At 36.4% G+C, this 260,190-nt stretch overlaps 4 protein-coding genes and 1 long non-coding RNA gene across 8 annotated transcripts; 2 read left to right on the forward strand and 3 right to left on the reverse strand.

Moving 5' to 3' along the window:
* Window positions 1–913: 913 nt before the first annotated feature.
* Window positions 914–64,045, reverse strand: hppy (MAP4K3-like protein hppy). Its single transcript, XM_073077911.1, has 22 exons — window positions 63,753–64,045; window positions 29,450–29,653; window positions 28,652–28,758; window positions 27,698–27,836; window positions 26,923–26,995; window positions 26,237–26,427; window positions 25,606–25,713; window positions 24,731–24,865; window positions 23,972–24,146; window positions 22,473–22,584; window positions 19,133–19,171; window positions 16,772–17,646; window positions 15,767–15,891; window positions 15,108–15,189; window positions 14,358–14,480; window positions 13,283–13,426; window positions 12,303–12,427; window positions 11,269–11,401; window positions 10,647–10,765; window positions 9,219–9,351; window positions 8,266–8,392; window positions 914–6,262 (listed from the first exon to the last, which is right to left on the reverse strand). The coding sequence occupies exons 1-22, from the start codon at window positions 63,861–63,863 to the stop codon at window positions 6,163–6,165; spliced, it is 3,480 nt and encodes a 1,159-aa protein (XP_072934012.1). The 5' UTR covers window positions 63,864–64,045; the 3' UTR covers window positions 914–6,162.
* A 4,435-nt stretch (window positions 64,046–68,480) lies between these two features.
* On the reverse strand, window positions 68,481–202,265 carry LOC140745939 (ribosomal protein S6 kinase alpha-5). 2 transcript variants are annotated; one of them, XM_073077912.1, is made up of 18 exons: window positions 201,001–202,265; window positions 180,497–180,565; window positions 151,931–152,064; window positions 151,281–151,365; window positions 134,953–135,068; window positions 133,073–133,261; window positions 80,455–80,627; window positions 79,907–79,988; window positions 79,178–79,340; window positions 76,920–77,032; window positions 76,149–76,268; window positions 75,639–75,743; window positions 75,058–75,219; window positions 73,179–73,294; window positions 72,492–72,597; window positions 71,271–71,373; window positions 70,192–70,337; window positions 68,481–69,816 (listed from the first exon to the last, which is right to left on the reverse strand). In XM_073077912.1, exons 1-18 carry the CDS (start codon window positions 201,668–201,670, stop codon window positions 68,716–68,718), a joined length of 3,753 nt encoding a protein of 1,250 aa, XP_072934013.1. In that variant the 5' UTR covers window positions 201,671–202,265; the 3' UTR covers window positions 68,481–68,715. The 2 variants fall into 2 exon arrangements, with proteins under 2 accessions (XP_072934013.1, XP_072934014.1); XM_073077913.1 differs by lacking the exon at window positions 201,001–202,265 and adding an exon at window positions 194,460–195,543.
* On the forward strand, window positions 94,077–95,084 carry LOC140745940 (uncharacterized). The gene is made up of 2 exons (XR_012102720.1): window positions 94,077–94,474; window positions 94,552–95,084. It is a non-coding gene; the product is annotated as an uncharacterized LOC140745940 (long non-coding RNA).
* Window positions 202,266–203,089: 824 nt separating the features above from the next.
* Window positions 203,090–219,066, reverse strand: Noc1 (Nucleolar complex protein 1). 2 transcript variants are annotated; one of them, XM_073077916.1, is made up of 20 exons: window positions 218,814–219,066; window positions 218,280–218,391; window positions 217,706–217,806; window positions 217,137–217,224; window positions 216,259–216,432; window positions 215,725–215,834; window positions 214,756–214,901; window positions 213,797–213,932; window positions 212,956–213,161; window positions 211,887–212,157; window positions 211,257–211,428; window positions 210,441–210,628; window positions 209,641–209,776; window positions 208,778–208,954; window positions 208,011–208,095; window positions 206,722–206,843; window positions 205,659–205,805; window positions 204,217–204,285; window positions 203,873–203,965; window positions 203,090–203,474 (listed from the first exon to the last, which is right to left on the reverse strand). In XM_073077916.1, the coding sequence occupies exons 1-20, from the start codon at window positions 218,970–218,972 to the stop codon at window positions 203,125–203,127; spliced, it is 3,042 nt and encodes a 1,013-aa protein (XP_072934017.1). In that variant the 5' UTR covers window positions 218,973–219,066; the 3' UTR covers window positions 203,090–203,124. The 2 variants fall into 2 exon arrangements, with proteins under 2 accessions (XP_072934017.1, XP_072934016.1); XM_073077915.1 differs by having other exon boundaries at window positions 204,217–204,288.
* A 371-nt stretch (window positions 219,067–219,437) lies between these two features.
* On the forward strand, window positions 219,438–232,563 carry Arp2 (Actin-related protein 2). 2 transcript variants are annotated; one of them, XM_073077917.1, is made up of 12 exons: window positions 219,438–219,614; window positions 219,691–219,801; window positions 221,202–221,225; window positions 225,454–225,525; window positions 226,093–226,236; window positions 226,603–226,705; window positions 227,153–227,259; window positions 227,902–228,051; window positions 228,639–228,764; window positions 229,548–229,700; window positions 230,916–231,044; window positions 232,106–232,563. In XM_073077917.1, the coding sequence occupies exons 1-12, from the start codon at window positions 219,567–219,569 to the stop codon at window positions 232,145–232,147; spliced, it is 1,209 nt and encodes a 402-aa protein (XP_072934018.1). In that variant the 5' UTR covers window positions 219,438–219,566; the 3' UTR covers window positions 232,148–232,563. The 2 variants fall into 2 exon arrangements, with proteins under 2 accessions (XP_072934018.1, XP_072934019.1); XM_073077918.1 differs by lacking the exon at window positions 221,202–221,225.
* The last annotated feature ends 27,627 nt before the right edge of the window (window positions 232,564–260,190 follow it).

Genomic DNA, 260,190 nt, shown 5'->3' on the forward strand with positions numbered 1-260,190 from the left:
CCAAAATACATAATTAATCCTACTGGTGTTCAATTCACGAACGACTTACTTCCAAAGTCCAAACCTACTCTATACGTCACTAACTTTGTTTAAAACTAAGTTATATTCTAGGTCGGGTACATTTTACAGCCTTTTTCAGTCGTCTTGCCGTTAAATTAATATTTGGCAAAGATTCGGAAGTGACTGAAGAAATAGTCAAAGATATAATACTAATAATTGTAGTTGTTAAGTGGTCTAAAATTAAGTTGAGTTTGTAAAAGAAACTAAATATGAATTAGGAAAACGAAATAAGCATGCTCGTTACATGATAAACAATAAAAATTTAATGCAGGGGTTGACTATATGGTTGAATATTTTTTTTTAAGTTAATTAAATTTAAACCTAGTTTCATTTTGTAAAGACTACGGAAACTATTTCATAGGATGCTATAAATTTTACTTGTAGTATATAAAACATTTTAAGAGATGCAGCGACTTCCCGCCGACAATAGATGGCGCCACGTGAATCCTAAATCACAATATAGAAATTTTCTGAGCACATCCGCGCTTCAAGCATTGTGAAAATATCTCAGAAAAGCAATTTTTCTAGGATTAAGTCCGTTTAAAGCAAACTCGAAATATAATACAATGGGGATCAGGTTGACTTTAAATTTAATTTTTTGGTAAAAATTTTACCTTCATCTATGATAAAACATCCATAAAAGTTAAACCTAATTTTACCTCATTTTTATGGGCAATTAGATTTCAGTATGTAAATGATTAACCAATGAAGTAAAATATTATAATAACTATTCAATAATAATGTAGAAATAAACAGTTATGTTAAAAATTAAGTTGAATAAAAATAAGTCTTTTTAATTTTGATACAACATGAACAAAGAAAAAAAAATGAGGTGAAAAATAAAAATCAAAAATGGAAAATAATGTTTATTACGGGGTTTAAATAAATGGGATTACTCAAAGCATATAGTTCATTTTTAAACTTCACATAAGGATATGAATCATTAATAAAATATACTCAATTTTTAAATTACAATCATATAAAAGTAATTTTGCAATTTTTATTGATGTTATTTCACAAAAATGTAGTTATTTTGTATATAACCTTGTAATACTATTATTAATACAATGGGAACATTTAATTAACCACAAGACCGGTTCGTCGTCGTAAAAGTCAAGTGGAATTCTGAATCTGAACTAAATTAAAAACTCGAGTATAAATTATAAATTTTGAAGTTACACTTAGTTATAGTTCAGTAGGTGAATTTACGCTTACAAATTTGTTTGACAATAAGCTAAAATAATTTCATGAACCTAAGTCGATTACAGGATCACTGCATTCGTTTTATGGCATATTTATTAAAAAAGAAGATCTAAAACTATTATTGTCTAAATTTAAAATTGTCAGCATAAATAATCTCATAGAATTGCTTTTAAGTTTGTAAACAGAAAAATTGACGTGAAAAAAGGAACTTTTTTAAATGTAGAGAGAACAAGAAAACAATGCCACTTCACATAAAATTTAAGTTAAAACAGATTAAAAATAAATAAATCGAGAATACACTTCATCCGGTTACATCTATGCTAGTTCACGGAGATGAGGTTGCCATTAAAAAAAATTAAATACATTTTAAAATTACAATAACTAAATCTAGTGATATCATACAATTGACTAAGACTAATTGGAATATTTGTAATATTTATTTATTTACAAAAAAAATACATAAGCGAGCGTTAATATTTTTTCAATTCGAATACTCAATGTTGAACGATACACACAATTATGTATACAACACTGAGAAAAAAATGTCTTTTTTAGCGTATATTTTATATTATTACCCAAAACCGTTCGGCGACTAACCAAACGTTCTATCGTATTAAATAATCACAATTATTTGGTTGTTTACAGGGTCTATATAAAAACGTTAATAAATAGTATCTAACTACTTAAACTCTGTAAGACAGTAATCACTCAATATGACACTAACAACCTATAAGGAGCACTCCTTATTTCCAAGCAATTAATATCTTACATAGTCGTATTATATTATATATCGGCGAAATAAATGGTGTTGCTTCTATCGCACTTTCATAAATAGAATGACGTAAGAGCAAAAAAAATCCTTAACATTATTTCTAAAATACTTTAAAGTGTTCAATAACCCAATGAAATACTGACTCGCTTGTATTTACCGTTTTTCTGCTATATGGAAAAATGACGTTTTCTACACTCACAGCATCACACTAAGAGTTATACACGAGTTAAGACGAATACACAAACACCCAGACCCACAAACAGATATGCAAATTCATCATTCAGATGTCTGCCTGGCCGGGGATCGAACCTGGAACACAGCGCATCAGACCGGTATGTTGAGCGTCCCGCCACGCGAGTTGCAGGCAAGACGCCTGATTCAAATATATATTTTCGAGTGCATGATATTTGGCACTTACGTCATCATAATTCTAAAAGTGCGACAATCAATCGATTCAATACGCAATCTGAGTTATCTTTAAAATATTACCCAATTGATTATAACATAAGTGTTTTTATTTGAATAATAAATAAAAAATCTCGATTATTTACCGAAACGATATAGCAACAACCGCAGACTAAAACCTATTACAGTCCGCGTAAAACTGCTAGTCTGCTCTGAATATAGAAATGAATCGCGTGGCCATAGCAAATTGTATGACTACACCAGCTCGCAACAACTTCAGAGCGGACTAGCAGTTTGGCGCGGACTATACAATGTATTAAAATCAAGATCTACGAATCGCTAACAAACTCTTATAGATCAAGATCACAGTAACGTTGTATGTTATATGCGAAATTAAACTATTTTTTACCAGTTTAATATTAATTAGTATTATTCATAACATTTATATTTATTTAAATTCATCTCCAAGTTATTTTTTGAAGAAGGGGATAGCTGTAATAATACTATAAAATGTAATATTATATTGCAATATAAATTGTCAATAATTTTGAATTTGCAATATGATATTGATATTGCAAAGTTAATAATGACTTCAGCAATATGATCACCAATATGTAGCAATATGATTACGGATATCTACATAGCAGAAACTAGCAGCTAAAATAGCTACAATATTGTTTTAAAATCCAAAAACCTAATAATTTTCCGTAAATCTACATCCCCTTCTACAATAAGTCCAATCCATTGAATCAAAATAATTCTACAAACAGAAAATACAAAAAAGTTTTTGTGGAAATTTAGAAATTTTACTTTAAAATAATAAAATACTGTTATACTGTAAAATTTAAATGACAATGATTTAAATGATTATTCTATCGTCTGTTTTTAGTTTTATTTTAATATTTAAATTCAATTCCTATGATACACTTTAATCAAAACTTGGCTAAAACTCTGTCATTGCATTTTCAAAACACAACTTATTTTTATCACGGTGCTTCTAAACAGGTTAGATTTTGATAGATTTTTTCTGACAAGTGATATCACATTTGATACTTGTATTTTTCATAATACTGCAGTAACAAACAAGCATGCAGTTCACCCTAGATCATCAAGGTAAATCAAAGTAATCGACCCTAGAAAATATAATGTCGGCCACAGATGGCCACAGAAGAAAAGAATGTTCCCTTCAAACCTGAACACAGCAGAATTTAGGTTTGCTTGAAAAAATGACCTTCCCAGTTGCGAGGGACTTATGTCCAACATAATAAGTTGGAATGCTATATGTGCCATAAGTTACCAGGCTAGTAGATCGTAGAGCAAGCAGACATTTTCAAATATAACCTGTTTAGTCGCACCTACAAAAAATATTTTTCTATTCCTACATGTGCGAGTGAAACAGCGACATTCACCTTTCGCGATGAAAAGAGACAGAAATCAATTGGGTCTGACTATGAAATTCGTATTAAAATGTATGAAAATCATTATGGATATTTTAATGCACAACGCATCAAAAATACTGTCATTTTTAATACTGACTTTATTGGGTTAATCTTTCAAATAGACCTTCAGGGCCAAATCCGAAACTACAAGAATTAGCGAAAAACATTAAGAAGTTACGAAGGCGATTTTGATAAAAACTGAATAATTAGTTTTTTAAAAAATCCTTTTCCGTTGCCGGGAATTGAATTAGTTCGAAATTCACATATTTTCCTCAAATTTTCAATGATAATGAATTTTAAGAAATGCGCGAATACTACTAACAAAAAAAATCGTTAAAAATTTCGTTCGATTAATTACAATAACATATTAAGCATACATTTTAATTATAACATAATTTAATGTAATATTATAGCTTCTCCAAATTCGTTCCACGGAATGAATGTTACAATAATGGCAGTGACATTTTATTTATTATTTTTTTGTTTTAATTAAATATTTTAACTTACCACAAGATTCCTTCTATAATAGTTTTATCATTCTAAATCTATGACATATGAGCAGTTAGTTTAGTGGAATTTAGGTGTTACATTTAGAAGTATTGGGTTCGAATCCTAGGCGAGCTTATTTGAGTTGTTCAAAATAGTTTCTTGTTTTAACGATGAAGGAAAACATCGTGAGGAAACCTGATTCTTTATATTTTTACCCGACTGCAAAAGTTAATATTTTTCGAGTATATCTTATATATAAAATTCTCGTGTCACAATGTTAGTTACCGTACTCCTCGGAAACGGCTTTACCGATTATCACCAAATTTTATATTCATATTCAGTAGGTCTGAGGATCGGCTACTATCTATTTTTCATACCCCAAGTGATAAGGGTTGTTCACTCTTAACAGTTTTTTATTTATATGGCAACACAACCTTTGCCGGATCAGCTAGTGTATGTCTAATTCTTTAGCACACTTTTCAGCCCAAACGGCTTGACGGATTAACATATGAGGTGTCGTTGGATTCGTCTAAATTGTGGGAGTGACATAGGCTACATTGTTAAGCAGTCGGGTATTTCGTTTTTTATAGTAATTCTCAAGTTTCTCAATCTTCTAATCCGCATTTGTCAAACAAGATAGATTATATCCTAGACTTTTCGTTTTACGAGAAAATTTTTCTTCGTATTACAATTTATCCTTGAATTACCTCTTATATTATTAAATCCTGACAAATTCTACAAATTACTATATTTTATCTTATCAAAATTTGTTTTCATCCACTTTTATTTAACTTTTAATCAATTTAATTGCATATAACAATCTCCATATCTCATGTTGATGTCTCACCAGGGATCGAATGCGGAACCCCACAGGGTCTCATACACATATCAGACCAGCATGGTGGCCAAGATTTATTCGAAAAATTACTATAAACAGTTTTATTATCTCGCTATATTGAGCAATCATGTCTCATAACGCCAAAACGGTAAATGGTCATCATCATATTGCTTCGAAATTTAAGTAAATTTGTTTAGTGCCCGGGACATAAATGTATAGATTAATGTTGCACTGTAATCCCATCTCATTTTAGTTACGTTCTGTCTATTACTTTCGGCTAGATTTCTAGAAGATACTCAAACTTTAATATTGCCATAAATCATAATACTTTTATTATTATTTCTATTGACGTTTTAATACAGTGTACTTCATTTAAAGTACTCTTATGATGCAATATTTAAGGTACATTTCAATATGAGGTCGATGAATTTTGACATAAGTTGCAAGATACGCTTTACTATGACGGTATATTGATATTGTCGTAAATCCCAAGGTGCACAATATAAGCTCGTTGAATATATTGCCACAATATATTAGGTACATTTGAGTGTAAGACCCCGTTAACGTTGAGTATAAGGTACGCTCTATTATAAGTCCCAATGAATATTGGATATATTGACGTGAGTTGTAAGATACATTTCAATATGACGCTATTTTGATATTGCCGTAAATCACACGGTACAGTGCAATATAAGCCCGCTTAATATATTGCCACGAAATATTAGGTACACTTCAATATGAGGTTATAACGATATTACCGTTGATCAAAAGGTACAATATATACCCGTTGAATATATTGCCACGTTAGTTATACTTCAATATGACGCTATTTTGATATTGCCGTAAATCACAAGGTACAATGCAATATAAGCCCGCTGGATATATTGCCACGATATATTAGGTACAATCCAATATCAGTCCCAATGCACATATTGCCGCGAGTTGTAAGGTACACTTCAATATGAGGCCTCGTGTCCCGCCAATATGTACAAATCGTTGCCGTCTTCGCTCGATAACGTGTTGTTGTGTAACGTGTGTGACTCCAGTACCACCACTCTGAAAGATAAAATATATTTTAAAATTCTGAAATATGGCGATAGAGTCTTTAAATTCTTTTAATGAATTTTAGTGTTATTTTGCACATCATAGCTGATTTACATGGTAAAGAAACGGGAAACACTAAAAAGATACAATCAACTTCAGATAACATTAGATTCCTACCTAAGGTCTCACAGATGCGCCGCTGCCCCAAGGATTAAGCTGGAATACCAGCTATTAAGAGACCTTGGAAAAGTGACTGTAGTGTGTGTTGGTGCTACCATACTCGAACCATAAAGGGTGGACCGCCAGCACAGTCCGCCCGGCACACTGGGCCCGGAGCGGCAATATACGTACTTGTCGTGCCCCAGCAGGCGGTAGGTCCGCGAGTGGTCGGTGATCTCCTGCGTGACGTCGGCGTTGTGCCGGTGGACCGCCAGCACAGTCCGCCCGGCACACTGGGCCCGGAGCGGCAATATACGTACTTGTCGTGCCCCAGCAGGCGGTAGGTCCGCGAGTGGTCGGTGATCTCCTGCGTGACGTCGGCGTTGTGCCGGTGGACCGCCAGCACAGTCCGCCCGGCACACTGGGCCCGGAGCGGCAATATACGTACTTGTCGTGCCCCAGCAGGCGGTAGGTCCGCGAGTGGTCGGTGATCTCCTGCGTGACGTCGGCGTTGTGCCGGTGGACCGCCAGCACAGTCCGCCCGGCACACTGGGCCCGGAGCGGCAATATACGTACTTGTCGTGCCCCAGCAGGCGGTAGGTCCGCGAGTGGTCGGTGATCTCCTGCGTGACGTCGGCGTTGTGCCGGTGGACCGCCAGCACAGTCCGCCCGGCACACTGGGCCCGGAGCGGCAATATACGTACTTGTCGTGCCCCAGCAGGCGGTAGGTCCGCGAGTGGTCGGTGATCTCCTGCGTGACGTCGGCGTTGTGCCGGTGGACCGCCAGCACAGTCCGCCCGGCACACTGGGCCCGGAGCGGCAATATACGTACTTGTCGTGCCCCAGCAGGCGGTAGGTCCGCGAGTGGTCGGTGATCTCCTGCGTGACGTCGGCGTTGTGCCGGTGGACCGCCAGCACAGTCCGCCCGGCACACTGGGCCCGGAGCGGCAATATACGTACTTGTCGTGCCCCAGCAGGCGGTAGGTCCGCGAGTGGTCGGTGATCTCCTGCGTGACGTCGGCGTTGTGCCGGTGGACCGCCAGCACAGTCCGCCCGGCACACTGGGCCCGGAGCGGCAATATACGTACTTGTCGTGCCCCAGCAGGCGGTAGGTCCGCGAGTGGTCGGTGATCTCCTGCGTGACGTCGGCGTTGTGCCGGTGGACCGCCAGCACAGTCCGCCCGGCACACTGGGCCCGGAGCGGCAATATACGTACTTGTCGTGCCCCAGCAGGCGGTAGGTCCGCGAGTGGTCGGTGATCTCCTGCGTGACGTCGGCGTTGTGCCGGTGGACCGCCAGCACAGTCCGCCCGGCACACTGGGCCCGGAGCGGCAATATACGTACTTGTCGTGCCCCAGCAGGCGGTAGGTCCGCGAGTGGTCGGTGATCTCCTGCGTGACGTCGGCGTTGTGCCGGTGGACCGCCAGCACAGTCCGCCCGGCACACTGGGCCCGGAGCGGCAATATACGTACTTGTCGTGCCCCAGCAGGCGGTAGGTCCGCGAGTGGTCGGTGATCTCCTGCGTGACGTCGGCGTTGTGCCGGTGGACCGCCAGCACAGTCCGCCCGGCACACTGGGCCCGGAGCGGCAATATACGTACTTGTCGTGCCCCAGCAGGCGGTAGGTCCGCGAGTGGTCGGTGATCTCCTGCGTGACGTCGGCGTTGTGCCGGTGGACCGCCAGCACAGTCCGCCCGGCACACTGGGCCCGGAGCGGCAATATACGTACTTGTCGTGCCCCAGCAGGCGGTAGGTCCGCGAGTGGTCGGTGATCTCCTGCGTGACGTCGGCGTTGTGCCGGTGGACCGCCAGCACAGTCCGCCCGGCACACTGGGCCCGGAGCGGCAATATACGTACTTGTCGTGCCCCAGCAGGCGGTAGGTCCGCGAGTGGTCGGTGATCTCCTGCGTGACGTCGGCGTTGCGCAGCGAGCGGCCCTGCACGCCGTGACGGTGGAACGCGAGCACAGAGTCCGCTAGGCACACTGCAATTATAGTCATATTGTTATAAATAATATGGGAAAGTAGCATGCAATCCACTTGGTAAGGTTACTGTTACTCACTAGCAAGCTAAGGGGGAAGGTGACCGAATGGAACCATTACTGAAATACTACCATTTAAATTTCTGTCTCAGACACGTTGGCAACTAAATTCCCGCCGTTAATTAATTTAAACATTTCGAACATTAACATTTTTTTTACATAAAGTTTTAATTAAAATTTAGATAAATCCATGAGCTACACATAAATTGCTATCATGTTGAACTCGAACTGTACCCTAGCTGTAGTCTGATTCATAATTAGGTGTCCAAGATGTAAACAAAGAAATTTCATTGTCAAAATACGATTACAGGTATTGTCAACCTTATCAAATTAACAAGAAACAAAGACTTTAACAAACTTAACAAATAACGAAAACTTTAACAACTACACACAATTTAATAAACGCGCTATGAAATCGAGAATACATTCGGGTCCAACCACGATCATGAAAACGAATAACTACCGCTAAGAAACTTAAAAATGGCGGCACAAAAAATGTTTTGTATCTCGATTGTGTTATTTTGTAACATAAAACTTGATTTTTTATTATTACTTTATAGAACGAAATTCAGTTAATATAAATATTTGAAAATGTGAATTTATCTTAATTTATTTAGTTTATTATTTTATTATCGTTGCATTACTTTAAAATCGTCAAAAATAGGAAACTACCATTTGAAACGTATTTTCTTGATAGATCAACACCTTTGTTTACATTTTGGACACCTAATTATGAATCGGATTATAGATAATTCTACATAATACGTACATATGCTGTCGATGTGGAAGTCGAACTGTATCCGTGCGGGCGTGCGGTTGCGGCGGCGCTCCTCGTGGCGGCGCGACTCGAAGCCGCCCAGCACCGGGATTATGTCCACCACGTTCTCGTGGCACACCAACACCTGGGTGGAGAGTAATCCATATAAATAATAATAGGTTCATAATTTATATTATACAGAATGCCTTAGTAATAAAAAAAAATTAAATGTTAATAAATATATATATATATATATATATATATATATATGTATGGAGATACTCTATATGTAGATATATATAATATAAACAATATTATTTAGATAGTATTTTTTTTATAATATAGGAGTAGCAGACGAGCATGCAGTCCACCTGATGGTAAGTGGCTCCTGCCGCCCATGGACATCTGTAATCAACCTCAAATAGGATCAGATATTCGGCCTCAGATGCGCCGCTACCGCTGAGGACTAAGCTGGAACGCCTCGGAATAGTATTTTTCCCTTATCACACCCTTCAAACCGGAACACAGCAGCGCCTAACACTGCTGTTGTTAGGTAGAAATAGGTGTGGCGCTGGTGCCGCCGGAGTCGAACCACAAAGGGTTCTACCACCTTATACCACCACCTTATTTTTATAAGTAATAGTTTTATAATTTATATTGATATAAATAATAATAGTTTCAGAATTTATATCGTACAGGAAGTCTCAGTATGTTTAGATTATTTTGAATAATAAAAAAGAAAAATTAATAATCTTTTATTTCAAATCAAATTAAATCAATACTCTTTATTGTACCCAATATAAAGAAATACATATAAAGATTAATAAGTAATTTAAAAAACAATACAAAAGGCGGTCTTATCGCTGACCAGCGATATTTACATGTTATTGTACATTTACGGTGGTACTAATCACTATTGTAATATTTTATTTTACATATAAATTAACAGTAAGTGGCCACTGTCAGTCTATTGTCAGATATTATGAACAATTTTTAACGAAATGCAGTATATTTTGCAATAAGGACGACTAGGTATAACGGATTATGTGAAACTTCTTTGACTTCCTCATTAATAACGGGATAGTTCACAAATTACTTTTCTAAAAAAACACTACAAAAAATTAAATTAAAAAAAATGACAGGATTCAAAATCAAAGATGACATAAATATAAGAACTTAGTTGTAGAAAGGTCCCCCCCATCATTTAAATTGTCGACGTCTCATAGGAATCTAATCCTATCTGGGGTTGATTACAGATATCCATGAGCAGCAGTAGCCATCAGGTGGAACGCATGCTCGTCTACTACTCCTACATTACATATAAAAAAAATCTCATCAAATGATAAGTGGGGATCGGAAAACATCCAAAACCTCATACAATCAATATCACACCCTCACCACCCACTTTGAGCACCACAGTCCAACATCAACAATACTCACAGTATCCTTGTTCAACTGATGCACCGCTCGCAGTGTATGCAGCCTCTCCGGCCTCGGGATCACTGTATTGGAGCCGCCCGGACACAACTCTAACTCGTCCGAGTGGAACCACGTCGCACCTGGGGATAAAACGAGTGTTATGTGAAGCCGGTGTTATATTCATGCGGAGGGGTCCGGGTACAATACCCCGGTCAGACAGACATAAACACTCCAATTTGGATTGTTATGTTCAACCGGTAGATACGCAGAGGGCTCCGGATTCGATCCCCGGGTCTCTTCGCAAAATGCAAAATAAAGGTCAAAATCTAACGTGCTGGTTAAGTGCAAGTTAGTAGACTTCATATACCATTGATTTTTTTTTATTTTCGTACGCACAGGTTTACTCATATGATTTTGTTCGCCAATAAATCTAGTGATATTCAATTTCTACTACGCATATAATTTTGAAAATTCAGAGCTGCGATTTGGGAATCGCACCTCGGACCCAAAATTTAGGCCCATTCGAACCTCTATCCCTACTAAAAGCCTCTAAGGGACAAAATCTCTCCAGCTCCGGGGGATGATCAGCTCCACGAGGGTGGAACATGTTCCACGTCCCCCCAGCACCCCTGGGGACCCTCACCCGAGTTGATGTTGATGAGGTTGAGCCGCATGGGCTTCCTGGTGACGCCCACGCACAGCAGCGGGTACTCCAGCTCTGGCGTGATGATCAGCTCGAAGGAGAGCAGCGGTGACGGTAGAACGCATTCTATGTTCTGTAAAAGAAAATATTTTTAAAGAATAAAGTAAAGAATTATTATAAAAACAAAAATTCGACCGTTTAAAAATATAGTCTACGTCACTCCCACAATTTAGTTAAGACAAATTCAACGACATCTCATACGTTAAATTTCGCCAAGCCGTTTGGGCTTAAGGGCGCAACGAAAAATGAGATGTACACACATACATTCGTTGGTATTGTTGATCGAAGCGGTCGAAAACATTACCTTTTTAGCAGTTGGTTAAAAAAATAAAGAATTTTCTTTATTCACAACTATTACAGCACAAGTACAATTGTTAAACATAGAGCAGTTATACATCTCCTGTTTCATGTGCGACGTTTGCACGTGTGTGCATGTGTGTGCGTTCGCGTATTTGTATGAGCGTGTATATGTGTAAGAGTATGCCTGTGTTTCGCTTTCCATATTCGCGACCTTTTCTCAGTAGAGGTCGCTTTCCGATCCGGTAGTAGTTTAAGAAAATATTGTAACTGACAATATGTAAGTGCCGCCGTTGGCCTATACAAAATAAACATTTCATTTCATTTCTATCTATTCCTCCGAATGCTTCTTTTTATGTGTGTTTCTCCGTGTATATGGGCGTGTGTGTGTGTGTGTGCGTGTATGTGTGTTGGTTTGTCTGCGCGTGTGTGTCTGTCCGTGCGTGTCTGTCGCCATATCTGTTGTCTGTGTGTATTTGTGTGCGCGTGCATGTCTGTAATCATGTTTCTTGTCTGTGCGTATGTATTATCTGTCTCAATGTGTGTGTCTGTGTATATGTGTTCATGCGTGCGTGTCTATCGCCATGTCCGTGTGCACGCACAGACAATACGTGTGTGTGCGTGCGTGTCTGTTGCCATGCCTGTGTGTGAGTGTGTGTGTGCGTGTGTGTGGTTACCTTGAGCAGCATGAACTTGCGCAGCGGGTCGTACCACTGCATGAGGAAGAGGCCGGCGGGCGCGGCGCCGCACAGATACTTGTACCCGTTGTACGGGTTCCGGGCCACCGCGCAACGGAAACAACCTACGACGTGTAACACATAGGATAAACAACCTGAACAACCTAAACACAAGACACGTAACACATGCCAAGTGAAAAAAAATTGCCATGTGTTACACATTAAGAACACTACGCACCGGAAACAACTCGTCGCAATGTAACACATAACTAATTGAAAAAACATTTCACCACTATTCGCCTCTCTCTGGTGGCTAGTTGCTATTTATTTACTTATTTATTTACTCTTTATTGACCATGTTAAAAACTGTGTGGTGCAAAAGGACTTAATGTTAAATAGCATTTTAGATAGTTAATTGTATCAGGCGTTACTTTGCGGAAATCCATGCTATTAAGTTAAGATTAAAACTACATGCATACTGCATGGTTTAAAATATATACCATCATACATATTTGTAGCGGATTGTTGCGAAGTAGTTTTAATCTTAACTTAAATAGCATTTTCTCCCAGTCAACTTCAGGGATGTGCCGAAAAATTAAAGCTATCTCTTCTTAGCTATTCGCTTCTCTCCGGTGGCTAATTCTGTTATATCAAATTCTGAGGAACGCACTTGATGTGCCTGGTATATTTTAACTAAACTGAATAGTCCTCATCACATACCAAAATTGTAACTTAACACTGCAACTTCAATCAGTCTATCAAAACTACTTTGATGCACTAAAGGTACAGTAATCATACGACAAAAAATTATAAAATATTTATTTTAAAATTACTTTTATTTGCAAAACTTGCTACATTTACTAACCAACTTCATGGTCGATTTTATGTATCTTTGTCATAAAAAAACATTCATAACTTTTCTCAAATGCACCAAAACAAAATTTCAAAAACACCCAGACCCCAACCCCTAATCCACCTACCTCTAGTATCCGGTACCCTTGTGGTAAGCGCGAACCGCCTGGGCAGCAACCGGGGCGGTAACACCCTTAGGGACTTCCCGCCGCCGCTGCGAGCGCTGCCCGTCAACGCTAGCAACTCGTGCCGGTATAGCGATGGGGTTTTACCTTGAAAGAAAAGTAACACTCCTTTTATTAACCGACTTCAAAAAAGGAGATTCTGTATTGGAGCGATAGGTATGTACGTATATAAACGTATATGTCTGAGGTTTTCTCAGAAACAACAGATCTGTAGTGTGTGTAGGACTCATAGTTATATAAGTTAGGTTAAGTTTAGTTTTAAGACAGTCACAATAAAGACTTCATCAAATCAAGACGCCTCTCAATATACAAGAGCCTGCTAATTCACTACAGATCCCATTTAGATGAAGTTTTGGTAATTTCAAAGCATATCTTACAAGGAAGGTTGTAGTATACATAGTCCATCAGTAAGATTTCCTTCGTTGTGAGTGTCACTATGGACACACATAGACTACTACATAAACTCCCAGAACACATATTTAAATTGATTATTTAGACTTCTGGCTAACCGAGGATTGAACCCAGAACATCATGAGAAGATTACTTTTATATTATAGTTTAACATTAAAAAGAAATCTATAGCAATATTATAAAGAGGAAAACTTAGTTTGTTTGTTTGGTTGTAATGAATAGGCTCAAAAACTACTGGACCGGTTTTAAAAATTCTTTCACCATTCGAAAGCTATATACGAGTAACATAGGCTATATTTTATGAATATATTTGATAAATAGATTTTGAGGCGGTACAAAGTTTGCCGGGTCAGCTAGTGTATAATATAAGATACAAAGAAATATTGGTGAGGTATAATAAAGGAAGCAAAAGAATGGAGAAGAATAAATTTATTTGCGTCACTTCTTCTACATCAAGAAATTGAAGGATGGTTACAGTTGACATTGCAAAGCTATTATTTAACTATCAATTTTAAATAAATAAGATAATATTTTATTTTTAAATTTGAAAGTTAACCTAAAATAAATAAAATACATTGTTTACATATCGTATATAATTAATACATACCGGACAGCGACATGAGCACATCCTTGATGACGTGCATCCATATGGTCCTGCGCGGACACAGCTGGTCCATTGCGGTCTCGTGGAGTTCGTTCAGGTTCAACGTATAGATACCCTCCTCCGCGCCTGGAGACAAAAATTTAACCATATGTATAACTCGCAGTTAAGCCTACCGCCACCAGTTCTTTGTTCTATAATATAAGCGTAGCAGACGAGCATACAGTCCACCTGATGGTAAGTGGTTATTGCGTCCCTTGGACATCTGTAATCAACCCCAGACAGGATTAGATATTCCTACCTGAGGTCGGTCACAGATGTGAAAAGTGAGATAAGTGAGAAGTCCAGAAGTGGCTAGAAAGGTGATAGAGCCACACCTATTTCTTACATGTATCAACTATCTTGTCCTCGGGGGAGTGGTAACCCTTCTATTATAGAGTTCGAGTAGAATACTTATTCTTTATCACTACTTGTTGTCTTCCACAACAATTCATGGATTTCATACTTCTACTAAGTTAGAAATATGTGTATTTTATGAAAAAACAAATTTTCATAACATACACTGCTATTGTAACAGCGGTGTAGAGCTGCTGTATACTGATCAAACCAAAAGAATTAGAGAGATATACGTATAGAAGGCCTTCCAACTTAATCTCCAACGATAGCAACACATATATTACTTTCAATAGGCAATTAATTATACAAATTAATTTGATAAATAGTTTGATCATAAGGATGGGCATATTGAGAGCTTACCAATCAATATATGTTGATCTCTCGTGTCTGGGTGTATCCACGAAGCGGTGCAGTTTATCCTCAGAGGACATCCATTGAATACCTGTGAAGAAAACAAATAATATATTTAATTGTATCGAATAGACGAATCGTTGAGTGTTTTAAAAAAAGTGGCTTCGACAAAGTTCAACAATTTGGATTTAGTCAAAACAAAAGGGACCAGTAGTTTCGTATATTCTGTAAAGTATTGTTGATACATACTCTCGCGAGTTCGCTCATACTCTCCCCCCACACAAACACACACGCACGCACACATTCTCGGACGCACGCGCACGTACACACACACACACAGTGACTTTAGAGAACCATGGTTCTATATATACATAAATCTAGGATAGATCTGCGAATTAAGTTTTACCTATTTCTGCCTCATAACAACGCTAAACGCTGCCTTGTTCTGGTTTGCCGGGTGTGGTAAGGGAGACATACTTTTCCGAGGCGTTCCACCTTAGTCCTCAGGAGTAGCGGTGCATCTGTGGCCGACCTCAGATAGGAATATCTAATCCTATCTGGGGTTGATTTCAAATGTCCATGGGCGGCAGTAGCCACTTACCATCAGGTGGACTGCATGCTCGTCTGCTACTCCTATATTATAAAAAATACAAATGAAGATAGTATACCTTAGAGAAGCAAGCCCCCATGTGCACTTTGGGCGTGGGTGGCAACCCATTGGGTGCGGGCCGCGGGGGTGTCCGCGACCTTCTTCCCCGAGCGCGCCGCGGCGGCACCGGGGGCGTTCCCACACCTGTACAGATAACCACTTTAATAATCTGGTTTTACCATAGATCAGTAAAGATACTTCGCCGCCTTGAAATTGAATGAAGCCACAAACGGCTTATTAGTAAGTTCTTTTTTTTAATTCTTGACAAATAAAAATTTTTTTAGAGAAAATTTACGAATAAATAAGTAATACTGCGTAATTTACATAATAATTACATCATTATTTCAAATATTTTAGGGTAATTTAACCACGGAGACGTGGCAAAACTTTTTTACGCAACTATTACAATTCTCAAAACTGGGTACATTTTCTTGTTAGGAGTGAGTAATCTTTACTAATCTATGGGTTTTACATAAAACTGATGAATGTATATTTCCTAACCATTAATAATCCCAAAAGGTCCTAGAGATGAAGTCAACCTTGAATAGGATTAGGATGCTATACGTCTTTAACGGTATCAGTTAGTTAAACCTACTTTTAATCATTTAGCAAAACTGTTTTTCAGGGTTAGTTTTAATTACTCAAATTCAACATATTTAATTAAAAGTCACGACCACAGACCTGTATGTTTTGTTTTTAGATACAGGTGTGTAATCACGACATAGGAGTGAATTCCATTATGGAAAAAGCAGCGAAAGAAACTCTAATACTTTCAAAAGCATCATATCGAAGAATTCTTAGTTTATTTTGCTAATTAAAAATATTTTTGGTTAAGAGTTTTGTCTGTAAAATATAGTCTACCTACCTACGCAACACTTATGTTAAATTAAATACATAAAGGATAGTTAAAAACCAATTTTCTCTTAATGTTAAATTCATAAGTAGTTTAAAAATGTAGTAATAATCAAAGTGAGATTTCTGACACTTTAAGAGCAAAATAAATAATTTTTAAAATATATTTTACCTTCAGTCTCAACCTTGGCCTTATCCCGTTGGCTGTCCGATAAACTCCGTTGCCGTTGACTGATCTTACTCTCCTCGTCCGTAATCTCCTTACTACCTTCTCTATTCTCATCCACCATTTTGAATATCTCATCGACCGACGACGTTTTCCTTTTACCGCTCTCCAACTCACACTGACAGAACTGACTTAGATCTATTCCCGCTGTCACTGAATCAGAATTGTGTCGATTGTGTCGCTTTCTGTGTTCGTACGTCTTCTCTTCCATATTCAAACTCATATCTATCTTCCTACACAGATCGTCGTCTGACGTCGCCCCGTTTTCCAACTTGTCCGTGTCGGATATTCGGAGTCTGTTCGTTATTTGTAGCGCTCTGAAGTTGGACACTGAGATCTTTTGTTTTTTACACGATTCGCAGTACACTATGCCGGAGTCTATGTTCTGGTTGGGACAGTTTCTGTAGTAGCTAAGTATGTCGCCGTTCGAGTTACACGCTTCGCAGGAACATTTGGATGCGACTGATCTTTGTAGATCGCTTAGGGTGTTATCATCCCTCGCTTCTGGTTTCGGACATAGACCGCATTCGCAATTAGCGTTCCGTATTGGAGAATCTAGTATTTCAGCCTCCGGTTGATCTACGTACATTATGTCCGTTTCACCCATTTTGGTACACAGCGGGTCATCTATCGACACTCTGGAAGAACTGATAGGGCTTTGGAAGTTGGACGCCAAACTTTGGTAGATGTTGGCCGTCGAATTGTTTAAAAAGTTCTGCTTTAATTGTATACATTGGGACAAATGTTGGTCATGGACCGATAGCCCAGAGTTCGTCGCCTGAGACATCGCCGCCGTATCAGCGGTTAGCGGTAGGGTCGCCCTGTAACCACCCGGAAGAAATGACAGATTTTCGAAAAAAAATCAAAACGAGTAAGCTCAATCAGTGCTGTTATATTTCCAAGCGGGGGTTTAGTGCTGTTAGACACAAATTGTAATATCGGTGTTATTTTTGAAGCTTTTATTATATTATAGTATTATTTAATTGATAAATAATTAAATAACAAGTGGTGCTGGCAGGGTCACAACATTGAAGAAAAACGTGAGAGATTTTCAAAATATACAAGAATTATAGATTTATACAAAAAATACTTTATGGAATCATTTATTTATTATTTTATTTTTTTATAGAAGATAAAAGTGAACAGTGTAGAGTTTCATAATAAATTTCAATTTTTCGAAAATATAGGAAGAATAAACTTAAATACATGCTAATTTAAATATGAATTCATGCTTAGAAAAATACTAAAATATAGATATACCCTCAATTGTACAACTTTCAAAATACGAAAAAGAAAACTAATATATCTTCGCGATAATTCGTAATATAATTTTTCAAAAATTATATTTAGTAATAAAATAATATATTTCAAATATATAAGGCAATTTTCATACTGATATCTTTATTTTTAATAATTCATAATATTATTAAATAATCATACAATACTATAAGGTCTATAAGTAATAAAAAAGCGATAATATTTATTTATTATATTATTTATATAATATCGTCTACAGGGTGTTCAATTTTTATCTATTGAAGGTACTATATTCGAAGAGAAGAATCAAATTAAACAAAAATCAGCCAAAATATACAATACACTACAGACTATCTACACACATACAGACCATACAAAACGTACGTAATATACAACATCTGTGCTCGGTGTGTGGTAATTATGTTCTAGTATTTTTATAAAATTATTTTTATTTGTAGGTACGGTAATGACTCATAAAATCACATAATTATTTAGGCACCTAAGGAGTTACACTTCTTTTAATTAATAAAAGAATGCATGTATCTACTATTTCACGCGCGAAGAGTGAAAATATTACAGAACAGAAAACATTACAATGTGTTTCGTACAAAATAAAACGACACGATACGTAAGTTAATGAAACGTATCGTTATCATCAAAATTGTATGCAAAACTCGCCAAATATAGCCAACTTTATGGTGTCTTATTTTATCTGTTGATTTTTGTTAATGGAAACACTCATTATTATTTTTCTCAAACGCCCTAATAGAAGCGTTACTTCTAAGTTTTTTTCAAAAACAAGTGCTTTACTTTAGTTTACTATTTATCATTACCTTCCAGAATTTGATCCTTGGGCCGGCGATAGAAGATTATTTTATCTTTCAAAATGAAGTTATTCGCACGCAGATTTAGTTTTTAATCGACCTCGTAACTCCTAGCATTTTTTGCTAATCCATATAATTAATTTTTTTGTATCTAAATCACCACAAATCGAGCACAGCCAAAACCGTGGAGCATGCAAGCGTAATACCTATGAAAACCTACTTTTACCTGAGCATTAACTCTTCGTCAATATATTGCAAGAGGCTCCTAAAACAATAGAGACGACACGTACAGACCTGTGCCACACACACATCGGTCCCACGATGTGTACATGTGTGGGTATGGTTCGGAATTGAATGACGACTGAATGAATGAAAAAAGAGTGAACTGTTTGCGAGGATCAAAATTATAAATAATAATAAGTTTTTAATAAGTATCTAACACCACAATAATAATTTGATATAAAACAGTAGTGATATAAACGCTCTTAAAATGGATGTAGTAAATACTGTTATATTAACTGTGTCTTAAATTGTAATTTAAAAAAAAAATAAAAAATAGAATAATTAAAATAGATCTGCGATTATTCATTTTGTTTTATATTATTTAGTGAACGAGAAAAAACTATGACAAAAATTACTACACAAAGGTATAGATATTCATAAAATCGATTATAACTATTACTTATAATTAGGCTCACTATTAAAAAAAATATGTACAGATAAATAACGAACTTATTTCGCAAATTTATTTGAATAATAAGGAATTATCATAATACCAAAAAATATATAAAAATTAACTCATATTACATAAATAAAAAAATATAACAACATATTACCTCGCAAATAATTCACAACATAAATCAAAATATTTAAACGAGAACATCGTTTAAAAAATCAATTCCAAACCATACCCATATTTAATGTGTGCACTTAAACACTACTCGGCTACGATAATCAAAAAAAGACATTTCAATATGTCCTTGAATGAATGAGTGAGTGAACGACAACTAAACGTCAACATCGTAACCGAGTCACACCGTATAAGCTCATTCAATAACACTGCGCCATTCAAATGGTGGTGTATATAGTAAGTTTTAATGTATATTTCTATTATTTTAATTTATAAGACTCATCCATTATTCATAAATACCGTGTAGAATGTACAATACATATTGAATGTTTTGTCTATTGATTCTGCTATGTGACAAAACATACCCTTAATGATAATATGTGTATGAACTGCTCAATTTTTTGCAGTCCATGTGATAGAAAGCGACCAGCACTTTCAAACATTTGTAATAAGCCCTGAATAGCTTAAGTGTTTCTACCTTACCTCACCCTTCAAAGCAGGTTTATGAGGTGTTTGAGCGATATATTTTAAAAACTATAGGCATTGCTCTTTTTACAAGGTTCTTCTCATGTGCATTGAAACTAAACATATTTGTATTAAATTTATACAATAACTATATATTATAAAATTTTACCGGGCCCGTTACTACATTTCAGACAATTTGAAAAGTCGTATCTTGAGCAGTATTTTTTTATGTATTTTCATTTATACCTTACCTAAAATGTTTATTTCTAAAATAATATTAAATATGTCTGTACAAAATTTATTAGAGAATCCTTTAAAGCTTGAAATGTATAATTAAATCTTAGACTAATGTATAATATAACTTAAGTTAGTTTTTATATAGTGTATGTATAATATATACAACTGATTTAGACGTGTAGTGTATAAAAATAAATAAAAATAAATATAGATGTATAAATAAAAGCCATACACACATAAAAACGGCACAAAATGTATACATGCAAGATACATACGTATGTAATATGTATATATAAAAGAATCGAACGTGTCATCTATGTATCCACTCGTGCATTCGCTGAACACTCAAAAACATCTCCAAACACGCTATGTCTGTTTGAAATATTTGCAATATTATACATTATTCACACATTTGTATAATTACATAATCGCTTAATATCAGGATTACAAATATAATACATTTTTTTTTATTTTTTTACTCGACCCCGTAGGGTAGTGTTTTTTGAGCGTATGTATGTCTCACTCTTTGGCAAGCCCTGCAACTCAAATTTTAATTTTATTAATACGGTAAGGAACACTCAATAATTAATTATCTCTATTTGAGTTAAATTAAAGGGGATGAAAAAAGAAAAATATTATAATATAATTGCCCAAAACTGACCCTTTCTTGTATATATAATCGTAATAAATATTTAACCATGTATATTATCGAAACTATTTAAAGATTACAAAAGCATATTACGATTTTTTTAACACCGAAGACAACTGTGTTTTTATAAAACTGTAAATCCCTTACTTAAATCAATCTTAGTCTTGCAAATATTTCTAAACAGCTTTTCAAAATAAATAAAATATAATATAAAAAAAAACAATCAAATAAATACAAAATTATATAAAACCACCACCCAGTGACATCATCACAAATTATACACAAATATACAACAACGAAACGAGTGTATTATTTAAGGCCGATTTTGCAAAATTATTACCAAATCATTCGAAAATTCAAATCGATTATTATTATTCGTAAATAAATAATAATAAAAAAATGTTAACAAAAAACCGTGACACCCAAAAGAAAAACGTGTTAAGTATAAAAATTTTGAATTTCCAAACAAATAAAATTATTAGAAAATATTTTTTCTAAATAATACCTCAGACTCATTCTCATTATATCATCACCAGTGATCACCCGACACCACTTGCTATAACATAATAATATACAAACAAATAAAGTATAATAAATATTATGTATATTAAAAATGTACTGACATTGGTTTTGACACCTCGGATCATACGAAATTACATCAAATATTTGGACAAACATTTGATAACTTGTAAACGAATGATAACATAAATTCTCACCTGATCTATTTCTTACGAATATTATTTAATGACATGAAAATTTAGAGAGATGAGAGTTTAATATTAGGTGTGTCATTAATAAATGCAATAGGGAAAATGCATCTATCCAAACTAAATTTAATAAGATATTCTGATATGTAAATTTAAAATAACAATTTTGTGTAATCTATATCTGTCACACCATCTTATCTTTAACATTATGTGCAAATAAGATTGAAAAGTAACCATATAGGTTTACGCCCATTATGAACAATTAATGTAAACATTTTTTTTTTAACAAAAATCTAAATTAAACAATTTTCGCCAACTGACAAGTTTTTGTCACATTTCGATCTTTGTTTGGCAAAAATAGTATGAATTGATTATTTATAAATTGTATTACAAGTCTTAAAAGAGTTTTAAATCAAAAACGTCGTAAAACGAACTAAGAAAAGACCAATCGAATCAAAGGACTAACAGAACTACACAAAAAACAATTTTCAAAAAAAATCGGTCACTCAAAACCAAAATCAGCACACGTCATCTACAACATCAATAAACATGATATGACAACCGTGACAACAACAAAAAAATAAGAAAAAAAAAAACATTGAGAAGCGTCATTAAAATTAAATAATAAATAAAACTACAAAAATGTAACTTGACTTACTTTTCGCTCGTCGGCATCGTGTCCGTGGACATTTCTTGAGATAGAGGGTTGTGCTTCGGGCAACTCATTAGGGATGCCACGCTCCAGTCCTCGCTCGACTGTCTGTGGTACACTGGGGGAATAAGAACAACATAAGATTATTAATTTAGTTCTAATATAATACATTACTGTCCCGCTGGCCACGATTCTCCTCTCAGAATGAGAAGAAATAGACCGTAGTCCATCGCGCTGGCCAAGGGCGTATTGGTAGACTCTACATATTTTTGAGAACATTTTTTTAAAGATCTTATGTTATGCAGGTTTTTTCACGATATCAATCAAGTGATAATAATCAATTTATAATATGCATAATAACTTAGTTTAATTGAATAGTTATTATTACATTACATTTATTTTCAAGACTTTTTACAATAATAACTACAACAAAAACATTATAATAATTAAAATAATACAAAAAAAAACGAGAATCAAATAATTAAATTTGCTGGAACGGCTTAAAGTCTAACACACAAAGGGTTTACTTTGTGTGTTAGACTTTTGGCCTTTTCCGTGAACACACCATGTCGTATCGTACCGTATCATACATTTAAAAAAAAATTCGCCAGAGATCATTAAAACGTGCTTCGTCGTTTAGCCTACTCTGCACCAAGGAAGCAGCTGCCCTCTCCTCACCTAGAAAAATGCAAAAACCACTGCTACATACTTCACCTGACCCCCCTCCACCCTCTTTCTCTAGGTCATCAGCTGACGACGCCCTTCACCCTCGCTCCATAGGGTCTACAATACCTCACCGCTCCTTCAAACAGTGTCTCTCACACGATCGGCGAGCCCCTGTGAGCAGGCGGCCCCGGGGGGGCGGCGCCGCAACACCCACCGTTCCGCTTGACGGTGTCCCCGGCGCTCCGCGTGACGTCAGCGCCGAAGGGCCCCGGCGGGGCGGCGGCGCGGGGCCCAGCTCCCCGTACAGCCCCGGGCCCCTGTCAGTGCCGCAACACCCACCGTTCCGCTTGACGGTGTCCCCGGCGCTCCGCATGACGTCAGCGCCGAAGGGCCCCGGCGGGGCGGCGGCGCGGGGCCCAGCTCCCCGTACAGCCCCGGGCCCCTGTCAGTGCCGCAACACCCACCGTTCCGCTTGACGGTGTCCCCGGCGCTCCGCGTGACGTCAGCGCCGAAGGGCCCCGGCGGGGCGGCGGCGCGGGGCCCAGCTCCCCGTACAGCCCCGGGCCCCTGTCAGTGCCGCAACACCCACCGTTCCGCTTGACGGTGTCCCCGGCGCTCCGCGTGACGTCAGCGCCGAAGGGCCCCGGCGGGGCGGCGGCGCGGGGCCCAGCTCCCCGTACAGCCCCGGGCCCCTGTCAGTGCCGCAACACCCACCGTTCCGCTTGACGGTGTCCCCGGCGCTCCGCGTGACGTCAGCGCCGAAGGGCCCCGGCGGGGCGGCGGCGCGGGGCCCAGCTCCCCGTACAGCCCCGGGCCCCTGTCAGTGCCGCAACACCCACCGTTCCGCTTGACGGTGTCCCCGGCGCTCCGCGTGACGTCAGCGCCGAAGGGCCCCGGCGGGGCGGCGGCGCGGGGCCCCAGCTCGTCGTCCGCGTCGAGGTCCACTATCGGCGAGTCGTCGTACACGCCCGAGCGACGGCTGCAGTCCCGAGCCTCCTCCGTCATCAGCCGAACCTGGAGGATTAACATTGTTTTTTATGAACATAGTAAAATGGAGAAAGTAAGGCAAATTTATATATATATATAACGCCATGTATATAGACAGACGAACAGTTTACTGCGTGCCATAAAACCGATGTTGTAATGGGGAAAATGATGCTCCCCTTCCCCCCCTAAACCCTCCGCCTTTCACTTTGTTGACGGGCGTAATTGATGTTACGGCCGTTAACAATGCTGACGCGTACGCGGCGTTATATCGCCTCACCACACACTCGATAATCCCCCAATATAATAACCCCTCCCACCACGCGGTCGGTGCACGTGATATCAACAAGCATGGTAACATGCTTACTTAAACGAACCTTATATTACACTAGCTGACCCGGAAAACGTTGTGTTGCCATATAAATAAAAAAATGTTAAGGGTGAAGAATCCTTATTATTTACGGGTATGAAAAATAGATAGTAGCCGATTCTCAGACCTACTGAATATGCATATAAAATTTGGTGAAAATGAGTAAAGCCGTTTCGGAGGAGTACGGTAACTAACATTGTGACACTAGAATTTTATATTTAAGATTATATTATGTGTAACTCACCCGGTCGGCGGGCGTGACGTCAGAGTGCAAGGGCGCAGAGAGCAAACTTCGAGGACGGGCCGCCGATCCCGCTACTCTCCTACCCCCACGACCGGTGTGACGGGACGCGATCCGCTGCGGGACGTTTGACAGTGCCTGGAATAGAACCCGGGAGCTTTAGTCATAGGGAACATAAGTCATATGTTATGTATAATCCTTAAGGATTAGTATGCCAAGGTATGAAAAAATATGTAATTTCTTAAATTTTTTTTCTTTTCCTTTAATTAGTCACATAACATTACTTCCCAGAATTAGATCCTTATAAGCAACACTGAGATGGTGGAATAATATAGAGGGTGTATTTTTTTTTTCAAAATGAACTCATTCGATTCCCGGCTAGGGAAAAAGATACTCCTGATTTTAAAAACTAATGATGCAGTTTTAGTTTTTATCAACATCAGCCTCGTAGCTCCTTTCAGCATTTTTCGCTAATCCTCATAGTTTAGGATTTGGCCCTGAAGGCCCGTTTGAAAAATTCATCCTGTATACATTATATGACATCATGTCATATTGACACTTGTATGAAAGTAATAAAAAATATAGCTTCTGTAGTACTTTGTACACTGTGAATTAGCTAGCGCGGTGAACAATGGCCTTACCCTTTCGCACCCTGAGAGGAGATCCGTGCCCAGCAGTGGGACAGTCAAATGTGAAGACGAATATTAATAGTATTTTCAATGTGGTAGAACTCTATGCTAAGCAAAATATGATATGAACGACAATATGATATGTTTCTTTTTATTTATTTATTTATTTATGGGAAATACACAAATTAAATTAAAAACCGCTGATCGAGAGTCATCTTCATAAAAATACATAATATAAGCACAACATACCCCATCATCATCCAATTCTTGGCTGTTACAATGACTCGGTGGATTAGAGTACTTCTGCAACAATTCTATGGCCAATCGCTTGTTCATGTCTTGTTGGAAGAACGCGTGCTGCGGACAAATAGACAATATGATACAGTCAATGTATACAAATATTCATTTTTGAAATAATTGTTACTAACCAAATTTTTATTTTAAGGTACATTTTTAAACGTAATGTACATTTTTTGAAACAAGCTTATAATTTCAATAAAAAATATCGATAGTTGCAGATCGAGCGGTTGCAGCTCAAACACCAGCATTTGTATATCAAACATCCGAGTTTGCAGCTCAACCATTGTAGGTTGCAGCTCGACTGTTATCGGTTGCAGCTCGGCAATTATCGGTTGCAGCTCTATCATTGTCTATTGTAGCTCGACTATTATCAGTTGTAGCTAGACCATTTTGTGTTACAGCTTGCGTATGGTCGGTGACAGCTCGACCATTGTCTATTGTAGCTCGACTATTGTCCGTTGCAGCTCAACCATCCGCGGTTGCAGCTCGTACAATGTTGGTTGCAGCTCGACTATTAGCGATTGCAGCTCTAATATCGAAGTTTGCAGCTAAACTAATCTAAACTAAGCTTAGCCAGTACCTGCAGCAGTTTATCAGCGGTGGGTCGCTTCTTGGGGTTCTTGGTGAGCGCCAGCTTGAGGAAGGCGTGGAACAGCTGCGACCAGCGCTCGCGCTCCTTCAGCTGCGGCGGCTTGAAGCCAGACTTCGACATCAGGAACAACACGCGCATCGGGTGCAGCTCGAACATCGGTGGTTGTAGCTCGGCTAGCTCTGAAATTTAGATGAATAATATACTATTAAATATTATATTTGAATGGGGTAGACCCCACATGATTTACCTCGGGAGGCAATACCGTTACACCTATTTCTATCTATTACAGCAGTTTTCTGCCCGGATGTATTCCGATTGGAAGGGTGTGGTCAGGGAGACATACTTATCCGGGGTGTTCTTACTTAGTCCTCGGGGATAGCTAGCTATATTTTTATTAATTGTGATACCTCAAAAAAGTGCATTTATTTCATATTATATGAAACGCAGGAAAATTACCTTAAAGATTTAAAAAAACTCACAACATAAACAATGCCACAGAGAAACTATGAAATTAAAATGTGTATTAAAATAGTTTCTTGCATGAAAACTTATATTATCTCATATACAAGGGACAAATAACCAGGCGGTATGGTACTTATATTTTTGTGTACTATTTTGAGGCTAGCTATATTCGAAAGAGTATAATGAAAGAATTTTTGAATGACGTCACATACCTATAGCTGTAATCCCACACGCCCAGATGTCACAGAGTTGGTTGTAACCACCTTTTCTCTCCACTGCTGCCACCTGGAAAATTTAATGATGTATATTGTATTATTATACTTTGTAAAGATACATGACTTTTTGTATGAACACAATCTAAGGAGCAAATTATATATTGAAAGACAAATCAAACATTGTAAGAGTCGAATGTAGGAGACTTATAAAATATAAAAGAAAAGTAATCGAAACAATAAGTAATACTTTAAAAGACATTTCAACCATACATATATATTTTTTACACTCGTAGTCTCACACAAGCAATTTTCTATGTCGTGGATGCCATACAAATTCACACACAAATTCGAAACGCAAGACACAAAAAAATCTAATTTTTGTGTAGGCGGGGATCGAACCCGAATCCCACTACAATCTTTGAAGGTGGTACTTGAACCCTTTGTAGTTCGACTCCGGCGGCACCACCGCCACACCTATTTCTGCCTCATAACAACAGTTTTAAGCGCTACTGTGTTATAGCTTGAAGATTGTGGTAAGGGAGATGCACTATTCCGAGGCGTTCCAGCTTAGTCCTCAGGAGTAGGAGCGCATCTGTGGCCGACCTCAGGTAGGAATATCTAATCCTATCTGGGGTTGATTACAGATGTCCATGGCCGGCACTGGCCACATACCATCAGGTGGACGGCATGCCCGTCTGCTACTCCTATATTATAAAAAACAGATGGAATAACAGAAAGTAGTGGAGTAGTCGAGTAAGATCTACATGTGTACCTCAGGTGCCATCCAATACGGCGTCCCGATGAAGGACTTCCGTTTGTTGATGGTGGCGGTGATCTGGGCGGACACGCCGAAGTCGGCCAACTTCACGTCCCCACAATCCGTTAGCAAGATGTTGGCTCCCTTGATATCCCTGCAAGATGTGAAAGAGATATGAAACATAGAGAGATAGAGAGAAAGAAAGAGAGAGAGAGAGAGAGAGAGAGAGAGGATATAAGATGGAATTTTTTTAACAGGCTTCAAAAGGGGGTTAGGAGGTTACGTGCTTGCCCTGTTTTATTGATAAAGTGACATAAACGGACACAGCCAGTTGTGATTGTAGTTGGAACTCCGCCTCTCAATGGGGGGATTTGAGGTTCGAATCCCAAGCACGTACTTCTGATTTGTCAAAGTTATGTACCTATTGCTAATTAATTAAAGCTAGATATAACCGTGAATAAGCGAAGCAGTGATAACCTAGTGGTTAAGAAAGTTAGTCGGCTTCTGGATTGAAGGGTCCGAGGTTCAAATCCCAGACACGCACCTTTGATTCTAGTAAGTACGTTATATAAATTAATTAATTACTTCTGACTCGGCTAACGTTTGCAAGCAAAAAATATCCGCCTACCCACTCTTTTGCTCACAAAATTAAATACGACAATTATTGTTAAACCTCATTTCTCAGTAAGTGATTGTAAATCTTTTTGAGAAATAAAGAATCTTAAACCATAAATTAATTATCACTTGCCATAACGGAAAAAGGAAAACATCGCAAAGAAACCTACACGCCTAAGTTCCAAAAAACAAATTCTCAAGGGTGTGTGAAGTCTACCAATTCGCACTTGGCCAGCGCGGTAGACTATGGCCTAAGCCCCTAACTCAGAGGAGACCCGTGCCCAGCAATGGGACAGACTGTGATACTGTCAATTTGTGACACTATTGGTTAACGGTGATAAGATCCATGCTAACCTATGCATCTTCCCCATGCTGTGCAAGTACGACAGCCCCGTGAGGGTCTCCCGGCACATGTACGCTATTTGGATCTCGGTCAACGGTCCGGTCACGTGGTAGATGTCCTGTAATAGAAAAACATGTGATGCTTTAATACATGTACATTTTGCAAGGCAGAAGGGTGAAAGGAAGGTAGTAGAACCCTTCATAGTTCCCTTGACGTCACCAACGTCACACATGTTTTAGTATTATATTAGCAGTGTTAAGTGCAGCTGTATTCTGATTGTGCACAACATTTTTCTGGTGGCGAAGTGGTTTATATGCTAGATGAAAGCAAAGTAAAGTAAAGGGGAAAACGTAAAAGGTTTTGCAAAGGGAGATCTTCCGACAGGCTAGGTGATTATGCCAGGGGAGCGGCTATGCTCTACCGTCTCTCAGTTTGGAGATGCTATATACGCAAGATGAGAAGAAAACTAACGTTTTCCCATCTGATGGCGTCCACCTGATAGTAAATGGTTACATCCGCCGTTGGACATTTGTAATTAACCTCAAATAAGATGAGATTCTAACCAGACGCGGTGAGCTGAAATACCTCGGAAAAGTATGTCTCCCTTACTACAAACTAAAACATAGAAGCGCTTAGCACTATTGTTATTAGGCAGACATAGGTGTGGCGGTGATGCCGCCGGAGTCGAACCACAGAAGGTTCTTCCACCCTCAAATTTATTGATAGCGTGATTAACACACACAAGTATATGTGGCGTCATCATACAGTTGTAGTATCATAATAAGAATGTTTATCCATTACACACGAACCTGCAAGCTCCCCCCGCCGCAATACTCCATCGAGATCCACAGCTTATCGCGTCGCAGATACGAGCCGTAGTACGCGACGATGTTCGGATGCCTGCAATCCTTCATCATCAGGATCTCCTGCTGGATGATCGCGAAGTCGTCGCCCGGCTCCAGCTTTATCACCTTGATGGCCGCCAGCTCGCCGTTCCCGTTGAGTCTCTTAGCCTGCGGGGATTAAATAAATAATTAAGTAACTGTGAGTTATGTCTTCACTGTTGGACACAAGTAGGGTTGAAAGTCGATGAAATTATCGATGCGAGTGTCTAAAAAGCCTAAAATAACGATAACAGATGGCTCCAATATGTATTGGTGAAGAAAAAGACACGGCAGTGGCCGACTTGTATCAGCTGTATTTAAAATTTTAAACCACACACAAAACCGCATCTTTCCAAAATGACCGAAAGCGATGACTTAATGGACCCTATGAAGGTCTTCAGCACTAAAGTGCGATTGACGGTGTCTATCTTCACAATAAGTTTCTTAGCTTAGCTAGTGTAAATCAAACAAAGTTATGAATCAATGCGTTTTAGGTGGTAAAGGTCAAATAACCCATTGGAAGATTAGACAAATCTTATAACAATGTTTAGGCAGATTATTACCTACAATCGCGAAGAAATGGGGTAATAAAAAAAAACAATACATTTTGAACAAAAAAATACAAATCGAATATTAAACAATTATAGTCCGCGCCAAACTGCTAGTCCACTCTGAAGATGTTGCGAGCAGGTGTAGTCATACAATTCGCTATACCATTGTAATGTAGTACAGTGTTTACAAAAGGCTTCTAAATGTATGAGGTATTAATATGAGTTTTATCCAAAAGGAAAACATGTCACTGTTTCAGAATAATAAGAAACACTGCGTCCATATAAAAAGTTAATAGATTATAGTGATTATGGATAGATTATATCGTCCGCTACTTTCTCGATAATGGATTTCTTCTTCGAGTTTTTGTGGTAATGAGGAAACTCACAATAATGAAGAGAATAAATACTTAATTGACATCTTAAATCTATAGGCTTCATAAACGTTGAAAAGTACAATTTATTATTCCGTTCTTAGAAAACCACGCAAGCCACAGGTCATACCTAAAAGTGGATGTGGGCTAACTTATATAAGAGGTGACAATCATACTCCTTAGAAGTGGCAAAGCATCTGTTATCGGCTTCAGTTATAACCCATATTCAATATGGAGCTAGCAATCAATTTCAATTATTTTTATAATATTGAATCAGATAAGGAGACGGCAGTCCACCTTATAGTAAGTAGCTACTGCTGACGAGGATATCAATACAATTTCTATGTTACAAAAAGAAAGTTTTATCGGAATCGGATGAATTAAATTTGTACCATATTACAAAAGAAACATACATTTTTATACATATCCATTATACATTATTTTATAGAGCCATTCCCATGGAAACCTATGCACCACGTAGAGGTCAACGCATTATTAATGATGGCCGATCATCAACATATAACTGTAAACCCGCTGTTTATATTATGTTATCTATACTAATATTATAAAGAGGAAAACTTTGTTTGTTTGTTTGATTGTAATGAATAGGCTAATTAACTACTGGACCGATTTTAAAAATTCTTTCACCATTCGAAAGCTACATTATCCACGAGTAACATAGGCTACATTTTATATGAAATATATTTGATAAATAGATTTTGAGGCGGTACAAAGTTTTCCGGGTCAGATAGTATTGTATATATTTAAATATCATAATTTATCTGTGACATTGCGTTGAAATTATTAATAACATTATAATTAATAAAGTTAGGCATATTTAACTGAATACGTCAATTATATTGAAATAATAATTTATTATTTAGCGTAAGATTTTTTGGTTCACACATGTCTTATATATGTACCTACATAAAGTATAGTTATTTTGAAATTTTGAAAGCGTATATAGGCGATCCATTGTGTGGAGTGGTTACCATACTAGTCTAACATGCTCCCGTTACTGGTTCTATTCCCGACCAGAGAGATATGTAAATGGTGAATAAGATTTCTGTTTCGGGTCTGGGTGTTCTTATATTCGTCTGTGTGTGTCCATGGCACCAACTACAATCTTAGCGTGGAGCCTAGATTGTAGAAAGCGGTATAAATATATTAATAAATACAAAAAAGTCCACAACAGACACATAATAACTTAATAATCACAAAACCAGTTTTCAAAATCAACTCAGACGTGTATTCAATCATGTTAATTTTCGACTTTCTATCAAGTTTCTTTCTTGTAATCAAACTATCGAAATAATTTTAAATGGATAATTTGGAGGCACGCTCCGAACCTCTTATGGGCACTTCGGTAAATTTTACGAGCATCCATACACGCCATAATAATTTTATGATGTACTATCACGAATTTACTTCACGAATAAACGGTGTAGTATGGCTCTATTAAGGAAGAAATGTAAGCCGTTGGTGGCTTTACAACATGTAATTTTTATAAAAACAAAAAACCCGACTGCTTAAAAATATGGCATATGTTATTCCCAAAATTTTAGACGAATCCGACGACACTTAATATGTTAAAATATGACCGTCAAGCTGTTTAGGCTGTAGGTCGTGCCAAAGATAAGAATCCCACATAACCCCGTGCCGCTCCCACGACATAGGGTACCTTTTGAAGGTTTCCCCCTCGTCAACAAAAAAAAATAAAATAAAATAAAAGGTCGTGCCAAAGAATGAGACATACTTATGTACAGGTACACTCGAAAAACATTACCTTCCGCAGTAAATACATTCGCCATACGACATTGAAAAAGCGATAATTCAAGTTTGATGCAGGTCGAAATCTAGCCGAAATCACATTAAAATCGTAGCACGAAATTAATTGATTTAAGCCATAACCTGCTGCCAAGTACGGATTAGACTCGTTTTTTTTTTGTTGACGAGGGGGAAATCTTCAAAAGGTACACGACGTCATGGGAGTAACGCCGGCTTATGTGGTAATTTTACCGCACTAAAACCCCCCCGGTGGCCGTCCTCAGCGTTTGGTGGAGAACTCCGGGATCTCCAACGGAACACAACCGGAATCCCCGGGCTCTGCCCCGGGGAGAACAGTTACGGATTAGATAGGGTCTAATCCGTTACCCATTACCATTAACTCATGTGACAATAAATTACATTTTCACAACCATTTTTTTTTTTCAATTAAATGTAACTTCTTATTAATTCATCATTTCATGTACCTAATTTCGAAAAAAATCTCGAGAATAAAAGCCCGAACCCCCAGTGTCAGATGTCGACACACCACTAGTCCATCACAACACAACGCCACATAGCCTACGTGTTGATCTCTCGCGAAATCTAATTACACCGTGCCGGGTCAGTGACCCGCTGACCAGAGACGCCGCGACGGTCACCACTACCGAAACGTCATAACCTCGCACTGGTCAAGTGTGATCATGAATTATTTATCAATGGAACCGGTCACACCGTTGTTGCATAGTGGTATTTTTCATTTGTTTTTTATGTCAGGTCGTCAGACGTGAGGTGTGTTCGATGGTTTTAAAGTTCGGAAAACAAACACCACGGTGGAGGTACCTAGTGCGGTTTGATCAAAGGGGAACCACCGCCCCACCTATTTCTAGCATGAAAAAGTTCTTGCGTATTGACGGAAAGGTGTGGACACCTAACATATGACTATCTTAGTTTCCAAGGGCGATGCTATCAGGGGCTTACTATCACGTGATGTCATAAAAAACTGCTAAAATGGGAAATTTATTTATGCATTTATTATCTTTCACCATATGTGCAAGCAGAAGAACATCTAGTTACTTAAACAGATTTTTTTAATTTAATCATTAATATAACTTTCGTTTCATACATGTAGTTCGCGTAAAACTGCTAGTCCGCTCTGAATATAGAAATGAATCGCGTCGCCATAGCCCATTGTGTGACTACACCTGCTCGCAACTACTTCAGAGCGGACTAGCCGTTTGGCGCGGACTATACATGTAATTGATACTCTCTACGTCACTTTATATTATTAAATATACTGTTCATGTTATTTCGCCGTTAAGAATGAAGATCTCTAGAGATGTTTATTATATCAGATTGTGATCTCACAGTCTCAAACATGCAAATTCCCCTGACACTCACGTCGACACCTTTACAAGCATCATAGACTTAGGTTTTCGTGACATTCTACATCACATCTATACATATGTTAGTGTTTTAAGTGGGAAAGCTAACGTTAAGCCTGTCTCATACATAATTATGTATATTTTGTAGGTATATTATCACCTATATTTAAATGGCATGTTTTCAACCAGAGCAGAGAACTAGATACAAAAATTTCCAGTTAGAACCACATATCTGGCATTGAAATGGCGTCAACCTATTACCGCAGCACTGCTGTTCACGGGTTTCCTCTCAGATTGAGAATGATTAGGCCATAATCCACCGCGCTGGCCAAGTCAATTCACGATAGATCTCACAAACCCTTTAGAACATTCTTTAAGATATCATACCCATATAGAAGGACTTAGATGACACCGTTTAAGCTAGTGATAAATATTTTCTAATATGCACATATCTTCAAAAATAAAGCCTAGTTTCGAACCTCGGACCGATCGCCAGGACACTTTTAAATGTAGGCGCTATTCTGTCGCCTGATATAATACTAGTATCCGTTCAAACAAAAGCTATCCTCAACATTCAAATTCGCCTCGCCGGCTGGCAATCAAGGTTACACAGCCTTTATTATTATAATTAGATCATTATACTATCATTCATTACACTGTTGTTACATAACTAATTACATATAACATGTACAATGTTCGTGTGGTACAGAAAAAAACATATGTGATAGTTTCTGCAAACCTTCAGAAGTCCCGAAACATCATTTAAAAGGTGGTAGAACTGACTGACTTACAGGCGGCCCTCCAGGGGCGTTGGCAACGCATCTGTGATCGGCTTCAAGTATAACCTATGTTCTATATTGAGTTGTTCACAAATGTTCATGGGTATCACTGACCACTTACCATCATGTGTAGGTACTGTATAAACGTTTGCTATTTCAATATTATAAAAAAATACATCCATACATACCATCTTACAAATGTGAAATTATACAGAAATCTTACTTAAAACATTTTTAAGTCTTGTATCTCAGCGGAGTCCCATCAGAATCGGTTGAGCCATAAATCACCTGACAAATATAAAACCAAACGAAAACCCCAAATATAATGAGTACTCTTACATAAATTATTTTTCGAAAATCGAATGATCACTTACAGAAAAGACAAAATAATTTCCCCACCAAAAAAAACCATCTCCAATCCGCTGAAGGGCACACATGGTCGCGTCCGCTCACACCACTGAAGTTCAAAGGGCTATACCTACAGCCCGGCAATGACCTACATACGTTTTTACCGAAATTTGTAGGAAACAGCGGTGTATTTCGCTACTGATATTTATATTTCTTTGTTTCTAGTAGTAGCATAGATAAGTAAAGATTACTCGCTCCTAACAAGAAAATGTACCCAGTTTTGAGAATTGAAATAGTTGCGTAAAAAAGTTTTGCCACGTCTCCGTATTAAAATGTCCCTAAAATATTTGAAATAATTATTTATTTATTATGTAAATTACGCAGTATTAGTTATTTATTCGTAAATTTTCTCAAAAAAATGTTATTATTTGTCAAGAATTCAAAAAAAGAACTTTCTAATAAGCCGTTTGTGGCTTCATTCAATTTCAAGGCGGCGAAGTATCTTTACTAATCTATGAGTAGTAGTAAAAATGTTTTCGTAGCGCTTTTTTGTATACTAGAAGCGTTTTTCGTAGATTTCTTTTGTTCGAGTATATCAGATGCGCAACCCCAGAGCTCGTCTAGATTATAACTGATCTAAATGTTAAGCAACGTAGGGCGCGGTCGATTGTTGGATGGGTGACCGTTAGTGGCTACCATTTTTGCACGTTTCCGTTCTTTTAAGGGCGCATTTAAATCGACGATCCTAGTTAAGATAGACGTCGTTAAACCTTGTAGGCCGCCGAATGAATGAATGAAACTAATTTGAAAAGATTCAACACGTATTATCTTCTAAGGACACATTTATATCTACAGTCAATGAACGTGTCGTGTCAGACAAAATCATACAAAATATCGTGTTACGGAAAATTTTATACACATTGTAAAATTATATTATTTTTGTACACAGACAGTATTTGTTGTTGACAGAACCGGTGTCACACCTTATATTTCTGAATATAAATGCAGCTTACATTGCTTACATTAATATAAATGCAGTTTTATCTGCACTGAAGCAGTTTGTGGACAATAAACACAAGGAAAGAGGACAAGTTGCGTGGCGCGTGATAAGGGAGACATACTTTTCCGAGGCGATCCAGCTTAATCCTCGGGGATAGCGGCGCATCTGTGGCCGACCTCAGGTAGGAATATCTAATTCTATCTGGGGTTGATTACAGACGTCCATGAGCGGCAGTAGCCACTTACCATCAGGTGGACTGAATGCTCGTCTACTACTCCTATATTATAAAAATAAAATCTTTATGTATCATCATGAACATCTCCAAACAAGTGGAACCCGAATTAATAGCTTTAGGGCTTGATGCCCTTATATTTATCTCGAGCTATTTATACAATAGTATATCAAGTGGACTGCACTGAGTACACATTCCAAACTATGAAACTCGAGCGTATCATAGTTCAAACATTTACCGATGTATGTCTACATGCTTCCTTAATGATAATAGGTTATATACGTTCTATCTCTTCTATTATTTGTTTTTACCCGAATGCGGGGGGGGGGAGATAATATTTTGAGCGTATGTATGTATGTATTGTGTGTATGTGTGTATGTATGTATTGTATGTATGTATGTATGTATGTATGTATGTATGTATTGTATGCATGTATGTCTCGTTCTTTGGCTAGTCCTACAGCATAAACGGCTTAATAGTATTTATCATATATGGTATTGTTGGATTCGCCTAAATTGTGGTAGTGATACAGGCTATATTTTGTAAGCAGTCGTGTTTTTGTTTTTAAAGTAACTCTTCAATCATAATGCTTCAATATTTTCATATAAAATCAATTGTATAATAAATAGCTTAACTAAGCTTAAGTGATCTTATCTCTGTTATGACTTAGGAACAATTTGGACCGTACGAGTACTTTACGCTAACCAAATGCGAATTGCGAATTGTCGAATTTCCAGTACTTTGAGAAGTCAGGCGAGTAGGTTTGCACTTTGCTTACAATGTATTCCTTCACCATTAAATCTTGTATAGTCCGCGTTAATCTGCTAGTCCGCTCTGAATATAGAAATGAATCGCGTCGCCATAGCCCATTATATGACTTACACCTGCTCGCAACAACTTCAGGGCGGACTAGCAGTTTGGCGCGAACTATTCCTAACAAAGAAACCGATATTGCCTACCGAAGGTGCCTAAAACTTACCTATGCTACAACTAACATTTACCTCAGTAAATAACCAAACACGAACCCATTTAATTACACTAATGTAACGTTAACAAAACCCTTTTAACCGGATAAGTATCTCAGCGATAAATTAAAGTCGACAGGCCGCCTACAAATTTATTATATCGTGTATGCTGTATCGGATTACAGTGCTTTGAAGCAGCCAACGACCTCGCGATTACAGTACGCTCGCCTGCTTAAGTGATAAGAATTTTTTAGCCGACTGCGGAGGGTAATGTCACGGTAATAGTATTTGTATTATTATCGTGGTAATGTGTTTAGAGCGTTTATGTATACCTAAATTTTAATTGGATTACTTTCCTTGTCTTTTTACCCCCGACTGTAGTGGGTAAATCTTTTTTAATCTATGTTTATGTGTGTTTATGTTTTTTGAATCTATTTTCTATCTTTAAGCCGTTTGGGCTTCAGGGTGTGTCAAAGACACACAGTCTTAGACACACGGATTTTAAAATTTGAGGTGTCGTTGGATTCGTCTAATTTGTGAGAGTGTCATAAGCTCAATTTTTATGCAGTAATTTTTTTGCAATAAGTTTTTAACAATTGCTCTCTCGTGGTTACAAAGTAGTCCCACGGCTGGGCATGGGTCTAAGTGAAAAAGTTTTTAATGGCTATTGGTACTCTACCCCGCTGGCCAAGTGCGAATTGGTAGACTTTATACACGTTTGAGAAACTTTCATTATAAAAACTGAGACGTGGCGTTTCCTCGCGTTGTTTTCTTTCACCTTTCAAGTGATTATTAATATTTAATACACACAATACTTTGAAAAATTCGAGCTGCGCTATATTTGCGTACCTATTTTGCTGATAACATATTTCGATGATAAAATTTGCTTGTTTATAAAAATAATATGTCTAATAATAATCTTTTAACAGCTTGTGTATCTGCCTGTACTATCAGATGATTCACTCACTTGTCTCACTCCCGTCTTCCGGCAGTCTGGAGCTGGGGGGAGTCAGGGGTGGGGTGGGGAGGGGGGGTTAAACAAAGGGTAACCCGCGACATCACGGACCCCGCGCTTCGCTAAACAAGTGAGATGACACAAATGCGTAGAGAATGCAAGGAAATGTACAAACGAAACATTAGGGGTAGGTACAGACGTTGGAAGGGTTGAGGAACTTTTGACAATGCTTTTAGACAGATGGAGTTATTAAAATAATCAATTTGATTGATACAAAATTCTTACTATTAAATTCAATAATAGTAATAGTGGATTAAACTCGACCTCTCAATAGAGGGATCCGTGGTTCAACTTTCGGGACGCACTACGTATTTTTTCTGTAATGTACGTATTAGACCTTCATTATTATAACTTGCGTGAACGGTGAACGAATACATCGTGATGCAAGGTATGTGAAGTCTACCAATTTTCGCATGGCCAGCGCGGTGGACTATGCCGTAAGCCCCTCGGGACAGTAATGGGTTGACAACGACGTCAGAATTCAATGTTAGATGTAGCTATAATATATACCGCACTAAAACCCCCCGGTGGCCGTCCTCGGCGCTGCGTAGAGGGCTCCGGGATCTCAAAAGGAACGCAACCGGAGTCCTCTTAACGCGTTGCCCCGTCGGGCTCTGCCTAGGTGAGCTTGACGCTCGCCACACCATCTGGTGCGTACGACGGTATGCGACCACACATACCGCCGCCCTTCCCGGGGTCGCTTACCGGGCGGTTCGAGCTCCCACTCTTACCGCCCGCAACCCCGGAAGCCCCCTTTTAGTCGCCTCTTACGACAGGCAGGGGATATCGTAGCCCTATTCTGGTCCCGAAAAGCTATAATATATATCAGTGTTTACATTGCAAGCCGTACAGCCTTCTGCCTTCGCACCTGCACTCAACTCCACTCATGTGCCGAACACACAAAAGCTCCACCACATTTACAACTCAAAAGCATACACAACAGTTCAAAAGTTAAAAGGTAGGCAACAATACGCATCGATCAGAGAGCAATGTACGATAGATTTAAATCGCTCAACTGTGCCCCCTAGTCGATCAGACGCAATTTCAACACACAAAATTAGTCTATAAGGGACACTGATAGGTACTTAATATATTAGTTTAGGAAATTCCAGTATAATTATGTTATTGAATAAAATAGCCATTATATTATTCCGAATTCAGACTGTTCGAAAAGTGAAAAAATGAGTTAGTAGAATTTACATATGGATTTATGTGTGACCAGCTTCATAGCTTATGAATTATGTATTATTATGTGTTATATGTTCTAATTGTATTTTATATATCAAGAGATCTCATTCTAAGCTACGAGTATGCATGTGTAACGATTAAATAATGAGAAAACTTTTTGTCGATCTGACATTTTTCACATCAAAAATTACAAAAACCGGACTACGTTAACACGTAAAAATAAAAACCTTTCTTATCTTATCAGAAGTCCGATTTTTGTTTTTATTTCTTTTACCTATATCTTTAAAAAATATAGTTTGCTACCATATTATACATAGTATGTTATTACGGTATAGGTACTTCTCATCATGATTATTTGCCAGACACAAAAAACATCAAATAGATTTAAAACATTATACATCAACATACAAGTGAAATCACAATTCAATCTAGCTAGCCTAGCCTATAAGTCTAGTCGTATCTATTGACTACGTGTACCTACAGCGCAAAGCGTACAGTGCACACCCCGTCACTTTCACCCTCGCCCGCGACCTTGCCCGGGCATCGAACCGGCGGCGTGCCATTGACAATGCCACGAACCGGACTCGGTGGGCCCAACGGTCTCGGATGTCATGTGTGGTGTACATACTAGAATACTACTTGTACGACTACAAGAAGAACGGGTTTTGTGACGTCATCACACTGTACTGTCCCATTGCTGGGCATAGGTAATGTACCATTTCTATATTTGATTCCTCATACTAGAATTCCCCTTGACGTTGTTACCATTAGCACATAAAAAGATTAATCATCAAAATTATTTAGATCCGCTCAACCGTGAATCGAACCCAAAACATTCTGTATCCACAGTTGCACGCGAAACATTTAAATGTTAAACGATAATCCACCACACTGATCTCCAGCGGTTTGGCAGACTTCGCATACCTGTAAGAACCTTCAACCAGGTTTACTCAGATGGTTAAAACAAGTGATAATACTGCCATATTGGGTGACAATTCCTTAAGTCAATTGGCGGTTTTGACCACTTTAATTCAGGTGGATATTAGATGAACTGACTTATTTTATACTAGAGAAGTAGCAAATGAGCATACAGTCCACCTGATAGCAAATGGCTACAGATAAGAGTGGTATCCTACCACAGGTCGGCCACAGGCACCTCTCCCCCTGGAGACTAAGTTGAAACGCCTCGTATAACTCTCTCCTTTACTACACGCTTCACACCAGAACACAGCAGCGCTATAAGGGATCGCCTACCAAACCTTCAAACCAGAACACAGCACTTACCACTGCTGTTATGACTGCTGTATATATTACACTGCTGAGTGCTGACAGCAATATGTATTGCGGTGGCACCTCCATCTTCTACATTTCAAACTCCATCACCAAAAGTCAAAAACCAAAACCTAGACAGACCCAAACACCGAGTCAATACCAAGCGTAGGCGGTATAGGCATTTAGGGCTTTGATTTACAATACAACATCGTCGCAAGTAGGCGAACCTGTTCTATTGTTTGCGGTATAGGTTAACTAGCTTTACACATAAAGACAGACGGCTATACTACACTTGTATGTATGTATGTATGTTTGTACATGAGCCCTAGTCCTTCACACGCGTCGGGATGTGTTGTTTGCATTAAATTAAAAATCCACCGCTATAAAAATATATGTACACATTACACATTTCCCCTTAGACCAAAGAATAGATAGGAGACGGTAAGGTTGTCTCCAACGAAATATTTAAGCCTACTAAATTTTGACGATCATCAGGATCGAGGATCAGGACGATCATCATTTGGATAAAGCATTTCATGGTCATAAGTTTAGTCATCGCTTTTAAGCTCATTTTGGTGATGCGAAAACATAAAAAAATGTTTATAAATTTATTTTACCTTATAGTATATATAGTATTTTACCTTAAAAGCCCAACCTCGAATTAATGTCGACCATAAGCACAACATAAAAATCTTAAGTAGAGTATAAAAATCTTTCACATTTTCGTTGTGCTCGAGATGAAACATATTAGGAATAAGACAAACTTTCTATCTTACTGTTATACTTCAATTCATACTTATAAAATTACTTATCCAGACTGACTGAATGATTCATGAATCATCATCGCACAGAATGAACTACTGAAAAAAGGAACGTGAAAATTGGTCAGGTACCTTTTCTGACGAAGACTCAATAAGGGAGGACCTTTTATAAAGGGCTTAGAGTGTTTTAAAAAATTGGCTTATAGGTAAAAAATATTGAAACACCTTTTTATCGAAGGAGGAAAACAGGGGTTTATAATTTGTATCATAATATTGTATAACGAAGTCGCTAACAAGCTTGAATGACATATTCTTCGTCAACTCTCACGCCACTATAACAATAAATAATTATTATAAATTCCATTTAAACGGCAAAGTAAATAAAACAATAATTTCTCAACTTGATACACACACACGGAATGTGAAACCACACTGCGTGGTGACGTCACGAGAATAACAATAACTCAACAACACACGGTACGTGTGGTGAGCACATGTTACCGGTCATGTGTAAGTTGGGAATTAAATAGAAGTAAACGATATACGAGATACTTTTATATTTATTTCACGACGAGAAACGCAGTGTTCCGAATCAACATTTAAAGGTAGTAGAATCCTTTGCGGTTCGACTTTGGACGTGCTACTGCCACACTTATTTCTGCCAAATATTAGCAGTTTTAAGCTCTAATTAATTCACGAATTCAAGCCTTAGACATCATTTGAAGGTGAACCCTTTGCGGTTCGGATTTGGAAGAACTTCTTTTCTGTCGAATAAAAGCAGTCTTAAGCTCTGCTATTCTGTTTTGAAGGTTGTTGTAAACTTGTAAGCGAGACATATTTATCCGAGGCGTTAACCGCCTTAGAAGTAGCGACGCATCTGTAGCCGACCTCAGATACAGTTCTAATCTTCTTTGAGATTGATCATAGATGGCTATGGGCGGCAGTGGTCAACCGAATCCGAATCCAGTGAAGAACCGATCAAACGAAACGAACAGACGAACAAACAAACAAAACTTAAGTCACTCTCCTATCTGTACTTGGGCTTATTATTAACATCAAACAATGTATCGTAAATTTGACAATTTCTAGTGGGCAGAAATTGTCAAATCTCGAGATTTGGTAGGCACTACATTGGATAGATTTATTATATTAATAATAGGCGTAGGCAGATATTGTCAAATGTTGATTCATTCTTAATAATGTGCGCGTGTCTCGGTTTATGAGAGGATATTCATTCCATTCATTCTTACTTTTCAAGAAATAACTTAGGCAATATTTGACTTAAACAAAATTATCTAGGTAGATTATTGGAGTAAATATCTATATCATACGGAGGTACCTCCGATTTTCATAGGTATGTGCGTATTAGAAATTATTGAACACTTGTTCAAACGGCGAAGAAAAACATCTTGAAGAAACCTGCACATCTGAGAGTTCAAATAAAAACTCAATGGTGTGTAAAGTCTATCAATATGCACTTAGCACGCGGGGTGAACAGCCTTTGGCCTCAATCCCTCACTCTAAGAGGAAACCCATGCCCAGCAGTGGGACAGTGACTTGACGACAATTTATAACATAGCTACGCGCAGTTACAGCAGCTAGCAAAAACCCACAAAAAATAATTCGAAATCATTATATTTCAAGCCAATATTCCGTATAACACAGTTTGACACGATAGCAGGTGTAACAGCGCAAACTGTTTGTTTTTCTCACAACTGAATTCATAATATAAAACACGTGTATTTTCGCATTCTTTCACAAACCGCGATACATCATTATAGTAATCAGCAATACTATAAATATTAATGACATAAAGATTTATTACTGTCTAAGCGTTATTTTTTACATTTATAAACATACCATAGGTATAGCCGGTATAAGCAATGCTTGGCTCTGTAGTACTGAGACAAGAATTGACTAAGAGAGGGAAGGGGACTGTAGGTTGCGGGGGGGGGGTGTCGGTAAGAGCTGTTCTCCCGGGCTTCTGGTCCTGGGGGCCTCTACTCTCTCTTTCTCTCTCTGCTCTTAGGGCAATTTTTCAAGTTCCCTTGTCAACATATGTTAAAGGTTGTAAAATTAGATCAACTTGTTAGACTATGGGCCTCATTCAACTTTCCGCCCCGGACCTTCGACGAGCTGAGTCGACTATTGCTTTGTATCATCAGATAAGAGCTCCAGTGTCCCCTATTTGTTGTTAAGCGAGTAAAATAGAGGTATCAGCAAGAATGTGAGCTCAAATCCCCAGCTAGCAACCCCGAGAAGAACATCACTATATGTATGCAAGCTTTCTCTAAGAAGAACCCGGTACACATACCGAGGTCAGAGAACTATGGTCGCATTCCATCAGGAATTTTGAAGTCCTGTACATAGCCGAGGATACTGAGGCAGTTAGTTCTGGGTACCTTTTGAAAATGCCCCCCCCCCCCCCCCATTAGCTAAAGAACAAACATTCACAATAGAAGATTAGTAGCTCAATCAAACAGCAATACCATTATTATAAACCTCAATAACTTTAACAACAAAACATATTATGTATATTACTACTAGCTGACCCGGCAAACGTGTTGCCATATAAATAAAAAAATGTTAAGGGTGAACAATCATTATCACTTAGGGGTACGAAAAATAGATAGTAGCCGATTCTCAGACCTACTGAATATGCATATAAAATTTGGTGAAAATCGGTAAAACCGTTTCGGAGGAGTACGTTAATAACATTGTGACACGAGAATTTTATATACAGGGTGAATTTTTAAAACAGGCCTTCAGGGCCAAATCCGAAACTATAAGGATTAACGAAAAATGCTGAAAGGAGTTACGAGGCCGATTTTGATAAAAACTAAAACTGCATCATTACTTTTTTAAAATAACTTTTTACCTAGCCGAGAATCGAACGAGTTCATTTTGAAAAAAAATGCACCCTCTATATTATTCCACTATCTGATAGTGTTGCTTATAAGGATCAAAATCTGGAAAGTAATGATAACTGACAAACTAAAGGAAAAGCCTCAATTTTAAGAAAATACATATTTTTCCATATTAATTTGGCAGTTAAGTTCCCGCCATTCATGAATTTTAACATTTCGTGTATTGACATTTTTTTTGGCTCAATGTTTCTAATCAGTCGAAATGGACGTTTTGTTTCCAATAATTTATATTTTTATGTCCGACTTAGCTATGAGCGGAGTTTCGTTTAATACAGTTGTAAAATTGACAATTTGCGAGAATTACTTTTAGAGTCGAATCCGAGTGATTACTAAAAAAAGAGATATAGAAAATCATATTTAACGTTGAAACGAAGTTGTAAACAACAAACAATAAGAATTTACTATTTAATCAGTTATCTATTTTCATTAAAAATAAATCCTAAAAACGGCGGTAACTTATTAGCCAAACTATTACTTTCTCATACTAAGCCATATGCCATAGTTATAACATCGAATAATTAGTTCTTTAACCAACAAATTCTTCAATGCTATGACTTATGTATGTTTCTAAAGAATTATACATAAATCATTTGTTATGTATAATCCTTAAGGATTAGTATGCCAATGTATGGAAAAATACGTATTTTCTTCAAAATTTTCCTTTTCCTTTAATTTGTCACATAACATTACTTCCCAGAATTTTATCCTTATAAGCGACACTATCAGATAGCGAAATAATACAGAGGTGTATTTTTTTTCAAAATGAACTCGTTCGATTCCCGGCTAAGGAAAAAAAATATTTTAAAAAACTAATGATGCAGTTTTAGTTTTTATCAAAATCGGCCTCGTAACTCCTTTCAGCATTTTTCGCTAATCCTTATAGTTTCGGATTTGGCCCTGAAGGCCCGTTTTAAAAATTCACCCTGTATAAGATTAAACCACCACTTTCAGTTATTCATAATTCAACGTCCAGCTATTGTGAGCTACAATTAGCCGTTTCATATGAATGTTACATTACATTACATTACGTTACAGCGATTATTACGACAATGTTACGGTTGCACGGTTCTTCGTGACTCTAGTACGCAAGACAATATAGATATTTGGTAGTTTCAAGTAGGTATTTTAATAGGTTTGGCGATTGCATAGAAACTAGGGCAATACATTTTTTCGTTACTATTTATTGTAATTTTCCTTAGTATAGAAATCTTAGGTATATTATTTGTTTTAGAATTCCTATTTACAATATTACGCTTATCTTCTTCTATAAATATAAAAATGAATGTCCTTTATAGATTCGTAAACTAAGCATTTGATCATATGATGATCTTTAGCAAAGTTGTTGTGCATACGAAGGTTTTTGAGTTGGTACGACCAATTTTCGATAGATGTCACTCCACTGTCATTCCAATGCAGGTACCAAATTTTCAGTTATATGTATGTCATGTTATTTTTTTTAAAACACGGGCGAAGGAAGCCCCTGTCCCGAGTAGTATTTTATAAAACAAATGAATGTTGAGCAATCGTTTCAATCGTATAATTTCAATAATTCTGAATTTCTTCTCTCACGACTCATTAAGCTTATAAGTACGAAATTGCTAAAATTTAGACCTGTTAAACCAATATATTAAACCACTGAATTATATATATATAATTAATTATTATGTTAAGGACACTACTTTGAGGAAACCTTACCTTAAAGGAAATAACATGTTTCTCTTTCACCCGATAACATTTGGAGTCACTTTGTCAAAATCGAAAATCCAACCAAAATAATATCGGTAAGGATTATGGACTAAGGCTGCGTTCAGAGCGCATGATGGAAATTCTAAAAATAAGTACGTATTATATGATACAACAAAATACTTGGTCATCACACCATACAAGGCTGACCATGCATTTTGCAGAACACACTTACCTAATTTATACTCAGACAAAAAATAAAGACGACGCCCCAAAGAATATAGATTTGAACCAACTTGCATTATGAAAGTAATTAAAACCCGTGGTAGGTTTCTTACTTATTACATGTTTGAGATTTTTATGTGATATCAAATTATATACAAATTTGTAAATTACATACTAGATATTTTCGAATTCAGATCTTTGTTAGGTAAAAATAAAATAGAAGCATTTTTAATAAAACGTGATAATCTTGCCCTCGAAATAAATTTGTTTACGCACATTTTTATTAAACGCAAGTTTTCATCGTCGAACGCAAAATTTTCCTTTGAAATTACCGTAACATTCGGTATATGTTCGGTCAAATTTTAGCCGTGAATTTAGACAGTCTAGTCTTCATTTTTCGGTCTGAGACTAGAAAACGCAATGCGCCAACCACATGGGAGAAAAAATATTGATCAAAACCGCCAACCTACATACAATGTATTTTGGGCAAAGTTTAAAGTAAGTACCTACGAGTACTTTCGTGAACTATAATCACGCGAGAAATGTTAACGAAGGCTTTTTTCAGCTCTAAATTTAAAATGTGTTCGATTTAAAGGTGGTAAAAACGTTACAGTCCAACCTAAAATTATAGGTACAATCCGCGCCAAACTGCTAGTCCGCTCTTGAAGTTGTTGCGAGCAGGTGTAGTCATACAATTTGCTGTGGCAACGCGACTCATTTCTATATTCAGAGCGGACTAGCAGTTTGACGTGTAATATACCACCGTACCTATATCAAACGTGAAGCAATTCTTGCGTTATGGTGGAAGTGTGTGAATGCAGTCTAACTTACATATGAGACAGCAATCTTCGTATTACATATCAATATCATAGGTCAAATATATTGGATGACTAGTTTTTGCCCGCGGCTTCGCCCGCGTTTAAAAGAAAATAATATAACATACTAACATACATAAAACTGAAAATTCGTACCTTCAACTTTGCTAAAGATCATCACTTGATCAAATTCATAGTTTGCGATTCAATCCTTACTAATATCGATTTTAATAATCGATGTTTGGGTCCAAAAGATCAATTCTCCGATTAATCGATCTTAGATCGCCATTCCTAGTTCCCGTGGGATTTCCGGGATAAAAACTATCCTATGCCCTTTTTCGGGTCTCAGACTATCTTTGTACAAAATTTCATTAAAATCGGTTCAGTGGTTTGGGCGTGAAGAAGAGACAACCAGACAGACAGACAGACAGACAGACAGACAGACAGACAGACAGACAGACAGAGTTACTTTCCGATTTATAATATTAGTAAGGATAAGGATATTACAAAACCATCAATACGCGGAACCAAACTCGCACTTGTCCAACGCGTCCATATTCCAAAAGTCAGCACGATAAAAGATAACCGCTGCCAATTCGCTATCTTATCTGAACGTCCTTCACGATTAACTTTCACAGTCGGCTCAAAACACTATCTGTTTGTATAATCTTTGTATGATACGTGATACATTTCTCCCGCACATTTACGTAATACATATGATATATAATTGCAGTCCGCAGTAATAAAATTTGTCGACTTTAGTGCTTTATATCGACACAAAGTGATTTATTTATACTTTACTAGCTGACCCGGCAAACGTTGTGTTGCCATATAAATAAAAATATGTTAAGGGTGAATAACCTTTATCACTTAGGGGCATGAAAAATAGATAGTAGCCGATTCTCAGACGTACTGAATATGCATATAAAATTTGGTGAAAATCGGTAAAGCCGTTTCGGAGCAGTACGGTAACTAACATTGTGACACAAGAATTTTATATATAAGATTAACCAAAAAAAGCATGTAGTTCAATAATTCATAATTAGTTAATTCTAAGTAGCATTTTTGTTAACAAGCTTTCTGCTTTACATATACAAAGACGAATACATAATCAAACAGACTCAGAACTGAAATCTAAATTCACCATTAAGGTATGTCTAGCCGGGAATCGAACCCGAGACGCTCTATATGTCAGACCGGTATGGTATTCGTATCTTTAGTTTACATATTTTCGTTTTATTGTAGCGAAAATTTGTATGACTTATTCGATTAAAAAAAATAATAATCTGCATTTGCAATTCATTTCTGTGAAATATAAGCCAAATATAGATTTTCGGTTTATAACCACATCACATAATAGGTATGTCAGTGTTCAGTTATAATTCGAAACTACTGTTAAATGACTAACACCGTTTATTTTTCGTAAAGCCCGTCCGAAATGAACATAGTGACTAATCCGAAGTAGAAAACCCAACTGAAAGCTACCGTGGATTAGGGGAGGGCTACTACGAGGGTGCGTTTTTAAGTCCGCGGAATGGCAGGGTTGGAGGGGGGATTGTCCCTGTAGTTTCGGGACCAGAATAGGGCTACGGTATCCCCTGCCTGTCGTAAGAGGCGACTAAAAGGGGGCTTCCGGGGTTGCGGGCGGTAAGTGTGGGAGCTCGAACCGCTCGGTAAGCGACCCCGGGAAGGGCGGCGGTATGTGTGGTCGCATACCGTCGTACACACCAGATGGTGTGGCGAGCGTCAAGCTCACCTGGGCAGAGCCCGACGGGGCAACGCGCTAAGAGGACTCCGGTTGCGTTCCTTTGGAGATCCCGGAGCCCTCTACGCAGCGCTGAGGACGGCCACCGGGGGGGTTTTAGTGCGGCAAAAATCCCACATAACCCTGCGTCGCTCCCACGGCGCCGGGTACCTTTTGAAGGTTTCCCCCTCGTGAACAAAAAAAAAAAAAAAAAAAAAAAAAAAAAAAAAAAAAAAAAAAAGGGTTGGAGGGGGGATAGCGGGCTCGTTAAGGGCGGTACGTGTTAAGTGACTCATAAATAGTATAAATATAAAGTTTTATCACAATTGCATCATTAGTTTTAAAACTATCGACAATTAAACAACTCAATCCGGAAGAAAATTGGAAGTATGGAGAAAATCGAGCATCGCGCCGTTATAAAGTTCCTTACCAAGCAAGGAAAGTCTGTGCAAATCATAATGGAAGAGATGTCATCGGTTTACGGGGACTCTTGCCCTGGAAAAACGATGGTTTACAAGTGGAACAACCTTTTTAAGCAAGGCAGGGATTCACTTGAAGACGACCCACGACCAGGACGGTCTGTTGAGGTGACCATTCCGGAAACGATAGCGGAAGTCGAAAAATTAGTACTGGAAGATGCTCGGCTAAAGAAGAAACAGCTTGCAGAAATGGTTGGAGTATCGGATACAACCATTTTTAAAATTCTGCATGACCATCTTGGCATGACTAAGGTCAGCGCGCGGTGGGTGCCGAGAATGCTCACGCCGCCTCAGAAACAACAGCGCGTTGAACGTTCCCGTGCGTTTTTGAACCTCTGTGGAGAAGATAAGGATATTGTACTGAATCGAATTGTTACTGGAGATGAAACTTGGGTTCACCATTATGAACCTGAGTCTAAACAAGACTCCATGCAGTGGCACAAAAAGGGTACAGCACCTCCTAAAAAGTTTAAGGTGTCACAATCGGCCGGCAAACCCATGGCGACAGTCTTTTGGGATGCAGAAGGAATTTTGTTAATAGATTACAAAGATAAAGGTGTCTCTATAACCGGAGAATATTACGCAACAATCTTGGAGCGGTTAAAAGAAGCCATCAAAGAAAAAAGACGAGGAAAATTATCCAGAGGTGTCCTGCTGTTGCACGACAATGCGCCCGTACACAAGAGCCGTATTGCACTGGCTGCCCTGCATAAGGTGGGCTTTGATATTTTAAATCACCCACCCTATAGTCCAGACCTGGCTCCCAGCGATTATTATCTTTTTCCAAAAATGAAAAAAGAGCTTCGTGGAAAGAAATTTTCTACAGACGAAGAAGTAAAGGACGCAATTTCCTCGTATTTTTCCGACAAGGACAAAACATTTTTTTATGAGGGTTTAAATAAGTTAATACAAAGATCTGAAAAATGCATTCGTCTTGCAGGAGAATATGTAGAAAAAGAAAAATAATTTTGACATTTTATTTTCGCTCCTTGTCCCTCATTCCGCGAACTTAAAAACGTACCCTCGTATAATAGCAGAGACAATTCTGTTTTACAAGCTTTTATGCAACTTGCTTTGATTACAGAGACTCAAAATCTATACATATAAATAAAATTGGAGTGTCTGTTTTTAATATTGAAATAACCGCCTTTTAATACATTCATTTGAATATACATACGATACATACACCAATTTTTTTTTTTTTAATTCTTGTCTGTCTGTCTGTTTGTTCTGGCTAATCTCGGAAATGGCTGAACCGATTTTAACGGGACTTTTATTGGCAGGCGGCTGATATAATATAAAGTAACTTAGGCTACTTATATTTTAAAACTAGCTGTGCCCCGCGGTTTCACCCGCGTTAAAAAGAAACAACGCGGGTGAAACCGCAGGCACAGCTAGTTTCAAATACATTTTAAACGAGTCAACCCCAACCGATTGAGCTGAAATTTTGCATTGACGTTTGATTTAGAGGACAATACATGATTGCTAAGTGACGTCATTCTAATTCCAATATGGCGGACGGCCTAATTATTGTTTCATGCACCCCCATATCATGTGTCAAAAGGGTTTTCTAAGAAGAATACAAAAAATAAAATGCCGTTGAGTACTAATATATTGTTTTCAAAAACTTTTTGTGATACAGATTGGTAGCTAGGCTACTTTTTGGAAATAAAAAATCAGCTGTAAGAAGCTATTCACACGTAAGTACACCTTACCAATACTTTGGTGGTAGAACCTTCTGTGGTATTTCTGCCTAATAACACTTTCACTTTGACGAATGTGGTAAAAGTGGGCAACCTGAGGTAGGAGTCTATCAGTTTACAAATATGTGTGGTGTGATTAACTTACTGCACCGTAGTCTTATTGTACCTACTCGTATTACTGATACAATCATCATCATCATCAACCCATTACTGTCCTCCTGCCGGTCACGGGTCTCCTCTCAGAATGACAAGGATTAGGCCATAGTCCACCGCGCTGGCCAAGTGCGTATTGCTAGACTTCACGTACCTTTTGAGGTTTTTTTTTATTTATTATTTTAATAAATCTCTCTGGTATGCAAGTTTCCGCACGATGTTTTCCTTCACCGTTTTAGCAAGTGATAATTAATTTCTAATATGCACATAACTTTGAAAAATCAGAGGTACTTGGGATTTGAACCTCGAACCCCTCGATCGAGAGGCCGAGTTTCTTAACCATTTTGCCTTTCACTGACACAATATCATCATAGTGCATAGTAATCATTAACCAAATACTTTATTTACTTCACCCTGTATAAACATTCTTGTTTAATGACTTAAGCTTAGTCTAAGGGTGGATTTTGAAACACAATACATAAGGGTGGCCTGAGAAGCTAGACTTGAAGGGTTCAAATTACTAGCTAGGGGGTAAAAAGTAATCAAAATGCATTGGTTTTTGTGGAAAGTATTCTATACATATCAATAAAATGTATATGTCTGTCTGCGGCAAAATACCTGATCATTTTGAAAATTCATATGCTCATTTACGCAAAAAAAAAACAAGTTTTGTGTGCTTGTGTGTGTGCCAATAACTTGTATACGACTGCATTGATATTCGTGGGAGTTTTTAGTATAAATAGATAATTTTATAGCCAATAATATAGGCTATATTTTATTCCGAAAATATCTACTGATGATATTAATTAACTATTGTAAATAATTAACTTAACTGCATAACTTAAGAGACGTAACCTTGATTCTAGTATATTTATCTGTGATATTTATTTTATTATGAATTTCGCTTCATAACAATAGACAAAGTCTGTCTTTTTTTGTGTGTCTGACAGACATACAAAAAATTACAACTCTATTTTATCTTATTGTTCTCGTGTCTAACGTCAAAGAAATATAATAACATTAAAATTAAGAATAAATAATAAACTATAAATAAATATAAATAATAAACAAGAATTACGTAAATGTGACTGAAATTTGTCACAAAAATACATTGAAATAAAAATATTGCTGAGAATAATGGTTTTCGAGTGTATGTATGTATAGTCGCGAGCATAAATATATGACTATGGACACATTAACAAAAATATCTGTTCCAAGAGCGAGTTCAGTAATATCTACAGATCTACACTGATCCATAGTAATATATTTATGCTCGTAACTGTACTATGTTTGTCTCATTAGCCAACTAACGAGACATACATGATACAGCCCAACAACCTAAACGACTTGACGAATTTTAACATATGAGGCGTCGTTGGCTTCGTCTAAACTCTAAATTGTGACATACGAGTAAGGACTTCATTCTTTTTATAATAATTTCAAATTATTGCATAATATATCTACATACGTACCGTTGTGTAAAAAGAAATATACAAATAATAATTTTATATATCTTTCCTCTAACTCTTATAATAAACATCTACAAGAATTGGACATATTGAATAGCTCAATACTTGCATACAAGCGGGAACTGAAACAGACTCTTGAAAATTGCATTGTGTAACAATTTACTTTTTACTCCTAACAGTGTAAACAATTACATCTTTAAATCTTTATGTATCATATATTAGTGGAAACTTTGCTGATTTTTGTTATGTCAATGTGGAAGTTACTGTGTGCATTAAATTTTGTATGTTTCCCAAATAAAAATAAAATAAAAATACATTTCTTATATTGTCCAATAAATAACAGTAACATATGCGTAACATTAGGCGCTCTACAAATACAGCTATCATAAAAAACGATGATCATAAAAATCGGCAACACCACGTCAATTCCGGCACAGGGCGTAAACCACACCAATAGTAATTGACGGCAATAAAACTAATAAAGGCGGTCGGCGCTAAGCAGGCGTACGTAACGACCTAATTAGCTTTATTGCTGGCGATTTTCACGCGAACTGAACAACTAACAAAGGGTTTTGTTTGTGCGTGGTAGAACCCTTTGTGGTTCGACTCCGGCAGCACCACCGACACACCTATTTCTGCCTCATATCATTAGTGTCAAGCGCTGCTGTGTTCCGGTTTGAAGGGTGTAGTAAGGGTGACATACTTTTCCGAGGCGGTCCAGCTTAGTCCTCAGGAGTAGCGGCGCATCTGAATATCTAATAATATCTGGCGTTGATCACAGATGTCCATGAGCTGCAGTAGCCACTTACCATCAGGTGGACTGCATGTTCATCTGCTACTCCTATATTATAAAAAAACGTGCACTGCACGAGATTCCGTTTAATACCCAGGAATAGGATGAAAAGTAAGCTGGGAGGTAGATCTGGAGGCACCATCGCCACACCTATTTTTGCCTAACAACAGCAATGGCTCGACAGGGAGACATTTACACGAGACGTTTCAAATTAACCCTCGGGGCTCGTAGGTAACGCATTTATGGCCGACCTAAAGTAGAAATCTAATCTTATCATGGATTGACTACTGATGTCCATTGACGGCAATATGCTCATTTACTACTTCTATAATAAAGAAAGGTTAATTTAAAGTTTAAGGGCGGCTACAAACTAGTTGTTTTGCGGCGCGTGGTCGCAACGCGGCTTCAATACTGCGAGCAAAAACGCGTGTTTTTCTTCATCTATCGTGATACCCAATAGACTACTACAACTCGAATCGCGAAATCAATACGCATTGTAGCTCTATAAAATGTATTTAAATCAGAAAACTGCATGCGTCATAACAAATCCAATTGTACACTAATAGATATAAGATATATCCACGGTCAATCCCTTGCATTGATCGTGTGCTGTCTGCAGCTCTGGCGCGCCGTCTCGTCTGCCTTATGATGGAACACTGCAGCATAGCCTCGTTGGTATAGATCAGAGGTTCCCAAAGTTTTCTAGGTCAGGGACCACTTTTATATCACATGTATAATAAAAATAAACTGTAATAATCTAACTGTAACTTTAATTAAAAACTCTATAGGAGCATGCATAGATATACTTTTGTATTTTTTTATTAGTGTGATTGTGAGCTGGCATCTTTTTAACTAGTTCGAATATCCTAGGACAAATATTGTTACTCAAACCTAGTCGAAAATCATCACTTATTATTCACCTCCCGCTAAATTTACCCTTCGCGGACCATAATTCGGCTTCTGCGGACCACCGGTTGAGAACCTCTGGTATAGACACAACCATATATCCTCTTTTATAAGTGCATTGCCAATGAATCACGCCAAAAATGTGATTCATGTTATTTCCTAAACAGGTATTATACAATGACTAAGTGTAATTTTTGTTTAATCGATGAACTATTATTACTATTGACTAACTATTGGACGTGTGTTTGTCTTCGGTCACCCACGCATGGTTTAAGAGCATATGATATTTCAAAATACTCTCTGTTTTTTTATACCTATTAATAATTCTTATAATTATAAATATTTATTATTAATATTTTATTAATATCTGTCGCGTACTAATTTAATAACTAAACTAGTTAATTCCCCCTTGAGACCCTAATTTCTTGAAAACAAAAACATCCTATAACACTATCGATAAAATTGTTTTTTTTTTTTGATATAGTTGTACAGTGCAAATACTTACAATTGAACGTTATGTACAGAATGTACACTACCAGATTATTTTATCCCATAATATACAAACGATTTAATTATTCGTGGCGATCGCAAAAGTGATCTTCTATGGGCTAAATAGAGCAAGATAAATAAAAATATCGTACTAAATACTCAAATATTACTATTTTGTAACAAAATGACTAAGTTAAGTAGAACACTTCGATATTGTTTGCGCTAAGGAAATTCCAAGATTTCCACTTCCGGCTTTACCTAATTCTATTGTTGTTGTGACTTCAAGGCAGAACAGCAAATCGACAATAACGAAGGAAGTTACACTTACAATAAAAGCAAAACCAACATCAATAGTGTAATGTAGCTGTTTTCTACGGAACAATTATGTAAGGCTACGTTCGCACGTGCGTCTAAAAAACCGTCGAATGTGTAGGCTTTTTTGCAAGGACTACCTTTCTGACGTGACGTTTAGTGGTCTCGGGAGTATAGTCCGCGCCAAACTGCTAGTCCGCTCTGAAGTTGTTTCGAGCAGGTGTAGTCATACAATTTGTTATAGCGACGCGATTCATTTCTATATTCAGAGCGGACTAGCAGCTTTACGCGGACTATACAAACCAACAAATTCTAAACATAAACATTAAAATAACGTTTGAATTAACAACACATCTGTGGCTGACCGCACTTAGGACTCTGATCTTATCTGGGGCTGCTTACGGATATCCATGGGCGGCAGTAGCTACTTACCATCAGGAGGACTGCATGCTCGTTTGTTACATTTACTTACATTTTACATAAAAAATATATATACATAGACTTCGCAACTAGGTTCTCTAAAACCCTAAAAACAGAAAAACTCTAAAACAAAAATATCGAATGGGCTCATGACTCTGAAAATAATGTCTTATTACAAAATAAGCTATTGTAGCTAACTTTCTACGAGATACACACTAATTTAGACTACATCTGGATTTATATGCGAAACTAAACTCCGAAATTCTTTCCTTGAAGGCGTTCCTAAGGCCCTAATATACAATCGGATTTGTTAAGTAATCCTTTCATTTCAAGATTTTCTTTCAATGAGCCGAGTTAAGGAGCTATGCGGCTCAAGTAGGCTTTTTGTGTCATTTTATCGATATTAGGCTTTTTAATCAAGAAATATATGAAGGTATCTGAATACTGTTAAATCATGATAAAAGTAGAATAAACGAGGTTGGCACTTCATTTGACCATATGACGACTAAAGTCACTTTGTATTTTTTCAAACACCCATTTTCGTAAAAGTTTCATACTATACCTACCTACCTATATACCTACTAGCTGACCCGGCAAATGTTGTGTTGCCATATAAATAAAAAAATGTTATGGGTGAACAACCCTTATCACTTAGGGGTATGAAAAATAGATAGTTAGTAGCCGATTCTCAGACCTACTGAATATGCATATAAAATTTGGTGAAAATCGGTAAAGACGTTTCGGAGGAGTACGGTAACTAACAGAGTGACAAGAGAATTTTATGTATAAGATTTACAAAAAAAACACACACATCTTTACTAAACATACTAGATAATAGTAAGTAAACATACAGTCATACTATACTGCATATAACCATAATTACGCACTCAAATTAATAACAGCGAGGTAAAGATGAACGCTGCTGTTTCGTTCGCATGAATCACCGTGAATCATGGAGTTACGCTCCGTTGCCCATACGTTTTCAGTCACCGAATGACTGTTTTTTAGTTATTTTGAAAGGTTATATTGTCCTCGGTGTGGTATTATTTATTGTAGTTTATATTGTTGTGCTTTAATAAGAAGAGGAAAGCAAGACCAATCGGATCAACAAGCATACTTCAACCGGGTTGTTAGCACAGCTACACCGGTTTAAAGTGTGAAACAGTATTCCGTTTCGGTGTAAGGGTAGGTTAATTTGAACTTCCTACCTATTACGGTGCAATAGATAAGGCAAAAAAAACGCCGATAATTAGCGGTATCTTGTATGACGACCCCTACATACATATTATGGGGATTTTTTTTTATTTTTAGTCTGTTATACATGCATTGTAAAAATTTCCAGGATCTATCTATTATAGTTCAAGAGATAGGGCTCTGTGAAAGACGATCAGACAGCGGAGGTTTAGTAATAGAGTTCTGATTCTACCTTTTGGGTACGGAACCCTGAAAATGAATTCTTCTACTTGAAATTAATCACTGAGTGGATACTAATGTAGATGATCTTGTAAAGTCATTTAGCCTCAAGAAATCTACATTAAGCGCGCCACAATAGCAAATGAATAATAATTATATTAAATTAAAATTACGTTAATTATATCGCTAATTACCGTTGCCGACATCGATTCTATTAAATATAAAAACTATATAACAATACAACATCGAATACTTGACTGAATAAAAAAACAGTTTTTGCAAAAGTGGCATCTAGTGAAGACTCATCTCACTCACAATATCAAACGGAAGGCCCTTTTAACCTTGTTTCGCGAGTTAGAAGGGCGAGAACAAGGTTTAATTTATGTTCTGAATCAATTTGCACGAGACTTTCACACAAAGGTTTGTAGGGTACATTTACGACAAAAATACGTATACATACTACGAAGGTCCACATTCAAATCCTATGTAAAGAATATCATCATATCGACGACGAATTGGCAATAACTCGTAACTCAAAAAACGCTACTTTACATAAGAAGAAACGCTACTTTAAAAACACATAGAACGTATTGCCACACTTTAATATTTTGCTCAATTTTGACCCTACGGACCTGGTGTCTTAAGGACGACCTGTGATACGTCAATTTAAGTCCAAATATGCAAAAATTGCTTTCGCGTAAAAAATTGAGATACGAGTTATTGCTACTACATCGTCGATATATCAATTGAATATGAATTTGGATGAAAATCTGGAAGTGCGTATAAAATTTAGTCACATGCGGTCATTCATCCAATTGCTGACCGTGTCCGACACTACTGAAAATTTGGAACTATCAAAGTTTTCAGTACAAAGTCTTATAATTAATTGTATATAAACAAACACACACATGGACCCATACACACACATACTATTTGGAACAAATAAATATTCTCGAAATAACACAATTACCTATACTCATAATTATAGTTTTACACACATCATTTCCATCACAAAATGGTTAAAACAATAACGTATTTTAACATGAATAATCAGGAACACATCACTAAAGTCGAGGCCTTGTTACAAATTGTACGTAACAACTAACAAACAAGTGTTCTAAATGGGTACAACCAGGGCCGGATTTTAAGAAGACAAGCGGGACAACTGGCTCGGGCCTCCATACGAGAGAGCTAAGGGCCTCCATACGAAAGGGGGATTGAGAAAAATCTAAATTTCTATAGGTAAGCGAATTTTTGTTTATTTACCAAATTTTCACAATAATACTTGTAGTCAACTAATTACTACTGTTATAACGGCATACCAAAGATACAATATATTCTTCCATAATCATCAACATTTACTACCATACGTCTTTATCCACTTATTTATCTCACTATTATTACAAAAGATATCGCAAAAATCAGATGACATTCTATAACTTAAAGTTACAAGTATTACAGTAAGACTGAATATTCCAAAAATATAAAATAGAAAATTATTTCATAAGTGACGTAAATTATGTGGTACATAAATTGAGTCGTTGTGATGTGTGAAATGTGAACACTACATTTTTTGTTGAAATATGTAGTATATTGAATATTTGTCGGCAATATACTCCTTCAAAGCCGGCGATGCATTAGCGACTCCTCTGGTGTTGCAAATGTCCATAGGCGACGTTGACTACTTTCCATCAGGTAGCACGTCTGCTTTATCGTCAGGTTCAAATATATAAAAAAAAAAATGTTTTTGAAAGACTTGATAGAAAAAATTGTTGCATTTATTCGGAAAATAATAAGGGGCCTCCACACCGAATCCGGCCCTGGGCACGGCATTCTCGTACGTTTGGACAATTATTATTAGCCAATCAATATGATTAACAAGTCTATGCGTTTCCTCATGCAAGATATATTGCAGTGTTTTGTTTTGAAATTGTGTGTAGTGCCGGGCTAAGGTAGTCGGAGGCTCCGAGCGGAAAGTTGGCTATTTTTTTCGATGATCAATACACATTTCACAGATATTGCATACAGATATTTCTTCTATGTGAACATTTAAACCCAGAGCGTTATGACATGGGGCTCTTCAAAAGCCCATCCAAAGTCGGCGATGCATTGGCGACTCCTCTGGTATTGCAAATGTCCATAGCCGGCGTTGAATACTTCTTAACCGTTAGGTTAAACCATAAAAGCGAAAAAAAATCAACTAGTGCTTTTTTAGTTTGAAAGGGTTAGCACATGTTTGGGGGCCCTGCAGGCTCGGGCCGGACCGCCCCTTAGGGTTCGTACACAAAACTGCGATGCGACGTCGCATCGCAAAAATCTGCGAGCTCCCTCGACGCATCGCAAGAACTTGCGAATTGATTCGCATCGCACAGTGGTTGTTGTTGTTGGTCACCCTGAGAGACGCTACGCCGCACGATATCGCATCGCAGCAATTCGCATCGCAATTTTCTGCGTTGCGAATTCGCATCGCGTCGCATCGCAGTTTTGTGTTCGAGCCCTAAGTCCGCTAGAGATAATGTATGAATATATTTTTAACAGGATAATGTTTCTATTTGAATATTGTTTTTGTATTCATATCTATATATGTGTAGACTAGTTAGATGATCATGGCAGTTGCATGTGACTTAAATGTTTACTATACATGTAAATTTACACAATATTCATTTCATGTTCTTTTCAGAATGTTCATTTGACAATGTGTAATGGATATAATCTTCTAATAAATTTTCATTATTCAGAGAGAAAAAGATGTGACAAACTTATTGGGGGTAATTTAATTATATAGGCTATATTTTCATCTCAAAAATATCAAGGGTAGTAATTAAATGAAAGTGCATGAAAACCATGGATGGGTGCAAGTTTTTAGACCTTCTTGTGAAAGTTAAAATTTGTATTATATACAAATTATATTCTACAAGCAAATAATTATTAATATAATATTCCTTAATTATCATAAATAGTTTTGATTAGAACCAATTTAATTTACATTTTAATAAAAATATGAGTTATTTTATAAAACAAAAAGATTTTACACTAAAAGTAGCCATATTAAAAAATCTGCTTTGTTCCCATATTTTTAATAACTTTCAAATTATATTGAACATATATTACAAGCAATTTTTAATACCTATTAACAGAATTATGCTAACAAATTAATTCCAAGCACTATTTGTAGATTCAAGATCAATTCATCAACATTAATTAATTCAAGTTGAATGAAAGTAGAAGTGAGAAATACCGATACATACAGATTCCAACTTTCACTGTGTTGCAAACAGACCTGTTGTTTGTAGGTGGTGCCTGGTAATGTTTTAGATATTCACTCAATTGTGGAAGGTAATGTTTTTTGAGTCAACATGTATATGTCCCATTCTTTGGATCACCCTGCAGTAGAAACGTCTTGACAGATTTCAAGATATGAAGTGGAATTGGATTCGTCTAGAATCTAAATTATGGGTGTCACAAAGGCTACATTTATAAGTCAGGAGTTTTGTTTTATAAAAATTACTAGCTACAAAATAGGTAGAAAATCTTTAACATTCACATTTAACAGGTAGTAGAATCTATATGGTTCAAACAGAGAGGTACCACCTCCACATTATTTGTAGTGTGAAATAGATTTGTGTTTCGGTAGAAGGGTGTGAATGCTGACTGTCTTAAATGTTAGTTGTCAGGAGTAGCAATACACATGTCAAAGTCAAAGTCAAAGTGAAAATATATATTTTAAAGTATGGCCACATTAACCATTTTTTGAACGCGATTTATGTGGTTGATGGCTTGCATGTGCTCTGTGATTGGCTTTAGGAAGAACACCTCTTCCATATGGAGGCAGTTGCAAATGTCCATGAGTGTTCGTGACCGCTTACTTTCAGGAATTGCAGTCCTCTTATGTAAAAATTTCAAGACATGCCATCTGACTTGAGTTTAGCACGAGCATACATAAGCTGTATTTTTATATTTAAAAACTTTAATTCAGTAAAAAGAGTAAAGTATAAAGTAAAAATACAGTAAAAAGTAAATTAATACTTTAGATGAGTAGTAATAACTCTAAATTATTGCCACAATAAAGCTTTGCCACATAAACATTGCCACAAAAGTGCTTGCTACATTATTTTGTAATTTGCTACATTCTTTTGTTCTCTATTTGTGTTGATAACAGTGTTACATAAAGAAAGCCTTATCACAATGCACACATGTTATCATTTTTTATTGTTTGAATCGTAAGGCAATACAAAATTTAAACATGTGAGAACTATTAATAACAATTGTCTCACAAGTATCTTTATCTTGCAATAGAAGATCCAAAAAAATAAATTAATTAGGTAAATGTATAGCATACTCCAACTTTGATGAATCCTACAACAGGTTGTAATTCAGTCAAACCATTTTATGTGCAGAAAACATTACCCTCCGCAGTCAGGTCAAAAGAAAAGTATGTATGGTGTGAGGGTAATTTAATGTACACTTGTATCTCTATAATACATATACAATAATAATAAAGATAGGTGAATCTTTCAGTCTGATTCTCCAAGCACCTATGCCACACCTATTTCTACCCAGTAAAATAGTGTCAAATGCTATTGTTTCTGGTTTCAAGTTGACATCATATACATATCTGCTGACTTACATATGAGACCACCATTTCTATCCTCAGGATCTTCAGATCAGCTTTAGGTAGAACCACTGTTATGTAAAGAATTGCTTACAGATATTTATAGGAGGCAGTGTCTGCTTACCATCAGGTGAATTGTATGAAATGTATGAAAAATAAAGAAACACTAAACTATGTAAATTACATTTTTGTAATATTACAATAGAGCTGTAAACATTTCTAGATTTGGCCCCGACATTGACAGAAATAGTTGTTAGCTATTTGGAGGTTGTCTTTTATGAACAAAGTTATGTAAAAAACGTCTAGTTATCTTGGTAAAGATCAGCCAACTGTAGAAACTAGATTAATGATACTTTACAGTAGACATCTAAATTACGAATTCTGGATATCTACACTAATATTATAAAGAGAAAACTATGTTTGTTTGGTTGTAATGAATAGGCTCAAAAACGATTGGACCGATTTTAAAAATTCTTTTACCATTCGAAAGCTACATTATCCATGAGTAACATAGGCTATATTTTATTGCACGCCTCATAAGCGAAGCGTTGGGGTTGTGCTCTACTCTCGACATTTCAAAAAAAGCAGTTTTCTCGAAACTGAAATTGATTTTTTGTTATTTATATTGCACTTATAGGTTAATTTGAGTGCACTAATATCAAGTCAAATAATTTATTTACATGAAATATATTTGATAAATAGATTTTGAGGCGATACAAAGTTTGCCGGGTCAGCTAGTATTTTATATATCAAGTGGCAAATGATTATGCAATGCACCAGTTGCTAAGTGGTCACTGCCACCTGGACACCTGTAATGGATGCCTTGTAGAACAGGCTCTACCAGATGTGCTGCCACTCTTCAATATTAAGATGGTGACTTCATATATAAGTAATCTGTTGTGGGTCCGGGTCTATGCTTATGTCTTTTTGTATATACTATGCATTTGTAAAACAGAAGACAAGAGTATGATTATTTTATCTATTTAATATAAGCTTTCACCTACTACTCTACCCACTTTCTATATATTTATTCTTCTTATATCCACTTGTAACTGTAAATAATTTACCCATATCTCTATAGAGCTTCTATTATGTGTGTAGGTTTCATACATTAATGAATACTATTAAAAACTTAAGAAGTTATTTGTCAAACATCCTTAAGTAATTTAAAAATATACCAAGAAAACAAAGCTCTATCAAACAAAGGAATAATTCTTCTATAAACAGAGATCAAATGTTTCAAGTTAAATCATCTATAAATATGTCAGCATAAGATTAATATTTACAAAAATATATTTTCATTGTGTCATCAAAACTAAACTATGTTTAAAAGAGATGCATAAATTATACTGGCATCCATGTATAGATTTTATAGTAGTAAGTGGGTCTTAAAGATTGTTCGCCAGAATCTCCAATTGAGATCTATGTTTATAGACCTCACAATGACATCACATGGCATCTTAAACAATAAATTAATGGTGTTTGGTAGACTAATCTAGCAGTCACTTTGTTATGCACAATAGTTTCAATTTGCACTATGTAAAAGTCATTTTTAACTGACTTCAGAAGAAGGATTTACCTACGTTCAGCTGTAATTATAAATTCTTTTGTTTAAGTATTTTTTTATGTATTTTATTTTAATAATAGTATTTTATTAATTCGAAAAAACATTAATATTATTAGTAATATAATAGTATTATATTATTCTCTCTTATCGAAATATAGACATAATGAAAAGTTCTTCACTATGAATATTGGAACACTAGTAGTTTAATAGACGCACACAAAGACAAATTCATAAACACCCAGACCCAGAAGAAGTATGTAATTTTGACCACATACTCTTATTCTATTTCATAGACAAGACTATGTTAGGTTTTGGTATACAGTGTAGTTATTGTCTTTAATTGTGAAACTTCTTGATGGTATCCAGTGATTGAAAGCAACGATAGTAAATAGTTAACTGGAAGGAATCCCAATTCATTTATAAGAATTTTAGGAACCAAAGACAACCCTTACATCTCTAATATCATAAATAAATGTAATATTAATCACAATTTAAGCTATATTACGTCTATACTATAGTAAGTATAGTATATTCTACGTCCTAAGTGTAACTTCACGTCTTAACAAGTGCATACAACCGAGAGATGTGCCGCGACAGAACTTTAATATCGGAGACAAAGCAATTTATATAATTGTCACATGGGTGTGTTCCAACGTAATCATAAACAAATTTTCGCACCAAGGTCGCTGCCGACGTTATTAAAAATGCGCTCGCAGTACCCGCGAATACCAATCATATCCACTGCAACCACATACGGCACCCACATATATGGGACGTAGCGAATACCGTTACCATTCAGTTACACACACAATGAATCACCACCGAACTTATAACAGTTTAATTAGACGGCGCGATAAAGGAAAATAGAGTTTAGAAAGGTCCCCTACCTTGTACACATCGCCATAAGTGCCCGAACCAATCCTCTGGACCAACTCGTACTCATCTTGCGGATTCCTTCTCGATATATCCGAACTTAAAACACCACCACTATGCGCCATAATCACTAGCGAACACTATTCTAACATTTATTTACACTTTCATCTCATTATTCACATAATTATAACACAAAAAGTCGACAAATTAATTATTTTTTACAACACAAACTCGACATCTTCACCTGACGTCTGCCACCACAGAATAAATAACTAAATAATGTCACGCACGCACGTCACCTACTGCCTGCGATCCGCCACTAAAAATGTTGCCACAGTTGTAAAGCAGATTAGGAAGATAATAAAATAAACTTGTATTTTGCTTTAATTTTATTATTTCATAAGACACAATTTTATGGTATTTTGTCCACTAAAAAGGCTTTGTATTAAGTATATTAAAATTTTGTAAATTAATTAGTTCTTTGCTTTAACAAAAGCTATGTTGGGCATAAACTATCCATAGACAAATATGGTTGCAAGTTGAAAGAGCGCCACCTGTTCCCACGTATTTTTAAATAGCTTAGCTACTATAACCAGCTTCGAAGGGAGTGAAGTATTAGCACCATAAGAGGAATACTATACCTACTATGTATAGGTGTTCTGTGCTATATACGAGGCAATTAGAACTCGTCATTAATATTTATGACTGTTCTTCGGCTAGTCCAGGTCTTCTCTCGGAGTGAGGATTTAGGTCCATCGTGCTGGCCAAGTAAGATAGGAATTCACACACCATTGTAAACTTTTTTTAACGTGGAAGCGAGTGATATTAATTAACATTCGAATACGCACGCAATTTTGAAAAATCTATGGACTGAGACTCGAACTAACGACCCCCACAGACTGAAAAGCTCTTTATCATCACTAGGCATCGTTGATAAACCAGAATTATTTTCTTACATTGATGTCGGTTCCATCCTTGCACACACTTCACGATTTTATCAATATATATTTAGATAGTTATATGAGTTCGTACTCTTGTGTGTATGTACTTTTAACGAAAATTAGCACTAATAAGTTTTTTTAATATCCATAAAATAGGGGATAAAAGCATTGCAGGTATAGTGCGCGTTATACTGCTAGTCCGCTCTGAATATAGAAATGAATCGAATCACCATAGCAAATTGTATGACTACACCTGCGTCAATTTCAGAGCGGACTAGCAGTTTGGCGCGGACTATAAATAAAAAATGTACAAATAAAAGTCAAACAAATGTTAAATGGTATATTTATTACAATCCAATATCTCCGATCGGCATTGGCGTAACGAGTTACAAAATTTGTTTAACGCCGACCCAATATAACCCTAACACTTTATAAAATTATATAATCTTTTGGTTCAATCCATTAAGTGCACTTTTCAAACGTTTATGACGTAAATGCTACTCTCACACGCCTGCGGAAATTCTAAATTTCCAAATTTTACACTTTTCGTGAGCATTCGTACACTGTTTGCTAAATTCAATGAGATGTTCTTTAAAATGTGATAGTAGACAGAACTTCATCGTTCAAAACCAGAATCCAACACAGTGTTGATATAACATGCAGTCATTATGTTAAATCATTGATATTTTTATTAACATTGCGATAAATAAGTAGTTAAGCCATCAATCTGCCAATATCATATCACCCGCATGAATGCACTTTTACATTGATATCTATATAAAATGTTGAATGCCCTTTACATTATACAGTTTGGCATACACGTAGGTGGTCGAAACAACACTAGACATGCTGTGTTGCCAACTTTAAAAGGGTATTTAACCCCACTTTAAAAGTGTAAATACCACGGAGGGAAGCTGCTTTTACAAATTTTCATGTCCGTCATGTAAAAATGAGCTAATATCAGAAATTTATCGTAAGAAAAATATAGGAATAGCTATGCAGGCATTGGTTTATATTATTTGTTCGTCAGATAACAATGTAAAGGGCATTTTGATATACAGAAACACATGAGACATTAATGATAGAATTCGCTCGTTTGACCAAGTAATTAATATATTACATTAAAATGAAGTATAATCACATCGGACGACAGAAGAATGATTAAAAATATCTAATTCCATGCTACAATATGTAATATACAAGTCACATTACTGAGAAGTGAGTAGCAACAACGATTTTGTTTATATTTAACAATAATCAATGTATTAACATTAGTTAAAAAATCTTTACTCTTTCATAAATAAGCTCTTTGTAGTCAGCGTGTAGTGAATTTAACTTAAATACCCACGAGACCGTAGCAAATAAACGTAATCGATTTTTTATTTTATTTTTTTCGTATAGCAACACCAATGATATGATCACGTGTTATCAGTTCGACGTGACACCATATTATTATTATTATTATTATTATTATTTATATTTGTATTTTTTTTTCGATATTTATATTTTTAATTTTAATAATAATAATTACATAAATAATATTAATTCTTCCACCGTTTATTTTTTGTACTAAACTCTAAGTTTTTATTTACAGTGAAACAATCAACGCACGTTTTATTTGGTAAAAGCGCTTAAAACAATGATAGAGGTATGAAACAAAAACTTTAGGAAGTCGACAGCGAGAACAGTGTGGTGTGAGAAAGGAATACATTGTGACAATGGGAATAGATGAGACGATTGACAAATCAAATAGCTAACAAACATTTCAACGAACATACATGCTTTGGCACTAACACCATATCTACACGGAAAGAAAAAAAAACATTATTATTTTTCAATGCATTAACATTACATTTTTTTTTTAAAAGATGGAAGTGAAACCGTCGTTTAAACGCTTCGTTTAATTTTTTTAATTAATTCAAACACATTTACAAATTTAACCTATTAAATCTAAAGTTTCAAACAAATATACACACACGGACAACCTAACTCGTATTAAAAATGATAGAGATCTGTTCAAATATGGACTGTCGGTGCGGACACATCTTTCATAACGTCTTATTATTAATTTTCGACATCAATTCATTGCTGTCCCACAGCTGGGCATGGGTCACTCTCAATGGGTTAAATCCATAGTGCGTATAGGTACAATAATTTTAAAAAAAAATCTCAAACATGAGCGAACCTTGGAGAACTTTTTTTTTTAACTAAAAGTCTCAAGTGAGTACATGGATCACGACATTTTCCTGTTTACCACGTAAAACAAGCGATATTTAATTTCTTATACTAACGAACATAACATTGAAAACTTAGAAGCGCTTGCTTGGGATTCGAACCTGGGACTCCGACATTACGAAAGATGTGTTTCCGCTTAATATTATAGCTTTCTAATCGTAAATTAATCATGCGAATTGCTAAGAAAATTTAAGTCGAATTATTTTTTTTTGTTTTAGTTTCGACTACCACAAATAACAATTCATATATAATTCCCAAGATGTACTTTACAAACGCAATGCCCAGCAGTGGGACAGTCGGGTTGTTACTCCGCACACCTTTGAGAACGATCATTTGTGCGTAACGGGGATCGAACGCTGGACCTCTGGAGCATTTCGCCGAACACATAACACCGTTCAGGCTAACAATTTTCGATTAGAAAGCTTTACAAAAAAAAAGTACCCAAATTTTTTGGAGCTACCTGTTTGTTTATGCAAAATAAATTACTGACACTATTGATCATAGATTTAAATCACAAAAACGCTCTGAACACATAGATTGTACATATTTTTTCTATGTGACATGACATTGAAAGTTCATAGGAAGATTAGAGAAGAAATATGAAATGATTAACCGAAGTCGTGATAACATCATTCCTACTGTTGGGCACAAGTCTCCTCTCAGAGTGAGAGAGATTAGGCCATAGTCCACCGCGCTGACCAAGTGCAGATTGATAGATTTCATACCCCATTGAGTATTTTTTAAACTCTCAGGTTAGTTTAAGTAAAACTGATAATTAATTTCTAATACCCACATAACTTTGAAAAATTAGGTGTCTGGATTCGAACCTCGGACTTCATTGCGAGGGCGAGTTTCAAACCACTAAGCAAGCTATCACTGCTTTTCTATAAATATTATATTTTATATGAAACAAGTGACGTCACTAAATATGTATCGATATTTCAGAGTTGATATACAAAGCGTTTCTGTGATTCAAATCCACGCTTACAATTAACACCACTACGATGAAGTGAGAACCACACATCCATTTACCTATTCAATTAATTATTTAATTACCTAATCAAAAAATACATAATAACCAACGTCAAAGAATTAACTCTAATGGTAATAATAAGGGGAAAAAAGGTGTCTTAAAAATTAATAGTAACATTAAATAAAAGGATTAAAATTACAAAAAAAAAATAGAGGAAAAATAAAGGCTGAAAAGTCAATCGCGAAACTCATTTGGAGCATCTACCTACACAATACAGAAATATAAGTTACTCTCTGTGTCGAATAAATAGTTTCTTTTTTTTTACTTTAATTATTATTATTATTATTTAAATTTTAATCCATTTCACTAAACTACGCGTGAGCAAAGCGTCCATTGTATATACTTAACGCATCACTATTAATTTGGAATTTGTGGAGGCGAAACGGCCCTAGACACGCTATAGCATCGGCGATTCGCGTTTCGGCGATTGTATTGACGGTATATCACGTTTTGGCGATTGTATCGATAGTGTATCACGTTTTGACGATTCGCATCGTAGCCGTAACACATTTCAGCGATTGCATGGATGGTGATTCCATCGATATCACGTTTTCGCGATTCGCTGCGATCGATCGCTGTATCAAAAACGTACGATTTTACGACTGCATTAACACTACATCACATTTTCACGGTTAGTAGCTGCGACTGGCATTCAAAAGTAGCAAAATCGTCGATCGCCGATAACAGTCGCACGTCAGTCTAGACCCTTACACCTTACGTTGTCTGTCGTCGCTAGATGGCGCTATATCGGAGGTTGTAAGAGCAGTTTCACCTGCGATTCGCGCGCGTTCTCACAGTACGGACGGGCGGTTTCTTAGCTTTGCTCGCGTTCCGTTTGCCTTTGCCGCGCTTGCCTTTGGTTTTGGTTGGGGATTTCGTTTTAGTAGACTTCGCGGATCGATTGCTCTCGATCGAATCGACCCGGCGTTCCGATTCGAAGGACAGCGCCGGTAAAACACTTTTAACTTCGGATAGGGATAGGCTGATCTCTAAACGTCGTCGCCTCGAGCGTGTCATACGTATCTCTTGTTCTTGGGGTGGGGGTGGTTCAGGTTTTTTAGCCCCCCGTTTCGGTTTAGCGACCTTTCGTGTCACGGGTGATTTTTCAGCGCTATTCTTGAGGGATGTCCTGCCGTTCTGTCCCTTCTCCCTTAGCACCGGCTTCGCGATTTCCTCGTAACGGCGTTTCCTCGTACTCCTTGTGGCGATAGCCGGTTTGTCGTTCTCTATGGACTCTTTAGTCGCTCTGGTCTTGGTTGTTTTCTCTTTTTCCGGTTTTGGTGTTTTAACTTCGACAGGTTTCTTCAACCGTCCACTCGAACGGGTTTTAACGGAGTCTCTTTCAGCGGGTCTATTGCGTAGTGAGCGTGTATCCTTAGTGTTACCGTTGGGAGTGTTCTTAGATTGTCTCGTTTCGATTTTCCTACGTTTTCGCGGCACTGGGGACTTATCGGCTTCTTTCGATCGTTTCCCGCGTGTCGTTTTCGGGAAGGCGACCTCTGTGCCTTCTAAACCCTTACTGCTTTCGATGTATATATAATCGTCTAGTTTGGAACGGTTCTTGCCATACGTTTTCTCAACGGGTTTGACCGAGGGTATTTCATCGGAATCCTCCATAAAGCTCGGTTCTGGGGACTCATTGACTGGCGTGTCATGTGTATTCGCCTTTATGAGCTCCACGTCATTCTCTATGGAACTCTTGTTCATTCTGTTCTTGAGGTTGTTTATGGTGTCTATGAGCGAGGTCTCCTTTGCATCGTCGTCGTCCATTAGGTCATCGAGTTGCGATGACGTCCCAGGTTCGAATGTATTCGACTTTCTCTGCTTATTCTTTGAACGGCGTTTGTATAGATCTGCTTTTGTCATGTCCTGGAACAATATCAAACATTTTGTTAATGAAAAAAGTTTGTTCTAGACAATTAACACTGGGCAGCTGCTAAAACTCCACAGTTTTTAATTGTCGCATTATACGCATGTTTTTCCGGTGATATATAGCAAATCCTAGAGCTGAACCTACAGCTAATTGTTGCTATTCCTAGATTATCAGTTAATCGTGCAGCTAATTCTCGAACTAAGCGTAGCTAATCCTAGTTTTTATCCCATCTAAGCATTGAGCTGATACTATACGATAGTTAGCAGTTCGTTAATAATCAATATCTGCAATTGCCGGATATCCAGCTATATTTCTGGGAAAATTTCAGTTAATCCAACGACTAAAATATACAGATCCATCATAATACTCACAGCCAGTTTAAACTGGTTAGTATCATCGAGCGTAACACCGAGTTGCGTCAATAGTTCATTGACACTCAATCGCTGCGAAGGTTCCACAGCTAGCAACTGCCGCACTATGCGCTTGCTGTCTGAAGATATCTTGTCCCACGCAGCTCCTGAGAACAAACATTAAAGATGTTATTATATGTGTCCAGCTTCAGGATACTTAAGGGCATTGGTGTATAAAAGGTAAAGCATTTGTAATTATCAATTATCATTTTCGCTTTCGGATAGTTGTCAGTACTGGTATATAAAAGGAGAGTTTTAGGAAGTACAGACTTCCACTCTAGTAAAGGCGAGAAAATATTATTCTTCAACGAGCCCTCCTCGTTGAAGAATAATATTTTGTCTTTTCATAGAAAAAATCAGAAATTATTCATGCAGAAACTTTGGATCAGGTTTTTTTTCTAAACCACGCTAAACCACTGTTTTAGACACTTGCTTTCATAAAGTTACTAAACTATGCCCATGCTTGTAGGGGGTTATAATCAAGGCTGTTATTATTAGGAATGTAAACTAAATATTACAATGTAAACTTCCAGGGGGAGACACTTATAGATTAACACATAGGCAAATTAAGATGAATTCTTATAACCTAAAAGATTTTATTAATAAGTAGCATCAATTTTGGTGTACACAAAAATACAAGTTTTTCGGAGGCGAGCTTTCTTGTGCATTATGATAAAATATACAAGTATATTATGATAAAATATACAAGTAATCTGTACATATAAATAAAATTGGAGTGTCCGTTTTTAATATTGAAATAACCACTTTTTACTACATGCATATGAATATACATAGGGTACATACACCAAAATAACATTTTGTACAATTTTTGTCTGTCTATCTGTCTGTCTTTCTGTCTGTTTGTTTGTTGTGGCTAATCTTTGAAATGACTGGAACTATTTTAAAGGGACTTTTATTGGCAGGTAGCTGAGGTAATAAGGAGTAACTTAGGCTACTGATATTTTAGAAGTCGCAGTGCCCCTGTTTCTTTTTAACGCGGATGAAACTGCGGGGCACAGCTAGTACACAATATAACTAACCTTCCATAGTGAAGTAGCCAGTTCTGATGCGGTCCATGAAAGCGGTGACGGGTTCTTTCTTCGAGGTCGGTTGGAACGGCGCCTTACCGCACAGCATGCAGTACTGGAAACAGTAAGAACTAAGTTAGTAAACGATCGTGCCGTCTGTTGCAAAAATTAGCTAGTGGCAGTACTGCCTGGGCAGTGTCAGTTATCATTTTATTGTTATTAAATTTCTTACTATGTAACTGAAACATGTGTGTTCCTGATCTTTTTCATGGTTGAATCTCGGTTTTGATGTGAAACATCTATAGCCGCACGTAAAACCGATTTCTGGCGTGGCGACGCATGCCGTGGCGATATGGCGATGCCACGCTATACGATGGTATATATATACAGTCTATATGCAGTAGTGTGTACGGTGTGGCGACGCGTCGCCATGCGCAATAACTATTACCGAAGTCACTGATTAAACGAATTAAGTAGTCACGATTTGAAATAAATTCGTGAATTTTTGTATTTAATGAAAATAAATGTTTATTCAGTAAATAGTCATCGTTATCTGGAAAAAAATCGTAATATTTTATTTGATCATTATGACATATTTAGTTCCTATCTTTTCTGCATATTACTTTTACAAAATAATGTCGATGTTTCACATCTGCCAGGCGTCCCGTGACGGCTCACATTTTTTTCTTAATGACCAATTCCTTACTTTTTTTTTAATCTTTCACGTAACGCAGCCTATCTTATGATAAGTGGTCACCGCCCATGGACATCTGTGACTAACACTTTATATAGAACGGGAGTTCTACCAGAAGCTGATCACAGTTACGTCGCCAGTCCTGGAGAAGTAAGATGGTCATGTGTGTTAGCCGGCATCGACATACTTTCACGGTAACACAGATCTGTTTTACACTAGAAATTCATGTGGAAGTGGTACCTCACTGGTCGTACCTCACCTTTCAAAGATGTCCCTTAGTTATAGTTTATCCCCAGAATAGTGAAACAAAAGACAAAAAATAGTTAATCTATGTGTGTTCAGAGAGAGATAAATAATATTTTCTACATCCAACTTTTTTTTGTAACACCTGCGTTATCATGACCACACACAATAACGAATACACAGCCATCCAAACCAGAAAAGAAATCTTAATTTCATAATTTCTGTCTGTCCGACCGGGGATCGAACCCTGAACCCTCTGCGATTCAATCCGCGGTTATCGGTAGCAGTATACTTACGAAGATAACGCCGAGACTCCACAGATCACACGCGGGTCCGTATCCAGAAGCATTGGCGGCCGCCCCGCGAGCACACGACACAACCTCCGGCGCCGCGTATGGAAGACTACATAACATAATATAACATTATTCTATATAATATAGGAGTAGCAAACGAGCATGCAGAATGGTAAGTGGCTACTGCCGCCCATGGACATCTGTAATCAACCCCGGATAGGATTAGATATTACTAGCTTGAGGCTGCTGTTATGATAAAATAGCTGTATCGGTGGTACCGCTGGAGTCGAACCACAAAGGGTTCAACCACCTTCGAACTCGTTAATAATAATATAACGTTATATTTTAACATACTGCCTATATAGTTGTAGTATTTATAAAATATTCACTTTTTTGTGTAAGATACGACATCATTAGAATCAATAATAACTAATTGTCCGCCAACATATTTATAAAATTCTTTATTCATTTTACACCGTAAATAACTATTCTTCATACGCACACCACATACGCCACAACATCGATTTACGAGCATGTGATTTTTATTTTGAAAGAAAACATAAATTATTTCCGTAAACGAATATCTTTAAACGATTATTATACATATTTTATTGTACATAAATACAAATAGATATTATATTCATCCGGGCAATATACCTTATTACCTTCTCATTATAATCTAATTCTCACCTGAAACAAGGAGTCATCATACGCTGCCGTTCTTCAGATTCGAAGCGACGCGCAAACCCGAAGTCCACAACCTTCACCTTCGCTTCGTGAAGCCTGGTGCTCGTCAGCAGGATATTCTGTAAACAGTAACGATTGTACTATTATAAATTGTGTAATAAAATCTAGTTATAAACACTTATTTTAAAAATACGATACGAAGGACGACACCGTATTTTAAAAATAAATGTTTATTATTAGATATTAAAAAATCTACTTCCTTAGCACTTACTTGTGAATGAAAAAAATTTTAATAACAAAAACATACCTCGTACTTCGTACTGTGGTGAAACGGCGTGGCAGCTGGCTAACTTACATTATATATAATTTAAGGCAAAGTAAACCCCTTAAACCACCTAGAAAGACACCAAAAATCTAATTTGGTGAATAATCAACATTTCAAATAGAAATGTTGAATGTAAATCTCAGCGTTTTTTTTTATAATATTGGAGTAGCAGACGAGCATGCAGTCCACCTGATGGTAAGTGGCTACTGCCGTCCATGAACATCTGTAATCAACCACAGATAGGATTCTAGGATTCCTATCTGAGGTTGACTATAGATGCGCCGCTACTCCTGAGGACTAAGCTGGAATGCCTCGGAAAAGAATGTCTCCCTTACCACACCATTCAAAACGGAACACAGCAGCGCCTAACACTACTGTCATTAGGCAGAAATAGGTGTGGCGGTGGTGCCGCCGGAGTCGAACTACAAAGGGTTCTACCACCTTCAAAATTCAAATTCAAAGCGTGACGTGTAAGCGAATTTATTGGCTTTTCGGGGGTCTTCTCATGTCGGGGGCCCCGGTCGCGGCTCGCACCAGCTCACCAGGGGGTCTCACCTCCGGCGGCTGGGGGACAGCGGGCGGGGCTCACCTCCGGCTTGAGGTCGCGGTGCGCGGCGCGGCGGCTGTGCATGTGCCGCACGGCGAGCGCCAGCTGGGGGACAGCGGGCGGGGCTCACCTCCGACTTGAGGTCGCGGTGCGCGGCGCGGCGGCTGTGCATGTGCCGCACGGCGAGCGCCAGCTGGGGGACAGCGGGCGGGGCTCACCTCCGACTTGAGGTCGCGGTGCGCGGCGCGGCGGCTGTGCATGTGCCGCACGGCGAGCGCCAGCTGGGGGACAGCGGGCGGGGCTCACCTCCGACTTGAGGTCGCGGTGCGCGGCGCGGCGGCTGTGCATGTGCCGCACGGCGAGCGCCAGCTGGGGGACAGCGGGCGGGGCTCACCTCCGGCTTGAGGTCGCGGTGCGCGGCGCGGCGGCTGTGCATGTGCCGCACGGCGAGCGCCAGCTGGGGGACAGCGGGCGGGGCTCACCTCCGGCTTGAGGTCGCGGTGCGCGGCGCGGCGGCTGTGCATGTGCCGCACGGCGAGCGCCAGCTGGGGGACAGCGGGCGGGGCTCACCTCCGGCTTGAGGTCGCGGTGCGCGGCGCGGCGGCTGTGCATGTGCCGCACGGCGAGCGCCAGCTGGGGGACAGCGGGCGGGGCTCACCTCCGGCTTGAGGTCGCGGTGCGCGGCGCGGCGGCTGTGCATGTGCCGCACGGCGAGCGCCAGCTGGGGGACAGCGGGCGGGGCTCACCTCCGGCTTGAGGTCGCGGTGCGCGGCGCGGCGGCTGTGCATGTGCCGCACGGCGAGCGCCAGCTGGGGGACAGCGGGCGGGGCTCACCTCCGGCTTGAGGTCGCGGTGCGCGGCGCGGCGGCTGTGCATGTGCCGCACGGCGAGCGCCAGCTGGGGGACAGCGGGCGGGGCTCACCTCCGGCTTGAGGTCGCGGTGCGCGGCGCGGCGGCTGTGCATGTGCCGCACGGCGAGCGCCAGCTGGGGGACAGCGGGCGGGGCTCACCTCCGGCTTGAGGTCGCGGTGCGCGGCGCGGCGGCTGTGCATGTGCCGCACGGCGAGCGCCAGCTGGGCGAGCAGGCGTCTCGCCGCGCGCTCCTCGACGGCGCCGAGCGCGGCCGCTAACTCTCCTCCCGCCGCCAACTCCGTCACTATGTACGTGAACGCCTGGAACGCGAAAAATAAAAACATTATCACACACATCAGACACACTATGTTTCTTGCACTGTACCTCAAGCCGCAGCGATTATTGCTTGAGCAGCCACAAACTCGCGACAGGTGGGACTTGTGATCAAGGGACCCTATAAAAGGGGCCCCCAATTATGTTTAAAAACATCCTAATTTTGACGCATCATCAAGTTTTATTTTGGTTTTTCCAATCTTTTTTACATTTTACTGACAAACTACGACATTTTTCTAGCAATTATTTCATTTGTCGACAAAAGCTTTGAGAGAAAAAAAATCCTATGTTACCCTAAAAATCTCCAGAGCTCCCAAATCCCGCCCAGATGTCACAAGAATAAATAGAAAATTCCAGCACATTAAAATTGTAACAAATTAATAAACTAACATAGACATTCACATACCGAATCCGTGAACACCTCGTGCAGTGTGATGATGTACGGACAACCCTGACATGCCTTCAATAGTTCTATCTCCTGTTTTATGTCCTTCTTCTGTGTCGAAATTATCTATAAAAAACATAAATCACATGTTAAAAAAGTCATACATCTTATTGGAAGTTATTTCGTAAAAAATGTCATACAAAACACACACGAGCTGTGACAGAAGTTTAGACATGGTAGACATCTTGACAGACGTCATCAACCCATTAACGCCCCACTGTTGGGTAGAGATCTCCTCTCAGAATGAGAAGGATTAGGCCATAGACCACCGCGCTGGCCAAGTGCGTATTGGTAGACTTCACATACCTTTGAGATTTGTTTTTATATAAATCTCTCAGGTGTGCAGGTTTCCTCACGATGTTTTCCTTCACCGTTTTAAGCAAGTGATAAAAATATTATAGATCACACTGAGACACTTTACACTACTACACTGAGAATACGTGTGTATTGTATGAAGATTCAATATATTACCTTGACAGCATATTCCTTCCCGGTCTGTCTGTGTATACACTTCCTGCAGACAGAATACGATCCGTCTCCTAGTAGGGGGGTGCTCAAGTCCACAGCGTACTTTTGGAAGAACGGAGAGTCCTGGAAAAGAAACGATTATTCTTTTAATTAATTTTTTTTTTTAATTGTTGTACCGACGAAGTCAACACATTTTATTTGGGTGAGCTATACAATTAAATCTCGGCGAGTGTCACCACAATTATGGGCAGAAACCATAATTCACAACACTATAACGAATAACAATACAGTTTTAAATATATGGTAATAAATCCTACCCAAGTGGCAGTAAGCAGTCATAATTGTGTACATTATATTTAAGTAGTTGACATTAAAAGAAAGTTCTGTTTCTACCATTTCTAACGAGATCTCGGACTGACAAATGGAACTATTAAGATATCTAATCAAGGCAGTTATAAGGAAACCTGGGGCCCTAGGGCCCCAAGAATTCGTTGTGGGTTGAAATGATGCAAGGAAACACGTTTGACACAAATCTTGGCGAGTCGTATAAGCGAATATATCGGTACTGGAAAGACTTAAGTCTAATATGCACTTTTCAGATCTCTCATGTTGGGGGCCCTAGACAGGGGCCCTATGTGACCTTAAGGTAAAGACGGAATACGTATAGAATTAAGTATTAACTCTATTTTCCATGACAATGTAACGATGAAACCTACCAAGTATTTCTACTGACAGTCTACTAAATCAATATTCAGAAAGGAATTTTAATTCTACCTTGGCAACCCATCCCTTAAGCTTGTCGTGCCTCTGTCCGGTGGCCTGCATCCATATCTGGTCGGATATCACGTTCTCCGAGAAGAGTATGCTGGGTGCCACGTAGGAATAACCTGGAAGCAACAAAATTATATGATAAATCTATTATTTACATATAATGTACTTTGGAAACGACCTCTTCTGTGTGGATATCTGTTACAAGTCTGTCTGTCTTACCGTTTGTATGAATGTTCTGTATATAAAAGTGTCTGTCCATATTTTACTGTCTGTTTTGTGTCTCAATGTGTGTTTTACAGCGTGTGTTTGTAATTGACTGTCACTTTTTTACGTTTTGTTACGTGCTTGTCTATTTTTGTATCTTACTGTCTAAATTTCGTTTTTATTGTCTTATATTTCTTATCTTTTGTATGTTTCTTTCTGTTTTTGTCTGTTTGCTTGTTCTTTTACCTGTCTGTCTGCCTACCTACTTATCTATCTATCTTCGTTTGATTCTAACGGCCTTACAAATAAAAATATACTTATACCATGGTTATGCTATGAATAGTTATATTTAGCATAAATTATGCATAAGAAAATTTAATTTTCTAACAAATAAACTCGGCATAACATCGTCATAACTATACCCAATTTACGTATAACTGCACGAAACGGCAACGTCGCATTTCACAAAAAAAGTAGACAATTGTTTATGGATATTATGTCAATTGTATCACCAAAGATTACAGTTGACGTTTTTAATGTCATTTGAACATATTTATTATTTTCTCAAGTTCAAATATTCAAATTATTCACATCGTATATTTTCATAAATATTGAAAAGTTTATTGTAAAACATAATAATAGTTTTAAAAGTTGATTGTAAATAATGGCTAACAAGAGAGAGAGGTCAATCAACTGGGAAAAAGAAGAAAAGGTAAATTAATATTGATATCGGTTATTCATGGGATATTCGTTTACCTTTAATAACCAAATTATTTTGATTGCAGCAAATTTTGAGAGATACCCTAAAACCATATCTCAATATAATAGAAAATAAGGATTTGAGTACCTCAAAGCTATCAATATTTGTAAAATGGAAGATAAGCCACCTCCACGCCTATCCACTCCTAGAGAATCACCAAATAAGTGGTCCAAAAACATGACACCTTCCTTGGAAAATCGATATTTTATACGAAATTCTGCATCATTGAATAATTCAAAAGGATTTTCTCTTTTTTTATAAGTTTTTGTCCTTCTTACAATATGTAAATTGTTTATTACATAATTAACTTCCTCTACTTCTTCTACAGCTCTTACTCCCATCATAATGCTTTCAATTTAATTAAACAAACAATTTTTATAAAAAAATGGAGCGATGTTATATTATAGAATGTCAAAGATTTTATGTTATACGGAACTTAAACAAGGGTGAGGGATTGTATAACTCTTGTATGGACGGTTATATAGACGATATACTATGTATAAGCTATTACAAGTTTATTTGTAGGAATTTCGCTTATTCTCCATTTATGCTTAACATAACATTTTATGACACGTTTATTTGTAAGGCTGTAAGAGTTTACACGCCTTTTCTCAATCTATCTCACTCACCCAGGAACAGCTTGTCGTGGTGTTTTATTGTTTGTCTTTGTGTTTCACAGTATGTATGTGTCTTTTACTGTCATTTTACGTTTTGTTATGAGATTGTCTATTTTTGTGTCTTCCTGTGTAAAATTTGATTTTTGCATTCTGTTTATACTTCTTGTCTGTGGTATGTATCTTTGTAAGTCTTTTTGTATGTCTGCTTGCTTATTTGTTTCACTCCCTATCTATAGGTGTTTCTAGGGACCTATTCCCCATATCTAGCTCGACTTACCTTTTTTTTTCTTTTCGACGGGGAAGCCTTCAAAAGATACCCGACGACGTGGGAGCGACGCCGGGTTATGTGGGATTTTTACGGCACTAAAACCCCCCGGTGGCCTCCTCAGCACTTGTTGGAGAACTCCGGGATCTCCAACGGAATACAACCTGAGTCCTCCAAGCGCGATTCCCGGATCGGGCTCTGCCCCGGGGGAGCTTTTGCTCCTCCCACAACATCTGGTGATTACGACGGTATGCGACTACACATACCACCGTCCTTCCCGGGGCAGCATACTGGACGGTTCGAGCTCCCACTCTTGCCGCCCGCAACCTCGGAAGCCCCTTTTAGTCGCCACTTACGACAGGCAGATACCGTAGCCCTATTCTGGTCCCGGAACTACAGGGACAGCTCGACTTACCCATGAACAGCTTGTCGTGGTGTTTGGGCGCCTGCGCGGGCGAGTCGGTCGGCGGCATCCTGGTGAACTCGTCCGCGAAGTTGCACGTGTCGGCCGCGTGTGACAGTTGAGGCACGAACGGAGCTCTCACTTCACGCCGCGTCACCGCTTCCCAGTCTAGGGTCTGGGTGATAGGAAAAAAATACCATAAACAAAGGATTTTTGGCAATGGGAGATATCCCGCCGGGCTAGGTAATCATGCCCGGGGAATGTGCTCCAAACTCAGTTCGAAGCTTGTATATATACAAAATGTTGAGAAAACTTCGATAGCGTGATTCAGATTGCGTGTGCGCTACATCGGTTGATAAGAAGAGCGACGTCGCCACTGATTTATTCTAACTTCGAGTAAATTAAACGAAAAGTATAAAAAATATATTCTGCCGTATCAGCTTTGCAATAGTCTATTCGAACCATACTCCACCATACATATATAGTTTAAGAATTGATATCGAGACAATCTATTAACTACCTGCATCTTCAGTGGCCTCTTGGTAATAAATTGTATTATATTAAGTTAATACCAAAAACAAAATGCGATTTTATGATACTTATAGAACAAAACTAAATTGAGTGAAAAAATCAAGACGTAAAAAACGTTCAAACTGAATTGTAAAATAACTGCTTTTTTTAAACTTGTATAGGATGAAAAATAGAATTAAGATCCAACTGACCTCAAAACGCATATCTAACCTGGAAAAACGGATGCCTCTTGAGCTCTTCCGCGTCCCCCTCGCCGCCGCCGAGGCGTCGACGCGGGTCCTTTACTAGCAACCTGTTGGAAGAAATCAACTTGGAATACACATTCGTAGCTAAAATAACGAAGGGATGCAATCTATCTGGTTATAAGTGATTACTGTCGTTCATGAACGTCTATTTGTCACTCTGAAGTATTGGGACACTTACCTGATGTTCCCGATGCATTGCTAAAACTAGACTGGAATGCTTGCGTATGCTACCTCGACACACTTTTTATACCAGAAGAACACATCAGCACTGATACAATACATGTGGCGGTGATACCTCTAGAGGCGAACTACGCAGGTTTTTGTACTTAACGTCTTAGAAGCTATTAAGAAGTTATGAATGTATGACAGACTTTTCTTAAAGAGGGAAATATACATACTTACATGGAAAGCGTTGAGAAAACACCGATAGCGTGATTCAGAATCTGTTCTGCAGCTCCATCTTTTGTTAAGTTGCGAACAGTCCTCATAGACTTAACACGTAAACAAACTCACTTCTTGATAAAGTCCTGGACCTCAGGGCTGACGTCGTTCGGCACCGGGTAGCTACACCTCACTATGCGCTTAGTGATCTCCTGCTGAGTGTTCTTCTCCCCTTCGACTGTGAAGGGCGACGCGCCGGTCAACAGCTCGTAGGTCAGGACGCCCACTGACCACCAGTCGACCGCCTGGAGGACAAAATGTTACACGGTTAGTCATATTCTATTGTAGCTGTCTATATGCTCTTGCCCTACGAGGCGGTTAAATACGACCCTCTGAATATATAGACAAAAAATATTGTCTGCTTGAAATATTCACTTTTTCAACACAGTGGAAAGTAAGTATACAAAATAAAAAGATATTACATATTTTGTGGTAAGTACTTATCAGTTATCAGGTCATACTGATACTGATTTACCCTTGAAAAATATTTTTTCTGTGGAAATTTTGTGAAAATTAGTTTTGATAAAAAACTTTATTATAACAGGTCATAATAGTTTTTATAAACCCTGTCTTTACATTTTCGACATATTTATCAAAAACAATCATATTAACATATTGCATATCACAAAATTTGACACTTAAATATAAAAACCTAATTCTAGACAAGTTTTAAAAGATAATACAACTAATGAATATAATGATATATGAATCAACGAACTACCATCGTGCAATGCTACTACAAATGTTACTAAAATTAGAAATAGGTAGGTACCTACATGCGAATAAGGACTTGATAAAGTTAATTATAAATGTTAAAATTGCACAGTTTTTTTTTTCGTATAAATTACGTTAAATACATTAATTAATCACTTATTGTATATGTATGTATGTGTATAAAATATAAGGTCATTGTGTCATATGGCCAAAGGTTTAAGTAATAGTACATTACAATACGAGGACGAAAAATTTTTTTCTGACAAGTGTGAGTTTGCAGGCCGAGCCGCAGGCGAGGACTGCAATCACACGAGTCAGAAAAACATTTTTCGTCCGCGTGTTGTATAAAATTTTATATTACGGGGTCGGAAATGGGGGTTTTGCGCACGCGAAGCGTGCGTAAAACGTCCATTTACGCACGCCGTGATATAAAATGGTTTATTTTTAAACATATTTTCAACAAACAATCTATCCAAAATTTGCCTATCAAAGACGGTATTTCTAGTATGAAGTAATTGACAAGTTTCGATCGTTGGTAGGAAAAACATTGGATAGATTGATTATAAATTATTAATAATGGGCGATAGTCTCTTTGCTATCATACAAAGTAGTTATAAAAAAAAAACAACAACAAAACAATATGCATCGAATGAACTTTGTATTCAAACGAAAATATTATGATCCCGACTTAACATTTTCTCCGTGGAAACCGATAATAAACGACTATTGCCGACGATAGCCGAGTGCGACCGAACATTGCCGATCAATGCCGAACGTTGCCGAAGACGCGTATCGTGGTCTTCCGCCAGTGAAAACCTTGAGGATATTAATTCAGTAATGAGCACCGATAAATACGAATAATACAAATGTATGTTTTTATAATAGAGCCATTGTTTTTAGTTGGCTATGATAATAGGTTTCGTAATGCCTAGAGATCTGTGGTGTCATTCCGTTTTAAGTAAATTTATACTAACCATTGTAGTTTGAATAAATTTAAATAGAGATTCGATGGTTGACTTCTTTACAAAAAAAAAAGTCCCATAGCTCGGCACTGATTATCTATCTCAATGATTGGAGTATATACCATAGTCCAACTCGCTGGACATTCATTTCTGGTTTAAAAGATATAATTTTAGTATACTTATCTTAGTATTTAGTAACATAATACTATCACAGAAGACATTCCAACTTAGTCTGTATTGAAAACGCATATATTATCAAACAGGATGACATCTTTATCGCATTAGTGACTCCCGTTTATTGTATCAAAAATATAAAATTCTTAAATACAATTCAATTAAACTAAGTAGCAAGATGCGCTTAATTAAACTGATAAAATCAATTCAAAGTTAATGCTATGCTATACTAACGGAAACTATGGAAAAGTTGTAGGAACAACATCTATGCATTACTTCTACATACATACAATACTACATACACGCTAATAAGAACTAATTTCACCATTATCAATAACACGAACAATGCTACAACTTTATAATGCTGCGATAGAGTTCACTTTTGTACGTGATATTGTTGGATTCGAACCTTGGACGTGATAGGAGCGAGGTCGCGCTACTCTTGCGGAAGGTTACCTTGTGTGTAATCGTTGGTATTTTTAGGGTTCCGTACGCAAACGGTAAAAACATAACCCTATTACTAAACTTCCGCTATCTATTCATTTGTCACAGGGCTCTATCTGATGGACCCTAATAGATAGGCACTTGTTTCTTTTATAATGTAACACAAAAAAAAAACAAATATAAGATGGGGTCCCCATACAAGAAACTAATATTACCGTAACAGGAAGACAGTTTAAATTTTCCCAATGATTTCCTAAATGAGTGCCACAAAAATACACATACTAAAATTAATATTGGGTGGTACGGAACCCTCAGAGTGCGACTTCGGCTCGCACGTGCCCAATCATTTATTTATGATCAAGAGCTCAATTTATCAACCATTTAAGTTGCAAATCTCGTAGCAACCTACTAAAAACGTTTTCAATACTTCCATCAAAACGAAACAAATCAAAATCGCCCATTTTATTCATAACAGTAACCAAATTCTATAAAATATTCTCAACTTATGTGCTACGGCTATAAAGTTGATATTTTATCACGGCCTCAAGTAGGTCGCGTATAGTTTTTTTGGCAGCTCGCTTGCATGGTAACAGGCCGTGAATTCGTCTATCGAATCGCGAAGGTGTTGAGATGTAACGGTACAATTATGCAAATAGTGTGCCGTGTTGAGTGCTGACTTGATGTTCGTCGACTAATTGGACTAATATCTAGCTGTGTTAGTAAGAAGTTAGCTGTGTTAAGTGTTATGGGCACGAACGGTGATAAAACGACTTTTTATAATATAAGAGCAAACGAGCATGCATTCCACCTGATGGTAAGTGTTCTATGGACATACGAATTCAACCCCAGATAGGATTAGATTCCTATCTGAAGTCGGCCACAGATGCGCCGCTACCCCTGAGAACTAAGCTGGAATGCCTTGGATAAGTATATACTCTTACCATACCCTTCAAACCAGAACATAGCCACGCTTCACACTGCTGCTTTAAATAGAAATTGGTGTGGCGGTGGTAGCGCCGAAATCGAACCACAGAGGTTTCTACCACCTTTAACTTTTCGGTTGATGTGGATGCCGGTTGAGTTACTTATGAAGCGACAATCACAGGAGTCATATAATCAGGAATCACCTGTGATCGGCTCAAAGTAAAACCCCTGTTCTAAAGGTATTATCCGTAATGGCCTACAAAGACCCTTACAAATCGTACGTAACGAAACTTTATGATTTATTTATTTATTTATTAAATAAGATCACTTACATATTTTACATATAAAGTGTAACTTAAGATATAATAACATTGCTTAATATTTATATTTTGTTTAATATATTTTTATAATAATTCAAGTAATTATAAGAACAGTGAACCACCAGGTACAAAAACTAAGGTAATTAGAATTAAATAGGTAAGGTTATTACGGTAGATAACATCAAATAAATATATTTCAAAAAACTAAAAAACACTCTTTTATGATAAACTCTGCTTTTCGAAAACTAATAAGTGGAGCACCCCACGCTTTTTTCACAATTATACTATTTACTGTTCCTTAATTGATTCCTAGATTGAAAATTATACTTTTTAGTTAAGTTTATCATAAAAGCGTGTTTTTTAGATTTGTGAACTATATTTATTTTATTAATTTTTAGTATTTGTTGTTATAGCGACCACCATTATGCATCGTCTGTAAAAAAATCAAGTGTCTATCTATTACGGTTTAAGAGATAAAGCCCTGTGACTCACGAACAGACAGCGGAGGGTTTCGTTTTACCCTTTGAGTACGGAATCCTAAAAATCATTCTACAAGATGGCATTCTAGATATATTTCAGTACATTTGAGTTACAGGGAAATAACATTATTATTTTTCAAAACTAAAAATCAACCTAGTAACGTTGCCTGAACTTTCCTTAAGGCGCTTTCTCTCGCCTCGAAAATAGTTAATCCTGAGACTGTTGATAAGGACAATGGTACAAAATTATTAAAATCGTGTTTTGTCATTGGTTTTTGATAATTCTTCAAAATTTTGAATTAAACCGAACGTTCAAAGTGGATAGAAATCGGGTTCAAAGATTCCGTTTACGTACATACATACATACATACATATAACCCAAGCTAATAAAAGCGTGTTAAAAAATCTATAAGAACGTCTTAGCCAATCTATATTCTTATGTTACTACCGGATCGGAACACGACGTCCACTTTCTCAGTCGAGATCCGGCAAGAAACTCGACGGGCTTGTCTTTTTTCATTATCATTAATCAATCTTTTAATGTCATGTTATTTGTTACATAACAGTAATCTAGGTTCGGTATGTTATCTTACATTTGAAAGCTTGTTTGACAAGCAACTTTAGCAATTACTTTTTACAATGCTATTTCTTTAGCTATTATTAAATATTTTTTTGTGTTCCAAACTCATTTCTCTTCTATGTAAATAAAAAAGAACTTTTGCAATATACACACAGAAGGTCAGACAAGTATTTTCGTACAAGACGTAATGCCACAAAATTCACATTTTTAATAATAATGAAACGATACGAATGATTTCCGTGATAGTGGCTACTAACTATGAACATTTATAATTAATCCTAGATAGATTTAAGAGTTTTGGATGTGGCTGTCACAGATGCGTTGCTAGCCCTGAGAACTAAGTAGCAATGCCTCGTATAAATGTCTCCCTTACCACACCCTTCAAACCCAAACAGCAACGCTTAGCACTGCTATTATAAAGCAGAATTAAGTTCGGGTTGGTACACCCAGAGTCGAACCACAAAGACTTCTACCACCATTTAAAACAAAACCAATCTACACGTTTCAATCTAATAGGTCCACGTCCCAAATATTTAATCGAAACGTGCAATGACACATCATCACACCTCGTAACCTTTGTAACAATGCACCGAATGCACACGTGTTACATTTAATTACACGTAATGTAGATTGTGCGTATGTATACAAGATAATTAGGCCTGTGTGTCCGATCTTTATATGAGTGTGTTATTTGCTTGTTGAGTGCAGTGCTTTGACGCGCTGAGGGTTCCGGGTACGATCTTGTCCAGCCAGATATCTAGATGCTGAATTTAGATATATGTTCTGGGTCTGGGTAGTTGTGGTGTGTAGTAGTCTTTCTGGAATTTGGTCTTTATGGAAATTGTGACACTAAAAATCGTAGTGTGGGGTTGTGAGAGTATAAAGTGTATTTAAGGAATTCCGGGGGTCGTGGGAAGTAAAATTATAAAAAATTGAAATAAAAACGCCTACTACGTAATAGTTATTAACAAACTGTGTCAGTGAAATTAAAATACAATCTATCGTTACACTAAATTAGAATAAAAAGAAAATAAATACAAATAGGTGATTGGTGAACGATCAACATAATAATTTAGAAAGGGCATTCTAGCTATATGGGGGTTTAGGGCTCTTTAAAGTCGAGGGTCCTGGGCAAGAGCCCCATTTGTCCTTATAGTAAAACCAAACAGCAAGGAAATACCATAGTTGACTATACCTGGTGAAGCACGGCAGCGCGCATGTTCAGCCACTAGCGGTCTCACCAACCGACCGACCGATCGCGCGACGTTGCTTCACTTTGCACTATTCTTTCTTAATTATTTTTAAATAACTTCGGTAATATTTAAACGACCTCGGCGGGTAACGATTGCGATAGCTTAATTAATTAGTAATTACGCACCACCTCGTTGTTTTAACACAGTGACACACAAATGATGTACTGTACCGATTTTGTGGTACATTTTCGTACGTGTTCAATATTCATGCCAGTGAACCGATAAATTAGTCGATACGAATAAAAATAATCATTTAATTGTATTTCTACTATATATTTTTTTATTTATGATAATGAAGTTTTAATGAAGTATGTATGAAGACAGTAATCGCGTATTGTTCCGAGGATCGGACCCAGCTATGCATCACTGATTTTTGAAAGTTATGTGCGTATTAGAAATTAATGATACTTGCTATAACGTTTTAATAAAACATCGTGAGGAAGCCTGAGAGTTCTTTAAAAAGTTCTCAAAGAAGTGTAAAGTCTACTAATATGGTCTTGCCAGCGCGGTGGACTAAGGCCTAAACAGGTCCAATTCTCCTAATTTTCGGATGCGTGCCATAGATTAGTAAAGATTACTCACTCCTAACAAGAAAATGTACCCAGTTTTGAGAATTGAAACAGTTGCGTAAAAAATTTTTGCCACGTCTCCGTGCTAAAATGTCCCTAAAATATTTGAAATTATTATTATAAATTATTTAATTATCATGAAAAGCCTTTGTATTCCTTTTTTATAATTTTTGCTGTTAATAATTGTTTTTTTCCGTGTACGAAAACTTATAAAATAAATAAATAAAATTACGCAGTATTAGTTATTTATTCGTAAATTTTCTCTAAAAAAGTTTTTATTTATCAAGAATTCAAAAAAAGAACTTACTATAATAAGCCATTTGCGGCTTCATTCAATTTCAAGGCGGCGAAATATCTTTACTAATCTATGATGCGTGCTAAGGATTTATTGTAGCTATGTGCAAAGCAGAGTAAACAATGTACTAAAGTTGTTAACGCGTATTTGTTTTTCGACTGTAAACATGCTATCGTGGAAGCAGATATCTTCGTCACACAGCTCATCTTCATAACGCTTAGCTTAAATAGAAACGGTAAAATTTTATATCCTAGCTTAGCTTCAACCTCGCTTACAGCTTAGGTATTTCGCATGTGGTGAAAAAGCACCCTAACGATTCCTTAATAACACAAAAACAATTTTAATAAATCTTCAAAAAAAAAAATTGTAATGTCTCACAATATTATAAACCTTAAACATTTTACATTTTAAACAAGTGGTAAGTACCTTACTAAGGTTTGCAGTTTCGCACCGATCCGACCTTGTTTCGAGTTAATTTTGCGCAACGTGAGCCAATGCCACGCGAATTGTACCAAACTTCGCGCATCGGACGAAACTTTGACAGTTTTAAACTTGACAGTTAAACCTAATGGAATCTTTTGTCGCTTACGAAAGTAGTGGTCGTGAATCCTTGAAAATAAACCTTGAAAAGTAGCGACAATATCCATAGAATATAATTAATTGTGCATGAAATCCGTACTTTCGTCCGAAGTTTTGGATATTCTACATCAGATACTTACAAACGTTTATTTCGGGCGTGTTTAACAAGAAAGAAAGATGTTAATAATTTGACAGCTACACCCTACGCACAAAATTCAATTCGACCGTTATTGTTTCGGATACTTTGTATAAAATAATTTTCCAATGGATTCGGGGGGCTATCTAAGATTACAGATGTCCATCGGCCGCAGTGTTCACTTAAGTCAGTTGATTGCATTCTCCTTTACAATTACAAATAGACAAAAAAAAACACGTGTATTTCATATTAGTATTTTAATAAATTTCATTGTCATATAATTATATTGGCAATATACTATTTTGCACGCCTATTAAATGCCTACGTGTATTGTAGCAAATAAAAGATCTAGGCCGTATTGAAAACCTATTTGAAAGTCGTTCAAGAATTTAAATTTGATTGATGTATTAAAGTGTATACATATAAACACTTTAATACATATATTTCTACCTAATAACAGCAGTGTTAGGCGCTGCTGTGTTCCGGTTTGAAGGGTGTGGTAAGGGAGACAGACTTTTCAGAGGCGTTCCAGCTTAGTCCTCAGGGGTAGCGGCGCATCATTGGCTGACCTCAGGTAGGGATATCTAAAACCTGTCTGGGGTAGATTACAGATGTCCTTGGGCGGCAGTAGCCACTTACCATCAGGTGGACTGCATGCTCGTCTGCTACTCCTTTACAGCAGTATAAAAAAAAAATAGATAACCGACTTGGGCACCACCGCCACACAAGCATTTGGTTAACAACGGCAGTGTGTGTATGGGAAACATACTTATTCGAGGGGTTATAATCAACCATGGCCCTCTTAAGGAATGCCGTGGCTCCTGGGGCACACAAAAATTCGAGTAGAAATAATGTACGTAAAATATATTAGCTTTTGGGGCCCCTTTTTACGTCGAGGGTCCTAGACACGGCTGCTCGAGACCGAATAGTATTAAATTCTTTTCTTTATCTTTTTATGTAATACACGACACACGTACAAACTCGTTTGTGTCATCTATTTACTAGGTCATATGTAACCTGTACCTAATAAACAAATCTTCCAGGCCAGAACCCAATCCAATAACACCCAGTCAATATAGAGCACCGGGCAGGCAATTAAAACTGCTCGCGGGTTAAATTGCTAGCTGTTAGTCGTCCAAGCTGTTACTCGATGGACAATCGTTTAAATATAACCTTTCAAATGGAAATTGATACTTAATTAGAATAAGAATAATTGTGTTATGTATACTGTGTAACATTTTATATGTAGAATATTTTGTGTTTCAGAGGCAGTACTACCACGTCTTTATAATAATTGTGTTAAGCACTGTTATAAAAGATTAAACGTTAATTTTTAACCGACTTAAAAAAAAAAGGTTATGTATTCGGCCGCTATGTATGTATGTGATAATTATTCACCACAGGCCATAGACATATGTAACCTACGTATAGAAAATGGGTTTCATTCTACCTGAAGCGTATACAGCCTCCTGAGGACTAAGATTGTCGCCTCATATGTAATACTCATTTGTTATGTCAAATTCTTTAAAACAATTAAATAACGTACAGATTTCTATTTTTACTGAATACAAGACCTTCGCCTAGTAATGGCACAGAAAACGAGGATGATAAATGATTTAACTACACGACCATTAAAATTTTCTACATAAGACATTTTTTAATGTCATAAATCTATTCAAAGCTCCATACTTGCATAATATGTTTCGATACGAAATTTAGGTAACTATAGTGTGTAATACCATAGTACAAAAGCATATGGGTACATGGTGTAGCCAAAAATCTTGAGCAACATAGAGTTGCGCAAACTTAGTCTCATTGTGATCGACACCATAAGAGATCATGCGAGCAATATACTCATTCCAATTTCGGGACTATTGTCTACTTTTAAAGGTGGTAGAACCCTTTGCGGTTCGACTCCGGCGGCACCACCGCCACACCTATTTCTACCTAATAACAGCAGTGTTAGGCGCTGCTGTGTTCCGGTTTGAAGGGTGTGGTAAGGGAGACAGACTTTTCGGAGGCGTTTCAGCTTAGTCCTCAGGGGTAGCGGCGCATCTGTGGCCGACCTCAGGTAGGAATATCTAATCCTATCTGGGGTTGATTACAAATGTCCATGGGCGGCAGTAGCCACTTACCATCAGGTGGACTGCATGCTCGTCTGCTACTCCTATATTATAAAAAAAAAAAAAAATACTACTGTTGTATACTATTACCGGCTGTCCCTGTAGTTCCGGGACCAGAATAGGGCTACGGTATCCTCTGCCTGTTTTAAGAGGCGACTAAAAGGGGGCTTCCGGGGTTGCGGGCGGCAAGAGTGGGAGTTCGAACCGTCCAGTAAGCGACCCCGGAAAGGACGGCGGTATGTGTGATCGCATACTGTCGTGAACACCAGATGTTTTGGGAGGAGCGAAAACTGCTCTCCCAGGGCAGAGCCCGATCGGGGCATCGCGCTTGGAGGACTCCGGTTGTGTTCCGTCGGAGATCCCGGAGTTCTCCAACAAGCGATGAGGACGGCCACCGGGGGGGTTTTAGTGCGGTAAAAATCCCACATAACTCGACGTCGCTCCCACGTCGTCGGGAACCTTTTGAAGGTTTCCCCCTCGATAAAAAAAAGGGCGTACTATTACCGGGCGTACACCGTGACTTACAACTCACAAGCATGTTACACACAATGTCGGGTACCGACGTCTGAACGCCCATTGCGGACGGCTCGCATCGGTCGATTGCGACAGGGCGATTGTATCGATTGCACGACGCGTTGTGTAATGAGATTATTTGGTAAGAGGATGTATTTAGAGAATAATTTAAAATTAGAATTTTAAAATAATTAATTATAAAAAAATTGAACGAAAAAGTAACCCAATTTGATCTTTGTTCATTTGAGTGGTTTTGATAGTTTTTATCCCGAAATTGTCTAGATTAATTCGTCATAATTAAATTTAATTACACTACATTTCCTAGTTACGTATTATTATTTTACAAAAGAGACTTCTATTTCTGTATTACTACTATGTAAATATTCAAAACCCATGTTAATTACGTGTGTCGGCTTAACCTTGGTTTAATTTTGGTTAAATTATCTACGAGTAAATACAGCCTAAAATACATACAGTACTCGCACTTGTTCAGCGTGGTGGACTGCGACCTTACCCCCCTCACTCTAAGCGGAATCCCTTGCCTAGCAGTGAAACTTTTGAAGGTGGTAGAACCCTTTGTAGTTCGACTCCGGCGGCACCACCGCCACACCTATTTCTACCTAATAACAGCAGTCTTAGGCGCTGCTGTGTTCCGGTTTGAAGGGTGTGGTAAGGGAGACAGACTTTTCCGAGGCGTTCCAGGTTAGTCCTCAGGGGTAGCGGCGCATCTGTGGCCGATCTCAGGTAGTAATATCTAATCCTATCTGGGGTTGAACAGATGTCCATGGGCGGTAGTAGCCACTTACCATCAGGTGGACTGCATGCTCTTCTGCTACTCTTATATAATAAAAAAAAGAAACAGTAATGGGTCCATGACGACGACATACGACCATAAGCGGCAGGTACTTACAATCAGATGTATTTAAACGTTGTTTCAATAACAAAATAAAGCATCCCACAAAAGGTACTTAAAAGGAAAAACGTAACAAAATCTGTTTTAACACAAAAACCACAATAAAAAAAAAAAAAAAAAAACGCTTTCTACACTCACAGCCCCACACTAGGATTCCCTGTGTCGTGGGTGCCATGGACACACACATAGACAAATACACAAACACCCAGACCCAGAAACAGAAATCTAAATTCATCATTTAGATTTCTGTCTGGCCGGGGATCGAACCCGGGACCCTTTGCGCGTCAGACCGGTATGGTGGCCGCTCCGCCACACGGGTCGTCAAACACAAAAACAACAATGTATCAAACAAACAACTTGTTTAACCTCTCAATTGCGATAAATGTTTTTACGAGCGCTACGTGCGTCAATTTGTCGGTTAATATACAAATTATGATGATTTATTGACATCGTATCAAATACATACACATTATACATACCTATACATATACATACGTATACCGCTATACGTGCGGGCAACACCTATACCAATATGATTATATTTTAATAAGAATTGGTATTTGACTTGATTTTTAACCGCCTTCAAAAAGGAGGTGGTTATCAATTCGGCCGGTATCTTTATTTTTATTTTTTTTTATGTATGTACACGAATTACTCCGCCGTTAGTGAACCGATTTTAATAATTCTTTTTTTATTGTGTAGGGACGAGCTGGAAGTTGGTTCCATTTAAATATGGTTAAGATCCATCGATGGGTTCTGGAGAAAATGAGGGAAATTCCTCCACCCATGTAAATATAACAGCCATAACTTCGCCGTTTTTGAACCTATTCGGCGCTCATATTAGACACGCAGTTTACGTCGTTATCCAACGAAATATATAGCGCCGACTTCCGAAATATGTACTAAACCAGCTTTTATTTCAATTATTTTTTACTTTGTAGTGTCATAGAAGTCGGTTGTATTTTTTTGTTAAAAATTTTTCTCGTCTTCGCCTAATACACACGAGTACTTATCAGTGGTGGCCCCGACGTAAAAAATGAATCACTACTTCTGTTCTTTTAGATATATTTAGTTAGTTTAGTTATTTTTGGATGACATATTCTATTTTACAGCCAATTATATTGCAAGGTTGCGGTTTTAACATTTGAGAAATCAACGAGCAGCACCTGATTGATGTTACTCGAACAATCTGTCAAGATTGTATACACTTTTATTTAATAGTATGTACAATCCGGTAGTCTCCGGGCAACCTTTGAGAGATGCGTTAACCACTACTTAATTATTAACGCCCGTTATTAATAATAAATCTATCCAACATTTTGACTACTAAAGATTGGAATTTAATAATCTACGAGTAGTACGCTGTAATTGTCAAATGTTCTTCAATCAAATGATCCTGGTAGGGCAACCATAATAAATGATCGATTTAATAATTAAGGGCATTATTGCTACTAATTAATTACTAATCTCAAACGAAGTAACCAAGCATCCCATAATTTGACATTTTTCACATAAACAATATTATATTTTACCCGGAAACCTGCATGACAGACAGTATAACGACCACATGGCCACGAATCACTTAATAAAATATAAACTCGGTTATTCATACCGCACTGTACAACAAATAAACACACAAAAAATACATATTAGCATTGAAAACATCCAATGATCACTTCCGTTCGAACGGCTGTTATAAAAGGTATGGCACACAAACCGGTTCCTGATAAGTTACTACCTATAATGAAATGAATACTATCATCTCATGTGTACCTCCTTATATGCGAGGAAGGTTATGACTATGTTATTGTATTACATTGTATTTATAGGATGTATCTTTCAACCCTATAGGATTTCGAGTAGTAAGCACTGCATCGATTATTTTTGAGTTTTAAAATTTTTAGAAATAAAAATAAAGTGCGTTACTCTATTTAAAACTATTTTTATAATCCTATTTTTTGTATAAAAAGTCATCAAGATTTCTTCACATATTATGGCTGCCAGAATTTCAAATATTATCGCTTAAAAGATACCAAAAAAAAGGAACAAAAAATAATTTGTTTTCGTATCTGTACTTCTTTTGAACCATAGAGAATCGCTACAATTTGAATAGTAGCGATTGTCTATGATTCAAAACCACAACCAATACCTACTGTGTAATACCTAATAAGTAATAAATGACTAAACACTACTAGAACTATCTACAAAGTTGCCAATATTAAAATAATAAATAACGAGTAATTACGACTTGCCTAAGCCTATTACGTAAAATTAAAAAGATATTTTTCACACGTCAAAATTTCAACAAAAAATACATCACAATAACAATAATAATTAATCGCGCATTCAAATGTCAAAACGGTATTGCATAAATCATAGAGAATAGAAAAAGAAAATTACACGCAATTCTAATTTCGAAACGACCGTTCCAATTTCAATCCGCGCGCCTAAAATGTTTACTTCCGTCCATTCAAAACCGTTCGTTCACATCCGATATACGGTAACACTTCCAAATTTGAATCGGATTAATATCTGTCAAAGGATTTATAGATCAAAGATATGAACGGTTGAACAGTTCGTGGTGGGATTATGTATCATTGCTGATATATCATTTTGTAAGTGGTAGAATTATTTGTGGTGGCAACATCGTCATACCTCGTATTATTTTTCTCATAATAGTATTATAGTAGATGGTTTTAGTTTTGTAAGCTAACGGTCTTATTCATAAAAAATGCTTATAGAAGGTTTTAAGCACTCATTAGTTAAAGTGTTCGATAAGCTTATAAAACGTTCTATAAAATTTCTTATTCATAAACGTTCCATAAACCTCCTATAACTAATGTGTCGCTAAAGTCAACTATAAATGAAAATGTTGCCATTATAGTGAAGTTCGGCGAACAAATTGACAAATATCCATAGATAAACACCATTAAATGACATTATTTCGTACTAAAAAAATATTCTGTCTTGACATTCTTGTCAATGCGTTGTCAATAAAACCAAATAACATGTCAGTGTCATTGTATTTGTAAATACCGCGAATTTAAAAACATTTTATTTGTTAAAATAGGATATTTAAGCAAAAGTTGTTAACAGATAAAGGAGTGAAAATTGGTTGGATATAAATGTTTTGTTAAGTTTCGTTTTGTAAACATTCGCAATATCTTATGGCAGTAAACATTGTATTTCAGAAGGTGTACCAGGATCTCTGCGATCTAATTTACGATCATTACGTACGAGATCAATTATAAAATTTACTATCAATTTATTAAACCGATAACGCTTCCGAAAGTCTTCGTCGTTTAAAGAAAACGGATCACTCTTTGGTGCAATGTTCTTCGAAGTGGACGGTTTTCTAGATTATTAATAATATCTAAGCTTTGTAAAATTTGCATTGTAATTTGAAATAGTGATATAATAACGTTATTTATCGGATATTTAAATAAATTATTTCAAGTTTATATACAAAACAGACATTGGCATTTAAAATTTATTCAAAACATATTGTCAAATTAGGTTAGTAATCACTAATCAGCTGATGAGAGTCCGCCATCTTTGTCTTATAGCACTGTTATAGTAGGGTTCTGGCCTCTATAAGTTATAGAAGGCTTATAGAACGGTTTAGTGCCTAAAATACGTTTATGAATAACACTTTTTGACAATCGTACTATAGCAACGTTATAAGTGTGCTATAACTTTTTATGAATAAGACCGTAACAATTTATCCATCTATGTAAGGTAACATAATGTTAACTTAAAAAATAGCGTTGCCATGAATAAATATGTATATTATTTGTTTTCTATTTGGAATTCATTATATTATGAGAGCCCAGTGGGAACCTTTCTTTCTGGCCGGGTTCAAACTCGGATCCTTTTCCTTATCGGACCTATACGACGACCGATACCCCACGTGGCGTCAAAATAACTGCTTCGTCCTTCTTTCATATAATAATTTGGGCGAACCTTTCATCCATACATCCACACACATACACAAACTCAATCAAACCCCCCCACACACACACCCACACCACTCAACAAGCCCACAAGCCAACGCACACGGCGACATGACATAACACACGAATCCCAGATCAAGTTCAGGGCTGACCAACCGGTCGGATCCGCGAGGCCCGCTTAGACGCGACCCACTGACCCGGTTGCGCGGCCTCGCCGGCGCAGCGCCGCGAATACATACATTAGCGCCGCGGTACGCGCGGTGGCCGTTGTACGCATTTATCGCTCCCGGCTTACTTTTATTTTAATGATACATACGTATTCCGCTCAATTGTAGTGGTAATGAGGTTGAGCCTGTGTCGTCTTACGCCGGATATTATTAATAAACAAAATATTTTTTGTCTACCTAAACTGTCTAATTTCTAACTATGCCAAGCCCCACAATTGGTTTAGTTTGATTATTTAAATAATTAAGGAAATTTTGAAGGCAATGTCACCGATTGGTAACTTTATAAGTAGGTGAATTTTATTCATGACGTTATCCCAAAAATACGCAGTTATCACCAAGAAGACTAAATATATTTTAGAGCTTCGGTATCCGATATCGTAGGTCAGGTACAGCGCGCATGAAAAGAATAGAGGAAATGGTACATCACTATACAAGTAACTACATACTGTCTTACTGTCACGATAAAATTCAATTAATGAAAAAAAAAACTTCTTAACAAGGAAGTTAAGTACATTTTAGGGGTCACCACACCCACAACTTTATTACAACCAAAGTAATTAGTACATAAGTGTATTTTTGGCTAGCACACACTTCAATGTACAGCCGATTACAGATTAGATGAGCCAATAGGTTTGTAAATTGTAATAGTTCCTTTTCTTGTTAGAACAGACTAGCCACTTATAGCATTGGGGATTTACGTTTTAGCGACTGCATCGATACTGCATCACGTTTTAGCGCCCTTTTGCGTTCAATCAACTTTTATTACATGAAAATATGCGTTTTAACGACTGCATTAATGTTGCATCGAGCGTCCAAAAGTAGCTGCGAACGGCTTTCAAACATGTGCGGAGTGTAGCGTTTGATCGATGCGTTTAGCTTCCGAAAAGGCCCTAAATTGTCGCTCGCCGACAAAAGTAGCATGTGTGTTGCGTCCCTTACGCCCTTATTTAAAACATTATCACCTAATTAGGTTATCATTTTATTTATGGTATTGTTTAATTTTTAACCGTATCATTTTACAATACGGTATTACAATCTCCATAAATAAACTATGTATTTCACTACCCTTACATTGCATTTATTATATTAACTAATTGAAACAACTCTTGAGATATGGAAAAGGAAATGCTATTTAATGCAAATTGTAATACAGGTCATTTTGGTATAACTATTAGACAAAGCAGTTTGAAATTGAAATTCTTGCCCTTATTTACATGGGCATGCTGAGCACAGGTGCGATTAATAGATAATTTATTTAAATTTATTTGCTGTTGAGCATTTTTAAAATTCTATCATATAACTAACTTCCTCATTAAGATTTCCAATTACCATAAGGACTTAGTTTTTTTTACAAAATAGAAGTAGCATCAGAGCATGCAGACCACCAAGGTAAGTGGATACTGCCGCCTATAGAAGTTTGTAGTCAATCCCAGATAAGTTTAAATTCCTACTGGAGGATACAGGTGCGCCGCTACACCCGAGGACTAAGCTGGAATGCCTCGTGTAAGTGTATCGCTCACCACACCCTCCAAACCCCTCCATGAGTGTACTCATTGATTGCTGATGGATGTCGGACCTGCGCAATAACGTCCGAAGCGCTACAAAACTGAAAATTTACAGAATCACAGACTAGTCATTATTTATAAGGACAATGGACCAATAGTCTTTATAATAGTTGATATTCTACAGGATTCCTTTAGATCCAGAGACATTTTTCTGAAGCAGTTAGAAGAGAGATGGCTAATTTGAGATTGTCTAATTAATCAATTTCTGTCTTATTTAACCCGTATAGAAACAAATCTATAGAAAACTAAAATATACAGAAATTTTGACGGCGCTAAAAACTAACCAATCTTCAAAGACAACTGTAGCTTTAAAAGAACTAACTTTAACGAGCACCTCTCTTCACTTTTCCTCATTTAACCGTTAAAAAAAGCGACCAAAACCGCGCTAGAAAACCAAGTCGAAAAAGGTAAGAAAATCAGCGCAATACGCTATAACAACCATGACCTCCGCCCACAAGGATAGAGTTAACGCTCTGATAAACAATTTATAGGCTATAAAATAATCTCGTTAGCACATACCTAGCCATTATGTTCCCAGAGCGACAGTCATAAAGTTCATTTTCTAATGATATGCGATGTAAAGATGAGGCTTTCATTATTTGTTGAGATCGACTACCGCATCAAGTAATTTTGTACTCAATTGTAGTGTCGTAAAGTTCGTTTTTGAGTCGTTTGATGTATAGAAATGTTTAACAGCGCTTCAATATATTATTTGCACGGAACTACGTGGCATTTAACCTTATGAAATTGAAGTAGGAAATGAGATTGCAGTGCAGCTGCTATTAGCTGGCCACGGACATCTGTAATCAACCTTGAATAGGATCTAAGTGTTAACTTAAGTTAGCTACAATGTTTATAAGATTGTAGTAACAAACGAGCATGCAGTCCACTTGATGGTAAGTGGTCACTGACGTCTATGTACATCTGTAACCATCTCCATACACAATACGGGTTTTGTATTTAAACCGAATATAGGTGGATTGCCCCCTCTAAATCAATAGGCAATCGGCAACCACAATTCAACTGCAACGCAAGAACTACCTCACGCTAGAAGTAGGTGTGCCGGCGGTGCCTCCCCCGTCAAAATATACTAATACAACCTTTAAAATACGTTGTATTTGCACGAGATCTATCTTTCCTGTTCAATCCTTGAAAATCAATCGCAGCAGCGTTTAACACTACGTAACAGTATACCTACTTCTACGGCCCATCGACATCGACCCGTCAGTATGACACTTCATACCATTGTCTTACAGTGTACTTACCTATTTCCGAAATAAACTCTAAAAATAAACAACAATCATGGACAAGTAAGGCCAGTAGGTACGCAAATAGACACATTTTCCACCCCCCGAGGGGTTGGTGGGCCTCCCCGTGACGTCAAGCTCACGCTCCAAGCCTGACGATGGCAGACCGTAGCAAGTTCGTTTTGATTAAACATTTGCAATAGTGTAAGAAATTGTTGTTGAACTATGACCGGATTTTATTTTTGGACTATTAGAAGGTAACAGAAGAAAGGTAACTAGAGAATTTAAAAACGACTTGAATTCTTAAGAATATAATGTATGTCACTCCCTCAATTTGGACGAGTATAAGTACATCTCATATGTTAAAATCAGTCTCTAGTCGTTGGGAATGTAAGGCGTGCCAAAGAATTTATGCTCGATAAACATTACCTTCCGCAGTCTGATAAAAATTTAAAAGATTTATGTTTATACACACCAAGATTTTAAAATTATTTAACTCAAGAATATTTCTAAAAGCAAAACCGTTTCTTACTGTAGATAGATAGTTTTAATGTACTTAAAAATTTCACCTACGCAAAGTTCGAACCCATTAAAAAACGCGAAGAAGATTACGGTGTCTACTCAAAATTCCGTGTTACTTTGCCAAATACCACTAAAAAGACAATAGATAGAAACACATGCAATACGCAAATACCTCGCGGAGGGTACCCTCTGACGTCAGTAGCCATAGCTCGTGTCTCTGACAAGCTTCATTGACGACAGCTTCACTAGAAGTCTATAATCAGTGTTTCCTTGTTAAATACATCGCAATATGTACGACACAAATAACTTTCATTGCTTTAATCCGCAAATGAATATAGGAGACAGAGTCCTATTATGTCTTGGTATTGGAGGTTGCCCATTTCCGGTGTCAAGTTCATCAATTAATGAACCTACTAAGAAGTAAGAACCTACTACTTTATTTATCTTGATTACATTAATTTTATTTTTATCTAAACTTTGCAATATGTTCCTATGGCTTGAGTTTCGTTTACCTGCATATGCTTTGCACTTCTCGAGGCAAGATATTTTAATTAAATAAACAAATGAAAATACGACTATGGATTTACCCAGGCAGGCCCTTCTTTGTTAATCGACCCATCCCTGTAAGGATTTTTTAACTTATAATTATAACACTTTTGCCTAAAAGAAATTTCTAATTTAAAACTTATTGAATTTATGAAAAAATACTGATTTGCCCCATTTACACCAAAAATTCTCAATTTGCCCCAATGCAACCTAAACTCTCTGTAGGCACATGATATGAATTTAAATAATAGGGAAAAGTGATTCAATTTTATTTGTTCTGTATATTTTTGTAACGGTCATAACTAGAGATGGGCAAAGAACCCGGTTTAAACCCTGTGCAGGGTTTAAACCCAATAAATACCCGTTTATTTCCTCCCACTGGGTATTTATCTGGGTGTTTATAAAATGAGTTAATAAAATCTACACAAAGCTTTTAAAATAGTTCAAATGTTTATTTAATAGATATACTATAGGTTTTTACTGTATTTCTAATGTTTTTACATTTTTAAATATAACATTTTTAGGGGTTCATCTATTTTTATTACATTTTTAATTATTATTTGTTTGACGAAACAAATATCGCACAACTAAAACAAATAAATATACCTCTCGTATACTATTGCACAGGTGGTGTGGGAATATGGGCATATAATGTAAAATGTAATTCTTACGTAATATCTTAATAATTATAGCTTTAAGAAAAAAAATATAAACATTATTTTATAGAAAATTTTAAGTGCTACAACTTTGGTCCAAGGTACTTTTCGATAAAATTTACCGTTTTCGAGAAAAATCCAGAAAGCCGAAAATTTTGACGTTTGACCCCGAATAAGTGCCGACACACACATCGATGAGGACTTTTAGAACTCTACTTGTGATGGTAAACCCAAGGTCTCTACGGAAATTTAGCTTTATGTTATTTGATTACTATTTTTATGTCTAAATTGACCGGACTATAAAAACTCCTCTATCAAAATGTTTCAATGTCATTTTCTGTAAATTAAGTAGAAAAAAGTTAAAAAAAGTCTTCCCAAAGTTTAATCTATTATTGTTATTATCTTTGTTATTTTTGGTTTAACGACAAAAAGTTATAGAACTAAAATTATAGATAAATCAATTTGAAACCATAATTGTTCTTACTAAATTTCTGTGCGACGAATAGTTTGCCTGGTAGAGCGTAAAAACGCTTAGTGCCCCTTTTTTCAAGATGGCGGCCGAGGGACAACAGTTGGGACTCCACAAATTAGGATTTAACTGAACACTAAGCCCTTTACACTAATCATTGACATCTATAAAATAAAATTGGGTCTTCGAAAATTGCAACCCAAATGTAACACATCCGAAGGGACTATAACATGACTATAACAGCGTAGTTAAATGAAATATGTGCTTTTAGAGCGCATATTTAGTGAATTGTTTACAATATTATTTTAAAAATGATATTACACGAAGAAAATAATAAATAATAGTTTAAAAAAACTAAAAAAATACACTTTTTATAGAAAATCCAACTAAAAAATAGTAAATATTTTTTTTTAAATTTGAATTAAGAATAGTGTAAATAAGATAAAAATATTTTTTATTGTAAAAAATTACACTATTCTTAATTCAAATCTTATTTACACTATTCTTAATTCAAATTAAAAAAAAAATATTTTCTATTTTTTAGTTGGATTTTCTATTTATTTATTATTTATTTTTCATTTTTTGGTCGAATTTTTTATAAAAGCGTATTTTTTAGTTTTTTTTAACTATTATTTATTTTTCATTTTTTAGTGATTATTTTAGCGATTATTTTAACGATTATTACGTAGCGTATTATCAAGTTTATCTTTCGAATCAGCATCAGCACCTTTGCTTAGCAGTGCAAAAATGAATATTGGGTCATTGTTTAACACAGCTGTATGAAGTGGTGTTTTACATTGGTGTTTATTTTTATTGTTAACGTGAAAATCCCAGAGGAGTTGTTGAATAACATCCGAATTGCCAATGCTAACTGCTTTCTTTCATAATTTATACCATATCCCAGGTCCTCTATCTTGGATAAAAGTAATCACGGAAAAAGGATGATAGAGCATCTTTTAAAAACAGGCGCTGATGGCAATACTCAAGAGAAAAACGGTCAACTGCTTTACATCTAGCCATTTCAAAAGGACGTCGTCCAATCATCGATTTAATATTACAGCATGATGATGTTAATATCAAAAATAATTCTAGAATTTCTTCTCTTTGTGTTGCTGCTGCCTGCAGAGATTTTAAAACTGTTGGTAGTTTAATTAATTTTACAGCTCGAGTTAATAATATAAGTTGTGACTATGACGATGAGCTGAAATCATATATGCCTTTACATTTGGCAGCAAGAAATGGGAACAATGAAATAGTGGAAATCTTGTTAAAGGAAGGTGCAGATATTGAAGTGCTGAATGAATAAGGATGATGAGACACCGCTTCATGATGCTATTAACAACGGACGCGTCGAAGTTGAGGTCAGGTCAGGTCAGGTCAGGTCAGGTTAGGTTAGGTGATCGGCGCGCCTGGTAGATTCCTTTATTGGTCTTAACGCAGACCTTCCGGGTCTCAGGAAAACAAAAATCGCTGATCCTGATTATCCTAGTAAGGATAACGGGTCAGAATGTTTAAAATATTGAATTGTCATCGGTCCTTAATAAGTATGCCAAATTTCGAGTTAATCCGACGTTTTGAAGGGGGTTAAAATCATGTTCAAAGATTCCGTTACATACTAACATACCAACATACCAACATACATACGTCTGAAGTTAATAAAAGCGTATTAAAAATATGAATGACAATAGTTTACACCCGCTGTTTGGGTATTTATTTGGGTTTAAACCCTATTTCACCCAAAATACCCGGTTTAAACCCGTATCCACCCATTGGGTTTAAACCCTCTGCCCATCTCTAGTCATAACCAAATCATACGATTATTATATCGTTATTTCCATTCGTTTGACAAACAACAGTCTTTAATAAACCCATCGTACGTGTCCGAGTGCTATTTTTAGCGGTTTTATGAATAACACCGCTCAACGGCAGACAGACGTATCGTTAGCTATTTTACCTACAGAACTGGATATTTTTAACGCGATAACTATGTAACTATACTCTTGTATCGTTGTTAAAATGTTACTGTTTTACAATTGAACTATTTAAGTTGTGTATAGGCTACAATTTTAAAATTACGGGCTGAAATTTCATCACACATGTTCACATTCTCTACACGATAGTAACAAATAACGTCCAAAACATGATGGCCCGGATACGAATAGAATTTTGATCGTTGAAGTTTTTAAGTTCGTTTTAGAAAATATATAAAGCATGTTTTGTAATCGAACCTAGGTCTCCATCTATAAAGAGTACAAAGTAACATAATATGGCAATTACAGACAATAATTTAAACGTTTCATAGTAATAATAAAGAACAATGTCATGCAATAAAAAAAATGTACACTTATTAAATTTAAGTAGTTTGAGTAAATAGTCATAGTTTTGAACCTACGGAATCATAAACGAATATTTACCTTTCGTCCTTACCCTTAGCTCGTATTACACTCACTTTCACTTTAGAACACAGTGTAGTAGCTTGGAGTAGGTTTATTGTAAGGTTTATCCACACTATCGTGCTCTCGGATCATAAAACAAGGATGAAATATGAAGTTTAACGTCTCGATATAGGCAAGCATTTAAACTAAATTTGGAACCTTTGTAAAAGGAAAATAACGGGGACGTGTTCTTAATTAACGTGTATCGTTTTATGCATATGGTATATTCCAACCCGGATGAATTTTCTTTGATTGGGACGATCTCATCCAACTTCACAACAATAATATTAAATCTCCTTGGTTTTATGATCTGAGACCATGTCATTCCAAATTCGGTCCATTACAATGCAATACACTTTGAGGTATTTACCACCGTTTTACCGTATCGGGACCAGACCGGAAGCCAGGCATCAGCACCATAGTGGGGATAGACCCTTGAACTTAAGAAATCTATACACATACTGTATAAATAGTATTAAAATGTGCAACATGCCAATCCGCAGTGGAAGAGACGCCAAGAAGCCTTTGTCATGCACCAAAGTATGATATACATTGTTATAGTGTAACGGATACCCTCTACAGCTCTCCTTACCCCTTTAACCTATAGGGCACGAAACATACGCCCCGCTTGAGATTCTATTCCCTACAATTAGTAGTGACATTTTGTGGCCTTATAAAGCTGCATTTATATCTATAGACATGTACAGACAAAATAATAACATTCAATACAATGTGTATGAACGCACGTCTTCCTAACCCAATCAAAGGTGCGTAGCCATGAGGAGTGGTAACTCCTACCATGATCGCCTCATATGTAAGTCAGCCGGCATTCACACCCTTCCACCGAAACGTTAAACTGCTTCATATTTTCAGAATGGTTCGGTCGTCGACGTTGGCGGAGAGCTCGATTTTCATATGTTGTTATAATAAGGAGTTAGAACGCAAGAAGTCTCTTTTGAATTCACACTATTTCTAAGAAACTCATAAGGCTGATCCATAGACCCTTCTTCTTTCTCTAAACATACATACATCTTCCTACGTTTCCTAGCGAAAAGGACATGAGCTTGGTTGGGGCCTTTGATCAACAGCACGGTTTTTCAACATACATTAGGAGAGGATCAATCAAAATAACCATACCAACAAAATCATTGAATATAGCAACACCTTCAACTATAGACATAGGTGAGATATTTAACAACAGTTCTATACCAACTAAGACTAAGCTGAAGTAGACCTAATGTCTATACAGCCCATGGTTTGCAGAGATCACTTAAAACCGAACCGCATTCCGTATATTACCTCTATAGCAAAAAATACCTATAGGACAGGTCTATTTCTGTCCGCGATGGATCCCGGTCACAATGAGAATGCAGTCTGTACATAAATATTGCATCCTTGACGTCAACATTTATCTCGTATCACAATAAACGAGTTCGCCAGCCGCTCGTTGACAGATCTAATTAACCTCAAAATGCTGCATATATTTTGTTTATGATATAGCAGTAGTAGACGAGCGTGCGGCCCACCTGATGGTAAATGGCTACTGACGTCCATGGATTTATGTTATCAACTCTAGATAAGATTAGATTCGTACCTGAGGTCGCTACCCCTAAGGACTACGCAGGAATTCCTCAGATGTCTCCATTAACACAGCTTTCATACCAGAACACAGCGCTTAACACTGCTGTTATTAGGCACAAATATATGTGGCGGTGGTACCGCCGAAGTCAAATCACAAAGGGTTCTAACACCTTCTATATTTGGAGTACGAATACAATACCATATACTATTGAATACGACGATGCTCGAATGAATTTTTCGACAAACTCGAGATACTCTATAATATACGCTCCACTTACACAATTTATTAAGCATACTTCCCATAAAATTTACTTTAATAAAAAATATAACGTGTAAATAGCAAAAAAATATAACAACAATAATTGCTCATGCGCACAGGTCTACAGTACAGACTACTAAATACATATTCAACTCGACTAAGAGAAAAAATTATAAGATTAAACGATTCTTTTTTCCATTATCATGGTCACCCTATCGCACACTAAAACTGTCTCGCACAACAATCTTTCACGGCTATAACTATGTCCGCCCATTGATCGTCACCGCCCTAGACCGCCCTAATCCTATGACCATCCTCCCATCCCATATTGCCCCAAAGTCCTATGACCTTTCATATATATTGCCCCAAGTTACAACGACCATCCTCCCGTGTTGTCCCAAGCGCCCCTTGCCCAAACGAGAGGTTTAATCTTATAATTTTTTTACCCATTCAAACGTAAACAATGATAAATTGATATCAGCGACTCACTCTCTCAATTAGCCACGCTGAAGCCCGTCTCTGACCGACTGACCCAGTTACCCGTCGCACCTACAACAGTTAAAGGCTCTATACCTTAATAGTAAGTACGCAAAAATAATAATTGATTTGATTTCATTTTAAATATACAAAATATAATACACAACAAGACACATTGCCTCACAAATATACGAAAGAAAGTATTCATAAGTGCGCAACTATTATAATCTCCTCCATTTCGAAGGCCTCGACAGTGACCAACTGACCTAGTTACGTTTGCGACCTTTTGTCCGCTGAGGCACATTTTTCCCTAAAAGCAAACGATTTAAAATATTTTCAAATAAAATATGCTTTAACCATGGCCGTAGTCAAGGTAAGACAGGATAGAACCGGTAATAGGGATTTGTTTTAAAGATATAAATACACCATCGATAAAAAATAAAATTTGGCGAATACCAATAAACCCAATCGTTTTTCTTTCTAGTCCACTTCAAATCATTATCCACTTCTTATGAAATAAGTGCACATTTTCATATTTTACGTGTCATTCAAAAATATTTGACAATATTTCAGGGATATGTGTTTTATCCAGTTTTGCCCCAAATGTAATCCAGTGACAAACTTAATCCCCAAATAAATAAACCGTTTTAATTCATTAAAATAAAAAAAAATAAACCCAATATTTATTATTATTGTTTTTGAAAAAATAAATCAAATACATATTAACAATATGTATTTGATTTATATGAAATATATATAATAATTAGTAACAATGAAATGAAAGCAACCAGTATAATCTGGTGCTAAAATCCATGGATAATATGTATTTGCCCCGTCGGGCCCCGATCGCGGCCGACTGACCCAGATAGCCGACATGTCTACAACCGTAAACGCTCAGCTGATTCAGTCGCCGCCCGGTTCCTTAACGATAATATAACTCTAAGTTTTTAATACAGGCAAATCATATAGTGTATTCTACGTACATTTATAAGGGACAGGGACTTGGTTGTAGTTGTAAAAAACTGTCATCAAATTTAAATTGTTTTCCAATAATTTATGCCAAATTTGATATTGTTATGGTAAAAAGTGTACACATATTCTAAATTACGTCTCTTTTGTTAACGGGGAAGTTGTATGAAGTCAAGAGAAATGAAAAGAAAGCTGTTGGAAAGATAAAGAAGAAAGGAAGAGTTCAATATTACCTCTGATCTATCTTACTTTCTTTGTTAATTCTACAGGTTATCATATAAAATACATTAAATCATGAGGACAAGGGGTGGGTACTATAATTTATCATTTAAGAAGTTACAATACAAATGTTGCAATACGAATGTTAAGATCAGCATATCACTTTCTAGAAACGAAAACGTGACCAAATTGCAAATGAACATTAGCATCCAAAAGGTCAAAATGCTTAACGAACGTAGACACACGATATATCTTAACCAAATCTTACATGTACTTAAATTGACATTACTCACAAGTAGAAAAATACTAGCACGGAATGTAGAGATATACCTGCCACGGTCACACACCTACATTTTTACAGTGTACAAGTCCAAAAACTCTCACACAGACACACCTTGTGTGCAATTCGAGAAATTTATATAAGGTCGTACATATATCGTTGCCAATGTAAGGTCACCAGTTTATGCAAACAAGATAACGTTTAATGTAATATGCACCTTATTAAGTGCTCTTAAAGTGTACGATTAGACTCCACAGTTGAGAATTCTCTTTGACCTTCGCCTTGATGTAGGATCTATTTGATAAATGACAGGTAGGTTATTAAAAATGCTATTATTAGAAGAGGTAATAAGGAAAATTCGAAGTAATCGCTCGGTTAGTAGCAGACATTTACAAACAATGAACTAACTAAAACCAATCAACTTGTAGAAGGCAATCATATCATAATTGAAGACAGTCTGTAATCAAAATAACAGTTCCCGCCCTACCTACTGCTAATTGTTATAGAATACAGCATCGGGTAAATACACAAGCATCCACGCAAACTCTCTATGTTGCGTGTGCTACGGAAACTCCAGAAAGCTATTTAGATTCATTGTTTAATTGTTTATTCCCTAACTGAACCCTGAAGAAACATTGTGATTATTAAAAATCATAGAATCAAAAAATAATTACGAAATTTAAAACATAGATTAGAAATCCGAGAAAGAGTCAAGAAAGATTGAAAGAATCAACAAAGATTGAATCAAGAAAAGGTGATCAAGATAGATTAAATAAAATTACAAAACAATTCGGATTCGAAACGACGAAATGGACTAAACGAATCAATGATCACGGATGACGCTAACAAAAGTTAAAACACAAGAGACACCGAAATAAAATAGAACAACGAATTGGGCAAACTCTTGAAATCGCGCAGAAGCGCAACCACCGGCAAAAATGTGAAAACCTATAACCTCTCACATTTCGCCGGTGGCGATGGCGATTTTTTACGGCAATCTCGAGCAAGTTGCGCCACTCCAAATCACCCGTTTCACTTTTGTGCCGAACACTTTCACTGGTAACGGTACCGGTACATCATACAAATGAATACCAGCTCTAAGCGCCAAGGAATTGCCTTCAGAGTCTAACGACATAGACTTCCTATATACTACTGTACCATACAATAAAATCGTAATGTCCGTTCACTTAAATCTCAACGCAATGTTGCCAGTTGTTAAGTCTTGAATGGCTTGTGTTCGTTCAGATTGAATATCGACGGAAACGCCCGACGGCGAGCCGAACGCGGGCCGAACGCTCGTGCAATGGCTTTCGTGCGCGTGAGTTTGAAAGTCGAGCTCTCCCCACCTCGAATCGAGTACCGTAACCGCTTGTGTCATCCGTTACGGAGCGATGAAACTCTTATTACGTTGCCAGCACCGCTATGTTACGCGGGGACGAGATGACTGGTCCACGGAGGCGTCCGTGCAATATGACCATTATGAACGATGGGCTACGATGTCGTGATTAATGGAAATGGATGAGAATGCAATGAGCTGCGAAAGGAAACAATGATGGATGCAATGACAACAATGGATTATAAACGAAAAATATGCTTTATGACATTATTAAAATGTAAAAGGGCCAAAGAAAATTTATTTTAATTACTTATTCACCTATTTCCTAAAATAACACCAAAACATGATGATAAGATACAAGTACCGCTCGAGGTATCGATGAAATTGAAGGAAGCGATAATGATCTTGACGGCACAAATAGTTGGCCTTAAACTGAATACCAAGAAGGTTTATGGTAAACAAATAAATAATTGCAAATAGATATCCGTCAAGTACCACGAGAAATGAGAGATTTGTCTGATAACGTTGAAGATCGTGTGCAATATTAGAAAATGATTGTTGCGAAATAAGGAGAAAAGGGTGATATAGACGCTAGCCATTTTCAATCTTATAAACGTGCAAGACTTAAAGGTCACGATATTACAACGTTAACAGTTCTGCAATCGATATCACCGTACCATTGCAGATAACGTACATGCGGTACAAGTACAACACACTATCGATGCAAAGTGCTAATGAATTCAGTTATGAGGAAACCGCTTAAGTGTTAGCTAGTAACAAAGATAGTAAAATAGCTATGTAATAAAAAACACGTTTTATACGATTTTAATAAACAAAATGAAGTCTAGTCACGGTGTTACCTTAACAACTAAATAGAATAAGTAGTTTATTGTTACATTTTAATGGATGTTACAACAAAATGCACAATATTTTTAATCCATTTCCCAGTACGATGATATTACAACTTGTTCTAGTAATATATTAAATGTTTTATGTACACTGTTATTGACTGGGGCTTGAAATTTTTGCTCATTTTGACTTCGCGAGCGTTGGAGAAAGTTCTGCTCTGTTGAAAATCGCGAAATCTCATGCAATGAAAGGAAATATCGTTTTGCGGCGCAAATAACGGGAGGAGGCAAAGGTAATAGCATAAACGCTTCGCATTCATACCGCTAGGACTGCGTTATGGGTAACCAAGTATGCAAAATACCACCCAGAACATAATTTTCTTCGGAATTTCATTATATAAAGAAAATACAATGATTAAAATATAAATAATGAATTTAACTTCAATTTTCGGTAAATAAACCCAGTACGTGAGCATGGTACCCACAGTAAAGGCAATCCTTAAGCTACGAACGTTGAATGAGTTGCTTATTTCGTTTTACAAAAAACACAAATCATAATTACGAAAACGAAAACGAACCTCAGTACAGTATAGTAATCACGACATTGAAAATGAACACAGGACAAAAACAACAAACAAACATAGTATGAGAACAAAGTTAATGAGTTCGAAAATGTATGTACCTACAAATTAGAAGCGGTTTTTAACATCAAAGGGAAAATATTCTCCATTTTACATAAAATTTTCCTTGTAATTAAGGATTCTGGGTAAGGTAAGATGAAGTCTCGGCGAAACTCAAGAGTTCCGGTGTGCTAACAATGCTTCTTTGAGGAGTAAACATTTTTCAAAATGCACCACAGCGTGTAGATTTTAGAAAAAAGAAAGTAACAATATAATATTTCTTACACATTTCTAAAATGGTTGACCCATTTATATACCACCAGCATTCGTTTCTTTAGAATAAAACTCGTTATAAAAATGGGGATAATTTGATTTCTATTAAAAACTAGATGACCCGGTGAACTTCGTACCACCTAATTATGAGTGACTATCTGTACCTCGTGGTTTCACTCGTGTAATTTATGTATTATGTCCATAAACTACTGGTAAATATTAGGAAATGGCCACAGGAGAACAGGACAATAAAAAATACAATTAAATAAAATTCACTCTACCTCTCTGCACTCTGTTATTTTTTTACCGACTTCAAAAAGGAGGTGGTTATCAATTCGGCCGGTATCTTTTTTTATGTATGTACACGAATTACTCCGCCGTTAGTGAACCGATTTTAATAATTATTTTTTTATTGTGTTATTTTTTATTGTAGGTTCTAATGAATTTACAAAGTCAGTTCATCATTGACTATTTAAGGGTCTGATAATGTGGCTCGGAGACAAAATATGTAACTCCTCAACCGATGGGGATATTTGAGTTGTGTTTGAAGATATTTGGTGTAAGTTCTAACGAAATTGCAAAGTCAGTTCATCATTGACTATTTAAGGGTCTGATAATGTGGCTCGGAGACAAAATATGTAACTCCTCAACCGATGGGAATAATTGAGTCGTATTTGAAGATATTTGGTGTAGGAGGTTCTAATGAAATTGCAAATCATTGACTATTTAGTTAGGTTAGGTTGGAACACATAAGACAATATAAAACTAAGCGGGCAGGGCGCGGCAGCGCCCTGCGACCGGGCGGTTCCAATCAATGTAAATTCAGACCGTACCTTAATTCATGATCACGTTTATACAATTTTATATTGTATTAATATAAATGTTATTATGTCATCACTAAAAAGGGTAAAAAAATTTTTAACAAAAAATACAACCGACTTCTATGTCACTACATAGTAAAAAATAATTCAAATAAATGTTGGTTTAGTACATATTTCTGAAGTCGGCGCTCAATATATTTCGTTCGAATTATTTTTTACTTTGTAGTGACATAGAAGTCGGTTGTATTTTTTGTTATTTTTTTTAAAAACATGCGAAAAGAAGTACCTATAACTTCAATAACGGTTTTTTTTAAAGAAAGTTTATTTACTTATAGTACTCTAATCGGGTTGTTGAATAGCTAAAAATGCTGAAACAGGTGTGTAAATAGAAAGGCGATTTATAACAGTCTTAAGGGTTGATCTAAAAAAACAAACAGTGACTCAGATGCTTCATTATGTCTTATGATAATTTTCTTAGTGCTCCAAATTAACGGATATTAAATTAAAGTTCCATACCCGATTAAACGACCCTAAAGGTTGATTTTCCAAAAACGGTGAAAAATGTGTTCTATTATTTGAATCAAAAAGCTAAATTCCAATTTTCATAGACTTTGCTTCAAAATCTGCCGATTTCTAAACGAAGTGTCTTCTAAAGCCAAATGCAAATTTTTACAGGTTTTGCTTCCAAATTAACGGATTTTAATATAAAATTAACCCCTACCCCTACTTAACCAACTTAAGGGTTGATTTTGTAAATATCGTAAAATAGATATTTAATTACTTTCTATCGAAATCCTATCAAATACTAATTTTCATATAGATTTGCATCAAAACTGGGGGACTTTAATACAAACTTTCAACTCTTATTTATTCACTGAAACGCGGTCGAACAGGATAAAAAGTATCCTATGTCCGTCTCCTGGTTCTAAGCTACCTCTCCACCGATTTTCAGTCAAATTGGTTCAGCCGTTGTTGAGTTATAAAATGCTTCACGAAAACGCGGTCGAACGGGATAAAAAGTATCCTATGTCCTTTTCCTGCTTCTAAGCTACCTCTCGATTAATTTTCAATCAAATTGGTTCAGCCGTTCTTGAGTTATAAAATGACTTCACGGAAACGCGGTCGAACGGGATAAAAAGTATCCTATGTCCGTTTCCTGGTTCTAATCTACCTCTTTACTAATTTTCAGCTAAATCAGTTCAACCGTTCTTGAGTTATAAAATGACTTCAAGGAAATGCGGTCGAACGGGATAAAAAGTATCCTATGTCCGTCTCCTGGTTCTAAGCTACCTCTCCACCAATTTTCAGCCAAATCGGTTCAGCCGTTCTTGAGTTATAAGTGGAGTAACTAACACGACTTTCTTTTATATATATAGATGTCATTTGAAAGATCTCATAAAAGTATTTATTTATATATGCTGTACAAGTAATAATATATGGATTACATTTCAAATAGTCACAGACATGTTATTTTTGTGAAAAATTAAACATCAAATAAAGATGCAATTCGGTTTAAATTCAAACAGGAATAATCACTATTCTCGCGAACTTTCTCGAATCTTCTAAAATAATCTTAACATTTCGCTGACCATTAAAATATGTTATAATGTATATCACTGTTTGGCCCTGATGTAAATTACACAAGTGACATTAGTAAAACGGCTCTACAACATCTATATATACAAACAAGTGTCGTAACAACTTATTGATCAATAATTAATTCGATAGCGGTATTTTGCATTCCTACATCGATTGGCGAGATGTCCTAAAAAATCGCAAGTGACAGACCTGTGTGAAACCAGTCGACGGTCACGTAGGCTTCGCACTAACATTACAACGACATCCGAATCGAAAAGAAAGCGAACGGCATGAAGAGATCAGCAAAATTGATATGGAAAAACAAAGTAGATGAATCTTTGTTTTGAATATACATTCCAAAGTACACATAGACAATGATAAAATCGAACACTTCAGAACTATCCAACAGTCTGTTATTGATAATAATTAATCTATCTTACGATCTGCATACAATAAATCTAAATTGGCAATTTATGTCAATTAGAAATTATCAAATTTTGATCATTGGTAGACAATAATTGTAGGGATTAATTATACATAACGGGTGTAAATAAAACCACTAATGCACATTAAAATTATATTGTTTCTGATTTAAACAAACAATGTACAGCCAATTTCAAAGATAAAACCTCGAAGTAGATAGCCAATGTCGCCGTTCAAAAAGTTGGTAAACACGTTAACCCGAAACACGCGGAAGGAAATAAAGAATGAACTTTAGTATTGTGCACATTAATACCAGTTTTCCAGTTAACCAAATTTGCAAATTGAAGGAAAGCCAGCTTTAATACGGAAAACCCGAAGTCGTGGCGAGCCATACGGAGACAGGTTCGATACGATATGTTCATCTCACTCTAGCTCAGGATACATTCGGATTAGAGTGCAAAGGACAGAGATATCAGTGTAACGGGAATTATCAGTCTCTATTTATAATTGGAACGATGCGATACCGGACTTGGTAATAACAGGATTGCGAATGTGTCGCCTAGGTTACCGGTTGACTAATGACACAAAGCTTTTTGCCACTATATCAAAGGGCACACATTCTCAACAGCTGAGAGTATGGAATAAAAACTCTACTGTTATTTAAATTTCCATAGTTGTATGGAATACTTAATGATCAGAATTTGAATTAGTATGAATTTTGTGGTGTATAAAATAGTAATGAATCGAATGAACTCAGTTAGATGGTATAAAAAAGAAAAACAGTGTCGCGATCCGTTAAGCAAATTGAAGCTAGTAATGCGAAAACAAAGCTGCTTATGAAGCGAACAACCAACAAGGAACAAATGAAAGTAAACTCAATGAGAACTAGCGAACACGAGAATCGGAGAATCGAAACCACGTGGCAAATGAAGGGGATAGTTGATACAATCGAATCCGACAACGGCACCGCGAAGCCGGAACTAAGAATAAACACCGAGCGGCGTACCGATCGAACAGTACTATAATAAAACTATAAAAAAGCAGAAATGTCAGTGAAAGTATTACATAGTCCACGCCAAACTGCTAGTCCGCTCTGAATATAGAAATGAGTCGAGCCGAATAGCAAATTGTAGATATTAGCGGGACGAAGACAGCGCGGGACCCCTCCTGACACCCGTCCGCTGCCCGCTCTCGCCCACGGGACCATAGCTGCGTTAGTGTGCCCTTACTTTACGGAGTATCTGCTAACTAAACCTGCGCGCAACAACTTCAGAGCGGACCTGCAGTTTGGCGTGGATTATACCTACCTGTATCGGATCTCTCGACTAATGATTGAAATATAAAATTGGAACGGGTCGCCCTCATTCCGCACGCGTCTTAGCAAGTGGCCGGACGGCGGGTGGTGGTGCAAAAATAAATTACTTAAATATAGAACACGCATATCTTCCCCATTATTTATATCCATTCATGTCGTGATCGGTGTAGCCTAGTGGTTAAGAAACTCAGCCTCTCGATCGAGGGGTCCGAGGTTCAAATCCCAGGCACACACCCCTGATTTTTTTTAATTATGTGCGTATTAGAAATTAATAATCACTTGCTTAAACGGTGAAGAAAATATCGTAAGGAAACCTGCAAACCTGAGAGATTCATAAAAAAAATCAAATGTATGTGTCATCTACCAATACGCACTTGGCCAGCACGGTGGACTATGGCCTAATCCATCTCATTATGAGAGGAGACCCGTGCCCAGCAGTGGAACAGTAATGGGTTGATGATGATCATGATGATGTGGTGATCCCCTCGTGCCGGGAACGGTATGCATTAGTACTTCAATGGATACTACTCTCGTTCGCGTGGATTTTCTTATAACAAAAGCGGTTCCGCTCTGTTAAATAAATTATTTTGTTAGCTTTCACTTCTTACTGAATGGAATTCGCTCAACGCTGTGAGAATATGACAGTAGCCTTGTTTCTAAATAGCAGTATAAAATAAGCTGGGTATTGCTCACAAATGTATTATCGCGATGAACGTGGAACGATTTTTGACTCATATAATCTTCGTTTGTATTCAGACGAGACAAATACTTCATTCTAACCTTCGACAAAGGCATTGTTGGGCGGTGTATCCGCGTAAGAATCTCGCCTAGTATTAAAATAAGACTATTATACACTAATCTAAAATAAACACAACTAAAAGCAAACGACGCAAGGCCGGCGTCGTTAAACGGAGTACGTTTAGCACTTTCACTACTGCGGAACTCCTTCCGATGTAATTGGGAAAGTAATACTTCTTAAACATATAGTCGGAAGTGCTAATCCAAAATGTTGTATAGCTACATTTTATTATTATATGGGAGTAGCAGACGAGCATGCATGTCATGGTAAGTAGCAACTGCCGCCCATGTACATCTGTATCAACTCCAGATAAGATTAGATACCTATCTGAGGTTGACAGACTTGCCGCTACCACAGAGGATTAAGCTGGAATACCTCTGCAAAGTCTCCCTTACCACACCCTCCACATTAGAACACAACAGCGCTTATGACTGCTATCATGAGGCAGAAATTGGTATGGCGGTAGTGCCGGCGGAGTCAAACCACATAGAGTTCTGCCACCTTTACCTATGATAAAAGTCTGATATTTGTATGTTTAAGGTATTAGGTACACGCGTGAATGTTCTCAGTAACTGAGTATTTCGCATAAATGTTATATATCAAACGGTTTCAATGTAAACAAGAAATTTGTTTACCAAACAGGATAATTTTAGCGCCTTCAACAAAACTATGTATGTGATTATTTTTACGTTAGATGGGGTTTATTACCTTAAATGTTTAAATACAGTATAATACGAATGAGAAATGTTCAGAAAACTTATTTAAAAAGCTTAATGACCCAAGAGAAAAGCCCAATGTAATAGTTTATTTTTCTTGACAGCTTAATTTAGTGTTTGCCTAAGTAGCTTTAATTTTCACTTTTAACGCCATTATAACAAGAAAGTAGTGAAAATGAAGGCGAATTAGTTGACATTAGCCTAAATCGAGATCGCCCACGCGAACCACACGTTTTACTGAGAATTTGAAATTATGATTAATAAATAAATCATGAGAGTATTTATTTTGAATAAATATTCAAGGAGAGCAAAGGAATTAAAGCTAAATCTAGGGTATCGCATCTTCGACCCATTATTGGGTCCACCACGACCCACTGCTGGGTACGGGTCTCCTCTCAGTGAAAAGGGTTAGGCCATAGTTCACCGCGCTGGCCGATTGCAAATTGGTATACTTCACACACCTTGGAGTTTTTTTTCCCTAAAGAACTCTTAGATGATTAAGTGTCCTTACAATGTTTTCTTTACCGTTACTAATTAATTTCTAATACGCACATAACTGGAATGAGTGGAATGAGCTTCCTCCCGAGGTATTCCCGGAGCGCTATGACATGGGGCTCTTCAAAAAAGGTGCAAAAAGAGCTCTCGTTCAAAGCCGGCGATGCATTGGCGACTCCTCTGGTGTTGCAAATGTCCATAGGCGACGTTAACTACTTTCCATCAGGTAGCACGTCTGCTTTATCGTCAGGTTCAAATATTAAAAAAAAACTGAAAACTCAGAGATGCGTGAAAATTGAGATGCCTGAAATTCGAACCTTGCCTTCCCCAGATGGAGTTTGAACCACTATGCTATCACTGATTTTAATCTAGCGTACAAAATACATATGCACTTACTAATTATTAAATTTAATAAAAATATTATATTTAATAAATATAGTAATATCCTTGAGAATCGTTAATACCATAATCATTATTAAGCATAATAAATTATAATAACTACACACTAAAATCTTCTGTTAAGTAGATATCAGAAATATCTTCAAAAGCAACGCTATTATTTATTGCATAATACCATTGAGACTTTTGAACAAACGCAAATAATAGCTGCAAGAATCCCAACCATAATTCCTATAAAACTTAACTGTTCCGATATCAGAAAAGATTAATTCTGTGAAATCTAGTATTCGGGAATTCAAGGAATCGCGTATAAATTTATTTTCGAACAATTAATATTTTTAATGCAAAATGGTCCTTTTTGCACTTTGGAATTGTCTATTTTTAAAATGATACTAGTTATTGTACAAAGTCATTATAATTTTAGAGTGTAGAAGAGATAAGAGATAAAAATATTTTAGACCTGACTTCGAACAATGACAATGTTTAGTAAGAAGTAATTGTCAAGTGTTGATCTGTGATACGAAAAACATTGGATAGACTGATTATTATTTGGTATGTATTTTTTGCTCTGAATTTACCAGGTTATATGAAATAACACGGGCACAGCCAAGGGTTAATTCAGTATGATAGTGTTGATTATTATTTGTATTATTAATAATAACAGGCGATAAAGGTCACACCGCGAAAAACAATTAAGTTGGGACGATCTAAATACCGAATTAACAAAAGACCAAGATGCTAATGAAGCTATCAAAGACAATGGCAATTTGCATGATGAACGAGAGATAAATGTTGTTAATCTCGAATCTGATCGAGTACAGCAATCAATAAATCATAATATCGAACACGATGGTAATCTAGAAAGTGTGTTGGCAAGCCGGCTTCAAATGCCGCGACCATTTATCATTGTTTTAGTGTTTTATTGTTTAAAAGTCACTTGGAAATTCTTTCATAACAATTTTGGCTAAGTAATTAATTATAGTCCGCGTCAAACTGCTAGTCCGCTCTGAAGTTGTTGCGCGCAGGTGTAGTCATACGATTTACTATGGCGACGCGATTCATTTCTATATTCATTGCTGCTCATGGAAAACTCTAACCAACCAAGATAAGATTAGATTTCTACCTGAGATCGATTACAGATGCATAGCCACCCCTGATAACTAAGTTTAAGTTGGAACGCGTCAGTAGAGTATGTCTCCCTTACCACACCCTTAAAATCAGAACACAGCAGCATTGAACCAGTGCTATTAATTTTTTTAGACAGATATAAATGTTGCTCTGCCGTCGAAGTACAAAGAAATCTATCACCTTTAATTTATATAATTTTAATATTTAATTAAAAACATATTAAATTGAATATTAATTCCTATCCTTATTACCTGTCATCATTATTTCAATTAAACTTATTTATTTAAGTATTACGTTGAGGTCATTTATTAAAATGATGACATCTATATTTAAATTGATTTAACTTCATTAATTCAATATAAAATTTCGAGAAGCATACAATTCGAATACCTTATAAAACATCAAACAAACTACTTATATTTATTTACAAACAGAGAATAACGAACTTGATATTTTCAACAATCATAACAACAAATCATAACATATCTAGAGCAGTGTTAAACTGCTGTGTTCTGGTTTGAAGGGTCTGGTAAGGGAGACATACTTTTCCGAGGAGTTCCAGCTTAGTCCTTAGGGGTAACGGCGCTTCTGTGGCCGAGTTCAGGTAGGAATATCTAATCCTATATGTTGTTGATTACAGATATCTATCAGTGGGCAGTAGCCACTTACCATCAGGTGGACTGCAAGCCCGTCTGCTACTCCTATATTATAAAAAAATAAACAAATCGATTGCACTAATCTTGCGCACGACACCTATATGCGAAGTAGATATGAGATGATTCACTATCATCAAAGTTATCAACACAATAAACTTGTGATGATTACAAGTCGTACAAGTATATAAGCTTAGTACTAGGTTATGTACTTAATAGTAGATAATTATTGTATTAAACGCTAGTTGCATTTTTAAATTAATTTTTTATTCAAATTTAAATACAACTCATAATCCGTATTCAAGGAGGTAAGTATCCTTAAAAATAGTTATGATCCAAGCATTACCTTGATCAAAGGCTGGATGGCTTGGGTTCGAAACATACATTATATTTATTCTTCTAATGTACCTATCTTTTTATATCAGACGAGTACATTGATAAGACATACTCGACAAACGTAATGGATATAACTAATAAGTAATTGTGAATCTTACTTTACTTCATAGGTAATATGCAATTCATGATGATACAATGTCATGATAATTATGTGTATGACTTCTTATAAATGAAGATGCATAAATCAAAGCTCACAGAAGAGATATTTTGTACATTATCATAAGTTATTTCTGTTTAATAACAGCAGTGTAAATCAATGTTGTGTTGCGCTTCGGATGTGGTAAGGGAGGCATACTTATACGAGGTGTTCCAACTTCGTCTACAGGGATGGAACACATCTGTTTGCAACCTCAGGTAAGAATGTAAGCTAATGTGGTTGAGTATAGGATTTCTAGTAGTCGGCAGTAGTCATTTACCATCAGGTGAACCATGTATTATCATGTATTGCGATGAAGTAATAGCGTTACATTGTTACCTTTTGGGTACGGAACTCTAAAAATAGAGACATTATAAGACACATACATTATAGCGAACAAATCTTTCATTCATCCCAATCCATTACCGATAAAAAAACCAAAACCGAGTGTCGATGAGTGCAACAAACACAACACCGACCTATAGTCGTTCGCTCTCAACAACCGTTTTCGGGTTTGGTAATCCGTAAGAGCATGCACCGGAGCCACCGGTCGCCGTGACCCACATACGGCGCGGCGCCCGCCATTTTGAATATTCAGTGCGCGCGCGTCGAGTTTGGTGGCACATTTCACATGATAGCGCTCTTATCGCGCTAACAACGTTGCCGAATCAATAGGACGTATTAACTGTTGTTCTTTTTTATGTAACTGGAGAAGCAACGGCTAAGTGTAAATTAAGTTACACTAATGCTGTTAGGCAAACTTAGATAGTTCTAATAAAGACGATTACAGATGTGTTACTGCACCCATGAGGACTATGTGGAAATGCCTCTTCCACCCCATAATATAATTTAGCAGTTCTAAATACCTAGACCTATCTCAGTAGATCAAATATATGTTGCTACAATCCTGAGGACTAATTTGATGCGTCCCGTATAAACAAATCTACCATACTATGCAATAATACTAGATTGCAATACATGAATGTAGGTAGAAATGGGTATACCGCAGTCTAACTGACTCAGTGTTCTTGTTAAAATGGTCTTAGGTAACTTAACTAGAGAAGTATTGTTAAAAATAAAACTACTTAAAATATAGCCTATAATTTAGACGAATACATGGTCACTTATATGTGAAGCCGCGTATGGCGTCTGTTCGTAATGGTCTATAGGTGATGCCAAACAATGACATACATATATACACTCGAAAAACATTACCCTCCGCAATCAGGCAAAAAATCAAAAACATTTCATTAAAAAAGTAACATATGTATTAGTAATAGGTATCGTTGAATTACCGTGCGTGACTCGAAGCCGCGTATGGTGTCTGTTCGTTATGGTCTGTAGGTGATGCCAAACAATGACATACATATATACACTCGAAAAACATTACGCTCTGCATTCAGGCAAAAAAGAAATCATAATTCTAAAAGTAACATATGTATTAGTAATAGGTATCGTTGAATTACCGTGCGTGACTCATGCCATGACCCCTTTTACTGAGACCTCCACGAAATAACGTGTTTCGGTTATCAGTTTGAAGTTATTTAGTTTAGTTACATTACATTTTAATAATATACTTGATTACATTGAACCTTGGCACTGTATTATATACTTTTATTTATATAAGTATAATTAATATGTATTGAAAATAAATAAGTTGGAAAGTACGATAAGAAAAAGTAAATGAAATGGCAAATCCATTGAGTTGACTAACCATCTCAGTGGAGATCGTGTTCCTATCTGATAACAGTGTAAAAATGTAAGGCTATTTGCAATAAATTGAGAATTATGAAAACAGAAAACCTGACTGCTTAAAAATATAGCCTATGACACAGCCGCAATTCAGACGAATGCAACTATACCTCCGCACGTTAAAATTCTTCAAGCCATTTGAACTGTCAGGCGTTTCTAAGTATGATCCACATACCCTTTATTATTTTTTTTTTTGTTTACGAGGGGGAAACCTTCAAAAGGTACCCGACGACGTGGGAGCGACGCCGGGTTATGTGGGATTTTTACCGCACTAAAACTCCCCCGGTGGCCGTCCTCGGCGCTTGGTGAAGAACTCCGGTATCTCCGATGGAACACAACCGGAGTCCTCCGAGCGCGATGCCCCAATCGGGCTCTTCCCTGGGGGAGCAGTTTAAGCTCCTCCCACACACCTAGTGTTTACAACGGTATGCGGCCACACATACCGTCGTCCTTCCCGGGGTTACTTGCTGGACGGTTCGAGCTCCCACTCTTGCCGCCCGCAACCCCAAAAGCCCCTTTTTAGTCGCCTCATACGACAGGCAGGGGATACCGTAGCCCTATTCTAGTCCCGAAACTACAGGGAACTACATACATGCGCTCGAAAAACATTATCCTCGGCATTCAGTTAATTATTTAAAAATAAACAACTCCTCAAACACTCTAATTACCAATCCAATCGAACACTTAAAAAGTCAAACCTATTGTTACCCAAAAACATTGTAACTCATTACAAAACTACCACAAAAAACATTTCCTTATACGATTTCTCAAATTTAATTCCTAGATCTTACAGAGCCAACGCTAATCTAGCTCGGTGGATTTCTAAAGAGGTTAATGCAACATTTTTTGTTTCATTCGCTGCCATTCTGAGTACTGTTACTTTAATCTTAACCTTACGAGAAATCAGAAATCTATAGAGAATAGTTGATTCACAGTTTGTCTTATGGGATTTTAGCGTTTTTATTTAAATAAAAAGCGTCGGCGTTTTCTGAATTAAGAGCTTAAATGCTTATTACCTACTTACTGTTTATTTCTTAAAGGTATCAGACCCTATACTTTTAACAAGATTTTCTTATTGTCTTTTATATTTTCTACTATCGAATGGTCGTTTTTAAGTTTTTAAAATCTAAATAAAAAATAACGTAAATGTTTTTTTTTACTATGTATTAAAATTTGATATATAATATTATCATCAACATCTATAACGTTATCATTTATTAAAATAACGCAAAATGATGAATACTTCCATACCAATAAGTGTCATATTCAACACAAACATTAAAAAACCATACATTACGAGTATGTATATTCCTATCAATGTAAAGTTTCTTAGCTGACCTTAAAGTAATTCAATTAACTGGGAACCGATGCAAGATCGCTTAATTTGCAATTCGTCTAATAATAACACGATCTTAGATAATGTATTCGTGTAGACACTATTCATTGTAACCATTAGACATTGATGTGGATAATATATCAAGAACATAATACAGTAGAAACTAAGTAATTATGACCAGGGCCAGATTCGAGGGAGGGCAGGAAAAGCTAAGGCAAGAGAGGGGCCCCCACAGTAGAGAAAAAAAATAAAAAAAATCCGGTATCAGGATTTTTTTTACTTTGAAACAGTATTTTTTCGCATTTTTACCGACTACACTTGATTAGAAATTTTGTAATTGATATAATTTTATTCGTAGATATTTTTTGTATGACAGAAAAAATGATTCCTTTTAATTCCGAAAATAATTAGGGGCCTCGCACCCTCGTTGTCCCAGGGCCACACCCCCAAGTCCAGCCCTGTACAAGAGTACACGACAAACGCCTAACAAATCCAACATAAACGTAAATCTTTGGCCCAGGTACCAGTGTCACCTTCGGCTGTTGGTTCGTGAAAATAGAGCGAGATGCTATTATTAGATCCATAGGGTGCGTGTGAAATAGAAATGGCACGTGGGCGTGGCACGCACGACCATTTATCTCTTTTTTTAAAAGATCGCCAGCTGTTCGTAGCACATCATCATATCAATAAATATAAAGTCAATTGATTTAAGCCTTTCTTTTCTTTGCGTATTTTTTCTGGGAAGCCTGCGATACAGAAATCTAAATATCTAAATCAGATAATAAAATCTAAATGAACACAATAACATTGACGTTGTTCGACAAAATCCAAGGAATATAATAATTAATTTCCTACTAGATAATATAGATTTAGTTCTGTATTAGTATGTATTAACACATTATTCAGAGTTAGTAAAGAAAGGTTGGACAAAGTGTTTAGACATTTAGGAGCCTTTTCTGTACCTTCATAATTCTGTGACCCGAGCACTGGAATGCGCGACAGACAATAAATAGTATATGACCGGTTTTAAATGTAACATTGCATTAATTACATTCACCTAAACAAACTACAAATGTGACGTTTTAAAAATCAATCCTAAACAAATAACCTTATCATACAACGAAAACTACAAACGCAAAAGTGCATCTGAGACATTTCTATCCATCACCCAGTCTATGGGCGTGCGAGCGAGACACTCATATCCTCCGTCTCGCTCGACATGCGCCCGAGTGGGTGTAGCCGTAGGAACGCCGAGTGCCATCTAATTGTTTCTCAGGCTAATAACTTTGTTTACCGCCCGTACGAAAACAAGTGTCCGCGTTGCCGGCGCGGCGTGTGTTGGTGTAACTGTTATTGTATTGTAATGGGAGTATAAATCATTATTTATGTTATTTTTAAGCGGAATGTCATTTGAACTTGTCGTTACTGACTGCTGGGCACGGGTCTCATCTTGAAATCCATAGGATTCTGGAGGAATCAACGCCACATCTATTTCTATCTAATAACACCAGTGTTAAGCGCGGCTGTGTTGTGCTTTGAAGGATGTGGTAAAGGCAACATACTCCACCATACATACGATCCAACTAACTCTCGAAGAGTTTTAACGTACATGTAGCCGACTCAGGTCAGACCAATGCTATCTAAGGTTGATTACAGACGTCCATAGGCGGCAGTAGCCACTTACCATCTTGTGGACTGCATACTCGTTACTCCTATAAAAATACTATTTCCATTAACGTAGTTATCAAGACAGAACAACAAACAACAACAACCACAACAAATAACGTTTAAGAAACATACAGCATGGTGTTTACGTTCCAACTATGAAATGAGTACTTCTAGCACGCTCGCTCGAGGACCTCACTTGGGACTAGTGTTGCCATATCTCCCCTTCGTTTAATGGATACTCCTATTACTTGCAATATATCTGACTTTTTAAATCTTGTACAGGACTAAGACTTTATTCGCTAACACAATGAATTAAAGTCCAGTCAACTTAATTTATTATGGGTGTTGTTAATAATCAATCTATCCAGTATTTTGCCCAAAAATACCTGACTTCATTAAGATAGTGCACATTCTCATTGGAGCTGCGCATTTTTGTAAGCTTTAAAATAAACTAAATTTATGCAAAACAAATTAATCAATAAACAGAATAAACAACATTACACAGCATCCATTTATTTTAAACCATTAAATCTCTTTTTCATACGAAACTAATCCTTTCGGTGCTTACATCCCGATTTTCCCTAATCCGGACAGCATAATAAATAAAATGTGGCAACACCGGTCGGAATGTCGCAGGTTATTTGCCGTACGAGAGTTAACGCTAACCCTATCTACATAGCACATACCGTGCTGTGCCACTATACCCGGCAATTGCCACGGTGCGTACGTCGGATTCCTTACTACAAACCGGAATAATACCACGCGATACCAAGTTAATTCAGATTTAGTGAATAAGCGTACAAATACTGAAAAACCTAAGTCGAGTGAGGTGATCGTCGTAACATACACGTTTACTTATGTATGATATACTAGATGACCCGGTGAACTTCGTACCACCTAATTATGAGTGACTATCTGTACCTCGTGGTTTCACTCGTGTAATTTATGTATTATGTCCATAAACTACTGGTAAATATTAGGAAATGGCCACAGGAGAACAGGAAAATAAAAAATACAATTAAATAAAATTCACTCTACCTCTCTGCACTCTGTTATTTTTTTACCGACTTCAAAAAGGAGGTGGTTATCAATTCGGCCGGTATCTTTTTTTTATGTATGTGCACGAATTACTCCGCCGTTAGTGAACCGATTTTAATAATTATTTTTTTATTGTGTTATTTTTTATTGTAGGTTCTAATGAAATTACAAAGTCAGTGCATCATTGACTATTTAAGGGTCTGATAATGTGGCTCGGAGACAAAATATGTAACTCCTCAACCGATGGGGATATTTGAGTTGTGTTTGAAGATATTTGGTGTAAGTTCTAACGAAATTGCAAAGTCAGTTCATCATTGACTATTTAAGGGTCTGATAATGTGTCTCGGAGACAAAATATGTAACTCCTCAACCGATGGGAATAATTGAGTCGTGTTTGAAGATATTTGGTGTAGGAGGTTCTAATGAAATTGCAAATCATTGACTATTTAGTTAGGTTAGGTTGGAACACATAAGACAATATAAAACTAAGCGGGCAGGGCGCGGCAGCGCCCTGCGTGCGGGCGGTTCCAATCAATGTAAATTCAGACCGTACCTTAATTCATGATCACGTTTATACAATTTTATATTGTATTAATATAAATGTTATTATGTCATCACTAAAAAGGGTAAAAAAAATTTTAACAAAAAATACAACCGACTTCTATGTCACTACATAGTAAAAAATAATTCAAATAAATGTTGGTTTAGTACATATTTCTGAAGTCGGCGCTCAATATATTTCGTTCGAATTATTTTTTACTTTGTAGTGACATAGAAGTCGGTTGTATTTTTTGTTATTTTTTTTACAAACACGCAAAAAGAAGTACCTATAACTTCAACAACGGTTTTTTTAAAGAAAGTTTATTTACTTATAGTACTCTAATCGGGTTGTTGAATAGCTAAAAATGCTGAAACAGGTGTGTAAATAGAAAGGCGATTTATAACAGTCTTAAGGGTTGATCTAAAAAAACAAACAGTGACTCAGATGCTTCATTATGTCTTATGATAATTTTCTTAGTGCTCCAAATTAACGGATATTAAATTAAAGTTCCATACCCGATTAAATGTCCCTAAAGGTTGATTTTCCAAAAACGGTGAAAAATGTGTTCTATTATTTTGAATCAAAAAGCTAAATTCCAATTTTCATAGACTTTGCTTCAAAATCTGCCGATTTCTAAACGAAGTGTCTTCTAAAGCCAAATGCAAATTTTTACAGTTTTTGCTTCCAAATTAACGGATTTTAATATAAAATTCCAACCCCTACTTAACCAACTTAAGGGTTGATTTTGCAAATATCGTAAAATAGATATTTAATTACTTTCTATCGAAATCCTATCAAATACCAATTTTCATATAGATTTGCATCAAAACTTTAATACAAACTTTCAACTCTTATTTATTCACGGAAACGCGGTCGAACAGGATAAAAAGTATCCTATGTCCGTCTCCTGGTTCTAAGCTACCTCTCCACCAATTTTCAATCAAATTGGTTCAGCCGTTGTTGAGTTATAAAATGCTTCACGAAAACGCGGTCGAACGGGATAAAAAGTATCCTATGTCCTTTTCCTGCTTCTAAGCTACCTCTCGATTAATTTTCAGTCAAATTGGTTCAGCCGTTCTTGAGTTATAAAATGACTTCACGGAAACGCGGTCGAACGGGATAAAAAGTATCCTATGTCCGTTTCCTGGTTCTAATCTACCTCTTTACCAATTTTCAGCTAAATCGGTTCAACCGTTCTTGAGTTATAAAATGACTTTAAGGAAACGCGGTCGAACGGGATAAAAAGTATCCTATGTCCGTCTCCTGGTTCTAAGCTACCTCTCCACCAATTTTCAGCCAAATCGGTTCAGCCGTTCTTGAGTTATAAGTGGAGTAACTAACACGACTTTCTTTTATATATATAGATGATACTCGTTTGCTAAAGGAAGTGGTGAGTATTATTAGAAGACATAAGAGACAACAGATCTAAGATAGTAAGTCGTCAACCTATTATTGTCCCACTTCTGGATACGGGTCTCCTCTCAGAATAAAAAGAATTAGGCTATAATCCACCGCAATAACCAAGTGCGTATTGGTAGACTTCCTGCGGATTTCAGTACAGATTTCCTCACGTTTTCCTTCGCAGTTAAACCAATTTTCGTAGGTTTGATAAAGACAATATATGAATATTGAATATACCTTTAAAAGTAAACACTTTAACATAACAAAGAAAACTACACTAACTAACTAAAATAAAACTTAGATATCAACTCTGCAAGGAGAAAATAATTAAACAATTGTACTATCATCATAAGTACGTAGTGCAAATATAATAATTACATCTACCAACCCAACAATAACCCAGTAGCACTGAGGCGCGTGCAAAATCACAAAACCGGATCACAATGGTGGGAAACGCGAGAACTGTGAACCAACCTCCATAGACACTTAACCAACCACCATCGTAAGTGGGCCATGGTGCCGTTGAAAAGTAGGTGACGACACGCACTGCACCAGCTTATCGTGAGACTCATAGAGGATAGAAATAACCTAATATACTTGCAATGTATGTTTTGGAGTTTCTTAATATTTTTAAAGGCGGTAGAACCGTTACGGTTCGACCTGGGACGTAGCGACGTCACACCAATTTCTGGCGTGAAGCAGGAATTACGTTTTATTATACAATAAATTGACATAGGTATCTTAGATTTCCAGAGGAGATCAATCTTCTCTTAGAATGAGAGGTATTTAGTCCACCGTGTGGTTCAAGTGCGAATTGGTAAGCTTGACACACTTTTGATAAAAAAATTAAACTAATTTTCAGGTGTGTACATTTCCTTCATCTTTTAAGCAAGTGCTAATAAATTTCTAACACGCGCATAACTTTGAAAAATCAGACGTGGGACTAGACACAGAGACCTGCGATTGCGTGGCAGAGTTTCAGTCACTACACTATTAGCACCTTTAGCTCACATACGGATTAACTAGCCTCCATAAACCTTAATAAAATGTGATTACCTACTCTCATAGTACCGTAGGTTATGTTTTAAGAGAACTTTAAACAACCATGAAATAAAGATTAGCCGTTTCGTGTTCAAGCCACATAAAAACTCGTCTTAAACGAATCTGAACTCTCGTATGCTGTGATAAAATCCATTCAGAGTTCAAAGAACGTACTAAGGGACTAGATGAATAACGTTTGCTGTGCAAAGCTAAACTGTATCACGTTGTAATAAAGATTGGTATGTTTGTCGAGTTAACATAGGTTATACATGAACTAACCATTTTTATACATACAAAACGGCACATCTTTACTATGTAGGCAATTTTGGATGTCTTATTCGTCTATCAAATGATGATATATGAAACATTTCATTTGTTTCCTACATTTATTAGTAATTATTTTAAATAAATATAGAACTCTCAACATGATTTGTTGTTATGACCTAATATTAAGATTAAGAAATAATCGAAAGCCTTAAACGTAGGATGAGCTTTTCTTCTGTCGAATAGTCCACCGGGGGGCTTAAGTAGCGCAATGATGCCTCAAAGCAGTATTCATCAACTATTTTTATACCTATTAACCATCGCTATTTACATAGAACGGGACATTTCGCATCCCCAAATTATCTTTGGGGACACCGGGCCACAATAGCCGAAAACAGGACTATCCCGTTCAAAACGGGGCGCATGGTCACATCGCGTACAGGAGACATAGCGGTCAACGACGCTGTCTGCTTGTTTATAATGCATTCCATACACATTTGTCATATAGATACATCGGAAAAACATACCCACCGTATGTATTATGTATCCGGTCGGCGGGAATAATTGAATTTATCGTGTCTAGGACGTCTTAAACATAGATGTTAACAGTGATAATGTTTTCTAATAATATAGAGGTAACAAACGAATATGCAGTCCACCTGGTAAATGGCTACTGCTGACCATAGACATCTGTAACTAAGATAAGATTAGTTTCCTACCTTTGCTAGCGGCGCCCCTAAGCACTAGCTTGGACCACCTCGGAAAGGTATGTCTGTCTCCCTTACCGCAACCTTCAAATCATAACACAGCAGCGCTTAACACTGTTATTAGACAGAAATAGGTGCGGCGGTGGAGCCTCCAGACTCGAACCACAGAGCATTCTCCCACCTTCAAATACCATGTAATTGTAGCCCGTTACAATTTTCAAACCGTATTAATGTCAATACGTATGACAACAACGTTGAAGCATGTGGGGAATCTGGTCGTCCGCACACAAAACAAACGTTGCGAATCGCCAACACAATGTGGCAAATATGGCAACACTTATCTGAACACATTGAGAAATGAAATGTATGTGAGCATTAAGGAGTTATGGCTTAGTGGTTGAAACTCGCTACCCAAATTGGGCGGGTCCGAAGTTAAAATTTCAGACCTCTTATTTTTCTAATTTACTTGTTATTAAAAAATTATTATCACTTGCTACGTGTATATCTGGAGGTTTCCTCACGGCCTGGGTCTAACCGTAAAAAAAGTTATTAAAAGCGTGTGAATTATGAAGTCCACAATAAGGAGAAAATCATTAGGCAAAGGATCTTTCTGACATAGCACTAAAATATCAGGCTGAAAAGGCTGATGGGATGCTCTATGGTGACATTGCTCGGAGGTCAAAAAAGTTTTGTGTGTGAAGTCTACCAATTCGCTGTTGGCCAGCGAATAGAGGACAAGATTAAAATACTAATGACTGGAGATGCGCCGAATAGTGGTTTCACCGAATATCGAATAATATTCGGTTTAACCTTTACTTGTGTTGACTTGAGGTATCAAGATAAATGTTGATTTGAAGTTTAATCGCTTTATTTTATTAGCTTTATTTAACACATTCTTCATAGGATTTGAGTTTGACTTGTAATATAACATAAATCTTACATAAAAAGTTTTGTGTTTTAGTCCTGTACCAGGTCGTGTACACAAGAAAATAGAAATACTCGAACCGAATATATTCGGCACCAAAACCGAATAATTAGGCCGAATACAAATAGCAAAAAATATGCCGAATACGCCGAATACCGAATACCAAACGAATATTCGGCGCATCTCTACTAATGACAATACAAGAACGTTTTAAAAACTTAAAAAAGTAAGTCAACACTTATCTAACAGTACCTACAGCACGACCTACATTATACTTTACCTACATCGAAACATATCATAAAATATTATAAAGAGGAAAACTTTGTTTGTTTGGTTGTAATGAATAAGCTCAAAAACTACTAAACCGATTTTAAAAATTCTCTCACCATTCGAAAGCTACATTATCTACGAGTAACATATGCTATATTTTATATGAAATATATTTGATAAATAGATTTTGAGGCGGTACGAAGTTTGCCGGGTCAGCTAGTCGTAATATATATTAAAAAAAAAGAATAAATCGCTTAGAATTAGAAAATGGAACGCCGCCGATTGGAAGCGCCAGCCATTTTGAAACCGAGCGCCGTTTCAAAATTTCCTATTCGTATCGTTGAACGCGGCAACGTCGCACCGGTCGCTACGAAATCAGCTGACAGCTACACGTGCTGTTCGCCGTACAAATATTGTGATATATGACTTGTTTGAAAAAAAAAGCAACGGTAGCTTAGTGGTTGTCGTTCGAGTGGCCCGAGGTTCGAATCCCAGACACGTCAGATACATCTGATTTTTTTTTTTAAATGATACGCGTATTAGATATTAATTATCACATGCTTCAACGGTGGAGGAATCGTGAGGAAACCTGCACACCTAAGAGATCTTAAAAAGAGTTCTCAAGGATTCACTTCATACTTTTATTTTTATTAATTACGCATTGTCAAATATTGGATGATAAAAATTGGGACAGATTGATTATAAATGATGAGCGTACATCTTTTGCAAAACTATTAGTAACTGATGCTATGGTTACTAAACAAGTAATCAAATCCACTAAGCAACCGAACCAAGACATCCGTGCGTAGTGGAATGTGCGAGGGAGAGAAGAAAAAAGAAACCGCTCAGTCAGCTGTTCTCTGCGATGAATGAAACCTAAGCCGGGGTGAAAGTCAGCTGTTGGAGGTGATCGGTAAGTATGCACTATGCAGTATCTGCCACGCTTCTTGGTTGATGAGTACGTAACTTGTTGATTGTTGGGTAGCAACATAGGATTTTTTGCTAGCAAATAGATGACCGCCATATGTTTTAATATTTTATTTGTGTTGGCTAGAAACCATATTCGATTGGCTATTAAATTGGTTATCTGCTGTGGTAGTGAAAAAGATCATCATCAATTTACAGCCTATGGACAATTGCTACACAAGAGGATTGGGAATAGAGACAGTAGCCCACAATGGAAGCTTTGTATATTTTGCTTGCTCACACATAGAGAATGAGCAAGGAAAATAGACATGCCGTCATTTTAATTACAATTTTCACTAAAATGGAAATGCCGCCATTTTTACTGATACATTATTTTTTTCTTGCATAGAATGTCTCTTATTAGTATAAAAATCAAGCATAAAAAGTATTTCTTCCAAGTCAATTGATACAACATTATAATTAAACGACAACTAGACATCGCCGCTTCGAAAGCATTTCAGTATCGCGAGAATACGGCGCAAGAAACTCTTCAATAATATTTACATCGTATTTCCTACGGCTACAATGTAAATAAATACCTCTTATTTACTATTAAGCAAGTGTACACGTATTTTTGTGGCTGTTGACTTCTTAAGTGGCATAATATTTGTTTTGTATATTTTGCTTACGATTACTTACAAATGCCTTCGACTTCGCTCACATTTAAAGATGTAAACATTTTTTTAATTTTCGCGTTGGGAGTTCCCCTCATACTTTTAAAACCAAAAAAAGCAGTTTAAATAATTGGCATAGGCTCTATCTTTAAAATGCAATCAAAATCGATACAATTGTTTAAATAGTAAAATTAAATAAAATTAATTATTTTCTTTTTAAAATAAAAAAAATGTGTTTTTTGATAATTTAAATAAAAAAGACGTTTAGGCAATGTCCGGATAACCTTACAAAACAAAAGTCTGTTCACGAACAGACAAATCAGATTTTATTTATTAATATAATTACTATTGATGAATATCAATTGCTATAAAGATAATTTTGCAATGTTACAAGGGGATTTCCCGAAGAAAAACACAGCAGATAGTAGTTGTTTGTCTGTAAATGCCCAGATAGCTCTCGTTAATGGAAAGTGGGGATTACAAAGTTCGCATAGTTTCAATGAAGGAAGTACATATTTACTTAATTGCTCGTTGATAATATCACTATCATACGATCTAGAAATTTCTAAATACCAATCGTTCTCACATTTCGTCCATTTAAAGAACCAATTCTTCATGAGCATGTTTTTGGCATAACAACAGTATTTCAGTATAACGATTCTCTTGATTTTTGGGTCTCACGAAACTTATGAAGAAGAATCATCAAATCAATATCGCTTCCTAGTCCACTTACTTACTTAACTTAACGATAAAGAAACATAAAACCATAGTATAAGGTATATATCCTTATACTGTGATAAAACCGTTTTTATTTTTGCCCATCAGTCCATTTTCCGGGATTATTATTTGAAAGTACTAAACCGAACTGCTTTTCAGTTTCACTTAAAATTAGAGGATTTGGAATCTGAATCTCAATATTGTCATATTAAAAAAATCTAGCGCAGAAGACGCGCGGTTAAGACAATATAAAATATGATATTACAAACATATTTTTATTATCATTTATCCTTAATTCAAGAAAAGATAACCAAAGCTTTGAGTGACATACAACAAAGAAAAATAATTTAATTAAAGATAACGAATTCATTACGAAGTGCACATAATGAAACACATTAAAATACGTTTGATGCATAAACATAATAAAATTAAAACCTTGGTCAACAATAATCTTTGGCAACCGGCAAGTGTATAACCTTCACGGTTTACATTCGAGATAATGTGAAGAATCGCTTCGAACAAAACAGAACCTTTTATCGGAACGTACAACAAGAACAGGGTAATAAACTAAGTGATGATAAGAGATAAAAGGTCGTATTTGGCAACATTGTGAATTTGTGATATAATTATAGATTTGCCGTATAGTCCCCGTAAAACTGCTAGTCCGCTCTGAATATAGAAATGAATCGTGTCCCCATAGCAAATTGTATGACTACACCTGCTCGCGACAACTTCAGAGCGGACTAACAGTTTGGCGAGGACTGTACTAAACTTTCTTACATAGCATCGAAAGTCACTATCCTACTGGTATACGAGTTTTAGGTGTAAAAAAGTGAAACCTCATGAGATCTTTCAAATAACATATTAAGATTTTTTCCTTCAAAATTCATTTTAATCATTCCCTAAACTATAATTTTAACGCCAAGATGCTCTCAATCTTCTAAAACTATCACAAGATTCTAAAAAAATCTTTTAATTTCAATAAATCATCTTCAACTATACATACTCCTTCGTGTATAAACAACACTACAGAAACATAAGCGCGACCAACATGAGAATGAAATGAGACAACTAATCAACAACAATAACTAATCTACACATGAAGAGGAAACACAAGCAAATGTTACTCACGATGTCGTGACCCTGACTCCCGCTGCGGACCACCTCGGGCGCCATGTACTCGATGGTGCCGCAGAAGCTGTACGCGCGACTCTCGCCGCCGCAGAACTCCTTGGAGAGACCGAAGTCGGTCAACACGATGTGACCCTCAGCGTCCAGGAGGATGTTCTCCAGCTTGATGTCGCGGTAGATGATCCCGAGCTGCGGATAGATGGTTGCATTTTAGGAAGTTTAAATTATAATAAATAAAAAATGGTAACCTAGTGATTTAAAATTGCACGTAACACCAATTTCTCGAAATTACTATAATATTTTTTATAATATTGTAAAGATGATAACTTTTGTTTCGAGACTAGCGGCACCACTGGTACACCTGTTTCTGCCTGATATATAATGTATATTTAAGCTAGTATAACAGCAGTGTTAAGTGCTGCTGTGTTCTGGTTTGAAGTGTATGGTGAAGTGCGTCTCCCATACTTTTCTGAGTCGTTCCAACTTAATCCTCAGGGGTGAGAATCTAATCTTATCTGGGGTTGATTACAGATGTGGATGCACGTATGCTACTTCTATATTAGATAAAAAAAAATCCAAAGGCGAATAAAAATATTGCGACAAATCCTACATACTCCACCAATCTACCAAAATACACTTCACCAGCATGGATGGATCATGCTCTCAAGTCCTCATTCTAAGAATCACGCGTAGTAAGACAGCAGTCAGTTGTTCGTATAGTTTCCATTGTCAACTAGTTAAGACTGGTTTCAGGTTACATCAATCAAATAGATCCTATGCTAATCCACGACTATGAATATCATTAGTCTCATTACTTATTATGTGGATGTATTGTAAGTATACTTCATTTCATAGTAAAGAGAATTGTACTGAAATGTGATTGTGACTATTTAGACTAAAATGCCTCATATTTCACGTTCACATTTGTTATTTTTGATAACCTTTTAGAAAGAGCTTAACATTGTCATGTTATGCACTACCTACATATTTTTTTTCTTGTAACCAAACAATTACCCATTAATATCATCAAATTACTGTTTGCAAACAGTTTTGCTCCTAGTTGCTTTTATAAGTAAAATTGTTTTAATCCTACAAAATCATCTTATCTCTCTGTACTCGTTACCACACCCGATGCAGTATCAAGCTACACATGCACGTTGTAGATACATTGTAAATTATCTTACACGTGTCAATACAAAATCAAGAACAGCAAAAGTCAACAGTCAATCCAACACCAATCAGTTCAAAATGTAGATTCCACCTGCAGAGCACTTCAGGTGAAATTGCTTACAAAGAGTTACCAAAACTAAACTTCGTTATAACACTGCGGCATTCGCCCTTGGCTCCAAGCCACGGATCAAAAGTATTATCTGCCTCAGATGTTTATACATTACGGCTACGGAAGACCAAATATGTATTCTTCATAGTTTTATTGACGGCTGAAGCTGATGAGTCATATTGGAACCTTCTGAGATAATATATATCTCCCATGTACAATGTTTATCGTCAATATGGGTATATATTACTTGATATATGAGATCTACTCGGTTGTCTGCCTGATTCCGAAATTACAGCCATTTTCTTAGCTCGGATGTTTATGTAGACAATACCAAACTAAAATGAGTCATCATTTCACCCCTTCTGTTTATTTCTGCTGTTCTATCGGGCCTACAAGGGCTACTCTTGAAAATTGCGGTTGGTATATGAAAATATTTAGAGAAATTCGTATCAAAATTAAAAAATATAAATCCATTTATTTGACGAAATATGAATGAGGCAGTGCAATTGAGAACCTGAACAGAAAAGTTTTTTGTGAAGATCAGTTTAATACAAATAACAATAAGAATAAAGGAAAACTTGTAACAATCCATAAATCTCACCTTATGCAATTGCTCTAGAGCCAATATGATCTCCGCGATGTATATCCTGACTTCGTTCTCGTGGAAATGTTCCCTTTGGTATAGATGGGTGAACAGCTCTCCGCCGGCCACGTAATCTGGAAGAAAATACTGTTATTAGTGAAGGCATTTAATTTATTTGACAAGGATTTTATTTCTCTAGTTATATACGAGTATGTGTTAGAAGTTAATTATTACTTCGGTAAACGGCGAAGGAAAACAACGCGAGGAAGCCTGTATGCCTGAGTTTTTTTTAATTCAAAGATATGTGAAGTTCAGTAAAAAGTATCAGACTTTTCAAATGTTTTTAGTGATGTAATAAAAAAATAGTCAGTCAGAGCTATCTTATAAGGAAATATCATAACACATGTAATATTAATTAAAAAATCTTCCAAATCTGACTCGCCTAACTCAGATCGTGACCATGTGTTTATAAGTGAAAGTTGGCAAATTAAAGAGAATTAATTAAGCGATACGGTTCACGAAGCATCTAATGTACAGTGACAAGTAAATTTGAATTAGTCCATTCGCATCGTCGTTGAGATTTCAATAAATTATGTATTAAACTCCGTTGGAGCGTATAGACTTCCTGCAAAGATTATGTTTGATAAAGAATTAACATAACGTAATGGTTTCCAACACAACTTCTCCGTATGGATACACTTTGGTTATGATTTATTAGAGAATTGTATTATCGAAGGGATAAGAGTTGCTGGAACTAGAGGGGTATTTAATAAAACTATTAAAACGACAGCACTGGTAGAAACTTAATAATTCTTAACATATAGATGTGGTACCTTCAACTATTTGATGCAAATTAAGTATTTATATATAAGCAGAATATAGGAATGTTTTATATTTATAGTCCATTACTTGACTCTCATAAGAGTCTAGCAATAACACTAGCGTAAATAACACGAACATTCTAAATTCCCACACGGCACTACGCTAACCTGTTGATCGGTACCCTTGCACGACGCTTGTGTAAGAAATTAAGAAATTGTTCACGGCACATCGTTTTGAAGGTCCAAATGTTATTATTGCTGAATATGGAACAAATTCACACCGGCCGTATGAATTACAGAGATCTGAGATCTGGGTCGAAACATCTAAGTGAGTCTTTGACCTAGATAGACGGCCGCCGGCCCACGGCAATAAAAGTAAAATACGAGAGATGAATACTATGAGACTGCTTCGAGACAATCCGTTGACGTGTTTTTGAGAATATTTTTTGAGAAATGAGGGAACATGTTACGGAGGACAAACCAAGGCTGTTCACTGATTGCAGACACGTCTTCAGCGTTTAGATTCTAACATAATTGGACAAATTGTCACTGTTTTATCGTACCATTTTCTCCTGTACAAATATGTGTAACATCATTCTTTGTACCATCTTATATAAACAAAAAAATTGCTTAATTTTTATTGTGTCCACCATGTAAGTTTATTGGATTTTGTATACCTCTGATGCCATAATTTTGACCAAAAAAACATTTACTTTTTGATTCCGAAAAATATTGTTAAAAACCAATTGTTTAATCTTCAGTATTAGTAGATATTTCCTTATACAACAGTTTCCCGCATCTAACTTTACCACTTCACAAGTTAATATTTCTAGTACTAAAAATATGACATTCAGTATGCCTTCCGAGAATTCCACATCTCCTAACCTTTACTGTTATCTGTTGAATGACAGTGCGAACAGGTTTCAATGGTATATTGCAACCGTGTACAACGGTATTGCAATTATCTATTGCTGCTTTGGCAATTATGAAAGTGTTCTCTATACTGGCATGAATGGGTTTGCCATGTCTCTTTGGCTCAATGTCATTTGTGTAAATCAGGTCAAGATATTTGATTGCTGCTTTCAAATTGAACTTATCTAAACTTGTTTCTATAGTATTGTCGATGTTTTTTTTTTTTTAAATTTACAAGTCTTTAATCAATTCTTTTTAATGCAGCTACATTAGCCTAAGAATTAACTACCATTTCAGTTTCCATAAGGCCAGTATTAAGAATAGTAACGTCAGAGCTTTGAAACTAATCAATGGAAATAGATGTCATTGTGTATAATAAGATTATCCAAGCATTATCTTGATCATCAAAACTGGCCCTGAATTTTTTGCAACATCGGTCCACTAGGCAATCACGTTTCACGACGGGATAGTGTGTCCATTGAAAGACTTGTAGTGCAAGGCAAAATCTAGGGTACCAGACCTCGAGGCAGATCACCTATGCGATGGACTGACCAGATCAAGACTATGGTGAACGCCCCAATACATGAATGTACCAGGAAGGCGGAGACAAGAAACGAGTGGCGGCGTCTTGTTAAGCGTGCCACTAAGACGAAATAATGACCACGACCGCTCTGACAAGAGTGTAACGCTCAAGAAGAAGTCTAGTTTGTTGTTTGAATACATTTTCGACGCATCATTTATTTGGCAATATAAGTGGAAAATGTCACACGATATAATATAAAGCTGTTTGCCTATTGGCTACTATCGCCTGATTAAAATTTTCCTAGGTTACCTACTTGTCGCTAACTTACTGGTTAGTCGCTTAAGCCGCTGCCACTCGGGCGTCCAATTTGTTAGAGCGACTATGTTCAGCATGTTTTATCTTATTCATATATATACATAATGCTTATAAAACGTCTCCGGGCTATTTTTGACAATCTCATTAACAACTACATAATCGCTAAAGCGACCAGGCGGTCAGACGAGACTCAAAACAACTGAATACACAGCGGCATAACAGTTATATGTCCCTGACCTAGCGTTTCCCAATACATAATCCATGAGCCAACTCATCTATCGTCGGCTAACTTTGCCTTCGGAAAAATTGAAAGAAACGTATCAGTCTACAATTTATATCATAAGAGGTAAACAAAGAGGCAAACAGTATGTGTGATCTTTTTGAGTTTCATGGTTGATACTCGGCCTGTGAGGGCATCGGAGGGTTCGAGGTTCAAATCCCAGGTACCACGGAATTTCAAAATTAGAAAAAGAAATTTATCGCATATAACGGTGCCGGAAAACATCGTAAGGAAACCTATATTTCTGAGCTACCTTAAAAAACCTTCTCAGAAGCGTGTGAAGTCTACCAATTCGGACTTGGACAGCACGGTGACCAAATGCTTAACCCTTTTTCACTCTGAAAGGAGAGCCGTACCCAGCAATGGGCAATATAGACAATGACGCATTAATTTTGGGCAACGCTGCATGACATATAACCGACCAGTACAGAAGAATGTCAAAGGGTTCCGCTCTTGATCCAAGGTTAACCGGTCTAAATGAAGAATAACTTGTCTTTAGGGTCTGGGTGTTGGAGCCTATAACGCATACAATTACGTCTGTATGTGAGTTATGAGTGTAGGTGTTCACTTACTTAAAGATCACTTTCGTAACTCTTCTTTCACTTCTTAGAACGGTATTACCTACGCAGATCTTACAAAATCATTTAATATCGCACGCTGCCTACCGTATCTACGACTAGTCACGATGGGATGCGACCATGACCTAGGGGCACAACATAAATTATTTATCAGCTCCGCCGTTTGTTCGATACGTATCGTATCTTAGATTGTGAGTATTGTCTCTACGAAGAAATTTTAAAGGTATGTGCGATCTTTTTGAATTTTGAAGTTATACTTTTTTGGAGCGTTTGGGAAAGATGACAGTGATTTTTTTACAAAGCGACATCTATAATCGATATCATGAAGTCGCCAAGTAAATATAGCAAGTTTTGCGGAAAAGGGCACCAACAAATTTATTTTCATTATTTTATTTTTAGGTATGATATGAACAGATACCGATACTTTTGTAATAATTTCATATATGGCGCCTGTGCACATTGATATACGCACTGTTTTACTTGTTTATTAAATACGGCAAAGTAGTAAAACATCTTATGTGCCTAACTGCGTAAATACATGCTTTGTTATATGACTGAAGTAGCAAGTGAACATGGAATCCACCTGATAATAAGTGGTAATTGCTTCTCATGGAAATATCATTTCACATCAAGTTTGAAGGTGGTAGAACCCTTTGTGGTTCGACTCCGGCGGCACCACCGCCACACCTATTTCTACCTAATAACAGCAGTGTTAGGCGCTGCTGTGTTCCGGTTTGAAGGGTGTGGTAGGGGAGACAGACTTTTCCGAGGCGTTCCAGCTTACTCCTCAGGGGTAGCGGCGCATCTGTGGCCGAACTCAGGTAGGAATATCTAATCCTATCTGGGGTTGATTACAGATGTCCATGGGCGGAGTAGCCACTTACCATCAGGTGGACAGCATGCTCGTCTGCTACTCCTATATTATAAAAAAAAAATGAAACCAACTCCATGTAGAAAAGAGTTTCTACCTGAAGCCGATCACAGATGCTCTACCAACTTGCCACCCTTGAGGGCTAAGATGGTCGCTTCAATTCATACGGGCACATAAGACGGAGTACTTCAGAACCTCTGGGTCTTGCACCACACCCACAACAGGAAATACTAGTGTAGGGCGTAGAAAGCGTTTGTTTACGATTAAAATCTACGACTTAAACCCATAGATTAGTAAATATACTTCGCCGCCTTTAAAATTGAATGAAGCCACAAACGGCTTATTTTAGTAAGTTCTTTTTTGAATCCTTGACAAATAAAAACATTTTTAGAGAAAATTTACGAATAAATAACTAATTTACGTAATAATTACGTAATTTAGGTAATAAATAAATAATTATTTCAAATATTTTAGGGACATTTTAGCACGGAGACGTGGCAAAATTTTTTTACGCAACTATTTCAATTGTCAAAACTGGGTACATTTTCTTGTTAGGAGTGAGTAATATTTACTAATCTATGCTTAAACCACTTATCTACTGCAACTCTCGCGACACGCATTATGCAAAAGTTGAATTTCAAGTTGCACGGTACCTACTAATGGGACGACTACATTATTAGTCGAGATTATCTTTGTGAAAATAATACGACTGCTTTCCCAAGAAAAGAACTTTGTTTTATATTCTGAAGGGTCAGGTTCATAAGGGCAAGGAAAAGGGTTTTTTAGATTGCCATCAATTGTTTTATTGTTCCACAGTTGGGTACAAGTCTTCTCTCAGAATGAGAAGGTAAGTAAGAGTTTTTAGATAATTTGGCAGCATTCTAACAGAGATAGCCTTACGGTTGAAACACGGCCTCGATCGAGGGGTCAAAGGTTCGTATCCTAGGCACTTGTTGTTTCATAAAACCACGATCTAATCCTTCTTATCCTGCGAGAAGACCCATGCCTGTGGAACAGTAATGGATTGAACACGAATACAAAAACGATCAAGATATTAGATTTTATTTGATTTTATTAGATTAGAACAAAATGTACATTTCCCACAGGAAACAGTTTTTCCGGCCTACGTTTCACCACTATCTTTAGTGTCAAGGTTTTACAGACTACGTATCGAACTATCGAAACGTGCGTAAGCGTTGCGTTGCCAAATTAGTCAATTAATACGTATAACCCATTAATAATTCAGTAAATAGAGGCGTGATTGGATCCAGCGTGCCGTGGGTAAAGTGAGCCAAGGGCGCCGCTAAGTGGGGCCTCGGTGCGCCACTGTTAGGCAATGCCTGGCCGCCTAACTGCCTAGACAGCATTTTTTTTTTAGATTTTTTTAAAAATTGAGTTGAGACAAACAGTATTTTTACAGGTCGATTTAAGATTATAGTATCAAACGAGCATACATTGATGGTAAGTGATCACTGCGTGCATGGATATTTATAATCAACCATCAATAAGATTATACTCCTATCTGAGATCGGCATAGATGCATTGCTACCATTAAAGTTTAAGTTAGAACACCTCAGATAAATATGTCTGTTATAGCACACACTTCAAACCGGAACACAACACTTGACATCGTTGTAATAAGGCAGAAATAAATGTTACGGTGGTACCTATGGAATCGAACCACAAAGGGTTTCCTATCACGTCCAAATTACCACATCCTTTTAACCGAAACACAGCAGCGATTACTATTATTAGCTAGAAATAGATGTGGCGATGGTGTTACCGGAGTCGAACCACAAAGGGTTCTATCACCTAAAAATAGTTAGCTAATGTTCCCATATTTATCAATTAATACTCCAAGTCAACCCATTAATAAACAATTAAATAAAGGCGTGATTGGATCCAGCGTGCCGTGGGTAAAGTGAGCCAAGGGCACCGCTAAGTGGGGCCTCGGTGCGCCACTGTTAGGCAATGCCTGCCTGCCTAGGCGTTGGTTTTTGGATAAAGAAAATCATATTTTCGACGGTTACTACAAGACATTTATTGCAAAGAATCATAAAGTAGGTTCTATCAATGACTTTTAAGAAAATATTTATTTCTTAAAGTAATAAATAAGTTATGTTAACATAGGGAAATTAATACAACCAAAAGTAATTAATAGATCAGTATTTTTTTTGCTGTCACTTACGCCTATTATTACTAATCAATCCATCCGATGTTTTCCTAAAAAGATTGAAATTTAACAATTTCTAGTAGGCAGGTACTCTGTCCCTGTAGTCTCGGGACTAGAATAGGGCTACGGTATCCCCTGCCTGTCGTATGAGGCGACTAAAGGCGGTTCTGGGGTTGCGGGCGGCAAGAGTGGGAGCTCGAACCGTCCAGCAAGTAACCCCGGGAAGGACGACGGACGGACCTTTTGAGGTTTCCCCCTCGTAAACAAAAAAAAAATAAAAATAGGCAGGCACTCTCAAATTCCGATTTATGATAGACGAAGCGTAGCATAATATGTATGTACTTATGTCTTCGTTTAGTTTCTAAACGAATTACAGAATTTGAACAAAGTGTCCTTTGATTCATCTAAATCGCGGAAGTGACCATAGGCTATATTTTTAAGCATTCAGCGATTCTCTTTTTGTACTAATTCTCTAGTTAGGTTACTCATTGCGTAAGACAACAGAACAAAAATATTTAACTTATAAAAACTAAATAAAAGTTCCGTCGTCGCCTTGACCCACCGGCGTATTAAAGTTTTCCTTCCCCCGGCGTATTGTTTGTCGCGGTTGCACGTGTAGTCGGGAGCGCGTGCAAGGTATAACATTACAGCGATACGCTGCTAGGAATCACGTCTTTATATGTGATTACGATATCATTGCCTTTTATTAAGTTCCTATTAAGGACTTTTGAATATGCTTCTGGAAAGTGGTAGAACACTCAGTGGTGCGACATTGGCGGCACTACCGTCACATCTATTTCTGTCCGATAATAGTGCTAAGCGCTGCTGTGTTACGCTTTGCAGGTTGTGATAAGGGAACCATATTTGTCTGAAGCCTTCTAACTTAGTCCTCGGAGTAGCGGCGTATCTGTGGCCGACCTCAAGTAGAAGTGCAATCCTATCGGCCCATTTGTGTCCGACCTCAGGTAAACATCTAATTTTATCTGGGGTTGATTATAGATAATCAAAGTTCCGTCGTCGCCTTGACCCACCGGCGTTAAACTTTTCCTTCCCCCGGTGTATTGTTTGTCGCGGTTGCACGTGTAGTCGGGGCCACGTGCAAGGTATAACATTACAGCGATACGCTGCTAGGAATCGCCGTCTTTGTATTTGATTATGAAATAACCGCTTATAACCACCAGGCCTTTTGTGATGATAAAACAACTTGATTAAAATTTTTTCACTGCTCTATAAAAGAACATCGAGACAAATATTTGAAATTCAGAAACTGATTTGGATAAGTCATGGACGGAAGCGAAATTAATAAACCGTATAATTTCAGCAAATAATAAAATATACCCCACGTGATTCCCACAATTTAGACGAATCCAAAACTATATGACATGTTCAAATATGTCAAGCGTGCCAAAGAATACGCTCCAAAATATTCGGATAAAAATTACCCCGGTAAAAGTAAGTAACTTTAAAAATTGCCTTTATCGCTCATTACCCGCGCCTTGCACCGAACCACTCGGGGTCCGGGGAGTGGTTGGGAAACACTCAAACGAACAATCCGGCGCGGCGCGGATGCATTAAGCTCTACTTGCTTTGTACTCGACTCTATTACGCATTGTTTGAATCGTTGACGAACTAACATTATAGAGTGCTAGTGTTTTACTATTTTGTTCTATTTTACCCAACTAATGGAAAGTAATATTTTTCGAGCGTATTTCTGCAGCCAACATTGATTTTAGTTTTTAATACATCACTTACGCCCGTTATTAATACTTAATTTATCCAAATTTTCCTTTTTAAAAATCAATATTTTCAAAATACCACGACTTGTAGGTAGGTACAACAGGTCCCATACAAAAATGTTAGATGACCTTTGTTATATGTTAGGAGTCTATTTACTTAGTTCGTCTATGATTCCCAATACTGTTATTGCAATCGTCATCGGCTACTTATATTCAACTAAACTTGTTATTGTTATCAAAAGGTCTAGTATTGATCAGCTTTGATAAATATTTATCGAAACAGGAGTAAACCTTATTTGATCTGAATGATTCAATGTGGTAATTTATGAATTTTAATTTTTTACTTTGTCTATGTTAACATAGTACCTATATGTACAATTACAAATCTCCATGGCCGACAATCACCTCTTCACTTCATCCCATCTTCATCCCATCAGCTATTTCAATCGTGTAAAAAATCTTCATGTTGGATTGACATTTTGTTCCAAAAGTTTCAACACATGTATCAGGATAACATGTTGTCTATGTTATCCTGATGTATAATACGACATTGTATAATTACGACACAACAGTCGTCACGGCAGTTATGTGGAACGCCTCCGGAGCACTACGGCAGGATATTGTGACAATTAGCGCGCTGTGACACGAACTCGACTAAACCGACATAGTTGGATTTAATCTAGTGGAGTCTTGTATTTGCATCATTATAACATAGGGAACCAACACTATAACATAAGGTGACGCTGTCACACCGCAGTCGTCACGACAGATCAGTGGAACGCCTTCAGAACAACGACAGGATACTGTGACAATTAGCGCGCTGTGACACGAACTCGACTAAACCGACATAGTTGGATTTAATCTAGTGGAGTCTTGTATTTGCATCATTATAACATAGGGAACCAACACTATAACATAAGGTGACGCTGTCACACCGCAGTCGTCACGACAGATCAGTGGAACGCCTTCAGAACAACGACAGGATACTGTGACAATTAGCGCGCTGTGACACGAACTCGACTAAACCGACATAGTTGGATTTAATCTAGTGGAGTCTTGTATTTGCATCATTATAACATAGGGAACCAACACTATAACATAAGGTGACGCTGTCACACCGCAGTCGTCACGACAGATTAGTGGAACGCCTTCAGAACAACGACAGGATACTGTGACAATTAGCGCGCTGTGACACGAACTCGACTAAACCGACATAGTTGGATTTAATCTAGTGGAGTCTTGTATTTGCATCATTATAACATAGGGAACCAACACTATAACATAAGGTGACGCTGTCACACCGCAGTCGTCACGACAGATCAGTGGAACGCCTTCAGAACAACGACAGGATACTGTGACAATTAGCGCGCTGTGACACGAACTCGACTAAACCGACATAGTTGGATTTAATCTAGTGGAGTCTTGTATTTGCATCATTATAACATAGGGAACCAACACTATAACATAAGGTGACGCTGTCACACCGCAGTCGTCACGACAGATCAGTGGAACGCCTTCAGAACAACGACAGGATACTGTGACAATTAGCCCGCTGTGACACGAACTCGACTAAACCGACATAGTTGGATTTAATCTAGTGGAATCTTGATTATGTTTAACTGTTTAACTAACTCGAGGTTGTATGAGAATGGTGGAGAAATGGCTTAAGGTTTACTGTATGGATTGAGTAAACACCACGATTTTTTTTTTTTTATGAAAAACAAATAACAAAGGAACGTGCTGTTCACATAATTGCAAATGGCCACTGCTGTCCATGGAGATGTGTAAACAATATAAATGAAATTCTACCTATGATAAATATGAGATGGGGCTCATCAGAAAAGGTGCAAAAAGAGCTCTCATACAAGGCCGGCTCTGGTGTTGCAAATTCCATAGGCGGCGTTGACTACTTTCCATCAGGTAGCATCTGCCTAATCGTTAGATTAAGTATATAAAAAAAATCTATCGTAGAGGTAGTAAACGAGGATACAGTCAACCTGATGGTTAACAGTCACTGTCGCTTACACATCTGAGGCCAACTTTGTATAGAATTGAACTTCTACCTGTACTAGGTGCATTACCACTTCTCAGGATTGAGATGGTCGGTTCATATTATGTCAGTCAGCCGACATTCACATACTTCCACCGAAACACAAGAATTACTTCACCCCACGTGTTGATGTGGCGATGGTACCTTCCCGGTCAAACTACCCTGATTCTACCATCTTTCCTTATTACCACTTTTTAACCTAAAATACTAAAAAATGGCTATACTAATTTCAACGTATTACAATATACAATTTTAACTTAATACATTAACTAAATAATAGAAAAATAATTTCGTTATGCTCTCTAAACACTCGCGGTAGATTCGCGCTAAACAAATATTCGACTGCAACCACAAAGTTAGCATTGTGACCGCAAAATAGTTTTTTGTGTGAGAAAATGAATTGTTTGCCGCGCTACTCGGGGTTTCGGTTCCCATGTGTGGATGGAGTGCGCGCGCGAATTGTTTGCGTTGAATGGTGTATACGATCAAAGATAATATGCCGTACGCCCCCACTACCCTTCAACCCTATTACTAGGTTATGTCTTTTATTTAAGTTTTTTACTTTTAAATTAAATTTAAATGTTTCATATAAATATGTGTACCTTATCACAGACATTTATAGGCTTTTATGTATCACACACATAAATACAGTAGAAGAACACCCAGACCCAGAACTACTAGAGCAGCATGCCAACTATCCAGAGACAAAACTTAGTATTCAGAAACGACGTATAAAACATTATTTCTACAGTAATAGTACCTAGGATAGAAATCCCAGTGTGGAAGAATATAAAAGTCGAATGTCGAAGTGTCGAAAAAAATACAATAAAAACCCCACAATATTAAAAACACTAAATTTATACTACAGCTGACGAGAATGCAACCCGGAACCATGCGTAACAGACATTGTATGTTGATTGTTGCGCCACACGGATCGCCGAAAGTATATTTATTATCAAATCAAATCATATCATTTATTTTATCTAAATCGGTTCAGTGGTTTAGGCGTGAGGAAGAGACAACCAGACAGACAGACAGACAGAATTACTTTCGGATTTATAATATTAGTAAGGAAGTAAGGATTGCACACTATTTTATATGTCTTAGGTGCAAGAAGAATACACAAATACACAGACCGGATTCGATGTCTAGTCAGAGATCGAACCCGGAACCGTGTGCGTGTTACACCGGTACCGTATCCATCATATTGACAATGAGAACAAAGAGACGAAACCATGTAACTTTTATGTTTACTTACAAAAAAAAGTGAGTGACTAAACTATTCTCTACAACAAGAGTTCATAACGTTGAAAATTGAATAAAAACATATTAAAAAAACCTGTCTTATTAATAAAAATACATATCTTTCGCGTACTAACCATTTTTAACGGTACATAGTACTTAAAACTCAAAACTGCACTACTACATATACAATACTAAACATGAAATATTCTAGTATAATTATATATAGTACCTAAATATTATAGTTGGTAACCCTACTCAGATCGTCCGAAATAAGCAATCTCGTTTCACCAAAGATTGTTGCCGATTGCAATCGGTAGAACCGTTCGTGAACGATGAACGTAGCTCGTTCTAGTATGGAATTAGTGAGACTGCACAATAGAGCTCAGTTTCGATGCCGAGGAGCAAAGTGTGTGAACTGCGACCGGTAATGCACAATGTCAAATGAATTAGGACTTACGTAGACGTAGAAAATGTGTAGACTCCGACGGCAGTGTTAACTGGTACTGACTTTTCTATGTATCACGTTTAAGTAGCAGTCTATCTTATGGTTACTGTTTATTGCTGCTCATTGACTTATGTATTCGACCAAAATAATATTGAAATTCTGATTGAGGTAGGTCATAGATGCCTTTCTATATAGTCTCTAGAGGGTGAAAATGGAATGTCTCAAATATAAAATCCTTAAACCAGCTCACAGCAGCGCTTGATACTGGTGACATACAATGACATTTTATACTAGACACGTTATACGCCCACTAACTTAAGAGAAAACTTGAGCGAAACTGCTTTGATAGCACACATGCACGTTTTTTAATTTACTTACCTTTAACTACATAGACAAATGTTCTATAAGGGACAGAGATATTAGAACAATGTGATAAAAAAAGACAACTAGTGTTTGACCTTGCGTTTAAGTGTACGCAAACGTAAATATTGACCATGGAATATAGTGACCAATGATTACTTCAGTCAAAACGGGACATCGATTTTTTTATGTCAAATACTTTTTACTTGAAAAAATATAGTTAAAAATAATAAAAAACTTTTATGGTAAAATTATCTAAAAAGTAGATAATAATTTTCAATATAGGTATCATTTAAGGAACAGTAAATAGTATAATTGTGCAAAAAATGTGGGGCGCTTTATGAAAACTGATAAATGGAGCACCCCATGTTTTTTTTCACAATTATACTATTTACTGTTACTTAATTGCCAATGGCAACGGTTCATTTCGGAGACAACGGCACGAAGCATCGAAAAAAGGGACTGTCCCGTAAAAACGGGACGTATGGTGGCTTTCCCATTGATCCGCATGCTTGTCAAAGACAAAGAAATAATGGAACAGAAGGTAAAAAATGTCCAAAACTGTCGATAATAGTTTTAGTATGTCGTTTACGTAGAAATGTTATAGTACAGTTTAACTAAATAAATTATTATTATATAAAAATATAATTTGAAAGAATGTATCTATACAGATGTATCGACTGGTTTAAAATATACGATTTAAAAATTGTTTATATTTATTATCATAGATTAGTAAATATTACTCACTCCTAACAAGAAAATGTACCCAGTTTTGAGAATTGAAATAGTTGCGTAAAAAGTTTTCCCACGTCTCCGTGCTAAAATGTCTCTAAAATATTTGAAATAATTATTTATTTATTATGTAAATTACGCAGTATTAGTTATTTATTCGTAAATTTTCTCTAAAAATGTTTTTTATTTGTCAAGAATTCAAAAAAGAACTTACTATTAAGCCGTTTGTGGCTTATTTCAATTTCAAGGCGGCGAAGTATCTTTACTAATCTATGTTTATTATTATCAGTTTTATTTTACACACGACCATTAATTGCAAAGTTGTGTAAATTTTATAAATGTACTAGCTGACCCAGCAAACATTGTGTTGCCATATAAATAAAAAAAATGTTAAGGGTGAACAACCCTTATCACTTAAGAGATATGAGAAATAGATAGTAGCCAATTCTCAGACTTACTGAATATGCGTATAAATTTTGGTGAAAATCAGTAAAGCCGTTTCGCAGGAGTAGGTACAGAGTAACTAACATTGTGACATGAGAATTTTATATATAAGATTCTAATTTTACCGTGTTTTTTTTAGGATTAATTTCTGGCTATACAAAGATTGTTTATTAAATTATGTTTAGGTTAAGGAAGAAATACGACCTTAATGATTGAAATATTTATTCAATTAAAGAAATTTTAAAATACCGTATACTATCCTATATAAATTTTATGGTAATATTTTTTATTATTTACCACAGGTATCGAAGGAAATTTAAAGATTAGGATACAGAATTTCCCATATATCGATTTTATTTTATTAAAATAAACCATAAAATGTTATATTTTGACTAAAAACACACTAATATAAAAATAAAGCAGTGGGATCTTAAACTATAACATACGACATATGAACATCGTCAGATTCAATAAAATGTCAATTCTGTTCTGTTGATCTATGACCATGCATTTTGCGTCTTTATCACTTTCATTGACAAAAACATACTTTGTCTCTTTCTGGTTACTCACGTAATCATGGCGGATCGAACACGAAAAATAAACAAAATTTAATAATTTCTCTTCATTTACGTGTGATAGGTGATTCCATGAAGTTTGTTTCTATTTCGAGCATAATTTTTGCATTTACGCATTGCACAAGAAGGCATTTTGAGGCTTTAAATTCAAAATAATGACGTTTAACGTGTTCAGTAACATTCGTGTGTATTACTACGCCGCGCGAGAGCGACTGGACTTGGCTGGAGTCGTTTTACACCACTTGCCGTATTTTGTATGTTTCAAGTTTTGCCCGCTTGTGGCGGATCTTTAGTTATAGATCAATGGTGACATAAGAAAGACGTAGGCGTGACGATAGATTAATATAACATATATCTATAACATCTGATTTTTTAGGTTTGAAGAGTGGAATGAATTTTTATTAAGGATTCCAAAAAAAGAATATGATTTTACAAATAAGAAATAGTTATAACATGATTATGACTGCCGAATTATCCAATACTCACTCAAGAATCCATTCAATAGTATATGGTTCTAAAATAATATCCTGAAACTAAATTCTTGTTGTAAACCAAACATATTAACCCAAATAAACCTTAATAAGGTCAAAAAAATACGCTCCATTACTCCATAACAATTATCAAAATTCCACTAATCTCCAAACCAATTCCTACACGCTAATTCACAGAACATGAACATAGAGAAATGACCCTAATCGCTATGGAGATAAACATCGAATCGGAGCACAATAGCCGGCGTTTTGCGCAACCACCGGCGCCCCCTTGACCCAGTTTGCTTGAACTAGAATCGAACGCGGTACCCTCGTTGTCGGGCTTGGTGGGGGATTATTTTTTCATGGTGGTGGTATTAGTTTGGCATGTGAAATTATTTTTTGCATAAATCTATAAAGATGGTAGAACCACTTGTGCTTCGACGCCGGCGGCACCACCGCTACACCAATTTCTACCTAATAACAAGCGTTTTAAGCGCTGTTGTCTTATGGTTTGAAGGGAGACATAGTTTTGCGAGGCGTTTAAGCTTAGTCCTCAGGGGTAGCATCGCATCTGTGGCCGACCTCAGGTAGAAATAATCCTATCTGGGGCTGATTATCCATGTCCATGGGCGGTTGCTCGTCTGCTGCTCCTATATTATAAAAAAATCTTAACCCCTTAGACTGAAAGTCCATGGGTTTTAAGCTTATAATTTTTTCAAATACGCACACAGGCATATTATATTACAAATTAAGATAAACGTTAACAATAGAGAACAGATATAACCCCCAGAGGGCCTGTGAGTTCTCTATAAAGTTTTCGAAGATTTGTTAAGTATACCAATTCGTACGTAGCTACAACTTTAACCTTTTATTAACTTACGAACGTATGTAATTTAAATTCATTTTTTATGTCAGCCTGGCCGGGGTATCAAACCTACACCATTGTGTCAGATCAGTATAATAATTGCAGCAAAATGTAAAGTTTACATATTTCAACAACCTTTAAACCTAATTAACATAACAATTAGTCTATAAATGGTCCGTCAAAATATCAATAGCTAATCAGATTTAAACATTAACTTAATGTTATCGGTATTTATTTAACACATTATAACTAAGTGTTAACCTCAACATTTACGTTTTAGTAACTTTTTTAATAACAAGGTGAACATTTTTTAATGTTTACATATATCACGATCCTGACCGATGTATGATGACTGATCTATGTATGTAAAGATACAACTATACTAATAGTATGCTATGTTATATACAACTTTATACTTAATGCAAAAGACGCTTTTTACACTCACAGCCCCACACTAGGATGGACACACATACCGACGAATACACAAACACCCAGACCCAGAACAGAAATCTAAATTCATCATTCAGATATCTGTCTGGCCGGGGATCGAACCCGGGACCCTCTGCGCGTCAGACCGCTATGGTGACCGCTCTGCCACACGGGTCAAATTATAATTTGATGGATATTTTAATATACGGATATGGTACCACGTAAATTAAATAAAAGGTAGGAACCAGTATGGTTCTTAAATTCCAGGCTAAACGGAATGCAGATTTTTAAACCTGATACAGTGCCACGTGGAACTGTCTTCCACGGAATTCTAATGATCAGAGGTTAATAGTTTGTAATACAATAAATTAATGAACATTGCTATTCTCTCTCGCTCTTTATAAACGTGAAACATACAGAAACGTGAATGCCATACATAATTTAAACAATCTAAGACTATCGTTCCGTATTACAAAAATCCTAGATTGTGTGCTATTAGAATCTGATTAGGGTACTCACCGAGTATTAGGTGTAGTTTGGAGTCTGTTTGGAAGGCGTAGTGCAGGGTGACTAGGAACGGACAGGCCCGCACCGCCTCTAGGACCTGTTGGGAAACAAATCCATTAAAAAACAATATCATAAAAGAAAACCGTTAATTTTATGTATTTTTCAATCCTCATGGTAGTTATGGTATTTGGTCATAGTGACACGATGTATATGTTACGGTATGATATTTTTTAATGAACAGCAGATGAACATGCAGTTCACCTGGTAGGAAGTGGCTACTGCCGCCCATAATCAACCCCAGATAGGATTAGATTTTCCTACCTCAGGTCGGCCACAGATGCGCCGCTACTCCTGAGGCCTAAGCTGGAACGTTTCGGAATAATATGTATCGCTTACCACACCCTTCAAACCAGAACACAGCAGCGTTTAACACTGCTGTTATGAGGCAGAAATAACGAACCACAAAGAGTTCTACCACTTCAACCTCAAATACTTATCCGAGGCTTTCCAATTTAGTTACCAGGGATAGCAAATTCGTTGCCAACCTCAAGTAAGAGGCTAATCTTATCGTGGCAGTAGCCACTTACAATGAGGTGGACTGCATGTTTGTCTGGTACTCCTATATTATATAAAAAAAAAAATGCTCATTCATATGAACCCACCTGTCTCTCCGTCCTCGTGTGTTCGGCGGTCTTCAGCTTCTGCACTATAGACGCCTTCTTGAGGACCTTCATGGCGTACAACTTGCCCTCGTCGACGCCACATCTTTTTTTAACTAGAAACACCTTGCCGTAAGCTGGAACAATAGAGACAATTCGTTAATATTATGTAAAAGTATAAGTTACTTTACAACTAGCAATAAATATTGAAAAAATGCTTAAAAATAAGCTATGGTCACTCCTATAATTTAAAGGAATTCAACATGACACCTCTCATGTTAAAACGAGCTTTTGGCCGCGGCTTCGCTCGCGTTACGAAGTAATATTTTCATCCTCTATTTTATCCTCTTGGGGGTAGAATTGATCAAAATCCTTTCTTAGAGGATGCCTACGTCATAACACCTAACTGTGTTCCAAATTTCAGCCCGATCCGTCCAGTGGTTTGGGCTGTGCGTTGATAGATCACGATGTCAGTCACCTTTGAGTTATATATATTTAGATACACATACAGAGACATACATAGGTACATAGGCTTGAAAAACATTACCCTCTGCAATCGGATAAAAAATTGGCGAATTACATTTGTGCTATAGGCGATTATTCGAAATATGTCAGAAACCTTGATTATTTATTTGATTTGATTTAATTTCATGAAACACTTTTAGTACGGTTAAAAGTTTCATTGGATGTCTAATGTGTTACTAAGTCTATGGTTGACAGGCACGAACTATGACTCAGATATCTGTGAGTAAGACGGTGGTTCTTCCGTAGAACAATCTGATGAACCATATATTGGTTTGTTAAATGCTTTTCAGTAATGGAACAGCAAACGAACTTTCAAACCCCCAGCTAATAAGCTCAAATATTCCGATATATATTTCAAATAGCTCCAAATATGGTGAACTTATATTTAGCTTGACTTTCTATTTAGAACAATCTATTTGAAAATTAACATTATATTATTATATTGTATCGATTGTGAATTAGCAACTCCAGTATAACATACGTCTTAATTAATAATCAATCTACCTAAGATTTTGTATACCAAAGGTTGAAGGAAATTTGAAATAATCTAGTAGACAGTCATCATCATCAACTCATTACTGTCCCACTGCTAGGCACGGGTCTCCTCTCATAATGAGAAGGATTAGTCCATAGTCCACCACGCTGGCCAAGTGCGTATTGGTAGACTTCACATACCTTTGAGATTTTGTTTTCTTTTTTATAAATCTCCCAGGTATGCAGGTTTCCTCACGATGTTTTCCTTCACCGTTTAGCAAGTGATAATTAATTTCTAATACGCACTTAACTTTGAAAAATCAGAGGTGGATTTAAAGAGGCCTAGGATTTGAACCTCGGACCCTTAGATTGAGAGGCCGAGTTTCATAACCACTAGGCTATCACTGCTTGTGCTAGTAGACAGTAATTGTTAAAATTCGATCATTCGTAGGCAAAAATGAAGCAAAAAGTTACACCTGTAGTTAACATCAGATAAAATTGGAGTCCTATCTGAGATCGGCCACAGATGTTTTGCTTCTCCTGAGGACCAAATTGGATCACCTTGTATAAGTATGTATCCCATACACCCTATATAACGTAGGGCCCATGTCCCAACATGCATTACGTAAAAAAAATCGCTCAAGACTTTTGACCCCACGCGACAAGTACACCGTAAACACATTATAGTTATTTTTTTCGGGACCTCATTTTAATAGCCCCGAGGTTCCTGCCGCCGGATGTATCGGGTTACCGTCCCATACTGCAGCTGTCCTGTAAGGTGCGGCTTAGATTCTAATTTATGTAGACTGGGGGATTAAGGGCCAGTTTAAATGACAAATAAGCTACCTCTATATTGTGTATCGAATACAGAGATCTATTGTTAAGTACTACAAAAAGAAACGAAGAAGGAAAATGGAAGAATACATGAACCGACAACTATTAAAATGTTTTTATTCAGTCATTAAGGCAGAGATTCGACCTTTGGTATAAGTATATATTTGGATAGATTGATTAATAATAACGGGCAAACGATAAACATTTGTGAATCCACTAAAAAGTAAACAAATATTAAGTGAAACACCTATGTTTATGTCATATAGTTTATTTTGCTACTTATTTTGCTCATAAGCGTACTTTCTTGCGAAACAGTAATAGGCTAAGATTATTCACATAAAAAAAAAGACAAAGAAACTAGTTAAAAAATATTTTGAGTATGCCACGCTGTCCTTACCAAAAATGTGCGACCAGATTTAATGCGAGATTTTTTTAGTTTGTTAACCTTACATACAAATAGTTAGGATTATAATCATTGGTCGTTGAACTTCCGACCGTTATCAGTTGCGTTGCGGAGATTATTGGCGCCCGCTTTTTATCTGTGCTATTTTCTACCTGTACCGTCTTAACAGGTACGTTGGAATATTATTAAATTTTGAAGGTGGTAGAACCCTTTGTGGTTTGACTCCGGCGGCACCACCGCCACACCTATTTCTACCTAATAACAGCAGTGTTAGGCGTTGTTGTGTTCCGTTTTGAAGGGTGTGGTAAGGGAGACAGACTTTTCCGAGGCGTTCCAGCTTAGTCCTCAGGGGTAGTGGCGTATCTGTGGCCGGAGGTAGGAATATCTAATCCTATCTGGGGTTGATTAAAGATGTCCACGGGCGGCAGTAGTCACTTACCATCAGATGGATTGCATGCTCGTCTGCTACTCCTATATTATAAAAAACAAAAATATTGTAGAACCCTTCTCGGTTTGACTCATGTCACCACTTGTTTTTGCTTTGTAACAGCTGAGTTAAGCGCATAGCGCTGCTGTGTCCTGATTTGAAAGGTGTGATGATGACGAGCCACTTACATGAGGCGTTGCGACTTAATGAAACTAACCTTATCTGCCATAATTTAGCAATGTCTAGTATGAAGAAATTGTCGATCTTTGGTAGGCAAAACATTGGATAGATTATTAATAACGAACGTGAATCTTTAGTTTTATGAGGGGCATCTGCGGCCGAATTTAGTTAAGGCTTTCTGTTTATCGAATTTTCTATGACAGCAATACATACATTGATCGGACTGCATACTCGTTTGCAAATTCATTATAAACAACTGACTTCATTGCGAAAACAGAATTGTTTTTGCACGACTAATCGTACAGATGATCTGACAAGGACGAGCATTGAACTTGAGACATCACGTGAATGAACAAAATGGCGGTATGCGTCTAACGATTGTGCCATGTTTTCGAGATCCCACCTACACATAACCCTAAGAATTTCAGATGAACCTACGATTAGAGCAACGTTAACTAGAGAATTATTACGAAAACAAAAAAAGACTGCTTAATAATATACCTTTTCCTACTCACAATTTAGACGAAACCAACGGCATCTCATAGGTTGTCCCTGTAGTTCAGGGAAAAGAAGAGGTGACTAAAAGGGGGCTTCTGGGATCGCGGCTGGCAAGAGGGCGAGCTCGAACCACCCGGCCTGACGGGGCAACGCGCTAAGAGGACTCCGGTTGCGTTCCTTTGGAGATCCCGGAATCCTCTATGCAGCGCCGAGGACGGCCACTGGGGGGGTTTTAGTGCGGTAAGAGTACAATAACCCTGTGTCGCTCACACGGCATCGGCTACCTTTTGAAGGTTTCCCCCTCGTGAAAAAAAAATCATATGTTATAATCCGTCAAGCCATTTCGATTGCAGGGCGTGCCAAACACAAATATATATTTCTATACATACAGGCACGATAAACATTACTCTCCGCAGTCAGGTAAAAATATGAACTAAAATTAGCTATCAATACTCCCAGACATACCCAGAATACCCGCAGACGGCGCCAGCACTACACTGTCATTCATTTGAGAATAAAGCGTGTAGTAATGATTTTTTATACGCAATAAATTTGGAATATGAAATCTTAAAATTGAGTATGTACCAAATCTTTACAAATATTTCTGTATTGTCTTAATTTCAGCTGGAATTTCCCTGGCAGCTGCACACACATGTGATATACATTCATTTCAACAAGACACTTGTTTTGATGTTGATTATCTAAATAAAATGTAGCATCCTCAAAGATGCCTTTATAATAAGCCCGAACAAATAGACAGACAAACATTTTGAAAATCGTTTGTGGTTATTTCGATCTTTTGGTACCTTTCTAGAAAATCTTAAAGATGCAAGTTCGTTTAAAACTTCATTATCAAATTAAAAATAAGTTGAGTTCCGATGTAACTCCGAAGTAACTCAACGTCTCCTAACATAATGAGTGGCAACCCATCGCCGTCGTTGAAACACGAATTTTTGAGTGCCAAATTGATAATATGCTAATCATGCTTGCCCGTGGGGCGTTGACACCGCGACGGAACAATGCAAAGGAAGTACGTCTACTTGCTATTATTTCATGAAGCCCTGGTATTTCGTATTCAAATTTATTCGCTTAAAATTTGTTTTTTAATTTGATTCCATGGGAATGGGCCTCCCATTGCACCTTATATTGACCCTTGACCGTTAAAAATGTATTAAAAATAAAAATTGTAGTCTAGTCTGGTTTTATTGTAAGGTGCTATTGCCGTATGAAGGTTAGTGTTTATTTGCAAGCCTAAAAATATTATAACATGTTTTTTTATAATTCGATTAAACCGTACGGTCTTTATATACAACACATCAAATATATTTGGCAGAACAAATTTTAGCGAGACTTTGTTTGGAACAAGTCTACATACACGAAATTCGTAGTTTCGTATAATTTTTGGTGATGTTAGCTTTGTACGATGTACCTAGTTGTTTCAACGGATAGTGTATGAAACTTCGTTGCAAAGTAAACAAACACGAAGACAACACATTTGTGAATACAGATAGACACTATTGTAGTAATAACTTTCGCTTAGTAACAAACACCGGAGTTATGTCAGTCTGTGGAGTTACAGCAGACGACCATAAAACTTTATCGCACACTACTTACTAAACATAGATACCAACATGCTATTTCTGCTTTGTAACCTTTACAGCTTGATTTATTTGTCTTTGCTGGGGAATTTTTAATTTAAGTTTCCTTTACAGGTTACACTATCATAATTAAATAAAATAATGAAAAGAAAAAGGTATCTTTTAGCTCTTATCATATATAATTAATGTATCAAAATAGGCCTCTATGTTTAAAAAATAATCCAAACCAATTGATCGCTCACATTTATTTACAAAAATAATTAACAAATAAATCTAGTTGTAAAAGGTAAGTAACGTGCTTTTCGTGATCTTTTTTAATTATTCGTTAATTTCGGATAACATCTGATGTCACACATAAATAATCATGTGATTCCAAATACGGTCCGCTAGTATTCAGTATTCACACATGACAACAAAGCTAAGCCCGCCACGGCAGCGTGGCCAGGTGGTAACTTTTTTCACCCACCGCTGGGCAGATGTTCTCTCGGGGTTGTTTACCTCGCGGTTGTATGGATTTCGTCGTGACATTGAGTTAGAGGGCGTAGGATTTTTATCCTGTGTATTGCTTATTTTTTTGGTCATTTTTTGATATCCAATGAATTTACATTGAAATATGTAATTAAAGTCCTTGATTAATTTTTGTGAAGGACATAAATATGCTTTGTCAAGCTTGTAAAAAGTTATTTATAATTTTCGTCTTCATTTTCGGGATTTAAAAAATAAACTATTTAAGCCAATAAGACTTATGGACGAATATAGAGCACATTTACCAACGAAAATTAAAAAAGATACGTTTCCCGCAATTACAACATTGGACATTAATATCGGGTAATTATAATTTGGGCTATTAGATATCTTTTAGGCCTATCTTTTATCTTTTTCTACATGAGAAATCTCAAAGACCCACTGCCCTAACAAAACTCATATTATTGTCAAAACGCGACGTGATTCCTGCAGAGCCCAATGCCCTTGCGTAGTCTCAAGTTCGAGTACACGTAGGTCTATGTCCTTCGGTGCGTAAGGGCGTTCCTCTGAGAAGTTTGTACTTGAAAGGTCGCATCTAATATCTGTTGTTCTAGGTCAGATCTACAGGTGGGAAAAGTAATTCTTAATAATTGAGTACTATTCTTTGCGAATAAATAAAATTTTAGTGTGTCGGGAATATTACATAGGGACTTAGTCCTCCGGAGGGTTTTGCAAATTAGTAGTTCAGACAAAGTGATAAAAAATTCTGTATTTATTTAAATAAATCTGTTTAAACAGATGTTGTAATACATTTCCAACCGTAATGTCACGTTACTTTGAGTACTTCATAATAAATTCGTAAGTATGTCTAGAATTTTAAAGATAGCTAAAATAAAATTGAGCAATCTGGCATTCCGTTACTTGTTATTACAAATCTAAAGGGATTGTTTAAATGTGTTCATTTCTGAAAGTGCGAGTCAAATTTACAAAAAGTTTTTTTTTATACAAATTTAACTAACTTCGAACGTTGATAAAACCGCATTGCACATATAAAAATAATAAATTTAAATGGCACCAAATAGAGAATGCCATATCGTTGGATAGTGGACGTCCAATGTAATCAGAGTATAAACTAACAGTATAAGAAAATGAGAGCAATGGGCCCAACGTCGACAAGTTCAACAGTTCAACGTTAAAAGGGTCCATGTCCTTTCGTTTTACGAGGGCGTCAATCCTAACTGGATTAGATATATCTCCGTCATGCCGTATATACACGGAGGCTGTGTTTATTAGTCAGTCAACTGTTGTACCATTCAAAATATTTGTCATATTTCATGATAATGATTATACTAAATGCCTTAATAATAAATGTATATTTAAAAAAGTTTTTGAAATAAGCTTTTCAGGCAATTATTGTACCAACTAAAATATTTGTAATATTTCATAGTAATGATTATACGAAATGCCTAAATTAAAAATGTATATTTAAAAAAAATAAGCTTTTGAATATTATTTTTTTTATATTACTTTCAGAAAAATCCTTCAATAGCTACCTACATGATTTAAAGGTAAGATAAATATTTTTAGTTTGACTCTGGAGACCCCAATCTATCATTTAAAGCAGTGTTAAGGACTGCTGTATTCTGCTTTGAAGGGTGTGGTAATGATGACTTATCTGAGGTGTTTCAACTTAGTGCTGAGGGGTAGCAACCACCTGTGGCCAAACTCAGGTAGGAATCTAATCTTATCTGGGATTGATCACAAGAATTCATGAGCGTCAGAGGCCACACTCACCATTAGATGGACTGTTTTCTTGTTTTGCTACTTCTATATTATAAAAGAGACTAAGAGTCTAATTGATTAGAAATCAGGGTTCGATTCCATCTCGAGCAGGAGCGACGCCCTGACCTGACCCTTCGCACGTGAAGGACCCTACGCTTGAACTTGTGGGTTGAGAGGTCGTTGGGCTTGCTAAGATGATAGCAAAAGTATCAATATATTATATTCTTACAATGAACGATAGATTTTGACTGAGATCAACTTATAGCAGTGTTTTCCAATCTTTTTCCCCGTGATTCCTTTAATACCATAAAAGTATTTCAGATTCCCTTTGATTTGTAAAAATAGCTCGCTACAATCTAAAATCTGTACATTATTTTTAATAATTTTCATAATTAAGTATTGGTTAAATATATAATTTTCTTAATTAAAATTATGCCTAGTTATAGACGGAAACAAAACATAATCACCATTAGAATAAAAAGTTTTTTTTGTAAATTTATTATCATGGAGGTTTATATTAATTTTTTTTTGTTTCTCTTTATATACTCTGCGATAGAGCCTACTACACACCACCCACCCTTTAAATTACACTGTCCTAAAACTTCAATTAAAAAAATCAATGTTTAACCAGGGCTATATTATTTTATGTAAACATATTTTATACATGTATATATGGCAAATCATCTCAAGAATACGATACTGTACAGATCATACTAACATTACTAACGCAATGTAACGGAAGTGCGATACGCGCACGGCGCGGCGGTTTCGCGCACTATGTCACGCGCACAAGGTTTAGCGCGCACTCCTCGGTTATTTATAACTGTACCACAATGAGAGACACTGATACTATGATGTTAGGTTACCGGAACCACTATTATATACACACAGTGGCTGTAAATGCTAGTATTGCTACATAAATCATTATATTTTTTGAATGAATTCCCTCATTTTAATACTAATACGCATGCCCCAAGACCTACATATTTATGAATATCTTTATTAATGGGCTGAACCCTTGTTCAGCCTATTCAGTCTATCTGATGGGTTTTTTTTATATTATAGGAGTAGCAGACGAGCATGCAGTCCACCTGATCTGTAATCAACCCCAGATAGGATAAGAATTTAGATATTCCTACCTGAGGTCAGCAACAGATGCGCTGCTACCCCTGACGACTAAGCTGGAACGCCTCGGAAAAGTCTGTCTTCCTTACCACACCCTTCAAACCGGAACACAGCAGCGCCTAACACTGCTGTTATTAGGTAGAAATAGGTGTGGTGGTGGTGCCGCCAGAGTCGAACCACAAAGGGTTCTACCACCTTCAATATAAGTGACCACTGCCGCTCGTATTGTAAATGGCCACTGCAGATAAGGGTACTACGCGACGTTGGCCACAGATGCGTAAGACCTCAGAGGACTAAGCTGGAAGGCTTCCATAAATATGTGTCTCTCACCACACCCTTGAAACCAGAACACAGAAGCGCTAAACATTGCTGTTATTACGCAGAAAGAGATGTGACAGTGGTGCATCCGTCGAACCAAAAAGGGTTCTACCACCTTCAAACAAGGTACTACATGTACATTTCAATTTACCCGCATGATCGATATTGTAACACAAAAGAACCCCTTGAGAACACTTACACAGTATGTTCCCTAACAAAAATGGGTAGCCTCCTTTGTTTGCTCCGGACTGCATAAAAGGTCTTATTACGATTCCATAAGGCCTATATAATAGTCTATATATACCCTAAAACATTCTAGTACTTCGTTTAAATTATTTTTCAAAATCTACGTTGATGGTGCTGTACCTACTAATAATTTATAAGAAACTTTCCTTCCTTCCTTAAGAAGATTTCCTTAAGCAAATTTTTAATTATATCATTTTGTTTTTATAATTTTCTCAGAAAACTATATCGTTCAAAATTCATGATATTGGATTTAGAAGGATGTCACTAAGTCATCAATGACTCATTATGTACTGTCATCCAAACCAAAATTATATAAAAAAAAACTAACTGACCCGGCAAACGTTGTTTAGCCATATAAATAAAAAAATGTTAAGGGTGAACAACCCCTATCACTTAGGGGTATGAAAAATAGATAGTAGCCGATTCTCAGACCTGAATATACATATAAAATTTGGTGAAAATCGGTAAAGCCGTTTCGGAGGAGTACGGTAACTAACATTGTGACTCGAGAATTTTATATATCATCTCTCAAGTTAACTTGTCTTTTAAATATAATGACAACATTCAACAATACGAAAAGATATCCCGACATGACGTTTACTAATACATCGGTACCAAACCAGAGAGGTCCTAATTGGCACGACAGAGTACTGAACCTGACCCCGGGTAACATGAACGGGGAATATAAACACATTGTAGGATGTCACGTTATCTCGAGCGCGGGTGGGCCGGTGTCAACGCACTGCAACCCTTAAAGAAAAATACCTCGACGATAGGGTTGCCAACCGTACTATAATATTTTTTATAAAATTGAATTGGCAAACGAGGATGTATGTAGTCCATCTGATGGTAAATAGTCACATTTGCAAACAATCCTATAGAAACGGGGTTATATTGGAATCAGATTACAGATGCTTTGATATTCCCTAGTAAGATGGGTACCACATTTGTTAGCCAGTATGTGAAATATCTTCATACGTAAATACAAGAATCTATTAATGTATTTCCGCTGCTTCTGGCTTTCATCCTTTTGCCCTACAACTGGGCATGGATATCTCCTCCTTACAACACAACACAACTCCTTACTAGGGGAGGTCTGGTACGCACTTTACGACGCTGCTCTAATGTCAATTGGTGGAATAACAGTAATAATATAATTATCATATACTTTAAAAAATATATAATAAATATTTTAACCATCAGAACAAACATTGACAACCCTATTCGAGATGCGTACAACAGTGATTGAATTTCAGGGTTAATGGGGTAACATCCTATAGTTAAAAACGAGTCTTCTTTACAACTATTGCAACGTGTAATAGAAAATGTCATAGGGTGTTTATTTTAAAATGTGACGACATTTAGATACATTCCTTACTTTGCGAAAAATGAGTGCCAAAATATATTATGATTACAAAAAATTAAAACATACATCTATGATCGTCATCATCCCTATTTGAAATGCAATGTTAATTAAAACTTTCTTCTTGAAATAAGGATTTTGAAAGGTATAAACTATGAAGTAGTATGGTTTAACCGAGCAAGTACTTAGGTTACATCTTCTTCAATCCTGCCACAGGTACCAAAAACAAATCTTTATATATATATTTCTTAAGTGCGTGTGTGCATGTCACTGAACTTCTCCTAAACGACTGGACTGATTTTGATGAAATTTGTTGTGTGTGTTCAAGGGGACTTAAGAATGGTTTAGATTCACAATTTAGTCCGTGGGAAAAGGTTTTTTAATTAATTTTTAATTCGTAAGTAGTTGTTGATTTTGGAATGTTTCACATTGGATTCGACAGACTTCGCTACCATCGCAGTTTTATAGAATCGGAAACTATGCATTTGATCAAGTGACGATCTTTAACAAAGTTTTTGTCCAAGAACCCACGAAGGTTTGGAAGTTGATAAGACAAATTTTCGACAGATGGCGCCAATGTCATTGCAATGAAGGTACAAATTTTCTGTTTTATGTATGTCATATTATTTCTTTAAAATGCGGACGAAGCCGCGGGCACCACTAGTGACCATATAAAAAAATCAATAATGACGAACCAATAAAAACGAACAAAGAATATCTGAAACTTAATTAGCGAATGGCCTTAATTCAGTTTCGGTTGTAACGAACGAGATACGCCCGATAGCCGATAGTACACGGGTACGTTGATCCCAAAAGTCACAAATTATAAAGAAAAGATAGATAGAGCGAATGCGAAAAAGATGGGAAAATATCTATTTCTGCCATAGATTAGTAAAGATACTTCGCCGCCTTGAAAATGAATAAAGCCACAAACGGCTTATTAGTAAGTTCTTTTTTTAAATTCTTGACGAATAAAAACATTTTTAGGGAAAATTTACGAATATATAACTAATACTGCGTAATTTACATAATAAATAAATATTTCAAATATTTTAGGGACATTTTAGCACGGAGACGTGGCTAAACTTTTTTACGCAACTATTTCAATTCTCAAAACTGGGCACATTTTCTTGTTAGGAGTGAGTAATCGTTACTAATCTATGATTTCTGCTAATAAGAGCAGTGTTAAGCGCTGCTGTGTTCCGGTTTGAAGAATAAGTGGTCACTGCGGCCCAATCTGTCATCAATCCCAGATAAAATAAGTCCTACCTTCACCACAAATCTGACGACCCCTAAGCCCCTGAGGACTGAGTTGGTAACCCTTGAATAAACATGTCCTACGGCGTTAAGAAGCTTCCTAGATTTTTCTATTTGACTCGTTAACAGTATATGAATACACAGAACACCAAAAATGTTTCGTTTACTAGGAAACAGATACTTTGGGGAAAAAACTAAAAATAGTGAATTTTGTTGTGATTTCTCCTAACATAATGATGAAGCCTACCAAGTAAACAGAAAATCACAAAACATAATTGCAAATATATAATTAATATAAAATATACATATCATTATGTATTATAAAAAATACACGGCAAACGTACGACCTCCATTTATGAGGTCGGGTAAAAATAAGTGTCTGTCTGACTTCGAAATGAGTAGCCTTCTTCGAAAACTAATTACTAAAGGTCAATAACCATCTTTTTTACAAAACTTTTATTATACAATTTACATTAGAGAGTAATTTGATTAACATTTTATCTCCTATGGTAAACTACATAGTGACTACATAAAACATAATTTCACACAATATTGATATACAGTACAAGGTATGACAGCATTAATATCGGTTATTCATAAGTTTTTGAAGTAATTGTTAGCAACTTCAGCGCCCATAGAAGTACATTTGATAGTGTGAGAATGTATTTCTATGTGTGTGCGCTCCATCTGTTTCCTTCCGGTATCTGTGGCGTAGACCATGTCGAATACCACCTCTGTTTTCGGAATGTCATGCTGACGTATACCTAGTATAGCTTTGATTTATATGGGCTTTGGAATTTTTTTCACCGTTGGATGGGTCGCGAAAGTTAGTAAAACTATAGGTATTGTCCAAAAAAATCAAAATACCCAAGTATGTTTTTGAATAGAAGTAGTCAATAACATCCGGTAGACAAACCACATAACAATCTTTTAAGTTTTTGTTCTATTTGACTAATGATTGTATTCTAAGAACACAAAAATTGTTTTCCTCAACTTTTGAACAAATCATCACAACATAATAATATAACAACAAGAACGATATTTTTACGTTCAATGAATCATGACACGACCGAAACCGCACATCACTCCATTATCACAACAACATTATCAGTGAAATACGAAAACCGTGATAACAATTATCGTAAACCAAAACAAATTGTCGATAACGAGTCCTACAAACGTATTAATATAACATTTTATATGTAAATATTAAACGTATGTATGTTATAATCGAAAAAAATATCACATCGAAGTACCAGGTGGACATAAGGTCACGAGTTTCGTACGAAGGACGGGCGGGTAACGACCGGGCACCGCTACGCGCCAGTTTCGGGGGTCGACGACCCGACGCGACGGACGACGTCCTGGGACTACCTCCTACATCGTCATCGTGCCCTGGTACATTTACCAATTTTTAACCGCACTTTTCACCTCGTTAATTTCACTAAACTAATTGTTTTATTAAATACGCTTCTATTTATAATAATAAGGAAAATTAAACATATATGTTTTTTTTTATGCAAAATTGCTTAATTTATATTAAGGACATATATATTAAGAATTAACATTATAGATTAATCTACTATTGAATGGACTTTACCTACATTTTTGTTTTCTGGAATAACCCGAGTCAACATTCTATATTAATAATATAGGGACGGCTATGAAAATATTAAGTTCTGGGAGCTCTTTACAACAATGGATAGAGCTATTACTAATCAGTTCAGGTTTACAATCTCTTGTGTCAAACTTTAACGAGAAATAATCAAACTCAACTTGGCTATTAATATAATAGGTACATTAAATAAGATTGATCCGTATTCATCTTTGATTTACGAATCTTTGTCCCAAACTTGTATGTTCTGTAAAAACATGGTTCTCAAAATATTAATATATCTGTGAGTTAGCTTTGAAAATGGAATAACAGATTTTGACAGGAATTCATGATCCACGAAAGACTTAGCAGAAAATGACATACTCTTAAAAACTTATTATAATAATGAATATGAAATAATATTGAAAACTTATGTTAAAGAAATAATAGTAAAGTTATGTTAAACTTGACGTCACAATACATCCGAATAAGTTAACGCCTTAACATTCTATACAATACAACGCCGGCTTCGGACGTCAAGACGTAATCAGCAGCTGACGTTACCGTGAGGTAACTTCTAGATTACGAAGTCAACCTTATCTGTTAGTTCACAACTAATGTTCGTATTAAAATTACACAGAACCACGTCAGCGTCGAAGTGCGTCGAATTGTCAATAATGTACGTCATAGCACGTCATAATTCTACACGTAGACGTTACTTCTTATTCACGATGAGCTATCTCCGCTGTTAAAAGTATAAATACTTGAAACATTTTATGGTATTTTTTGAGCAGAACTCTTAAATATTTTAAAAAATAAAAGTCGTCACAATGTTACTTCTTAACAAAACGCAATTTTTCGGCGATTTTCGTTTTTTTCTTTTACAGTTCAAATTTTCACAATTTTTTTACTTCGATGGCTGCTATGATAATCAAAATCTGGTGGCACCCTCAGTGTGCGACTCAACTCGCAATTGGGAAATTATTTTGTTATAACTACCGTATATTCTTTCACATGCGTTTAGTAAAAATGTAGTATTTTGACAATACAAACAAATTCTTCCAATTTATTTATATGTGCATGTATTATATACAAGAATCAAGTTATGCACATGCAGAGCTGAAAAAACGTAATAATAACGTAATGAGCAATGACGTTAAAATGCATCGCGTTTAAATTTTAATAGTAATTTTGATGTGACGTCAATGAATTACGTGGTACGTAATAAATTAGGCAAACACGTAAACATCTGCCTCGTAAAATTTACAACTGGACTAACATCACCATTCTAAGTGGATGGTAACATTCTAGGTGGTAGGATGGTAACACACCACCAAAGATTCCACTCCACTAGAAAATTCGTCATTTGTTCAAATAGAGAATGACACAATTCTTTGGGTTACTCGTAAATTATGTAAACGTCGAAAAATCGCAGAGATTGCGCTTAGCCCCAAGGATTAGAATTATACCCGAGGCGGAAGCGTCGTTCCTCCTGAGGACTAACCCGGAACGTCCGGATAAGTATGTCTCCCTTACCACACCCTTCAAACCGAACCGTGGCAGTTCTTAACGCTGCGGTTATGAGGTAGAAATAGGATACGAATATCTAATCCTATCTGGGGTTGATTACAGATGTCCATAAGCGGCAGTGGCCACTTACCATCAGGTGGACTGCATGCTCGTCTGCTACTCCTATGTTATAAAAACAGATTGCTAAATCATGAAAATTTATATTTTAACCAAATTTCGAAACCATAACGGGACACCACGATAAAAAGCACAATCATTATCTATCATTAGTGTAACGAAAGCCGACCATCAATTAGCAAGTCCGTGTTAATTGAAAAGATAACTAACGATTCCACATTAAACAAATTGTGACTGAGCCGTTATGTTTACTTTCCAACTTATTTACATTGGCCGTATTTGATGCTTGGATTGACGTAAATCGCTAGATATGCTTCTAACTGTAATGAGTTAGTTTTTCTAATATGGGAGTAGGAACGTATAATACGTTGCTACCCCTGAGGGCTAAGTTGGAATGTCTTGGTGTAGTATGTCTCCAATATCACACCCACAAAATAAACACAGTAACGCTTAACTCTGCTGTTGTTAGGCACAAGTGCCTACGGAGTAAAACCACTGGGTTCTATCACCCTCAAAGAAATAGTTAGGGTAATATTGGAACTGGGGTTAAATTATACGATTCAAACTGTATTCTAATTTAACTATTTTTATTGGCAACATTATACGACATTATTTTCGTGGAATGGTGGTGTCGAAAGGACAAACTTTTTGGCATACCTACAGAATACAGATCCAACATTTTGCTATCTACTTCGCAATCTAGTTTAGGTGGCCAGTTGTAATGACTTTAAAAAATAATCATCACATATTTCTTATATGGATGGGGTGGGGATGGTGATATAACGACCGCAGCAATACAAGGTAACAATATCAAATGTCTATCTATTACAGAGATAAAGTCAGTACTGATACTGTCAGACAGACAGTGGAGACCTGACAATATGGTTTACTCTTTACCCTTTTAGTACGAAACCCTAACTTATTGCAAATGATTTCATTATCCTTTTAACATTGGAGAAGCAATCGTTTCAAGGGATAACATTTCTTTTTCTATACGAAAAAAACAAAACAAAATGAGTGTCTTCACACAATTCGAATCGCATTATTAGTTTTGCATTTCATAAAGGTAAACTGTGTTCCTAGATACACCCATTACCTTATGTTCGATTCACCCCTTTCCGCATTTTGCCTCTCTCTCTAACACCGGTTGCGAAAAAGAGATAGCTGGATCGCAGGCAAGGTCGCCTATTGCAATCGATCGATACACATCCACTATGCAATAACTACGTATGGATTTTGTTAATAAATAATAACCACTGTATTTTCATAGACTACTAAAATTTATATTTCATTTTAAAATTTTATGGTTATGTGTGTATTACAAATGAATTATCTCGTTTTAACGATGAAGAAAAACATCTTGGGATGTAAAGTATACCAATTCGGATTTTACCAATGTGGTGGACTATGGCATAATCATTTTTATTCTGAGTCTGAGAGGGCCGTGCCCAGCACTAGGGCAGTACATTACTATCCCTCTGCTAGGCTCTAGGACCCTGGGAACTAGGAGAGTTATTACTGTCCCACTGCTGGGCTCTGTCAACATCTACATTATCCCATTGGATAATGTTAATGATCGTGAAAGTATAATAATGTTTAAAAAAATATATACATATTTAATAACATCACTTGCTGCCAAGTATATAAGACACTTGTTGCTATGAGAGCGCGATTTAACAGGTATGTAGATTGTACATTATCGTCGGTTATTATTATCCAATCTATCCAATGTTTTCCCCAATAAAGAGAAAAGTTCGACATTTTTTTTTATATTATACTATAGGAGTAGCAGACGAGCATGCAGTCCACCTGGTGGTAAGTGGCTACTGCCGCCCATGGACATCTGTAATCAACCCCAGATAGGATTAAATACTCCTACCTGAGGTCGGCCACAGATGCGCCGCTACCCCTGAGGACTAAGCTGGAACGCCTCGGAAACGTCTGTCTCCCTTACCACACCCTTCAAACCGGAACACAGCAGCGCCTAACACTGCTGTTATTAGGTAGAAATAGGCGTGTAGTTGTGGTCACAAAGGGTTCTACCACCTTCAATGTCAAGTATAAAAAACTATTGCCGACGTGACCATTGTCACATATTTCTTTTTCTAACTGGCAACATATCTAGCATTTTAAATCTATGTATGAAAACCGTTGACCATTTCGTCCTATGTTGTTTTAACCACATTGTCGCGATAACGCTGCCCCAAGCCCTTATCGTGTCCCATGGGGAAACGCCATATGTTTGGTGATAATTTCATACATATTCATTAACACTTTTTCCTCGTTTATTTATTTGAACTGTTCGCTGCACCCCTACTGGTCAGATTAAGATTAGATAAAATAACATTGAGGTATTTTTAATGTATAATTAGTAGTGTTCACTAAATAGCACTATTTTCTGCTATGGGCTATGGGGAGTTCACATACTGTATGAAAGTCAAAATCAAAATATTTACTTCAAAATAGGACCACATAAACCGCTTTTTGAAAGTCAATTAATTACATTTTTTTAATTTAAAACGCTTTCTACACTCACAGCCCTACACTAGGATTCCCTGTGTCGTGGGTGTCATGGACACACACATAGACAAATACACAAACACCCAGACCCAGAAACTGAATTCTAAATTTATCATTTAAAAATCTGTCTGACCGGGGATCGAACCAGGGACCCTCTGCGCGTTAGACCGGCATGGTTACCGCTCCGCCACATGGGTCGTCATTGAATTATAATGAATTGAATTAATAGAAATTATTAATAATTTGATATAATTTATTTAATAATAATTATTCTTACTAACACTAAACATAAGTCGCTGGCTAACAATTGAATATTTGTAATCTGACAAATAATTGAATTTTAGTTAATTTGTTAAATTGATTTCCATCAGGAGTCTATTTAAACAGTTGCTGCACACCTATTCTTTCAGTTGGTTATATAATATCACATCACATGGCAAAAAAAATTATAATTGCGTAAAATATAATAATTATAATTGTATGTATATATTTGGTTATATTTCGGTAGGTTAGTAACAGTTATAATAATTTTAACTCCTTTCGTGTTAATTTTAGCCATTGTGTGATATTAAATCATATAAAATATTCACCTACTTAGAGGATTATGGTAGAACACTAAATGGCATCGTTACCTATTTGATTACTTCATCTACTACTAACCTTCCTCCTTCCTTCAGACCTTTACACACGTTCCCTTAAGTACTACACTTCTTTATTATGATGTACATAAACGATTCTTATACTAACCTCTCCTAGTTATCCTCGCATTCCATACATACACACACATATATACTAGGGTTGCCAAACATACTGTTAAAAACAGTATTATACTGTTTTACAAAACATATTTTAGTGTTGAACAAAATTAAAGTCATATAAAATACTGTTGTCATCATCAAAAGTGAAAATATTTATTAGTAAACACATTTGACGAATTAAAAATATGTATTCCTAAAATTACATCCGATCTCCTTTCAGTTCCCGCTACCTCTGCATTTTCAGAAACAGTTTTTTCAGTAACCAATGCACAGTGGCGGAAAGACAGAATTAGAGCTTCAATTAATTTAATAAGAAATTTGCTTCTTATTTATTTTAATTATAGTTTTGACTGTGGGGAGGCTTATGAAGATTTTAAAAAGACTTTAAATTGATAACTTGCGCGGAATGCACTAAAAAAAACCTATTAAAAAATACTGCTTGTTTTTCGTCTCAGAACTGAATATACTTTATTTATTTACTTTACACATTTGTGTACAGAGCATAAAAACAACATTGAAACGAAATATAATACAGATATATATATATATATATATATATATATATATTGAAAGTGGTAGACACCTTTGTGGTTTGACTCCGGCGGCACCACCGCCACACCTATTTGTACATAAGCAGTGTTAGGCGCTGCTGTGTTCCGTTTTGAAGGGTGTGGTAAGGGAGACATCATTTTCCGAGGCGTTCCAGCTTAGTCCTCAGGGTAGCGGCGCATCTGTGGCCGACCGTAGGTAGGAATATCTATTCCTATCTGGTGTTGATTACAGATGTCCATGGGTGGCGGTAACCACTTACCATCAGGTGGACTGCTCGTCTACTACTCCTATATTAAAAAAAGGCTGATATTTCTTCCTATATTTTTAAAGTTGTCAACCCTAATACATACACACATCATCTAACATTCTAACCCAACCGATCACGTTAGCGGTACTACCGCGAGCCGCTCACGTGTACACTGCTCGTCTACTACTCCCTAAATTTAAAAAAAAAAGCAACTGATATTTCTTCCTATTTCTTTCTAAAGTTGTCAACCCTAATACATACACACATCATCTAACCCAACCGATCACGTTAGTGGTACTACCGCGAGCCGCTCACGTGTACACGCGCACGGTCACGTTTACCTGTGTACGTTGTTATGTACACCTTAGGGCTACCTGCTGATCTTTTCACAGGATAATTCTAGTACAGACGACTCGCATGGCGGAGCGGTCACCATACCGGTCTGACGCGCAGAGGGTCCCGGATTCGGTCCCCGGCCAGACAGAAATATAAATGATGAATTTAGGTTTCTGTTTCTGGTTCTGGGTGTTTGTGTATTTGTCTCTGTGTGTGTCCATGGCACCCACGATACAGGGAATCCTAGTGTGGGGCTGTGGGTGTAGAAAGCGTATATTTTCCAGTTAAACCTAAACGATGAGGCAGTTATCATCATTTCTTTTATGTATACTGCTAGCCTATATATGGTGGGAAGGTCAGCGTCACAGGACGGTAACCAGATGCGGTCCTTTGCCGCTCTGGATGACTTGTGAAAACAACGTGCAAAATTAATGTAAATGCACAAGTGAAAAAACAAAGTTCCTACTATAAAGTAAAGTTAAATAAAAAAAATCGATGAGGTAGACTGGCTAGCTGATAGAAAGATGTCATCGTCGCCTATGGACAAGATAAGAGAAGTTGCCAAAGCATCGCCGGAATTGGAGGGAAGCTTTTTGCACCTTTTATTTAAAGAGCCCCATGTCATAGCACTCCGGGAACACATCAGGAGGTTTGGTGAAGCGTTTGGTTTTAAATTTTTTGGTTGGGGTGAGTATGTGGAGCTAAAATTATTCAATTAATTTTATTATTACATGCATTATAAACATTGAGGAATATGTGATTTTTAAAAATATTTTCGTTCATACTATAAAAAATCCTACTAAATATTTGCAATTTGCAACTACAAATCCTGCTTTTCGGAATGTGCCTTTCGCACAACCCTACGGTACCTATATATGCAGACAGTAGGTCAGATTTGTTTGTTTAGCCGATGTGAATCGTGGATGAGGTGTTCGTTGATAGGCCGGAAAACAATACAGTGAGACATTGGTCGACGATATAGACCTGCGGAGGTTTCCGGGTTCGATCCCGAATGACGTCTAAATGATAAATTAGTTTCTTGAAATGTTAATTAGTAATGAAAGTCAATTAGTCCTAAAATTTTCTTATTGTGTTGTAATATGATATTAATTATTTATGACAGTTCTATTTTATTTTTATTTTCTGTCTATTAAACATTAAAATCTCTGCTACGTTTTTTATAAAACTAATCATAAGAAATCATAATCTCGAGTATAATTCTTCACACTATACATACATGGAATAGAATCAAGGTAGAATAAAATAGTTTTTGAGCAAATATACACCTAATTCTACTATATACTTGCATATGGTAATACTGGGTCCTACTCCTGTCCTAAAACAAATATCTTGTCAAAATCCATTGAACATTTTTAAAACACTCAAAATCATTCAATTTACAACTCAAACTCAAATATCACTCAAACAAATCCACCATCATCAACCCATTACTGTCCAGCAGGCACGGATCTCCTCTCAGAATGGGAAGGATTTAACCACCATACGACCATATATTATAATACAAACGTAACAGTTATTGCTCCGATCTTGGAGCTCGTACGATTTTCGCGACGATCATTGACCTCTACGACTTCCGCCACTGTCCCACTGCTGGGCATGGATCCCTCTCGGAATGAGAAGGATTCAACCACCATACGACCATATAATACAAACGTAATAGTTATTGCTCCGATCTTGGAGCTCGTACGATTTTCGCGACGATCACTGACCTCTACGAGTTCCGCCACTGTCCCACTCCTGGGCATGGATCTCCTCTCAGAATGAGAAGGATTAAACCACCATACGACCACATAATACAAACGTAACAGTTATTGCTCCGATCTTGGAGCTCGTACGATATTCGCGACGATCATTGACCTCTACGACTAGCGGTCATGGTATAATTGCCAAGGGGTGACCACCACACTGTGAACGTATGGTGTGCTATTATTATTATGTAACGGTGCCATTTTTTGTAAACATAGATTAAGAATAACTATAAATTTCTTCTCTTTCAAAAATATGTGCATTGTGGATGGTAATGTTTTTCGAGCGTATGTATGTCTTGTATTCTTTGGCACGCCCAACAGTACAAAAGGCTTGACAGATTTTGAACATATGAGGTGTCGTTGGACTAATCTAATTCGTAGGACTGATAGAGGCTATATTTGATATAGGCTATATTGAGTTCGACATCTACGTAAAATAAATTTAAAAGTTGAATCACTTTTCGAAATTAAAATTCAAAACAATACACCATAAAACAGCAAATAAAAATACACTGAAAACAGAAAACTTACAATCTATAAAAAAAAGAACAAAAAAGTTAAACATTTTACCTCTTGCAAAACTTTTAAAACGCGTAAAGTGTTTCGAAAAAATTGCCCTTTCGAGACAATCGCGCAGTAAGTACGAACAATTAACTTTTGGCAGGTTTCGGGGGTGGCTGGGGGTAATTATCCCGGTAAACAAATTCACGTGGCTCCTCACGTTTTACAATGTCGCGCAAGACTTGATGTCGTACTCGAATCCTAATTAATATTATAAATTCGAAAGTCAATTTGTTTCACTTTCACGTTTTAATAACACAACCGGTTGTCATAAAGTTTTGTACACAGGTTATCAGGGCTTCAGATAAAGACGTATAGTACCTTTCGTCCCAAAAAAGGTACTCTTTCCGAGACATAGATAAAATCCTCTCACGGCGGGCAAAGTCGTGGGTAAAGCTAATTTTATATGAAATGGCAATATTTAATATTAAATACATACAATAAAATAATAAAAATACATACAATAAAATATAATAAATATATACTAGTCTTTATTATTTAAATAAAATCGGACTGCTTAAAATCACCTATATATAGTGTGCGTTACTCCCACAATTTAGATTAATCCAATAACACTTGATTATGTTTAAATCCCTAAGCCGTTTGGGCTGTATGGCATGCCCTAGAATGAGCCCTAGATGCTACATATATACGCTCAATAAACATTACCATCCGTAATCGAGTAAAAATCATCCATAAGTTAAACAAAGTGGTCCTGTGCCAATCTAAACCATCGGTATTGCTCTTATCAAACCTCAAAAGACCTTCAAGGAAACATTTCTTAAACAATAATGTGTATCAGAATCATGTGTACGACATATTACCCGCAATACGTGCCCCACGAGACAAGTCACAGCTCAATACGGCCACCCCCTCGCGACGCCGCCCGCTCGCACCCCCATGCACTTTTCAATTTTAAACAGGCGCCCGGGATATTGGTCGTAGTTTAATATAAAGTAGATCTCGCGTTGTGTAAATTCCTCTTTACGATTACACGAGTTTTTGAAAAGTTTTTTTTTGAGTAATCATTGTTTTTTATTAACCAAAATCTATTTATACACAGATCTATTTATACAGTCCGACTAACTTATAACTTTGGTGTTATCCCAGGTTCATTATCGATGGTATTTTGGTGTTATTGATGATTTTTAAATTTTACCAGGTGTGTATTTCGTTTTTACGTTAAATCCTTTTAAGCGGAGTTTTCCAAAATACTTTTTTTTCGACTTACATTAATATTTGCTGATATCATTATTAATAGACTACATTAATATATTGTTCAACACAGATTTCATTTCTAAAATAATAAAAAAAATATGAAGATCTTTGTCTTTGAATAAATTAATAAAATTATAGTTGAACTAAAATCAAAGTAAAATGAAAGTGCTGTCTACTTCCAATTCCCATGACAATCCCATACATGAACAAAAGTAGATTCACGTGTAAACCTCATAGACAGGTGCCCAGCAACCCGAAGCACAGCTGCGGTCGCAAACTAGTTATGCTAAGACACAATCGGGCCACTGGACATGTCACTGAATAGGTGCTCATTCTTAAGAAGTCATCATTATTGAAACATGGCGTTTTTAAATGCAAATAATAGATTTTGTTGCCATGAACGCTAAGTATAGTTACCTGGGTTTATGTGTGGGTTTGGATCTAGAGCGAATTTAAAAATAAAGATGTCTCCAGGACGGAAATCAACGCCGTCCAAGAAACATGTTAATAAATAAACGGAAAAGGTTTCCTTTTTAGGGTTCCGTACCCAAAGGTTTAAAACGGAATCGGTATTCTTTGCTTTGTATATAAACTGTAATAGGAAGACAGTTAAAATTTACACAATGCATTTACTTTTATGGATGCTATGATATCAAAATCCTAATGACCAAAAAAGTAATGAAAATTTGTTGGTACGGAACAGTCCGTGTGAGGTACGACTCGCGCTAAGCCAATTATTTGTATTCCCTACAAAATTTAGGGTTCAGTAATTTTATTTCCTTTTGTAAAAAGTCCATTTTACGAAGCTTTTTCCCACATTAATAAATCAGAATTCCGTAAAGCGCAACAGATGGTAGAGATCCAACGAATGATAACATCAAATAATCAACACCACGTGGTTTACTTGTGGTCCTGTTGCAGTCCAATTTTAAGTACGCTATTTTACAAACTGTCTTAATTGTTTCTTTAAAAAGGCTTCTTATAGCAGCAATATTAGGTATAGTCCGCGCCAAACTGCTAGTCCGCTCTGAAGTTGTTGCGGGCAGGTGTAGTCATACAATTTGCTATGGTGACGCGATTCATATCTATATACAGAATGGACTAGCAATTTTATTTATTTATTTATTTAAAAAGGCATACCAACTAAGTACATAAAAATTAATCTAATATTAATAAGACAATAAGAAAACGTTTAAAAATATGCACTTAAATTATAGGTCTGCACAACATTACAATTATTAAGTTCAATCAAAGTCAGACGCTTTTACGCAGACGATTTTACGCGGACTATATCAGCATTCGTAAAAAATAAAAAAATAACAAACTTTACTTCTATTATAAATACATTTAATGTTGTATAGGAAATAGACTGCGCATGAGAAAATCGTTTGAAACCTCCCATAGCAACTATCACAACAGAAGTGGAAAAAAATTACATTCCTATTAAAATGAAATATCAAAATTAGTCTTATTTGGATACTTAAGCAACCCAAATGTTACATTTCAATGGACTATTAATATTAATTAAATGACGTGATTATTAATCGTAAAAAATATTTTTCGAATTTTCATTTAACTTACGTCGAAGACTACCACAATCCGTTTAAACATTGCCCAGTCATCATTCATACGACAGTTTTCTTACACCGTCTAGATATTACGCAACGTACCCAATTCCACATTTCGACCGCGACAGGCCGATCAGCTGAGCGGGTCATTGACTCACCACATAGACAATGTCAAACACGACACATTGTAAGGTCATAGCGACCACTGTTAACAGTCACCTGATGTTAAGTGGTCATTTAGGCCTATTCATGTATGATTGATTAAACGACCATGACCACTATAGAAGGTGTGCGAAATGCTCCGTTTGACACTAAAGTACCTAATTTGAGTTTTTATGACTGAAAAAATCCTTAGTGATAACATTTTTCCTTTTTTTTCACGAGGGGGAAACCTTCAAAAGGTACCCGATGCCTTGGGAGCGACACAGGGTTATGTGGGACACTTACCGCACTAAAACCCCCCCGGTGGCCGTCCTCAGCGCTGCGTACAGGACTCCGGGACCTCCAAAGGAACCTAACCTAACCTTAGTGACCTAACCTAACCTTAGTGATAACCTAGTAGCTAAGAAACTCGGCCTCTCGTTCGAGGGGTCCGAGGTTCAAATCCCAGGCTAAACCTCTGATTTTTCAAAGTTATGTGCGTATTAGAAATTAATTATCACTTGCTAAACGGTGAAGGAAAACATCGTGAGGAAACCTGCATACCTAAGAGAATTATAATAAAAAAAAATCTCAAAGGTATGTGAAGTCTACCAATACGTATTTGGTGGACTATGACCTTATCCTCCTCATTCTGAGAGGAGACCCGTGCCCAGCAGTGGGACAGTAATGGGTTGCTGATGATGACTGAAAAATATGCGAGTGGGAACTCGGACACGGAGGGTTCCGTACCACCTAATTTATTTCATTTTTAGTATTTGTTATCTTAGCAGCCATAGAAGTCAATGCATTGTGGAATTTGGAACCGTTTACCTGCTACGATCAATAGATTAAACGAAAAACGCGTAAAAATATCAGTTCCTAATATGACCACCACCATTTATTTTCATTTATATTATTTGTTGTTATTGCAGCCACCGTTATACACGCTCTGTAAACATTTCAAGTGTCTATCCATTACGGTTAAAGAGATAGAGCCCTGTGACACACGAACAGAGTTGGAGTAATAAATGTTACAATATTTTTAGATGATTTGTTTTTCCACGCCAAAAGACCTAACTTACAACCACACCAAACTCTACTATCAACAGAGCAGCGACCACGTGTCGTCTCAGCTGAGCGGGGTCGTTGCACCCCAGTGCACTTGCAGCCGTGCCCGTGCAACCAACACGCACCGTGGCCCACACCGTGGCCCACACCGCCGGAGAAGCGGTTTCAAATACGAAATGCCAAAAGACCTAACTTACAACTACAATGAACACTACTATCAAGACTAGCGACCACGTGTTGTCCCAGCTGAGCGGGGTCGTTGCACCCCAGTGCACTTGCAGCCGTGCCCGTGCAACCATCACGCACCGTGGCCCACGCCGTCCGAGAAGCGGTTCTGAATACGAAATGCTGAGGGGCCGTTACGCTCGTAAATTATTTTTTTGTTGCTACGGTTTATAGTGGTATGTCGTTATCTTTGGCTACAGACCTTTCCAGCCTTGTCAAGGCTTCGATAGAGAACCTATAGTTACTGCCTATGTAACGACAGTGGAAAACGTAAGCCGTCCATTTCATGTTTGATTTGATTTTCTAACCAACTAAAGTAAGAAATTAGGAAAATAAAATATTGAAATAATTACAAAATGGACTGTGTGGAACAACGTGAAAAATAGCTACATAGTGCATCTTATACAATTTCATAAGACTAAGCCTATGATTTTTCTGAAATGAGGATATACTTAACGTTATCTGAAGAGTTCAAACAATTTGAAACAGTCAAAATATCCGCTTCAAACAGTGCAAATTGAACCCAAAATCACCAATGCCGAAAGAACTTTTTATGTTTAGCTTGTGAGGAGGCTTATGTCTCTTCTAAACCTAACGCCTCGAGCAATAAGCTATAACATAACGTAACCCATAGTCTAGTCAAGTAATAAAAAGCACGAAAAACATTTTACGTTCGCTGACCACCACGCCTGAATGAAGGTGAACTTTTCAAGCCACCCCGGAAGGTAGACAGGTAGTTTTTAAACGGCTTTACAAGGCTTATTGGTTGTTTTTTTGTCGAATTCATTATCGTGGTTCCTACATTTTAATTTCTTTAGAACATTATCAAATCGGCTAACCATTATGGTTCAAAAGTTAATATTTTAAGGAACGGTCTTCATTGCAGATAGACAAACAGACAGATATTCTCGAAGACAATATCGTAATCGGAGGATTCAAGTTACTTTTAACTAGAGATACCGGAGTCCTCAACATAGCGCTGAGGATGGCCGAAGGGGTTTTATTGTGTAAAAATCCCAGATGACTATGTCGCTCCTACGACAACCTTTGAAGGTTTCCCCCTCGTCAACAGAAAAAGACACGCCAAAAACATACAGACGAAGAGAATAAGCTTAGTATGTAGTAGTAACGCGCTGGACAAGTGCGTATTGGCATACTTCATTAAACATTTTTTTAAAGAAAATGTTTTCCTTTCCTGGCGTCGTTTTCCTTAACTATTAAAGCAAGTGGCAATTAATTTCTAATACGCATATAAATTTCAAAAACCAGAGGTGCCTGGGATTCGAACGGCAGACCTATCGAACGATAGGCCGAGTTACAACCAAGGCTATCAATGCTTATATAGTTCTCTATAAAGTAAAGTAAAGTATAGTGCCCAAAACTCAGGTCAAAACAGGCCAATAAACCTGCGCGGTCTAGAACATATTTAGGTTCAACGTTTCTTACGAAGCGTGCCTTTTATAAATCTGATTCAGATATCACGCCCTCTCTCAAAGTAATTCGATAACCCTTGTGATACCAATTTGGAAACTTTTGATGAATCCATTACACTTTTTTATTGAATAAAAATTGGAATCAAGTGAGAAATTAATGCAGAGATAGATAAGTGATTGAAATACAGCCTCTGAACAGGGATTTCGAGGTTCGAATTCTAGGCACGCACTTCTCAATTTAGTTATATACGTATTAGAAATTAATTTTGGAGTCGAAGTTCATAATTAAATGAAAAAAACTTATAAATAAAAATCATATCGCGCCGTTGACTAAAATGTTATTATCCTAAAATAGATTTAATATTTTTAAATAAGCTTTTAATAAACTGCATTTGAAAACCACGAACGTGTAGAAACTTGTTATAGATAGGTCAATTTATACAAATTATAGAAATTCATCCACCTAGCCATCGATTAGTAAAGATTACTCACTCCTAACAAGAAAATGTACCCAGTTTTGCGAACTAACTATCACAAAATAGTTGCGTAAAAAAGTTTTGCCACGTCTCCGTGCTAAAATGTCCCTAAAATATCTGAAATAATTATTTATTTATTGTGTAAATTATGCAGTATTAGTTATTTATTCGTAAATTTTCTCAAAAATGTTTTTATTTGTCAAGAATTCAAAAAAAGAACTTACTAATAAGCTGTTTGTGGCTTCATTCAATTTCAAGGCGGCGAAGTATCTTTACTAATCTATGCACCTAGCTTAGTACTTAAGTATCGACTGCACAATTTTCGGCAATTATACGGTTTAGTGACAGGGAAGAAGGGATAAGTGTCTCTGAACCCTCGTTAAACTTGGCTTCCTTTTAGGAATCGTCAGTATCAAAAGAGAAGCGTTTTGTACAATGTCTAGACAGGAAACAGTCTTATGCCGTAGTATAATAAATAATGCGAAAATGTCGCTCTCTAAGTCTCTACCCTCATAAGTTCATAATAGAGTTCGTGTTTCATAGGTGTCAGTGGCACAAACTAAATAGAATACTTTAACAAATTAACACCCAGACCCAAAGCAAAAATATCATTTAAATGTCTATTCATCTAGGCCGAGAATTGAACCCGAAAACCTACGTATACATTAGACCGATTTAGTCACCACTTCGCCACAAGGGTTGACAATATTATCGTGAAATGAAAAGAAATATATTTATTTTGAATGAGGCTACAGAGGCACTTACCAATTTTCAATAACCATTTTTTATAATACTACGTATATAATGTAATTCTTTATGTTCTTACGCATTAGGAAAATTGCATAATTATGTAAAATTATACATACAAACAAATACCCAACCGGGAATCGAACGCCAAGTCTCTGATATCAAATCGCTATAACCATAATACCTAAGTCAAAAGTAATAAAACTAAACTCACCTCCGGTACCGAGAACTTTGAGCAAGTCGAAATGTGATATGTCCACTTTTGAAGCGCCGTTAAGGTTAACTGAAACAAAATTAAACTTTATTACACGTGTGTGCGTGATGTGGTCGTTGATAACATAGTAACGGTTTTTCAACGTTTATGACACGTAGATTGTAACAATAAATGTGTATCTAAAGGGATTTTTTTATAATACAGAAGTAACAAACGAGCATGCAGTCCTCTTGACGGTAAGTTTATAGTGCCGCCCATGTATGTGTTATCAACCCCAAATAAAATTACAATTCTGCCTGAGGTCGACCACATATGCGTAGGATACGTATCCTTTACCACATGGTCGACCTCGGGTACCCTTTAGGAGTAAGTTGGGAGTGGCTAAGTACGTCTCATTAATACAGCAGCGCCTAACACTGCTGTTATCAAGCGGAAATTGGTGTGGCGGTGGTACAGCAAGAGTCGAATCAAATAACTTGCTATTTTTAAGCATTGCCCTAGCAACGTATATGTGTGCGATTGTAAACTTTCATATTATTATTATTTTATGTAGAGATAGGAAAGACCATGCAGTGCACCTTACGGTAAGTAGCCATTGAGTCAAATCAACATCAGATAAAGTCTAGTATTGGACATCTGTTAAAGGTCGGTTACAGTTACATAAGACTAAATTGAAACGGCTCATATAGAATTTTTCTTTTACCCCACGCTTCAACCAGAAAAAAAGACCTTAGCATTGCTATAGTACCTAAGGCAGAAATAGGTATGAGACTGAGTTAAAACATGAAGGTTTCTATTACGGTGTAACGAAATATCATCATCATCATCAACTCATTATTGCCCCACTTTCTGGGCACGGGATTTCTCTCATAATGAGAAGGATTAGGCCACAGTCCACCGTGCTGGCAAAGTGCGTATTCGTAGCTTTCACATACCTTTGATTTTTTTTATATTTCTCAGATATACTTCCTCACGTTTTCCTTAACCGTTTAAGCAAGTGATTATTAATTTCTAATAACTTTAACTCTGATATTTAAAAGCAATATGCAACTTTAACAAATCCGAATTGGATTTGAACCTCGGCCCCTTAGATGAAGAGGTGGACTTGAGGCCCACTAGGCTAGGCTTGTTTATATATAACGAAAGATACAGGTTTACAATTACAATTTATATCCACATATAATTTGTAATAGTCAGAGGTACGGTAGGTAGCTTATTGAAATTCGAACCAACGACCTACCACTGATATAAATAGAATAAACTACAAACATTATTAATACATATTCCTGTACAAATGACAAAAGAAATTGTTTTATTACTAGCAACAATTGCGCAAACAGATGAGTGTTCGATAATAATAGATGATAAGAAAAATGATAAATAATCATTATAATACAAATGTATGTTAAGACTTCCATGCATTAACCAGAGGACGAAGTTCAATGAACCTTGTAAATATTTTCAGAAAGTTTTTGTACTATTTCAGAATATAAATAATGTAAATCTATCAAGAATAATATTTGTTAAGTCTGAGTGTAATGAAAAAAAGTTCTGAAAGACGTGTGAATATGATTTTTATTGGACTGCGGAGGGTAATGTACAATGTACATGTCTTATTCTTAAGCACGCACTACAACCGAAATGGCTTGACGGATTCAAACTTTAATATAAAAGGTGTCGTTCATCATCATCATCATCATCATCAACCCATTACTGGGCACGGGTCTGCTCTCATAATGAGAAGGATTAGGCCACAGTCCACCGCGCTGGCAAAGTGCGTATTGACTTCACATACCTTTGAGTTTTTTTTTTTTTTATAAATCTCAGGTATGTAGGTTTCCTCACGATATTTTCCTTCACCGTTTAGCAAGTGATTATTAATGTTACCAACCAACAAGTAGTTTGCCTAAGGGCACTACACATCAGTTTGATTTTATTATTGTATAAGAATTATTTACGTCATAGTCATGTTTATTAGTTATTGCGTAAATTACATATTTAGTTTTATATTATTAATTATTTATGTCTTTAAAATTGTTATTTAATTAATTTATGTTATTTTATAAATGCCTAATCATTTTTCAATTTATGGAATGTTTTACCGGAAATATGTGTTAATAAACGTTTGTTCAATTATAAGTATAAAGGAGGTAGTGCAAAATTATAAAATCATATTTAAGTAGAAGCTCTGCATTGACATGATGTATTCTAATATTTGGTCTGTAAGAGGAAACTCTGCCCGAGAATATAGTTAAATTATTTCACGACTACTTTTATTTAAGTCTATCCCAGCTGCAGTTACATTAATTTCTAATACGCACATAACTTTGAAAAATCAGAGGTGCCTAGGATTTGAACCCCGGACCCCTCGATCGAGAGGCCGAGTTTCTTAACCACTAGGCTATCACTGCTTAAATTAAATGTTCTATATAAAAACTAACTACATACTACTAAGTTGAGAAATTGAGACATTTTAATATGTAACGAGTAGGTACTAAATATATACCATACTTAATTTCCTTATTGCCAATATAAGTTGTATAAATAAACTATGTTCCTAGTCGAATGGATTGTCAAATATCAATATTTGATAAACAAAAATTACAGATTAAATATTAATAACGGGCGCTAGTGAACTGGGTCTTAATCTCGATCACAACAATGGCTGTTGTAAATATGATTTCTATTATCAATCTTTGCCATCTCATTCATTGCGATCACATTTTTTGTAACAATAACTGTACAGTTCGATATTATTTCATAAAGTTTTCCTCATCCACAAACAGAAATAGATACCGCAGACGCTATCATAACAATTTAATATTCTCTTAGATCGCACTGTACAAAAAAAGCTTGAGAAACTTTATAAAAAGAAACAGACTGTTTAAAATGTAGCTTATGACACTCCCATAACGTCATATAGACAAATCCAACGACACCTAAAATGTTAAAATTCTTAAGTCGTTTATTCTTTAGAGCATGCGAAAAGACGCTTTCTACACTCACAGCCTCTAGGATTCCCTATGTACGACATGGACACACACAAAGACGGATACACAGACAAAGAACCCAGAACAGATATCCAAATTCAACATTCAAATGTCTGTCTGGCCGGGGATCGAACCCGAAACCCTTTGCGCGTCGGACCGGTATGGCGACCGCCACGGGGTTCGTCATGCCAAAGAATGATACATACGTTTATATATACACACTCTCGAAAAACATTATGCCCCGCAATCAAGTTTAAACTAAAATTTGACTAATGATACACCAGTGTTACATTAGTACTCTATTTTGCTTATTATCTGAATGAACTTCCTCCTGAGGTATTCCCTCAGGACTATGACATGGGGCTCTTCAAGAGGGGTGTAAAAAGAGCTCTCCTTCAAAGCCGGCGATGCATTGGCGACTCCTCTGGTGTTGCAAATGTCCATAGGCGACGGTGACTGCTTTCCATCAGGTAGCCCGTCTGCCTTATCGTTAGGTTACATATAAAAAAAAAAAATCTACGGTAAAGTCACGAAGAGCCCACCACTGGCAGTGGTAGCGTAAATGGACAGTCAAATTGAGTGAAAGCCTCCATTATTAACTGTATTAGAAAGTACTTACTTATCTCACAAAGTAATATTGATTGCAATGACTCTCCATTTTAATACATAATTTTCTTGGAGTTCGACCTCTAGACATACTTATAAAGATCAACTATGTATATAAAATACATATATTTACTAAGTATTGTTGTGTGTTGGTATGTATTGTATTATGTAGCATGGCGTGTTTCTCATGGCATTCATTTGTTTCACATAGGTACATTTGTATGTTGTAATATGTACATACAATGTAACTACAAATGCCCGTACAAAATCTATCCTTTTGCGTACCAAAGGTAGAATCTTGACAATTTCTAGTATGGAATCACTGTCAAATATCTTTGGTAAGCAAAGTGTTGGATAGATTGGTTATTCATAACGAATGAGTATTTTATGGCACAAGTTTGTATGGTTGGTAAGTTTCTTATATCCCACAGCTGGGCACAATTCCCTTTGATTATGTTTATTGCGCAATCCATTATAACACTGTTTTTATACGAGTTGGTGGAGACAGGATGAAGTTCATGTCCAAAAAGAATTAATTATTTAGTCAAAACCCTCTGTGCGTTAAACTAATATGGTGACCCCTCAACCACACGAGTTGTCAAAGGTTTTCAAGTGAAGAGTGAAGACCACGTCTAGACAAGAGCACAGATCGCCCTTCAATAGTTACACCAATTACTTGAAGACAGCTGGAAGCCGATTTAGAAGCCACAAGTAGTCCAGCAGGGAATCTTAAAAGGGCAATGATAAAAATAAGCTCGTCTCGTTTCAATTCCATAAGTGCAACAGAGACAACACGTGTTTCTTAACTCCGTTCAATCTCACGCCACAGCCGTACATTATGTGCACGCCGGACGTATCTATGATTTAATCTAAACAACTAAATTAAGTCTTTCTGCAATTTCAAAATAACTGTCGGTCCTTAGTATGATATCAAAATAAAACATGATTATTGTTTTAACCGACTTCAAAAAAGGAGGTTTTGTAAATGACCGCTGTGTTGGTTGGTATGTCCACGATTTTGTAAAAAACTACTGAACCAATTTGAATAAGGTGTTGGTTATTGGAAAACATAGTTTACAATGAAACTATTAGTACATTAGGAATTTTTTTGACAGTAGCGAAAAACTGGAAAAACACAATTTCATATAATATTGAATAACTCCAGTGTTTCTAGACCAATTTCAATGTACTTTTTTTACGAAGGGGGTCGTATTTTCTGTTGTAATTTTATGTCTTTATGTGCAAGCAATTTTTCCTCTTTATTGGAATTTTGAGATTTACACGAAATTAGAAGATTAAATAACAATGGCTTATGTTATTCAAAAACTGGCCATAGACTTAAAAGCTTTGTTTTATTATGAAAATACAACATATGAGAGAGGTAAAGGAGGTACACTATATACAAGGCGTTCCAATTTAAGTTCTCATGTGTAACTTATGCATTTGTGGTTGAGCAATATCAACTCCATATTGATGTTCATGGCAAAAGAATAAGCAGACCATCTGATGGACAACAGTAGTTGTCCTTTGACATCAGATGGTCAACAACGACAACAACAACGGTCAGACAACAGTAGTTGTCCTTTGACATCAGATGGTCTGCTTATTCTTTTACTACTTCTAAACACAGCTATGCTATGTTTATCTATCTGTCTTTTTTTTGTTATCGTAGGGAACCCTTCAAAAGATACCCGGTGCCGTGAGAGCGACACAGAGTTATGTGGGATTCTTGCCGCACTAAAACCCCCCCGTGTGGCCATCCTCGGCGGACTCCGGGATATCCAAAAGAACACAACTGGAGTTTATTCATCTGTATATACCATAGAAGTATGTTGTTTATATGTTTGTTCAAGTATCACACAAAACTACGGAACTGTTTGTGAATCAAGTTTTTATGACGATTAGATGATTACGATTAGACTTGTAAACCGGTTATCACGTTACGATAACGGTTATAGCAAATAACAAATATTTTCATGACTTTTATTAAGGCGGAGGTCAGTTTTGAGCGATTTATGCACCAGATGATCAAATATCGCAATATTTGGAGATAACAATTAGCAAGGCTGTACCTAAAGGCTCTAACCGCAACTCTTGGATTAATACTATATTGCAAAGAAGTCACGATCCTCAACAATGAGGGCCCGACTGTACAGCCAAATGCGCTAGATACCGTTATGTGATATACATAAAGAAATGAGCTATTAAATATTAATAAAATCAAATAAATCCTACCCAAATTTCTGCCTACGACAATTGGTCAAATTTCGGTCTGTGGTAGGCAATTAGATAGATTGATTATGAATAAAGGACATGTGTTAGAACGCCTCGGATAAGTATGTCATCCTTATGACACCAAACTAGAACACAGCAGCGCTTAACACTGCTGTTATGAAGCAGAAATGCGGAGATGACGCGGGAATTACTTTCTCCATACCTTATTTTATTAATAATGGTCGAACTTAGCCTGTAATAACATAGACCTGTGTTTAATAGACTGCTAACAGAACCCATGACCAATGATCAATCACTATAGTGTCAGAATTTGCCCACCAGTAACCACAATGACACATACTAGTAACTTATATTGACGACCCGCGTGGCGGAGCGGCCACCATACCGGTCTGACGCGCAGAGGGTCCCGGGTTCGATCCCCGGCCAGACAGATATCTAAATGATGAATTTAGATTTCTGTTTCTGGGTCTGGGTGTTTGTGTATTTGTCTATGTGTGTGTCCATGGCACCCACGATACAGGGAATCCTAGTGTGGGGCTGTGAGTGTAGAAAGCGTTTATTTTATATCCTCAGGCCATTCAACAAACTTAAGTTAATCTTATTTCAACATACTACACATCTTATCCACATTCCATCTCGTGTAAGATGAATGTGATGTGATCCTAGGGGTTAATGCACTAATGGCTAGTTTGTCAAGCACTAGTCATTTGTCAAGCGGTGTCAAAGGTGGAACTCGTTCTGGCAAACCTGATACTAGTTCGTTTCCATTATACCTATTTATTATTATGAGGAATATTCCAATTCCATGGTGTCATCATGACATCGTGGAAATAAATAATAAAAACAAAAAAGAGTCTGAACTTATGTAGGCACGTAAGAAGGGCATCTCCTTCTTACGTGCCTTTGCCGTGCGTTCCTATAATTACAGTACAGACCCACACTAGGATTCCCTATGTCGTGAGTGCCATGAACACACACAAAGACGAATACACAAACACCCAGACCCAGAATAGATATCTAAATTCATAATTCAGATATCGGTCTGGCCGGGGATCGAACCCGAGATCCTCTGCGAGCCAGACCGGCATGGTGATTGTTCCGCCACGCGGGTCATCAAGTAATACTTCTTTTCCGAATTCGTTAAAAAAGAGTGCACGTGTCAATCAATATGTAAATTGTACATGTGAAAGAATTATAAAGCAAAGAATTCATCCATCCATCCATCAGCCTTTACTAGTACACTGCTGGACATAGGCCTCCCCTAGTCTGCGCCACTCCGACCGGTCTTGAACCGTCTTTTAGTAAAGCAAATAATTAGGTAGTACAAATTAATATGACACGACTCACGCGAAATACACTATTTTTTTTGCAAATTTGCAGTATTTATGGAGTCGTTTGCAATTGTATGGTGTCGTTTTTATCAGTGTATCATATAATTTTGTAAAACAAAAAATACTTTTCTAAAACTTCTCAAACTAGAAGTATAACATCAAAAAGCGTTACAAAATATTACATTTTAAATATAATATACATACATTCATTTGCCTTTGCTTCAAAATAAAAATATAGAAATTCAAATTCGTTTTCCTCATTCAAAAACCAAATATTATTTAATCACGACTTTCCTTGTAAAAATGTTGTTGCTATTCGGTAAAATAGTGATTATCGGAAACGTAGGAGGATATTGCTATACAACTAGTGAATTAAGGTTAATGTTACTTGCCCTCCTGATAACGGGAGAGTAATTCTAAGTTGAATGTCGCTATTTACGACATTGTTACAGCTATAGTAAGGATTTACGCTCAGAAATAAGCAATCTGAATACATTTTGCCTAGTACAGTTCGAATTTTACAATTAGGTAGGCAACCATTGTGAAATTGGTAGACAATTAGACAATTGGTAGACAAAAATTGATAAACATCGAATATGATTAGTGTTTTTTTATAATATAGTAGGAGACGAGCATGCAGTCCGCCTGATGGCAAGTGACCACTGCAACCTATTGACACCTATAATCAACCCCAGATAGGATTAGATATTCCTACCTTATATCGGCCACAGATGCGCCGCTACCCCTGAGGACTAAGCTGGAACGCCTTGGAAAAGTATATCTTCGTTATCTACCACGAAACTAAGTTTAGTGCTTATCAACTTAGTAAGTATAGTTGATGTAACACAATTTGAATTGATTCAACTTGCAATAACAATAACATTCAACGGTGCAATTAATATTACTTGGACATTAATTAACTCTGTTCATAATAAACTGGAAAATTAATATATTAATTGAATATTTATATTTTTAGTTATAACCAATATTCCTTTTATATACAAAATGCCATGTATTTATTTTTATAAGATTTAATTATACATCATTGCATTGTAAAAATAACATTTTTCTAAATATAACTGGGTTAATTCAATTTTAGCTTTTTATTAAACTTAATAACGAAGAAAATATACAAGTAATATATTATTACTAGATGACCTGGCAAACGTTGTTGCCATATAAATAAAATAATATTAAAGGTGAACAACCCTTATCACTTAGGGGTATGAAAAATAGATAGTAGCCGATTCTCAGACCTACTGAATATGCATATAAAATTTGGTGAAAATCGGTAAAGCCATTTCAGAGGAGTACGGAAACTAACATTGTGACACGAGAAGTTTATATATAAGATTATTATTATAAATAAGAATTATTACTTGTATTTTTAAAGTTCGAAAATCTGATAACTTTTAATTTTATAACTTTGGATACTCCAGTGGCACTTATCAGTGTTCTATAACCACATCTAAGTCGTAAAAAACAAATAAACTGCATTGAAAGTAGCTAATACACCATAGAATTGATAAGAAACAGTCAACTCACACCAAGGACCATTGATTTATCGAACCATTAACATATTATATAAGTATGGAGTATTACAAGTTATGTATAATATTACACAGCACATTTTTATGTAATGCCATGAAAGAAACTATTGGATTTACAGAGCATGTGTAATATTATATTGTTTAAAGTTGGAAAAAAGCCAATTTAAAGGCGAAAAGGCAAAAAAATACATAAATGAATAATCATCTTATTTATAAAAATATTTAAGTAGCCGATATGATGTGTCGAAAAAAGCAAATTAAAGATGTCATTTTGATTTTTTTATTTTTGATTTAGTGTACTCAGTGACACACTCATTACTAAGAAAAAAAAAGATACCCCATATGTTAAAATCCATCAAGACATATACACCACATATAATGGAATCAGGATTATATCCTGATTCCATTATATGTGGTGGGGTATATAAAATAATTAAAAAAATGCAGATTACCAAAATAATTGAATAAAGTACCAATATAAAGAGTGATTAAAGGACCTACGATTGATAATTCTGACAAAATACGTAAAATGGGGAGATATGATCCAAAATTATAAAATCCCTAGTGAATTATAATCTTCTACATTTAAATGGATGTAGAAATTAGAAATTTGCAATACAATGCAAAAATAGAACATTAAATAATATCATTACAGCTAAAGATGTGGAACAATTTATAAACAAATACATACTATTTAATGACCGCATACATACAACATAGTTTTAATACACAATAATATTTTATTTTATATGCGTATTAGAAATTAATTATCACTTGCTTAAACGGTGAAGGAAAACATCGTGAGGAAAGGTGAAGGAAAACATCGTGAGGAAACCTGCATACCTAAGAGATTTATAAAAAAAATCTCAAAGGTATGTGATGTTCACCAATACGCACTTGGCCAGCACGGTGGACTATGGCCTAATCCTTCTCATTATGAGAGGAGACTCGTGCCCAGCAGTGGGACAGTAATGGGTTGATGATGATGATGAATATTTTTGCAGTGAAGAGACAACATAATACAAGGCCAAACATGTTGATATCCAGGACAATTTTTTTTAAATAACTTTTATATAGAAATATGACTTTTTTCCAATTAATCCTACCTAAATTGTTAAGGTTCGTGATAATGGAGATGCAGACCAACAGATTAAAGAGTGCAACCATAAGCTTCTAATAATAAATAAATAGGTCGAAATTTAAGAATATCAGTGCTACAATATAGTTCTGAATAATCTGGTAAGGCAGACTAATTTAATTTGCGGTAAGAGTCCCACATAACCCTGTGTCGCTCCCAAGGCATTGGGTACCTTTTGAAGGTTCCCCCTCGTCAACAAAAAAAAAAAGACTAATTTAATTAATTATTTCTCACCCAGGATATCTGTAATCTGAACTAGGTAGACCCCTGTTCTATATTGAATTGGTTACACATATCCTTGGGCGGCAGAGACCATTTACAATCAGGTAGACTGCCTGCTTACTTGCCACTTCAATTTTGAAAAGAAAATATTGACTTAAACCCATGATGATATATAAGTTAACATTTGTCACATATACTCAATCCTTCAATCCTTTTAGGTTAGAATATAGTAGCTTATAGTTGCTATAAGGAAAATAAGACACAATCTACCAACAGAGTCTATACCTATAAAGGTATAAACCTCAATGAATAAATACAAATAAGTCTATATTGATAATATGAGGAAAGATATTTAAAAAATTAGATTCGGAAACCTACATATTAAATATCATGTTTGCTATTATTTTTTCTGATCAAAAACATTTTAAGTAATTTTGACAATATTATTCAGTAACTAGCTGACCCAGCAAACGTTGTTGCCATATATATAAAAAAATGTTATGGGTGAACAACCTTTATCACTTAGGGGTATGAAAAATAGATAGTAGCAGATTCTCAGACCTACTGAATAGGCATATAAAATTTAGTGAAAATCGGTAAAGCCGTTTCGGAGGAGTACGCTAACAAACATTGTGACACTAGAATTTTATATATAAAAAATAAAACTGTTTAAAAATAGAAACATTACTTTGCTGGAAATTTATTTTGAACCTTTATCGATTGTCTCAAAGGGTAGTGATACTCTTATTGTTTTCATTGTTCAACAGGATCCAAATAAGGAAGTTAGTCATCGCCACATCCACAATTAGTTGGATGTGTAAAGTAAAATGACAATAGTAACTATAGGTAAAACAAACATAACCTCTTGGATTAATTTTAACCAGCCTATCTGCTTTGAGCATGAACTATACAATAAATTTTGATTGAGAAGTGAATTGGGCTAAGCAACAACAACAAACAAAAATTATGCTACATACCTATTTGATTTATATATATATATATAAATGAATGTTTGTCTATATGTCATTTACAGAATCGTAAACTATGCATTTGATCATGTGATGATCTTTAGCAAAGTTGTTGTGCATGAGCCTATGAAGGTTTCTGGTCATTCCAATGAAGGTACAAGTTTTGAATATTATGTGTGTCAAGTTATTTTTTTTAAAAGCAGGTGAAGCCACAGGCACTACAAGTGTATTATAAATATAAAATCTTTTCAGTGCATAGGGGGAAGTAAGGATTGTTCAGGCCTCAAATGTATTAATCTCTGTCCACAAATCGGGTAGCAATGGCTCGAAGGTCAAGACCTGACCTGACCTGACTGAAGAGAATTGATCTGACATTCTACCTCTTGTATGCCATATGTCTTCGAGACGTATTCATAACACCATAAAAAATAATCCTACTAATATTATAAATATAATGAGTTTGGATGTTTGTGTGTCAATCACGATGCAACTATTGAATGGATTTTGATTTTCATATACAGATAGGCTGGATTAGGTGATAGGATGCCTGTTATCCAGTAAAAATGTACTGTTCCTCTGGGATAAACAAAATAAACATGTAACATCAGTTACTATCAGTTGAAGGTATATAATTTTGTGTACATATTAGTATGTCATGTTATTTATTCTTTGCAGATAAAACTGCAGGTACAGCTAGCCTTAAATACTTTGATGGGTTTACTATCTTTGAGTATGTGTCCAGCGGTGGCACTTGGTTGAAATTCATAACATTGACAACATGATATGACATTCTGTAACTTCTTTCTATAAGACATAATTACAAAATTTACTCAACGGCTTAAATACACAATTGTTTGAGGTTGGTTCATCATCATCAACCCATTACTGTCCCACTACTGGGCACGGGTTTCCTCTCAAAATGAGAAGGATTAGGCCATAGTTCACCGCACTGTATAAGTGCGAATTGGTAGACTTCACATACCTTTGAAAATGTTTTTTTAAAGATTTCTCAGGCATGCAGGTTTCAACATTAGGACCACAGTGAGTTGAACATTGTACGTTCATGACAACATTGACTTGACATGACCCGACATTCTAAACTTTCATAATTGTTTGATGGGTTTGTTCTAGTTTTTAAGATGCCCTACAAATATGTGTCAAGGAAATGGACAGAAGTGCCAATCGAAACCTCCCTTATTGAATATCATCATCAAAAACATTTTACTCAGCTCTTGATGTAGTCCATATATATAAAAAAATAAATGTATGTCTGTGGGTTTGCTTGGTTTTATCTGCCACATGGCAGAGGTTTTTGCTGTCAAGTGGACCGCATGTAAGCATAAAATAATAAAAGTTGAATACAAACTAAAATACAATATGTATATAAATCACGAAAATTTGGTGAGTGTGTATTGTGTGTGTATTTGTTTCAGGTGGCACTAATGTCCCATTTGTGACAGGACAACATCTGATGTCACTACTTATTATATACAAATACAACACAGTAGTAAACCAAACATGATTATAATAAACTCACTTGACACCAAACAGTTTGTCATGGTGAGATAAAAATCCACTTCCTTATTAGATATATACAAGTTTGTGCTGTGGATATTGTGTCATGCTAATGTTTTACATGTATTAACTTACTGCATATGAAATGTTATCCCTTTAAGTTATTGTTTAAATCATATCATGGAAATAAAAGATAGGCCGCATGCAAGATAGGGATCTCATAGCAGTGATAGCCTAGTGATTAAGAAACTCGGCCATTTGATAGAGGGGTCCGAGGTTCAAATCCCACACACCTCTAATTTTTCAAAGTTATGTGCGCATTAGGAATTAATTGACTTGCTTAAACGTCAAAGGAGAACTTCGAGAGGAAACCTGCATACCTGAGAAATGTTATAAAAAAAGAAAAAAGGTTTCAAGGGTATGTGAAGTTTACGAATATGCACTTGGCGTGGTGGACTATACCCTAATCCTTCTCATTCTGAGAGGAGACCCGTGCCCAGCAGTGGCAAAGTAATGGGTTGATGATGATGATGCATCTCCTACTTTTTACGTGGTCTATGCAACCCTATTACAAAAACTACCAAATCCATAGTGTTGTAACATGGTAAAACTCTGTGGTTCAAGTTTGAAGGCACCACCACACCTATTTCGGTCTTACAACAGCAGCGTTAAGCGCTGCTGTGTGCTGAGTGTGGTAAGGGAGACACACTTATCAGAGGCATTTCAACTTAGCCCTCAGAGGTAGTAACACACATATGGCTGATTTTAGGTAAGACTTATCTTATCTGGAGTTGATTATGTATGCCCATTGTCGGCAGTGGCCACTTACCATCAGATGGACTGCTAGTAAAGAAGATATTTCAAATTAAATACTTATTTTGAATATATTATGCACGAGTAAAATAATTTTAACTATATATTGAACATTTTCCTGAACCAAATACTTAGTTTAACACCTATTTCCGCTTTGTGAAAATTAACAATTAATTAAATGCATGTAATTATTATTTTATTTCATAACATTTAAAATATATAAATTGAAGAAATTTGTTATCAGGATTGATATTGGGGACATAATGAGATATGTAGATGTCCTACCTGAGATCAGAGGTAGCATTGCTACTCCTGAGAACTAAGTTTGAACGCTTTGGATAAATATGTCTCCCTTACCACACCCTTCAAACCAGAACACAGCAACACTTCACACTGCAGTAAATAGACCAAAGTGTTGAGGTGATTCCTCCACAGACAAACCTCCAAGGCTTCTACCACATTCAAATCATGATGATGTATGAGTGCCATACATTAATTTGAATACTGAACAAACTGTTGTATTGCAACATATTTGTCCATAGTCCATTTACACAATTACCGCATGTCACCGTTAAAACAGGGAAATATTACTCACCTTTACTTCTTTTCCTAATTTTACTAGCATCAACAAGGTTCCAGTCAACAGAGTCCCGGGCCGGCGGTGGCACTGTACCACCGATCAGCTCCACAGAACTGCTGCGTTTCGAGGGGCCAGCCACTGGGGCGATTTCCTCCACTTTTTTGTCCTTCGAACTCAGACCGGAGCACTCAACAATTTCAACACTCTTGTCCTTGCTACGCACGTTACTACCCCGGTGGCCGTTCACTTGCTCGACCCTCGCCTTCTTCGGCGGCACCTTCTTCTTGTGGGCGCTGTGCTTGCGCTTCAGTTTCGCGGAGTGAGAGGAGTTCCTAGAACTGATCGGCGACGGGCAACCGCACTCCATGCTGCCCTCCTGATCGCTGCCCTCGTAATATCCCGACTCGTGTTCAGGCTTCTTATCCGGCAGATTCATCTCCGCTGTAGCCATGGTTCAGACCCTCATCAAATTCATCAAGCGAACTGCCCACCACCGCGCGCCGCCGCACCGAACCTGCCACGGCTGGTCGCTGTCTATGATTAATTATTACAGCCTCGATTTTAGCGAAAGTAAACAAGACACGTAATATACTTCACGAGCATACTAAACTTGCAATCGCTCGCGGCAAACTCATCCCAGCCCGGACACTATAGATGGCGCTCGCACGCACGGCACTACGCGACCGAATCGAAAAGACACCCCGACTGGCGAAGACGTTAACGCGTCCTCCCGTTCGCAAACGGTCGGGTAACACCACTCGCATCTACTTTCGCACCGTTCCAACGTCAAAATTTTATAGTTATAACCCTCCTTTATATCCAAAAATCACAGCTCCCCACGTCGTCCACTTGCACAGGGTCGTTCACAAAATATCCAGGTGTCCGATTCGTATAAAAAATTTCACTACACTGACGGTACAGTCCGTTTGTCACTTCACACGGTTCGCTAATATTTCGTAACGTTTCACTAACACTATCAAATTATAAATGGCCCGTTTGTCTAAAAAATCTACTTTAATCACTAAATATATAATTACAAAAAAATGCTCGCGCGAATGAGGTTCCCCACTCAACGCGGTAAAGTAACTGAATTCGAGAAACGCAAAATAGAAACCGTGCGACGTGCGAGAGGCGCTTCCCCCACTACGATACGATTTACGAGGCCAGCCAGAGCACGCTAAACTGACAGACAAATCAATATAAGAATTTAATTGGCGCTCATGGATTATTCGAATTCCTGATTATTGTTTATATTCATGCATTAACACTATTGATATAATGTGATACAAATTTTCAATATAATATTTAATTTTAACAAATCATACTTTGAAGTATCGGATTTTTTTACTTATACTGTGCAATCACCATTTCATGGACGTAAACAAAACGGGACAAACTTATTGCTTATCTATCGAGCAGAGTGAGAAAGGAAATGTAAGAGCGTGAAAGCTTAAAAAAAGGAGTTGCTATCTCTTTTCCATATTTTTTGCAGAAAGTTCATGAAATTAAAAAAAGGGATGGAACTTATTGAAATACATATACGATCGAATCGATATGAGTAAATCGATAATTTATTATTCTGAAATGAATGAGTTTTTTTTAATAATGTAGTATATTAAATGTTATTTATGATATCATAATAATATTATTATTAAATGCGTACCTATAGAAAAGTAAAAAAGTTTATACGATGATATTATTAAAGTTGAGTACAACACTCAGCGTTTGTTTGTTTTAAATCGATTAAAAGTCGATATTTACATATTTTACATATATAGTATATTCATTTATGAACTGATGATCAATAATTGTGAATTATTGAGGCTTGACATAAAAATATATCTAATATGAAAATTATCATAAAATCTATATTCATATACAGTCATACTCCTTTAATAAATATTTACGTTGCTATGTGATTATTTGTATGTGTTATGTGTATAACCAACTTCAAATAGGACAATAGAGCCAAATGAAGCGGATTCTCGTTGCGGTTTCTACACATAAGGGCTAAATTAGGACATGCCTGTATGTCTGTCTTACGACACCATTCCTTATTTCTTAATACATAGTCAGAAATACGCGTGGAATCATTAAGCGTCGTACCTTTTGTGGGATCTAACTTAAAATAGCTTAATGGGTTTTTTATAATTGTAAAAAGTAATTAGTAAAATAATATTGTTAGTGTGAAACCGTTTATTTTATCTTTGTAGGCATTAAAATGTTAAATAAAATAGAGAAGTACTCTTATCAGGAATTAATGACTGTGATTTCAAGTACCATAACGCAATGTCAACAGTAAGTTTGTAAATTGAATTAGACTACATATTCTACAACAAGTAACAAAGCATGTGTTAGACAATGATAGGGAATATAATGGTTAATTTTAGAAGTTTTTATTTGTATAATAGCATTTAAGCAAATATAAGCAGTCGCCGCTATTAAAATTATAATTATAATTACATATAAATATAAATCTCGTGATGTTGTAGGTTTAAGGGCACACCTTAAGTGTAATTCAATTGAAAAATAACATATTTATATATTTCGAAAAATAAATATAGGTACACTGAAGGAATATTATGGAATTTATAGACTACTGTACTATTTCAAAGGGCACAAGGTACGCTGACTAATGTCAATTAATACCGGCTTTTGGCAGCTTTAACTGACAAATACATTAAACATTTTGGTTTCCAAACTTGTTTATTACCAGCATTATTAAACGTACCTAAAATAGTACAGATTAATGTTCAATCTGTTCAATGTTTTGCTTACAAATTATTTAGATATAAAAAGACTTTGTGAGACAAATTCGACTTACAAAAAATTGTCAAATATTGGATAGATTCATTATTAAAAACGGACGCAAATATATCGGATGCAAAGACAGACTACACTGCTTGGAAACATCTAAATAACTAATTATAAAGGTAACCAAAGTAAAATAAATACAACACGTGTATAACCTACAAAACGACAGGTAAAACGTTGCACTTTCGAGGCAATATTTCATTTCGGTTGCGTAACAGATCCAGTTCCAGTCAGAACGGTGATGCAACGAAGAATGTAATTTCTAATTAACTAACCGTGGAACGTCGTGGAATCGCCTCTGATTTTATGGCTGTGCGATAATTAGTGCTAGTTCGCTAGCCCAGCACGGAAACATGTAAAATAATGATAGTAGGTATCATTCACCACAAAGAATGTAAGGCCTAATGTTATGGAAACAATAAAGTATCAAAACCAATAAAAATAATTATATCCATTTGTGAAGGATTTATTATACAAAGCGGCATAGAGCAATGCAAGACTCTAAATTAAATATTTAGGTCAGTTAAAATTATTATCACATACCGACGATAATAATTTTCGGAAACGAATATCAAATGATTTGTTTATATTATTGCAAAGAAAATGGAAAACGACCAAAATAAAGCTGGCTTCACCGAGTAGAAAAGATTGAGGCAATAATTATACTTCTCAATATCACAATCATTATTTAAAGCTTGAAAATAACGGTGTTCAAGTTAGTAAAGTAAAATACGTATGATGTATGTGTTAGTGGCTACAGTATCTTTTCCCTTAATAAGAGTAAGAAATGTTACCGATGCATTCTTAGACACGGTGCATTTAATAAAAGTATTAAAATGTACTTTAAATTACTAATTTGTGTAACGATTAAAATTTAAGGAAATAGGTAAGACAAAAATTCCTCATTTGGATATTACGACGAACACTAAATTTGTCTAAAAAACAAGTACACTTAGAATATTAATTTTAATTACTTAAATGACTGAAATGATGCTTAAATGACTTAACCCATAAATAATAGTTAGTAAATATGATAAGTATGAACTTTAAAAATCTTAAATTATCAGCATTACTTGAACGAATAAGTGAGTTTATAAAGGCATACTGATCTTACTGTACTATTACGGAAGGTTCTGAATTCGCGGAAGTACCACCGACCTTCGTGCTTGGAGCATAAAAACTAAAAACTCACGTATCCGTGGCTTGTTTTCAAAACATAGAATTTTCCGATACAATTTTGTTATCACAATGGATAAAGCATTCCGTTATCGGACGTGCGAAAATTAAAATTCTAGAAAATGCACGTAGATGCTTAATTATTTCGGCGTCAGCGTTTCGAACTGCTGATCTAGGTTAAACTATATTTTAGAAATAAAATTATTTTCACGATAATGTTCGGTTATTTAATTGAGTTTCTATGCACAGTATTACATACCTAAAAGTACATCAGTTCCTTAAATTTGACTTTAAATCTTTTTGACTGATCTTTGTTTTTGTTATTGTTTAATTTGTCATTAGCATATTAATAAAAACATTAATCGGGCTGTTGAAATATAATTGCAAAAAGATAAGAAACACAATTAACATATTCTGTAACGTGCTGGTTTAAAGCGTAATAAAACATTACTATCCAATAATATTTGTGAATAATAAATCTTTCTACTAAGAACTCATTATTATGTATGTATGGACATTTTCATAATATGCAACTTTCCCTCCATCCTACGTGATTTTCTAGGTTCCCTTTTCAACTACGTAGGAGGTAACATTTAGCGGTGAAGTAATAAATTTCAAAGGACCTCTCTGGAAATTTCCACAATGAAACGATACGAGCTACATGCAGCTATTGATTTTCTCTACTTCAAAAGAATTCTGTGAAGGCTTATTAACTACTGAGAAGTCTGTAATAAATAGGTCAGATTCGCTAGACACACTAGACTTTCAACTATTCATCGAACTTAAAAAGAAATGAATATAAAAGTATCCGCTCTTTGGTTTCTTAAATATATATAATGTATATCTAAATTTCTCCATCATAAGGATAACAGCTAATAAAAATGTTGTTTTATAATGTGTATTGTAGACACTGTCAAGGTTCGTGCAATAAAACAATAATGTGTTGCTCTGTAAAAGAGAATTATTTTATTTAAAGCAAATCCAAATTAAATTGCATTAATTTCCTAAACATAATAATATTATAGTCTAACAAAACGTATCTGTAAAAGAGATACAACATTTAAAGCTATTATTTAAGAACAATAAGTTATTTTACATTCATAATTTTCTTCCTATGATATTGATATTCTAAACATATGTATATGTATATTGTATATTTAATTATAAAAATAAAAACAAGATAAACGGCCTACATACGGGCATAAAAACCTCAAAGAAGTCTACTTCGTTTACATATATATTTTCCTAACTGATATCTACTATGAATAAAAAAGTGTAACATAAAATAAAACATCATTGGATAGTAATTCACCTAACGCAGACATATGACATATAGACATAAAGGGCAGAATCAACACTGATCAATTAAATATTCATAATAACAAAGGTTTTGTTTATAGATGTTCAATAAAACCATATAAATTTTTAATGCAGGCGACGAACATATAGATAACTCGTGCATGAAAATTGATAACTTGATCATTAAAACTTTGTTGAGAACATAAGTTAGGTAGACGTTAGCTGTCACGATGCTTGTCACTGTCACGTTTACCGTTAAAATACGTGATAATGTATTTCTTTAATACATACATATCTACAATATTGTCAGAGATTTTAACCCCGGCCTCTTAGTGACGGCTGAAATTTATACGGCAAGAGCTTTATTCTCATCACCAAGTTGGGTTGGTTGGTTTGGGGACACTGAAATTACAGGAACACGTTTGACTTTTCAAAATTATGTACGTATTAGAAATTAATTGCCATTTGCCATATGCTTCAACGATAAAGGAAAATATCGTGACGAAATCTACTGGTTTGAGAAATCTTTAAAAATATCTCAACGCATACCGTTAGCTTACCAATTCTTCCTTAGCCAGAGTGATATGCCATGGCCTAATACTTATTATGTGAGGAGATGATGATTCTTAACATATTAAATACAAAAGTAAAGATTTAAAATACTGTTGCATTGAAAAACGTCCATCTTTAAATCTAAAGCTTGTTTGTGAATTTTAACTAAATGAGGACAGATACGACGCGTTATGACTAAGATGAGGCGTTCCAACACAATCGTCAGGGGCAGCAACGCGTTCCCGAACGAGTTGAGTTAATGATTCTATTCTATTTGTATTGCAGGTATCACTATTGATTGTGACCACGGCAGTGACAGATATTGCATCGATTGCTACTTCCAACTATTGGAATACATAACAAAAAATAATTACATTGTAAATTCAGTCATTTGTATTCATATCGAAATAAATTGAGATAGAACGACATTGCAGACAGCAAAATAAATACCGCTCATATCTCTCGTTAAAAATAAACATACTAAACTGGCTCCAAATGACTAAAATAATTACATTAACTTTTTGTGTAAGCTTCATAACGGTTAAATGATATGATATTTTAAATGTGTTTTAACTCTTTTTAACTTATACAAAGAAAGAAGAAACGAAGAATCATGCTTCGTGAACCCAGAAGAGACGAATTTACTCAGCTGCTGTAGGATTAAAAACATTTAAGTTATATGTTAGTAAGAGACAATGCGATTAGTAATACTTACCGTAGCCTATTTCGTGTCGAACGGTGTCGGCCTTCACTATAACCGGAGTTTCTCTGTACGCCTCGCAATCTTGCGTCTCAGCGGTCTTTACAGTTTTCTCGACTTTGGGAATATCATCAAAATATTCTTCAAAATTATTTTTGTTGAAGAAATCGAAGTCGATAGCGGCACGCTTCATAGTTGGCGTGGCACTAGTTGCTAGGTCAACTTCAAATTGTAGCATTTTAGCCGGCGACATGACCTCCGAAACAGGAGACGGCTTAACGAACACATCGTTATTATCTACGTTTTTAGTTAACGATAGTTTCAACAAGTTCTGTGGCTTGCAAGCACTCTGTGTAGTCATATCAGAATGTTTTGGAGTGTCCTTAATAGGCGGGGATTTGTCGTTAGGCGGCGTCATTGGAGTTTCAGGGGGATCCGTATCTGGGGTTGGCATTGGTACCCCGGGAGTTCTAGAAACGGAGCCGTTACGCATGCTATCTATAGACATATCTCTATCATCAATTGTAACATTTTCGCCAATAACTGATATGTATTCCAAGCCCATACGAAACGGGTCATCGGACAAATCTAGATTTTCTGGAATAAATAACTGATTTGAACTTGATGTAGACGCTGGCTGCGCAGCGTCGTCGGGATTAATACGCTTTTGCATAGGGGACTCCATTTGTAAAGTTAATGTTACATAAATTTTAGATGTTTATTTAACATTCAGTAAATGATAATCTTAGCATAAGAGGCGTCGAATCGACAATGTCCTTGAAATTATCAAGCTAATCGATAAGCGTAAGAATTTCACATCACTGTTGGCGTACCGCACACATGCGCATTAATGCTAACTTCAGTTGTGTGCGTCCATGAGCTGTCAAACTTGTTTCGGCGCCATCGTTTTCCTCAATAACAATCTAATAAAATGAACAATAAGGGAATCAAATGTCAATTTTACAGTCATAAATTCCAATTGGAACACTTATTTGACACGCAACAGCAGTCTTACAGTCCAAAACAGCATTTAGGCGCCATAGGTCTAGCTATAAATAGCTCAGCAATAGTCACTTGCACAGATTTTTCCCCGCTCTTTTTGTTCATTCACATCACACCAACAATCAACAGACGTTATTACGCGCGATCTTGTAAATGATACACGTTAATGCTTTCACTGTGTTTATTTTAAGTATTAATGAATTATTTCACGTTTTAAATGCGAGATACGGCGCTGAAGCGCGGTCCACAAGACAACTGCATGACGTACTAATGTCAACAAACAAGCGCGGTATAAAGCGGTTTATATCTAGTGCGCCGTTTTGGGAATATAAGCAATACGACGATAAGTTAGCATTATCATTCGTCTTATCGTATTAAGTTAACGCGTAGTTAACTAAGAAATACCTTAAACGTTTCGTTAAATGAAAGATTTCAGTCTATTTTGTATTTAGGAACAAAAATGGCGCGCATACTTGTGACGCATGGTATCATTACCTGTTGGAGTCTCCGTATATCATCGTTTGACAGATGAAAACTGGTAAAGGAATAACGTTGTATTGCTTTGATATTAAGTTGATATTCCTTTGGCTGTTTTTGTATGAAATTGAAGTTATTGGCAGTGGGCAGCGCCACCTCTTGTCGGTATTGTACGTGTCGTGTCAAGGCCATTTTTATAAACCTGCGATCTCGCCGGGTTGAATATTTGTTTACTTTGTCTCTTATTTACACTATTGTAAAGTAATCCTTGCATTTTCTTTCGCAATTATGCAGTAAATAAGGTTGTTATGGTGATGTGTGGTATAAATTTCCTATACTTCGTTACATTATTTTGCAAAGTATCATTTAAATACTTACATAATTAACCAATATATTTATAGGTATACTTTTAGCGTAATCACTAAAAGTATACGTAAGCAAGTATTTATTGCATCAACATAGCAACTACAATTTTATCGACTAATACAATGCTCATAAATAAAAGTATCATTGAAGAAATAAGTACCTACTTAGGTTTTTTTGCAATACTGTAAAAATGAAGTTTAGGCAAGATAATTTAGACTAAGTAACTAAGTACTTAACTATTATAGAATAAAACACAAGATTAATCAACTTGATTTATTTCGATTATTACACAAATCAAAACTTCTTCCTTTTGCCTCCACTGCCATCTATATTACTACCTTTCCTTTTTCCCACCATTTTCTTATCGGCCATCTTGTTGGAAGTTTTATTCTGCTTCGACTTATTGAAATGCTTCTCATTTCTGGGTTTAAATTTCTTGTTTTTGCCACCTTTGCCTACAATTTTCTTTCGGTATCCTTTGATCCACCTGTCTCGTTTGTCTTCCCAAGCTAGTTGTTTCGTACTGGCGTTGTCTGTGTTAGCGACTGCTTGGCTTGAACCCTGTTTCTTATTGGTCGCAGTCTCTTCTAGTAGAGTTGAGAATTCTTCTGCAGACGCGAATAACGATCCGAGATCGTCTTTACCTGTGGATTTAATTACGAGTTAGAATTTTAAAGAACAAGTATAATCAAAACATGGTATGTGGTATGCAAATACTAAACAGGCAGACCAAATTGTTTGTGAAAATTAACCAACCTATTTTACTTATGTAATACTAGCTGACCCGGTAAACTTTACCGCCTCAAAATCTATTTATCAAATATATTCCATATAAAATATAGCCTATGTTACTCGTGGATAATGTAGCTTTCGAATGGTGAAAGAATTTTTAAAATCAGTCCAGTAGTTTTTGAGCCTATTTATTAAAATCGAACAAACAAACAAAGTTTTCCTCTTTATAATATTAGTATAGAGTATAAAGTGTCTTCATTAGGAGTCAATTTATTGATCCATTTCAAATTAATTTACAGATAAAATTAACCTTTTAGTTTAAGCTTCATTTTTCCTTTCCCCTTTGACTTCTTGCCAGGAATATCTATTTGATCTTCTTCATCGCTGTCTTCGAGGCGTAATTCTGTAAAAAAACGTGAATTTGTATAAATTTCTGTAGGATACCTGATATGAATGTATATAGTGGTCCCTAAACCCATAAGAATTAGAATGCAAATGATTTGGGTATGTACCACTTGGATTATAATAAGAAAGAGAAGATAATACCATTATTTCGCAAGGCTAAATGAGAAACCTCTAGTTCTTTCGTTCCACACATAATGGCTTTAATTATGGTGCATATAAATTGATAACAAATCATTCAAAGTTTCTTACCATCTTCATCTTCACCAGATAAGTCCGGTTCCTCATCATCACCAGATATATTGAGTTCACCATCACTGTCTTCTGAAAAAGAAGAAACTTTCTTTTACAAAAAAATATAATAAAGACTATCCCTATTTTACAAAAATCTTTTACGAAAACTTCTTTCCAAATTTTTTAAAAGAAGTAGGAATAGCACAGAACATTACTGTAACTCACAGTTAATATAGAAAGTTAAGTAGCGTCGGGTGCGATCGGGATTTGAATAGGTGACTACTAGGGTTTAAATATTTTGGAAAATTATGTGGAATACTAAAATAATTATAGTACCACAAAAGTGGCAGCATGTAGTAAAAGAAATCTAGCATAGATGCCATAGATATTGTTGCAACACATTGTCCTTTTTGGATGTTACATTAGATATAATTTGCTATGAAACGTAACTGCTAGAACCAGAGTGGTCTAACTGAATTTTAATGATTATTGACCTATCTGTATTTCAAAAATCTTATAATCCGCGTAAAACTGCTAGTCCGCTCTGAATATAGAAATGAATCGCGTCGCCATAGCAAATTGTATGACTGCACCTCCTTGCAACGACTTCAGAGCGGACTATACACTTTTACTTCTCCATAATGTAAATCGTTTTTTTTTAGTTAGGCTATTCTGATTGTAACAGCCTCAAATACGTTGAAGGTAAAACCTTTTATGGTTCTACTCAGGTGGCACTATTACCTAGTCTGTCTAATAACAACAGCAGTGCGGACTAAGCTCGTCGGAAAACCGAGGCGGAAGGTTTAATAAAGCCCCCAGTGTCAGGAATTAATTTTATTTTACAAGCTACATAGATTAGTAAAGATTACTCACTCCTAACAAGAAAATGTAACCAGTTTTGACAATTTAAATTGTCACTGACATATACTTTTGTGTGAAAAATATTTAAAAAAAATAGTTTTTAGAGCATTTACGAATGAAACGATTTTTTACCGGACTTTATCTTCGATTTTGTGTTTTTGCACCACTTAACTGCACATGTCGGCATTGTTCCGCATAAATTACAGCATGACAGTCGGTGACGTAACACATAGGGTGACAGCCATTTAATGGCTTCCTTCAATAACAAGGCGGTGAGATATCTATACTTATCTATGACAAGCTATTACAAATATCTACAAACAACAGCAGTGTCAAGTGCTGCTGCGTTCTGGTTTCAAGGATGTGGTAAGGGAGACAAGTATATTTCGAATTTTAGTTTATACCAAAGACACTTATTAAAATACTACTTCATCATCAACCCATTACTGTCCCAGTGCTGTGTACGGGTCTCCACTCAGAATGAGAAGGATTAGGCCATAGTCCACTGCGCTGGCCAAGTGCGCATTGGTAGACTTCACATACATTTGAGTTTTTTTTTTTATAAATCTCTCATGTATCCTCACGAAAATACTACTTACCACCATCTTTCTCATCACCACCATCAGAATCACTCCCATCCTCATTATCAAGCTGATCATCACTCTGGTCATCATCTGTCTTCTTGGATTTCTTCTCACGTTTATTCGTCTCCATTTCAGCCAAGTAGTCTAACTCCTCGTCAGATTCTGGAGATTAAAAGTAGTTTTAATTGTACAAAAAAATCCTCGTCAGATTCTGTATATTAAAAGTAGTTTTAATTGTACAAAAAATTTGCCAAATGCAAAACAAATTCTGAGGTTTATGGTTCACAACTTTTTTTTTTTAATTTTTAGTATTTGAAATCACAGCAGCTATAGAGATACAAGCATCATGAAAATTTAAAAATCAATTGATAAACCGAAAAACTTGGTTAACACTGGTTTCCTATCCATAAATGGGCCCTTTCATTTATATTTTTTTAAATTTAATATTTTTTATAAAGCGGCAAATAGTATTATAATACAGAGTGTGTATACACTCTGTAAAATTTCAAGTGTCCATATCTTAACTCGTATACTTCAAGAGATAGAGACCTATAACAGACACACAGACATACATACAGACATTTATTGATTGATTGACTATTGTTGAACAGTAAAACTCATTCTAACAAAAGAATCCTTACTCCTTACTAATATTATAAATCCGAAAGTAACTCTGTCTGTCTGGTTGTCTCTTCTTCACGCCCAAACCACTGAACCGATTTTAATGAAATTTTGTACAAAGATAGTCTGAGACCCGAGAACGGACATAGGATGTTTTTATACCCGAAATCCCACGGGAACTAGGGATGGCGATCTAAGATCGATTAATCGGAGAATCGATCTTTTGAACCGATCGATCGATTATTTTAATCGATATTAGTAAGGATTGAATCGTCAACTATGCATTTGATCAAGTGATGATCTTTAGCAAAGTTGAAGGTTCGAATTTTCAGTTTTATGTATGTTAGTATGTTATATTATTTTCTTTTTAATCGCGGGCGAAGCCGCGGGCAAAAACTAGTATAATAATATGTCCGTAAGAGTTTTACTTTTGCCAATTCTTTAAATGATGATATACCTTGTCCGCCAGCCCCGGTGACGGTGTCCAGGTACTTGTCGAAGTCCTCGCTAGTCACGGAGTCATCGTCGCTGTCCTCATCATCATCTGGCTCCTTGGTCACGCGACGTTTTTGTAAGAAACTGCAATACGACGTATCCATAAACATCTGCCCATTACTGTCCCACTGCTGGGCACGGGTCTCTCATAAGGGGCCGTTCAAGTATTACGTAAGCAGATTTATTACAATTATTTACCCCCCATCCCCCTTGTCAGCAAATGTAAAAAAAGCTCTTACCCCCTCCCCCATGCTTACGCAAACATTTTTCAAGTATTTTTTTATATTATAATTATAATTTTAAGAATGCCTAAACGTATGCATGCATATGCGGGATTCCCCGAAAATACGTTTCGCTTTCAAGTAAAAACAATGTGAGGGTTGCTATTCGTGTAAACAAGTAACAAACTACCGATGACGTAATCATCATCTAGACTCCCCTACACCCCGTGTCATCCAAAATAAGCAAAGCAAAGACCCCCGCCCCCCTAACGAGAAGGATTAGACCATAGTCCACTGCGCTGGCCAAGTGCGAATTGGTAGTTCCTTCTTCACATACCTTTGAAATTTTTTTTTTATATTTCTCAGGTACGCAGGTGTCCTCACGACGTTTTCTCTCAACGTTTAAGCAAGTGATAATTAATTTCTAATCCTTACCAATATTATAAATCCGAAAGTAACTCTGTCTGTCTGTCTGTCTCTTCTTCACGTCTAAAGCGATTTTAATGAAATTTTGTACAAAGATAGTCTGAGACCCGAGAAAGGACATGGGATAGTTTTTATCCCGGAAATCCCACGGGAACTACGGATATAAGATCGATTTATCGGAGAATTGAACTTTTGGATCAAAAAGTCGATTATTTTAATCGGTATTAGTAAGGATTGAATTGTAAACTAAGCATTTGATCAAGTGAAGATCTTTAGCAAAGTTGATGTCCATGAGCCCACGAAGGTTTCAGAGTTGGTATAACCAATTTTCGCCACATGGCGCCACTGTCATTCCAATGAAGGTACGAATTTTCAGTTTTGTTTTATGTTAGTATGTTATATTATTTTCTTTTAAACGCGGGCGAAGCCGCGGGCAAAAACTAGTACGTACATAACTTTCAAAAATCAGAGATGCGTGCCTGGGATAGATTTTTAATTTCTACTTAGAGCTAATTATGGTCCATCAGCAGCAGTGATAATTTACTATCGGTAGGGTTGTGTGTGTTTTTTTTGTATATTTCAATGTTATAAGAAAAGTACTTACTCATATAGAAATCTTTCATCAACCGGTATTTTCTTGACATCTTCATTCAGATATGATGCTGAGGTGACTGGCAAACTCTTTATTCCTAAAATAGAGCAACCCCGAATATTAGATATGAAATAAAATGTATTACATGGCAATATAGCTTAAATATCATAAAATTATATATAGATACTATATATTTATTAATATCACTTTGCAAATTTTATTGCTGAGTTTTTTTTGACGAAATGTAATAAAAAAATATCCTAACACATTTAATAAAGTATATTTGAGTGCTTAAGTTTCTTGACAAAAATGGAATAAAAAAATGCTAACATAGTTTAAAAATAACAAAGTATATTTGAAAGTGTTTTTTAAACTTTTTTTTTACGAAAATCATAAGGGTTCAAATTGTCACAGATTGATAATTAACTGATTGAAATATTTTATAAATATTTTCTTTTTTAAACATAGATTAGTAAAGATGACTCACTCCTAACATGACAATGTACCCAGTTTTGAGAATTGACATAGTTGCGTAAAAAAGTTTTGCCACGTCTCCGTGCTAAAATGTCATTAAATATATTTGAAATAATTATTTATTTATTATGTAAATTACGCAGTATTAGTTATTTATTCGTAAATTTTCTCTAAAAATGTTTTTATTTGTCAAGGATTCAAAAAAATAACTTACTAATAAGCCGTTTGTGGCTTCATTCAATTTCAAGGCGGCGAAGTATCTTTACTAATCTATGGTTGTAAATAAATACAAACAGGTTATTTACCCTTAGCTGTGTAATTCTTCCTGATGGCGAATTTAGGGTGAGATCCTTTAACCTTTTTGACTTCCCCCTCCACTTCATTCTCTGTTCTCTTTTTGGGATTTTTGAAAACGAACCGATCCAGAAAACGTATGCCCGAGAAGTCTTTGAGTGGATCTCCACTGTATTGAATTACTTGATCTGTTGATAAAAAAAATTGCAATTTACGTAATACAGTGTAGTTAGCGCCAAACTGCAAGTCCGCTCTGAAGTTGTTGCGAGCAGGCACAATTTGCTATGGCGACGCGATTCATTTCTATATTCAGAGCGGACTAGCAGTTTTACGCGGACTATATTACTTTAATAATCATTATTTATTGCTTATCAAAAGTCGAAATTTAATAATTGCCGTCTAGAAAAATTGTGTTTCTATGCAGACAAAAAAATCTACCATATTTTAGTAAGTAACAATGCACTATGTATGAATTAGCAGACGAGAGACCTTTGTGTTGTCATAATTGTTAAAATAGTAAGTAAATATTCCGAGTTAATAAAAGAAATTTTACTTAAAAGATAATAAAAAAAATGTGGTTCGACTATGGATAACACCATCGACACCATCATAAATATTTTTAATTGTATTGAAACCGTTCTAGCATTTCATTCTTCAGTACATTTTATAATAATAATACATTTTTTTTTCTAAAAATACAAAGAAGAAAAATAAATTTAAAAATAAAATTATGGAAAAAAAGACACAATCTAAACAAAGGTCTTTTAGTCCTCAGGAGTTGATTACAGACGTCGAAGGGCAGCATAACCACTTACCATCAGGTGGACTGCATGCTCGTCTGCTACTTCAAACTTATCAAACATGTATATCTCACCTGTGAGCAGTTTCTCGGCAAACAGTTTGACAGTGGGGTGGAAGTGTTTGACCAGGGGTAGTAGTTCTACGTACGCTGAGCGGCTAGCGCCCGCGAACGTTGGATTACGGGCCAATGGGTTGTATTCTGATATCACCTGGAATATTATATTTTTTTTAAATCAAAATCAAAAATATATTATATAGTGCTAGCGGGTTGTACTCTGATATTGCCTGAAATATGGAATGTTTTATTTTCAAAATTTAAAATATTTTAATCAAAGATCAGACAGATTTTACAGAATTATATTCAATTATGTGTCACCACTTCGCAAGGTTTCATTATGGAGAAAAAGTAGCGAAGAAATTTCATAATATGTATCTTTTCATTCGTTTATCTATTACTGTCCCACTGCTGGGCACGGTTCTCCTCTCAGAGTGAGGTGTTTAGGCTATAATCCACCGCGTTGGCCAAGTGTATATGCTACATTTATTATACATGGTTTCCCTGGGATGTGCTTATAAGACAGTCCGCATCGCAGGTTTGATACACAGTGTGTTCGGGTTCGATCCTGGCCAGACAGATATCCAAACGATAAATTCGATTCGATTTCTATTCTGGGTCTGGGCGAAGATGAATACACTAACAGCCGAAATAGATATCCAAATCCATTATTTAGATATCTGTTTCGCCGGGTATCGAACCTGAAACCCTTTACGCTTTAGACTGGGCTGGTGACCGCTCCGTCACACAATCGTCATAACGCGTTCTTTCACTGATTAAATGATAATTATTTTCTTGTATAATATATCAAAACTCACCCTATCCATATTAACAGTCTTCTTCAACTGTATCTTGGTGGTCAGTTCCTTCTCGGTGTGGTCTTCAACCCCCTCAGCTTTAACCCTCGCGTGGAACCAACCGGCCACGGCGGCTGAGCGACGCTTCTTGGGTTTGATGTTACCTTCCGAGTCCAGTTTTAGGTCTACATATGCCTCTTCATCATCATCTGAAAGACAATGTCAATATTATAAGAAGCCTTCAGAATAAATATGTAAATAAAAGTTTTAAGAAACATGTAGTTTTGAGGTTTTTTTTTTAATAATATAGTTCAAATAACTAAAAGTTACACTAAATTCGCATAAAGAAAATCGGTAATCGGTAACAATCATGTTGAGGAGAATGGGAGAAAATTATTAAAATCATGTATTGTCACTGATTTTTGATGATTGTTCAAAATTTTGAATTAATATGATAGTTAAAAGTGGGTAAAAATCGAGTTCTAATATTCTGGTAAAAAAGTGTCACAGTGTCTGTACCCATTCCACAAAAAGAAAATTTAGAAAAACTTCATAATTATCATTGGAAGATTATGAACTCATAAGCTATAAATATCTTTGAATATGACATCTGATTGATCTGCCATCTTGGGGCGTCCGACATATTAAATTTAGAATGACGTCCCAACCAAATGTGTATAAGTTCAGCTAAATTGGATACTGCAATGTGGGTCAAATTTAACTGACAACATTTGACCCTCACATACATACAAACATACAAAAAAATGAAATAAAAGCTTATAAAAATAATAAAACCTAAGGACTATTTACTTACGGGCTATATACTTTTCCACTTACCCATTAACAAATCTTTCTTATCACCCCTCAGAAGATCCATCTTAATTGGTTCTGTTTTCTCCTCAACATCATCTTGTGAGCTATTCATCGTGTCATCTACTTCTGTTGGTTTATCTTCTGGATCTTTCTCTTCTGTATCTTCATTGCTTGGTTCTTCTTCTTCTTTTACTTCCTAGAATTAAATATATAAATATAAAGAAATAAAATAGAAATATCTGTGATTGCTGAGTAATAGAATAAGAGGCTTAATCCTCTTTCTTTTAAGCTTTTTTTTAAATATAGGCGTAGTAGACGAGCATGCAGTTCACCTGATGTAAGCTACTGCCGCTCATGGACATCTGTAATCAACTCCAGATAGGGTTATATATTCCTACCTGAGATGCGCCGCTACCCCTGAGGACGAAGCTAGAACGCCTCGGAAAAGTATATCACCCTTCAAACCAGAACACAGCAGCGTTTAACACTGTTGCTATGAGGTAGAAATAGGTGTGACTATGGTGTCAATTATTATAATGATAGTGGTGTTGATTTTAGTTTATTTTTCCCTACATTGTTAGCGTTTCTTTAAGTCGTACTCTTTAATCGTACATTTAAAAAACTCCAATTTCATATATAAATAATATAACTTACCTCTTTAACCTCCTGTTTAGTCCAAACAAGCCTAACACAGTCCTTCTTCGCACCGTTCTTCAACACCTGTGAGATCAGGAACAGCATCCCACAAGCGTGAGCCGGAGACAGGTGACAGGCGAGCTGTAACAGGCGCTTCACGAACGCTGTCACTCTGTCCGTGTTGCTGTCCCGCTTCAACGACTTGTACACGAGCGAGAAGAGTAGAGCTGAGTGGGATGTGTTGAACATGTCCGTTGTTGTTAGTTTGCGGTAGAGGGCGGTGTAGTATCTGGGGGAGGGAATAATTTTTTTTTAAAACGTAACTTTTAAAATAGAACGAAAATATGAACGAAAGAAGAGAAAGTTTATATTATTTGATCAATTTTGTATTCAAAAATTTTCATCAATTTTTAGCAGTGACAGCCTAGTGGTTGAAACTCGGCCTCTCAATCGAGGGGCCCGAAGTTTAAATGCCAGGCACACACCGCTAAATTTTAAAAGTTATGTGCGTATACTTAGTTATTACTTGCGATAACAGTGAAGGAATATTTGCATACCTGAGATCTGCAAAAAAAATCTTAATAATGGGTTGACAAAACTTAACATAACTTTCTCACCAAAAGTTATTGTTAACGAGTCTTGATTAAATTTATTTTGAAGCAAATTGTATCATCACTGTCATCTCCTCCACTGTTTGTATTTTTTCTACACACCAAATTACTGTTTTTAAAAAAATCTCATTTCTGAATTATCTCTTTAACCTTAACTAAGTTCATTGCTTGAAGCAGTGATAGCCTAGTGGTTAAGAAACGAAACTAGGCCTCTTTATCGAGGGGTCTGAGGTTCAGAGCCCAGGTACGCACCTCTGACTTTAAAAAAAAATGTGATTATTAAAAATTAATTATGACTCGCTTAAACGGTAAAGGAAAACATCGTGAGGAAATCTGCATACCTACCAATCCGCACTTGGCCACCGCCGTGGCCTACGGCCTAATCCTTCTCATTATGAGAGGAGACACCTGCCCAGCAGTGGGACATTAATTTGTTGATGATGATGAAGTTGATTGCTAACGATAGAGTTACCCACCTGTCCTCAGTCCCAGCAGAGGCGCCACTAACATGGAACAGCAGTGCGAGGGCATGTATGGCCACATTGCTAGCGGCCAGGTGCACCAATCTGTGTATGGCGTCCACGTGCGACGGTGTGTCGGACAGACGATCTTTATCCGCGAATGGGTACGCTCGCTTCACACCCGTTAGAATCGCTGACATCAAACGGGAGTCAATTTCACCCTGGAAGTATATATTATTGATTATAGATATTACTAGAAACAAATGGATTGAAAGTTTACTAGTGGTAGAGCTCTTTGGAGAGTTACTGCAAGGTTAGGCGCTGCTGTTTCATTTTAAAGGACGGGGTAAAGGAGACATTTATCGAAGGCATTCCAACTTAGTCCTCAGGGATACACAGGACACGGGTATTTGAAGAAGGCAGAAACCTTTATGGTTTGACTGCAGCGGTACTGCCGCCACACCTATTCTTACATTAACAGCAACTTTAAACGCTCCTGTAATTGGCCTTGAAGAGTGTGGTTGGTTAAGAGTAACTTTTAGAGTAAGACATACTTTTCCTAGACATTCCAACTTACGCCTTAGAGGTAGCAACACATTTGTAGCCAATCTCAGATACGAATCTAATCTTGTCGGAGGTTGATTACAGAGGTCACTTTCGATCCGGTAGTAGTTTAAGAAAAAATATTGTAACTGACAATTTGTAAGTGCAGCCATAGGCTAATACAAAATAAATATATTTCATTTCATTTAATTTTATTTCAGATGTGCAAAACTAGCAGTAGCCACTTACCATCAGGAGAATTGTATGGACAATTGCTTCTTTAATTCTATATTAAAAAAAATTAATAACAAACCTTTTTGATAGAGGCTTTGAAGAATGAAAAGTATATCCGGATAAGATTTTCCGCAATCTTAGAGTCATCTTTGCCGAGGAAGAACTGATTCAGAAAGCACACTCCATAGTACTGGGCCCGGGGTGATATGTTTGATCTGGGAACAAAAATATAAAGTATTATTATTTAAAAAGTGGTTGACTTAGCTTAACATGCTCTCTTATAAAAAAAACAATCTACCCTCACACTAGGATTCCCTGTATCATGAGTGCCATGAACACACACACAGAGGCTAATTCACAAACACAAATCCAGAATTGAATTCAAAATTAATTATTTAAAATCTGTCTGACCGTGTATCAAACCTGGAACCCTTTAAGTGAATGCTCTCCTACACAGGTCGTCATGAAGGTGGTGTATATTTTTTTATTTTTTAGGGTTATATAATCCGCGCCAAACTAAATCCGCGTCCGCTCTGAATATAGAAATGAGTTGCGTCGCCATAGCAAATTGTATGACTACACCTGCTCGCAACAACTTCAGAGCAGATTTGGCCCAGATTATATATACTGCATGGTTTAAAATTTATACCATCATACATATTATTAGCGGATTGTTGTGAAGTACTTTTAATTCTAACCTTTGATAAGAAAAGATACTTCGGCGCCTTGAAATTGAATGAAGCAACTAAACGACTGATTTGTCAGCTGTTTGTCATTTGTTTTTTTTTTTAATTCTTGACAAATAAAAAACATTTTAGAGAAAATTTACGTATTAATAACTAATACTGCGTAATTTACATACTAAATAAATAGTATTTTAAATATTTTGTGGACATTTTAGCACGGAGACGCGGCAAAACTTTTTTACGCAACTATTTCAATTTTCAAAACTGGTTACTATTCTTGTTAGGAGTGCGTAATCTTTACTAATCTATGATTCTAACTTAATATTTAAAAGTGCGTCAATTTCTAAGTTACCTGAACAACATCTTCTCAATCTCGCCCAGGACAACTGCCTTCATGTTGGGATGGTTGTAGAGCAACTGACAGAGATGGTATATCACCTTCGAGGATACAGCTTGCGACGGGTCACCCAATTTGTTGATTATGTTTGATAGCAACATCTGGAAATATATGTTTATTATTATTTAAGGAAGTAAAAAGTAATTTTCAGTGACCGACCGAAGTATTCTTTTCGGTTTTGTCAAAAAAACAGCTTTCTTCCGAAGTCGGCGTCGTAAGGGAGACATATTTAAGTTCGAATTTAGTCAGGGCTAACACATTTGTAGCCGACCTCAGTTAAGATTGTAATCTTATGTGAGGTTGATTGTAGATTTTCATGGACGGCAATAGAAAATTACCAGTAGTTTGCTGGATAAAAGTTTCGGTTTTGGCCAAGAATCGACCGAACATTTCGACCCGACCGAAACAAACGTTCGTGAACTTGCTTGTGCTCAGCTGTTCTCGTGCTTTTGCATCATGGGCATTTCTTAACCTCGTCTATGCAGCGCCATAGACTATGACCTAAATCTGAACATTTTTAAGTGGACCCTGTTATTTTTATCTTAGTAAATAAATAATAGTTGTGTCATATAAGTTGACGTGTTACATTACATTATCTATATACATGTAATCAATATAAGAAAAAATAGCTCAGATGACAAAATTAATATCTGAAATATCTTTATATTAAAATAAATAAATAAATAAACGCTTTCTACACTCACAGCCCCACACTAGGATTCCCTGTGTTGTGGGTGCTATGGACACACACATAGACAAATACACAAACAACCAGATCCAGGAACAGAAATCTAAATTCATCATTTAGATATCAGTCTGGCCGGGGTCGAACCCGGGACCCTTTGCGCGTCATACCGGTATGGTACCGTTCCGCCACGCGGGTCGTCAAAGGTCATAAAAAAAGAAATTGTAGGTTGTGATTACCTTTTCGCGTTCAGGGTGGTGCATCAGTAGATATGACATAGCACTGACTGCTTTCTCCTTATTCGCTTCTACTGTGTCGTGTGCGAATTTATTCAGAGCTTCTACATAGGCTGAAATATAAATATGTATTTTAAAATAATATATAATTACATTTGAATTTAAAGCATATTTATAAACCTATTCTATTTCAAAATTTTGTTTTTCTCAAATTGATTGGACTCCAGTACTAATGCTATTGGCTGTACTCAGGTTCCATCTGATATTAAGGGCTTAGGAGGCACTTTAATGCTCTAATTTTAAGTACACTATATGCTTTGACCATATAATGAAAAGCTCTTTGGTGTATATTCTTTTTTTATGATATTACTATTTAATATAAACCATCACGGAAATAAATTTTAATAGGTACATGATTTCAAATGATAATTATGTATTGATTATTAAGACAAATAAAGACAATGTTATCTGAATAAAAACCTAGAGTCCTTGTAAGGTAGGCTGTAACAAACTAATTTAAACATAAAAAAAACTCACTTCCATACAACTCCTTGAGTTGATCTTCAAAATACCATAACTTCAGTATGTTCCGCCTGGCTTGCTTATTGCCTGATGTCATCTCATCAATATGTCCTAATGGATGTTGGTCAAATGTTCGCAACTTCATATCCGGTATTAGTAGGTCTGATATTAGCAGTTCTGACAAAGCATCTGAAATTTTTAAGGGTGGGTTGCATCATGTAATTTTAAAATTTACAAAAGGCCAATAAACCGTCAAATCCATGGTTAAAAAAATTGCACCGTATTAGTTGAGGTTGAAATTAAGTCATAACTAACACTTAACATTAACCGCTCGGTTTAGGTTGGTTAAAATTATTGTATTTGTCAATTTCTATATATTTCAACACAACACAAATGACATAAATGCCAACACAGAATGGTAATATTCCACATAAAATTATTGTTTTATACAAGTTAACACAAACTTTAAACGGGCTTTCGATGCCACCCACCTTAAGTGTATTATTATATTGAGGTAAAAATAATATTGTTGATGAAAATGAAGATTTAAAATCTAAATAGAGAACCAAAATTATTAATGGGCATGGTTTAATGGTGGTAGAACCTTCTGTGTTTCGACACTGGAGGTACCCCAATCACATATATATCTGTGTAAGCACAGCAGTGATAATACTGCCGTGTTCTGGCGAAATCCGAGGCATCCCAACTTAGTCCTCATGGGTAGCAATGCATTAGCCAATCTCAGGTATGAATCCTTAACTTATTGGCGGTTGATTACAGAAGTTTTTGGAGGGCAGTAGCCTCATACCATCAGGTGGACTGCATGTTTCTCTGCTACTATATATAAAAAGCCTAGAATACATTTACTTCATTAATTAAGGAGTAATTATTACCTATTATAGTAATGCCATCCTTCTTCTTAGCTGGCTTGACACTGTTTATTAAATTTCTTAGTGCTGTCAGGTTGTATAAGGGATTATCCTGAAATAAAGAAATAATATTATTATACTTACTAACTTCATTGATACCTTGAAAAAGCAAACAGTCAACCTTGTGGTCACTGGTACCTACTTATTAATAATCAATCTACCTAATATTTGCCTACTACAGATTAAAATTTAAAAATTTCTAGTAGGCCAAAATTGTCTTTGTCAATTATTAGCATTCAAAAAATTGCATAATTATAAATAATTTTTAAAAACCACCATTAATGATATACCTGATCTAGACATGTAAAATCAAATTTAAAAAAAAAAACAAATGCGTCAAAAATTTCATTCAGAAACATGCATAGTACTAACCTATGGATGTGTGTATGGGTCAAATCCACTCTAAGGGTTATTTGATTTTGACTGAAAAAAAATTATCCAATCCTCTTGGTGGACTTCACATACACCCACAGTTTAGATACTTCAAACATCCCTGGTTGAAAGGCAGCTACCCTTACTTAATGAAAACATACCTGTATCAATATGGTGGCAGCAGCAACTCTATCTCCAATGGCACCTTTATTGAGAAGTGTTTTGGCCCATTGGTGATCTGATGAACCACCTTTTTTGGATTCTGTAAGAAACATAATTTTTATAAATTAAGTTAATTTATGGAAATTACAAGTGGTGTATATGCATGGATATTTGTCATGTGTAATCCCTGCATGTAAGATAGAAAAAAGCTAGGCAGAATTACAGATACCAGGATTTTTGTTTGTATTTTAGTCTTATCTGTCTTATTAGTCTTATTTCTTCTTCGTAGTAGTCTTTTTTAAAGATATTGTACACATGGACAATACCCTCAACCCCATTATTAATAATCAATCTATCTTATGTTTTGCTTGCCAAAGAACAAAATTTGTGCAATTTCTGTCTACAAGAAATGAATAAGTGCAATTATAATAAGATAAATTAAACCAAGATGTTATTCTTTAATACTATATTGCAGCAACTCCGAATACTGCTCTTATTAGGCACAAAAAGGCCATGTCTCTCAAACCATAAAATATTTTGCCATCTATTAAAGGTATTACAAGTATATCTTACTGGTCTCATAAGCCAATGTGTCTCCATGCAGAGCACTGTTGGCCTCTTTCCGCAACTCTTCCACCCGCTCCAAAGTCACTGTTTTGCTGCCCACCGATGGTTCTTCTGGAACCTATTTCATATAGAAAATAAAAATGGAATTTATTAAATTGAAAACTATTCTTGAACATTATCCATATGGTTTTGGTAGAACATTATATTTTTTTTAATTAATTAATTAAATCCATATGAAAATAAAGAAAGGTAAACTTAAAATAATTAAAAAGAACCACATGGAAATGTTAACAAATGACTAGGTTTGCAAATAATTGTAACAATCAATAATGCATTTCTTTATCAAACATATGTGTACATACATCCTACACCATCAATACAATAGATGAAAAAATATTTATAAATCCTTTGGCCCAACAGTGGAGCAAAATGGACTTGCCATACATTTTTGTGATGTTTTAAAAGAGCAAAACTTCAGTGATTTTAAAATAAATAATAAATGTTTAAAAAGAAGTCTTTAAATTGTAAGATTATTCTTACCTGCTGATACCACTTCTTTCTCTCTCCATATTCCAAAGTTTCAGCGAAATGTTTTGCTATTCCATAACCTTTCTTTTCGTCAGCATTTTTATCAACTTTACCGTAGTTTGTATACGCCTCATCCACTAATATATTCTCTTCAAACCTTTTATGCTTCATTTTTGCATTGATTGTATATATTTAACTTTAAATGTTATAAATGTTTTTTAAAACTAAACGCACGTGAAAATCTTCGCAGAACTTACAAACTTATATTGACACATGACACAAATGTCATTGGTTTTCTTTTTATAACTCGAAATATAGTCGTGGCTTCTTGGAATTTAAGTTTTATTTGAAGAAAATAAAATTATTAATGATAGATAATTTTATACATGATACCATTTTTCTTTTATTATTTATTCATTACTTTTCTATAAAATTGTACATATGGTTATATAAGATCAAATAGCTTGAATTGTAGCACTACTTTGAAAAAAAATATGTCAAAAATTCCAAAAGGCGTGTCATTTTTGTAAAGTTTAAAAACCGCTCTCACATATTTACAATAAGGTTCATAATTATATAAAATATCACGATATTTGTCATCTATGTTACGTATTGACATGAGAGGAGAGGCATAGATAAAAATAGTAGAGGAGGTAGTGGCGCTTAGAGGGGGGCAGTTATCATCATTGTTCTAAGTGATTGCATTTTAATAAAATAAAGTGAAAATACAGTGTATTTCGTTTCAAAAACAATAAAGATCCAAAAATGGATGACCAAGGAAGGAAAGTTATCGTTTGCGACAACGGCACGGGTGTAAGTGTCTCTCAAATTTGTGTTTCATTGCAATGATACTGATAACCGATTGATTCATCGCTCAATATTGTTACAGTTCGTTAAATGCGGATACGCTGGCAGTAACTTCCCGGCGTTTATCTTCCCCTCGATGGTCGGCAGGCCCATCATCAGGGCGGAGAATAAAATCGGTGATATTGATGTCAAGGTGTGTTACCTTTATAAGCTATTCTTAATGTCCTAATATTCTTATCCGGTCTTCCTTTACTGTTTAATATGAAAATGAAGGATATCCTGAATATTTATAAGCAGTCACTCAGATATCTTTGGAGAGATATCTACTAAAATGTCAATAAATTGGTACTATAGGTTGTATCTACTGTCTGTTTATTAGTCATCATAATGAGTAAGAAATAACGCTTTCTACAACACAACCCTACACTAGTATTCACTAGCTATTTTGTGGGTCTCTTGCACATAACAGGAAAGGTGCATAGAAACATCCCCTAAAAAATAGTAATTTTCCTCAATTTGATGTGTGCTAGGGACCTTATGTGTAAACTTATGTGTTATGTTTAATTCTAGGGACCTTATGTGGAATGGTATTCTGACTATTATCAACCAGTCATTGAAATAAATAAAATAATCACACTTCTTAATGATTTGTGGCTGACAAATTGTATATACAAATTAATAATACTGTCTTGGGTCTGGGTGTTGATGTAGATATCTTTGTGTGTGTTCATAGAACACTACAGGGTTACGACTCTAATGTGGGGCTACAAGTATAGACAACATATTTTTATTCACAGGTCTATATGATTTCTTTATACAGATATATAAAAGTGATTTACTATTTTCCAGGGTATAAATATTGGAGTAAGTGTAGGTTTAAAAGCATGTTTGATAAAAATGTGTTATACATTTGCCAACTAAACGCATGCGATTTAACAAAATTGTTTAAAAAATTGTTAAATAATTGTTTGTAATATCGATGTTATGTTCGTTTTTGTTGTGGCTGCAATGATTTTATGTTTTCCAAATTTTATTAACCAAATTGTTAAAGATTATCTCTAATTCTTCTATTGATAAGCATTTGGCAGAAATGTATCTACTGATTGGTAGAATTGTTTTAAAATTATGTTTTAGTGAAATATTTAATAACAAATTCTAACTAACACTGTTTGTAGGTATTGAAAGATATACTCTGAAGTAAGAATTAAGAGATAAAAATAGTTCATCAAAGAAAAACCTAATTCTGTGCAATTTTAAACTCCAAAATCATAATAATAACAATTGCGCGTACTTTGGTTTGGTCTTTGGTATCAATTAAAAATTCTGTATAATCAAAAATTCAGGGTAATTCAACCTAGATTAAATTTTCACAAAGCTAACTGAATGAAAGTGTCTAAAAAAGTCAATAATGTTATACAGAATGGCTTAAAAACGTTAAACACAATTATGGAAATCCTTATTTCAGTCATAAAGATTCCCATTCACTTCCTTCCGTGTCAGGAATGATATTTTACGGAAAAAAAAAGTTCTGAAACAAAGCCACAAAAGGAAATGTTCTAAATATAAATATTATTAACATTTCACGCTGGCCAGACGTTTGACCCAGAAATAGTGCAGGTAACATAGATGAGTAGACCAGCTGTAGAAGATAATTTTTGCTTATATTTAAGTTTTGCAAACTTCTATATTATCATAGCTATGTATTACTAGCTGCGCTTTGAGGCTTCATTCACTTAGGATTGTATTAGTTTTATGGACAGACATATAGTACTTATATGACATATTTTATAGGCTTATACCAAAAACACTATCATAATTAATCAAACCAAAGGTAAATCTTTATTTTTACACAATTTCATAGATTAGTAAAGATTACTCACTCCTAACAAGAAAATGTAACCAGTTTTGAGAATTGAAATAGTTGTGTAAAAAAGTTTTGTCATGTCTCCATGCTAAAATGTCCCTAAAATATTTGAAATAATTATTTATTTATTATGTAAATTACGCAGTATTAGTCATTTATTCGTAAATTTTCTTTTAAAATGTTTTTATTTGTCAAGAATTCAAAAAAAGAACTTACTAATAAGCCGTTTGTGGCTTCATTCAATTTCAAGGCGGTGAAGTATCTTTCTTATCTCTAATCCATGCACAATTTAGGCATTTTATATAGCTGTGATGAAAATGAACAGCTGTAAAACTTAGGATTATAATGTGACCATATTGACAATGTTATTATGTAGTTTATATTTCTTATGTTTTAAATAATAGATTGGAAATTTTATTTTGAAGAATCGCATCACACACACAGAAATTTACAGCTTTATTTTACGTATGTCCATATCCACATCCATGTATATATTAGTAAAGTACTAGAAAATTATATAAGTTATTACAACTATTAGCAATGCTACGCTGAACATCACAAACATTATTAGAATAAGAATACTTCATACGATAGCTTTAGTTTACAATTATTGTTTTGTATATTTTTACTTCTGTAACATGAAGCATTTTTATAGGTTTTAAAATTTGGTGCTGATTGATTATAGGACTCTAATGTCTATTAGGTGTGATCATTAAAGAGAAAGGTTAAGACATTATCTAAATGTTATCTATACTAATATTATAAAGAGGAAAACTTTGTTTGGTTGTAATGAATAGGCTCAAAAACTACTGGACCGATTTTAAAAATTCTTTCACCATTCGAAAGCTACATTATCCACAAGTAACATAGGCTATATTTTATATGATATATATTTGACGAGTAGATTTTGAGGCGGTACAAAGTTCGCCAGGTCAGCTAGTAAATTATTAAAGGGACACCTTCAAAAAAACTTCAAATTCAAAATCATTATTTTTAGAAGAAAATATTGTTTTAAATAATGGTACAAGTTATTCATGTAATTTGAATAACAAAAGGCTGTTTTACCTTATGTATAAATAATATACAAGTAAATTTAGTATTTTACTTCCTTCCCCTGCTAATGATTATGGTGGTTAAATGTGGTAATTTACATTTTCAGTTCAATCCCAGTGATATATTTAGTAAAACCATAGAAAAATCATCATTTTCAATGTTTTACTTTTTAATATGTATATAAAAAAATGTATATATAAATTTAATATGTATATTCGCCCGCATTTTAAAGAAATAATATGACATACATAAAATGGAATATTTGTTCCTGCATTGGAATGACAGTAGTGCCATCTGTCGAAAATTGGTCTTACCAACTCCCAAACCCTCGTGGGCTCTTGGACAACAACTTTGCTAAAGATCATCACTTGATCGTTGAATGCATAGTTTCCGATTCTATAACTACTTACGAATTAAAAATTAATTAAAAAAACCTTTTCCCACGGACTAAATTGTGAATCTAAACCATTCTCAAGTCCCCTTGAACACATATATATATATATATATATATTTCTTATGTGCGTGTGTATGTCACTGAACTCCTCCTAAAGGACTGGACTGATTTTGATGAAATTTGTTGTGTGTGTTCAAGGGGACTTGAGAATGGTTTAGATTCACAATTTAGTCCGTGGGAAAAGGTTTTTTTAATTAATTTTTAATTCGTAAGTAGTTATAGAATCGGAAACTATGCATTCAACGATCAAGTGATGATCTTTAGCAAAGTTGTTGTCCAAGAGCCCACGAGGGTTTGGGAGTTGGTAAGACCAATTTTCGACAGATGGCACTACTGTCATTCCAATGCAGGAACAAATATTCCATTTTATGTATGTCATATTATTTCTTTAAAATGCGGGCGAATATACATATTAAATTTATATATACATTTTTTTATATACATATTAAAAAGTAAAACATTGAAAATGATGATTTTTCTATGGTTTTACTAAATATATCACTGGGATTGAACTGAAAATGTAAATTACCACATTTAACCACCATAATCATTAGCAGGGGAAGGAAGTAAAATACTAAATTTACTTGTATATTATTTATACATAAGGTAAAACAGCCTTTTGTTATTCAAATTACATGAATAACTTGTACCATTATTTAAAACAATATTTTCTTCTAAAAATAATGATTTTGAATTTGAAGTTTTTTTGAAGGTGTCCCTTTAATAATTTACTAGCTGACCTGGCGAACTTTGTACCGCCTCAAAATCTACTCGTCAAATATATATCATATAAAATATAGCCTATGTTACTTGTGGATAATGTAGCTTTCGAATGGTGAAAGAATTTTTAAAATCGGTCCAGTAGTTTTTGAGCCTATTCATTACAACCAAACAAAGTTTTCCTCTTTATAATATTAGTATAGATAACATTTAGATAATGTCTTAACCTTTCTCTTTAATGATCACACCTAATAGACATTAGAGTCCTATAATCAATCAGCACCAAATTTTAAAACCTATAAAAATGCTTCATGTTACAGAAGTAAAAATATACAAAACAATAATTGTAAACTAAAGCTATCGTATGAAGTATTCTTATTCTAATAATGTTTGTGATGTTCAGCGTAGCATTGCTAATAGTTGTAATAACTTATATAATTTTCTAGTACTTTACTAATATATACATGGATGTGGATATGGACATACGTAAAATAAAGCTGTAAATTTCTGTGTGTGTGATGCGATTCTTCAAAATAAAATTTCCAATCTATTATTTAAAACATAAGAAATATAAACTACATAATAACATTGTCAATATGGTCACATTATAATCCTAAGTTTTACAGCTGTTCATTTTCATCACAGCTATATAAAATGCCTAAATTGTGCATGGATTAGAGATAAGAAAGATACTTCACCGCCTTGAAATTGAATGAAGCCACAAACGGCTTATTAGTAAGTTCTTTTTTTGAATTCTTGACAAATAAAAACATTTTAAAAGAAAATTTACGAATAAATGACTAATACTGCGTAATTTACATAATAAATAAATAATTATTTCAAATATTTTAGGGACATTTTAGCATGGAGACATGACAAAACTTTTTTACACAACTATTTCAATTCTCAAAACTGGTTACATTTTCTTGTTAGGAGTGAGTAATCTTTACTAATCTATGAAATTGTGTAAAAATAAAGATTTACCTTTGGTTTGATTAATTATGATAGTGTTTTTGGTATAAGCCTATAAAATATGTCATATAAGTACTATATGTCTGTCCATAAAACTAATACAATCCTAAGTGAATGAAGCCTCAAAGCGCAGCTAGTAATACAACAAAAACGATATATATATATATATATATATATATATATATATATATATATATATATATATATATAAATATATATCGTCAATCCTTAGTACAGCAGGATATGGATCACAATTTTAGGTTCATATCCCTTAGACTTTTTATAAACAGCAGGATATCTTCTACTTATGAAGTTGTTATATTATAAAAAAGATGACAAGACAGTTTATTTTCTAGTAAATTATTTTAGTTTTGGTAATAAATCGATATTCATATTGGGCTTGTTGCTTACAGTAAAATAAATCTGCCATTGTAGTAATTTTTCCTTTTTGTAGCACTTATGTCACGGACGCTTCTGAGCGCGACCCGAAGACCTTTAGCGAGACAATACATACAAGCCTTGAATATTTTTGTTTCATTAACAGCATCACTTTTGTTTTGTATTGATTGTATATACCGCGCCAAACTTCAAGTCCGCTCTGAAGTTAATGCGCAGGTGTCAGCAGCGGGCAGCGGAGGGGGCGCTGTCTTCGCCCGCTAATGTCTACAATTTTCTATTGCGACGCGACTCGTGTCTATATTCGGAGCGGACTGGCAGTTTGGCGTGGACTACTAATGGTGCAAATGTCACTTGACAGAAGTGTAATGTCATCCTCTTTTCAGGATTTGATGGTTGGCGATGAGGCGTCCCAATTACGTTCTATGCTTGAAGTCAGCTATCCTATGGAGAATGGAGTGAGTATTTTAGCAGTAGCTACTTAATATCAGGTGGACTGCATACTCGTCTGCTATTTACATTATATATTAAAGAAACAGGATTTGGGCCAAGGGTGTCATCAACCGATGACTGATTTCAGTCGACATGGAGCAGTTTTTGCATGTTTAGGGGAGGGCCCCTCTTGGCGATTCCACACAGTAGTAAAACATTTTATGAGTTTTGAGGGGCGCTACGCTAATGGGCTTTGATATTTCAATAATTATGTAAATGGTTTACATTTTATAAGTTATTATTATAATATTATTTTAATATCTCATTGGTGAGCAGTCATCATCTAGTACTAGTCTTCCCTGAAACTTACTGATACCGAAAACTTTTTGGGTGTTTTTCGGAGATTCTTTTTCAAAATGAACTTGTTTGATTCCCGAAAAGGCGAATGCATTTTTTTAGTGTAACAATCTATTATTAGCTTTTATCAAAATCGGCTTTTAAGCCCTTCCAACATTTCTCACTACTCCGTATAGTTTCAGATTACTCCATGTGTGTGTGTAGTCAAAAAAAATATATAAAAAATATGTTTCCAGGTGGTACGAAACTGGGAGGATATGTGTCACGTATGGGACTACACGTTTGGTCCCAGCAAGATGAATGTGGACCCCAAGGACACCAAGATCCTGCTCACTGAACCACCCATGAACCCCACTAAGAACAGGGAGAAGATGATTGAGGTAATCATGATTGTATTCTTTGCATAATATAAATAATGTTTAGTTTTATAATAACTAATAAGCGACATACAGACAATATGTTACGTAGCTTAGCTTTTCGTTAGGGTATTTTTTAGGGAACCCTTTCACAGAAAAAAGTTTTCATCTGAAGGGAAGATTAAGAATAAGGTTTGGCTTAAGAAAAATTCTGAATATAATAAAATAATCACTCTGTATTATTATTTGGTTACATTGTATCATACCATATACCTAAAAATAAAATTACTACAATTATATGGTATACATTTGTTGTAATTTGGTATAATTAATATTATTCTTTTAGCATTATCGACATTGCATAAATACCTAAATATAAATTTCTTTCAGGTTATGTTTGAAAAATATGGTTTCGACAGTGCATACATAGCTATTCAAGCTGTTCTCACTCTGTACGCACAAGGCCTTATATCCGGTGTCGTTGTAGATTCAGGTATGTCATATATTTTAGAAATAGTTACTGTATATTTATTTGTAATCGGCCACAAATCGTTCCACAAATGGAGAGACCCTCAAATGAAATTAAATTTATTGCTAGAATGTGGTACACACAGATCTGATGGAACACAGCAATAGAAGTTGATACATATTACAATGGTGTGCAATCATGTCTAATTAAGAAAGGAAGACTCTCTTGCTAAGATCCTGGAACTTAATAATCTACGTCAGTTATTTAATAACACATCTATCCAGTTTGTATGTAGCAAAGATGGGAATTTGACAATTTCTAATATGCCAGAATTGTCTAAATTCTATCTGTGGTAGGATACATTGATTATTAATATAGGGCGTTAGTGACAGCCTCTGTCAAACGCCACTAAAAGATATATTTTCTACAGATACATTGTAATATTTATTATATTTAATTTTTGTCAAACAGGCGATGGTGTTACTCACATCTGTCCGGTGTACGAAGAGTTCGCACTACCTCACCTCACGCGGCGATTGGACATCGCCGGCAGAGATATCACTAGATATCTTATTAAGGTAAGGAATCAACACGAGGTATTATAGATGTTAAAGGGTTTGATCTTAACCTAACAATTACAATCACAACAGAATGTAAGTCGGTTTTTGTTTAAATAGTTATACGAGTATATATCAACTTCAATCATAAAAGGAGACGGTTTGTCAATTCGACTGTACATGTTTTTATATTTATAGGAGTTTATAGGAGTAGAAGACGAGCATGCAGTCCACCTGATGGTAAGTGGCTACTGCCGCCCATGGACATTTGTAATCAACCCCAGATAAGATTAGATATTCCTACCTGAGGTTGGCCACAGATGCGCTGCTACCCCTGAGGACTAAGCTGGAACGCCTCAGAAAAGTCTGTCTCCCTTACCACACCCTTCAAACCGGAACACAGCAGCGCCTGACACTGCTGTTATTAGGTAGAAATAGGTGTGGCGGTGGTGCCGCCGGAGTTGAACCACAAAGGGTTCTACGACCTTCAGTATATTTGTTATTGTTGTTATAGCGGCCACCTTTATACATACTCTAAAAATTCCAGTGTCTATCTATTACGGTATAGGAGATAGAGTCCTGTGACGGGTGGACATACAGCTAAACAATTTATTTCTTAATGTCCATTGTATTGATTAAATAGATAAATCATATTACCCATAGCTCCTCCTACTCCGTGGTTATGCCTTCAACCACTCAGCTGACTTCGAGACAGTGCGGATGATGAAGGAGAAACTCTGCTACATCGGCTACAACATCGAACAGGAGCAAAGACTGGCATGGGAGACCACTGTGCTCGTGGAGCCTTATGTTGTGAGTGCTTTTGTTGTATGGGGTTGTGGTTTCGATTCCAAGACGTTGTGATTTTTTTCATTGGGCGTGGATGATCAAATTTGAAAGAATAAGGTATAGTGAAAATTTCTGAAAGACAATACGACTTACAAGGCTGATTTTGAATATTAATAAACACTGCGTTATTCGATTTTTAAAAATTGTTTTTCCTAACTGGGGAATCCAACAAGTTAATTTTGAAAAAAAAAAGAAAACATACGCACACACTGTGATATTGCGCCATGGGTATTCGATTTCTGGGAAGCAATTATAAATGAGAAATTAAATCTTTTAAGAAAATATTTCTTTTTCATAATAGGTTTACAGCTAAGTTCCCGCCATTATTTTATTTAAATAATATCATCGATTGTTTATAGCCAAATGTTTTAAACAATTCAAAACGGACATTTTGTTCTCCAGGGATTTATGATTTTATGTTCGACTTATATATAGTCTGTATATTACAAATCAAATACTGATACAAAATTGACAATGCCTTTTGTGTGATAATTACTAGTCAGACTATGGGACTTATGACATTTTCCTCATAATGCTTATATTATTTTCAGTTACCGGACGGTCGTGTGATCAAAGTGGGTGGTGAGAGGTTCGAAGCCCCCGAGGCGCTGTTCCAGCCGCATCTCATCAACGTGGAAGGACAGGGGATCGCTGAACTGGTCTTTAATACTATCCAGGTGAGTTTTTGTGTGGATATAAGGCTAATAAAAAATATTATATATTATATCAGGCTAATAATAATTAGAAATTTTTAATTGAATTTATAAAATTGATTTTTTATTGAATTTAGAAAATTGATTTTTTAATGGAATTTAGAAAATTGAATATTTAATGGTATTTACAAAATGGATTTTTTAACGGAATTTAGAAAATTTAATTATTAATGGATTAACAAAATGAATGAATTAACAAAATGGATTTTTTAACGGAAATTAGAAAATTGAATTTTTAATGGTATTAACAAAATTGATTTTTTAACGGAATTTAGAAAATTTATTTTTTATTCGAATTTAAAAAAATGAATTCCATTTGGGAAATTGAATTTTTGTGGTTTGTTCATTGAGGACTTTTTATTAAAATTACACATAAGACATTCTGACTTCGTTACTTTTGTATTAAAATGAAGTAGCAAAAAAGCTTGCAGTCCGTCCAATGGTAAGTGGTCACTGCTGCCCATGGAAATATGTACCCAACTCCATATAGAACCGAAGTAATGTGCGAAGTCGATTACAGCAGATACGTTGTCACTTCTGAGTATTAAGATAGTCGCTACATATGTATGGCAGCTGGCATTCACGATTTTCAGCTTTACGCTATATTTAGCTTCACGCTAGAAAAAGGTGGTGCCTTCTCAGTCGAACCATACTGATTTTACCACCTTTCAAATTTAATCGCTTGTTTATTTTTTATAAACCGAAATTTAATTTTACCATACTTCTACGCTAAAAAAATCCTTACAGGCAGCGGACATAGACATGCGTAACGAGCTCTACAAGCACATAGTGCTCTCCGGTGGTTCTACCATGTACCCCGGCCTACCCTCGAGATTGGAGCGAGAGATCAAACAGCTCTACCTCGAGCGAGTGCTGAGGAACGACTGCGATAAACTTGCTGTGAGTATTGTTTAACTACTCTCTTTTATAGAGAGAAATATCATAGTGCTCTCTGGTGGTTCTACCATGTACTATCAAGCAACTCTACTTCGAGCGGGTGCTGAGGAACGATTGCGATAAACTCTCTGTAAGTATTGTTTAAGTATATTCCGTAGCAAACTTCTAGTCCGCTCTAAGCGCAGGTGTAGTCAGAGAGCTAATGCGGTCGAAAACAATTATAAGCATATCGCGTGCTTAAGATAATTTCAAACCGAACTAAAAATTTTTTACGTTTCAGATAATTTCAAACCGAATGGCAAAAAAAAAAAAATTATGTGCCCTTTCAGCATAAATCCCTATTAACCCTTAGCTATAGGCCCTTTTACCTTTAAGCACGCGATATACACCGCAGCAACGTAAGGACACACTAACGCAGCTGTGCCCCGGGGGATATCTACAATTTCCTGTTGCGACGCAACTCGTTTCTATATTCAGAGCGGACTAGAAGTTTGGCGCGTACTCTGTCTTCTGCTGTTGATAAGAAATATCTCTACCCGTAAGTAGAGAAGTTTACACATAGTGCTCTTAGGTGGTTTACTATGTAACATCAAACAGCTCTACCTCGAGCGGGTGCTGAGGAACGACTGCGATTAACTCGCTGTGTGTGTTGAATAACTACCCTCTGTTATTGATAGAATATATCTGTCTACGCGTAAGTAGAGAAGTTTACACGTAGTGTTCTCAGGTGGTTCTATCATGTACCATAAAGCATCTATAAACTTTCTGTTAATGTTGGTTAACTACCCTTTGTTATTGATAAGAAATATCTGTCTATGCCTAAATAGGGAGGAAGCGCATGTAATAAGGAAATATATTTGTTGTTGGAGATTTTAGGTGAATGGATCTCGACAATATTATGACTTTTTTAATTATTATAGTGTGGTATTTGTATGAGTGAGTGAGCAAGGAAAATGTGTGTGTATGTGTAAGTCTTTAAGAGGATGTGTTGGTGAATGAAAGAATGTGGGGGTGATTTTATTATGAACGAGTTGATGAGTGATTGAATGGGTATGTAATTTCCTTTGAAATAATTAATAATTGAATTAGTTAATAGGTGAATGAATGTGTGTGAGTGAAATTATCTATCGAATGTGAATTCGAGCATTTGGGGTAACTGTCTTATGTAGTAAGATTTTTTATCGTTTTATCAATATAAATTTGTTTTGTTTTGTATAGAAATTCAAGATCCGCATCGAGGACCCGCCGCGGCGCAAGGACATGGTGTTCATCGGCGGCGCCGTGCTGGCCGAGGTCTGCAAGAACAGAGACAACTTCTGGCTCACGCGCCAGGAGTATCAGGAGCAGGTGGGTTACACTCCAATACATTTTTATATAATACTAGCTGACCCGACAAACGTTGTCTTGCCATATAAATAAAAAAATGTTAAGGGTGAACAACCCTTATCACTTAGGGGTATGAAAAATAGCTGTCGAATCCAATGTGAAACATTCCATAATCAATAACTACTTACATATTAAAAATTAATTAAAAAAACCTTTTCCCACGGACTAAATTGTGAATCTAAACCATTCTCAAGTCCCCTTGAACACACACAACCAATTTCATCAAAATCAGTCCAGTCGTTTAGGAGGAGTTCAGTGACATACACAGGCACATAAGATATAAAGATAAGTAGCAGACGAGCATGCGGTCCACCTGATCGTAAGTGGCCGCTGCCGCCCATGGACATCTGTAATCAACCTCAGATAGGATTAGATATTCCTACCTTAGCTCGGCCACAGATGCGCTGCTACGTCTCGTCTCCGATAAGTATGTCTCCCTTATCACACCCTTTAAACCAGAACGCAGCAACGCTTAACCCTGCTGTTATTACACAAAAATAGGTGTAGCATGAGGGATTCTATTATTTGAATATTATACCGCCACACCTATTCTTAGCGTGAAGCAGTTCTCGCGTTTCGGTGAAAGAGTGTGGTTCCGCCGATTATTAAAAATCAATCTATCCATTTTTTTTCCTCAACAAAGATAAAAATGAGGCGATTTCTATTTGACATTGTTAAATTTCAATCTTTAGTAGACGAAAATTGGATAGATTGATTATTAATAACAGCTTAGTCCTCATATGTGGCAACGCATGTGTGATCTGCTTCAAGTAGGACCCATTCTGTTCCCATTCCCAGGGGTGTCGCAAAAGAGAAGCACTCATATGAAACGTTCCAAATTAGCCCTCCTGGGTAGCAACAAGTGAGTTGCGAACCTCATATAGTTTAACCTTATTTGGGGTTGATTATAAATGACCATAGTAACAGCCACATATACTATGATTCGTGCTTGTTTGCTATTAATACACTTTTATTATATTTATGATAAAATTATATTAAATTATTATTTTCTTCTATTACAGGGTCTCGGTTGTCTCCGGAAATTGGGAGTGCGGGCTAGTTAATTTAAATGTAATATAATCCATTCCAATAATATACTCTTATTGCTAAGACATCGAGAATTGTTAGACTTTTCATACAATTATTAAATTATATTAGTTTCTTTATGTGAAGTATTACTTATTAGGTTCAATATTAAATGTAATTGAATGATTTATTGCACAATATAATTAGTCCTCAGGGATAGCGGCGCATCTGTGGCTGACTTCAGATAGGAATATCTAATCCTATCTGGGGTTGATTACGGGTGTCCATGGGCGACAGTAGCCACTTACCATCAGGTGGACTGCATGCTCGTCTGCTACTCCTATATTATAAAAATAATGTTAGTGGTCTCTTAATGGTCGAAAGTTGACCATATTGAAGATTTATTTATTAATAGCTCGAAAGGTTTTCATTACCTAGCAAATAAAAAAGGAAATTAGTTGAAAAACAAAATAAAAAGGAATTTAACTGTCTTGCATTTACCTATGATATGTATAGATTACAAATTGCATAATTTAAGGGTGCCTTTTTATATACTTTTATCCCAAAGTCCCAAATAGATAAGTCTGATAGTAATTCTAATAATTTACATAATTTTTTGCTCTCTAAGATTCAATTTGATGCTTCTTCTTAAAAAGTTTGATTTTTGAAGTCACATTTTCAGTGCGTTATTTTAAAATACGCGAACATCGTCACACAAAACCGACAGAATGAAGTCAGCCGTTAAATATTAATAATTGTTATCTATGCAACTTGATTTAGTATATCTGTATTTAAATATGTTTTGATTGAAAATTATGGTATATTTTCTAATTCTAAAAATTGTATTTGAGATATATTAATGGGCAAAAGATCTCTGTCGATTTAAATAAAATAAAAAATACAATTGCATTTATTTATATATTAATCACCCAATTAATATGAATTAAATACAAACTTAATACACATTTAAGATTAATAACTATACAGACAGACAGACAGACAAGATATAAAACAGATTTTGATCTTTTCATATTCCAATAAGGAAAATATCGTGAAAAAACCTACACGCCTTAGAGTAAATCGGTTGTCAAAGTTGTGTAATCCATACTCTGCTATATCTATGTTTTAAAACCTTCACTCGGTGCCCAACAGTGGGATAGTAATGGGCTTATTATATTATTTGAATATGTACTACTTACTATTATAATATTTGAATCGTACTTATATTTTTTAATTAGTAATCGCATATTTGTATTACAGATTGGATCGTATTAGTGCAATTATTTTGTAATTAATATTTGTTTTCTACTTATATAATACCAATGTATTAAATAATTAAGATTATTTGGTTAACAGTATTGCAATTGAAATTTCTTGGACTGTATATAAATAAATCTAAATGAAACTTTGTTTTATTTTTCTATGATATATGTATAATGTTGAGCGGACTATCCGCGCCTAACTGCTAGTCCGCTCTGAAGTTGTTGCGAGCAGGTGTAGTCATACAATCTGCTTTGGCGACGCGATTCATTTCTATATTGACAGCGGTCTAGCAGTTGTATGCGGACTATACCCTTCGTTATTGGACCCTGAAGGCATCGTCACCTTTTTTGATTTACAGAAGTGTTAAGCGCAATTTTTGTTTTTGTTTTAACCGTATGTTAAGAGTTTCGGACTTAATCCCAAGGTGTAGTAATGTGGCCGGCTCTAGCTTGAACCCTCTCCTATCTGTGGTTGATTACTGATCCCTATGGGTGGTAGTGATAATTTATCAGGTGGACCGCACTCGTTCATAATATAATAGAATTATTATATTTTAAACAATAACTGAGGATTATTGGCAAACAGACGAGTATCGAGGAGTACCTATCTCGCATATTCTGCACCAAAAAAAAATAATAAATACGCCACTTAGATTTTAGATATTTTTAGAGACCAGTGGAACAATGAAGTTAATATTCACCAAATGTAATACAGTCAAAAATATGCACAACAGCAGTATTAAGCGCTGCTGTGTTCTGGTTTGAAGGGTGTGGTAAGGGAGACTTCTCCGAGGCCTTTCAGCTTAGTCCTCAGGGGTAGCGGCGCATCTGTGGCCGACCTCAGGTAGGAGTATGTAATCCTATCTGGGGTTGATTATAGACATCCATGGGCTCTGTCGGGTAAAAATGGCACCAGTAAAACAAACATTTTTAAATCAGATTTTTATTGTCTTCAAACTTTTTGAAGTCACCGCGTTACTCCTGTAAATTGTGTAAAATAGGTATTATATACAGTTCAAATGTAATTCTACGCCCTCCGTAGGTGTAGATAGACAAGAATAAAAGATTTTTCTATAAGAAGCATTATTGTGCAGTCACTATTAGGTATAGTCCGCGCCAAACTGATAGTCCGCTCTGAAGTTGTTGCGAGCAGGTGTAGTCATACAATTTGCTATGGTGACGCGATTAATTTCTATATTCAGAGCGGACTAGCAGTTTTACGCGGACTATATCATAATATAAACTTAAAAATTATAAAATTACATATCCTTAATGTATACGTTACCGAATCTGATGGAACTCGCTGTAAAACAGGGTTTTTTTTACAGTTTTATTTTTTATATTTAGAGTAAAGTTAATGTCATATTCATTTTCATATGATTGGACTTAATATGAAAAGCTTTCTATACTCTCAGCCTCACAATAAGATTTCCTGTGTAGTGGATGCCATGGACACACACAGATAAACACCCAGACCCAGAAACAAGAATCTAAATTAATTATTTAGATATCTGTCTAGCCGGGGATCGAACCCGGGACCTTTCGTCAGACCGGTATGGTGATTGGTGATCACTACCACGCGTGTCGTCGAAATATAAATAAGATAAAATTAAAAAATATATTTTTCCCTTACCGCTAGCATTTCTCCAATGCAGTATTTCTTGATAGGAGTCAAGAGACATATTTTGCCTCCAGCCTGCGTATTAGAAATAATTTAATTTCATATTTAAACCTATCTATACTAATATTATAAAGAGGAAAACTTTGTTTGTTTGTTTGGTTGTAATCAATAGGCTCAAAAACTACTGGACCGATTTTAAAAATTCTTAACTACATAAAAAAAGCTACATTATCTACGAGTAACATACGCTATATTTTATATCAAATATATTTGATAAATAGATTTTGAGGTACTACAAAGTTTGCCGGGTCAGCTAGTTTTGTATAAAATGGAACTAGTGACGCTCAATGATAGATAAATGCCACTCTACATCGACTCCAAAAGTCATGTGTAATGTCGGTTGTAAGCATTAGTAAATTGGAACGCTTGGTGTTAGCAATAAACAGCGAAGCAGCTCGCACAAATGTCAAAAAAACTAGTAGACGTTCTTTTAGCCAGGGTTATATTTAGGTACAATTAATTTGGACTTGAATACTTCGTGGTTCGTCTGTGAAGGCACAATCACCACGTTTCCTGATTTATTGCATTGTTGAGGAATACGAGATATTATTCTTATAGTCTTCATTAGGAGCTAGTTAGCAATCTGTTCTCGACCTCATATAGGACTTCAGTACTATCTCGGATTGATTATAGATGCCTATGGGTGGCAATGACCAACCATATGGACTGTATAGTCGTTCACTACCACTATATGAGTAAAAATGAGATTGTGAGAAGTATTTTAACCACATGAATTGCTGGGAATGTGTTCCACACACTTCAATTAAACGGACCAATTAAAATATGTATCATGGTTTAATTAACAGTAATAAAACAAAATAAACTTACCCCAACATTAATCTACATAAACAGAAGAAATAAATGAATAAGAATAAGTAATACATTATGTAGGTATATAGCGTAATACTTAACTTACCTAAAACTCTTATAGCTCATTATTACCGCGCTTTTTTAGCTAGACCTGTATGTATGTAACGGAATCTTTGAACTCGATTTTTAAATACTTTGAACGGTCCGATTAATTTAAAATTTTGGACAATCATCAAGACAAATGGGAATTTTGACAATACACAATTTTAATAATTTTATCCCATTCTCCTCATTAGGGTCGTCAGGAATCAGGATTAACGATTTTCCTTGTACGATTTTAGCGTGGTTTTTAGTTTTTAAACTATAATTATTATATGTACCTACTGTTATTTATAGGTGGTATAGGTTACGTACTAATAAAGATGATAACTTAACCTATTAAAAAAAGGTTAAAATTAAATTTACTACTTGCCTCGGTACCACCATCCTAATAAAAATAAAATAGGTTATTGGTAGAATGCAAATATAAACAAAATTAAATAATATTTTCATATATTCATAGCAATATGATAGAATCCTTCAGAAATACTAAGCGCTAACATAAACACGCAATAATCATTACTTTACTTAAACATACGAATTAAATGTGCTTTTTATATTACATGCAAGATTTATTTTAATAAATATAAAATATTCAAATACTTACACCTTCTGCCTCCTTTATAAAAAGAAAAAAATGCAATTGTTATAAAAAATATAAAACCATCATTATTGCTCAATAATATATGAACAATACCTATTTAAAGATAGGAAATAAAGCAAATAAAATAAAATACAGACGGGCTGTGGACAGGCTACATATTTTGAAGCACGGAGTGCGTCAACCAAATGAATAGAAATGGTAGAATCCTTTGTGGTTCGACTGTGGCGGCACCACCGCCACACCTATGTCTGCCTTATAACAGAAGTGCTACACGCTGCTGTGTTCTGGTTTGAAGGGTGTGGTAAGGGAGATATACTTTTCCGAGGCGTTCCAGCTTAGTCCTCATGAGTATCGGCGCATCTGTGGCCGACCTCAGGTAGACATATCTAATCCTATCTGGGGTTGATTACAGATGTCCATGGGCGGCAGTGGCCACTTACCATCAGGTGGAGTGCATGCTCGTCTGCTACTCCTATATTATAAACAAAAAAATTCAGCCCTTAAACCCATCATAACTTAGCCATCATAACTTAGTTGTATATTACTTTTGCCAAAAATATGTAAAACTGAAGGTACACCGGTTTAATATAAAATAGTCAAAAATAAAATGTAATAAAACTAACCGCTGCCAGTTTTCTACCTCGACCTCGACCTCGACCTCTACCTCGATCTCCCCTTCGGCCAAGAACTAAAGTTGATTCAAAAATTAACAAGATGGCGAAAATGATCACAAGAAGCCGCATGATGATGACTTATTTGATGATGACTTGGCTTTGAAACTAAGAATCCCCCCTTAAATACTCCGTATCACGCCTTTAATGAAATCAAAGAAACAAAGTTTTGATTACAAATCAATTTAAGTCAATTATCCAGTGCTAATTTTCATTAACTTTAAATCACGAGTAATTAAAATTCATGTTCACGATTACGATTGGTATCGCTAAACACTTAAAGTTAATGAACATATCTTATAATAGGAAACTTAATCAATTTGGTACTACATTGACACCTCCGTGCACAGGTAATCTTTTTTTGCAACTCATTTATCACAGGAATAATAATTTTGTTGTTAAGTTGAACGGTTTACTCATGCACCTTCTGCAGGGGCAATCTAGGGCGCATGGCGGTCGTGGTATGTCGGTAGTATCCCTACACATTTGCCTGCTGTACAGTGGTCCAGAGTATGTCAACCTGTTTAGGTTATGGCGGCAGGGGCAATCTAGGTACCAAGGGTGATCCCACGCCTCTGCCACTCTGCTGCAGGGCCGATTTCGGAAATTGCTCTTACTTACACATCACAATTAAGGGTCATCCCCACTTTTAAGCCCTAGATTGCCCCTGCGCAGGTGTGTGAGTAGCCCGCTATACCTATAGGTATGTTCTCATTCAATCGGCATTAACACGAAGTTTATCTCTAGCAATTCGAATAGACTTCTGTATTTTACTCCATACATTATTACAGGTGCCATGCCGCTCCTTTGAATTAAGATGAACGCCTCTTAATATGTAAGTCAGCCGGTATTGACCCGTCCACCGAAACTTAAGAGCAGTATTTAAAAACTGATGCATGGATGCTTAAGAAATGCAAAAATCTGATTCCTGTACTTTGGATAGTACCGATATTTACTCAGTCCTAGTACCCACGCTGTCTTCATCCCGCTAATATCTGCAATTTGCTATTGCTACGCGACTCGTTTTTATATTCGGAGCGGACTAGCAGTTTGACGCGGACTATACCTACTCGTATCTACATGGTATGTTAGTTAATGAAATCCTTCATCTAATCGAATTTTATCTCAAAAGCCTGTATTTATTAAATTAAATCTACCGTGCCCCTCTGCCGATCTAAAAAGGTTTTATTCGGCAAAGTTGTTACATTAGAAGACGTCAAATTCAATTTGTCAACCAATATGGTTTCTCTCAATCAGAAACGCTAATACTCACTTGACCTTTATAAGATGGTGCTCCGGCCGCCATATTGAGTTAAAATGGCGCGAAATTTATTGTCATAGAATTAGGAGAGTAGGTAAACGTGAGGTTTTTATTATTAAATATTAATAACATACAGAAATATTTAATACAACGTCAAAATATAATAAAAATAATATTTTATATAAAACGATTCAAATTCTACTGAGGACTATTACTGAATACCTTTTTATTTTTGATTTCGAGGGGAAATCTTTACAAATTATCCAGTGCCTTGGGAGCGACACGGCATTAAGTGGGATTTTTACCGCACTAAAACCTCCCCGTGGCTGTCTTCGGTACTGCGTAGAGGACTTCGGGATTTAAGGAAGGCACCAAACTCCTCTGAGCCTGTTGTTTCAACGGGTTCCATCCAGGTGAGCATGACGCTCGCCGTCTGGTGTGTACGACGGCAGATGCAACCGTCCGTAGCCCGCTCAGTCCCAGAAGTCCGCTCGGGTTAGCTGGCCGGGCGGTTTAAGCTTCCACATTAGACTTCCGCATCTTCGGAAACCGCAATTTGAATAAATCCCTTATGACAGGCAGTAGATACCGTAGCCTTATGTGGCCATGGAACTGGAACAGGGACTTTTATACAGAGTAAAATAAAGTACACAGCATAGATTAGTAATGGTACACAGGTATAACTTTGTAATTTTGATGACCTAAATAAATATTAAAACTTATTCCATTAAACCAACTATTTCGAACACTTGATTTTTTTTTATAATATAGGGGTAGCAGACGAGCATGCAGTCCACCTGATGGTAAGTGGCTACTGCCGCTCATGGACATATGTAATCAAACCCTGATAGGATTAGATATTCCTTCTAGAGGTCGGCCACAGATGCGCCGCTACCCTTGAGGACTAAGCTGGAACGCCTCGGAAAAGTATGTTTCCCTTACCACACCCTTCAAACTGGAACACAGCAGCGCCTAACACTGCTGTTATTAGGTAGAAATAGGTGTGGCGGTGGTGCCGCCGGAGTCGAACCACAAAGGATTCTACCACCTTCAATACGTAAATAAAACAAAACGTACTATAATCCGTTTGTACAGGTGACTTATAATATCCACTTGACCTCGACTTAAGAATGGGCTCCCAAAGCTGTTGTAATAAGTCAAAATGGCGAATCACGGCGGTGGAGACTCGACACAAATCCACCGTCTATTTAAATCCAATAAATATTTCATCGGAGATTTCTGGAAGGTTAAGGGCTTTGTACAACTAAAAGCACTTCGACCAGTCCTTTTAAGAATAGGGTGGGTATGATAATACGTTTAGAATACGGGATTGATAATGTATTAAACAGTTTTTATGTTAAAAGTCTATAGTTAAAAGATAGCTAAACGTTTGTAGAGGCTTAGAGTTTGCGGCAATTCAGCATTTCAATCTCAGGTTCCGACTTAGTTCTCAATAAACGCCACTTATCTGTGGTCTGACCTCGGATAGGAGAACTATAGTCCGTATGAGGAAGAAAGGTTACTTTCACGACTTATTACGAACTAGTTTTTGCCCGCGGCTTCGCTCACTTTTAAAAGAAAATAATATGACTTTTTTTTTTTTTTTTATAATATAGGAGTAGCAGACGAGCATGCAGTCCACCTGATGGTAAGTGGCTACTGCCGCCCATGGACATCTGTAATCAACCCCAGATAGGATTAGATATTCCTACCTAAGGTCGGCCACAGATGCGCTGCTACCCCTGAGGACTAAGCTGGAACGCCTCGGAAAAGTCTGTCTCCCTTACCACACCCTTCAAACCGGAACACAGCAGCGCTTAACACTGCTGTTATTAGGTAGAAATAGGTGTGGCGGTGGTGCCGCCGTGGTGGTGGTGTATACTAACATACATAAAACTGAAAATTTGTACCTTCATTGGAATGACAGTGGCGCCATCTGGCGAAAATTGGTTGTACCAACTCTGAAACCTTCGTGGGCTCATGGACAACAACTTTGCTAAAGATCGTTATTTGATCAAATGCATAGTTTACGATACAATCCTTACTAATATCGATTAAAATAATCGACTTTTTGGTCCAAATGATCGATTCTCCAATTAATCGATCTTAGATCGCCATCCCTGGTTCCCGTAGGATTTCCGGGATAAAAACTTATGTCCTTTCTCGGGTTTTAGACTATCTTTGTACAAAATTTCATTAAAATCGGTTCTGTGGTTTAGGCTTGAAGAAGAGACAACCAGACAGACAGACACACAGAGTTACTTTCGAATTTATAATATTAGTAAGGATTGGTAATATACTCTTATATCAAACGTTAATCATTCGGATATGGTATCAATGTTAAGCGGGAAGAAATTTTTGTATGAAAATCTTAACAATGACAGCTATATAGCCTGTATTTTATGTCTCTGTTTTAAAATATATTTATAGTATTGACACCCTACGTCTCCCAGCTCTTGAAAGTCAATAATTATATTAGAGTGATAGAGGATCACGGAGATAGGCATGGATTTTTGCACGGTTTGTTGTCTAGACTCGACGCGGGAAAATAAAGTTTTATTAGCTTTTTCTTTTTGGATAAATATTGTCTAAAGTACCTCTGCGTCTGTATAAACAGAATTATTTCGCCTTATTTCTGTTAGCAAGGATTTTAGTAGCCTATCTTGTACTGTCATATTTTATTTTTTTACTCATGTCTGTTTGTTTATAGAAATGTTCCATAATTGGTTTATTATTTGTATAATATAAACATATATATATATCAAAAGTTGTTCATTGTGGATTAAAATATAATAAAAGTAAGTTAAAAATGCCCATAATTTAAATGATGATTATAGATTTTTGTTTCGAATCTGGGCGCTTATGTTGTCTTTGTGTGTTTATGTTTATACTCGTAGTAGCTATGACAGAGGAGTTTCTTCTTTTGCGGTTTAACGCCGTAGAAAGCCATTCGACTCTGAGAGTAACATCGCTTCATCTATTTCTGTCTAATTATAATCCTTTTAAAAGCGGTTGTATACTAGTATGAAGGATGTATGAAGGGCGTAGTGAAGATATAGATACTTTTCAGGCCAGTAGCACAATTGTGACGACCTACAGGTAGGTAAGGCTATAATCTGGCGTTCATAATAAATTTCTATACCCAGTAGCCATTTTATATATTTTGTTGGCTGTATGTATTTGCGTTCAATTTTATAAAAAAAAAACAAAATTGAAGGTGGTAGAACCCTTTGTGGTTCGACTCCGGCGGCACCACCGCCACACCTATTTCTACCTAATAACAGCAGTGTTGGGGCTGCTGTGTTCCGGTTTGAAGGGTGTGGTAAGGGAGACAGACTTTTCCGAGGCGTTCCAGCTTAGTCCACAGGGGTAGCGGCGCATCTGTGGCCGACCTCAGATAGGAATATCTTATCTTATCTGGGGTTGATTACAGATGTCCATGCGCGGCAGTAGCCACTTACCATCAGGTGGACTGCATGCTCGTCTGCTACTCTTACATTATAAAATAAAATAAACAAAATGTATTGAGCTTAGAGGCATTGAAAACATTCAATCAGCTTCACAATTCGCAAACCGCACCCTATAGCCACATTAACGATTTGTATTCGGCTGTGATGAGCCCAACCGCACGTAACCGCGCTTGTTTGCAAATGTACTATTTGTTGTCATTTGTTGGTATTTGTTATTCTACTTGCACACACTGCTGTCTGAGTTTTGGTGTTGGTGACTGTAATGAGAGATTGTTATCGTCGTTAATACGAAGCTTGGATATTAATGATATCGCATTTTTATAATAGCACTTTAAAATAATAAGTCACTCATTTGATTACTACAGTCCAAACACAGATGCAGTGGGAATGTCAAGTGGGGATGATATCATAACGGCGCTCGAGTTAACAGAGAGCGGCATTCTGGTCGGAGACTTCAGAAAGAACAGTTTAATAACGGGGATATAGTTATAATACCTCTAATCACTAGTGTGTACTTACTTACGTGTAATTGTAATATCGTTACTCTGTACTGTATATGTGACTATACTTATACATGACTACCTTCAAGAAGACGTAAATAATAAGATACTGTTTATATTTTAATGCTTAACTGCTTTTATTGAATTTAGTTCGACGTTGCTTAATCTTGCATTTATCACCCAAACTAAACGTTTAAAAAGCATTTCAAATCTAACCGGTTTTAAAATCAATTTATCATATCATAATCCATGACAATTGTTTTAACGTAAATGTTCCACAAAAGACTATAAGAAATATATTTAAGTCGTTTTTTTAAGTTTTTAACCGAGAAGCCCGCTCCACATTCTCGCGAGAACGCGAGAAAAACTCGATTCGTATCGGCTCCACATTTTCGTTTCTCGGGCTTTTCTCGCGTTCTCGCGAGAATGTGGAGCGGGCTAGAGAAATATATTTTCGTGTATCTGCGTATATTAAAACGCTGGATAAAATAACAAATCATTGTTCAATCCTTGTCAAGTTGTAAGTGGGTAGATTAAAAATTCAATAAAGTTTTCTTTTAATGTCTTCTTGCGTCCAGTCGTCTTCTTTCTTGGTGAGATATAAACGTTCTGTGTGTTCTCACTTGTTTTCCACGCGTATAGCCCGCATAAAACTGCTAGTCCGCTCTGAATATAGAAATGAATCGCGTCGCCATAGCAAATTTTATGATCTACTCGCAACAACTTCAGAGCGGACTCGCAGTTTGGCGACAACTATACTAGTCGTGTTACCGCGTATGCCTTGTGAAGTGCATAGTGACTCCTCAGGAAGAACAGGCCGTGCCTACTTCGTTCAGTCCTGCGACAGCGTGGCATCGTCCCTGACACGATTCGAGGCTGCAAATCAACTTGGAGGGCTAGGCGATTTTATCTACTCAGATGCTGGGACAAACATTGTGTCATATGTTTGCAAATTATAATACGGTCCACTACAACTATAGGTAGGAGTGCAAGGTTGTTTACGTCCTTTATGTCGTCAGACAGTTCAAGTATTCTTATACGAATTCACCTTTGAATACCAAGTATAATCAAACCTCGTTATACCAAAGCTCGTAGTTCTATAAGACAGTTTTTGAAGGTGGTAGAACCCTTTGTGGTTCGACTCCGGCGGCACCATCGCCACACCCATTTCTGCCTGATAACAGCAGTGTTAAGCGCTGCTGTGTTCCGTTTTGAAGGGTGTGGTAAGGGAGACATACTTTTCCGAGGCGTTCCAGCTTAGTCCTCAGGGGTAGCGGCGCATCCGTGGCCGACCGAAGGTAGGAATATCTAATCCTATCTGGGGTTGATTACAGATGTCCATGGCCATCAGGTGGACTGCATGCTCGTCTGCTACTCTTATGTTATAAAAAAAATACGAAAGGTCGTAGTTCTATAAGACATTTTTTAAACTTGAAAGCAAAATTTTCGTATAAAATTATGAGTATTCGGGTAGGGAAATTATTAAATATGGTAAAATAAGGAGGTTGCTGTTTATGACGACATGTTATTAACTTAAAAAGCTCATAATAAAACTGATATTAATATTTTTAACATTAAATTATAGGTACTTACTTAATTAATGACGTGAAGGCCTAAAGGGAACTATAAAGAAAAACAAAAGTAGCCGTTCTTAACAATAGCATTGTAATACTTATTTGAATTTAGAAAACATTTCTTATTACTTATTTTTCTTTTTCTATTTGAAATTAGAACACAATAGTTACTTCTCTGTACAGATAATAAGGAATATAAATTACTCATTATAAACAACAGCCATTGGGCTTATACAGCCAAAATTATCTCCTAAACCGTGGATTCAAATATAAGATTTGGAGTAATTAAAACCAGTTTCCAAGTTAATTCCGTTGTGCAAAACAAGGGAGTTTGATAAGTGAGAGGGCTTCCGGCCGAAACGGAGCATTCTGTCCATTTTTGCCAAAGGAATTAATTAATATTTTCACAATGGCTCCCTTGAATCATTTGTTACCGGTACTTTCAAGTTTTGTTGACTGCGGACTTGAGTAAATATGAAAAAAAGCGAAATCAATTAAAATGTTTCTTTTAAAATAAGGCCGAATTGTTTCAAATATTATTTTACTACTAGCTGACCAGGCAAACGTTCTCAATTAGGGGTATGAAAAATTGATAGTAGCCGATTCTCAGACCTATTGAATATGCATATAAAATTTGGTGAAAATCGGTAAAGCCGTTTCAGAGGAGTACGGTTACTAACATGACACGAGAATTTTTTATATAAGATTTTAACTTTTCGTATTTTATAAGGGTGGCATTGTCAGTTATTACTGTATTTGACAGCAAAACTTGTATTCATAAGATTATATTTTATCGCTCGAAGATGCGTACTGTTTTGACGTTATTTAAGTTAGCTTTTAAAAAGACGGAATGTAGTTATAGAAAAAATATATTTTTTAGCATTACTATCGAAAAAATATATTATTAGGTACAATATAGGTCTGTGATTAAGAACGTATGTAAATTACGAGCTCGTAAAAGTATTAAACTGAATTGCGCTGATTCTTGCGTCATTTGAATAAGTGACATTGACACGTTTAAACATAGATTAGTAAAGATTACTTACTCCTAACAAGAAAATGTACCCAGTTTTAAGAATTGAAATACTTGCGTAAAAAAGTTTTGCCACGTCTCCGTGCTAAAATATCCGTAAAATATTTGAAATAATTATTTATTTATTATGTAAATTCATGTAAATTACGCAGTATTCGTTATTTATTCGTAAATTTTCTCTAAAAATGTGTTTATTTATCAATCAATCAAATTCAAAAAAAGAACTTACGATAATAAGCCGTTTGTGGCTTCATTCAATTTCAAGGCGGCGAAGTATCTTTACTAATGTATGGGTTTAAAAGATTTTATTAAATGTGTTTTTTAAAATTTACGTAACTTAATTCTCACGATCTTTTTTTTAATTAAAAGTATTCTCAAGTCCATAGTTGCTTTAGTCCCGCGCGCAGTGAAGTAGGCAAAGACAAATTACTTTATTTCTTTCCCCTATTTATTTATTATGGCTCCTTCTGCTTTCATTATTTTTTTGGTTTATAACTGTCCCTTATTTTCCGTTTCGGCTCCTCAATTGTTTATTCGATGAACATTTATTATGGAATATGGTGTGATAATTAAGTTGTGTGGATGAATTTTTCCTCTATATTTTTAACAGACCATAATTTTCTATCTCTTAGTTGGGTCTATAAATATTTTTTTTTATAATATAGGAGTAGCAGACGAGCATGCAGTCCACCTGATGGTAAGTGGCTACTGCCGCCCATGGGTATCTGTAATCAACCCGGATAGAATTAGATATTCCTACCTGAGGTCGGCCACGGAAAAGTATGGCTCTCTTACCACACCCTTCAAACCGGAACACAGCAGCGCCTAACACTGCTGTCAGTAGGCAGAAATAGGTGTGGCGGCGGTGCCGCCGGAGTCGAACCACAAAGGGTACCTTCCACCTACCACCTTCAATAAAAATAATATTGTGAAATTGAACATTGTGAAAATTTGAACTATTTGCCTATTACGGTTCAATAGATTAAGAAACACGTCGAGAAATAGCGGTTTCTTGTATGGCGACTCCCATTTATTTTCGTTTTTTTTTTTATTTTTAGTAATTGTTGTTATAGAGGCCACCTTTATATATAGTATGTAAAAAAATCAGATGTCTATCTATTCAGGTTCAGGACAGCCCAGTGACAGACGGGCAGACGGACAGACAGCGAAGTCTTAGTAATAGGGTTCCGTTTCTACCATTTGGGTATGGAACCCTAAAAATTATATTTTTTTTAAATAGCAATGTTATAAACCTTAGACTATTTTTATTTACGTGCATATAACTCATTATTAACACGAATAAAGCAATTTATTATGATTAGGCTTCTTCTCCATTAATTCACATTGAAACTTTTGAATATTTCCAATTAGTAGGTAGTTATTATTTAAGATCATGTCTTCGTAATCAAATGAACTTTAATATATACCTACTTACCCATGTACTTACTAAAAGGTCAAATTAGGAGCTTATTAAAATAATGTAATGCTTCGTTAAGGCCCAATTTTAAATCTTTTTAATGAAAGATCTTACTCATTAGACCTATGGAATTGAATTTTACTTACAGAAAGTTATTTCAACGCTTTACGCTACCTACTATGTTTTAAAATAATACCACAGTAATAATATTGCTTTCTTATTAATTAAAAACTGTTTTAATGCTGTTATACAAATACAATCTTAAAACAGAATGTATTATAATAATCAGGCTAACTTAAACTAATATGTAACTATAACAGGTATAGTCCGCGCCAAACTGCAAGTCCGCTCTGAAGTTGTTGCGAGCAGGTGTAGTCTTAGAATTTGCTATGGCGACGCGGTTCATTTTTATATTCAGAGCGCACTAGCAGTTTTACGCGGACTCATAGATTAGTAAATATTACTCACTCCTAACAAGAAAATATACCCAGTTTTGAGAATTGAAATAGTTGCGTAAAAAAGTTATGCCACGTCTCCGTGCTAAAATGTCCTTAAAATATTTAAAAAAATTACAATAATCTATGCGCGGACTATACATTTCAAATACCCTTTCAAGTTATATACATAGTGTGAATTTATCCGTGTGAAAAACGATCATCAATTTGAAATACTCCTATTTCAAAACAAAAGATTTGCGAGTCTTCAAATTAAAAATTTCCACTAAGAAAATGCATAAAGTAAAAACAAAAGGAGCGCGCATTTAACAAAACTGGGCCACATAAAAACCCACCTGAAAACCAAATAAACAAAGAGAGGGAAACGAAAATGGCGGCGGTAATATGGCGGCGGTTTTCCCGCGCATTAGTTACGCGCGGAATCCAGGTGTAAGAATATATTTCAAACTCTACTTAAAGATTCAGACCGGACTGCCGAAGTTTCGAATTTTATTCGCATTACTGTATTTTTTCCGCAAAATGTTTTTACGTAACATTTTTGCTACCAGGGGACTACAATCTCCCGCCAAAACTTGTACTGTTCAGCTGACGTTACGCATGTATAATCTGTGCTCATTTTGAAGTTCTTTTTGTTTTCGTCCACAATCAAGAGGCAAAGGCTCTTTTGAGTTGTTTTTATTTTTTTTAAGTTCGTTACAGTAGAGGCAATCAACAAGGCAACTTTACTGCCACTGATTGTTAAGTCTTTGAGTTCCTTTCCTTTTCAAATACGGAATACCTGCTTGATTCTTTAGCGTTTTTTTTCAAGTTGCTGATGAAGTTTTGGTGTCGCTCTTTTCAATTTGTATTGTTTCTCGCTGCTTGTCTAGATTTTTCTCGTGAAGGCCATTCGGGATTTTCATTTACGTCCCTTTTACGATTTCAGGTCACTTCTTTGAAGAAAAAAATGCAAATGAAAGATTTGTTCGGAATTACTTTCCAGTTTCATAAGGCGAGCCTGCTAGCCTTCTGCCCATTTTTTCAGCTTTGATACTACATTAACTAGATATACCTAAAGATAATATAAAATACGATGTCGATGTAGTCAATTTAGCTTGTGGAACGTAAAAAGTTAAACATAAAAGTTCGTCCATATTCCTTATTTTGTGTATCTCATATTCTTTATTCTGTTCATAGATTAGTAAAGATACTTCGCCGCCTTGAAATTGAATGAAGCCACAAACAGCTTATTATAGTAACTTCTTTTTTTGAATTCTTGACAAATAAAAACATTATAGGGAAAATTTACGAATAAATAACTAATACTGCGTAATTTACATAATAAATAAATAATTATTTCAAATATTTTAGGGAGATTTTAGCACGGAGACGTGGCAAAACTTTTTTACGCAACTATTTCAATTCCCAAAACTGGGTACATTTTCTTGTTAGGAGTGAATAATCTTTACTAATCTATGATTCTGTTGTACAACGGATTATCTATGAACATCATTTATTATATCTTTACAGACGGCACAAAATAATTTTATATACCTATCAGATGTGTCTCAAGATTTTGTTAAGATTTTTTATCTTGTATGATATTTTATTCTCTCCAGATTTGTCTAATATATTTGAATCTTGATTCATTCAAGATTAGAATAAAACAAAAAATGATAACATTGAAATTGGTCGAACCTATTCTGGGTTATCATCACATAAATATTCTTACTATATTGTTTATGACTATGCCTTCCCGCCATCTTGCATTTTTTGTCAACGGCGAAAATGACAAGAGATTTTCGCGCTTTTTACAAAACGACAAAACGTAGATTCACACAAAAACCATAGACAAATAAACGGGTTAAACGTCAGTCAATGACGTTTCCCTTCAGCTTTTTCCCCAAACCTTTTCAGTTCCAGCCGGGACAAATGACCAGTATTAACATTATCATACTACACAGTGGTGAGACAGGCAGGCTGTGGACAAAATTTGGGAATAATTTAATAATTGAATACATACTTACGTACGTGTTGAATATTAAAATAATATTTTATGATAAGAACCATCCTTAGTTATCCTTAAGATATCCAAATATGTTATTATTTATTTAAATTAGATCTGTTTAGAAAGCGCGCAGAATGAAATGGATGATGATGATGATTTATTTGTATATTACGCATTGTTGTAAAATATGTTTAAACATTTCATAAACAAAATAAACAATAACATAACAAAATTTCATACAATTACAATCATTATAATTTAATCAAACTTTAGTAATTTGTAATATTTAATTTTTACATATGTTAATTTATTATATTGGTTGTTATTTGGAATTAGCGTGCAATATTAAGCTGGAAGTTTCCTTCCTTGGATTGAATTAAAATGCTCTTTCATATTTTACATCAATAAGAAATAATTGATAGCATTTTAATCCAGTCAAGCAATATTATTAATTAAACAGCAGCAGTGAAGAATTAAACTTTTACATAAAAAATAAAACATAAGTATTTAACCTTATTATTCGATACTTTCTCCATAAATCCACCCAAACGAACCACAGTGCGTCAAACAGATGTTCACAACAGACGGTGTTGCCTGATTTAATACAGGGTTGACGTATGGCACACATAATATTTGCATTTCCCTAGTTATTCCGTGAGGTTTTCTTATAAACGGAGGGATTGTGTACGATTTGTGTCATATGATGATCGTATTATGTTTGATTTTTTACTGATATTGTACTAATTTGCACAAAAAAATATTTTAGTTAGTAGCTCAGTGCTAATTTATAACTTAGACGTTGAAACTCGGCTTATCAAACGTGGAGGTCGAGGTTTGAGTCCTTCGCACGCACCTTAATATAGGAGTAGCAGACGAGCATGCAGTCCACCTGATGGTAAGTGGCTACTGCCGCCCATGGACATCTGTAATCAACCCCAGATAGGTTTAGGTATTCCTTCCTACCGGAGGTCGGCCACAGATGCGCCGCTACCCCTGAGGACTAAGCTGGAACGCCTCGTAAAAGTCTTTCTCCCTTACCACACCCTTCAAAACGGAACACAGCAGCGCCCAACACTGCTGTTATTAGGTAGAAATAGGTGTGGCGGTGGTGCCGCCGGAGTCGAACCACAAAGGGTTCTACCACCTTTTAACCTCTGGTTTTTCAAAGTTATGTGATAAGCGTTGCTGTGTTCTGGTTTGAAGGGTGTGGAAAGGGAGACATACTTTTCCGAGACGTTCCAGCTTATTCCACAGGGATAGCGGACCATGTGGTTGACCTCAGATAGGAATCTATTCCTATTGGGGGTTGATTACAGTTGTGAATGGGCGGGAAAAACCACTTAACACAAGGTGGACTGCATTCCCGTCTACTATACATATGTAGTCCACCAATATGCACTTGGCCAGCGCGGTGGACTATGGCCTAATCCTTCTCATTATGAAAGGAGACCCGCGCCCAGCAGTGGGACAGTAATGGGTTGGTGATGATGATGATGATACCTAAATTATATGCAAAACATCAGCCGGCATTCACTTGATCGCTGTCTGTTTCAATAGACTGTCCTAGCCCTCGCTATGGTTATTTTGCCATATAGTAGACTTACTGACTATGATAACTAATTTTATGAAATTATGTGACACCATATACTTGACCGACTGACTATGATAACTAATTTTATTATTACTGAATTACTGACTTACGTGTCCCTTTAATTTCCTCATCGGGTTTTCCCCACATCAGAAGAGGGATAATCTCAAACACTAATTCTCGTTACAAATCGGTCGTACCTCCCCGATCAAACTCTACTCATTCTACCTTCACTAACTGTAAACCCTTTAAAACTATCATTCAATTTAAACATTACTTACTATCCATTACGTAACAGTCCGTAGTTCTGAACTCTTTGTCTTGAACTTATAAAAGATGGATCCCATCGATTTATCAGCGCAGCTTAGATCTCTGAAGCGAGGGAAAATATGATTTTATACTTGTAGGAGATATCAAACGATTACGTCAAAATAAATCGGTTCAGCCGTTTCGGAGCTAAATCGGGGAATTTTCACAATCTGATCTGACCCCTACTATTGGTAAAGCTATGTTTCCCGCAGTTGGGATCGAGTTTAATGCGAGGAGGGGTAACTAGATCGTGAATAACTTTTATTTATTAATTGACCATGTTAAAAACAATGTGGTGCAAAAGGCGGACTTAATGATAAATAGCATTTTATCCCAGTCTTAGGGATGCCTTAGGGATGTGCAGAAAAATTAAACTTTGTAGTTTATGGGGTATGTGTATGGTGTGGGGGTGGTAGATTCATTGCTATATCAATTAGTTTTATAGTAGCATTGTACTGTTGGGTTCTAGTTTGAATTTGCTACTTTTTTATGAAATTGAAACAGCGGTGGCCATTTAGAATCAGATGAGTGAAAATCATAATTATTACATACAACATACATAAAACGAGGTGTGTCACAGATATGTTGCTACCTTTGGAGATCATGTTCGTGTTTGCTTCATAAATGTGTGTCTGCCGTATTACATCCTTAGAGACCAGAACACAAACGCACTTAACACTATTGTTATAAAACTGTTACAACTTTACTATTATAACTTAGTTGGTATATTACTTTTGTTGTCATTCGCTGGAGAGATATGAGGCTTTATCTAAGCTCATTAATGATCAAAAAATCCGTGTTCATTAGGGGCGCTTTCGACTTCCAATCGAGAAAATATGATAGGGCCTCACAATAATAACTCGAGCAGCTTCGCCGGCGCCATAACTCAGCGCCGCAGCGGATACGAGTCGCGGCGTTTATGTACCATATCTATGTATTATATACATGTGTATGCAGTAAGTGATAGTCTAGTCTAGTGCCTCTTAAGTCTTAACCAATCGGTAGTCCAATTTTGAAGGTTAGAACCTCTTGTGGTTCGACTCCGGCGGTACCACCGCTACACCTATTTCTACCTAATAACAGCAGTGTTAAGCGCTGCTGTGTTCCGGTTTGAAGGGTGTGGTAAGGGAGACAGACTTTTCCGAGGCGTTCCAGCTTAGTCCTCAGGGGTAGCGGCGCATCTGTGGCCGACCTCAAGTAGGAATATCTAATCCTATCTGGGGTTGATTACAGATGTCCATGGGCGGCAGTAGCCACTTGCCATCAGTTGGACTGTAAGTTCGTCTGCTACCCCTATAATATAAAAAAAAGTCCGCAGCGGCAGTAGCAGTAGTCTCCACTCTAGCTTCCACTCTGCATTCTGTTACTGCATAACATACAACGAAGGTGTGTTTTTATAATATAGGAGTAGCAGACAAGCATGACCACCTGATGGTAAGTTGCTATTGCCGCCCATTCACATTTATCTGTAATCAAACCCAGATAGAATTATATATTCCTACTCGTACATGAGGTCGGTCATAAATACGCCACTACGCCTGAGGACTAAGCTGGAACGCCTCGGAAAAGCATGTCTCCCTTACCACATCCTTTACACTAGAACACAGCAGCGTTTAACGCTGCTGTTATGAGGTGTGGTACGGTATTGTATTGAAGGTTGTGGAACCCTTTGTGGTTCGACTCCGACGGCACCACCGCCGCCTATTTCTGCCTAATGACAGCAGTGTTAAGCGCTGCTGTGTTTTGGTTTGAAGGGTGTGGTAAGGGAGACATTCTTATCCGAGTCGATATTTCTCGTAGAGTTGACATTTGTGACTGACTTTAAAAAGGACTCTTATGTTATAGCGTTATATATAAATATGTATTGTACATTATGTATCTATAGATAAATTTTACCCAATAATCTGTAGCATAGCGTAAATCTCAATCTATTGTAGCGCAGAAGTTATACCGCCTCGACGCTTATCCGTTTCAAACGCTGAGTTATGCTATGAGGCGCTATTCTTGCCAAATACGCGTATTCTGTGAAAAATGAATAGTAGGTACCAGAAAAAATAAATAAAAAGGAGTAGCTGTTTACAGTTTACACTCCCTTATTGATTGCGCCACATTTGTATTTATTTTAAAATTGGTCTTGATATAAATATATTTAAAAATTAATATTTCTTTTGAAGGTCTCTGATAGATTTCTGATTCAGAATATAAGTATTATGTAGCTTAAAATGGAAGCTAAAGCATACTTTAACTTATATATGTATAGAAACTTTTCAAATCACACTAATCTGGATAGATAGCGTATAATAGCGTAAATCTCAATCTATTGTAGCGCAGAAGTTATACCGCCTCGACGCTTATCCGTTTCAAACGCTGAGTTATGCTATGAGGCGCTATTCTTGCCAAATGCGAGTATTCTTTGAAATGTAAAATATTGTAGACTAACTTTAGTTCGTAGATTTGGTTGAATGAAGTTGGACTTTCGAAAATTTGTGAAAAGTAAAGGATGCTACTTATTGACTTATTTATAGACTCTAAGACAGACAGATGGACCGGTAGAGAAACGAAAAACGAATAAGACGTTGGCTACTTGTATCTTCCTCCACCAATACATTGAGGCAGTTTAGTAGAGTATGCTTCAGCATCACCCATTTTCAAAGGTAGAGCCAGTATATTTCGGCTTGGGAGGTACCACCACCACACTTATTTTTAGTTTCTTTCTGCATTTCGTTGGAGAATGTGGATGCTGGCTCACTTATATATGAGATTACTATCTTAGTCCTAAGGAGTTGAAACACATCTGGATTCTGGTAGCACGCGTTCTATTTGGAGTTAGTCACAGCTATCCATAGGTGGCACTGGCCACTAACCATCAGGTGGACTGCAAGTTCGTGTACTACATTTTTTATAATATGGGAGTAGCAGACGAGCATGCAGTCTCCCTGATGGTAAATGTCTTCTTTCGCCCAAGGACATCTGTAATCAACCCCAGATAGCATTAGATATTCGTACCTGAGGTCGGCCACGGACGAAAGACGAAGCTGGAACGCCTCCGAAAAGTATCACCCTCATTACATTTACCACACCCTTCAAAACAGAACACAGCAGCGGTTTACACTGCTGTTATGAGGCAGACATAGGTGTGGTGGTGGTGTCGCCGGAGTCGAACCACAAATGGTTCTACCATATTCAAAAACTACATGAATCTTATGAAAATATTTAAAAAATATCCCGTACCTAGCCTCTAGTAATACATAAAAAAGTAATAAAATTGAATACGTCACGAAAAAGTACTATAAACTGAAGAACAGACGCCGATTTACACTTTTCGAAATATTTTCGCTATGAAATGCATTTTTCTAAACACTTACACTTTATTTCGTACTAAAGATAAGATTGAACTCGATAAAGTGAAACGATCTTTCTGATAGATAATAACTTTGTTTTATAGACTTGGGATGCTGCGGCCATCTTAGGTCTCGGAGATATTTACTAGATTACTTCAAAAACTTTAGTATATTGTTCCTTTGTCTACACAGTAGGTATAAATCAAATCAAATCAGTATTTTTTAATTTAAAATAGGTTCTTTACAGAGTACATTTTGAATGTCATTGCATCTACCAACACTTCACAAGGTGTTTTGTAATGGAGAAGAAGCGGCAAAAAAAAACTCCATAACACATCTAAATATAAATAAATACTGTAATACGAGTATAAATAAATAATGTGGAGACTTCCCGATACTTTGGCAAAGGGAGATCTCCCGTTGGGCCAGGTGATCATGCCCGGGGTGCGGCTGTGCTCCGACAATCTCAGTTCAAAGCTTGTATATATGTAAGATTTTTAGAAAACTTCGTTAGCGCGATTCAGAATATCCGAGACGCCATCACTTACGGAGTAGCGGGAAGTCCCCATAAATACTGCTGAAATTAATTTATATGCATCTTATCTTAACTGAGGTTGATTATATGGGCGATAGTAGCCACTTACCATTAGATGGACTGCATGACCGTTCGCTACTTTTATATTGTAAAAAGTGTTTCTTAGTGCTTTTAAATTTAAGATCTTTAAAAAAAATCTTAAAAGTGTATGAAGTCTACCAATACGCACTTGGCCAACGCGATGGACTATGGCATCTTTCTCATTCTGAGAGGAGACCCGTGCCCAGCAAGGAGTAGGTTGATGACGAAGTGGTGTCGCGTTTTTACTGTATACGTGACATAATTCTTCTTGTTCATAACTTTCGATAGAGCAAATTTCGCTGGAAATTTCCTCGCAAATTCTCTATGTCTCCTTATTCAGAATACTTCAGGAGTATATGATTATTAAAGTTTCTTTAACCTTCACCTGACGTCGACTAGTTTGCAAAATATACGAGGTTATTTTGTCTTATAATACAGGTAAGCTAATTACTCGTATTTCTTCAGAAAACTGCCTTGATAAAATACGAAAAGGAATTTTATTATAAGTAAGGGTGTGGTAAAATCTTATATATAAAATTCTTGCGTCACAATGTTAGTTACCGTACTCCTCCGAAACGGCTTTACCGATTTTCACCAAATTTTATATGCATATTCAGTAGGTCTGAAAATCAGCTACTATCTATTTTTCATACCCCTAAGTGATAAGGATTGTTCACCCTTAACATTTTTTTAAATTTATATGGCAACACAACGTTTGCCGGGTCAACTAGTTATCTAGAAATATTTGGAATGACATGGTACATTTTTGCCACAATATAGTAGTAACAAACATATCATAGCATGGGAAGTAGCGCAACCATTTATATATATAATTTTGTTATTAACCACAGATACAATTGCTATTGGTCACAGATGCGTTATTTATAGCTACTCCATCCTTCTAAAAACCTTCAAAAGGTACCCTATGCCGTGGGAGCGACACGGGGTTATGTGGGATTCTTGAGAAGCCCCCCGGTGGCCGTCCTCGGCGCTGCGTAGGGGACTCCGGGATCTCCAAAGTAACGCAACCGGAGTCCTCTTAGCGCGTTGCCCCGTCGGGCTCCGCCCAGGCGAGAGTGGTGCTCGCCACTCCGTCTGATGTGCACGACGGTATGCGACCACACATACCGCTGTCCTTCCTTGGTTTGAGCTCCCACTCTCGCCACCCGCAACCCCGGAAGCCCCTTTTAGTCGCCTCTTACGACAGGCAGGGGATACCGTAGCCCTATTCTGGTCCCGGAACTACAGGGACAAGCTACTCCATCCCTGAGGTGTACTTACTGCAGTTGCGGACTAAAGTCAGAGGCCCGGGTCAGTGTAATAATAATTATATTTTAAAAACTAAAAAAACACGCAACAAGGGAAATCGTTAATCCTGATTCCTGACGATGCTGATGAGGAGAATGTCTCATAGATTTATTTGTCGACAGATACGTATGATTTTGGCGACCTTTTTTTAACAAGTAAGCAACTGTGTTAGGGTGCCCCCAGGATTGGGGCCCGGGACAGAACACAGTAGCGGTACGTTGCTGTTAAGCCAGTTAGGTGTGACAATGATGCATCCGGAGTCCAAGAATGAAACTCATTTTTCTTGCTTTATGAAGGCAATGTGAGGGCATTTTACAAAGATTTCTAATAGGGTAATTCAATTTGTCTACTATTGTTAATTAACACATTTATTTTTCAGACTAGTTTTCGCTAAATTTTGTGTAAAACCTACGAATTTTCACATTTTTTATCGCGAGCCGTGGACGAATTCCATAGCTCCCAAAAAATGAGACAAAAATACCTAAGTGTTTCTTTATCTTTTTCAAAGATTATTACATATTGGCCAGGTTCTAATTTGGTACCCCTGCCTACCCTTCGGAATAAAGCCGTGACGTAATCAAGCAAGTGTAGCAGATAGTGAGAGAATTAATTCTAGATCCAGTTACGGAGTTTACCTAGATGCAGGGCTGTCTACTGGCCATAGACAAAGTATGGATATCAAAATCATAAATTGAGAGAATAAAATTATAATAAATGAATGAAAATAGACGTTTTAAATAAAAACTCCATATGGAACAGGGATTCCACCTGAATCTGAACACAAATACCACTCCTGAGGACTAAGATGTTCGCCTTATAAGTACCTATGTATATTTCTACACATACACACACCTATTACTGCCTCATAACAAGTGCTGTGCTGTTCTGCGTGCTGCTCTAGTGTTCTGGTTTGAAGGGTATGGCATGGGAGACGTACCTTTCCGAGCCGATCCACCTTATTTCCCAGGGGAAGCATATGTGGTTGATCTTAGGTAGGAATCCTATCTGGGGTTGATTACAGATGTCCATGGGCGGCAGTGGCCACTTACTATCAGGTGGACGGCATGCTCGTCTGCTGCTCACGTTATAAAAAATATATATACAAAATGTAGAAGTTAGAAAACAGGAAAATATTACACAAAAATAATAAAATTGCAAATTAAATGCTGTGTGTGGCAACCCTATCAAAGTTACTAGGTAATATCTCGCTCGAGGTAACTTCGAACTTGCAGACTGATATCGAATCGACTTTAGGGGTTATTACTTCTAAGGTTCTTTAAAATTGAACAAGTGAGGATTTTATTACTTTTCTTGTAATATTGTAATCATAGTTTAAAAACCTTTGTGGTTTGGATGCCATGACACACCTCACTTATTTAGAACGAGCTTTAGCCCGCGGCTTCGCTCGCGTTACGAAGTAATATTTTCATCCCCTATTTATCCCTTTGGAGGTAGAATTGATCAAAATCCTTTCATAGCGGATGCCTACGTCATAACATCTACCTGCATGTCAAATTTCAGCCAGATCCGTCCAGTGGTTTGGGCTGTGCGTTGATAGATCACTATGTCAGCCAGTCACCTTTGAGTTATATATATTTGGATTATAAGCTAGTGTGTTTTGGTTTGAAGGGATTATAAAGAAGCAATGCTGACCTTGAGTAGAATTGCAATTTTATGTACTTAGTGTTGATCACAGATTTTGTTTTACGTATGTTTTTTTTATAATTTAGAAGTAGCAGACTAGCATGCAGTGCACCTGATGGTAGGTGGCCACTGCCGTCCATGGACATTTGTAATCAACCCCATAGGTCATGATGCGACGCTACCCGTAAGTTAGATCCCCGAGGACTAAGTTGGAACGCCTCAGAGAAGTATATCTCACGGAAGGAAGGGTGTTGTACCCTTCAAAATCAAAACACAACAGCTCTTAACACTGCTATTATTACGCAGACATAGGTGTGGCGGTGGTGCCGCCGGAGTTGAACCACAGAGGGTTCTAACACCTTCAAGTTATAGTTAGCTCGACTTAGCGGAGGTACTGCCGTGCCTCCAGATACTATAGATCTCCTACAATTATAGACAAAAGACCAAGCCCAGCAATGGGTCATAAAAAAAACTGCAGCCATCAACAGAAATGACCACCTACGGACTTTAAGCTAACGGACTTTTAGGTAATATGGACTTTAAGCTCGTTTTCTATTTCATAAATAAATAGTAGTAAGTTGCACCCCTACCGTTCTCAGTCGAGTTACTACATAGTGAAATGAGCAAGATATTTCTTGCTCCACATAACTGAGTTCAAGTTGTTGGCATCATGTGACGCAAGGATGCACTGGTATTAATTGGTGGTAGAAAATGTCTCTCTTCTTGCTTTAATTTCTTAAAGTTTGTAAGGGTGAAATTCTCATAGCTGATTTTCAGTGACCGCTTTTTTCTTGGTTAAACCCTTCTTTGTCCCTGTAGTTCCGGGATCAGAATAGGGCTACGGTATCCCCTGCCTGTCGTAAGAGGCGACTAAAAGGGGGCTTCCGGGGTTGCGGGCGGCAAGAGTGGGATCTCGAACCGCCCGGCCAGCGGCCCCGTGACAGACGGCGGTATGTGTGGTCGCATATCGTCGTACACACCAGATGGTGTGGCCGACGGGGCAACGCGCTGAGAGGACTCCGGTTGCGTTCCTTTGGAGATCCCGGAGCCCTCTACGCAGCGCAGAGGACGACAACCGGGGGGGCTTTTGTGCGGTAAAAATCCCACATAACCCGGCGTCGCTCCCACGTTGTCGGGTACCTTTTGAAGGTTTCCCCCTCGATAAAAAAAAGACCCTTCTTAGGTTCCTTTCAGATATGCCGGACTCCTACTGGGTAAAATCCCACGGTATTCCCCTAGACAACCTTTATCGGGTACGTTAGTAGCACCCGTATAATTGGTCTTATACCTATCATTTTTGACAACTTTTTTTTTAATAACTCAGGCATGTAGTCTCATTCTGATGCTTTTTATTGTAGTGATAATTTTATTAATTTCTTAAATTTCTGACAGGAGATCCGTGCCTAGCAGTGAGAGAAATGGGGACTTAGGAAAGATGTCTGTGAGAAAAAATTGAACCTAGAACTTTAATACATCTGATAAGAACTTCTGGAATATAAGTTTCCTCGCAATGTTTTTTATAGCAAGTGTTTAGAATAAATATTAATTTCGAATACACACTTAGCTCTTAAAAATCATAGGGCTTATTTGCTTGGGATTGGAACCTGGGACTCTTTGATTCTACATTGGCGTCTTCGATAAACAGACCACGTAAAGAGTAAAGTCTATCAGATCGTGCCATGAACCGTGTTCTCTAACATCGTTCTCGTGTCAAAGGAACTTTCAATCAAGTTAGCTTTGTGCTGTCTAGTTTAAAGAGCTTTCTTTACTTATTTTCTTGATTTTAAGCGTTCGATGTTTCCTTTGTCTATTATATAATAATAATTTTTATTTCAGACCATACATTAGTAAAGATTACTCACTCCTAACAAGAAAATGTACCCAGTCTTGAGAATTGAAATAGTTGCTTAAAAAAGTTTTGCCACGTCTTCGTGGCAAAAAGTCCCTAAAAATGGCCCTAAAATATTTGAAATAATTATTTATTTATTATGTAACTTACGCAGTATTAGTTATTTATTCGTAAATTTTCTCTAAAAATGTTTTTATTTGTCAAGAATTCAAAAAAGAACTTATTAATAAGCCGTTTGTGGCTTCATTCAATTTCAAGGCGGCGAAGTATCTTTACTAATCTATGTTTCAGACTATAAATTTGTCCATATTTAAAGATTCTTTCCACACTCACCGCCCCACATTAGGATGAAAGCGGTAGGATTCTTTGTGGTTCCACTCCGGCGACAGCTCCGCCACACCTATTTCTGCCTCATTACAGCGGTGTTAAGCGCTGGGACTCGACCCTTGGATCTCAAATTGAGACGTCGTTTCTGTCACTATCTTTTCGATAAAAGAACAAGTAAAGAGTAAAGTCTATCAGTTCGTGCCATCACCCGTGTTCTCTGACATCGTTCTCGTGTCAAAGGAACTTTCAATCAAGTTAGCTTTGTGCTGTCTAGT

This window comes from Epargyreus clarus, unplaced genomic scaffold (genome assembly GCF_041222505.1).
Source record: "Epargyreus clarus isolate Ecla_fem2 unplaced genomic scaffold, WU_Ecla_fem_2.2 ptg000011l, whole genome shotgun sequence".
NCBI classification, from domain to species: Eukaryota; Metazoa; Arthropoda; class Insecta; order Lepidoptera; family Hesperiidae; genus Epargyreus; species Epargyreus clarus.

What these genes read in the sequence shown, in the direction of transcription:
- hppy (XM_073077911.1), bottom strand. Translation starts at nt 63,863, where the DNA reads ATGGCGCATAGTGGTGGTGTTTTAAGTTCGGATATATCGAGAAGGAAT. An exon ending in AGATCAACATATATTGATTG is followed by an intron (nt 14,481 to 15,107) that starts GTAAGCTCTCAA and finishes TTTTGTCTCCAG; the next exon opens with GCGCGGAGGAGGGTATCTAT. An exon ending in AAGGGTACCGGATACTAGAG is followed by an intron (nt 12,428 to 13,282) that starts GTAGGTGGATTA and finishes TACACGTCGTAG; the next exon opens with GTTGTTTCCGTTGCGCGGTG.
- LOC140745939 (XM_073077912.1), bottom strand. Translation starts at nt 201,670, where the DNA reads ATGGAGTCCCCTATGCAAAAGCGTATTAATCCCGACGACGCTGCGCAG. An exon ending in TCGACACGAAATAGGCTACG is followed by an intron (nt 180,566 to 201,000) that starts GTAAGTATTACT and finishes ATTTTGTTTCAG; the next exon opens with TTAACCTTAACGGCGCTTCA. An exon ending in GGAGTCAGGGTCACGACATC is followed by an intron (nt 80,628 to 133,072) that starts GTGAGTAACATT and finishes TTTGTCCTCCAG; the next exon opens with GCGGTCGACTGGTGGTCAGT.
- Noc1 (XM_073077915.1), bottom strand. Translation starts at nt 218,972, where the DNA reads ATGAAGCATAAAAGGTTTGAAGAGAATATATTAGTGGATGAGGCGTAT. An exon ending in CTGCCACCATATTGATACAG is followed by an intron (nt 217,225 to 217,705) that starts GTATGTTTTCAT and finishes TCTTTATTTCAG; the next exon opens with GATAATCCCTTATACAACCT. An exon ending in CTAAACAGGAGGTTAAAGAG is followed by an intron (nt 211,429 to 211,886) that starts GTAAGTTATATT and finishes ATTTAATTCTAG; the next exon opens with GAAGTAAAAGAAGAAGAAGA.
- Arp2 (XM_073077917.1), top strand. Translation starts at nt 219,567, where the DNA reads ATGGATGACCAAGGAAGGAAAGTTATCGTTTGCGACAACGGCACGGGT. An exon ending in TCGGTGATATTGATGTCAAG is followed by an intron (nt 219,802 to 221,201) that starts GTGTGTTACCTT and finishes CACGCTGGCCAG; the next exon opens with ACGTTTGACCCAGAAATAGT. An exon ending in TGCTCGTGGAGCCTTATGTT is followed by an intron (nt 228,052 to 228,638) that starts GTGAGTGCTTTT and finishes TATTATTTTCAG; the next exon opens with TTACCGGACGGTCGTGTGAT.